Genomic DNA, 232,509 nt, shown 5'->3' on the forward strand with positions numbered 1-232,509 from the left:
TAAATTACACGAACTGAATGAAACGTGAAGTATTAATATGTGAATTATTGACAAATTACAATAAGTATAACACAAAATAGAAGAAAATGTAATGAAGCTAATTCAAAGTTTAAACTGTGTTTTAAATTATGTCTATAAAAAGTCATATAAGGAGAGGATTATGTGGTGTTGCTGGACATTGGAAGATTATATGTCGACAACTGTGATTGGATGTCCAGAGGGGAGAAGAGGGAGGGGAGGAAATTGGGCAGATGAGTATAAAAGATAGAAACAGCACCTAGAAACATTCTGGGACACTTCCTCTAATTCTCACAATGAGCAGACTCCAGAGAGTCCACAATTATATCAAACAACGCTAGAGGGGTTACCGAAACTGTAAACCTGAAAAAGTTTTGTATTCATTCTTTTTTCTGTCTGCTCATTTTTTTTGCTGTATTTAAGTATAAATTTTCATTGGATTTTCATTGTTCCCTGCTGGACTTGTCTTCTCTCCTATTGGACAAAGAGAAGGGCATTGGTGGCCAAGGCGTGTTCATTCTCTCAACCTGTCTCCTCACAACAATAAGAACAAGGTCAACACTGAGTCAGAGTAAGTTCATTAGATAAGTATAATTCAGTTCAATTTTATTTATACAGCACCAAATCCCAACAACAGTCACTTCGAGGCGCTTTATATTGTAAGGTAGGCCGTACAATAATAAAAAGAAAAGGAGGAATCTCAACAATCACATAAATATTAGAAAGAGATATCGGGAGCTGAAATTAGCAAAGATGCTCTATATGCATATATATAGCGGGAGGTGCCCACAGCAGCACCTGCTGCTTGTTGAGAGTAAGAGCAATACCTGCTTTCACACCAGAAAGTCATCATAAGTCTCCAATAACACCAGCAAAAGTCGCCAGATTTGTCGCTAGTTGCTTTTTAGAAAGAAAATTGCTAAGGGTGTCTGAAAACTCGCTAAAGATAGCGACAAAGTTGCTAAGTTGGCAACACAGCTTGATGAGTTCCAAGACTTGGACAATATTATACAGACCGGAAAGACAAAAGTCAAACTTTTTGGAGTGTTTGAATCCCATTAGGAGGAATGGGAATTTTGTGCAACAGAATGGTATATAACATGGTTGCATCACCCCCACCGAGGTCTCCTGTGCGGACTTTGCTGCTGTGCAGGACAGTTTATCTTCATCACTGATTATCTCTCTTTGGTATTTTGGATACAGAAAATAGGTGATTTCTTTTTCTCTTTTTTGCCATGCTCTTACACCATCAGTCACAAGAGACACACACACAGAAACACACGCACACTTGTGTGTGTACCCGGCCCCCAAAAGGACATTGTTGCCCTTAATCATCACTAGTGATGCAACTCAGCTTTCATATCTTTTTATATAACCATTTAAACCTATTTACAGGTCAGTCAGGTGTTCTGCATCAAATAAGCAGTCACAAATCTAATTTTATTTTGCCTAAAACGCCAGAATCGCAGGTTAAACCTCACAAAATTTAACCTAAACAGCTAAAACAGTAAATGAGAGCAGGAACACGGATTCTGCACAAAGACATAAACGCAAAGCACGGACCCACTGACGGATCAGAATCAGTGAGATGTCGCCTTTCTCACCCGATGGCACGGACATGGTCGGGGCTGAAAGCCGACAGCTTGCTGATTCTGATCCGTCAGCAGGACCGCACTTTGTGTTTACTCCCTTTTTGTGATAGATTCTGAAGCTGCAGGTTTTTATCTCTCTCCAAACAATATTGACTGAACCAGCAGCAAAAGAAGATCCAAACTACGCTTCACATAAACATCGTCATGAATTCACTCTAAGTTTTGCTGTTTTGCTTCCACCAGGATAAAATCACACTCCATGCAGAGCTCGCTGTCTCTCTGTACTTCAAGAACAGTTTTCCATCTAAAAATCTGTTTTCTGCATTATTCTCTTACTTATTACGCACCAGTCTACCGTTGTTTACAGGCTGTCGGCCGCGTTTTTTTTTTCCTTTTACTTAATTCCGAAAAGAAAGCCTCATTTCTGCTGTTCAATAGGCTACTAAACAAATTTTAACTTTTTAAAATGATGCAAAATTTCAAAACGCTCAGCTGTGTCTCTAATCAAACCTTTATAACTTTGCTCTGCTTCTCTTCAGCTGCATCAAGTCATGTTCATATGTTGATTAATGACTTTCTTTCGTTTTGATCTACTGCAGAATATTTTTAAGGTAATCTGCTATAAAATCCCAGGCAAGGAACGTCGCCTTCATGTTTTTCTGTGTTTTATCCTCAGTTACTTTGACACAAAAGCATCTGCTGTGATGTTTACACTTTTGATAAAGTCTTGCAAGTGTCAGCTTTCTTTTTATAGATATAAATATACGGAAATGTACTGATACGTGATCGGAATTATAATATTTCTGACCTTGTGAATCAGAATCGGATTGATTCTAGAAATCAGTGACAATACCCAGCCCTACTTGCGGCCGCAGCACAATGCAGCGGCTTCAGCAATGGAGATGCTGAACATGGTCTATTCTATGTCCCCAGTCTCCCTCGTAGTACTGTTGAAGCTCTGCTGGAGGTGTGAGTTGAAGATCTCGCGGACCAGGGCCTCTGCTAGGCATTCCCAGCACACCCTCACTGTACGTTTAGGCACGCCAGGTCTGTCCAGCATCCTCCCCCTCCCACCTGATCCAACTCTCCACCAGGTGGTGATCAGTTGAAAGCTCGGCCCCTCTCCAAGTGCCCAAAACATATGGCCTTAGGTCTGATGATACGATTATAAAATCGAGTGTCCTGGTGCCACATGCACTTATGGACACTCTTATGTTCGAACATGGTGTTCGTTATGGCCAAACTGTGGTTTGCACAGAAGTCCAATAACAAAACACCGCTTGGGTTCAGAGCCGGGAGGCCGTTCCTCCCAATCACGCCCCTCCAGGTCCTGCTGTCATTGCCCATGTGAGCATTGAAGTCTCCCAGTTGGTCAAGAGAGTCCCCAGGTGGAGCACCTTATTCATAATTAAGAATAATTAAGTCATTCATTACGGAAACAGTGAAAAACAGCCGAAAACACATGAGCTGCTGCTACCAGCGCAGCAGAGCACCATGGTAACTAATTTTATACATTTGTTGTATCAAAGTAATTGTAAATTGCACCTTTTCACCCACTTCCCTTAAAGTGTGAGGGGGCTCAAACAGCAGTGTTCAGCTTGCCTCTTCCTTGTCTTCTATAGCAGTCTTTTTCAAACTGTGGTACGCGTAACACTAGTGGTACTTGGGTTCTCTCTGGTGGTACGCGGGAAATCTCCAATTTTTTTAAAGATTCAATAATATACCATTGTGGAGGTATGCAAGGACGATACAAGAGTTCCCAAGACTCTTCTGGGTAAGAAGATGATGGTAAAAACACAACCCTTTTCCACTGTGCCGTCGTGCTGCGATCCCAGCCACCATCGATGAGTCGGAGGCCCCCAGGAGAATCGTGGGGCCGCGGGAGATGCCGTCAGTGAGTCGGGAACTATTGCCTGGATGCCGAAGCTCCTAGTATCCAGGAGAATGCAATCCGCTTCTTCTGCGAGTGAGCAGTAATCCTTCACGGCAAGCACAAAGCCATGCAAAAACCACAAAGGAGGGTCATGAAGCCAAAAATCCGGCAGCTTAACTGCCACAGCACAAATTAAAACGTACAGCTCTGCTATCACTTCCAACATAAATGAAGACAGGAAACTAAGCAGCAGTGACGTTTGTAGGGTTACTGAAGTTGGGCTAGCTGGTATATCATGATGTGCTACGTGGTGGTTAGCTACACAGCTATGTTAGCATAACATAAACACAGTGAAGCTGGAGGATGAACGCTAACGTTTTCCCACTCAGTGAGGGTTCTCGATGGTTAGGAACAAATGTAATCACATGGCAAGATGCTGTAAACGGACCAAACTTCAGTCAGGAGAACAACTGCAATATAAGGTTAGTCATTCATATACTGCTGCATTGGCTGGGCTGTAGTTACATCGTAAGGTTTTAAAAATTGAGCTTTAAAATGATTAGTAGAGATAGGCCGACAGTGATCACTGACTTTTTTAGGGGCTTGTTGAGATTAAATAGAACAAGATAAAAAGCATTAAAACATGTTAAAAACACAACAGCCTTAATAAATGCAGAGTAGTTTAGACCCGGAAGCAGGATTCATCACATCATCACTTAAAGATTGGCTATCCCACCTAATATGAATGTTTCAATGCAGTACAGTTGTTATTATTATCACTCGTCACATCCTGTTTATGACACTTCAAACAAATAACATTCATATAAGAAACAAAATTCTCTTGTGTAAACTGTATGTGGTGTTTATTAGGCCTATACTACTGTACTTTAATGTCGGTCATAAGCCATATATTTTATGAAGTGGAACCACTGCTCTACAGTATGTATGTCAGAAAGCCTTTCTCCTGGAAATCAGCCTTGCTTGCCCACGTTAGGGCCCTCCAACTCTCCCTTTACCCAGCAACTTAGAGATGCAGTGAGCAGGTGGTTGAGCATTTGGATAAGATCTTAAAATCTATCATTCATAAGTTCATTTATAACAACAAACACAGTCAGAATCAATTGCTAGACCCTGTGTTGTTTGTAGCAAAAGAGATGAGCTGGTATTCAGTAGAAAATTCAAATTCAAATTTTATTTGTCACGTACACAGTCATACACAGTACGATATGTAGTGAAATGCTTGGACAACTGCTCGTGACCTAAAGAAAACAAAAAAGGAAAGGCTATGAATAAGATAGGAAATAAATATGAAAAATTAAAAAGGGTAAATTTAACTAGGAAGGAATAAAATATAAATTAAGGTTAAAAATGAAATAACTGTACAACACAAATTAGAATGAAGGGTAAATTTAACTGGGAGAATAAGATAAAATATATAAATTAAAGTTGAAAATAAAATAACTGTACAACAAAATACACAATACACAATATAGAACTATATAAGAATGTATGAAGAAATCTAAATATAAATAAATATATACACAATAACAGCAGCTGTACAAGTATTAACTGGAAATGAAGAATATAGTGACCAGTGTTGTGCAAAACCAAAGTCCAGAAAGTCCAGTGTGTGTGTAAGAACCATATGTGTGGGTCAGTACTGTGTGGTGGTGTGATTGAGAGACCGTATCGCCTGCGGGAAGAAGCTCCTCCTCAGTCTCTCTGTGTTGGTCTTCAGGGAGCGGAATCGCTTTCCTGACCTCAGCAGAGAGAACAGTCTGTTGTTGGGATGGCTGAGGTCCTTCACCATCTTCCTGGCCTTGGTCCAGCTCCGCCTGCTGTAGATTGAGTGCAGGTCAGGGAGCTCGGAGCGGATGGTGCGCTCAGCTGACCGCACAACCCTCTGTAGAGCTCGTCTGTCCTGCATGGTGCTGTTCCCGAACCAGGTTAAGATGTTTCCCGCCAGGATGCTCTCTATGGTGCACGAGTAAAAGTTCCTGAGCACCTTGGAGGGCAGTTGGAAGTCTCTCAAGCGTCTGAGGTGGTAGAGACGCTGTCGGGCCTTTTTCACCACGGTGTTGATGTGACAGGACCATGACAGGTCCTGCGTGATGTGAACTCCGAGGTATTTGAAGCTGTCCACTCTCTCCACTGGGCACTCGTTGATGACGGGGGTCTGGTAGTTCCTCTCCTGCTTAGTGCTGAAGTCCACTATCAGCTCCTTTGTCTTACTGACGTTTAGAAGGAGGTTGTTCCTCTGGCACCAGTTCTCCAGATTCCTAATCTCCTTCAGGTAGGCCGTCTCGTTGTTATCAGAGATCAGGCCCACCACGACGGTGTCGTCAGCAAACTTGATGATGGTGGTGGAGCTGGTAGTGGCCACACAGTCATATGTGTACAAAGAGTACAGCAGGGGGCTCAGAACACACCCCTGGGGGGCTCCAGTGCTGAGAGTGGTGGAGGCTGAGACATGTCCGCCCATCCTTACTGCCTGTGGTCTGCCAGTTAGGAAGTTGGAGATCCACTGACACATAGATGAGCTGAGTCCCAGATGCTCCAGCTTGGTGGTGAGTGTGGAGGGAATTATGGTGTTAAATGCAGAGCTGTAGTCTATGAAGAGCATTTTAACATAATTCCCCCTTCTAGTGTCCAAGTGAGTGAGTGATGTGTGGAGGAGATGAGAGATGGCATCGTCTGTGGAACGATTTGGACGGTAAGCGAACTGTAGTGGGTCCAGTGTGTCTGGTAGTGAAGAAATGATGAAGTCTCTGGCCAGGCGTTCAAAGCACTTCATCACTACTGAGGTGAGGGCTACAGGGCGATAGTCATTGAGAGAAGCAGGGTGGGGTTTCTTCGGGACAGGAACAATGATGGACTCTTTGAAGCATGTGGGGATCACCGACTGAGATAGAGAGATGTTGAATATCTCAGTGAACACAGGAGCTAGCTGGTATGCGCAGTCTCTGAGGATACGACCTGGGATGCCGTCTGGTCCTGCTGCTTTCCTGGTGTTCACTCTCTTGAAGGCTCTCCTTACTTCATGCTCGGAGATGACGAGCACGTTTCCGGTGCTGGCAGTATCTTCCTGTCTGCAGCCCTTAGCGCCGCTAACACTAGCATTGTTGGAGACCTTAGCTGCAGCCTCAAAGCGAGCATAGAAAGTGTTCAGCTCGTCTGCCAGAGTCACGGCCGCGTTCGTCATACCGGTTGTTGGTGCTTTATAGTCCGTTATTGTCCTTAGTCCCCGCCACAGGCTCCTAGAGTCACTCTGTTGGAGTTGTGACTCTAGTTTCCTCCCGTAGCGCTGCTTCGCCTCTTTCACCGCCCTCCGCACGTTATATGACGCGGCTTTGTACGGGTCCATGTCCCCCGTCATGAGTCCCGTGTTGTAGGCAGCGGTGCGGGATCTCAGAGCGTCGCGGATGGTTTTATCCACCCACGGCTTCTGGTTGGGAAACGTTGTGATAGTCTTTGTCTCCACGGTATCATCCGCTAGTTTCCCGATGAATCCCACAACCGCTTCCGTAAACACGTTGACGTCATCGTCGGAGCTGTTTCTGAACATGCCCCAGTCTGCGTCATCGAGTGCGTCCTCTAACGCGGCCACCGATTGATCCGTCCAGCGCGCGACCTTCCTCTGAACCGGAACTTCCTGTTTCAGCCTTTGTTTGTATTTTGGCATGAGGAAGATGGCGGCGTGATCAGATTTGCCAAACGGGGGGCGGGATTGTGCCTTGTAGCCGTCCTTGACCGTAGTGTAGCAGTGGTCCAGTGTCCTTTCACCCCTGGTGGGGCAGGTGATGTGTTGATAAAAGTTCGGCGCTGCGCGTTTGAGGTTGGCGCTATTAAAGTCCCCCGTCACAATAAGCGCAGCGTCCCGGTGTTGTGTCTGGTGCTGTGTGAGTGCCTCATGCAGCTCGCATAAGGCGGTGACCGTGTCCGCTTGTGGTGGAATATAAACGGCACTTACAATGACCGATGTAAATTCCCGAGGTAGATAAAAAGGACGACACATGATGGACAGTAGTTCCAGATTTGGTGTGCAGGAGCGTGTGAGAGGAACAACGTTCGCACTGTTGCACCAGTTGTTGTTCACCATTAAACACACGCCGCCTCCCCTTGACTTCCCCGAGTCCCGTGTCCTGTCCATGCGGTGAACCGAGAAGAACTCGGCCGGCTGGATGGCGTGGTCCGGCACCGCTGGGTTCAGCCATGTCTCGGTGAAGCAGAGGAGATTGCAGTCCCGAATGTCTCTCTGGAACTTTACCCTGGCCCTGAGGTCGTCAAGCTTGTTCTCCAGTGACTGGACGTTGGCGAGCAGGATGCTAGGCAGAGGTGTGCGGTGTGCACGAGCTCTCAGCCTGTTCCTGACGCTGGCTCGCTTCCCTCTAGGCCGCCGCCGCGGCGGCCTAGAGAAAACCTCGTGGGGCCTTTTTATGGCCTCTGACAGTGGACTGTGCTTGTCCTGCTAGATCTCATTTCGATACTGTTGACCATAACATTTTATTAAAACGATTAGAGCACGCTGTAGGTGTTGAAGGTACTTCACTACAGTGGTTTGAATCAAATGTATCTATAACAGACTTCAGTTTGTTTTTGTAAACACAGAGTCCTCTTCACACACTAAGGTTAATTATGGCGTTCCACAGGGTTCAATCAGAATCAGAAAGACTTTATTTATCCCCAAGGGGCAATTAACATACAGCAGAGCAGCATGGCGTTGAAGGCAAAGATGCTAGAACCAATGCTGTTTACATTATACATGTAAACAGAATTATACATGCAGTATCATTAGAAGGCATAGCGTACATTTTACTGCTATGGAGATGACACCCAACTTTTTCTCTGCATGAAGCCAGATAACACACACCGGTTAGTTAAACAGCAGGGATGTCTTGGCTTGACTTGAATGATCTCCAATTTTCTGCTTCAAAATTCAGATAAAACTGAGGTTATTGCACTTGGCCCTAAAAGTCTTGTCAGATGCTTACTCTGGTTCCTGTTTTGATAAAGCATATGGTTAGGGATGGATATTGTTGATCTACTCTAATAGGCTGCTGGGGGATCCCAGTGATGCAATGAGTGTTTCTTCTTCTGTCACCTTTTTCAATCACTATGTATTTATACACCTCTCTACATTTTATCATTAGTTATTATCAATCTCTGGCTCTGTTCCACAGCGTGGCTTTGTCTTCCTTCTCTCACCCCAGCTGGTCGGGGCAGATGACCACGCCGCCCTGAGCCTGGCTCTGCTGGAGTTTTGTGCCTAGAGCAGGGGTCTCGAACTCCAGTCCTCGAGGGCCGGTGTCCTGAAACTTTTCCATGTGTCCTTGTTGCAACACACCTGAATAAAATTAGAAGGTCATTAGCAAGAGTCTATAGAACTTGACTGCATGCTGAAGTGGCAACCTCTAACCCTGCTCAAGTAAATTTAAGTAAATGTACGCGTTTGGAAAAATGTACTTCTAAAAGTACTTTTATTGGACCATGTTCATTCACTCATGAGCTGCTATAACAGGAATCAAATGGCTGAATTGCCACCTCAGCAGTCACGTTCTATAGTCTTGCTAATATCCTACAAATCGTATTCAGGTTTGCTGCAGCAAGGAAATATGGAAAAGTTTCAGGACAGCGGCCCTCGAGGACTGGAGTTTGAGACCCCTGGCCTAGAGGCAACTGTTGTTGTGATTAAGCACTATATTAATAAAATAAAATGGATGGATAAACACAGTGTATAGAAATAATAATAATAATAACAAATGCATGCTCAATCATCCAGGTAAGTAAATCCCAAAAAATTGACTTTCTTTATCCATCCTTTAACTTGTCTTTATCCTTCAAGCTTGGGTCCTCTAACAGAGGAGTTCCTCTTCTTGCCAGAGATCTTCGATGACGACAGGATATTATCTTGGTTGTTATCAACCACCCTAGGGGGCATATCCCAATTTGACCTCAGGTCTTCAGGCAGAAAAAAACAAGAAACACGAGGAGCAAGAAGCATGAAGATACCAAAAGCATCTTGCTGAGGTGTTACTTGCTATGGGAAACTTATTAGTGTGGGAAAGGTATATAGTTGAGCCAGTATATATTTGATCCCATGTAGATTAGAGAAAACCCAAAATAAATTCAAGCTTGTGCACCCAGTTATTGTTTTTTTTATAATCCCCCTGGAAAGAGAAGAGTAGGATGAAATCATTAATAGTGGATGCTCATAAATGGTAAATAGTCTGATTCCTATATACGGCCTTTCTACTCTATACAACATACCACATTCACCCAGTCACACCCATTCACTTCCTTCTATTCCTTTAAGTGCTTACTAAGAGGCTAAAACAGCTTGTTTCATACAGTGGATGGTCTAATAAGCGGCACCAAAGCACAGAATAGAAATCATACAATGCTCTTCTACTCAAAATAAATACGGTGCCCTAACTTAATCATCTTAAGTAAACTCTACTCAATTTTTTGGAGGCAACGAGTTTGCATGGTTTTTTCCAGTCCTGTGAACTAATTAGATTTTACAGTGCAGAGTACAACAACACAAATATGAATCTGGGAAATTAAAAACTCGTTTGGCTCTCGGCGAAGGCAGTCACACTTTTTCTCCTCTCCTCTCCCTTATCTTCCCTGCTTAGCTTCTTATGTCCTTGTCTTGTCTCGTGTTTTTACTTTTCCCTGGAACACTCTCTCACAGTCTGTGTCTAAAACCTAAAAGAGAATTATGGATTTGATCAACTGGTCTCTGAATGCTATTGACACCCTTTTCTCAATGAGAAGTCTGGGCTCGGGAGAGCCTGAGTGCCCTGGAGGTATTTTCCCTGTCGGATACACGATGGACGGGTGACAGACATGGAGGATCGTGTGCCTGGCGGGACTGTCGATCGAGGACGCTGAAGATATCTATCTATTCGGAACCATGATAACAGGGTTCTTGCTGATCGGAGCTGGCTTGGCCCTGGCTTATCGGAGAATTAAGAGAGCGGAACCGGCTGTTCAAACCCCCACAAGGCTGCTCGCTGGGATTGAAACGATGGGACGAGGCACGACTTCTCAGAACGGGCTCACTGAGTGCAGCATGGTTAAGATCTTGGAGAAGCTTACGGCTGCCGTGAATACTCAGAATAAGACCTACATTGGATTACATCATGGAGAAGTTCACTCAGAATAACACCTCTGAGTGAAAGTTGGATCACATCTTGGAGCAGCTCACTGCAGTCGTGAGTTCTCAGAATCTGCTCTTTGAGCACAAGAATGACAAGACCACGGAGCGCAAGTCTGATAACATCATGGAGAAGCTTGCGGCTCTCCAACGGGAGATGGAGAGACCAGTGTCGGGGTCAACGTGTTAAAGAGCAACTTTGAAATTCTCATGAGTTGTTTGCACAAAATAAAAACCACCATTTTATTGCGGCTACCCCTTCGGCGCCAGCTGTGTGCTCAAGGCTGGAGCTGAACAAAAACTCCCTGATAACAACTGTGTTGAGTCTGTTCTTCCCAGTCCACGCAAGGCCACCTGGGTTGGCTGGAAGACTGTTTCCTTAGCCTGGCAGGGCGAAGGACGCTGTCTCAGCTGAACTCTGGACACACACACGTACACTGATAAGCACTCACTCATCCCCCTCCCCTTCCAACGCCTTCGATGCTTGATGCCTCCTGGGAACATGAGGCGGGTCTGGGCCCGCGCTGGAGAGTCGGTGCAGTGGCAGGATGGCTGCTGTGTTGCCTGGGATTACTCCTTTTCCCTACCCGACCCTGTTGCTGGCAGTGTTGGGAAGGTTACTTTTAAAATGTATTCCATTACAGAATACAGATTACATGCCCCAAAACGTATTCTGTAACGTATTCCGTTACGTTACTCAATGACAGTAACGTATTCTGAATGCTTTGGATTACTTAATATATTATCATGCGTACATGCGTACACAGCAATAGTACGTGAATGTACTATTGCTGTGTGATTTATTACTGTTACTGAAGGTCCGCGACTCCGAACCGTAGTAAAGGGACCTCTGACTAATACGGCGGGGTCCCTGTCGGCTCGTAGCCGAAAAATAGCTTTACTTTGTTGTGTGGGTCAACTTTGCTAGCGAGAGACAGAGAGAGGCGTTGAAAGGCTGCTCCAACGGAACTTATTGTTTCAGAGGAAAACACGAACACAGCGTACAGTCGAGTCTTAATAGCTTACTTACAACTGGGCTCGTCAGGCACTCTGTTTGGCTGCAGTGGTTATTATTATATTTACATGCTTTCAGCTCCCGTTTCTGCTCGATGACAACTCGTACCTTTCCACTCCCCTTTTTCTCCCTCCTCGCGCTCACAGACCCATAACGTGTATGGCAGTCCATTCTCCCTGCAACACGGACTACACTGCCCATGATGCTACATTCTTTAGAGCTATGCTTGTAGCATTCTGCCTGTTAGCTTAGCACAACAACAACAACAACGAAAAGGCGCTCTCTCACCCAGGAAGCACGCAGTCGCAGAGAGAGAGAGAGAGCGTCGCCCTGTAACCATGGCAACCGTAACGCTGCCGCCTGGAACGAAAGAACGTAGCTGTCAAACAAAACCCAAACAGTCCTGACCCGCGACAATATGAAACAGGAAAGTACCGCAGTGTAATCCCTTTATTTCAACAAAGTAACTGTATTCTGAATACCACCTTTTTAAACGGTAACTGTAACGGAATACAGTTACTCATATTTTGTATTTTAAATACGTAACGCCGGTACATGTATTCCGTTACTCCCCAACACTGGTTGCTGGTCACGTGCTCTATAATGTTGTACTGTGGACATTTATGTGCTTTCTGTGCAGAGGAGTTTTTTTGTTTCCTGTTCTGATGCTGTCCTCTTGTAGCCCAGCATGAGCAGAGGTCTCTTTCTTTCCTCTTGTACTTTCCCATTGTAGTGTACATTTCAGTGTTATACTGTAATGCAACCGTTCTCTGTTTCTGAACATGCCCCATCCCCATGTGATGTCTGTGTTGTGTGTGTAAGGTCGGGGGGCGGGTTCATTCCACTGCAGGGCAACCTGTCACTGCCTGTGGCGAATAATAATAAAATAAAATTTTAACTTGAACTTGAATTATAGATTATGTCTGTGAGATCAGATGATTTTCAGAGCTCACATAAAGCTCCTTTTTTGCTTTTCTTCTTTAACGTTTATGCATTTGTTACTGCATGTGGTCAGAGTTTATACTCTATCAGGCATTGTACAGTTTTGTGCTTTATGAGATATTGTCATCTCCCTTTGGAACAGAGATGGGGCCCAGCCCTGCACACCTGCTGGGAATCAAAACAAATTTCTGTCCGTTTGGGCAGAAACATTTAGGCCTATTGTACTACAGTGGGCCTGAATAATACACTATTTGCGGCTGCATTATCATTATGTGGGCTTGTAAGCAGAGAATGAAAAAACAATGGGATAGTTAGGGAGGGGACAGCAATAGGAGTATGAAACAATTTGGTTTAGGAGAAAAAATGCCCTTCAACAGAAAAGGCCCTGTGGTCTGCATGTGGTCCTAATTAGAAGGCAACATTTTTTGACGGTAAATTGATTTTTAATTGTTCAGTCCCTGATTCATCCAGGTGGCCAAGTTCTCCTATTTTATCCCTCTCTGTATGTCTGTCTCCCTCCCTCTCTTTGAGTGGAACATGTTTGGAGCTGCCTGCCACGCTTAGCAGCAATTTCCTGAACAAGAGCAATTCATTCAGGATTAGACAGAGAGGAGGGTGCTAGGAGGGGGACACTGGAAACACACAAAAACAAGAGTTCATCCATAATTGTCAGTGATGCTTTTCTACTTTAGTCATTTTGGATGTGGTACAGGGGAAATAGTCACAGTGGATGTTTCCATTTACCTTCATTTTGTTGCCTTCTTACCAAGAAGCCACTCAGACTTGTGCAGGCTAATGGCTGTGATGGTGTGTAAAAGCAGTTTGACTGCACTGATCTACATCAGCCATTGTTGAAGCAGGCCTGGGGATTTTCTGATCTGATTACACTGCCACTGGCTGCGCATGAAATCTGGTGCTGTGCCAGTTCATCTGGTGAATGGAGGGGAACACTGGGAGTCTGTGACAGTGGGGTGACACCAGTATCTCCCTTTGTCAACTCCGCTTTTTATTAAGAATCAGCTCTTGTCACAAGGTGATCTGTGGTCAATACTTCTATTTTTGTGGTTATATACACACTATAGCGTGTAACTGCAGCCTGCTCAGTATTAACTATGAATTACATGTATTTTGTCAGCTGCAGCATAACAAGTGATATTAGGATTCACAGCAGTTTCATAAATATATGAAACATAAAAATGTTAAGTTCATTTTAAAGACTGGCAGCTTTTCCAGTCTGAATGTGATGTTGTGCCAAAGACGTTTTGCTTTTCCAACATGAGCTCTATAAATTCTCTTAGGCTCCTCTTGTTTGTGTGTTACTTTTATTTGGTTATTTATTCAATTCGTGTTTCAATTTCAATTCGCATTATTTCTGTTATTACGGTGCATGTGCAATACGGCAATATCCAAGCTCTCATGTTTCTCCTTCGGACTAAACCTAGCTGTACGGTTCAAAGGACTTAGTATGACATGGCTGCATACTCTACATTACAGCCTGGATTCCCATCTACCCGGATGTATAACTCCATGTCACAGTGACATAGTAACACTGCAGTATATTGATTAATACAGCCGTGAAACAGACTGTAAAATGAGGTGCATGCAAAAAGCTCCAGGAGCAGCTCTCTGAATATCAAAAGTCTTACTTTGTGGTAATCTTCTCAGCCACCTGTGGAACAGTATGACTTCTATTTTTAGATACAATCTGCGCATTTTCTCACTTTCAGTCTGCAGCTCTGAATACCCATGTGTTCAGTAACTGTTGTTAAATATTTATCGACCCCAAATCCAACATCACCTGCTCAGTATCCATTGCAATGGCTTTAAGTACTCGAAGGATCGAAGGAGGTGTGACCTTTCCCTCTGCTCGGACACACCGTGGCACCAAAATGAGGTTCATGACATCTGTGATCACTCATCTGCATGCATTCCCTGGTGTTTAGGCTGCAAGTCTATTCTTTATATCGCTTTTATGTTCCCACCAAGTCAACCTCCAGTACAGTTCCTCATCTCTTATTATCGCTTCAAAAGTCACAGTTTCATAGAAATTCACAGAAACTGTAACCCAGGTGCATTTTTCCTAACATCTGTCTTGTTGAACATTAGTTTATATGCAGTGTTGCTCCATTATGATAGCAAAGATGTTGAAATGGAGACATGATTAAAAAGTGAGAAAATCCTTAGCAACGGCCAAGCGAATGACCCAAATCACCAGCTGCTGTCATCACAAAGCAATATACGCACAATGCACAAACAAAAGAAATGAGTTCACACAACAGTTGGGAAAAAATGTCTGTAAAGCTGCGTTTCCATCTTGTCCTTCCACCACAACACATCTCTCACTTTTTACACACCAGTGTTGAAGCCAGAGCGCCAACTGATGTGATGTTTGATTTTTACACCTGCGCTGACGACGTTTCGTCAGCGCAGGTATTTACAGCGAAACAGGTATTTACAGCGAAACAGTGAACCCTGACAAAGCTCATCCACCCATGCAGCAGGGAACGGTCATCACTGTCACCATCACAGGATTTCCAGTCTAACAGCCACAGAGCTACCCCCACGCAGACTGCCTGTTTTCACTGTGAGAGAAAAGCAGCCACGCTGAGCCTGGGAGGACGTGCAGCTTTATTTTAAAAATCAATCAGACAGACAAACTGGTATGAAATGGCAGGGAGATAATGTGATGGTGTGGCGTGGTGACCTTTAAACACGGCCTGCCGCTACAGCCCAACCACCACAAAACCCTGACCTTTGTAGAAGCATTACAGAAGCCTCTAATCTGAGAGCTGGTTGGGGGATGGGGACACATGCACACATATGTACCTAATTTGCACAGGCATGGACACCACCTTGTATTTGTTTCATGCATATTTATGGATAAAGGCTGACACACGCGCAGCCATGTATTTACAGGTAGACACACGGAAACATATCGTGCAGACACACACAAACAAACATACACTCAGCAGCCTTCCAGTTGGCTGCAAAGGCCAGATGTGATAATGGCTTCCTGTATGTTAATGCTGCCGGCTGGAACGCCTCTGTCTGCTCCTCAGTATTCCGCTCAGGTGACGCTCACATCATTTTGAATTGCAAAATGCCAGAAGTGGAATGACACATTGTTTTTAATGCCATTGCCAGTGTGCATTTAGAGAAAATACAGAAAAAATATCCTGTGGAGTGTTTGAATAGATAATTATGTGCGGCACTGTGTGTGCATATGTAAGTACGTACGTGTGCAGAGTGCAGACTGAGCAATCTGACCCAGGCAAGTGGAAGACTCGTGGTAATTGTTGGAAATGAGAAAATGGATCCATATATATTGATTATCTTCGTCCATTAGGAAAAATTGGTGATGTTTAAGCAAGTGATGTGATGACACATCAATACAAGAGAGCCAGGAATAAAAAAAATAACATCTATGATTCCAAAGGAAGTGCACATTCTGGCAGTCTGGTTGAATAGAGTCTTATCGAGAACTGCTTTGCTGAAGAGGAAATATATGACTTTTTCAGCTGAGTTATTTCTGCACAAACCGTCTGCAATTAAGAAACGGTAATTTATGGTTGGATGTCATTTGGCAGAGGAGGGAGAAGAAAGAAGAAGGTGGAGAAATGTTGTTTTACTATTTAAAAATGGGGATACTGATGCACATTGTTAGACAGTCTCCAAGGAGACATTGATAGTGCTGCAGTGTTATTCACATGAATAGTGTCATGGTGAAAATGAAGCAGGATATACGACCCTGAGTGAACTGCATGTGATCAGTGTGTAGAAGTGTCTTCCTGCACATTCCTGGCGTCATGGCAACATGACGCCAGTGCACTGCAAAAATGCCCAAGTGCTTAAATACAAATAATCTGAAGTATATTTATTCGTAATGGAAGAACGAACAAAGAATTTCTTTGTAGTGAAGCGAAACTGTGAGTTTAAAACAATGAAAACTTTCTAGTGAACTCCACTGCAATCAAGCTATTCTGCACATACTCTGGATACCTTCTCCACTTTTAATATTAGGCTGCAAGCTTTACATATCAATGAAGCTCATAGTTGGTGCAGGATCAGGTAAAACTGTCATCACTCATTGCTGGCTCTTTGGTTCGTTGATCCAGTTCAACACAGGGCTGTGCATAGCTTTCCATTTACTTCTGGTAGCTGGTAGATCACAACCAGGAAGTGTGAGCAACTACGATGAGGATGAAGAGTGGAGATGACACACCTGTGGATGGAGATGCCTATGAGAGAGAGCATGGACTGTTTATGTCTGTGAAGGTTCTCAGTCATCCAGGTCATCGTAGTCAAAGGAGCTTGCAAAGAAAAGCGTCTGGACTTCTTTAAGTTGCTTGAAGACGTTTCACCTCTCATCCGAGAAGCTTCTTCAGTTCTAAGGTCAAGTCAGTTTCACACCTTGGCTCAGGCGATTAGAGGATCATCAGGGGGTCCTTTTGTCCCTCTGTGGGGGGAAACTCCCACTAGGTTTATATCTGGGACTCTCCACCATTTGACCTTAGAACTGAAGAAGCTTCTCTGATGAGAGGTGAAACGTCTTCAAGCAACTTAAAGAAGTCCAGACGCTTTTCTTTGCAAGCTCCTTTGACATGGACTGTTTAATTCACGCATGGAGAGAGTTTGCACAGGTGTTCCCCTGCCAGTAGGAGGTTCTCTAACATGAATGGGTGGGAGTAGATTGCCTGTGGCCCACTTCCCCCAGTAGATCATGCTCTCACCCCATTGATTGCACTCGCTAGCTCCCTTCTTGTGAAGGCCACATGCCCGAGCAGAGACTCTAGGGTTATGGATTCCCTGCTGGCTAGGCTACACAGGGCCATGTCAACTACCTCCCCATTGACTTTTCTTCGGGCCAAGCCGGCCAGCCCTCTTCCCTGTCTGCCTTACAATGCAAGGCAGCTTGGTCTGCTCTGGGGGCAGAGCCTTGGTTTTAATTTTCCATGAACTGGGAGACCACCTGCAGTTCCTCCGCAGACCCCGCCGTCATGTCCATCCCAAACTTTACGATCCAGCGTCGACCAGAGCTCAGCCACTCTCCCCAGTAGTTCCCCAGACAAGGCTGAACAGCAGCAGGTGTGTGCCATCATCCCCCTTAGGTGTGACCGGCCTCCCGGGGGAACACACTCACCTGTGAGGACTGCTAGCCCAAGGCAAACCCATCAAATATATTCAAGTTCATAAACACTCATGAACCCTGGGTCACCAGACCCAGGCCCATGACACTCAGCTCTCCTGGGGAAATGTGCAATATGGGAGGTGGATGCTGGGGACCACCAAGCTGGGCTTTTCTCACACTATCTTTTGGTTCCCAAGCAGGATGCAGGACTGGGGACTCTGCCTGATTTTGGATCTCAGGGGCCTCAACCACTATCTTCAGTACCTGAGATGCAAGATGCTGAAGGTCCCCAAGGTAAGGCAGGCCATCAGTGCCCTGCATTCCTACTGAAGGCCCTGTCTGAATTCCACCTGTTCCATTCAGGTGAGCTTCGAACAGCTCCCACTGAGAGGTTGGCCCAAGAGGCAGCTCAGCACCAGGCTGCCTTGTGCTCTGGCCATGCTTTGGCAGTGTAGTCAGTACCCGGCCGTCCATTCAGGGATCCTGAGTCGACAGCTTTCTAGGACCTGGTTGTCCCACTAGATCGTGGACACCATTTAGGAGGCATATGCCTCTTCAGGGTTTCCCTTCTGGAGTGCGCGCCCACTCTACCCAGAGGGGTGGCCACATAGTGGGCCTCAGCCATTTGTGCGGCGGCAACATGGTCATCTGCATCAACCTTCCCCAGGTTTAACCACCTGAATGTGGCAGCCAGCCCCTCTGTCGGGGAGAACGTCCTGCCTCTTAGTGGTAGGTGGATAAGGGATCATTTGTGTCCAAAGCAGTCAGTATACTAAACAATGAGATGCTGTGACATATATTGTTTAATTGTTGTATTAAAGTTTTGTATATTAAAACTTATATTTCATTGTGTTTTTTATTATATATTTATGTTATTTTTGTTGGTTCGTATGAAGTAACTTGATTGCTTTATGACCTGGTGAAGCGAAGACAATTCTCCATTGATGTGAATAACAACGTTATTCTATTCTAGTCCTTTAGTCAGGGGTGCTATGAAGGATGGTTTGGAGATGGTGGCTCTGACAGAAAGACAGGAGGCCAGCTGACGATGTTCATGGCTTCATGGGGTGTAAAAAGCATGGACATGACTAGTGTAAAGAACACACGGCAGATCTGTCCACACATTCATGCTATTCAGCATCTTGCTTTTATTCACTGGTTGCTGTTCACACGTGGCTGCAGCTTTCCAGCCGCCAGCCGAACATACACACCAACAACAACAATTCTCACGACCCAGTACAGATTTTAAAGCCGGCAAGGTGTGATTGCAGATGCCGCGCTGGTGCGTTCGCCTCACTCGCAGCGGCACCTCAGACCACGCCCCGCCACAACTAGAAATTAATACAAGAGCTGAGGCTGAGTGCTTTGGAGACAAAGTTAGAGAGGCAAGGCTGAGGTGGTTTGGACATGTGCAGGGGATGAATAGTGGGTATGGTGGACAAAGGATGGTGAAAATGGTGCTGCAGGAGGAAAAGAGGAAGACCTCAGAGAGGTTCATGGATCTAGTGAAGGAAGACATGCAGAGGGTAGGTGTAAAACAGAAGAAGATGGTATAGAATGAGATGTGGGGACTATTAAAGGGAGCAGCTGAAAGAAGTGGTTGCAGATAACATATGACTCTGGCTCTTCCTGTAGAGTGCTATTGTGTCTCTACACAGACTCCAGGGATGGGCACGGTTCTGGTCCTCTTCCTGTCCACAGCCCACTTAGTCTTTGCCAGGGTAACCTGCAGATGCTTCTGTTTGTATCATGTAACAGAGCAGACTGCAGCAGTCCTGCAGAAAGGTGAAATTTGGATATTGTGGTCAGTTTTTCTGTACCCTTAAATTGTGTAGTGAAAGTAGACAGTAAAGGAGAAAATCGAATCACAAAGAAAAAAAAAATTGCAGAGAAACTTATTTTTCATTGTGAATAAATGAAGATTCTCTCACATTCAAAAGGAAAAAATAACTCTTTGTGCAGGAGCTCCTTTGCTTCTTTCAGGCACAGCGTTTGCTGTAAAGTGTAGGGAAGGTGACTGTGTGAGCGTGCAGTGGTGGTCCAGCCTGAGGTGTGACACATTGTTGCACAGCCTTATGCAACACTGACATCTTTTGGTGCTGGTGGGGCTGACTGTCAGTGCAGCCTGTGCGCCAGCCACACTCCCCTAAATAAACACACAGTTTGCCTGTTTGTTGACAAGATTGCAGGTAAGTGGAAGTGTCGCTCAGCCAAATATGCAGGAAATACGACCGTGTTCTGGGCGTAGTGCGGGTGTTAATTTTCACTGGTTCCTAAACACTGGATCCATAGTTCATAGAGGACAGAGGTACAGGAATATCAGGAGTGGAAGGTCTAACAGTATATCAGAGCTCACAACCTTTCTTCAACAGAATGATGACTTGAAATATATTTTGAAGCTAAGGCTTCTATATTGTTACTTAAGTAGAGTCATGGATGCAGAACTTACAGTAATAATTGTTCTTTCATAAACCGTATAAAATTCAAATATGTATGCACTTCAAATAAATCTTTAAAAATGTTTAAAAATCCATGTGAATGAAAATATAAATGGTATAAAAGTGTAAAAAAGGCTAAATACACAGAGACACATAAGCAAAGAAGACGTCATACAAATCAGGAGTCAAAGAGAAAACCTCTCTCTCTCTCTCTGGTAGACATGCGACAGCCCTGACCTTTATTATTATTATTATTATTATTATTATTATTATCATTATTATTATTATTATTAGCACTTTATACAAATTGTCTTGTTTACCCGTTCATACAAGCCATCAAAGAACAACTCGGAGTCAGTATCTTGCACAGGGATATTTGACATGCAGACTGGAGCAGCCAGGGATCAAACAAACAGGTTGCTGTCAGTATTTTTCTTTCCTAGTTTTAAGTTTGAGTTCACTGGAATGAATGAGAATAAAAGGCTAAAACGATACTGCAGTGTTGCAAAACTATAATCACATTATGGGGCAGCGCTTTTACACTTTGACTTTGTTGGATCTGTTAAGCTTAACATTTAATAATACATAATAAATAGCACATATGTCATCATAACAGAAAAACAAACTTTAAAACAAACAAACAGAAAATATAAAATGAAAAGAAAAATTAGAATGACTTAAAAATAAAAGAACTCCAGTGGTCCTGTTCAGACACGTTTCTGGCTAAATCATGCTCATGGCCTTTCTTTATGAAGCAACACATGTACACTCAGCATTTTGGCCAAAAAACATGAACAATCTACAGCCAACACTCAACTTTACTGCGAACAACAAAGACGCACAACGAGAACTCAGCTTCCGGGCCAAAGTCAAACGTGACCGGTCGCAGCTTTTACTTTGAAAGCCGTTAGAGGAAGTGGCATCCTCGGCGGGCCTCTGAGTGCGGCTGCTGAGCGGAGTTGAGGTGGAAGTTTGTGTTTAGTTAGTCTCCGGAGCTGAGAGCGATGAGCGGGCACACGGTCCCTGCAGACTTCTCAGAACACATGCTGGACCTGGACGAGGACGAGGACCTGGAGGTTTTCACCAAGGTAACTCCCGCAGCCGCGGGACTGCGCTTCCAGCCGCTGCTCAAGTTTACTCTTTCCGAAGATTCACCGCCCACACTCACACATACACTCGTCGGGTCGAGGGGCAGCTCTTCGGCGCGTGTTTGCGCAGGCGCAAGAGGTGAAGAGCTCGAGCTTGAAACATAAAGGATGAAAGGTGGGGCTGCTGAAAGTTTTCGCTGTCATGTTGTCATCAGGTTAAAGAGTAGGAGAGCTGTGGAGCCGGCTTTACGCGACTGAAGAAAACTTTTGTGATACTTCTCTCAAAATGTCGAGTTAAGATCTCAGACTTGATAGATAATAACTCAAAACCGAGAAACTATCTTGAAGTTTCGATTTAGAAGTCGAAGCTTTCAGCTTGGCTCTGTGTGTGTGGAAGCCTGTGAGTTCACTTCATTCATGCGTGCACACTTCCGGGCTCAGTCATGTGACATCACTGTAAAAGTGTGTGATCGTCCACGCCGACACATAAAGTGCGCTCACTGTTAAAAATTCACTCGCATGATTGGAGGAAATCTCAGGTCCACGGAAGCAGCAGGTTCCATCTTCACTTACAGTCTATGTACACTCAGCAGTCACGTGATCGGAACCTCCCAGGTGTGTGTTTTCTGACGATCAGCTGAGTTTTGAAGATTTAGTGCTGCTGTGTGATGACTGCAATGTTATTCTCACAGCCACGAGAGCCTGAGTGGCAAGTCTGAAAGAAGTTCTATAACAACTCTTAGTTATTGTGTTTGCAGCTCTCTGTAGATTTCATTTCAAATAAGAGTGAAGCAAGATGTGTGTGGTGGTCTGTGCTCAGGTGGTCTGTGCTCAGGTAAACAGGGCTGTGTTCTAGTTGTGATGAAATCCATAGTAATAGTAGAACAGTGATAGTGCTGTGCACTCCAACCTCGATTCGTTGTACTAACCAGGTTCCAAAACAGTGAGACACTGTGCAATCTGTAAATAAAAACCACATTTGAACATCTCATACGTCCACATTTTATTCACAAGAAAACATAACAGATGTTTAAACTGGGAAATTTTTTCTCAGGGCCAGGGGCAGATCTAGAGGGTGTTTTGCATATGACAGTGTTGTTTATTGAAATAAGATTGCAATAACACTTTGAGCCTAGCTACAGTTAACACTGAATATATTGCATAGTGTTACCCCCCTCCATTATTAACAAATGGTTCAGCCCACAGCGCAGACCGGCTTTATTACTTGTTGTCAGTAGCAACCCATGCCTATGATTGTGCCAGAGCACATTTTGAATGAACACCATGGACATTTCAGATTTCACACAGGTGGTTGGTTGTTACACTCTGAAAAAAAAAACCCTATAACTACTTATAGGAATTTATGTTTTTTGTGTGATTTTAGATCAGTTGTGTTACTACAGCATGTTAATGAAAGAAGTGTAAATTCGACACGTGAGGTTGAGCTGAAGCGAATGAGACCAAACAAGGCAAAAAAGATAAAATAATAATAATAGTAATGGATTGGATTTATATAGCGCTTTTCAAGGCACCCAAAGCGCTTTACAAAAATGAAACAATTTAAAGATGAAATACAAAATCAAAATTTAGAAAATCAAAACTGGCCGGTTATATTGTGGACCTCAGAGAGTGAACCCAACAAATCATGAAAATTTAGGCTTCATTTTTGTTGACGGTGCAGATCTCTGACACTTTGTGTAAATTAAGCAACAATTTGATTGTTGTTGTTGTTGTGGTTGTTGTCCCGTTTGGATCTTTAGCCATCAGAATTGTTGTCTTAAGGCCAAGAAAGACGCCAAGCGGATTTATTTTACCAAGTGGATCATCATGGCCTTGCCATATTGGTCCATTTGATTGACCTTTATTATAATTATGTATTTATTTTATTTTCGGTTGCTATAAATGGGACAAACAATTTGATTATTTCTAACAAACAAAGTGTGAACTTCCGCCCCATGTTGTGTAGCTTTCTGGATTTTATACTTATTGGGCTACATATTTATTTATTATACAGGCTGTACAGTACATAGCATCAAAATACACATTTAATGCAACTGAAATGTTTAATTATGTGGGCTACAGAGAATAATTAAGTTATTGACTGTATTTATATGTAACGTGTATGAGCGACATGTATATATGTACACGTTACATATAAATGCTGTAAGTATACTTACGGCATTTAAATCATTTTAACCATATGTAACACCTGCGTATGTGTTTGTTTGTTTTAAAAAGGCTTTGATTTGCCACCCCATCTGATCTCCATGCCACCCTAAGAAAATTTCTTTACATCCAGCCCTGTCAGGGCCATGTTTCCTACTGTGCACTAGGCAGTCCTGGCTGGTTTCATGATGCTCTGGATCAGGGCTGTCCAAACTTTTTGCAAAGAGGGCCAAATTTTATAAAGTGAAGATGCCCAGGGGCCAATGGTTCCGTAACAAAGTTGTATGAAAATATAATGAAGAACAATTTTAATGGTCACAATTACCTTTATTTTTAAAATGGAACTGTACCTAAATAAAAGCCACTCAGGCAAGCAGGAACAACTCTAAAGACACAATTGTGCCTTTCATTTATATCTGGAGAGTCAGATAACATTGAACAAACTGTGAAGAATACCCTACATTTCCATGAGTTTGCAATATCTTTGCCTCATGAACATTTTAAACAGGAGTTATAAGTAATGAAAAGTGGTCTGTTATCAATAAAGTTAAACAAAAAGTGAATTTTGCCCTTCACTTTTACAAGATCTTTCAGGAAGCCAAAGTTTTTCACATCTACAGGAAGATTACACAACTGGGAAGTTCACTTGCACAAGAAATACACATATTTACACATATGTAAATATACACAATATGTACACAACACACACAACTATGAGTTAAGAGCATAACATCAACAGTTAAAGCCAAATCTTAAATGTTTAATAAAATGAGCCATCATTTGATTCAGCTGTGCTAAACCCGAAAGAGAACTAAAACATGCAGGGTAGCAGCTCTCCAGTAATTTGGACATCCCTGCACTACTGAGAGGGGTGATACTGAGATCGAGATTTTAGTAAAGCGATCAGGTCTGGTTTGAGGGCAGTGGTTGAGATGCGTAAAATATCGTGGGAGACACTCATCCTTGATCTCACAGGGTTCTTCTTTAAGTTCATGAGAGAGAATTTTGCTCACACAAATATGTGAAACGCGATAGCTGTTGCGTAACTCTTCATTTGGGCATTAATGTCCTCTGGGAAACTGTCAGTAACCTCTTTCAAAGCTGGGAAGTGTGCGGTACAGGGCTCTGTTAGGGACAAGTGTCTTTGGAAAAGTTGCCGTTTGCTTCCAAAGGCCTTGATGTGAGCGTATAGTTGGCTCCCCACTGCGTCGTTTCCTTGAAGATTAACATTCAGCGCATTCCGATGCTTCGTGATGTCGACCAAAAAGCCAGATTTGCCAGCCATACAGTATCAGACAGTTCTTCCACTGGTTGTCCCTTCTCATCCAAAAACTGTCTGATTCTGTCTGAGAGAGAAAAATCGCTGTAGTGCAGACCACCTCACATCGTTGTGATAAATTATGTCACTGTATTCAGCCTGGATGTCATGCAGAATCTGCTGAAACTGTCGGTGGTACGGAGCTTTAGAGCGAATACAGTTGATTGTCTTTGCTACTGGTTTCATAACATCATCAAATTTGAGATGTTTGGCACAGAGAGCCTGCTGATGAATGATACAGTGAAGTTTAACACCGTTACCTGCTTCTTTGCTGACTTTATTGCAGATCCGCCACAGCAGGTGCACCATCAGTAATGATGCCTTTACTCCATGGTAGCGTCACATCATCAACAGCTTCACAAACAGAAGCCAATCCTCTGGTTTGACCCTTAAGGCTTTTGAGATCCAGCGGCTCCTCTGTCACGTTCATCTTGTCGTCGACTCCTCGTAAAAGAATCAGCAGTTGCGCGGTGTCAGATGCATCGGTGCTTTCATCGCAGTCTAATGAGTAATAATCAAAATCCACTCCTCTGTCCCCCAGCTGCCTGTCGAAGTCTGACGATATATCCTCAACTCTGCGTGCCACAGTGTTGCGTGCCAAGCAAACATTCAGAAATTCTTGCTTCCTCTCGGAGCAAATGTTCTCCACCATTTTCATGACACAGTCTTTGAGAGACGTACCTTCAGTGAAAGGTTTGCCATGTTTAGCTATTAACACTTCGTAGCTGGCTTTCCTGATATCTTCATGTGTCCCACAGGCCCGCGTGATTAATCGCTGTTGCGAAGCCAGAGCAGCTTGGAGCTGCTTCAGCTTTTCAGCGCGCTCACTCCCTGTTAGCTTGTTATATGTTGCAGCAAGTTTAGTCTCGTAGTGTCTCCTAATGTTGAAATCCTTAAACAAGGCAACAGTCTCTTTACAAATCAGACAAACACAACTGCCTCGAGTTTCAGTAAAAAAATGCTGCTATTCCCACCGCTCCTGAAAGCGGCGGCCCTCACTGTCAACCTCTTTTTTTTTGTACTGTCGCCATGGCAGAAATAAGCAGAGAAGGGCGGGCTCACAGCACAGGTGCAGGTAGCTGAAAAATGTGCTGCCACCATGTGGTGAAAAAAGGAATTGCATTTTTAAAGTCATGATTTATTTATTCGGACTAAGGAAGTGAGCCATAAATAATACATAATTAGACTGAAGCTGCGGGTCACGTGAAATCTGACTGTGGGCCAGACTTTGGGCATGCCTGCTCTAGATGTTCTCAGCTGGTGAAACTGGACTCTTACTATGAAGTAAGTGAATGGTCAAGTGTTCCAGGTCCTGGACGAAAGCTGCATTGTCTCATGTACATGTGAGGTTCAGCTAACAGACAAACTCTCCTTTGCAGTACCCCAGCATAGCCTTAAGGGTGAACCAGTGAATCGTCCCACTCATCCCCAGACAGTTTCATTTAAATAGCGCCAAATCACAACAACAGTTGTGTCAAGGTGCTTTATATTGAAAGGTAAAGACTAGTGATGGGAATGGCAATAATTCCATTATTGATATTATTTATCGATTTGATATTTTGTCAATTCTCACTGGGATCTCACTAGGTCTGCTTTAACAGTTACCACCATCAGTAAGCAACATATCAAAGACATGTGAACAAATTAACTGCATGTTTTTGGTCAAATGTTTGTCCATTTTGGATGTGTTTCCTCTCTTCATTGTGATCAGTGTCATTATTCAAAAAAGTAATGAACAATTTTATTAAAAGTAATGCAGTACCTTACTTAATTACTCCAAAGAGAAAATTATTCATTATACTCCTCATAACACAACCTGAAAAACAGTGTCTCATAATTGCCATTTAAATCTAAACGTACAGTCCCACACACCAAAACAAATCCCTGTCCTGATGAGGATCTTTCTCAGTGTTTAGGTCTGAGCACAAAGCCAGCAGCACAGTACAAAGATGAAAACCAGCAGAAAGACGCTTCGACGCCACAGTGATTCCACACATGAACAGGTAGAAATGAAGGCTGCTTCGTGACATCTGTTACCCGATGAGGTGGAGTGACGGCACACTTGACCGCGGTCCTATGCTGGCATTTACTCAGCTTTAGCGTCACTCTGGATTTTTGGCTAGCTTTAGCGTTAGCATGCTGTCTGTGCAGGTGTTTGCAAAGAGCCGAAGTTATGTTAGCAGTATAATAGTTTCTGTCCGTCATGCGGTTTACACTTTACCATTACATTCTTGACCTTCTGTGCAATAAAAGTAATGTCCACGCTGTAAACTGCCCTGCAAGAGCCGATATGCGCGGTCGATAGACAAGCAGACTGACGATGACTACTCAAATTCTCGATTACTACAATGATACAACTAAGGAGGTCCCAAAATATTCCTTCCACCCCCGAATATATCCCCAGTTGAGGTCAGCAGCACCTTCACCCCCACTTTACACCCTCTGAGTAAAGAACTGCCTTCCACTCCTGAGTCACGTGACAGTTTGCCAGCCCCTATGAAAGGAACTAAATTATGTCTAAACCAGTTTACCCGAGCTGGGATAGGGTTACTAGGGCCCCAACCTGGAGCAATGCCTGGGGAGGGAGCTCCAAGGAGAGTGTCTGGTGGCCGCAGCTTGAAGAGACAACATGGGCCCGCCTTCTATAGACCCACCACAGGAGGCACTGTAAGGTCGGCTGCAGTGTTGTGTCGGACTGCAGTCGGGGAGGAGGCCCTAGCAGTCAGATTCCTATCGGGACATGGAATGTCACTTCTTTGGTGGGAAAGGAGCATGAGCTAGTGCGTGAAGTTGAGAGATACTAGCTAGATATCGTTAGGCTCACCTCAGTGTAATCCTGGCGACTAATTTGTTAGCTGATTAACTGTGGAAAAGAAATTAGACTAATTATCAGTCTGAAATGAAGAAACACTCAGAGATTAAGTTAAATTCAAGAACTGTTTAATGGAAAACGTCGAAAACTAATACGAAAGGTGTTTAAAAGGCATTATTACGTTCTTATAATGACACATGATGCTTGGCTGAATATGACAGAATATGACAACCGCTTCAATAAAAGCTGAAGTAACAAAACAATAAATCATCTAGCAATTTTCTCTGGCTTATCTGAATGACCGGTAAGTCTGGTACTGAATAGTGACAGCAAAGATTAGTCGGCTAGTTGAGTAGTCATGTACATCCCTTTGGGTCGGGGGACAGGTCCTGACTATCAGTTGCAGTCTTCTTGGAGTCACTGAGTGGGGTGATGGAGGGTGCTCTGCCTGGTGACTCCATCGTCCTACTAGGGGACACCTTGGCAAGGGCGGTGTGACCTGGAGCCTAATGATGTCTCCACAACTCCAGTTTCATGTAGAGTCCACTCTGGTGTACAGAGGTAAAATGACACAAAATGTGTCATTGTCCAAAAACCTATGGACTTACCTGTGTGTTGCTTCAGTTATTTCACATGGGCGTTACCCATGCAGGTATTCGTGTTGGATGCTGCAGAAAGAAAGAACAGCAGTTTGCACAGGCTCACCTATAAGAACCTTTGAGATCTTTGATCCCCAAAGGCGGCTCCTGTCTTCTTGACTCTACACGAGCGAAACTGTGATTGTGAGCTTATAGGAGAGATGACAGCATGCCGTAGAGCAAAAAGGTGCAAAAGAGCCTAGTCTTGAACATAAACACGAGTCGACATACACACTGATATGAAAAGCGGTTTAATGGAGGGATTTCAGTCAGGACGAGCTGCGTGCATGAAAGAAATGAAGCTACCAACAGTCCTGTTACTATGACAACTGTTGCTGTCACAGTCCAGTGCTGCTGATGAGGATCTGAGCGTGTGCAGATGCGTCCTGCATGTGGCTCAGGTATTTTTACACATTTAACACACTGCACAGCTGTACGGTCCCTGCAGCCGAGCACACATCTATGCTTCCACATCATGTTACCATAACAACCAGTTCACTCACAAAGACATACAGGGAAGTAGTTGTGAATAGATGTTAGCCGAGGGCAGAAGCATCGCTGCTGCTGTTTCTGCTTTCTGCAGATGGAGATAATGTAGAACTATCAACCATCCAGAGACCAGAGCCATGCCACGTTTGTCACCACACACCATCACAGGAGCCCGACGCTGACCTCAGACTGCTGTTAGAGGAAACACACCTGTAGGCAAAGCGTGTACGCTTCACTACTATTTGCATAAAGTGGATCATTTGAATGCAGAAGCAATAATATCCATGGTGAAAGGGCGGAGCTTACAGATGACATGGTCTGTTGTGAGGTGACAGTTTGATGGAAGTGTGTAGATGCTGTTGATGTTGTTGCACTGTGTGGCTGAATTTGAAACCGGGAGCTGCAAAGCTCACTTCGTGATGTGAATATGAGTTTGTTGTTTGGACACCAGCTTCTCTGGTCTGGTGTCTGAACTGTGCGTGTGGAGCTGTAAAGGTAGCCAAACATGGAACGATGGCTTCTGCCTCCACACTGATGTCGGCATGTTTCAGGGGCCAGCTGTAGTACCAAGGACGTGTCTGTCTACTACACCCAGCTTTATTGTCATTCAACTACTGGACAAGATATGAATGAAACACACTTTTTAGTCTCATTATATGCACTATGCTACTAAACATAACATTGAGTCCCCTGTCTTACCCTCTAAATAAGGCTGCCACAAACGATTATTTTGATAGTCGACTAGTCAGATCATCATCCATTGGAAACAATGTGCCAGGAGTCCGACCCAGAAAGAATAATAAGAGTAACATTAACACTAAGTAGCTGCGGCCATTGCTGGAAACTGGAATTGGCTGGGCTGCGCTATGAATTCTGGGATAGGTTGGTCCATGACGGAAGATGCTGACCTTGAATTTGGACACAGCTAGGATACCGGACTCATCTTCTTCTTCTTCTTTGGTGTTTAACGGCAGCTGGCATCCTTGTGCTGCCACACTCTTAAATCCTACTAGTTATTCCTGCGTCTTACAAAGCTTCAAACGACGCCTCGACTATTAAATTAGTCGTTGACGATTCGTGACTAGTCGACTAATCGTGGCAGCCATAAATATAAAGAAGGAATCATTATGAAGCAGAATATTGCACAGCTGCTGTCAGGTGTGGGTGACATCAACACTTCACAGACTCATGTTCAGTAAGTCGTGTTGTTGAGGTGGAAGGTGTTGACTATTGAGGGTGGAGCAGTTTAACAGTCGGGCTGAAGGTTTTTTACTGGACGCAGCGCGGCCTCCTCCTACTAGGCATTAGAGCAAGCACCTGTGCTTACAGGTGGTGCTTGTTCTACATCTAATGGTGTTGGTGCCACTGATGCGTGGTAAGTCTGCAGACTTTTACCGTCTGCAGCTCCTTCCCCAGTGCGTCTGCCATGCCACACAGTGAAGGCGTAGGTCAGGACGCGCTCCACCACACAGCTGTCGAAGGACAACATTCAGTCCAGCACATGCTAGGTCGTCTTCTTAATAGGTGTAGTGTTGATGGTGTTAGTCAGAGGTACGTAATGGACGGGCCGTCTACTCTATCTAATTAGAGAGCAGGGGAAGTGCCAGGTTTGCAGAAGTCCACAACTATCTGCCTGGTTGTCTGGATGTTGAGGATGAGGTATTTGTCCCCACACCATGTGTCAGGTCCTCCACCTGCAGCATGAACAACATCTCATCCTGTAGCTCTTTCAGTCACAGGTCATCGGTGTGGGCAGCTGTGGGCTGAGCACAGTGGCTGTGCAGGCTCTGTGGCCTGCAGCTCAGGAAATGCACAACTGAGCTCCATAAACTTATGAGTCATTGTTGTCTATGTGAGAGGGGGCCTGATGTCGTACTGAGCACTGATAGGAGTCCTCTGCCCCAGGTGCTGTATGCGCTTCCTTATGTAGTCAGAAAAGACGACGTGTTTTCCTTCAGGTCCTCACTGCTGCCTGTCTGAACACCTGCCAGTCTGTAGTCTCTAACATGGACACAGCCCCTCACTGCATGTAGTCCTGCAGCTTGGACACAGAACCCGTTATGACACCATAGTTTGATGAGGAGCCTGTCTACACCTATACATGGTCCTTTATCAGAGCACTTGATCAACAAACTCCAACATGAAGAAAAGTGAACTTTGTAGCTGCTCCATCCACCGTCGTTTGTTTTACACAGGAAAAATATATGTCAATGCTTTTGCATTCTTTCAGAAATGTAGCTGGGTAATTATGTCATTGGGTGAGCCACTGTCAATATGTGACATATTGAAATCGCGTTTGAATTTGCGCTTGTTTTTTTGCTTTCACTTTGCAATCGCGCGAACTGTTTATAGAGAGCGACAGTACTGATCTGTGAGTGATGATAATTTGTGCACCAATTCCTCTGACATCGTCTTATTAATCGTTAGCTTACTATGCAAACATGACAAGTGAAATCTCCCGCAGCTTAAACATGTGAGAGGTTGATCGCGCAGAGAATTGCTGAGCTTATGTGAGTGTGTGTGTAAAACCAGCAGGACATATATTTCAGTTCTGCTGAGCCAAATAAGACAGGTCAGGGTGAAGAAGTGACAGCCAAAGAAAAGCTTACCACAAAACAGAGAAGTTATGACAAATCAGACTATAAGGCAAAAAGAAAGTGCAGCTTTATGGTTTCATGGACAAAATAATTTCTGTGGCTGCCATATGACGAGCTAAATAACATAATGTTCCACCGGGTGTGTTGTGAGTTTCCCTCGATTTCTGAGTTGACAAGCGCCTTTGTTACTGGGACCAGTAATTTTAAGAAAGACCCCATCAGACCCCATGACAAATGCAAGAAATGCATTATTGCTCAGTCTGCACTATCTTTCCCAGAACAAACACCAATTGCAAATAACATACTGAAAATAAACCAAGCACAACAAGAAGTCCTGAAAAAGCTGTTTAGAGCAGCGTGCTATGTTGCAGAGTGAACTACCTTTGGGACAATTTAGCAGTCTTTGCAAACTTCAAAAAGCAAATGGCCTCGATCTTGGTTCCACTTGCCTCTTACCCGTGACTTCAGTGGAAATGTCAGATTCAGGATCTGACACAGACTGATTCATGTTCTGCACAGTTCTTACAAGTTCATAGAAGTTTCTGTTCAATTAGAACCAAGTATTTGAGTTGATGATTGTAATTTTTATACAATGTTGTAATTTGTGTTTTAACTATTTCTTGATTAATTTTAAAGGAAACAAAACATTTTTAATTTGGGCTACTTTAATTTATTTTGGGCTAACAAAAACTGAAGAGTGCCTGCCAGAAGGGCTACCAGGGATCTTGAAATTTTGCGAGCCCTGAGTCGTATGTTTTTTATTAGGTTTAGCTGTGGATCACTGGGAACTTAGAAGCAGCATCAGCTCATTTGACCAACTGTCCAAATGAGCTGATGCTGGAGGCAGAGCACAGCCCCACACATGTGCACACACACGCACACTGTGATAGCTTGTGTGTCAGCTTCTTTGTAGTTTTGTAATTGTAGTATATAATGGTTTTATGTAACTGAGTGTTGTGAATGTAAAAGCCCAACAAGGGACAAAGGTTGAAAATCAGCAGCAGCTATAAACTCTGTGTGGCAGCTTCATGCTCCGTGTTAAACTGTGTTGTTGACTAAAAATATAAAGTGTAAAAGTTTGTGTTTTTACTGGTTAGAGGTGCTCCACAGTTTGTCTGTCCTTCTCTTCCTCTCGAGTTTGACATTTTGTCATGTCGGGGAGCTCAATGGGAGCCCCGTCCTGTTTGTCAGGACCGTGTTTCTAACTTTGCTGCACAACGAGGTTACTTCTGATTGGATCACTTCCAGATTCATCCTGTCTTTTTACACAACTTAATTAGTTCTGATTAGAGCAGGGCGATATGGCCAAAAATATTTATCACGATATATATTTGAAAATTTGCGATAACGATATAACTGACGATATAATTGATGCGAGACAAAATACAACTCCACAACATTACTAGTGCAAAAAGACAACCTTCCATTTATTTTCACGTAAACAAGAAGCTGGTTTTTATGTACATTAAAGCTTTATAAAAATTTAACAGTGCAAATGCAAATTCCTTGCTGAAAGTTTAACCAAAAGGCATTTCCAGTAGAAATGGGCTGACATATCCTGAGCATAACCATGTATAATATCCACTGAAGTTAAAAAGAGGTGCTTTGCAACTAGGGCTGGGCCATATTATACCGTTCACGGTAATACCGTTATAATGTTAGGCAACGATAGGAAAATGAAATATCGCGATAGAATATGAGTAAAACGCGCATGCGCAGTGCCTTTGTTTTCATACGCACATGGCCGATTGTTGAGTGAAACAGATGAACCAGAATTGGTTTGTAAAAATGGAGCAACTTCCGTGATGTGGAACTGGTTTGGTGTTTGTCCGTCAGATACACAACAAAGCACATTTTTTTGCAGAACATGCAAGCGGCCGTCGTTATTGTCGTATTTGTCGGACTAAGATGCTCTTAAATCTGGGAGTAATCTGGGTCCTAAACTCCGTATACTTCAGGTCAAACGAACACTGCAGCATCACTGAGAGTTAAAAACTGTCTAAATTCATCTTTAATAAAACGATCAGCATTGCTGCTTTACCAGGTGTAACTATGAAGTTTAACTTCCAGGCATCCATGAAAACAAAATGTATTACATATATCGGAGTTAGAAGTTAGCAGGAAGTTAGCAGGAAGTTAGCTCGCTAGTTTCGCTAGTTACCCAAGCATGATATAGCATGTTCTGACTGAGATTTCTGAAAACATTCAAACGTACAGCTCTGCTATCACTTCCAACATAGATGAAGACAGGAAACTAAACAGCAGTGACGTTTGTAGGGTTACTGAAGTTGGGCTAGCTGGTATATAATGATGTGCTACGTGATCGCTAGCGACACAGCTATGTTAGCATAACATAAACAGTGAAGCTGGAGGACGAACACTAACACTTTTCCACTTATAAAAGTTAACGTGAAGGTTCCTGATAGTTAGAGACAAATGCAATCGCATGGCAGGATGCTGTAAACGGACCAAACTTCAGTCAGGAGAACAACTGAGATAATCCATCCACAATACGAGGTTAGTCATTAATATACTGCAACAACATGGGAATAGAGCAGCTGCCAGAGAATTCAACATTAATGAATCAAAGGTACAGAAGTGGAGGAAGCAAGAAGAATGAGTTTAATAAAGTTTGATTTATCTGACTGCTTTGTTTCGCTTAATGTGCCTTATAATCCCGTGCACCTTATGGTCCGAAAAATACGTACGTAATAGTCGAGTGTTTTGACCGATGCATGAAACGATACATTTTTAGGCAAAAGTTGTAACGGTCGCTATTGTCTTTGTATTTATTACATGGCGTGCTGTAGGGCTGGGCCATATCATACCGTTCACGGTAACACCGGTACAATGTTGGGCAACGATAGGAAAATGAAATACAGTGGGGCAAAAAAGTATTTAGTCAGCCACCGACTTTTCTGAAAGTCGACAGAGCCCCTTATAATCCCGTGTGCCTTATGTGTGAACTCTGGTTGTGTTTACTGACCTCGAAATTTTATGTGCACGGCGCTCGGAAATCTGTCAAATGTTTCAGTAAGACTTTGCTAAGCTACGACGCCGCACCGCTTGATGGATTGTCGAAACATTACGGCTATTGTAGGCGGAGCCTCGCGGAGTGATACGTACTGTGCTTCAACATAATGTTACCGTATTGTGTGTGTTTAACCTCTTTTTCAGTTTTGTGGATATTATACATGGTTATGCTGAGTAGAGCAGGGCGATATGACCAAAAATATTTATCACGATATACATTTGAAAATTTGCGATAACGATATAACTGATGATATAATTGACACGAGACAAAATACTTTACAACTCCACAACTTTATTAGTGCAAAAAAACCCAACATCAATGTATTTTCACTTAAACAAGCAGCTGTTTTTATGTGCATTAAAGTTATATAAAAATGTAACAGTGCAAATTCTTTGCTGACAGTTTAACCAAAAGGCATTTCCAGTAGAAACTGGCCGACACATCCTCAGCACAACCATGTATAATATCCACACAACTTATCATACATATCCTCATTAAGAAATGAATATAGCCACCACAGTGGCCATCAGAACCATGAAAAAAATATTGCTGTAAACAGTTTATTTTGCGACACCACGAAAGAAATGATAGCGTAAAATGAAACAATAGACGTTTTCATATCGTCATCAGATATATATCATTATATTGAACAGCCCTACCAGCATGTGCAGCGACGATGAGGCAGAACCAGGTCGCTCTGCAGCATGGACATGGTTTGGTTCTGAAAAGTCTGACACGGACCAGAAAACTGTGCTGTTGTACAAATGATGGCACAAACCGACCCCACCTCAGACTCGAACACAAACCTCTTCTACCACCTACGCAAGAATCACGTGAAAGAGAAAGTAAACCTTAGACTCAAAGGTTGGAGCAGGCTTTTCCCCGCAGCACGCCGTGTAATAAATACTCACAAAGAAACAACTAAAAATACAAAGTTTCCAGACTCGACTCCAGGTACACGACGCCCAGCTGAAAACACGGCACACAGGTCGAGTTTCCTGAGATTCACTGATTTCACACAAAAAGCACAGGTTTGTGATCTACCTTGTTATTGGGATGAGAAATGTTTATATCAGGATCTGAGATTTTGGTCACATCGCACAGCCCTGTTTCTTCAGAAACTGCATAAATTGTTTACTTTCTACAAACATTCATTAAGGCTTTCATCGAGCAAAGCCTTGCGTCTATAACAACATTCAACATAAACATGTTCACCAGTTAAAAACTTCAGATGCTTTGGTGAAGAGAAAATCTCTCCTGAATTCATTTACTGACAGGAGTGCACACACAGCTGACACTGATGTGTTGTTGACATATAAAGTGAGTGAGGCTGTGTTTGCACTTTCTCTGTGCTCCAGAATACTTCCCTGCCAGATGGAAGCCCCTTGCCCAACTCTCCCAGCTCCATGGTCAACCAGTACAGACTGGAGGACGATGATGAGGGCAAAGAGGATGCCAACACTAAGGACATCTTCGTCACCGTCGACCACCCAGAGAGCCAAGTGACGGCGATCGAGACGTTCATCTTGTACAGAGTGGTGACCAGGGTGAGGTGGTGGTCCTACATCAGCGTGGTCACATTGTGTCTCACACACAGTAGTGCTGTTTGGATGCTTCCTGCCGTTAAAAGCATTTAGTCTCTGTAGCGTGAACAGTTTGTAAAGGCAGACTGCACAGGTGCTGCATTTTATCTATGTGAGGGAGCGGGACTGAAAACAGTTGAAGAGTTGGCATAGTGTGGCCCACACCGTTAAAGGGGTGGCCCACACAGTTATAGGGTTGGCCCACACAGTTAAAGGTGTGGCCCACACAGTTAAAGGGGTGGCCCACACAGTTATAGGGGTGGCCCACACCGTTAAAGGGGTGGCCCACACAGTTATAGGGTTGGCCCACACAGTTATAGGGGTGGGGTGTTTTCAAAGTGTTGACCACAGAAAGATCCTTACTGTGACAGTACTGTCCACCTCTGTGGTTTTTATGATGCAGTTTGATGTCTGATTGCACTGTGAAATGAAAGCATGGCATGAATAAGCAATTGGAGTTCAAAAAGAAATCATGGAATCAGTTTATATTCTAAGCTTTTGACTCATCAAAGTCACACCTTTGCAGATATAACAGCTGAACACAGCCGTGGCTTCTTTCTACGACAGAAATCAAATCTTCTCCCATTTCTGTGCAGAAGTTCCCATAAATGTGGACCTTGTAGGCTGCTGTGCTTTCACTCTTATGTCCAGTTCATCCCAAAGCAGCTCGATTCAATTCAATTCAATTTAATTTTATTTATATAGCGCCAAATCACAACATAAGTCGCCTCAAGGCGCTTCATAGATACAGAGAAAAACCCAACAAGCATATGACCTATGAGCAAGCACTTTGGCAACAGTGGGAAGGAAAAACTCCCTTTTAACAGGAAGAAACCTCCGGCAGAACCAGGCTCAGGGAGGGGCGGGGCCATCTGCTGCAACCGGTTGGGGTGAGAGAAGGAAGACAGGATAAAGACATGCTGTGGAAGAGAGACAGAGGTTAATAACAGATATGATTCAATGCAGAGAGGTCTGTTAATACATAGTGAGTGAGAAAGGTGACTGGAAAGGAAAAACTCAATGCATCATGGGAATCCCCTCGATGGGGTTTAAGTCTGCAGACTGTGCTGGACCTCCATGTTTTCAAGCTCACCATCTTGTTCTTCTTTCCTGAGGTGGTTCTGGCACAGCTTGGATTTATGTTTTGGGTCTTTATCCTGCTGTAGGATGAACGTCTGACCAACTAGGTCCATACCAGAGGGTCCTGCATGGTGCTGCAGAACGCTGTGGTTTTGGTTCAGGGAGCCTCTCACTCTGTACAAGTCACCGACCCAGCAAACAGCCCCAGACCATCACACTTCCTCCTCCAGGAATTAGTAGCAGAAGCTTTCAAGGCTCGATCAGCCTCCATTGCTGCAGAACACATTTAAACCCAAGTTGTGTTCCCTGAAAAAGGCCAATTTGTATAATTCTGAAATGTACATTATTTTTCAGTTTTGGGTGACCTTTGTTTAACTTCTGTCAGTTCACCACTTATGTTTGAACCATTTCAAGTAATTCGTTGGACTTGAACAACTTGAATTGCAGTAAAGAATTGGCATGTTCAAAAAGCTTTGAGCAGTAAATGTCTGTATATGTGTGTGTTAACAGATACTGTCTGTACTCATGTCTCTCTCTACAGACCACTCGGAGTGACTTTGACTCCAGTGAGTACGAGGTACGGCGACGCTACCAGGATTTTGTGTGGCTCCGTAGCAAACTAGAAGAAAAGCACCCCACACTAATCGTCCACGTACGTATCAGCTCACCAGGTCACTGCTCTGCACAGCTGCAGGCTGCTGCACACTACTGCAAGGCATGTGCATGCGTCAGTTCATTCATTCACAGTCACAGGCTGCAGGACCATTTCTTTGCTTTCTGTGCTGTTGGAACATGAAAGATTGTTGAGGTCTGAAGTTCAAGCAAAGCCACCGTCCTCATTTCCAGCTCTGTATGTGTATGTTGGCTAGCTTACTGCTCTGCCAGGACAGAGCTACTCTTAGGTGTGTTTGTCATAGAGAGGATATCTCTCATGTGGTCGCCTCAGGCGTGTAGCCCCACCCACCTGCTGCTCATGCAAAGCTGCTCTGCTAGAATTGACCAATGAAAATAGACTGCTACGAGGAGTCTAATGCATCTCGCCCTCTTCTGCACTTTTCTGGACAAAATGGGGCGACGTGGAACAGCTCCCGGTCTGATATCGCCGTCTCTCATGCTTCTCTCGTTTCTGTCTCCAGCCCCTCCCAGAGAAGTTTGTTATGAAAGGCATGGTGGAGCGCTTCAACGACGACTTCATTGAGACGAGGAGGAGAGCCCTGCACCGCTTCCTCAACAAGATATCCGAGCATCCCATCCTGTCCTACAGCCAGCACTTCCAAGTCTTCCTCACTGCACAGGTGTGTGTCTGATGCACGGATGCACACACCACACACACACACTTCTGGTTTTAGAATGAATTGAATTGTGACTCGTGGTATTTTGACCCTCCAGGATCTGGCACCTCACAGGAAACAGGGACCGGGCTTCTTGAGCAGGATGGGGGAGACGGTGAGAGCAGTGGCCAACTCAGTCCGAGGCCTCAGAAGCCGGCCTGAGGAGTTCGCTGTGATGCAGGAGTACGTGGACGACTTCAGTAACAAGATGTGCTGCATGGACAAAGTCAGCCAGAGGATCATCAAGGAACAAAGAGGTATCCGCTGCAGGCTCTCCTCCCAGAAGGACATGGCTCTTATTCCTCCATATCAGAGGAGTCAGACTCAGATGCTTCCTGGCACCCTCTGTACATCTCATATAGTGTACACAGTTTAAGCTGCTTTAGCCTGCATACAGCTGCAAGCTGCTTTACAACCCAGCACAGCTCCTCCCCTCATGTTGACCCAATGAGTGATGTCTCTGTGGTCACTGATGGAGAGATGGCTGAGCCATGACTGCACATGACAACACGAGTCTTCTTTGGAGGAGAGTTCCTCTTACTGAGGGTACATTATCTCTGTAAACAACATATTCATGTGCACATATTGTTCCACACCTTGTTCCTCTGTTACAGTGTCACCAGTATCCACGGTATCACTGATCAGCTGTGTAGGTGAATTGTGGGTAATACGTGTTTTCGGTCCAAGTGAAAAACTCAATTTCTCATGCTCTGTTCAGACACTTTGTACTTGTTCAAACCGGTTTACTCACTTTAATACAGATTTTACTTGCTGTCAAATCGTGTTTTGTTTTTTGTATTTTAATTTATTAGAAACTATTTTAATCTACTGTTTTGTTGATGTCATTTTCTCTTTGTAAGGTGACCTTGGGTTTTAAAAAGGCGCCCTCAAATAAAATGTATTGTTAGTAGTAGTAGTATGGCATCAAGCCAATTAAACTGGCGTAGTGATCTGGTCCCATCTGCAGGGCTCCTCTGTGGCAGGACGAGCAGTGCCAGAGCTACAAATGACCTCCTGCAGGCCACCGTTGTCAGTGCCTCTAACCACACAATGAGAAACTAACTTCATGAGGGTTTTCCTCATGATTCTGCTCCAGTGTGTCTGCCAGATATCCTTGGGCAGCACGCTAACCCAAGTTACTGTCTGAGTGTAAGCGTGTGCGTTAGAGGGAAAAAGTGCTTATATGAACAGATGTCAGTGGGTTAGTGAGGTAAGTTATACTACAGGCGTCTGTGGGCATCCAAACCACCGAGCAGCATTTTGCCGCATCGTTTTCTCGCTTTGATCTTCAGGCTGTCAGAGTTGGACTCAGCCCTCTTTTCCATTTGGCACCCTCCTCTCCTAACACGTTACCCGCTCCGTGTCAGTACAGACAGCAGCCGCTCACGTGATGTGTTCACAGTGTCTCACCCTTTACTTCTTTGCAACGCTTCCTGTGACCTGCTTCTGTGTAGCTAACAGCACCTCCTGGTCTGAAAACGAGTCTTTGTGTTTTCCCCTGTGCTTCCAGAGTATGTGGACGACTTGAAGCAGTACAGCCCCACCTACGCCCGGTGGGGGGAGTTGGAGGAGGAGCTGACGGAGCCGTTGAAGGGCGTGGCCAGCTGTGTGGTGCAGTGCAGCAAGGAAGCAGAAGAGCACATCCAGCATCTGTCTGAGGTCCTGGTCCCTGCCCTGCACGAGTATGTCCTCTGCGCTGAAACGCTCAAGGTGAGGCATGAGCACGCTTCACCTGTGATGGTGCTCTGCAGGTGGGGCTTGATGCAGAGCAGCAGTAAGACAAGGTGTGATGTCAAAGTTGAACACCGAACACTCGAAGCGCTGTGCGCTCATTCAGGGGCTCGGGGGAACCACGGGGTTCCCTGTCTGGGACCAGTGATCCAGACTTAGGGGGACAGGCATTGAACCGACAACCTGTCCGACCTCCTGAGCAGCAGCTTCTCCTCATTGTGTTTCTCTTTAAAAGTGCAGTGTTAGTGGGCCTTAGCATGTAGCATGGAGGCGACACTCCTGCCACTAACAGCAGAGCAGACACAGCACCGTGTGTGGAGCAGATGCTGGCTGTGACTCAGCCACTCCACAGGTAACATCTGAGAATCACTGTGGAAGTGGAGCATGCAGCAGTGTGACCTTTAACCTAACAACTTAACCTTGTTCATCCAGCTCTGGGAAAGCAGGTGTGTGACAGAGAATATGGAGACAAGAACAAAGTGCTGCTCTGTGATGCCATGTGTGTATTTGCAAATGTCACATTCTTTGTGTCACCTGAGTGTGTGAGTGAAAACGTCACAGCGTGTGCGCTGACAGCAGGTCTCTGGTGGTTTGTGGCAGGCTGTGATGAGACGGAGAGACAACATCCAGGCAGAGTTTGAAGCCAAGAACGAGGCTCTGCTGACCAGGAAAGCGGAGCAGGAAGCAGTAAGTTTAATTTGATCCACACATGCTGATAAAAAAGCACGCACACACTTTCCTCCTCCCCTGCACCTGTCAGAGCCAGCCGTGCGTTTGCGGTCATCTCTGAGATTAGCTGTAATAAAGTGAGGTGTGCAGTGGGCCTCTCTCGCAGGGCCGCCCTCACCTCATATTGGGAAGGAGGAGAGGGCTCTCTGGGAGGATTATCTAAATATCCCTGCTTGGCTGGAAGTCTGTGCCGAGCTCAGAGTGAGTAAAAGCTGCTGATATTACTTCCTGCCGCGCACTGACAGCTGATCGTGGCAGGAGCAAACTTCCTTCTCAGATGACGCTTCGCTTCGTAATGTCAGGACGCAAAGACCCGAGAAGAAAGGCATCTTTGTCTGTGTGTGAGACCTGCAGGTGTCTGTCCCCCTCATCAGGCCGACATGCAGCCCCATCTGTTAGATGTTAATTAAGAAGCTGTGCTTCCCCCATCGTTGTACTCGTGCTTTGTGTGAGCTCTGATTTAATCCAGCCCTCCAGGTTCTGCTGTGTATCAGCCCGCTAATGCCCATGACAGACCTGCACTAATGAGAAGTGAATGTCAGAGGAAGACATCAATCAATCAGTCAATCTTTATTTATAAAGCACTTTTCATACAGAAAAAATGTAGCACAAAGTGCTTTACATAGTTAAAAGCAGCCCACCCCACCCTCCAACTCAGTCCCCACACTCTCAATACACATATATCCCCCCACCCACACACACATACACACACGCGCACACTTAAAGAGTAAAAATTGGGTAAAAATTCAGCTTCAAGGTGCTGTGGCGGCGTTACTGGGAGGGAAACGGGTCTCGCTGCTCTGTGGGCGTGGACCCGGCAGGTCTCTGCGGCTGCTGTCAGTCGTGCTTGTGTTGCTCTCTGCTCTGTCTCGCTCACAGCATAGTGTAACAAACGCTGCCTCTGTCTCTGCTGGGGTCTACTGGTGTAATGGGCGATGAAGGTGAGGAAGACGGAGAGCAGGACAGATTGCTCGTAAAGTTGGCACCGCCCACAAATTCAGACAATCAAGTCATATGTGCAGAATGTGTCCATGTAATTCCAAACAGCCAGTGTTGTGTAGCAGTGTTACCTCCAAGTACACACTTTAAAGTGCACATCGTCTCTCAGTGCGGCCCACAGTTCTCAGCACCTGCTCAGCATGTCTACGACCATGCCACCTGGTTGTAGACATGCACAACCACATAAGCATCCACACAAACATGCTGTGTGAGTGTGTGTGTGTACACACACACACTCACACAGTGCATCGTAGTGGACATACTGGCGTTGTGCGTTGGAGAGAAAGGTTTGATCAGATCATTGAGATCAGGTCTAATCACGCTGTTCAACTTCCCAACATTTGCTGTTCTCAACAGGAAGCACAAAACAGTCTGTGCATGCTGGGAAAGTGTTGTTCTAAATGTTTCTTCGTGGCAATCAAAGAGGACGTCAGAAGGAGTCCAGCTTGTGCGGGCTAGCACTGATCTTCACATCTGTCAGCACATCTGGTCCTGACAGCTGCTGACCCACTGGCTGTGCTTCCTCCATGTGGCTGCTTTACATTTGACCTAAAGCCTGCGTCATTATGACCAAATTTCATCAGTTAGTTAGCTGACAGCCAAATGCTGTGAGCGACTGGGCAGCAGCTGCGATACAGCCGAGCTCACTGCATCACTGTGCAGCTGGCTGAGTGAATCCAGACTCCCTCTGAGCTTCTGTGCAGTTTTATTGGCCTCATAGGAAACGAGGCCTTAATGCAGTTATGAATGTGCTTATTGAAGGAGACTCTTTAAACACTGTGGTTGTTTTAAACTGCGGCTCATCCTGCTGTGGGGTTGTTGGGCTTTCACTATACGTTGTTATTGCTCCTACATTCATTAACCCACTTCCACTGATGGCCTCAGTGGAAGTGGAACTCCAGAGCTGCAGGTTGTGATGAGCTCAGACTGGTCCACATGTGATCTAACAGCCTGCTCCTTCACCTCCCTTCAGTCACACAGGATGCTGCAGGAGCTGGCTCTTCGTCACCAAGGAAACCAGAACCTCCTGTGCACCCACTAATAATTTGCTCAACCAGCACCAGCAAAAGCAGTGAGGTCAAAACAGAGGCTTGAGCATCCAGCTATCATAAGCAGGCCCTTACCTCTCACATCCTTTAGGTCTTTTATTTTGAAAGTGAATGCTGTTATGCTCTTGATTTGTCTACTGTGAACCCAAAACCACTAACAGCTTTGGAGCGTTGCTGTTTGAACCCATCATACAGCTGCAGCGCTGAGAAGGGATCTGATTGGTTAGTGGAATCTGTAGTCACATGTGACTGAGCTGCTGGACACAGCACGCAGTCTGTGTGTGAGTCTGTGTCAGCTGACTACGCTGACCAATAAGACGAGAGGCTCCTCAGACATTAAACTTCCTTCTAGAACGTCACCTTTGATGGGAAGAAATGCTCGACTTTATGAGTCACGTATTCCACAGGCTGTGTGTGTGTGTGCGTGCGTGTGTGTGTGTGTGTGCGTGCGTGTGCGTGCGTGCGTGTGTGTGTGTGTACGTGTGTGTACGTATTGTGGCCAGGAGGGGGCACTGTTATCTAAGTGAAGCGCACACACTGACCTCTGGCTTTCATGTGCTTCACTGGGAGGTGAGTGTCTGTGGCAGGAAAACTCCCAGCATGCACTCTGCTCCCACAGTAACGCACCTAAATATAATTTCACAGTGACATGAAGTTGTGCTGTAACTGCTTCATCTTCTACACTGGTGTGTGTGTGTGTGTGTGTGTGTGCGTGTGTGTGTGTGTGTGTGTGTGCGTGTGTGTGTGTGTGTGTGTGTGCGTGTGTGCGTGTGTGTGTGTGTGTGCGTGTGTGCGTGTGTGCGTGTGTGTGCGTGTGCGTGTGTGTGTGTGTGTGTGCGTGTGTGTGTGTGTGTGTGTGTGTGCGTGTGTGTGTGTGTGCGTGTGTGCGTGTGTGTGCGTGTGCGTGTGTGTGTGTGTGTGTGTAAACGCTTTGCCAGGTGAAAATAGGTGTGGAATAAACAGCTTCACACAATTGCATACAAGCACACACGCACACAGGTACAAGTACATGTACCTGCATAGGTAAGTGTAGTAGGTGCTGTTGTGTTAGCACAGAGGCGTGCTGTGGGAGGAGCACAGGGATACATCAGGGCGTCGTGCTTCCATAATGAACAGTAATATGTCAATAAGCATAACGTGTGTTTGGCGGCAGCTTCAGGAGGAGGTGGATGTCCTGGCAGATCGGATGGAGCAGGCCAACAACAGCCTGAAGGGAGACTGGGTCCGCTGGCAGCACAGCATGAAGACTGACCTCAGATCAGCCTTCATCTCTGCTGCAGAGAAGAACGTGGAGTACTACGAGAAGGTGAGCTCACGCGAGAAGCTTAGACGCAGCACCTGACTTTGGTTTGTATCGAAGAGCGTTGTGTGTTCAGGTGAGTGTGAGAGCAGCCTGAGCTGCTGCTGTTGCAGTGTGTGCTCAGCAGCTGAGGCTCAGAGTCCATTTGTACCTACATGACTCTGACTGTACTGATGACAGACTTCCATTCATTTTCACATCTGGAGTCATTAAAATGTGTGTGGTGTTTGCCCAAGAGTGCATGCTGACTGAGTGCATGCTTGTGTAAACTGAGTGAAGAGCACGGAGATATTATTGCAGATGGCTGAAGCAGAGACGCTGGTGGAGCAGAAAGCTCTTACAGCACTCACTCAGTTGGTTGTAGCCCTGCAGCCTCCACCCAGACACGCCCCCAGCTCCTCTGTGCTCCAGCAGAGGGCAGCAGCTCTGCCTGCAGTCCCCTCTGTGCTTACGTCAGCTCTTTGACTTCATGGTGCCACATCCTGCAGGTAGAACGCTGACTCCACCTCTTTCATAGCTTTGGAGATGAAACTTCTCCCACTCGTCAATGTAACACGTCTTCTGTGGATTCTTCTCGGCTCCACTGAGCAGTGGAACAAAGGCTGGACTGGTCTTACTGCTGTAGAGCGCCGTGTGTGCTGCTGGTCCTGGATCAGATACCGGGCTGGATTCTCCCACATTGTTTAGTGTTAGATTAGACACATAAGACCTGGACCTGACCTGGCTTTATGATTATTACACCTTACAAGAAAGTAGACCCGAGTACTGGGAGGCCCAGTATAGAGAGCTGACGTGTGTGAGAGCCTGGACAAAAGTCCTTTTTCAGAATCCAGTGGAACCAGCAAGTCTGGATCAGGTCTCTGTTTAAAAAGTCCTGATGTCTGATCCTATCATAGGCAATGCAGCTGATAGGTGAAAGGAGCTGTAACTGCCTCCTGTCATCTACTCTAAGCTAGGAGTGAAACAGGCGCGTCTCTGTGTGGGTGTAATCCAAGAGGGAAGGAGCCAAGTTATGGGAAGTTGTTTTGCACTCAGAAACAGTGAGCAGAGAAAAAGTGCGTCCACAGTCTTGGACAGTGTTTGCCTCTTTGGCTCACACGTCTCATTGGCCTTGTTTTCTATATTTATTCCACATCAGAGGCCTCTTCAGCAGAAGTGCTACATCACTGCAAGCACAAGCTCCGCTGTGTAATAGCTGAGGCACGGTTTGGTTCGGTGTGAGAGCCGTTTGTGTTGTCTTGAACCGCAGCACGGGGAGGTGTTGAGAAAGTAATGACAGCTACTCTTTACAGGGCGGGAGAATAGCCCGAGTGAGGGCATCAGTGGACACGCAGTAATCAGAGTGGCAGTGGGATAAGTGGGCAGGCCTGAGCTTCCTGAGCTGGGATCGTTTCACTGGCTCATTCGTGACTTTGTGAAACTCTGCACAGCGACGTTTAAAGAGCTTGGTGTTTGCACACCGTGTGCTCTGGGGTGCACATCTGAGCAGAGGCTGCGTGCACATATTGTTATTCAGGTGCATATGTGGGCCAGTGTGGCCATGGGGGCTGTGAATGATTTATTGGTCTGGAGCCCAGAGAGGCTATAAGAGTCTAATAAGAAACCTCCACCTGGGAGGATTTGATGGCAGCTAAGAGCGATGCAGGCAGGACTCAGAAATAGATGGAAGTAAAGGAGTGAGGATGGAGAGATCAAGGAAAGAAGAAGAAGAAGAAAAGAAGAAAGAAAGTGTGTACATTATTGTACTTTATTGAGCCCCGTGGGGAAATTGCTCTCTGCATTTAACCCATTCACTCAGTGAAGCAGTGGGCAGCCATTGGGCGCCCGGGGAGCAGTGTGTAGGGACGGTACCTTGCTCAGGGGTACCTCAGGGTAGCTGTTAAGGGGAATCGAACCCCCGACCTTCCGATCATGGGGCAACCACTCTACCTACTGAGCTATCCCTGCCCGGGGTGGTGTTGTGTTGTGTGTTGCTACATCAGGTCAAAAACAGTCGATGTGATCCTTTAAAGCTGGGCTCACACTGTGCGATTTTGAGCCGCTTTTTGAGTCGTGCGACCGTTTTGGCGATCGGCCCGATTTTGGCCTTCATCGTGCGTCGTGTAGTATACGCGGCGTAACGAGAAGCGATTAACACCTCACGACCAGCTCCCGATCATCAATCGCTTGGTCGTGGTTTGAAATCCTCACGACCGTCGTGAGGGTGTCACCGCAGCTTCTCACACTGCGCACGCCCAAACACAAATATCAGCGAAAAGGACGGCGCAGCACGGCTGTGCAGCGTGTGATCTGGACACAAGCGATGGAGGCACAACTTGTAGAACTTTGGAAAGCTCATCCGAGCCTTTTCCATGTGGCCTCGAAAAATTATCACGACCACAACAACCGTGAAAATAGTTGGATTTACATGCTGCTCAATCACAGCTGCCTGATCATGTTTTTCATTAGCAATTTAGCAAAGTTGATGGTGGTGTGTGTCTGTGTGAGTGAAAGACAGAGCGATTTTCTGTTATAACCTTCATGTTATGGACGCACAGTGTGAGCACTCGGGTCGCATCAGAGCATCGGGCCGTATAGTGTGCGACCTGCATCGTGACCTAACAACGTGCAGTTCGAGCAGAAGCTGAATACGTGACTGAAAAAACCGCCCAGTGTCTGCCCAGCTTAATGCATCGAGTCCACTCAGTCATATGCAGGACAGGCAAGAGAATATCAAACAGAACAAGTTCACTCACGATCTGTTCATCAGAGTCAGAAGAAGTTACGTAGTCACACTAAGAATGTGACTAACTAGTTAAAGTTATTGTCTTATTACTGATACGCTGACTGTCATGGTGATACACAGTTATGAGCTCTGCCTTCATTGTGGATGGCAGAGCCCATTTCTATGGTTACCTCATAGCAACAGTGTGCTGGAGAAGTGCTGCTGTAAATAGAAATATCATGTCTGAGCCTGTGGTACTGCTGCAGCGTCTCGTCTTCCTGATGCTGCTGTCACTCTGTATCGCTATGTTTGGCACGACGGTCGTCTTCCTCTACTTGTCCGCTACCCTTTGACCCGTTTTGACTTCGGGATGTCCAGACGTACTCTGCACAGATCGCCATAAAAAATGTATATACATAAATATAATATTTAAAAAAAAATAACACCCTGAATCCATGGTTTCTGTGGGAGTACAAATTGAGCAAGTGCAAGCGATTAGTTGGGTGAAGTGTGCGCAGTGAAGGAGGGGATGACCATGTGACCTGATGAACAAACGCATGGAGATATTGAGATGACAGTTTGGTTTCTAAGTAGATTATCTTATTGGGCATCCTCTCTCTCTGCACTCACCAGGCATCTGGACAGGATGCATGATGGGAGAAATGAGAAGAATCTGGCAGAACTGTACTAAGTAGAGAGGTCAAAGGTTGCACACAGGTGAGAGAGGAGCTTTGGTGAGGAAGCTGCAGGTGGCCGAGTGTCTGCGGGGCACGTACGAGGGCTGCGGTAAGCGTAACAAGTGGTTCACAGCGGAGGTGGGATTACACTGAGGGACATGTCTAATTCCTGCTTCCAGTGGTGATGAACAGGCTGGCGAGCAGGTGGAGAGTGAGTAGGGGGGCAGCAGGGTGATGACGGCTCACCAGCTGGCCCCACGTTTGTTCCTGACACCAGCTGAATACCAGCCCGCTCTGAGTTCTGGTACTTCTCTGTCTATGTTTTAAAGAATTATATGTTTTTGTGCTACGACAGGACCAACACACCCTGCCCATCTCTGTGTGTTCGTCCTGATTCTGGTCACCTGCTGAGCACCAATGAGTGTGGAGGAGAGCTGTCAGCTGATCAGGCTTTCCTAATGAGGTCAGAGTTGAGTCAGGGCCGTGTTTCTGACTGTGCACCGTCCTCTCGTCCCATTCGTCAGACTCAACATGTGGTTTTAGTGTCAGGGTCACAGTTGGGTTATGGTTAGGTTAAAGGTTAAAGGGTAAGTGGCGAGGGAAAGCGTCATGCCAATTACATGTCCCCACAAGCTATGAATACCCGACGTGTGCGTGCACGCGTGGACAAGGTGATGTGTGTGGAAGTAGAAAGCAGCAGCAGCCTGTTAGGATTGGTTGTCATGACGCCGTTTGTCTGAGGCGACGGCGTGCTGCGCTGTCGCGAGGCTCTGACTCTGCCTCGCACAAACTTTATGTCCGCCTCACACGGGCGTTTGAGTGTGTCTGCTCGTGATGGTGTGTGCTTGGCATTTTCACTGTGTGGTTTCATGGCTTCTTGCTATCAAGGTAACTGCTTTTTTTTAGGGGGGGGGGGGGGCTGGGCAATATGGCCTAAAATTCATATCTCGATGTTTTTTAGCTGGATGGCGATATACGATATATATATCTCGATGTTTTTTTAAAGCCATAAAGTAAGAACAAAGAGTTCTTAGTCAAAGCTGTGATCCAGATGTCACACAGGCATGAAAAAATTACTCCGAAATAAATGATCAGCATTTATTAAATAAGAATTCTCCAGAAATAAAAGAAAACAATGTTATTTTTGTGCATAACAAAGAGCTCACAACTGTGCAGTCAAATGTAAACTAACAGACGCTGAGCAGAATAACAAAGATTTCACAGCTGCTCTGTTCCCAAAGGTTCTGCTGCCGACAGCCTGGAGTTTGAAACCGTGTCTCTTACAGGAGCCATTTGTGCTCCTTATACACACACAGTACGGTAATATTACGTTGAAGCACAGTACGTATCACTCTGCGAGGCTCCCCCTGACTACTGCAGCTGTAATGCTCCAATCCATCAAGCGGTGCGACTTCGTATTTTACCAAAGTCGTACTAAACATTTCTGACAGATTGCTGAGCGCCGTGTTCCACGTAAAATCGGTTCGCGGTCAGCAAGCACAACCAGAACTCATACATAAGGCGCGCTGTCGATTTTTGAGAAAATGAAAGGATTTTAGTGTGAGGTTATAGTCCGAAAAATACGGTGTAGGAGTTTGTAAGTAGTTTGTTTCGAGGCAGGAGGCCGGAGACTTCGCGGTCTGGGACACAGCACGCAGTTTCACACACTCTTCATTTTGCACTTTATGGCGCTGTTGGTGAAAATACTAGCAGTGCTAGCTGCACGGTGTCAACGAGGTAACCGCTAAGCATTGACGCCGTGCAGCCCCACGCACGGGGCGATCCGCGGTAACTTGTTAACGGAGATTTGCCGCGTTAATACAGCTTTGGCGTTAACGTCATTTTAACGAGTGTAACGCTGCAGCACTGAAATAGTCATCTCCTAATGTTTTCTTTTTACCGACCAGCTCCTCTTTGATAGCTGCCGTGATGCGCACACACACACACACACACACACACACACACACACACACACACACACACACACACACACGAAATGATGAGGGCGTTCATCACACTGTTGGGTGTGACGGGGCTGCCAAGAACCAACAACACAGGTTTACTTTGGTTTCACAAACATGATGCAGGAGCAGGTCATGGATGACGAGCTTGAGTATTTCTTCTCTCTCTTGACTGTGTTTAAAGATGGGACACACTCTGGGGTCAAATTGAAACAAAGGCAGGTGTGACTTGAGGTCAGAGGTCAAATGCGATATCTTAAATCCGTGTTCAGTATGTTGAAGGACATAACTAAAGATTATCTCGGTGATTACTCGATGATCAGTCCCTCTGTCCATCTCTGCCTCCTGTGGTGTGCTGGGCTTACAAAAACACATTTATGTGGTTTTACAATATGACATGTAAACAATAAAAATCCACGTCGACCAATTTTTATAGTTAATGTCAAAGTGACAGTGAATATGTCAGTCATAGTTTCTACGTTCACGCTTTTTGTCAGTTTTCCACCAACAATGATGAAGCTGACTTTGAAGGCCTCGTGGATGGAAGGACCGTGAGTACGAGCTGCCGCTCCCTGTGCGCTGAAGACAAAGTTTCGTTCTCCACCCAGCGTTCACGTGGCTGCTGCTCGTAGTAATATTAACATTGTCCGTCTTTATTTCAGTGTCTGGCGGTGTGGGAGTCGTTCCTGGTGTCACAGAGAGCAGAGGCCGGCGGAGGCCAGGAAGACGTTGCTTAAAATGTGGAGTTCAAAGGTCGACGCCGCCCCCGCCCCCAACCCCCACATGACACACACCGCTCTCTCCAGCAAAACCTTCAGATGTACGAATGTACCACTGCCCACTGCTTTCTGTCTCTGCTCCTCTGACAGCAAACTGCTGAATCCCAGTCTGACCATTCCAACATTACTAAAACCAGCACTGTAATCCACACACACACACACACGCACCAACCGTGTGATTGGCACAGGTTCTCTGTGTCGTTGTTGTGCTGCATGTTCCCTACAGTGGCGGCCACAGCTAGCAGCTGGCTCCTGTGTCAGGTGACAAGGATGCCCTCAGGTGTCCTTGGGTAACTCGTGGATTTGGCAGCAGGAGGCGTTTTCACACAAAGCAGGGACGATCAGGTAGAGCCTCAGAACATCCTGCTCAGTGATTTTGCCACAACAACAAAGTTGAAGTTTAATTTGTAATAAATGGTACATTGATACTGATTTCTACTTTAATATTTAAAGTTTATAATGAAATTCTGATGTTTATTAGTCTTTAGTGATGCAGTAGTTTTAGTAAGTTCTGAATTGTATAGAAGTGATGGTAGACAACAACAGACACACGGCTCATGATGGTGATGATGAGCCTGTGGCAGTCGTATTTGCTACATCAGCCCGACGTTGTTGTGCAGATTCACCAAAGAGTCGTGTTTCCTCACAGCTGCTGCTGTCTGCACGTGTGCAGCAGCGTGTTTAAGCCAGACGGGCATCTCGTACTGAAGCGACCAAAGGATCTGTGAGCTGAAACGTAATCAGTCAGTAATTGAAAAGCAAAGCCGTTTTCAGGCTCCGTCTTTACTCACCTGCTTCTGTCCTGTTACTATCAATCATTAAGATGAGGAAATGATGGGTTTGCAGGAAACATCCATACATAGCACTACAGTTTTACAGCCCTGTGTTAAAATAATAATAATGATAAAGCGTCAGTCTTTTGGAGATTATAAACGTGATGGTCTGAGTCATGTGTCCATGCTAATGGTAACAATAGTGAACCAGAGACATAAAAGCACAGCTGCGATGAACTCGTCTACTTTTATCAAGACGAGCTACTGAAAGTTGAAAATCTGAGTCCTCATTGCCAACTTCGACTGCAGGTCGGGAGACAGCTCTCTGCCAAAGTTATGCACCAAACAAATGTCTCACATTTCATTAACAAACCTCACGTGTGATGCAAGTTGAATCAGATGCATGTGAGCTGCAGACAACACTGCTGGAGATGTCTGGAAGCTTTAGTCAAGTTTACTCATCTGCACTACAGCGGCCCCGTTCCAGCTGTTCCACCCACCGTTTCATACTGTGGACCTTCTGCTCACTGCTTTTATCATTGTGAAAAATAATATGTAATAACACGATTTGAGATACTGACAATAAAGACTGATGTGACGCTACAGAGTTTGTCTTCTTTTTGGAGTGTAGAGCAGCAGCAGGAGTTCTGTTGGGTCATCAGTCGGTGGACCGTCCATTGACAGCATGGTCCCTGCATCATCTGGGCGTGCTCCTAAGTAGTTTTGTTCTCAGCAAATTAAAATGCATATCAATAAAGATTTTCAGCGTGAATATTCAGTTCATCGCGATCCGGTGTGTGATTTCAGTTTAGACATGCTGCCCGTATCACTGAGGGAAGACGTGCAGGTTCAGTTCCCTGCATGCTCTCATCTCACATTGCTGGAGTTGCAGCATATTGAAGATTAAACCAGTCAGCAAAGTTTGTTTCATTGTGAGCAGGCCACAAGCTGAGGTGATGCCTACTTCTGTGTCATCAGGCTGGAGCAGCATCGCACATGAATGACTTTCCTGTGTTTAAATGGAAACATGTAACACTGAGAGTGCTGATGATGTACAGATAAAGTCAAAGATTGATGTCTTCCTGCTCCTGACTTGTGAAGTTTTTTAAATATAGTATAGATCTCTGTCACCCTTCCTCTGACGATGTCATGATGAATTAGCAGGGCCCTCTTCCTCTCCGTAGCAAAGTCATTGCCCCCGATCGCAAGCAAGTAGTTATCGAACAACTTTTTCCATGCAGCAAATGGAATTTTCGGTTCGCCCGGACAATCCAGGAACACAGCCGGGGGTTGCAAAGAGAGCAGAGCCATAACTTAATCACCACTACTCTCGTCGCCACTTGTTGTGTGGTGTTAGTTCAGCAGGCATTACACACACACGCAGGTAGGAACAGAGGATCACCGGAGATAACTCCTTTCTTTCTTTTTTCTTCTTCCAAAATACCACCACGACAAAAACATACTCACTAGCGCCCTCTAGCGCATCTGGTAAATGCATCTACAGAACAAATGCAATAGTATGTGGACACAACAAGTGCTGAGTATGTTTCAGTTTCAGTTCCAAAATATCCTCGTTAAAATCAGATTTTTTTTTTTTTTTTGCCTGTCCCGTTTGGCTCTTTTGCCATCAGAATTATTGTCTAAAGCAGGGGTGTCAAACTCAAATACACAGTGGGCCAAACTTCAAAACTGGAACAAAGTCGCGGGCTAACGTTAATATTTATTGAAAAAAAACTTCCTCCAGATTTAAGAATGAATCTTTTCTTATGGACTCAAATAAGTTTTGCTGGAAAACTGAATATGGAACAAGCAAAGCTTAATACTGTATAATACCAGTAGGCCTGCTCTGATAGTAATTTGGTATGGCTTCACAGGCCAAATGTAATTAGGCTGCGGGCCAAATTTGGCCCGCGGGCCAGAGTTTGACACCTATGGTCTAAAGGCAAAGAAAGATGCCCAACGGATTTATTTGCTAAATACGGGACAGATTTGACTGGGGAAAAGAAAGGGGAGAAAGAAAGGGGGAAAGAAAAACAGCGGGGAAGAGGGACGGGGATAAAGGGCAAAAAAACCCAAAAACAATAAAATAAGCAGACAAAAAATATGTATATCAATCACCTGGATCACCTGTTGAGAAAGAAAAAAAGAGAAAACAAGCAGAAGAAAAAAAAAGCAATACAATAAACAACATCACGATGATCTATGGGAATATAACAGTAAAAACTAAATATTAAACATTATTGTGCAGCACATAAGATCAACAGAACACAGTGTGCTTTGAGGTAGGAGCCAAAAAGGGTGTAGTTTGTGGGTGTGATCACCCGTGTGTACACCTGTGAGCATGGACGCGCTTGTTTTTAAAAGTTTCTTCATGTAGTGATCTGCTAGAGGGTGTGGGGGGGCCACAGCCCCGTCCTCCAGGGCATGAAGCAGGTATGGAGGAGATCAAAACTCCAGACATCCAGAGGCCCCCAGAACACAAGAGACCAAGGAAGACCAACAGAGGGGCAGCCGCGCCACTGTCCCAGAAAGAGCTGAGGAGAGTCCCAGATGAGGGCTCACTCAGCAGCCGCAGAGCAGAAGCCAAGGGGGGTTGCAGTGACGCGCCCGTGAGCTCCGCCGGCAGCCAGCTGTGCCTGAGTGACCGAGCCCCAGGCCGAGAGGCCGGGGGCACCCCACCTCCGAAGGGGCCCGAGCGAGCCCCAGGCTCCAGGCCCCGATAAGCGGCCGCCAAGGAGTGAGCCGGTGTGTACCTGGACGCCCATCCCCGGACACAAAGAACCACCAACACACCGATGTCTGAGGGAGTCCGCCGCTGGCAGGGGGAGTGGTGACGTCTGATACCCAACCTGACATATAGACACAGACATACAGGCACACACAGATACAAACATCCATCCCCACCCTCATGCTCTCATATGCACTTACTCCACACTCAACCAACGTGGAGACAGACACAAAGAGTGTCACACAACAATCTCCCCAAACATACTCTATACCCCGGGTCTAGGTACCTTTGCCCCTGGAGGGGGAAACTGCACCCAGACCCAGGTGGTGTTACTCTTTTCCCTGTGGTGGAGAGAAGCAGACCGCCCCGACTCGGCAGCAGGAGGGAGGCCCCACATTCCAGACCTAAATCGGACAGCCAACTCCTCCTCCTGGCCCCCCGCTCCAACAGGCCGCAGGGAACAGGGGTGTGTGAAGACTCCAAACCTCGCTCCGCCCACTCATATGTAGTGTTGATGCATGTGTGTTCTAAGGTGCATTTAAAACCCAGGAGGGCATGGAGCTACCTGCCAGAGAGCAGCAGGTAAGCGCATAGTCCCTCCTGCTCCCCCCGCTGACCCCAGTAGGCACCCCCATACTCTGCAACCCGCCAGGAAAAGGGGGCCCAGGCCCATCCGGACCGGGGCCCAGTACACCAGCGCCGCCTGGCCCCACAGTGCCCGGGACAGCCCACCCGACCCCACCACAGAGAAAACTGCACCCACCCCGTCATCCACTCATCTTCCAGACTACACGAGACAATAGACGCCCAGGCTGAGATCTTCCTCCACCTCTCCTATATCGCCCCCTCCTGCAGAGAGAGTTCCTGAAGAGAGGAGACCTCCTGCAAGATGTAACAGCCTCCCCCACCAGTTGAAGAGCCCCCCAGGTGGCTCGATGCACTGGCGGCACCCTGCGCCAGGGCTGGGCCCCCATACACCCACCCGCCCACAACCCCGGCAACACACCAACCAGGACCCAAGCCCCCGAGGCCCGGCCAGGGCCCCAGCCCAGAGACGGAGCCACATCCGTCAGCACAGACCCTCCCCTAGCCCCGCTGCACGCAGCCACGAGGAAACCGTCACCTAAGAGCCAACAGAGCCCTTAATAGGCCATGACCGCTACCCCGGGTTGAGCCCTCCAAGGAAGATGCTCCTGGGGAATCCCCCAACTCCCTAAGCCTGTCCCTACCCCCACACCAATCACAACAGTGAAGGTGGGACCAAACTATGACCCCCCTACCCCCACTAGGTGATGGAGCTGATCAAAGGAGCCCAGAGCAATTGATCTGATGTGGTGGCAGAGGCTGTATCAAGACTAATGTAATCTAATAGATAATTTCTATATTGGTTAGAATTAAGATTATTTTTATTTTTCCAGTTCATGAGGACAGTTTTCTTGGCTATGCATAGGGCAGTGAAAACCATATGGGCTATATTCTTTTCTGAAGTGACATTATCTAAGCTGCCCAACAAACACACTAAGGGGGAAGTTGGAATGTTACATTTCAGACACTTCGATAAGTCTTCACATATCTCGCGCCAAAACTTCTGAACTGGTGGACAGAACCAAAGAGCGTGGATATAATTGTCCGGTGAGTTGGTTTGACAGTGTGAGCAGTTGTTGGTAGACGTAAAGCCCATCTTGAACATCCGATGACCTGTATAGTGCACTCTATGTAATATTTTGTATTGAATTAATTGAAGACTGGGATTTCTAATTAGATCAAAGGTTTTTAAGCAAATCTGAGACCAGAAGTTTAGGTCTAAGTTAACTGATAAATCCGCTTCCCATTTTGCAATAGGAAGTGATATTGATTCATCTGTTTTAGAAAGCATTCTGTATATTTTGGATAGTAATTTGGGGGTTTTAAGAGTAAGAAATTGAACCACACTTGGTGGCTGTGGTGTGGTTTTCATACAAGTCCAGACAAACCCTCATTTTTTTCCAGCCAATTTGCTTTCAAGAAGGTTTTTGTAGCTCTGTTTTGCTTTCAGGATTTTGGTTTTCAGGTCTTTGGTGGCTGCAAGAAAGTTAGTAACAGCCCCCTCTTTAAAAAAAGCCAGTCTCTTTTTCCTTAAATAGGATTTAATGCTTTTGGTGACCCGTGGCTTATTGTTAAGGCACACCTTAACACGATTAGGGGTATAATCATGTCTTTACAAAAAACTGCAGATGAGCTAGTAGCATCCACCAAAGATCATCTCCACAAGACTGGATAAAAACTTCCCAATTTGTACATTTAAAACATTCCTGCAAAGTAAGCACAGATTCTTCTGACCACATAACAACAGTTCAGCGGAGGAAGTGGGAGGGATTTAAGTATTAAGTATTCTTCACCGATCCATAACAAAGGTCCAAGATTTTAGCCTTAAAGCGCCTGTACCCCCTACGATAACTGAGAAAGTTCAGGGTCTTGCCAGTCATCAGGATTTTCTATACAGGCGCTGTGGAGAGCATCCTCACACAGGACATCTCATCCTGGTTTGGGAACAGCTGTGTTAAGGACCAAAAAGCTCTTCAGAGAGTGATCCGTACAGCAGAGCGCTGCTGCAGGACTGCTTCACCCCCTTCAGGACATCTACACCAGGAGTTTCTGGACCAGAACAGCTCAGACACTGAAGGACCCGTCCCATCCTGGCAACAAACTGCTCCAACTTCTGCAGTCAGGCAGAAGGTTCTGCACCAACCGGGGAAGGACAGAGAGCCTCAAGAGGAGCTTCTATCCCCAGGCCCTAAACCATAACACACACACACACATGTGACTGAGACAGGACTCTCTTCTAGACACTTTAACACACTTTAACAACAATGTACATTTCAGATTTTTAATTTAAAATTTTCACAATTCACCCACTTGCTGCACATAGTGATCCCGATGTATATATTCACTTAATGTATAAAATGTTCTTCTCGCCCCTTTTGCACAGTCGAGGAGTGTGTCAGGATACATTTCACTGCGCGTTGTACTTGTACATGTACATGTGACTGTTGAATCTTGAAAACAGAAAGAATCCAAGCGTATATACCAAACAAGTGAGAAAAACAACTAAGAGAGAGCTGTGTGAACAGACAAAATCACACAATTCAATACATGATACACTTTAGGTAAAGTAATAGTAAAAGTTTCTCTAATGATTAAAATTTTATTTGTGAAGAAGTTCACGAAGTCATTACTAGTTAACGTTAAAGGGATGGTTGGCTCAACTGAGCTCTGACTGTTTGTCAGCCTGGCTACAGTGCTGAAGAGAAACCTGGGGTTGTTCTTATTTTCTTCAATCAGTGATGAATAGTAAGATGTTCTGGCTTTGTGGAGGGCTTTCTTATAAAGCAACAACTATATTTCTAGGCTACAGTTTTCTCTAAATTAGTGAGACACTATTTAGTTTCCATCTAATGAGCTTATAGAAGGACGTAGTGTGTCTGAGTTCTGTTCCCCACTGCTTTACAGTCCAGAAAAGACAAAACAGGGTTTTCATGAAAACTGTTAAATGTTCAGTTTCTATGCCAGATGTCAAAAAAAGTCTCATTACTGTGGTGGGTGAGCTCTTTTACATTTTGAAAGAAGCCAATTGAGTCTAATAACAGATTAAATGTCTTTCTGCTTCCTGTTCCCAACACTGGATAGTCATGTTTTGGGTTGTGTAATAAAATTGACCAAATTCAGAGGTGTGATGGATGCCATCTTTCCTAACAAAAACTGCGTTTTCCCCAGAAATTTCCTAATTATCTAGAAATTATTTTTTGGACACCACTCAGACAGCCAGCAGTTTAAGGAGAACATGTGGCTAAACATGTCACTCCTGGTCTGATTGGGGAGGAGACCAGAGAAAACATTGTTTTGGCAAGGTTGCACACCGATTCAGTATTGATTTTAGTGACTTCCGACTGACGTAACCGGGTGTCATTACTGCCAATGTGAATTATGATTTTACTGAATTTACGTTTACCCTTAGCCAGCAGTTTTACATTTCCCTCAGTGTCGCCTGCTCTGGTCCCTGGAAGACAGTTGACTATGGTTGCTGGTGTCTCTAGTGTCTTGATGCATGCTCAGTCATCAACATTTTGGGACTTGTGTCGGAACAGATGTGCCGATTACCAGAGTTTGTTCCTCAGCCGGTGTGTTGCTGAGTGGGGATTACACGACTGTTCACTGACTGTACCACTGCAGCACAGTAATCTAAAACATTTGATCTTAGTGCCAAATGATTGAACGATGAACTGTTTAAAGTTGGATAACATATTTCATAAAACCTATAAAGATTTGATCATTATTTCTAGAAAGCAGCCTGTTGATTCATTTCAGGATATTTTCCTTTTGCTTAAACAGGATCTGCATGACACTGTGACACCTGCAACACCGAACAAAACAAGCTCCAGCGGACCGAGGGAATTGTCCAAAACAAAAACACACATGCTGGAGTACTAGGACAAAACACAGTTCAGGAGGCCGGCCCAGAGGCTCACAGCTCAGAAGTCCAGGACAGTTTATCTTCTGAGGCCGGCCACGTCGGCGACGCAGATCCATAAGCCGACCGAGCGGAAGGCAGCGGTGGCGGAGTGGAGGCAGTTCAGGGGGCCGCCCGTGCACACGGCAGCGGCGGCAACAGGGAAACCGTTCAGGCGGCCGACCGTGCGGACGGCAACGGCGGCGATGACAGAAGTCTGGAGGCCGACCGTGCGGACGGCAACGGCGGCGATAACAGAAGTCTGGAGGCCGACCGTGCGGACGGCAACGGCGGCGATAACAGAAGTCTGGAGGCCGACCGCGCGGAAGGCAGCGGCGGCGTCTAGGAGGTCGTCCATGTTGACGATGACGCTCCACCAGCGGCCTGGCAGATGACCGCCGATGTCGAGGCGGCAGTTTGGGACCCGAAGGTGGCGTGGCCGTCGCAGCACCAGACGAGACCGAAGCAGAGGCTGGACCAGACGAGGCAGCTGATGAGGATGCTGAAGCAGAAGCCGGACCAGGCGATGCTGACGAGGATGCTGGAGCCGGGCCAGGCGATGCTGAAGACACGAAGGCTGGAGCCGGACCAGGCGAGGATGAAGCAGAAGCAGAGGCCGGACCAGGCGTGGGTGAAGCAGAAGCCGGGCCAGGCGAGGATGAAGCAGAAGCAGAGGCCGGGCCAGGCGTGGGTGAAGCTGAAGCTGAAGCCGGGCCAGGCGTGGGTGAAGCAGAGGCTGAAGCCGGGCCAGGCGTGGGTGAAGCAGAAGCTGAAGCCGGGCCAGGCGTGGGTGAAGTAGTGGCTGGACCAGGCGACGGCGTGGGTGAAGACACAGAGGCCGCAGCTGGCGAGGATGGAGACACAGAGGCTGCAGCTGGTGGCGATGATGGGTCTTGGGGCTGGACGGGCTCCTCGGGCCCCCCAGCAGGCGAGACAGGAGGCTGGACGGGCTCCTCGGGCCCCCCAGCAGGCGAGACAGGAGGCTGGACGGGCTCCTCGGGCCCCCCAGCAGGCGAAGCAGGAGGCTGGACGGGCTCCTCGGGCCCCCCAGCGAAAACAGTCTCTGGACCAGTGGGCACCGGGGCCCCTGGAACACACAGGTCAGAACCAGCAGGCGCACGGGCCTCTGGCAGGCACAGTTCAGAACCAGCAGGCGCACGGGCCTCTGGCAGGCACAGAACAGAGCCAGTAGGCGCACGGGCCTCTGGCAGGTACGGGTCAGAACCAGCAGGCGCACGGGCCTCTGGCAGGAACAGATCAGAACCAGCAGGCGCACGGGCCTCTGGCAAACACAAAGCAGACTGCAGCTGCACAGAGCATCGACTCAGCTCAGGCAGCGACAGCCGGATGCAGTCCTCAGCTGGCTTCTTAACCTCCAGGGGTCCAGAGTCGGCCGGGGGCTGGGACCCAGCCTCTGGGGAGGCCCTGGAGTGCGTCACAGTCTCTGGGCTGGCCAGCTGTTGCGGACTGACTACTGCGTTATGTGGTGTGTCTCTCTGCTTGACATGAACAGGTGAAAAACAGTGCTTTTCCGGTTGGATGGACTGGACTTGTAGTACAGGCGGAGCTGGTGAAGATGGTGGCTGAGCTGGTAATAACGCTGATGAGTCTCTTGCCAACTGAGCTATTGACTGAGCCACAGATTGTAACAAGGTGTCTAATAGGTCTGGCTGTGACTGTAATGGAGGTGGAGATTGAGTGGCTAACTGAGGTAGCGGCTGCAGGGCAGCTAACCGAGCTACCGGCTGGGCAGCTGGCTCAACAAACACAGCCCCGGAATAAACAGTCATGCGAGCTGGCGAAACAGACGGAGTGTCTTTTCCACTCACCACAGCCGGCAGTTCCGAAGTCCCAACCTCCGGCTGTGGGGCGACGCGCCGACGGCGCGATCGTCGCTTCCTCCCGGGCAAAACCTCCGGCGGGCCGGGCAAAACCTCCGGCGGGCCGGGCAAAACCTCCGGCGGGCCGGGCAAAATCTTCACCGCCGGGCTGGGTTGGGAAGCGGTAGCGGCTGGAGGGTGGAGGTGAAGTTCGTTAAGGATGAAGTCCTGTGCGAGCGAGTGAAGAGAGTCGAGTAGCCAGCAGTGAGCAGACATCAGCTGCTGTAGCCTAGCTTCTACAGCGTGGTGAAGCTCTTCCTCCTCATGCTCCAGCCACAGGTTGACCAACCTGGAGACGCTGTCGATCACTTCCTCCCGAAACTCCTGGGACGGTGCGGATGCTGCTGGGTCCATGTTTGGTCGGGTCGTACTGTCACGGCTGGCGGAGGGAGCCGTGTGGTGTGGAGGAAAAGGAGGACCCAAGATGCAGCAAACTGATGATACGAGTGATGTTTTATTTACAAAGGTGGTGGTGACAAAAACAGGCAACGAGGTATGAGTACTTTACAAACGGAAACCTAAACTGGGAGAAACTAAATAGCAAACCTGAGACCGTACAAAGGGGGTGCGGGGCAGAGGGACGCAGAGACAGGACACCATGGAACGCAGATGAATGCAGAGATACGCAGAAATACACGGATGAGTGCAGACGACCCGACGAGGAGCACAGGCAGACACCAACTATAAATACACACACCAGGTAATGAGGAAATGGCACACAGGAGGGGACACAGCTGGAACTTAATGGGCATAACGAGACACAGACCTACAAAGTAAAACAGGAAATCTAGAACCCGAACCGGACACAAGGGGGGAGGACACAGAATAACTAGAACAGAGGGAAATAGTCACAAAACACAAAACGCTGGGTCAACGACCCAGGACCATGACACATCTTTTCTTATTACCCACAGCTACATCCCTTTCTGTCAGGCTTAGGCTACTCAGTAGTGCTGGGTATCATCACTGATTTCTATAATCGATTTGATTCAATTTTGACAGTCAGAAACAATGTTCCCTCTAATCTGCGCGCGTGCGCAATTGCGCACTGCTGGCATGGTCTCTGCCCACAGAAAATCTGCGTTGCGTACAAAAAAAAAAAAAAAATCTAACCTGAATTGAAATTAAAATTAAAACTTTAACAATTCTGTTTTGCACGCTGCAATGCATTGTGGGAGCACGGCACCATTTTCGGGGTCTACAAATCAAAACAAACACACTGTGTTGGAACGACGACGACAAGAAACATGCTTAAAAGCAGCTCAAAAGACGTCACAAATTTAGAGGATCATCATTTAGCCTGGAGAAATAGTTTGTTGCTTTATAAGAAAGCCCTCCGCAAAGCCAGAACATCTTACTATTCATCACTGATTGAAGAAAATAAGAACAACCCCAGGTTTCTCTTCAGCTCTGTAGCCAGGCTGACAAACAGTCAGAGCTCTGTTGAGCCAACCATCCCTTTAACGTTAACTAGTAATGACTTCATGAACTTCTTCACAAATAAAATTCTTATCATTAGAGAAAAAATTACCAATAATCATCCCACAGATGTAATATTATCTACAGCTACTCTTAGTACCATTGATGTTAAGTTAGACTCTTTTTCTCCAATTGATCTTTCTGAGTTAACTTCAATAATTAATTCCTCCAAACCATCAACGTGTCTTTTAGACCCCATTCCTACAAAACTGCTCAAAGAAGTCCTGCCATTAATTAATTCTTCGATCTTAAATATGATCAACCTATCTCTAATGATCGGCTATGTACCACAGGCCTTCAAGCTAGCTGTAGTTAAACCTTTACTCAAAAAGCATCTCTAGACCCAGCAGTCTTAGCTAATTATAGGCCAATCTCCAACCTTCCTTTCATATCAAACATCCATGAAAGAGTAGTTGTCAAACAGCTAACAGATCATCTGCAGAGGAATGGTTTATTTGAAGAGTTTCAGTCAGGTTTCAGAGCTCATCACAGCACAGAAACAGCTTTAGTGAAGGTTACAAATGATCTTCTTATGGCCTCTGACAGTGGACTCATCTCTGTGCTTGTCCTGCTAGACCTCAGTGCAGCGTTCGATACTGTCGACCATAATATCCTATTAGAGCGATTAGAACATGCTGTAGGTATTACAGGTACTGCGCTGCAGTGGTTTGTATCATATCTATCTAATAGACTCCAGTTTGTGCATGTAAATGGAGAGTCCTCTTCACACACTGAGGTTAATTATGGAGTTCCACAGGGTTCAGTGCTAGGACCAATTCTGTTTACATTATACATGCTTCCCTTAGGCAGCATCATTAGAAGACATAGCATACATTTTCACTGCTATGCAGATGACACCCAGCTCTATCTGTCCATGAAGCCAGATAACACACACCAATTAGTTAAACTGCAGGAATGTCTTAAAGACATAAAGACCTGGATGGCCGCTAACTTTCTGCTTCTTAATTCAGATCAAACTGAGGTTATTGTACTCGGCCCTGAAAAGCCTAGAAATATGGTATCTAAGCAGATTCTTACTCTGGATGGCATTACCTTGGCCTCCAGTAACACTGTGAGGAACCTTGGAGTCATTTTTGACCAGGACATGTCCTTCAACGCACATATTAAACAAATATGTAAGACTGCTTTCTTCCATTTGCGCAACATCTCTAAAATTAGGAAAATATCCTGTCTCAGAGTGACGCTGAAAAACTAGTTCATGCATTTATTACTTCCAGGCTGGACGACTCTAATTCATTATTATCAGGATGTCCAAAAAACTCACTGAAAAGCCTTCAGCTAATCCAAAATGCTGCAGCAAGAGTCCTGACAGGGACTAGAAAGAGAGAGCATATTTCTCCTGTTTTGGCTTCCCTTCATTGGCTTTCTGTTAAATCCAGAATTGAATTCAAAATCCTGCTCCTCACATACAAGGTCCTAAATAATCAGGCCCCATCTTATCTTAATGACCTTGTAGTACCATATCACCCTATTAGAGCACTTCACTCTCGCTCTGCAGGCCTACTTGTTGTTCCTAGAGTATTTAAAAGTAGAATGGGAGGGAGAGCCTTCAGTTTTCAGGCCCCTCTTCTGTGGAACCAGCTTCCAGTTTGGATTCGGGAGACAGACACTATCTCTACTTTCAAGATTAGGCTTCAAATTTTCCTGTTTGCTAAAGCATATAGTTAGGGCTGGACCAGGTGACCCTGAATCCTCCCTTAGCTATGCTGCAATAGACGTAGGCTGCCGGGGGATTCCCATGATGCACTGAGTTTTTCCTTTCCAGTCACCTTTCTCACTCACTATGTATTAACAGACCTCTCTGCATTGAATCATATCTGTTATTAACCTCTGTCTCTCTTCCACAGCATGTCTTTATCCTGTCTTCCTTCTCTCACCCCAACCGGTTGCAGCAGATGGCCCCGCCCCTCCCTGAGCCTGGTTCTGCCGGAGGTTTCTTCCTGTTAAAAGGGAGTTTTTCCTTCCCACTGTCGCCAAAGTGCTGCTCATAGGGGGTCATATGATTGTTGGGTTTTTCTCTGTATCTATGAAGCGCCTTGAGGCGACTTTTGTTGTGATTTGGCGCTATATAAATAAAATTGAATTGAATTGAATTGAACAGAACATGCCTAACATTAACTTATCTTGGTAAGTCATGTATAATTTTCCATGAATGTTAAATTTATTTAAATAAAAGTTCAGGTTTATGCACACAAAACACTGGAGATGATGCTTTTCTTCTCTGTCTCTGAATCATGGACCATATAAATGTAATTCTGTCTTGATAGAGCAACTCTAACAGGGCCACACGTTATCAAATTCCATTATAAGGGGAAGTAACAAATTCTCTTGTTTTCTGTCTGCTCATCTAGATTTTCAGTGAGGTCATTTGTCCCCAAGAGCTCTGAGGCTGGTGAGTCACAGGCTGTATGTATTGATCTCACTCAGTAACATATCCAGTCTACACAATCTCACTTGTTTTGTCAACTGTCAAGGCTCTGAGGCTGATGATTTTTGCAGACGAGAGATGCAAATCTTATCACAGCTAAGAACAAAAGGCACGTTTTAGGTAGTGGAGATAGAGACTCACACACAAATAACACTGACACATGAACAGAAGAGGCAAATGAAATGAAAAGAAGATAACAGGGAGAAGCGGTGCTGCCTGAGTAGTATCAGAGTGGGCCACGGTCATTAAGCCCTATTATGTCACATTTGTTCTCAGTCTGGAACTCCACTGGTCTCAGGGCGCAGTGCGTGGGATGCAGTGTTCACATGATGTCAGGAATAGAAAGAACAGGCTAGCCCATCAGTGTTTGCGCTATGAGATAAAAAAAAAAAGTGATCATTCATTTCTGTGAACATTTTATCTCGTTCAGATTTAGACAACAAAGAAATCATATAATATACCTTCTGTTAATTTCCCCTGCTGTAGTATTTCAGAATATGTTTATGTACAATACTGACTGCCATTATTCTAATAATTTATTTATAAGGAGAGTGTTTTCTTACAAATATTTCTTTACAAGATTAGATAATAAAATAAAAATATAAAAAATAGCACCGATGACAGACGATATTTCAGCAAAGTAGTCTACCACAGTTATCACTGTTTCATAATGTTAATCATTTTAATCAATCAATCAATACTAAAACCCTAACTGTGAAGATTAAAGCTATTTTTTTCACCTCCTCAATTAAAGCTGAAGTGACATTTAAAAGTTTGGGTTTTTATGTTTTTCTTGTTAGATATGTAATGATGATGTCAGAGACAATGTTCAAACTTCATGGCCATGAGCCTACATGTTTTTTCTATGGAGTTCACTGTAAAAAAAATAAATAAATGTAAAATAACAGAAATTTAACATCATACAAAAATACTACTACTGTAATACAACATTACTGTATTTCATTTTGTTATATTTGTCATTAAAAACATTTTTAAATAATTTTTTTTTTAAAATATACCGCTGCTGTAAGATGACTTTATCACTCTACATATTTTTTTCATTCCTTAAAACTCCACTGTGGTCGAAGGACACAAATTAGAGAATGATTAGATTTTAGACAAATCACTACTACAAAAACAAAAAGTGAAAACAAAAAACAGGAAGTGAGAATGATTTGAAACAGGAAGACGCAGAGACAATAATTTTACAGGATAATTACACTAAAGAACACTGAAGGACCACACAGAGGGAAGAACTTCAAATCTATTATCAGGCAGGACTAGAAGGTGAAAGCTGATGGCGACAGCAAAGGAGACTTGCAACCTGCTATACGACATCCATGTTTCATGATGTGATCCGAGTTGGAGAGTTGTTCCTTATCTCATTGTACATCTGTATAGTGACAATAATGGCATTCTTTTCGGTTCTGTTGATAGCCTTTTAGGAGTTTCCAGTGAAAGGGAAATTCCTGAACTTCCTTAAAATGCTTGTGACTATATTTTTTATATGCAGTCTTATTTTTCAGTGTTGCCCAACCCTTTGAAGCTACAACACATATTTCACATCAGAAAAATCACAAGACACACCACCAAACACAAATGTCACAAAAAGTATATTTATTGAAATAGAATGAAAATTTACTCTGTTTACTTTGTGTTCAACTAAACAATCCCAGGTTTCACACTAAGCTGATATTCTTGGAGAAAGTGCAAGGCCCATAAACCGGCAAATCAGGATCTCCCCCATAGAAAAAACGTGAGTAGCAAAAATACAGTCACTCATCTCACGCTGCTGTAAGGAGCAGTGACAACTGGTCTGATGAATCATGTTTGCATTTATATCATGTGAATAGTATGTGCATCACTTACCTGGGGAACACCTGGAACCAAGAAGGCAATCTGATGGAGACAGTGTGATGATTTGTGCAATGTTCTGCTAGGAAATCTTGGGTTGTGCCAATTATGTGGATGCTAATTTGATAGGTACCAACTACCTCAGCACCGGTTCAGGCGATGTACACCCTTTCATGGAAATAGTATTTCCTAATGGCTATAGCCTCTTTCAGTGGGATTGTGCATCCTGTCACAAAGCAGAGTTGGTTCAGGAATGATGAGTACAACAATGAGTTTAAGCTGTTGACTTGGGCTCCAAATTACCCATATCTCAATCCAATCAAGCATTTGATAAGTCCACGCCATGGAGGCCCCACCTCACGATTTACAGGATTTAAAGAATCTGTTGCTGACATACCAAAGCACACCTTCAAAGCTTTACAGAGACAGCTACTTAATGTGGCCGCCTCGTCCTTGACAGGACCATGTTGGATCCTTGGTCCTGTCATCTATCCATCCATGAATCCATCTCGAGATGTTAAGCATTATCTCGGGTGATGTTTGACAGTAAAATAAATAAACAAATAAATAACTGCAAAGTGGGGTGTGCATAATTATTCAGCCCCCTGAGTCAATACTTTGTAGAACCACCTTTTGCTGCAGTTACAGCTGCCAGTCTTTTAGGTTCTGTCTCTACCAGCTTTGCACATCTACAGACTGAGATCTTTGCCCATTCTTCTTTGCAAAACAGCTCCAGCTCAGTCAGATTAGATGGACAGCGTTTGTAAACAGCAGTTTTCAGATCTTGCCACAGATTCTGGATTGGATTTAGATCTGGACTTTGACTGGGCCGTTCTAACACATGGATACGTTTTGTTTTAAACCATCCCATCGTTGCCCTGGCTTTATGTTTAATAATAATAATAATAATGGATTGGATTTATATAGCGCGTTTAGGGTCGTTGTCCTGCTGGAAGGTGAACCTCAAATTCAAATTCAAATTTTATTTGTCACACACACACAACCATACACAGTATGACATGGGGGTGAAATGCTTGTAGCTGTACAATGCCCGACCTCCGCCCCAGTCTCAAGTCTTTTGCAGAATCCAAGAGGTTTTCTTCCAAGATTGCCCTGTATTTGGCTCCATCCATCTTCCCATCAACTCTGACCAGCTTCCCTGTCCCTGCTGAAGAGAAGCACCCCCAGAGCATGATGCTGCCACCACCATATCTGACAGTGGGGATGGTGTGTTCAGAGTGATGTGCAGTGTTAGTTTTCTGCCACACATAGTGTTTGCATTTTGGTCTCATCTGACCAGAGCAGCTTCTTCCACATGTTTGCTGTGTCCCCCACATGGCTTGTGGCAAACTGCAAACGGGCCTTCTTATGGTTTTCTGTTAACAATGGCTTTCTTCTTGCCACTCTTCCATAAAGGCCAACTTTGTGCAGTGCACGACTAATAGTTGTCCTACGGACAGATTCCCCCACCTGAGCTGTAGATCTCTGCAGCTCGTCCAGAGTCACCATGGGCCTCGTGGCTGCATTTCTGATCAGCGCTCTCCTTGTTCGGCCTGTGAGTTTAGGTGGACGGCCTTGTCTTGGTAGATTTACAGTTGTGCCATCCTCCTTCCATTTCTGAATGATGGCTTGAACAGTGCTCCGTGGGATGTTCAAGGCTTGGGAAATCTTTTTGTAGCCTAAGCCTGCTTTAAATTTCTCAATAACGTTATCCCTGACCTGTCTGGTGTGTTCTTTGTCAGTGCGCCCCAGGGTGGCTGTGGCTACAATGTAGCTTGCCATCACCAGTGTGTGAATGTGTGTGTGAATGGGTGGATGACTGGATATGTAAAGCGCTTTGGGGTCCTTAGGGACTAGTAAAGTGCTATATAAATACAGGTCAAAAATACAGGCCATTCTTTGGACTTCATGGTGTTGTTGCTCCCAATATTCTCTTAGACAACCTCTGAGGCCGTCACAGAGCAGCTGTATTTGTAGTGACATTAGATTACACACAGGTGCACTCTAATTAGTCAAAGGAGCTTGCAAAGAAAAGCGTCTGGACTTCTTTAAGTTGCTTGAAGACGTTTCACCTCTCATCCGAGAAGCTTCTTCAGTTCTAAGGTCAAATGGTGGAGAGTCCCAGATATAAACCTAGTGGGAGTAACCCCCCACAGAGGGACAAAAGGACCCCCTGATGATCCTCTAATCGCCTGAGCCAAGGTGTGAAACTGGGTGTGGGTCCCAATCAGCCAGAGTTTCGGGTGTGTTCATTGTGAAACCTGGCCCCACCTTATCATGCGAATTCCTGAGGTCAGATGGCCCAGGATGTGAGTGGGCGTTAAGGCGTCTGGGAAAGGATCTCAAAACTGGATTATAGATGGCAGAGAGTTGGTGTCGTAAACCCCCGCCTCTGTTCAAAGATGGTCGCTCACAGTGGACATAGATGGCTTCTTTCACTCCTCTTTCAAACCATCTGTCCTCTCTGTCCAAAATGTGAACATTGGCATCCTCGAAAGAGTGTCCTTTATCCTTAAGATGCAGATGGACTGCTGAGTCTTGTCCTGTGGAGGTGGCTCTTCTGTGTTGTGCCATGAAGTGGCTGTTTGGTCTCTCCAATGTAGAGGTCTGAGCATTCCTCGCTGCACTGTACAGCATACACCACATTGTTAAGTCTGTGTCTATGGCCATCTATGGCCATCTATGTCCACTGTGAGCGACCATCTTTGAACAGACACCAACTCTCTGCCATCTATAATCCAGTTTTGAGATCCTTTCCCAGACGCCTTAACGCCCACTCACATCCTGGGCCATCTGACCTCAGGAATTCGCATGATAAGGTGGGGCCAGGTTTCACAATGAACACACCCGAAACTCTGGCTGATTGGGACCCACACCCAGTTTCACACCTTGGCTCAGGCGATTAGAGGATCATCAGGGGGTCCTTTTGTCCCTCTGTGGGGGGTTACTCCCACTAGGTTTATATCTGGGACTCTCCACCATTTGACCTTAGAACTGAAGAAGCTTCTCGGATGAGAGGTGAAACGTCTTCAAGCAACTTAAAGAAGTCCAGACGCTTTTCTTTGCAAGCTCCTTTGACTACGATGACCTGGATGACTGAGAACCTTCACAGACACTCTATTTAGTCATTAGCACTCATATGTGCAACTGACTGCACTCAGACCAAAGGGGGCTGAATAATTACGCACACCCCACTTTGCAGTTATTTATTTGTAAAAAATGTTTGGAGTCATGTCTGATTTTTGTTCCGCTTCTCACGTGTGCACCACTTTGTGTTGGTCTTTCACGTGGAATTCCAATAACATTGATTCATGTTTGTGGCTGTAATGTGACAAAATGTGGGAAAATTCAAGGGGGCCGAATACTTTTGCAAGCCACTGTATGTGGAGGGTTTCTGACTTAATGTTTTTTAGTCTTCAAACAACTGAGCTGCACATATTCCTCTGATGGTGAAAAGATCGCCTTCCTGGTGGAGCTGCTGTGTGGACATGCACTGAGGTGGGCTCAAGTGTTAAACTTGCATCCTAACCTTTTATTCGCAGATTTCATCTCCAAGTTTAAGAGTACGTTTGATAAATTTCAGAGTACAATGGGGCAAAAAAGTATTTAGTCAGCCACCGATTGTGCAAGTTCCCCCACCTAAAATGATGACAGAGGTCAGTAATTTGCACCAGAGGTACACTTCAACTGTGAGAGACAGAATGTGAAAAAAAAATCCATGAATCCACATGGTAGGATTTGTAAAGAATTTATTCGTAAATCAGGGTGGAAAATAAATATTTGGTCAATAACAAAAATACAACTCAATACTTTGTAACATAACCTTTGTTGGCAATAACAGAGGTCAAACGTTTACTATAGGTCTTTACCAGGTTTGCACACACAGTAGCTGGTATTTTGGCCCATTCCTCCATGCAGATCTTCTCGAGAGCAGTGATGTTTTGGGGCTGTCGCCGAGCAACACGGACTTTCAACTCCCGCCACAGATTTTCTATGGGGTTGAGGTCTGGAGACTGGCTAGGCCACTCCAGGACTTTCAAATGCTTCTTACGGAGCCACTCCTTTGTTGCCCGGGCGGTGTGTTTTGGATCATTGTCATGTTGGGAGACCCAGCCTCGTTTCATCTTCAAAGTTCTCACTGATGGAAGGAGGTTTTGGCTCAAAATCTCACGATACATGGCCCCATTCATTCTGTCCTTAACACGGATCAGTCGTCCTGTCCCCTTGGCAGAAAAACAGCCCCATAGCATGATGTTTCCACCCCCATGCTTTACAGTAGGTATGGTGTTCTTGGGATGCAACTCAGTATTCTTCTTCCTCCAAACACGACGAGTTGAGTTTATACCAAAAAGTTCTACTTTGGTTTCATCTGACCACATGACATTCTCCCAATCCTCTGCTGTATCATCCATGTGCTCTCTGGCAAACTTCAGACGGGCCTGGACATGCACTGGCTTCAGCAGCGGAACACGTCTGGCACTGCGGGATTTGATTCCCTGCCGTTGTAGTGTGTTACTGATGGTGACCTTTGTTACTTTGGTCCCAGCTCTCTGCAGGTCATTCACCAGGTCCCCCCGTGTGGTTCTGGGATCTTTGCTCACCGTTCTCATGATCATTTTGACCCCACGGGATGAGATCTTGCGTGGAGCCCCAGATCGAGGGAGATTATCAGTGGTCTTGTATGTCTTCCATTTTCTGATGATTGCTCCCACAGTTGATTTTTTCACACCAAGCTGCTTGCCTATTGTAGATTCACTCTTCCCAGTCTGGTGCAGGTCTACAATACTTTTCCTGGTGTCCTTCGAAAGCTCTTTGGTCTTGGCCATGGCGGAGTTTGGAGTCTGACAGTTTGAGGCTGTGGACAGGTGTCTTTTATACAGATGATGAGTTCAAACAGGTGCCATTCATACAGGTAACGAGTGGGGGACAGAAAAGCTTCTTACAGAAGACGTTACAGGTCTGTGAGAGCCAGAGATTTTCCTTGTTTGAGGTGACCAAATACTTATTTTCCACCCTAATTTACAAATAAATTCTTTACAAATCCTACCATGTGGATTCATGGATTTTTTTTTCACATTCTGTCTCTCACAGTTGAAGTGTACCTCTGGTGCAAATTACTGACCTTACCGTATTTTCACGACCATAAGGCGCACTGTGCTAAAAGGCGCAGTCTCAGTTGTGTGTGCCCTTACTGTATTTAACACACACATAAGGCGCACTGGACCATAGGGCGCATACAAGTACCGTATGCGTATTTAAAAATAAAGCGGGAGCAAACCTGAATTCGGTACCTTACTCACATTTCTATTGCCGGTAATCGTCATCATCAACAACACACAAGCATACAAGTGTGCATATTTAAAAATAAAGCAGGAGCAAAACTGAGTTTGGTACTCACATTTTTATCATCAATCAAACCCATCGAAGTCCTCATCCTCTGTGCCTGAATTGAACAGCTGCGCTAAATCTCCATCAAACATGCCAGGTTCACCGTCTTCACCGTCAGAGTCACTTTCCGTGCCGTGCGGCTCCTCGGAAACGATGCCGGCTTTTGCGAAAGCTCGAACAACAGTGCCAGCAGACATGTTAGCCCAAGCATCTATAATCCATTGGCAAATTGTGGCGTAACTCGCCCGGCGCTGCCTTCCATTCTTAGTGAAACTGTGGTCTCCACCGGTCATCCATCGCTCCCAGACCGCTCGCAGCCTTACTTTGAACGGGCGGTTCACACCGATGTCCAGCGGTTGGAGTTCCTTTGTCAGGCCTCCCTCCCGGAATGACAGCAAGCTCACAGTTCATTTGCTGCACTTGTTTTTTCACATCGGCTGTGAGATGGGCACGCATAGAGTCACAGATCAACAGCGATGGTGATGCGTGGAAAAAAACCACCTGGTCTCCTTACATACACCTCCCTCAGCCAGTCTTTCATCATTTCCTCATCCATCCAGCCCTTTTCATTTGCCTTAATGATGATTCCTGCTGGAAACTTCTCTTTAGGCAAAGTCTTTCGCTTAAAAATCACCATAGGCGGCAGTTTCTGTCCATTAGCATGGCAGCCAAGCACAACAGTAAAAGAAGACTTTCCATACCCCGTTGTGCGTATCGCTACCGTGCTGGTCCCCTTCTTCTCCACAGTGTGACTCAGCGGGATGTCAAAAGTGAGCGGGACCTCGTCCATGTTTGTGATGTGGCTGGGCTGGATGTTTTTGTCGCCGATGTGTTTGCTGCAGTAGGAGCGGAAGATGGCCAGCTTTTCCTTATAATCCGCTGGAAGTTGCTGCGCTACCGTAGTCCTGGTCCGGATGGAAAAATGGCACCGTTTCATAAAAAGGGAAAGTGAAACTGCTTTTAGCCGAATGGTGACCGTCGAAACGCTTCTCCCGCTCGCTCTTTGCTCGATGATCCACCGCTCGAGTCTTTCCTCCAACTCGGGCCACCTCGCCTTATGTCCGCGGAAACTCAGCTGCGTTTTCTTGACCTGCCGGAGCTTGTTTTCCAGCTTCCTCCATTTGCGAACCATCGATTCGTTAATCTTAAATTCTCTCGCCGCTGCTCGATTTCCATGTTCCTCCGCGTAGCTGATGGCCTTCAGTTTAAACTGTGCTTCGTAAGCGTGTCTCTTTGCCATTTTCAGGGTTGTTAAAACAACGATGTCCTGCATAATGCACATACCTTTCCTTTTATACAGGTATGTGCGATTGTCCCGGTATATACGATCAACGCCCACACTTCACCCTTTAACGTTCTCATGGTGTTCTCTACTACGTCCTCCTTACAACACATAGGGCGCACCGCGCTATAGGGCGCGCCGCACTTTTTGAAGAAAATCTAAGACTTTTAAGTGCGCCTTATGGTCGTGAAAATACGGTATTTTAAGTGGGGGAACTCATCATTTTAAGTGGGGGAACTTGCACAATCGGTGGCTGACTAAATACTTTTTTGCCCCACTGTATGTTTAATAACGTTCTTCTTGCCACTCTTCCATAAAGGTCAACTTTGTGCAGTGCACAAAGTTGACCATCCTTCTGGATGGTGGAGCTCAAAAACAGCTTTCCCTGCGTCAAAGTAAGAGGAGTGTGGCAGACTACTGTGCACAATGCATTTGATTGTTCCCGTCTTTTTGGCATAAGTCACCGAACCCTGCCCATGACCTTCTTACTTTTTCTCGAAGCTCCCAACACTCCTCTGGTTCTAGGACACCCCTGGTTAAGCAAAAACAACACCCGAATTCATTGGAAAAGGAGGCCATAGGTGGATAGGTGAAGTTTTTCATAGGGACGTGGCCCCTTCAATTCCTCCACACTGGCCATACGACTGCATGATGGACATCCTCCCTGGGGCTCTTCTTCCCACTAGCAGGTTGTATAGCCTAACTAAACTAGAATACAGAGCTATGGAAAAATACACAAAGGACTCTCTGGCCCATCTCCCTCCCCCTCTAAGAGCCGTTTTTTTCTTTGTGGAGAAGAAGGACAAAACCTTATGACTCTACATCAACCTTTGTGTCTTGAATGTCTGTTAAGATTAAGTACCCTTTACCTCTTCTCTCCTCTGTTTAAACATTCTTCATTAAATTGGACCTTTGCTATGCTTAACACCTGGTTGAAATCAAATTATTGGATGAATGGGAAAACTGCATTCAATACTCACCTTGGTCATTTTGAGTATCTGGTCATACACCCTCTGTTTTATCAGGCCTTCGAGATTGTCTCAACAGGTTTGTCTTTGTCCTTTACTGTCTTGACAACATCCTAATCTTTTCAAAATCACTTTATGAACACGAGTCTCAGATCTGTCTGGTTTTGCAGTGTCTGTTGGAAAATGAACTGTTTATTAAAGGTGAGAATTGTGAGTATCACACTGACTCCATTTCCTTATTTGGATACATTGTAGAGTGAGGACAGGTTTGGGCAGACCTGGAAAAGATCCAGGTGGTACTAGATTGGGCAACACTAACTACCTGGGAGCACCTTCAACACTTCCTTGGGTTTGCAAACTTTTATTGCCAGTTCATTTGCAACTTTAGCAAAATTACTCTCCCGGTCTCCAACCTCACCTCTCCTAAAGTTGCTTTCCAGGGGAAGGACGCAGGAGGAAAGGTCTTTTCCACACTCAAAGACCTCAGCTTCTGTCCTCACCCAGCCAGACACATCACACCAGTTCATCGTGGAGGTGGACGCCTCTGATTATAGGGTCAAAGCCGTCCTATCCTAATCCAAAGAAGGTGAAATGCAACCCTGTGCCTTTTTCCCTCACTGTCTCTGTCCAGATGAAGGCATTTATGATGTTGGGGACCAACAGCTGCAGGCAGTAAAGATGTCCTTTGAGGAGTGAAGGCACTAGTTAGAGGAAGCTGACCATCAGTTCTTTGTGTGGAGAGACCATAAAAACCTTGCTTCCCTCAAAGCCACCAAACGACTGAACTCCAGACAAACCAGGTGGGGTCTCTTCTTCACTTGCTTTAATTTTTGTGATCACTTATAGACCTGGTTCTCTGAATGTGAACCCAGACACTTTATCCGGTCAGTTCTCCATGTCTGATGCCACTGTTGAACAAGCAACAACCTTGCCCCCACCGGTCTTGTATTAGCGGGTCGCTGTGACAGGAAATTGAGTCGTTACTCTGGAAGGCTCGGCAGGATGAACCCAAGCCAGGTAATGGACATGTCAGCTGTCTATATGTCCCTTCCCCAGTCAATTTGCAAGTCATCCATTCAGTCATACAGCTACCCAGTGTTAAGGTTCAATATTGAGGAAGGGTACAAGAGGTGATCGAAGAATAACCACACCGATCCGGCCGGGTGAAGTCAAACGATGATTTTAATGAACACACGTGTGGGAAGACACTCTGTACGCAGACAGCCAGTAGTCCTCGACTTAATCAAAGCATGAACAGATATTTTATAGCATCAGGGTTTGATTTACTGACGCCCCTTCATGCGTCACAGATACATTTTATACATAGATCAGACTTTTAACCCAGAAGATCATCTTCTATTTTCATGGCTAGCCCTTCCTGTCTACCTTTCAGTTCTTGTCTTGTTCCTCTTTCTTGCCGAGACAACAAGGAACGGTTCCTCTTTTACCGAGACACTTTTGCAGTTACAACCAGACATGAGTAATCTCTCCTCTAAATAATTTTAACTCTATGTGTGTGTGTGTCACGACCTCACATGCTCTTTGTGTCACCTCTTCACCTACTGTCTGTGTCTCGTCCTCAAATGCTCTTTCTCAATTCACCTGTTGCACTTCTGACCTTTTACCAGACCAGAAGCTCACTGAGACTATGTGTATGTCTTCTACTAAATAAATGTTTTAACCAAGAACCTCTACTAAAACCTTAATATAAAATGATCTGATATATAAGTGTTTTGTAAGCATGTATTGCAATTCCTTCTATGTTCTAGTTTTCCCTCAGCATGGATCATCTAGACACTCTCACTAGATGAAGCTTAAGACCTTTAAAGAACCTGAACATCAACTCAAATAAGCACAGATATGCAATATGTATAAAATAGTTATAACTGCACCTGGAATACAAAGTTAATTTAATACCTGTATGCATAAAACCTTAAAGCCTTCTTAAAGCTATCTGTTACATTGTTAAAGCCTCGTCTTAGCCTGCTGCTCAAAATAACTTCCTGCTTTCACTTCTGCATACAACTTCCTGTCAGCCTGCAACTCAGTCTTTCTGAAAGAGACACTGTTTAACCCCTGAATGCAATATAAACTCCAGATTATATTATTAATGCAATGGTAATGATGACAATTATTTAACAATAGCAGTAAAATAATTTCCCTTCTCCACACTCCCTCTCTCGACCTCTGGAACACCAGAGGTCGCAATACATTGTGTCCTCGCTCAGACCCTCTCTGGTGGTTTAGCAGGCCTCGAGATCTCCAGGATCCTCGCCCCTCCTGTGGTCGCTGAGATTTTCTGCAAAGGAAACAAAACACCTTTTCTTGCATCTCCCTAACTTATCCTTTTTGGGACTCTTTAATCAAAAGCATGATCCTAATTATGCTCTTAACTTATGGACTTGTATTTATGTATATTCTTCAACGTTCCTCATCACTTTAAAACTCTTTAAGCCCTGCTTTCACGTCCGGTTGCTCGCTCTATTTTCCCTTATCTGATCATCAACATCCTGTGCACAAATTGTCGCTGCTGCAAGTTCCTCTACTCTAAAAGAAAACAACCACTTTAATCAATTAAGTTTAAGCCTATAAGCAATTACTCCTGTATACATTTCATCATAGCTAAATGCTGCCTTGAAACAATTCCTATGTGTTAACTTCATTTTAACCTCACATTTCCTATGTTATAACCCATTTTGGTATAGCCTTTTTATTTCATTTTGCTCCTTTAATGTAACAATACCTTCTAATTCTAGTTTATCAGACCTAACCAAAATATATGCTTTCCTTCCTCTTTGGTCCTTCTTTAAGTTCAGTCAAAAAGCTAAATGAATTTGAGGCCTTTTGCCTGGAATCAATACTGTCATGTGTGTTTCTTAACTCTGTGTCTGTAAGCGTGTGCAATCCTTCAATAACTTCAATAACTCATCTCAAAAATGCAATATGTATAAAAATCATTTCTATTTATAAGCTCTCCCCTTTATCCTAAAAATACCTCCTATGTAATATCTGTATGTGTAAGCCTACATTATAACCACTACTTCTAGAAATCAAAAAAGAAATCAAACCTGTTCTCCTCCTTCAACCCTCACTAATTTTCCCCAAAGGATTTATTCACAGCTTTGAAAAACCGGCATTGTATCTTCTAAACAGGATTCAGTTCTGTCATGGTCCTGGGCCATGTTGGCCCAGTATTCTTGGTTCTTTCTATTTTCGCTCCTTATTTAGGCCAGGTTTTCTGAGGTGTCCTCTTGTGGGGTTCCCTAAGTGTTTTTTCCCTTTGTGACTCTTACCCCCTTGTGCCCCTCTGTCTATTCATGAGCTCTCGTCTCTCTTTGTGTTTATTCCATGTTTCCCCCAGCCTGTTATGTCTGTGTTCTCCCCGTGCTCTCTCCTCCTGTCTGAACCTCTGTGTACTTCCTGTTTTACTTTGACAGTCTCTCGTCAGTATGCGTAATGTTGTGTTCACTCCTGCCCTGTCTCGTTATGTTTATCAGTGTCACCTGTGTGTAATCTCCCTATGTTCTCTGGGTGTATTTCCCCGGACCTCCCTGCATCCTCGTTTCTGGTTCGTGTTATTAGCTTACCCAGTTTAGGTTTCCGGTTTCTTATTTTTTTCAGTTTCAGTTTTACCATATCCAAATGATCAAAAACCCAAAAGGTCCTGAAATGATCCTAAATTATTAAACAATTAAATTATTAAACCCTAAACCCCCCTTTATCTTGATACATTTCATGTGTCAAGATACTATACAAAACTTAAAAATGCTCAGTTTCCCCACTCATGATCCAATCTATGTCATAAAAATAAACTTAAAACAGAACAGTTATCAGTCATGTGTTTCTTCAATTAATGGTAACTGAGTTACATCAAAAAATATTTCCCCTTTAGCATTTGGCATTCTCCCAACAATATACTATAATCTAACCCCAGTCAACAAAACAAAACAGAAATTTTCTCTGGTAAAAACAAATTGTTTGTCCACATTAATTCATCCTCACTCACATTCAGTCACACATTCACTCACATGCAGTCACACCATGTATTTGCTGATAGTGGAGCTTCCCGCACGATCAGATTCTCCACCCTCAGCAAAATGAGCTCAGTCATTTTTTATTTTCCATAGGAAAATATTTCTTTATGCTTTTGGACTGGATTGACTCGCATAAAATCCTTTTTACAGGGACTTACGACCTTGATCAGTCCCCACAGGTAGCTCTCCTCAGCCAATTGTAATCTGGAAAGCCCCCTTATATTTTCAGCGCCGTTATTCACTGTTGCAGGCCTGCTTAAAACAGAAATAAAAAAATAGAGCTGATTGTTAGCTCATAAAAACAAAACAAAATCACCTGACAGGTTTTCTTTAAGTGCACTGTTACAAAATAATGGGCCCCTCCCAGACATGTCCATGTTTCCTAAAACTCCCTCTATTAAAAACAAAAACACCAACCCAAACCTAACTGACAAAATCAACCCCTCACCACAACAACCTTAAACACACAAGTCTTGCCACCACATAATTTCACCTCCTCAATACACCGAAAGTCTCATTAAAACCACACAATTTGCACACAAGAATCACCCCCTTTAACATACTTAAATTCAGCATAAAACCCCCTTACGACAACGTATAATCACTAAACTATAAACTATTTCCTACCCAAATCTATACTTCTCTTGTCTGCCATGCTTCCTCCTCTGAAAGTCACTTCCTCAGTCACACACACACACAGGAAGTTCCTTCGTCACCACTCACTCCAACTAATTTGCATACTGAGTCATCTCTCAATGAGTTGCTGTAACAACAGAAACATTTAAACATTACCACCTTATTAAATTATTTTATTTCTTTCTGCAGTGATCACTGGTTTTGATCACTTAGTACGAGAGAGCACTCCTAAGTCACTCTTTTTAAAACTACTTTAATCACTTTTATTTTCATAACTCCCTTTGTCATATAGCTTCTTTGAGTTATTCCTCAGCTTCAAACTCAAGTGTATTTCATTAACCATTCACACCATTGTATCATTCATACAAAATAGCAAGCTGTTCTTCATTGCATATGTTTGTGTTCTTAGCCAGGTTTAATCAGTGTCTATGCATTAAACTCCATGAGCCTGTCTTGTCTTTATAAGGTTAATGCATTTTCTGTTTGTGTATGTGAATTTGCATATGTTGCTTTTGCAGTGTTTCAGACTCCTGCACAATTCTCCACTTAAGCCGTCAGTTCTCTTTCCCAAATTTGCTAATCCAAATTTTAAATTCCCACCGTATTAACAGCTTTCATGCTCCTCAGCCAGAAATTAGGGCCCATTTGTCAGGTTTGTGGAGACATGGCGCTGTGAACAATTCAACCAGAAACTTGCCTTGGCATGTCCAGTCAAGTTAACCTACAGGTTTCTTCCAACCGCTGCACGTGGAAAATTGATCCAGGTCTCTTTCGCCCCTATAGAAACACAACTGAGACATTTTCATTATTATCATAAGTACTTAAACTACCCGTTTCCCTTTCTCTGGTCAGAAATCCCAACTTATGTCATGTATATACGTGTAAGCAGGTCTTCATTGCTTTTCCTATGTATTTTGTTAATGTTCAGTAAGTGTAAGCTGCTTTCTTCATTGCCTCTATATGTTATAGTCAGGTTTAATTCATGCATCTTTTCCCTAATTTCTTAATTCAAAACTATCTCACTTCTGATCCTTTCCAGAAATAATTTCACATGTAACACTTTGTCTATGTGTGTTTTCTATTCTTGTTTACCTCTTTGTTTGTGACGGTGGACATCTCTAAACCATCATGAGTTCAGGCTTTCATTTCAATCCAATTACACCCTGTATTCTCACAGTCGAACTCGTCCGGCTTCACCTCTCACTGGTCACTGTCCTCTTCTCTCAGTGTCCTTTTGTTGTCTTGAATTCCAGCAAACACAGTCTGTTTCTTCTCTGTTTCTCTTCAGTATTTTCCTTTTGGATCAAGTCCCAGCCTGGCAAAATACCACATTCAGTGCCTTTAAACAGTCATGTCACACTGTTCTTACCAGCCTGCTGTCCACCGTGCATGTTTCATCACGTGGTTTCTTCTTTCCTGTTGATCCTCTCAGTCATCTCTTTCAAGATTACTCCAAGCATGGCAAATCTGACAATCAATGTCCAGTGCTTTACCACCGTTCATTATCCCACTGTTCAACTGCCCAGCCTGTAATTTACAGTACATGTTTCCACCTCGTGGTTCCTTACATGCTGCTGCTGGTGTCGTCAGTGTGGTTTCCGTTGCACTGTCTTTTGCCTGCTATTAATTCTTCTCAAGTCCACAATGTTCTGTTGGTCTTCATCAGGAGATTAACTGTCCTTTGAGCTTCTTCTCAGGATGGGGACAAGTGCGAGGTCAAGCTGTAAAATTTTAAGCCAAAATCTGGCCTGTTTTCTCCCAATTATGCTACTCTAGTGGTTTTGGCGCCGTACTCAAAATTCCAGGTTGAGAGAAGTCCACCTTTATTTATCTGTAATCTGTGTTGACACACTAAACATACAATTAATATCCTTTTTCATTTCTTTTCTCAAAACCTCCATTCGCTTTATCTGCCTAAAGTCTAACTCATCTGTTTCTCTCTCTGGGTGCTCACTCGTCACCTTATATGGGCATGCAAACTTCCTGTCACCCACACCATTTCCTGTTACACACACACCGCACGCAGCTGCTCAGAGCAGCTCAAGCTGCTTTGCTGTTTCTCCAGGCTAATCAAACTTATTTTACAATCTACAGACCCTCTGTAATTCTACTAACTTTTGATCTAAAATGTAACATCATTCACACAATGATTGAACATAAACTAAATTACCATATCAACATACAATTACTGAAATTCAAACTCAAATACACCGTCTGTTTTAATAAAGTCAAAGAGTAAACGGGTGTACCAAGTGTATGTACTTATGTGTTTTTGAACTGAAAGAAAAGAAACTCAAACTCTTATAACATCACTCATGCATCTCTTAAATTAAAAACAATTTCAAACTTTAAAACATCCTACTTTACATCACCAAAGAAATACCTCTCACACCTTTATTCATCATTCAAAACCTTCTAGTCACCGCATTCACACAAGAAATTGAAAAAATAAAACACACCAGCAACTATTGCTGGAGAGAAGTTACTACTGAAAGTAATATGTTAATCTTAAGTATACACAGTGCACTCAATATATTTATATAGCTACATCCAACTTCAGTCAATTACTATACATCCCCTACGGCAACTCAAAACTTTATTTATAGTCCTCTAATAAACATAAATGGCATTTTAAACACACACTCAACAATGTTTGCAGCAGTATTTGTAAAACCAACTGTGGCTTAAACAGTTCACTGCTTACTCATTTGCATTTTCACTCACACACACACATCTAAAAATAGCAGCAGGCAGTCAGTGCATTACTGACTCGACACACAGAGATCTCTCACACCAAACTCTCTTATTTTATATTACAAAGACGTCTTATATTTACAATCACTGTCAGATCTGTCAGCTTTAGCGCCTAACCAATTTCGACAAATTTCAGTTAACGGTCTAACCGATAAAGTCCAACTTTTTTGTAATCAATTAACCAGTATCTGTCCAACAGTTTCTGGCCTCATCTCTAAAATCCCTAACTCAATTTAAGAGTGTCCAACACCCAAGGTCCAACCTTTGCTGCCCAAAAAAGCGCAGATTACCGTTCCAAACGGTAAAGTGGTCCAACCACTAGCTATTTTGGAGGTTCCCAAGTTCTCCCCGGTTGCCGACCGTACTAACCCTATTTGCCGATAGGTCAGGGCCAAGCGTCCTCGGCCAGGAGGGAGCATTACCTCCGAGAACTGCGCTTCCTACCAGTCCAACTGGCGTTCTTGAGTAATTTATAATACTTTGGAACAACAGTAAAACACCCAACAAAGTGTAAGACTGAAGCAGGTCCAACCTTATAACCAAAAAATAACCAAATTCCCTAACCTACTAAAATCATTTCCAGCAGTCCAACTGCTTCCCGCGGTCCAACCGCATTAAATCCTTTCCAGCAGTCCAACTGCTTTAAATCCTCAGTACTGTCATGAGATTCTCATCAAAATCAAAACAGACATCCACCAGTAACTTCAGTGAGTAGACTTAAATTTTATCATTTCCAATTTGGCACACTTTGGAAATAATTCAACAGGTAGTGCCTTACCTTTTGGATAAGCCGGCTTATGCCCACTCACTTCGACCACTGGAATTCATGTCTGCCCGTCAGACCACCTAAGACCCCGGATTTCTCCGTCTAAACCTCCAACTCTCCCTCCTCAATAACCGGACGAAGCCCCCAAATGTTAAGGTTCAATATTGAGGAAGGGTACAAGAGGTGATCGAAGAATAACCACACCGATCCGGCCGGGTGAAGTCAAACGATGATTTTAATGAACACACGTGTGGGAAGACACTCTGTACGCAGACAGCCAGTAGTCCTCGACTTAATCAAAGCATGAACAGATATTTTATAGCATCAGGGTTTGATTTACTGACGCCCCTTCATGCGTCACAGATACATTTTATACATAGATCAGACTTTTAACCCAGAAGATCATCTTCTATTTTCATGGCTAGCCCTTCCTGTCTACCTTTCAGTTCTTGTCTTGTTCCTCTTTCTTGCCGAGACAACAAGGAACGGTTCCTCTTTTACCGAGACACTTTTGCAGTTACAACCAGACATGAGTAATCTCTCCTCTAAATAATTTTAACTCTATGTGTGTGTGTGTCACGACCTCACATGCTCTTTGTGTCACCTCTTCACCTACTGTCTGTGTCTCGTCCTCAAATGCTCTTTCTCAATTCACCTGTTGCACTTCTGACCTTTTACCAGACCAGAAGCTCACTGAGACTATGTGTATGTCTTCTACTAAATAAATGTTTTAACCAAGAACCTCTACTAAAACCTTAATATAAAATGATCTGATATATAAGTGTTTTGTAAGCATGTATTGCAATTCCTTCTATGTTCTAGTTTTCCCTCAGCATGGATCATCTAGACACTCTCACTAGATGAAGCTTAAGACCTTTAAAGAACCTGAACATCAACTCAAATAAGCACAGATATGCAATATGTATAAAATAGTTATAACTGCACCTGGAATACAAAGTTAATTTAATACCTGTATGCATAAAACCTTAAAGCCTTCTTAAAGCTATCTGTTACATTGTTAAAGCCTCGTCTTAGCCTGCTGCTCAAAATAACTTCCTGCTTTCACTTCTGCATACAACTTCCTGTCAGCCTGCAACTCAGTCTTTCTGAAAGAGACACTGTTTAACCCCTGAATGCAATATAAACTCCAGATTATATTATTAATGCAATGGTAATGATGACAATTATTTAACAATAGCAGTAAAATAATTTCCCTTCTCCACACCAGGTAAAAACCACACTCTCTCTGTCCTTCAGCATTTATTCTATTGACCAACTCTTGTAAAATATGTTCTGCCTGTCAAATATGTGCCCAAAACAAGGCAGTTTGTTCTCCTCCCTCAGGACTCCACTGACCTCAACCTGCACTTGGATGTTCCTGGTCTCATATTGTCCTGAATTTTATCACAGTTACATTAATTATTGTGGATTTTTTCTCCAAAGCTGCTCATTTTGTCACCCAACTGAAACTGCTGAAACTACTGGAGACTGTCTAGCTTATTATGAACCATGTGTTCCGCCTTCACAGAATTTCCATGGACATCATTTCAGACTGTGAGCCTCACTTTATATAACAAGTGTGGAAGGAGTTCTGTACCTCTCATTCTCTCTGAGACAGGTAAGTGAGAAGAGCAATGCTGTAGTAACATGAGATGCAGCACTGAACATGGCACGAAACTGATTGAAAACCTTTCAGCCACTAATTTTCTCTGCCAGTTTATTCCAACACGTGCTGCTGAAAACTCTCAGAGAGTCGGTGAAATCTGTCAATGAGAGAATGACCCACCTCTCAGAAGAAAACAAAATAAAAAATCAAAGAAACTGTTGAGCTAAAAGAAGCATGAGGTACAACTAGATGTTTTCAGGAATACCAGACAAGGCAGAAGAGGATCTGGAAATAACGGCGAGACATTTAATCCAAACCCACCTAAAATTCCCAGACACTGACATTTTAAACAGAAAGAGCTGGTGAAGAGCCGCAGTCATGAGCTGAGAGGAACGGACTTCAGGGTCAATGACCAGTTTCCCAAGGAGATCCGAGAGCGACGCAAGTTCCTGTTCCCGATGCGAAAAAAGTTTATCCAAGGAGGCATAACCTGTCTCTTTGCTTTTCTTGTTATTTTTAGGTTAGTCTGGAATATATGTGTTTAAAATATAGATCTGTGTATCATTAGTATATATGGACCAAATGTTGATGACCTCTTCTTTTTTCATACATTCTTCACTTACAATACAATACAACTTTATTTGTATAGCACATTTAAAACCAGAGGTAGCCGAAGTGCTCCACATAATCCAATAAAACAGTAGTAAAATACAAAAGCAGATAAGCTAGCAGGTGGGAGGCATTGATTAACCAAGCATACAAGTACGCAGATAAGCATTAAGACTTAACGATAAAATCGATAAAACAATATAAGCAAAAGAGAGGAAAGGGGAGGGCAAGAAAGTACAAAAAAGTAAGGCATGCTCTAGGAGTCCGGGAAGGCTAAGCTAAAAAGTTGGGTTTTCAATCGAGACTTGAAGGTCTGGATCGAGTCAGATGCGCGAATAGTATGAGGAAGGTTATTCCAGATGTTAGGTGCGACTGAAGGTCACCTCTGGTTTTCAGCCGTGACCCAGGTTGCACCAAAAGCAATTGGTCAGATGATCTCAGTGTTCTACTGGGAGTATACATGCTAAGGAGATCAATAAGGTAGCTTGGTGCAATATTATTTATGATTTTATAGGTAAGCAGTAGGATTTTGAAATCAATGCGGTATTTAATTGGAAGCCAGTGGAGGCCAGTGAGAATAGGGGTGATAGACTCAAACCTATGAGCACTTCACTTTCAGATCACTCTGACACCATAATAATAGGAGGAGACTTCCACCTGGTATTTAATCCAGAAATTGACAGAGAAATTCATTCTATTACTATCAGACATCATGCACCAGTGTCTATCTCTATGAAACACAAAAGAGTCCCAACACCAATTAGGAACTGGAGATTTAATACATCATTACATCCTTATGGCTTAAAGGGAGTGTTTTCTGCCCAGCGTTGCAGGGTAAGAATTTAGTGATTCCGATTCCATTATTGATATTACTTATTGATTCAATACCTAATCAGTTCTCTTATTGATTCTCATTGTGTTCTCACTAGCTTCACTTTGAGAGTTACCACCATCAGTAAGCAGCATATCAAAGACATGACATTTGTACAAATTGATGCATGTTTTGTGGTCAAATGTTTGTGCATGTTGGATGTATTTCCTCTCTTCATTGTGGTTCAGTTCAGTGTTGGGTCATTCCTCAAAAAAGTAATGTATTACACATATTACACAGAACACTTTTATTAAAAGTAATGCAGTACATTACTTAATTACTCCAAAGGAGAAAATGATTCATTGTACTCCTCATAACATTACTTTCATCTTACTCTGTAAAATGACCTGAAACAAAGTGTCTCATCATTACCATTTAACTACACTGCATAAACAGCTATACTTGAAACAAGCAAAATATTCATAAATGTGACAGAATTTTCTTGTTTTGATGGAAATATTCTGCCAATGGGGAAAGCACAAGTTGCTGAACTAGAATTCTTAAAACTAGTAAATTAATCTAACTGCTGTATGCCTTTTAACTAGACAAAACTGTCTAAAATTTATGCTTAATTGAAGAAAATGTGACTTATTATAAGAACAGACACTTTGATATTTAGAAAATCTGTACCTAAAATGAGTATTATGCTTTCTTGAACAAGCTGTTTTCAAGAATTATTTGCCTACTTTAAGATTCTACACCTTAATTTAGATTTCCCACATAAAAAAAAAACTTTCTATAGGACAAATATTCTTAAAACTGAATTATTTCTTTCTTGACTGAGCTAACTAACTATATATATATATATATATATATATATATATACACACCCATATGCCTGGGGTCATATGTATTGACCCCAGGCACATGGGTCAATACATGAGCGGGACACAGAAAGGAATTGGCAAGAATACCAGAGGTGCAAAACACCAGCTACTGGTAGACAGAACAGTCAGCTGAGACTGCAAGACCAGACTGACCAACCTGTGCACTGCCTGGATTGATTACAAGAAGGCCTATGACTCAATGCCCCACAGCTGGATACTGGAATGCCTAGAATTGTACAAGATCAATGGGACCCTAAGAGCCTTCATCAGGAACTCAATGGGGATGTGGCGTACAACACTAGAGGCCAACTCCAAGCCCATAGCACAAGTCACCATCAAGTGCGGGATCTACCAAGGAGATGCTCTGTCCCCACTGCTGTTCTGCATAGGCCTGAACCCCCTCAGTGAGATCATTAACAAGACTGGCTACGGATACCGACTACGGAACGGAGCAGTTGTCAGCCACCTCCTGTACATGGATGACATCAAGCTGTATGCCAAGAGTGAACGAGACATCGATTCACTGATCCACACTACCAGGCTATACAGCAATGACACTGGAATGTCGTTCGGACTGGAGAAGTGTAGCCGGATGGTAACAAAGAGAGGGAAGGTAGTCAGAACTGAGGGGATTGAACTACCAGAAGGCAACATTGCAGACATAGAGGACAGTTACAAGTATTTGGGGATCCCGCAGGCAAATGGGAACCATGAAGAGGCCGCTAGAAAAGCTGCAACCACCAAGTACCTGCAGAGGGTCAGGCAAGTCCTGAGGAGTCAGCTGAATGGTAAGAACAAGATCCGGGCCATCAACACGTACACCCATGATCAGGTACCCTGCTGGGGTAATAGGCTGGCCAAAGGAGGAGATAGAAGCCACTGACATAAAGACAAGAAAGCTCGACTCAACTTTTTTCAATGACTTTCTTAATTCCCTTCCACAGATCAATACACACCAATTGATCCTTGGAGGGGACATGAATACTGTTATGGATCCAGTACTAGATCGCTCCTCAGATAAAAGACTTCCACTCCCTAAATCCTCATTAGTGTTACAGTCTTATTTACAAACCTATGGGGCTGTTGATGCGTGGCGATTTCTCTACCCCTCCACTAAACAATATTCCTTTTTTTCTGCAGTGCATCAAACGTATTCTCGTATAGACTACTTTTTTGTTGACAAAAAATTGCTTCCCAATATCAAGACTTGTAAATACAATAGCATAGTAATATCTGATCACAGTCCACTTGTTTTGGAACTCAGCTTCCCGGATGAACCCTTTGTGTACTCCTGGAGACTCAATCCTCTTTCTTTGTCGGATAAGGAGTTTGTGGAATATCTTTCCAAACAAATTGATATCTTTATAAGAACAAACATTACGCCTGGCATGGCCTATAGTACGGTTTGGGAAAGCTTAAAAGCATTCTTACGGGGCCATATTATATCATACTGTTCATATACTAGAAAACAGAAACAGAAACGTCTTTCTGAATTGATACACCTTATTTTGCAATTGGATGAGCAACACTCTACAACCCCCTCTCCAGATTTGTATAAACAAAGACTAACGTTACAGACTGAATTTAATTTAATCTCAACCCAGCAGTCAGAGTCTATGATTCTTAAATCTAGAGGAAGATGGTATGAGCACGGAGAAAAAGCATCTAAAATTTTAGCACATCAGCTTCATAAATCAGAAGCAACTTGTATAATCCCTGAAATTAGGAGTGAATCTGGACATGTCACCACTACACCACAAAAATTAAATGAGAGTTTCAAAATATTCTATTCCAGTCTCTATGATTCTGAATCTTTAAAAATGCCTGGACTGTTTGAGGCTTTTTTTGATGGAATGACAGTTCCGACTTTAACCTCGGCATTCAGAGACCAATTGGAGGAGCAAATTACAGTGGAAGAAATTAAATTGGCGATTAGCTCAATGCAGAATGGCAAATCCCCGGGTCCGGATGGGTATCTGGTTGAATTTTACAAGACCTTTAAAGACAGTTTATCACCTTTATTACGAGACATGTTCATTGAGTCATTGGTTTCAAAATGTCTTCCCCTAACGCTTCGACAAGCGACCATCTCACTCCTATTGAAGCCAAATAAGGATCCATTAGAGTGTTCATCATATCGTCCTATATCACTCTTAAATGTAGATTTAAAAATACTGTCAAAAACACTTGCTTTCAGGCTAGAGCAATATCTACCATTGTTAATTTCTCCAGATCAGACAGGTTTTGTGAAGGGTAGGCATGGTTTTTTCAACCTGCGCAGGTTTTTAAACATATTACACACCAAGTCAACTACAACCCCTGAAATTGCCTTATTACTCGATGCTGAGAAGGCATGACCGGGTGGAGTGGGATTATCTGTTTTATACTCTGCATAAATTTGGATTTGGCCCTAATTTCATTTCATGGATTCAGTTACTTTACTCCTCACCTATGGCACGTGTTAGAACAAATTCGTTATTCTCTTCTTATTTCCCACTTCTCCGTGGTACGAGACAAGGTTGTCCCTTATCCCCTCTTCTTTTTGCATTATCAATTGAACCACTGGCGATTAAACTGCGAGCTGACAGTTGCATTAAGGGCATCTTCAGACGTGACCAGGAGCACAAAATATCCTTATATGCTGACGACCTCCTGCTGTATATGTCAGAGCCTTTATGCTCTCTTCCCTGTGCTCTTGCCATTTTTGAATGTTTTGGTAATATTTCAGGTTACAAGTTGAACCTGCATAAAAGTGAACTTCTCTGTGTCAACTCTATAGCCAGAAAGATTTCATTTTCAGATTTTCAATTTAACGTTAAATCAGGGTATGTGACCTATCTGGGGGTTAAGGTTACCCACTCATACAAAGATCTTTATGAAAGAAACTTTGTCCCGCTGCTTAAAAATACTGAGACAGATCTTCAGAGATGGAACAATTTACCACTGTCATTAATTGGCCGCATCAATTCTATCAAAATGAACATACTACCCAAGTTCCTTTATTTATTTCAATGTATCCCATGCTACTTACCCAATAAGTATTTTATAACACTGAATAAGTGTAACGCGGTTAAAGGACCAGGGCGCCTGACTGCAGCCTCATAGACAATGAGCTATCAGAATAAGATTCGACTATGGAGCCTGAGGGTGTGAATAAAACACAGGAAACAAAAGTAGAGCTCAAATATATATATATTATGTTTGTTATGAGAAGTGTATAGACGGATGTACAAAAGAAATAAAAACATATGCATATATATCACAAACAAAAATAATGTTGACAATACAAAACAGCTTAGTAGGTTCCAAAAGGAGGTGGGATGAGGTGTAGTCCAGTATGTGGTTTAGTTTAGTTCCATGGACCTGTGATAGGTCATGTGTCAACAATTTGTGATTCAGTCCATAGGTTCACAATTCCTACCGCAACGTAGCGGTGGTCGGGTGGCTCGCCATCTCGCGCTGATCAGGGCTGATCGCGGGAGAACAAAAAAAAACCTGACCGTTGAGTCGAGTGTGAGGTAGTGTAAAGATGAATGAATCGGCCGGGTTATTGCACGCTGTCAACTGGCCTGTAGTGCAAAATTTGTCGTGATCTGACAAGTACGCCAACCACAGGGACAACAGCAGCCAGAGGAGCAGGGACATGCAGCTGATTGACCCGGAACTTATACAGGATTCATTCCCGCCACAATAAAGGGACTGGCGGAAGTGAGGTCAGAAGTTACCGTGGTTACATAAGCATATCTCTGCATTTATTTGGAATGGCAAAAGTCCACGAATTCATAAAGATTTCATTCAGAGGACTAGGCCAATGGGTGGATTAGCCTTGCCAAACTTTCAGTCTTATTATTGGGCAGCAAATATTCGTAATATACTGTACTGGATGAGTAATGTTACTACAGAGACTCCAGCTTGGCTCCAAATTGAGTCATCCAATTGTGGCAAAATTTGCCTATCAGCTTTGTTGAGTTCAGCTCTCCCATTAGAACTATACACCTATAAACGTAACCCTTTGTTGTATGACTCGCTCAGAATCTGGGTGCAATGTAGGAAAAGGTTGGGGTTACACTTAATGTCAATTAAAGCACCTATCTGCTCAAATCATATGTTCCCACCCTCCATGATGGACTCTGCCTTTAAAATATGGGAAAGTAATGGCCTTAGAAATATCAAAGACCTTTTTGTAGATGGGATTTTTGCCTCATTCACGCTCCTTCATACCTTTTGGACATGCCCCAATCTTCATAACTATTGGGTGTCTATATTTAACACTCTGTCAGAGATGTATAACGTTAAATATGATCCTTCTGCTCTAACGGCTATCTTTGGGGTGATACCTCCAGACATCACTTTGCCAAAATGCCATTAGAATTCTATTGCCTTTGCTTCACTTATCGCAAGGCGCCTTATACTTTTAAGATGGAAGCAGGAAGGTCCTCCCACACATGAACAGTGGCTTGCGGAGCTCATGAGGTTTTTACATTTAGAAAAGATGAGATATACACTGGCAGGTTCAACCACAAAATTTCTTAAGGCATGGCAGCCATTCCTGATGTACATGGAAACATTTAAAATGACCACCTTATCATGACCAGATACCATATCTCTATATCACTATCATAGTTAACTGTACGCTGAATGTCCCTTATACATTTTATTTTTATATTTGTTTGTTGTTGTTTGTTTGTTTTTTGTTGTTTTGTAGGGGTTTCTTTGGTTTGTTTGTTTGTTTTTTCCTTCTCTATTTCTGTTATCTTTTGGGGTATTATAAATACTGAACAGCAAACTACTGTATGTTCAATGTTTTGTTGTTAACATGCTGCTGTGACTGAAAATAAAATTTATAAAAAATAAAAAAAAAAGACAAGAAAGCTCCTTACCATGCATGGAGGGTTTCACCCCAAGTCCAGCACCCTGAGGCTGTACGCTAAGCGGAAGAAAGGGGGCCGGGGACTGGTGAGTGTCAGCACCACAGTCCAGGATGAGACAACGAACATCCAAGAATACATTGGGAAGATGGCCCCAACTGACCGAGTGCTCAGTGAATACCTCAGGCAGCAGAAACCCAAGAAAGAGGAGGGAGACGAGGAACCATCATGGAAGGACAGGCCCCTGCACGGTATGTACCACCGGCAGATAGAGGAGGTGGCTGATATCCAGAAATCCTACCAGTGGCTGGACAAAGCTGGACTGAAAGACAGCATGGAGGCACTAATCATGGCAGCACAAGAACAAGCTCTGAGCACAAGATCCATAGAGGCTGGGGTCTATCACACCAGGCAAGACCCCAGGTGCAGGCTGTGTAAAGATGCCCCAGAGACAATCCAGCACATAACAGCAGGGTGCAAGATGCTAGCAGGCAAGGCATACATGGAACGCCATAACCAAGTGGCCGGCATAGTGTACAGGAACATCTGTGCCGAGTATAACCTGGAAGTCCCGAGGTCAAAATGGGAGATGCCCCCAAGGGTGGTGGAGAATGACCGAGCTAAGATCCTGTGGGACTTCCAGATACAGACGGACAAAATGGTGGTGGCTAACCAACCGGACATAGTGGTGGTAGACAAACAGAAGAAGACGGCCGTAGTGATCGATGTAGCGGTTCCGAATGACAGCAACATCAGGAAGAAGGAACACGAGAAGCTGGAGAAATACCAAGGGCTCAGAGAAGAGCTCGAGAGGATGTGGAGGGTGAAGGTAACGGTGGTCCCCGTGGTAATCGGAGCACTAGGTGCGGTGACTCCCAAGCTAGGCGAGTGGCTCCAGCAGATCCCGGGAATAACATCGGAGATCTCTGTCCAGAAGAGCGCAGTCCTGGGAACAGCTAAGATACTGCGCAGGACCCTCAAGCTCCCAGGCCTCTGGTAGAGGACCCGAGCTTGAAGGATAAACCGCCCACAGGGGCGTGCTGGGTGTTTTTTTAAACCTGATGCTAGAGTCCCACACACCAGGACAAATCCCTATCCATACAGTGGGGCAAAAAAGTATTTAGTCAGCCACCGATTGTGCAAGTTCCCCCACTTAAAATGATGACAGAGGTCAGTAATTTGCACCAGAGGTACACTTCAACTGTGAGAGACAGAATGTGAAAAAAAAATCCATGAATTCACATGGTAGGATTTGTAAAGAATTTATTTGTAAATTAGGGTGGAAAATAAGTATTTGGTCACCTCAAACAAGGAAAATCTCTGGCTCTCACAGACCTGTAACGTCTTCTGTAAGAAGCTTTTCTGTCCCCCACTCGTTACCTGTATGAATGGCACCTGTTTGAACTCATCATCTGTATAAAAGACACCTGTCCACAGCCTCAAACTGTCAGACTCCAAACTCCGCCATGGCCAAGACCAAAGAGCTTTCGAAGGACACCAGGAAAAGTATTGTAGACCTGCACCAGACTGGGAAGAGTGAATCTACAATAGGCAAGCAGCTTGGTGTGAAAAAATCAACTGTGGGAGCAATCATCAGAAAATGGAAGACATACAAGACCACTGATAATCTCCCTCGATCTGGGGCTCCACGCAAGATCTCATCCCGTGGGGTCAAAATGATCATGAGAACGGTGAGCAAAGATCCCAGAACCACACGGGGGGACCTGGTGAATGACCTGCAGAGAGCTGGGACCAAAGTAACAAAGGTCACCATCAGTAACACACTACAACGGCAGGGAATCAAATCCCGCAGTGCCAGACGTGTTCCGCTGCTGAAGCCAGTGCATGTCCAGGCCCGTCTGAAGTTTGCCAGAGAGCACATGGATGATACAGCAGAGGATTGGGAGAATGTCATGTGGTCAGATGAAACCAAAGCAGAACTTTTTGGTATAAACTCAACTCGTCGTGTTTGGAGGAAGAAGAATACTGAGTTGCATCCCAAGAACACCATACCTACTGTGAAGCATGGGGGTGGAAACATCATGCTATGGGGCTGTTTTTCTGCCAAGGGGACAGGACGACTGATCCGTGTTAAGGACAGAATGAATGGGGCCATGTATCGTGAGATTTTGAGCCAAAACCTCCTTCCATCAGTGAGAACTTTGAAGATGAAACGAGGCTGGGTCTTCCAACATGACAATGATCCAAAACACACCGCCCGGGCAACAAAGGAGTGGCTCCGTAAGAAGCATTTGAAAGTCCTGGAGTGGCCTAGCCAGTCTCCAGACCTCAACCCCATAGAAAATCTGTGGCGGGAGTTGAAAGTCCATGTTGCTCGGCGACAGCCCCAAAACATCACTGCTCTCGAGAAGATCTGCATGGAGGAATGGGCCAAAATACCAGCTACTGTGTGTGCAAACCTGGTAAAGACCTATAGTAAACGTTTGACCTCTGTTATTGCCAACAAAGGTTATGTTACAAAGTATTGAGTTGTATTTTTGTTATTGACCAAATACTTATTTTCCACCCTGATTTACGAATAAATTCTTTACAAATCCTACCATGTGGATTCATGGATTTTTTTTTCACATTCTGTCTCTCACAGTTGAAGTGTACCTCTGGTGCAAATTACTGACCTCTGTCATCATTTTAGGTGGGGGAACTTGCACAATCGGTGGCTGACTAAATACTTTTTTGCCCCACTGTATGTATGGGCTCAAATTGTGTTCATAAATATTTTGTACTTGTAAATCAGGATTTGTATGTGTAAAAAGAATTTGTGTGCGCGTAAAAAAGATTTGTGTGTGGACTTAGCCAAAAAATACGTGTGAAACTGCACTCAAGTTTCAAGTTACAAGTATGAATTTTGATCCTATTTTTCTTCCTTTCATCTGGTCAGATCATGTCAATCACAAATGTAACAATCCAATCGGAGAACAGATGGGTTTGGCTGTTGGAGGGGCGCTTTTTTGAACTGCAGGTCCTTGAAGGGTAAGACGGTTTGAAGCTGGAGGATCTCTATATTAATATCTGATAAAAGTTAGCTCCCCTAACTGTCAGTAGATGTTGAAAGGATAAAGTTGTGGTATATCAGTGGTTAGAAATACCATTATTACTTTAGGATTAGTTTAACACAAAGTCAGACCTGACCCGGGACCATTGCTGTGAGTCACAGTGCGCAGCATAAAGGTCCTTTGACATCGGACGCAGGATGTGCTGTTAATGCTAACTGCTAACTAAAAGCCAAGGATCCAGAATTTGTTGCGCTGGCTGCTGGGCTCTGTGGGTTTTTGCAGCAGCTCTACCTGTACTAGATGCACCTGCTCCTTGTCGTTTCTATCTCTGACTTTATGTCCTCTACAAGAGTTTGTTTTTTATCTTCAAATGTTCAATAAAAACATGAATCTTCTAATTCATAACGAAGAAAGCTTTGTAACTATCCCTACCAGTGTTGCCAACTTAGCGACTTTGTCGCTATATTTAGCGAGTTTTCAGACCCCCTTAGCGAAAAAGAAAAGAAAAGAAAAGAAAAGCGACAAATCTGGTGACTTTTTCTGGTGTTATTGGAGACTTATTTATGCCGACTTTTTGACGTGAAAGCGCATATCGCTCCTACTCTCAAAAAGCAGCGGGTGCTGCCGTGGGCACCTCGCCTGTGCCAAAGCGCTCACGGGCAGAGGACAGTCCTCCCCCAGCTGCTATCAGGGCAGGAGATGTTCACACCTATGCGTCCAAACTGCAAATGAATCGCGCATGAGCGAAGCCGCTGCTCCTGCACTGACTGTAACGCAGTCAGTTCTTCTTTTACTCTTATGCCGTTTTGTGGATCACAAGTTTTAAAACTACATATAAACACACACACACACACACACACACACACACACACACACACACAAAGTAACTCCACCAGAGTGCCTATTTCGGGTCATCTTTGGTCGTCCAAGCCCGGATAAAGGAGCAGGGTTGGAATTGTGACATTAAAGAAAACAATAATTGCTAAAAGAAATTTAATTTGTAGTTCTAAATAAACTCTAAATGCATTTAGGACGTTTTTTACTCACTTTATGTCTCTTCCACGATGTTATTTCTCTCTCCAACAACGTAGGTTACAATTAGATTAGCATGATCAATTATGCAAATTAGGCGATGATGTCATTTAGCGGCTTCTAGCAACTTTTAGGACAACCAATAGAGATTTTCCTTACTGAGGAGTTGGCAACACTGATCCCCACTAGTGAAGACTGTCATTTCCACAACAGTGAGTGCAGAGTTTCACACATAAGTCCACATACAAATCTTTTTTACACACACACAAATTCTTTTTACACATACAAATCCTGGTTTACAAGTACAAAATATTTATGACCACAATTTTAGTCCATACATATGACAAGGACGCACATATGATACTCCTACTCTTAGGCTGGGATCAACATTCACTCAGCTTTAGTGTCACTCTGGGTTTTGGCTAGCTTAGCTTTAGCGTGCTGACTGTACTTTCACAGAGCTGAAGTTGTCTTAGCAGCTTAATACAGTTGTTTCTGTCCTGGATGCAGTTTGCACTTTACCATTATGCTTTTGTGCAATAAAAATAAACGTAATATCCACTCTTCCCTACTATGTTTGATAACGATATCCTCTGATAACGGAAATCAGTAAATTGTAGCGCAAGCACAAGAACCGGTAAGTGAGATCGAAGCAGACTATCGATTCCAAGGATTTCAACTACCAGGAACCGGTTCGCTACAAAAACCAGTTCTCGATTCCCAGCATGACTGCTATGACAGCATGATCTCACTGTCCAGTTTCATACTGCAACAGCAATCTCCTGTCTCAGTCCCGGCTGCCCATCAATCACTCAGCAGTCTCACTGCTGGTACCTTTTGCAACGGAAATCCAACTGCCCAGCATGACAGAGGTCACACCTTCAGCTTGGATGCCGTGATGCCAGGTCCCAGTCTGCCTCACTCCTCCCAGGCCGAAGCTATGCTGTAGCCTATGCCTTTAGTCATTAGCAAGTCCTTGATGCACACACATAGTCAAAATGTACACAGGAAGGACAAATGAAGAAAGTGGACAGAGAACATCCATATTTCCTGCACCCCCCTGCCTTCCTAGAGGTTAAACTCTGAATATAATTAATATTCGCTTGAAAACACTTTTTCTTGCAGATTCAAGGACTGGATGAAAAAAGAATTATCAGTTAAGTGTCTTTAAAAATTAAAGCTTTGAAGGAAAGTCTTAATCAAGTATGATTAATCAAGTATGATTATTAATACTTTATTAAGAACGATTAAGACCTAACAGAAAAAAAGAGATGGGATTTGAGTCCTTTTAGTGTTTTTTATTCAAAGGCTGTAAACAACTTCTTCTATAGTGTAAAAGGTCACAGTTTTAACTTAAAATTTGAAAAGAATTGAATAGAATTTTGAAAAGCAGAACATGAATAATATAAAAAAATAACTTGGTCAGAAGAGGTGCAATGACATCCATACAAAGTAGTCCACCAGAAGTAAAGAATCACTACAGCATGGAGGAAAAAGGTAAAAATCACAAGTTTAGAAAAGGTTGCAACCCTTGTCAGAAAAAGGTCATTTAAGGAATGGGATACACAGTAGAACTGAAATATAAATAGAACAGAGAGTATAAAAATGTAAGTAATTGTGAACATTAACATGAAACATACTCTGTTTTACTTAAATAAGATAAAGAAGCAATAACAGTTATCTGAGAGATAAAATAAACATCTATTGTGAACGCACCCACACACAATGCACAGTCATAAGAAAATAGATAAGCAGTAATGTACAATATGACTGAAAGGATATACATATAAGCATTTTTTGTAGTTTTAACATATACGTTTTTACAGTTCTCTTTTGTTTTGAATATGCTGGGATAGTCTTGATGCATGCTCAATCATCCAGGTAAGTAAATCCCAAAAGGTTGATTTTGTTCATCTGGATGTTTTCAGTGGGAGAAACGTTTCGTCATCATCCAGGTGACGTCTTCAGTCTCAGCTGACTGCAGGTTTCCCCAATCTTATAAACAGTACATTTGCACAATGATTGAAACCAGCCCACCAATGAACAATAGGCTGGGAGGTCAGTACCTTGATCATTAATATGCAAATTTTCATGAGCATTGATCAACAACCACTGATCAGAGACCACTGACCAATAGCCATGAGAGTTGGGGAATATCAGTAATGGGGGACATCTAAACGCTGATGTGTACCGTAAACCTACACATACGGATCAGTATCTAAGGTTTGACTCTCATCATCCACTGGAGCACAAACTGGGAGTCATCAGGACGCTACAACACAGAGCGAACACCATCCCCACTGACACAGCAGCCAGGGAGGCAGAAGAACATCAAGAAGAGTAAATGTGGTTATCCCAGCTGGACTTTTGTCAAAGCTGGAAAGGCGCCTAAAGAAAGCTCCAGATGATCCAGTAGAGAAGATGAGAGATAAGATAAGATAAGACTTTATTGATCCCACGACGGGGAAATGTTTGCGTTAACTCAGCTCAGGTACAGATATCAGAAGGAAAATACAAAAAATACAAATAAAATACAAACAAATAAAAAAAGAGAAGGACAACCGCTGCCTATGCAAAAACCCTTTATGTGTCAGGAGTATCACAACATTTGAGTTTTTTTGTCTTTGAAACCCCAAAACACGCTGCGCCAAAAAATTGGCCCACCCCTGCAGTCAGCTGAGACTGAAGAAGTCATTTGGATGAGTGATGAAACGTTTCTCCCACTGAAAACGTCCAGATGAACAGAATCAACCTTTTGGCATACTGGGACAGTGTTGCAGCTCTTCTGATACACATTTGAGCAGGTTTTGTTCCTCAAAATCTCAAATATTCTGTGTGATTTGTTTTCAAGCAGTTATGAAATTTGTGGCCATTTCATTAGCAATGAGGGAAGTCATAGCTTGATTTAAAGTGCTGTTTTGCGAACATTCTTATTCACAGTCTTCATCAATAAGTGCTTTAGTTGTCACTACAAAAATAGAGATTTGAAGGGCCAAAAGATTTTCTGTGTGTTTTAATGCCAAAGAAAGCCCAAAATGGTTTTGCTACAAAGAAGAACGAGTCCCAATACAAATGACACCGCAATGACAACACAGATGAAAGTAGTGTTAAGGAAAACAGATATCTTTAGATATTTTATCATTTCAAGTATGTCTTTATCAAAAATTTCATGTGACAGTCTTTTTCTGATGTAAGCAGTTAATGCAGATGCACGCCATTCATTAAACCTAAATGCCAAATATTTACTGCTTAATCATCAATCATTACCATCCATTTTCTTCTACTTATCCAATCTTGTAATTACATGTTGCTTTTGCTTTGGTGGCTGATTTTGCTATGAAATAAATGGAGTCACCATACTAAATTTGGTTACTATTACAAGAAACAAAGAAAAACTTGGGAACTTTTAAAGTATGGGCAACATTCAACAATAATAACTTAAAATTTAGTTTGCTCATCATCTTAGTCAGTTATGGACTAAGTCTTTTTGGAACTCTTCTGCTTTGTATATCAGCTCCTGGGCACTTTTCAAGTGTTGAGGGCAGGTTTGAAAACTATATCACAAACTTTTATAGGAGAAAGTCAAAGCAGCAGTCTCGAAGTCGAAGGCAAACAGACACAAAACAAAAACAGAGGGAGGGGTGATTGTCTGGTGCAGCTAAGAAAGCCTAAATACTTTTGTCAAAGTATAGTCAGAGTGTATATTGTTGTCATTGGTTGCAGCTGACTGTATACTGTATAAACACATAGACTGTTGTACCCTAAACCCTTAGTGAGATGGCTGGAGAAGTCAGACATGATGAAAAACACTTCAGTTTTCCTTATTTGCTCCTTTGACTTCAGCCTGTATTCTGAGAATTTTCATGTGTGGTCCAACAAAACACTGGACTTCCCAAATGTTGGAAACTAGCATGAGAGAACATCCCCCAAACACCATTACCCTGCTTTTTAGACACTGTGGGGGCTACGTTAGCAGTTTTATGCTGCATCTGTCAATCGTTCTAGTCTACCACTGCTGCTTTCTGTCTTACGGGTGATCGTGGCTCAAGAGTTGGGAGTTCGCCTTGTAATCCGAAGGTTGCTGGTTCGCGCCCCGGCTTGGACAGTCTCGGTCGTTGTGTCCTTGGGCAAGACACTTCACCCGTTGCCTACTGGTGGTGGTCAGAGGGCCCGGTGGCGCCAGTGTCCGGCAGCCTCGCCTCTGTCAGTGCGCCCCAGGGTGGCTGTGGCTACAATGTAGCTGCCATCACCAGTGTGTGAATGGGTGGATGACTGGATGTGTAAAGTGCTTTGGGGTCCTTAGGGACTAGTAAAGCGCTATATAAATACAGGCCATTTACCATTTAAATACTCAGAAACTCTGTTTATGCAATCAGAATTGGTAAAGTATACCTTTCCTCTTTAGTCTGTTTATTTTCTATCACTGATTTAAGTTGAAATTTTCACTGTGATTAATTTGATAAATACAGGCTCAGTAGTTACATTCTAATACTCACAGCATTGCTTTAGAAATGTGATGCAACACAAGGAAGTAATAAAATATAGAAAGAGAGAGTTTTTCCTTATAACCATCTTATTGGAAAAATACTTTTTCACATATAAAATAATAATGTACTTGACTTGAGCAGCACTGATGTTGTATCCAGTCCAGTCCTTCACATGATCATCTAGTCTCCCAGTCTGCTTGGCTTCATTTGGGAGGCGAGAGTCCAACAACGATTCAGAATAAGTGCATAGATGGAAGCAGAAGAAACCTTTTTTCTTTGAGTACAAGAAATTGCGAGTTAAAACAGGGGCCTGATAAAGACAACAAAGAACAACATACCACAGACCAGACACACACTAAGAATGGGTTTAGCGCTGCACTCTTAATAATTGGATTGGACGGTGAAGAGAGTGGACGTCCAGTGGGTCTGCCGCACAGCCGATTCCACATCATGTGACCTCAGCGAAGGCGATGTGATTCTATAAAGAGGCAGGAAGAGCAAAAAAACAAAATCAGGACAAAAGACATAAAAAATTGGCGAATGCCTCAAAAATAAACCTGGTTTGGCATTCCTAAATACACATGTAGAAATCTGAGAAGACATCACCAATGGCATTTGACCTGAATGTAAGTAAATGCCTGTGAAGTTAGCCATTATATGTGATCATTTAAGCATGTTTATTTTGGGTCATATTCATTAGGTGGTTGACATTGTGGGACGTCTACTACTCAGAACTCTTGATCCCTGGCTCACCGCGTCCATGTGTCGAAACAATTGGAGAGCTCCAATTGAGTAAAAGAGTTATTTCAGTAGCAATTAATTTACCATGATTAGTAAATGACTGATTCATGAGCCTGCAAAGCTTTTCCTAGTGTAGGATGTTTAGGTTGTTCTCTTAAAATGACCTCATTAACTCCAATCAAAGCAGCACTCCAATACTTCTCATTAGGTTCTAAATGTGTATCATAGAGTCCTGCACTGTTTAGGAACCACTGAAGCACTAAAACGATTAAGTAGTGGATGGTTGAGATTAGATTTAGATAATTAGTTTCTCCACAAGCAAAGTGGATTTTCTAATGTTTAGTTATGGAGCACCGGAAAAAGTGGACGGCTACATAATGATTTTTTTCCACACAGGTAATCAGGGGAAAGGATGCACAACTCAGACTTTCATAGTCAGGAAAATGATTTCACTAACTATTAATCCAGATGTTAAACTAAACCTTCTCCTACAGTAATGATTTTCCTCCACGCCTTTAAGCTAACCACACCTCAGCTATCCAGGCTGATGAGCCACAGTGGTTGTAAAGGTCAGGTGAGTTCAGGCAGGTCACAAAGTCAGTTTAGTGCACAGTGCAGAACAGCTCAGTGCAAGTCTGCAGAAGCTGATGGTTCAGCTGATACCCGTCTATACATTCAATTGCCAAATTCCATACACAGCATGCTATTTAAGCTGTGTTAGCTTGCATACAAATGTTGCACATCTGCAAACTGCTTTGCAACCCACCCACCCCCCACATTCATTGCCTGGTGTGTACTGTGCTAGGCTTTTGCTACTGCTCTCTCCAGAACAGAGCTACGTCCCCAAAGACACATTTCTATAGTTGGGGAAAAAACTATTTTCTTTTGTCTATAGTGGTTCTGACTAAATGATTTTCTCTTCTGTGTTTAAGGCTGGGTTTGTTAGAGCAAATTTCTTTTGCATTAAAGACTCACCAAACACAGTGGATATACAGAATTACATGTTTCTCATCTAAACAAAAAGAGATGCTGCTCTATAAATGATTCTCCATCAGTCTTGCAGATCTGATAGAACAGATGGTATATTTGCATGACGTGACACGAGATTAGTGCAACAGGGCTGTAATTCCAAACTCCTAATTTTTAGCAGTAGCAGTCGGGATTTTATCCTTTCCTGACTTTTCCTGACTTCAAACACGTGTCACTCCAACAAGTGAATACAAAATCCAAAAACCAAAACCAACCAATTTTTAAAAAAGCTGCTGCTCCTATTAGAATAAACAGTATGTATTTACTGATATCTTCAGCTCAGAGTTTTAATATTATCCTCCTTGTTCTTTAATTACCATTTCCATATGTTCGTAATATAGCCTGTATATGAACATCTGGTATCATTCCACTGTGTTTTAGAGGTGGGATCACACCAGTGTAATAATATTTTGATTTGTGCAGTGATGGTAGACCACAGCTTCCTTCCTTTGGACTGTTTCAGAGCCCATCACAGCACAGAAACAGCTTTAGTGAAGGTTACAAATGATCTTTTTATGGCCTCTAACAGAGACTCATCTCTGTGCTTATCCTAATACTGTTGGCCATAATATTTTAATACGGTGATTAGCATATGCTTTAGATATTAAAGGTACTACGCTGCAGTGGTTTGAAACATATCCAAAAAGACGCCAAAGTGCTCGCTTATAGAGGGTCATCTGATTGTTACAGGTTTCTCTGTTTTCTGTGTATTATTGTAGAGTGTTTACCTTACAAAATTAATATAACTGTTGTTATTTGGTGTTATATAAATAAAACAGAATTGAATTGAATCAAATTTAAAAAACACTCATTGTGTAACTGAATACACCAGTAGGTTGGTTGGGGGATAGTGCTCCCAGGAAAACAGCATTATTGGCTAGCTTATTATTGAGAAGAACAATAGAAAAGAAAAAAGGCAGAAGATTAGGACAACAGGTGTTTTGATAGACACCTTGACATTATCGCAGCGAATGGATTGCTTTATGCTAAAAGCAGGAAAAATAAAGCCTAAATGTAAAGAGACTAATGTGTCTTTTCTTCTTCCCTTTGAAGATGCGGATGGATATTATGATACCCAGTGTGTCGGGATAAGAAACTTATGACAACTATGGTAACCTTTGACCTATTATCTTGTAAACCCGTTTGGTGTGCTTGGGGAAAAAAAGACTTCACCTAAAGATAAAGTGGGGTTGAATTGCACTTAAATGCACCAACTCTTGAAATGTTTAAATCACTTTAAAAACACACCTTTTTTCAAAGGCTTTTAGGAGTAGTACCAGAGTCAACCTGTAGTCAGTTTTAGTCAGCTGTTGGTCACTCTTAATCCTTTTATTTTGTTAATCATATTCATTGTATATCTTATTGTCTACTTTACTCATGTTTTATTATTTAATATACTGATTTATTTTAATCTTCTTTTTCATTCATGTATTTATTTTATTGTTATTTATATTTGCTTCTTTGTCTGCTTAGTGTTTTTAACTGCTATCTCTGTTTTATTATTGGAAAGCACTTTGGTCAACTTTGTTGTTTTTAAAGTGCTATATAAATAAAGTTGGATTGGACTAATATTATATCAAAAGGCAGTCTGATACCAGAGGACTGGTTGTTATGAAGTGTGAAAACAAAACTGTTCCATATGCTTAGAACATTACTGCTGAGACTTCTTGTTACTGTCCAGGAGAGCTTTAAGAAAGTAGACTATGACACAGAGCCTAAGCCAGTCATTCCTACAGATGCATTTCTACTGTACAGCTAATATGGTTCTCTTTTATCCTCCTTGACTGCAGAGACCTATGAGCATTTATATTGGAGGAGATATTTGGTAGTTTTCTCCGGTCAGGTTTCTAATAAAATTAGGATTCCCCTTGTATACTGTACTAAAGGTAATCTGCTTTCGTAGATTTAGAGGTCAGGACAAAATATTAGCCTGTTCCACTCATTTATCTTTGAGGTAAATTATTCTCTGTGTTGGAGACTTAAAGTGATGTCACTGCTTTAAAGATTCAAGCAAAAGAGAAGAGAGAAGCGTGGGTCTCATTTTTGCGACTCAAAGGTTGCTTCCTGCAGTGGCATTTAGTTTATTGTGGCTCGTTTAGCTTCCAGGCATCTTTAGACTGTGCTATTTTTAGAGCAGGCAATTTTCCGCAGAGGCTGTCATAGCTGAGGTGAGAGAGTGAGATTTGGTGCTCTTTCTCAGGCAGCCAAGTGCAAGCTCTCAGCTGGAAATTGTGAACTGAATCATCAGATAGGGGTGGTGTATATTCCATATTTCACTCTTAAATGAGTGTCTTAGAGGAAATGAAAAGACACAGCAAGCTCAGTGAGTGCACTTCAACACGTGCCCATGTTTGTAAATTTTCTCCCCAACAAACACAACAGTGTCGATGAAACGTTTGCACCATCAAAGGCAGCCGTGGGTGCCTTTTTGGTTTCATTCTCTAACAGTGGACTTCGTGGATTCGACCCATCGAGGGTTATTTTTAGAACGTAACTACAGCGATAAACGAGGAACCACTGTGTGTATATATATATATATATATATATGTATATACATATATGTATATATGTATATATATATATATATATATATATATATATATATATATATATATATATATATATATATGCAGCAGCATATATCACTGAATCACTGAGATGCTTGGCTACAAGTTAAACAGCCACAAGAAGCAGTACCCTCCATGGAGAAGGAGACTAGAGGCTAGGATCAAAGTAGCACGGTGGAGGTTATCCAAATATCGGCGCTGCAGAAAGGTGCGACAAAGAAGGTGCCTAAGAAGTACAGGAAGCTGTCCATACCTGAGGCCTTGGAAACTGCCAAGCACCGACTCACAGCCTTGGCCAGCCGCTTGAAGAGGTACACCAGAGAGGTCGAAGGCAGTAGAATAAACCATCTGTTTTCCAAAGAGCCATCCAAAGTATACTCTCAGTGGCAGGGTAACAATATGAGAACAGCACCACCAAGGCTGGAGACGGAACAATACTGGAAGAGCATATGGGAGAAGGATGCAACCCATAACAGCAATGCTCAGTGGCTAGTGGATCTGAGGGCAGATCACAGCGACCTCCCTGAACAGGGTCCAGTAACCATCACAGTGGCAGATATCTAAGAACGGTTCTCCAGTATGAAGAGTTGGACAGCACCAGGGCCCGACATGGTTCACGCCTACTGGCTGAAGAAGCTGACTGTATTCCATGAGCGCTGAGCGGCACAAATAAACCAGTTACTAGTTGACGATCATCATTCATCAGGAACTCAATGGGGATGTGGCGGACAAACTGGAGGCCAACTTCAAGCCCATAGCACAAGTCACCATCAAGTGCGCGATCTACCAAGGAGATGCTCTGTCCCCACTGCTGTTCTGCATAGGCCTGAACCCCCTCAGTGAGGTCATTGACAAGACTGGCTACAAGTCCAGCACCCTGAGGCTGTACGCTAAGCGGAAGGAAGGAGGCCAGGGACTGGTGAGTGTCAGCACCATGGTCCAGGATGAGACAACGAACATCCACGAATACATCATGAAGATGGCCCCAACTGACTACGTGCTCAGTGAATACCTCAGGCAGCAGAAACCCAAGAATGAGGAAGAAGAGGAGGAACCATCATGGAAGGACAGGCCCCTGCACGGTATGTACCACCGGCAGATAGAGGAGGTGGCTGACAGAAATCTTACCAGTGGCTGGACAAAGCTGGATTGAAAGACAGCACAGAGGCACTAATCATGGCAGCACAGACCCCAGCCTCTATGGAGCTTGTGCTCAGAGCTTGTTCCTATCACACCTGGCCAGACCCCAGGTGCAGGCTGTGTAAAGATGCTCCTGAGACAATCCAGCACATAACAGCAGGGTGCAAGATGCTAGCAGGCAGGGCATACATGGAACGCCACAACCAAGTGGCCGGCATAGTGTACAGAAACATAAGATGACATATCTTATAGCTATTCCTTGTTGTCCTTGTTGCCATCGTGGCGTGAAGCACTCCACAGTGAAGCACCTGTGCAGGTTGCTTCAATTTTGAAGGGATCTGTTGCTCCCTCCTGGCTGTTTTTTTTTTTTTTAAATCAACTTCCACAGTGCTCTGGGCACCTGGGGGCAGTTTTTATAAAACTTGTGAAACTTTCCTCCACTTCTTTTTCTGGCACAACTTCACCCGTTTCCAAGGTGCATGGAGAGGATGAAAGAATTCACAAAGCAGGAACTCCAGCAACACTTGAGGGAAGATGAACAACTTTAATAATTGACCAACGCGTTTAGGCTTGTGGCCTTCATCAGGGTCATAGTAAAACATTGTAAAAAATGCTTAAATACAAGACAGGAAACAGAAAAAATTTCAAATTAACCAGTCAAAACTTCATAGATAGGTCAGCTGACATATAATAGGTAGGTATTGGTTAATTGGCTCACGCCCAAGTAAATACTGGACTAGATCATTACTGATGAGGAGGAGGGGGGTGACATAACCCCCATATGCCTGAAAATAACACATGCATGAAATGCATTAGAAGGAGTGCTATGAATATACACAGAAGAAAGAAAAAAAAAAGGACAGTCTTTAATGGTAAAAGCACGTTTGAACTTAGAAAACAAGATTACATCATAACATGGGAACACATTTGTTAAAAGATCCTTATTTATGTCTCTAAAATGTAAAATCTAGACTTAAAATGTGGACTTAAAGTGAGATGTCTAGAACGCTACTCCTTCTTTGGTTGAAATGATAATAATTTAAAAAAAAAAAAGCGTGCATTTCCTTGAGACTAGGTCTACTAAACTACCATCTAGTTCCATCCTAACAAGGCTGGCTGCCTTTGTCCTTAAAAGGAACTATTTCTTTTTTAACAACACACCATACCTTCAGATCTCTGGCACTGCAATGGGAACCAAAATGGCCCCCAGTTTTGCCTGCCTTTTTGTTGGTCATCTGGAAGAACAAATTCTATATAATCACCAAAATAACCCTTATTTATCATTCATTGTGTCTTGGAAACGTTATATAGATGACGTGTTTCTACTCTGGAAAGGACCAGTCTCTATATTACTAAAGTTTGTAGAATTCCTTAATGGACACTTTGCAGGCTTACGTTTCACCCTCAATTACAGTACTGAAGAAATTAACTTTCTGGACATGGCATTAATTGTCAATACACCAAAAATGTTAAATCATTCAAAGACCCTATAGGTGACAAAACCATTGCCATAAAGGGCTTTATCACATGCAGAACTAAAAATGTAATCTACATGATACAGTGCCCATGCAATAAAATATATATAGCATCCCACCCTCTGAAGGATCGAATTAACAAACACAGAAGCTCGATCAAGAGGAATGATTTAACCAGCCCTGTTGCAAGACACTTCAATGATAAACATCCAAATTCACCATTATTTTTCCTAGGCATAGAAGCCATTAAACTAAACCAAAGAGGTGCCAATAGAAATTTTATCTGAAAAAAGAGAAGCATTTTGGATATTCTGTTTTAAGAGTCTGCACCCCTGAGGTATGAATGAGGACTTTTCTATCAATGAGTTTTTATGAACAACACCCCTTTTTTTTAATTTTTTTTTTATTATTTTAACCAAAGAAGGAGTAGCGTTCTAGACATCTCACTTTAAGTCCACATTTTAAGTCTAGATTTTACATTTTAGAGACATAAATAAGGATCTTTTAACAAATGTGTTCCCATGTTATGATGTAATCTTGTTTTCTAAGTTCAAACTCAAAAAAATAACTCTTTGAATGAACATAAAAAAAAAATCAAAGAATTTCCACGTAATTAAATTGCTTTATTTTATCATTATGCAATTCTGTTATTCCAACTTAATGTACTTGAGTTGGACTAACTTGATTAATTAATGATGAATCAACTGTTTTACTACAGTTGTGTCCAACTTAATTTAATTGATTTGATCCAACCCATGCAAATGACGTTAGTGCAACAAAACATGCTTATTCGTAATAGAAATCCATTTATTAATCCATTTATATTAAGTTCATTTAAAGAGTTATTTTTTTGGAGTGTTCAACAAAGTCTAGAGTCTGGTTAACATAAAATGTTAATGGATTTATAATAACTTGCACTCCATCCGTCCTCTTATCTTTACCAGGGTTGCAGTGAGGCTGGGACCTATCCCAGATGTGACAGGGTGGGAGTCAGAATACTGGACAGGTCACCAGTCTATCACAGAGAGACAGACAACCATTTGCCCTCATGTTCACAGATATTTTAGAAACACCAATTAACTTAACCCTAATTACTGCATGACTTTAACTGTGGCAGGAAACCAGAGTACCCAGAGAGAACCCACTGCAAACTTGGCCAGATTGCAGATTTGAACCCAAGACCTTCTTGGGTGCTTTGACAGTGCAGTGCAGTGAATTTTGTAAATTTAACAACCACCCAATTTCATTTTTTTGAGTGTATTTCAGCTGACCTATCTATGAAGTTTTGACTGGTTAATTAGAATTTTTTTCTGTTTCCTGTCTTATATTTAAGCAATTTTTTACAATGTTTTACTATGACCCTGATGAAGGCCACAAGCCGAAACGCGTTGGTCAATTATTAAAGTTGTTCATCTTCCCTCAAGTGTTGCTGGAGTTCCTGCTTCTTGATGTATCACTCCAGCGCCTCCTTATTGATGATTAGGTTGCCAATCCTCTTTTCATCCAGCAACTCTCAAGCAAGCCCAAAGGGATCCCTGATGAAGCTCTAGTTCTCTCTTTCTCTTATTTTGTCCTTCTCTTTCCAATTCTCTCCACTCTCTGCAACCTGGCGTGATTTTGTTTGAGCTTGTCCCACAGCTCCTTCAAGCTGGCTTTGTCATGGTGTGCCGCTTTCCTACAGTTGCGACGGAGTTGGCGTCAGTCTTTGGTCAGTTGTTCCATCTCTCTCTCTTCTGCCTTTCCTTGGGGCTGTGGGCTCACTCCTCCTAAGCTCATCAAACATCTCTCTGCAGACCTCGAAGATGAACTTCCAAAGGCTGTTGAGCTTGCTCTTGGCAGTTCCCTTATATATCACCTCCAACAGTTGCTGCAAAGCATTAAGGTTTTGCCGTTTGCCTCGGTCATCTGTTTGGGTACCTTCTCCATCCCAGGGTTTTCCTCACCTGTTTCAGATGATTCCGCTCGGTCCTGCAGCACTGTGGTTGCTCCCCCAGCTTTTGGAGCCCCTCGTCTGACCTGCTTCTCGTCTATCTGGTTTCTGCATTTTCTACCATATTGCATATTTCTATCTTGATGGATGCATATCCCCTGCTCGACATTACCTTCTCCCACCGACAAGCACACTTGTCCTTATTCATTCAGTCAATTTGAGGCAGTAACATGTCTCTAAAAGTCGAATTGGGATTATGTTTCCCACTGTGCAGCATCACGGCCCAGACGGTGTGTCTCCTGCCACCCTCAGACACTGTGCAAACGAGCTGGCCCCAGTGTTTTCTGGCATTTTCAACTCCTCACTGCAGGCATGTCATGTGCCTGCCTGCTTCAAGTCCTCCACCATAATCCCTGTCCCCAAGAAACCTAGGATCACTGGACTAAATGACTACAGACCCGTGGCTCTGACATCTGTGGTCATGAAGTCTTTTGAGCGCCTAGTTCTCTCCCATCTCAGGACCCTCACGACCCCCCTCCTGGACCCCCTGCAGTTTGCATATAGAGCCAACAGGTCTGTAGACGACGCCATCAACATGGCCCTACACTTCATCCTGCAGCATCTGGACTCCCCAGGAACCTACGCCAGGATCCTGTTTGTGGACTTCAGCTCTGCCTTCAACACCATCCTTCCAGACCATCTCCGACACAAGCTTTCCCAGATGAATGTGCCTGATCCCATCTGCCGGTGGATCACTGACTTCCTGACGGACAGGAAGCAGCATGTGAGGCTGGGAAAGAATGTCTCGGACTCCCGGACCATCAGCACCGGCTCCCCTCAGGGCTGTGTTCTTTCTCCTCTGCTCTTCTCCCTGTACACCAACTGCTGCACCTCCACCCACCAGTCTGTCAAGCTAATCAAGTTTGCAGATGACACCACCGTTATTGGGCTCATCTCTGACGGGGATGAGTCTGCCTACAGGAGGGAGGTTGAACGTCTGGTGTCCTGGTGCAGCCACAACAACCTGGTGCTGAATGCCCAGAAGACAGTGGAGATTATTGTGGACTTCAGGAAGCACACAGCTCCACTCCCCCCCATCATCCTGACTGACACCCCCATCACCTCTGTGGACTCATTCCGCTTCCTGGGTACCACCATCACCCAGGACCTGAAGTGGGAGCCCACCATCACCTCCGTCATCAAGAAAGCCCAGCAGAGGATGTACTTCCTGAGGCAGCTGAAGAAATTCAACCTGCCAACACGGACGATGATGCAGTTCTACACTGCAATCATCGAGTCCATCCTCACCTCCTCCATCACCGTGTGGTACGCTGGAGCCACTATCAGGGACAAACAGAGACTGCAGCGTGTTGTGCGCTCTGCTGAGAAGGTGATTGGCTGCAGACTCCCATCTCTGCAGGACCTGTACACCTCCAGGACACTGCGGCGTGCAGCTCGGATCTCAGCTGACCCTTCTCACCCTGGACACAGTCTGTTTGACCTGCTAACCTCAGGCAGGAGGCTCCGGTCCATTCGCACCAGAACCTCTCGCCATAAGAACAGTTTCTTCCCCTCTGCTGTTGGACACATGAACAATAACCATATGACTGTCCCCGCCACTAACACATGACCCTACGCTGTGTTCACTGCATCATTCCATGTTTGGCACTGATCACCACCTGCACTCATGTATATATCTTTCAACGTAGCACTCTTAATTCTTATTCTCATGTATATATCTCATGTATATCTCATGCACATATCTTTCCACGTAGCACTTTTAATTCTTATTCTTTTATTTTTTCATGTCTATTTAAGTGCTATTTATGACACTATGTTTGCACTGAAGCACCGCAGCAATTTCCTAATGTTGTAAACCTGCTCAACATTTGGCAATAAACCCCTTTCTGATTCTGATTCTGATTCATGGCAGAATCGTGCCTTTTAAATGAATTGCTGCCTGAGGGAGCCCTGAAGATCATGGGGGCTCCAAAAGTTTTTGGTTTTTGGCACATGTGCAACAGGGCCAAAAATATTGAATACCATAAAATACCTCTGAGAAGTATTTTATGGTATTAAAAAAAATCACCGCACTCTACTATTTTTATTTTCTTTTAATTTTAAGTTTCTGGAACTGGGGTTGTAGCAACTCCTAAATTTCTTCCTCAGTAAATTATTCCGACTGCTGTCATGCTTCAGTTTTAAACAGCTTCTGTGGGCTGAAAATGGTTCAGCTTTGTAAATCCTTGAAAACTTCTGTTGGGACACCACTAATTTTTTGTAATACAATGATTTTCAGTGTACTTGGGATAGCCACTTATGTATAATATCTACTATGGTACTTAATCCTGCATATTTGTGACCACATTATTCACAAGAACCACTATGTTATAAATAAATCCAATAACAGCATTTAGAGGGATTTATGAGGGTTATGGAGGTCAGCAATAATAATGCTGAACATTGTGTGTTACATGATTCAATATGCAACTTTTCTAAATATAAGTACCAGAGAACTTTGTAACATTTAAGACTGAAAAAAAAACACCAGACACTTTTCATATGAGTGAGCGACCAAAGAAGGCCAAGTGGCCCATAGAAAGATGTGGGTATGGGCCACATTTGGAGAAGCATCTAAACAGATCCAAGTTCAAACAGTAGCATAAGGAAAAGCCCAAACATACAGTCAGACACATAAAACATGCAGAGTGACCCCTTGTGACAGGGGGCAGCCAAAAGTAAGTTCTCTTATTGTAGGTGTAAAACAGAAAGCACTCAGACTGAACGATAGCTACAGCAAAATATCAGCCAGTTGTATGACATATTGCAAAGAAAGAACAGAAGGAAGTGTGACATTGAATCTGGCAGAGCTCACATCACTTCACAGAGTAATTTATTTGCCTTTTGTTCCTGAGCCACTTGAACCAGCTGAGACCTCGCAGCCAGCGCAGGAAGGCCTCGAGGCACTCCTTAATGTTGCAAGAGCCTTCATCTTCATCATCCGTCTCCTGCAGCAGCAGCAATGTGTTCATGAGTGTGTGTCTGTGTGGCAACAAGTGGCAACAAATGGCAAAAAAACAAACAAACAAACAAAAAAACAAAACAAATGGCAACATCCAACATTGCGATTTTGATACTAGTTTGTGTATCAAAATGTACAACTAATGGGTCACAGTGTAAACATCTACTAATTCTGTCAATGCTGCTGATTATTTTATGATTTCTGGATTTTGAATTCCTTATTTAATATGTTCTCTGTTTGGTTCTTAGTTTGGTTCTTGTTAATTGTTAGATTTTCATATATGCTGAGCCTTATTAGTTTATTAGTTCCAGTTTACACTACAGTTTATATTGTTCCCTCAGTGTTTTCTGTCTTATCCTAATGAGTCAGGTTTGCCCACTCCCCCACCCCAAATCTCATTTGATTATCTTCAGCTGCACCTTGTTACCCTCCCTTGTCCAATTCTCTGATTATCCTTTTGTGTATAAATAACGTTGTCTTCAACTCAGTCTTTGTCTCAGTTTCTGTTATCAAACCCGCATGTCCCTGCCTGTTAAAGAAATGCTGTGTATTTTGGTTTCCTTACAATGGATTCTGTAATTCTGGAATCTGAAAATAGCCTACCTAAAGCTTTGCATTTTTGTTCACACCTGTCTGCAAATCTGCCCTTTGCTTTCAATTTCCAACATTAGTTTAAAAATTAATTAGTTAGTAGTTAACTACTGTAACAGGTTTTGGTGACAGTAGTGCTGGAAGTGGTAGCTTTTCCTTTAATTATTCATTAAGTGTCTTTAAGAAACGAAAAATATACTACTCTCATTTGATTTGAGGACATTAAAGATCAGTTACTATTAACCCTCTGGTTGTGTTCACCCCCACCCCTTACTTTAATGTTCCTGGTCACAATTCACCGGTCAGTTTTAACAGCTCTAAAAAAACATAAGAGACATTTTTCACCACCAAGCTCAGTTCAATGGGTCGTTCAATGAGTCGTTCAGCGGTCATTCAGTGGGACATTCAGTGGGTTGTTTAGTAGGTCGTAAAAGTGGGTCTTTCATTTTATCATTCAGTGACCCATTCAGGGGGTCAGAGGCCAAAGGGGGGGGGGATTCCCATTCATTTTCTATGGCGGTGACCTTAGACGAGGAACACCACGGGTGTGACACAATTGATTAAAACACTCAAAATTCAACGAAAGAGGTGCTCATCACTTTTATATGTTCAAGTGCATAGTTTGGAGGACGTCATAAGGCCTCGAGGCAATCGGATGTAAAACACAATGTTTATGAGTTTTTTCAGATTTGACCCGAACACGACAGGATGTGCAGGGGGTTTATGTTTCCCTGGGATGCCAGTTCGGGGGGCTTTTGCCCCCTGGTAGGGTCCAGGGTGAGGGGCCAGACAAACAGTGATTATATGTGTCACATCAAGACAACAGTTGGCCCTGCCTGGGATAGTGTTACCAGTGCCAGGCCTTGGAGATGGGCCTGGGGAGGTGAGCGCCTGTTGGCTGGGCCTCATCCCATGGGGCCCAGTCAGGTGCAGAAGGGTCATAGGCCCACCCTCCTATAGGCCCACCCCCTGCAGAAGGCGCTGTAGGGATCAGGTGCAACGTGTGCCAGGCAGCAAAGCGCAGAGCCCCTGGCGAACCAATCCCAACTACAGCTCACAAATCCTTGCGGGCAAAACCCCTGTGGTGGCCAAGCCCCTGGGGTGCATGAGGGCTTGCGATTGAGATATGGAATGTCACCTTTCTGTTGGGGAAAGAGCCTGAGCTAGTGTGTTAGGATGTGAGTCTGGGGCTTGACTCTGTCCTAGTCTGAAGATGCCCTTGGTGAGAACCCAAGCGGTGTTCTGTTATTGGACTTCTGTGCAAACCACAGTTTTCCCACGAATGCACATATCACCAGGATACCCCATGCCGCAGGTCGTTGATTGATTTTGCATTCTTATTATCAGATCTGTGGCCGAATGTTCGGGATACTTTGGTGAAGAGAGGGACTGAACTGTCAGCAGATCACCACCTGGTGGTGAGTTGGATCAGGTGGCGGGGCAGGATGCTGGACAGACCTGGCACATCTAAACATACAGTGAAGGTACACTTCGAATGCCTAGCAGAGCCCCTGGTCCGAGACATCTTTAACTCCCACCTCCAGCAGAGCTTCAACAGTATTGTGATGTAGACTGAACTGAGTCTGAATGGACCATGGACCATGTTTAGCACCTTACTGATGTACTGCTGCACTGAGCTGCGACCGCAAGGTGGTTGGTGCCTGTTGAGGTGGTAACCCCTGAACCAGATTAAGGGCAGCATCAGGTGGAGAAAGGCTAATCTGTGGGACTTCGGAGGCAGCCTATGTGTACCAGCAGGCCAAGCGCACCTTGCTCGGGCAGGACTTAATGCAGAAACTCGGGGTGGGGGGAAGTTTTGTGAGGCCACAGAAACTTTTGGAGTGACTCAAAGTGATTCAGGCAAACTGTCAGGTGACTCCAGAGAGTAAAGCGGTGCTGTATCCATATTGTGCATAGTGTGGTTGGAGCGCTTCTGACTTCAATTGAGGATTGGATGTTGTAGGGCTGTTGTGGTTGACACACCTCCACAATGTTGTGTGGAGATATGGGGCAGTATCTCTGGATTGACACACTGGGATTGTGGTTCCTATCTTTAAAATGGGGGACTGCAGGGTTTGCTTCAACTATAAGGGGATCAGTGTGCAAATACAGTGGGGCAAAAAAGTATTTAGTCAGCCACCGATTGTGCAAGTTCCCCCACTTAAAATGATGACAGAGGTCAGTAATTTGCACCAGAGGTACACTTCAACTGTGAGAGACAGAATGTGAAAAAAAAAATCCATGAATTCACATGGTAGGATTTGTAAAGAATTTATTCGTAAATTAGGGTGGAAAATAAGTATTTGGTCAATAACAAAAATACAACTCAATACTTTGTAACATAACCTTTGTTGGCAATAACAGAGGTCAAACGTTTACTATAGGTCTTTACCAGGTTTGCACACACAGTAGCTGGTATTTTGGCCCATTCCTCCATGCAGATCTTCTCGAGAGCAGTGATGTTTTGGGGCTGTCGCCGAGCAACACGGACTTTCAACTCCCGCCACAGATTTTCTATGGGGTTGAGGTCTGGAGACTGGCTAGGCCACTCCAGGACTTTCAAATGCTTCTTACGGAGCCACTCCTTTGTTGCCCGGGCGGTGTGTTTTGGATCATTGTCATGTTGGAAGACCCAGCCTCGTTTCATCTTCAAAGTTCTCACTGATGGAAGGAGGTTTTGGCTCAAAATCTCACGATACATGGCCCCATTCATTCTGTCCTTAACACGGATCAGTCGTCCTGTCCCCTTGGCAGAAAAACAGCCCCATAGCATGATGTTTCCACCCCCATGCTTCACAGTAGGTATGGTGTTCTTGGGATGCAACTCAGTATTCTTCTTCCTCCAAACACGACGAGTTGAGTTTATACCAAAACGTTCTACTTTGGTTTCATCTGACCACATGACATTCTCCCAATCCTCTGCTGTATCATCCATGTGCTCTCTGGCAAACTTCAGACGGGCCTGGACATGCACTGGCTTCAGCAGCGGAACACGTCTGGCACTGCGGGATTTGATTCCCTGCCGTTGTAGTGTGTTACTGATGGTGACCTTTGTTACTTTGGTCCCAGCTCTCTGCAGGTCATTCACCAGGTCCCCCCGTGTGGTTCTGGGATCTTTGCTCACCGTTCTCATGATCATTTTGACCCCACGGGATGAGATCTTGCGTGGAGCCCCAGATCGAGGGAGATTATCAGTGGTCTTGTATGTCTTCCATTTTCTGATGATTGCTCCCACAGTTGATTTTTTCACACCAAGCTGCTTGCCTATTGTAGATTCACTCTTCCCAGTCTGGTGCAGGTCTACAATACTTTTCCTGGTGTCCTTCGAAAGCTCTTTGGTCTTGGCCATGGCGGAGTTTGGAGTCTGACTGTTTGAGGCTGTGGACAGGTGTCTTTTATACAGATGATGAGTTCAAACAGGTGCCATTCATACAGGTAACGAGTGGGGGACAGAAAAGCTTCTTACAGAAGACGTTACAGGTCTGTGAGAGCCAGAGATTTTCCATGTTTGAGGTGACCAAATACTTATTTTCCACCCTGATTTACGAATAAATTCTTTACAAATCCTACCATGTGGATTCATGGATTTTTTTTCACATTCTGTCTCTCACAGTTGAAGTGTACCTCTGGTGCAAATTACTGACCTCTGTCATCATTTTAAGTGGGGGAACTTGCACAATCGGTGGCTGACTAAATACTTTTTTGCCCCACTGTACATAACTCTTTTTTTAAAAGTGCAAAATATAAATACAAATAATAGAATAATTTTAAAATCACATAAACCTATCTTCTTTTCACAATTAAACATAGAACATTTACCATAAAAAAATATTAGCATCATTTTTGAACAAGGCTTCTTCTTTGTGTGACAGAGCTTTAACCTTTGAATGGCACAGCGAACCATAGACAATGATTTCTGGAAATGCAGTGATATGCAGTGATATCCACAACAGGATCATGCCTGTTTTTAATGCAATGCTGCCTGAAGATTACAAGAACCTCTGGCCATCTTTCCTCCTAAGAAACGTTTGCTCTCTAAGGGTGCATTTTTCTTTAAATACCTAGGTATCCTCCTAAAGGTAGATGTTCAAACAGTACATGACCAGGGTAAGTTGGGTCTCTTTAATAAAGGATTTTATTAATGTTCTTGAGACCTCTGCAGTTCTTCAAGTGAGAGCAGAAGATGGCTGACTATATCTGGTAGGGCTGCACGATTAATCGTTAGAAAATCACGATCTCGATTCATACTTATGTGCGATCTCATTTCCAAATGACAACGATTAAAAAAAAAAAAAAAACGACGACGATTGTACCGCATTTTGATCCGGGACGTAATCTGCATGAAAACAAGCGCTCACTCTTCCTGCTCAACAAATGACAAGGGCGGAGCCTTATACCACGTGATACAGAAGCTGTGCCGTGTGATGCTAAAATTAGCAGGGAAAAAACAACGGAGAGCACGTCAGGGATGACGAGAAAGTGACAGGAGAAAATCCGTCCCGGTCAACCACCCAAACATCAATAACGGGAACCTTATACAGCGCTTCCCTATACCCATCGAACTCCCGCAGGCACAAAGACATCACGGAGGCTATCACTTATCACCTGACCACAGATATGGCTCCATCAACACTGTGCAAAACGAGGGATTTAGGAAAACGATCAACACCCCAGACAAACGCTACACAGTGCCGTCCCGCAACTATTTTTCTATTGTTGCACTACCTGCTCTATACACGCAGCGTCGAGCAACGGTGGAGATGGAATTTCAAGCAGTACAACATTTTGCAGCAACAACAAAACGTGAGACATTTGTTGTTTTATGTTTATTTATTGTTTTTATGTTCAGTCTCAACTGTTACGAAGTTGATGTGCAGTTAATAAGTGCAATAAATATTTATACTGGAAAAGAAAATCGTGAGAGAATCGTGATCTCAATTCTAAGCCAAGAAATCGTGATTCTCATTTTATGCAAAATCGTGCAGCCCTAATATCTGGATAACCCTGTGGAGCTCTTTCTTCTGTGCTACTGTGCAGCTGGAAAAAATGCCAGGATTCTTTCTACTGTGCAGCAATAGAAGGACACCCACCATTTTTCAGGGATGTTATTCTTTGTGAGAATGCTCAGAAAGCAGTCTCTTCTTCATTACCTCAGCAGTGTGCATTTCCCAGATCAGATCCTCGCTGATGTTGACTCCCAAAAAGCGGAAGTCCACAACAGGCCCCTTGGTTTTTGCAGTGTACAGGAACAAGTTGTGTTTTCTACACCACACTGTCAGATGCTCCACCTCATCCCTGTAGGTGGTCTCATTGGCCAAAGGCAAGTGGAGTGTGGCCAGTGGGACAGAACAGCATGGAGAGCTGTGGCCACAGTAACATCAGTAGACCTATTATCTCTGTAGGCAAATTGGTATGGATTGAATGTGGTAGAAATGAAGAACATAATGTGGTTCCTGATGAGTACTTCATCACCACAGGAGTCAAAGCTACTGGCCTGTAGTCATTGAAACTGGTGATGGTTTGATTTTTGGCCAGAGGGACGATGACAGACAACTTCAAGCAGGGTTGGACAACCGACTAACAGAGGGACTGATTGAATATCCTCGCGAAGACCCCAGCCAGTTTGCCTGTACAGTCCTTCAGTACGTGAGATGCCGTCAGATCCAGCTGCCTTCCGAGGTTTGACGGCATGCAGCGTGCACCTCACATTGTGCTCCTCCACTGTGAGAATGGGACTTTTGATGGTATCAGGATAGGATCCAGCTGCCTCTTATGATCCCACCTCAAACCGGACAAAGTAGAGGGTCAGTTCCTCTGCCAGACCTGCTTGCTTTAATTGCTGTCCATGTGTTCTTCAATCTTTTTCTTGTAGTCTGACTTTGCCTCATGGATGCTTCTCTTCTGGTTGGCACAGGCTTTGATGTACAGAGCCGCGTCACCAGACTTGAAGGCGGTGTTCCTCTCCTTCAACAGGCTCTGGACCTCCCAGATCATCCAGGGCTTCTGGTTGGGATGGATTTAAATGTGTTTATCCTCTGTGACAATGTCTATGCAGTTGCTGATGTAGCATAGTACACTGTCACAAAACACTTCCAGGTCCAGGTGTTCTAAAATATCCCAGTATGTCTTGCTGAAACATTCCTACAACTGCTAAGAGGCTCCGTCTGGCCAAGTTTTGACTGTCTTTGTGCTATTTTTGTAGCAGTTTTGATGAGTGGGATACATTCCAGGATCAAAAACAGTAATGTGTGGTTAGACTTCCCCAGGTGTGGTAGTGGTTTAACCCTATAGCCCTGTTTGATGTCCACTGTGTTGTCTGTCAGTAACTGCTGGGATACTGGTGGGCAAAATAAACAGTGACACTTCCCTACCAAGACTTTTGGTGCCTGCTAAACTAGTTGTCAACAATTGCACCCATTTAGTCCAAGAATTTGGTGACTGAGACGCCGAACAGAATTTTATTGATCAGTCTCTGTCTCGCTTTGTCTGGCAATCATGTTCAAAAAAGGAGTGGCTGTAGCTCAGGAAGTAGAGGTTATCTAGTAATCACAAGGTTGGTAGTTCATTTCCTGGCTGCATCCATTGGAGCATAAATATTAGATAGAAAGCACATATTTATAACAACAACAAAAAAGCATATGAAGAAGTGCATGAGTGAATGGGGCAAGTTGCTTCGAGTGCTCAGGTAGAGTAAAAAAAGTGCCAAGTTAGAGCTAGAGCATTCTACCAAATTAGTCTCTTCCTTTTCAATGATCCTAGCACTCCCCTGGTTCTTGAAGGCTCTTGGCTTAGCACTCATAGCCCAAATATAGATTGGAACAATAATTGTATCTCTGGCTGGAGTCTCAGTAGTCACCAAAACTGTTTAAAGTTAGTTTGTGTTCCTAGCCTGTCTACCTGCCTGATCTGTCTTTTGTCCCTGGTGTATATCATGGGCTAGCTGACATTTTCAGTAAACACAGCTCTTTCTCTCTCTCCCTCCATACCGGCCATATGACTGCTCTATTGATCTGCTTCCTGATGCTCTGTTGTTTTCAAGATGTGTGTACAGTCTCATAAAACATGAACGAGAGGCTTTGGAGAAAGTACCACAGACTCACTAGCTGCTCGTATAATCCGTCCCTATTCTCCGCCCGCTGGATTTCTTCTTTGTAGAAAAAAAAGAGGATAAATCAGATTTTCTTGATTTCCATGGTCTGAACATGGAGTCAGAATTTCAGAAGTACCCCCAAAACAGGATACAGCTTCAGCAATTCCTGGGGTTTGCAAACCTTTAGGGAACAGAGGAGCAGAACATTCACTGATTGCTGTGATTGAGTAAATGAACCTTGCCTAACTCCACTCTGCCAAACACCTCAGCTGATTCTCTTTTGCCAGTAGATTCAACCTAAGCATAACCACCAGCCAAAGGTGCTGATCATGCTGTGGATTAGGATATGATGTAGTAAAGAATGCCGGTCGAGGATAAGCTGCAAGTGGACAGAAGCCAGCATGGAGCCCCTGACCACAGAGGAGGGTGCAGCAATTTAACTGCTGAGAACTTTTTTTATATGATGTTTCATGTTTTCCCTTTAATGTTATTTTTTTTATTATAGGATTGGTGGGTCGCCTGGAGGCTCTCACTGGGAGGGGGAAATGCCATGGTTCCTCAGTCCTCAGTGCGTGTGTGTGAATGTATGGATGTCTGTTAGTTTGCATTGGGTGGGATGGGCCTCATCCCACGTTCCTGCCCTTTATCTCCACACAGCTGCTAGTGATCACTCACCTTTTCCTGGTATCTTGGTTTGGCTGCCAATACTTAAGAGAATGAACCCTTGGAAAAATGTGCCCCGTGGAAACATCACTAAGTTCTTATGCTTTGGGTTGAGCTTCAATCCTCACTTCAATAAACTTTCTGAACTGTCATGTGATGGAGTCCTGGTGGTTCCCTTGATACAGCTAGCATTTGCTGATGTACGCATGTTAACAATAAACGGAGATGATGCAAATAGTTTTCAAAAATCATTACATGAAATAACTTATGTATTATGTAATGTCGCAACTTTACTCATTTATGTATGGTTAATCAGGATTTTCAACATGGGCATCATGGCAGTGAGGTATGATTAGTGGTGTGGCTGTAGAAGGGAAATAAGTGCCCGCTCATGCAGGATGGCCAGGTGGTGCAGGTCTCCAGGTCTCAGATATCTTCCCTTGATCCAGGAGAGATATCCAGCGTTCAAGAAAGAATACAAGGTGGTAAAGGCAATCCCTGAGTCAACAGAACCTGGTTCCCAGAGGGTCTTTGGTAGGGGCATTTGTAGGTGGATATTAAGTGTGTACATTGGGGATGTTCACTGATATCCTGTAGTACCAGTGGAAATGAAGTACAAGGGCAGAAAGCACAGAATTGAGGCTGCTGCTAGCTCCCAAACGCTTTCCCTGTTTCTGGGAATAGATTGGCCAGGGTTTAATAAGTTGATGGGACAATGTATGGAGGTGTGTGGACGACAGACAGGGAAATATGGTATATGTGCTGCATGTGGGGGTGACACAAGGTTGTCCATACTGTGGAGAGGGAAGAGGAACCTGTAGAGCCTCTGATGGCTCCCGTAACACACTTCATGGAATAGTTTCCACTTGAGCTGTGTCATCCTGATTAAAATTTACTGTCAGTTGGTGCAGCCTGATGCACCACGAACCCACACACAGAATTCACCCAATCGGTGACTGTGACCTGTTGCACTACAGTGTACTGACTGTTAGCAGCATAACATGTTTTTCATTTGATACTTTGATGCATTTACTCTGCAGAGTGATTGTAGATGACTCCTCTCATGTCACATTTAACTCTTATTAAGCAGACCAGATGTACCAAATCAACAGTCTGAGTTTCAGTGGAGATTTTTAGATTCTGTCTCCTTCATTAATTTATTTCTTATGGAAATGGCAGATCAATATAGGATGAAACATTGCTGCCAGAATGTTGTTTGCATTATTTTAATGCAAATACATTTTGTAAATACAAAATGTTTTTAAATGATGATTGATTTATTCATGGAAAGAAGCTCAGGTATGCAAGCCTATGAGACTCTACGTGAAAAAGTGAAAATTGCTTGATATGCATCAGTGACACAACCAGTTATTAATTTTAGGGGGGGGGGGGGGGGGGTGCTTTTTCATATAGGCCAGTTGTACAAACTGCTTTTTGCATTTACCTGTGTTATCTTTGTATAATATTATACATTTCTTTGGTGATCTGAAACATGTGTGATCAGCTATGGGACTTTTCACGGCACTGTACGATCCAGAACACTGTAGTAGAAGTTAGATCAAAGTGTCCTAACATTGGAATCATGCTCCACATGACTTGTATTTTTGCTTGGTATGCAGACTGAGTCAAATATGTTTTCTACACTAATACATACATCAGATACAGTGGATTTAAATGCATCAGCTTTTGCACACATTCCAACGTTCTACCAATGATGGTTGAAGACACTAGTCCCATTATCACTGTATTTAAAATCTAACACACATGCTTGATTTGATGTTCAGCATTTACCCAGGGTGTCATATATGATTGTATTTAAGTTCCTGACTTTATCTAAGTGGTATCTTTAAAAGTCACACAGCCTAACTCTTTAGATTTTTATAGCGTTTGTATAATCCAACATTGTGTCTTGACAGTTTTTACAACTCTTAAGGTTACCTTAGCATATTAAACTTCTCCTTTCCCCATTTGAGGCTGATGTTTGACTTCGGAGGTAATATTTCTTGATCACACAAGTCTTTAACTAAGACACCAACATTTATTCCTGTCCATTGATTTATAAACTTATTTCTTTTTTTAAACAACTAGCTTCAATTTCTTAAAGTGTGAAATTGTGATGAAGTATTTTAGCAGTGTGCTCTGTTGGGCAGTACCAACCTGTGAGGTGATGTACTTCTCCAGCGGACTCTCCCCTTGGCCTATGTTTAACATGGCTATATTGGGCCGCTGCTCCACTAGTGACTCCTCGCTCAGTAGTAACTTCCCTTTGAAGTTATGGACCACACACACCACCTACAAGCGCAAATATAACACATCTTTAAATTAGTATGGTTCTATGGCCAATGTGGCACATACACACAGTACCAACAAAATATATACGCCAGACCACCAACCTATGACTCTCTCCCCCACCGATGTAGGAGCGGTGCTGAGCAGGATCAATGTCCACAAGGCTGCAGGCCCTGATGGCATCCCCGGGCGTGTTCTCAGAGCGTGTTCTGGGGAGCTTGCAGGAGTGCTCACAGACATATTCAATCTGTCCTTGGCCCACGCTGTGGTACCGGCCTGCTTCAAATCCACCTCCATCGTCCCGATACCCAAAAACTCCAACCCATCTTGCCTCAATGATTACCGCCCAGTAGCACTCACCCCCATCATCACTAAGTGCTTAGAGCGACTGGTCCTAGCACACTTCAAATCCTGTCTCCCCCCCACCCTGGACCCCCACCAATTCGCATACCGCCGGAACAGGAGCACAGAGGATGCAGTCTCCATCGCAATGCACTCTGTCCTCTCACACCTGGACAACAACAACAACACCTACGCCAGAATGCTGTTTATAGACTTCAGTTCAGCATTCAATACAATCCACCCCTCACAACTCATCAGGAAACTGACAGACCTGGGTATCAGTTCCCTCATCTGCAAATGGTTACTGGACTTCCTGACCAACCGCCCCCAACATGTCCGGCTGGATAACCGCTGCTCATCTACCATCACAATGAACACCGGTGTACCACAAGGCTGTGTGATGAGCCCTTTCCTCTACTCCCTCTTCACCCACGACTGCAGACCTGCTGATGGTTCCAACACCATCATTAAGTTTGCAGATGACACCACGGTGATTGGCCTCATCAGTGACAACGATGAGGCCGCCTACAGGGAGGAGGTGGATCGTCTGGCTGAGTGGTGCGACAGAAACAACCTGCTGCTTAACACCGAGAAGACCAAGGAGCTCATCGTGGACTACAGGAGGAATGCTGACCCACATCCACCCATCCACATTAAGGGGACGGCTGTGGAGCGTGTGAGCAGCTTCAAGTTCCTGGGAGTCCACATCTCCGAGGATCTCACCTGGACAACCAACTGCTCCAAGCTGGTCAAGAAGGCTCACCAGCGCCTCTTCTTCTTGAGGACTCTGAGGAAGAACCACCTGTCCTCAGACATCCTGGTGAACTTCTATCGCTGCACCATCGAGAGCATCCTGACCAACTGTATAACAGTCTGGTACGGGAACTGCTCTTCCTCGGACCGGAAGGCGTTGCAGAGGGTCGTGAAAACTGCCCAGCGCATCGCCGGAGCACCACTTCCTGCCATAAAAGACATCTACAGGAAGCGGTGTCTGAAAAGGGCTGGGAAAATCATCAAAGACCCCAGTCACCCATCACATGGACTCTTCACCCTCCTGCCCTCTGGGAGGCGCCACAGGAGCCTCCGGACTAAGACCACCAGGTACCGGAACAGCTTCTTCCCCACAGCTGTCAGACTCCTGAACTCTGCCTCCTGACATCTGACCCACGTTAAACTCATGGACTGAACATACACACACCCACAATGGACAACTGTACCCTCAAACACAATAATAACATGGACTGAACCACCACTCACAACCACTAGCACTTTATATAGCCTCTGTAGAAACTATCTACACCCTCACTTATCTTAACTGCACTACTGTATAGCTCTGTGTAAATAATCATTCTGTACATTCGATAATCTTTAATCCTACAACTGTTTACAACTTGCATAGTTCCCATTTCTGTATAGCTGTATATCCCAGATTCTGTAAAGTTATTTATTTCATTTCATATTCTGTATAGTTTTTCATATTTATATCCTGTTCATATCCTGTACATAGCTTGTACTCACTACAGCCTGTACATACTTATAGTTATAGAATATTCACAACATACTTCATACCGTGTACATTATAACATACCATAATAGACCCATTTCTGTAATATACTCACATATCTATATTATTGCTAATATATATTGTAATATATCTATATCACTAAAGCACTTCTGGATGGATGCAAACTGCATTTCGTTGCCCTGTACCTGTGCATGTGCAATGACAATAAAGTTGAATTCTATTCTATTCTATTCTATAGTTGTTGCGTTCGTCTTTCTGATCCTCCCCAGTTGGTGTCTGGTCTTCTTTTCTGTGCATCTTTTAAGAAAAGTAATGGTCCACCATGCCTATGCTAGTTCCATTCCCTGCTTCAGAGAGTCCTGCATCCCAGGTTGCTGTCTCCACTGAGCCTCAGGTATTACCCCTGTTCTGTGGCGGTGTGTCCCCAGGACCTGAACCATTTTCCAGGGGGCAGGATTGCTGGAGGGGAGTTTTCCTCCAGGGTGATCTTGTGTTCGGCTGTTCTCCACACTTATTCCCCAACGATGCCAATGATGGCAGACAGTTGGTGTCGTAAACCACCGTCTCTGTTCAAAGATGGTCGCTCACAGTGGACATAGATGCTTCTTTCACTCCTCTTTCAAACCATCTGTCCTCTCTGTCCAAAATGTGAACATTGGCATCCTCGAAAGAGTGTCCTTTGACCTTTAGATGCAGATGGACTGCCGAGTCTACCCGTGGAGGTGGCTCTTCTATGTTGTGCCATGCGCTTGTGAAGTGGCTGTTTGGTCTCTCCAATGTAGAGGTCTGAGCATTCCTCAGTGCACTGCACAGCATATACTATGTTGTTAAGTTTGTGTTTAGGAGTTTTGTCTTTGGGATGAACCAGTTTGTGTCTGAGTGTGTTGCTGGGTCTGATGTACCTCGGAGTACCTCGTGCTTGGAGAAAACTCTCCTTTTTTCTGATACACCGGCTACATAGGGGATGACAATGTTGTTGCGTTTGTCTTTCTTATCCTCCCTCACTGGTGTCTGATCTTCTTTTCTATGCTTCTTTGCTGACTTGATAAAAGCCCAGTTAGGATAACCGCATGTTTTAAGAGTTTCCTTTACATTCCTTCTTCTTCTTCCCTTCAGGCTTAGAGGGAACATGTTCTGCCTGGTGGTGTAGGGTCCTGATTACTGAAAGGTAGTGTTCCAGAGGGTGGTGGGAGTCAAAGAGGAGGTACTGGTCCATGTGTGTGGGCTTTCTGACCTACCATTCATTAGCTCAAGCATCAAACAACATGTATGCTTTAAAAGCATCAATGTAAGAGAAACCTAAGGTAAGATAAACCTTTATAAGTCCCACATGTGGGAAATTTGTTATATATCAGCTCCTTTCTGACAGCATGGTGGAAGTTTCTAAAAATGACGGAGTCTCCATTAATCCCACACAAATGTACACCCATTTGAAACAACCCTGATATACTACAAACACTAATATGTTTAACTTTCCAGATTGGAGTTGTAAAGGAATTAAATATATTTGAAGGAACAGACTTTATTCCATTTGACAGACTAGTTATTTATTTTTATTGCATTCACAAACTCCAATCAGCCTTTTATGGCTGAGGAGTAATAAAAAACTTTCTTAAATCAGTTATTTCAATCAGTTTACAGTACACATGAGCTTTGGGTATGAGTCTCACCAGGAAAGTGGCAATGGCAGTGCCAATGATAAAGCCAGCGATGACATCTGACCAGTGGTTGCGGTATTCAGCCACACGGTTCAAACCAGTGAGGAAGGCCAGACACATTAGCCCGAGAGACAACACTGGCTTAGCCAGACGAGTGCCTTTTGCCTGCACGGTATACGTCACATACATCTGCAGGGAAAGAGACATACAAGGACAGAGAGAAGCAAGCATTAAATCATCAGAAATGTCTTGTAACATCACTGGCTTCACTCCATTCTATATTATCCCAAAATGCAGCTAAACATGGAACAAAAAGTACGGAAGTTTGTATTTGGTTGATCATTTCTTTCTTGTAAGAACTTTTTTTTCACAGTAAAGCATACTTGTGGGAAAGCCTGTATATTTCCTCTTAGTGGGTGGTTGAGTATGTGTGCTGCACCCATGAAAAACTTGCCAAATCTGCCAATGCCAAACAGCTTATTCTGTTACTGACTCTTGTTTGATGTTGTTTATTGGATTAGCTGATTGAAGTCTGAAGAAACAAGTCATACTGGCAATTTAACAATCTATCCATTTAACAAACAAAAGCCTGAGTAGTATGTGGAAGAAACACTCACGTGGCATCCTATTCTTCAATCAGGATTTATGGCAAGTTGGCTAGGAGAAACTCAAAACGAGTCAATAGCAGTATCAGGTGTTTGGCATTGCCACAGAAGATTTGGCAAGTTTTTCATGGGCACAAACAACATAATTTATTTAAAACCTACAAATGCATTTTTTCTGACAGATGTAGCACCATTAAGGGGAAATAAACAGGCTTTCCATGAGATTTATTTACAACAAAGAAACTACAGAACAAAAAAGTTTATATTTCTGTCAGTATTTGAAAACAAACTTAATAAAAAGCATACTAAATCAGATTCTTTACTTTTAAAGTTGTCTGTAGGTAAATATTTGCTCAAAATGAAGAATGGATGGATGGAAGTTGAAAGTGAATCACGAGCTGTTTGCATCCATCCTGTTATTTACTGCCATCCTGGATCTTCTTTGAAAGCTAGGTCGACAACCAGCCAAGGCAGCTTTTGTGTGATTGTTCAGTACACTTTTATGCTTATGTTAGTGCTGTCAGCGTTAATCTCGTTAAAATTAGGTTCACGCCATAATCGCATTAACGCGGCAAATCTCCATTAGCCAATTACCGCAGATCACCCTGTGCGAGGGGCTGCACGGCGCTAACGAGCTAACCACGCTAATGCGTTGATGCCATGCAGCCCCACATAGCCCCCCAAACATAAAATGCTATGTACAGATATGTAAATGGTAAATGGCCTGTATTTGTATAGCGCTTTACTAGTCCCTAAGGACCCCAAAGCGCTTTACACAACCAGTCATCCACCCATTCACACACACATTCACACACTGGTGATGGCAGCCACCCTGGGGCGCATTGACAGAGGCGAGGCTGCCGGACACTGGCGCCACCAGGCCCTCTGTACTCTCTACCACTTCATTAGTACAGGGTTGGACCCCCTCAGACTTGCCTTGCTTCATAGTGTAACTCAGGGGTCAGCAACCCTGGGCACACGTGCCACAGCTGGCACACGAAGGGTTAACTGATGGCAGTGATGGCAAGACCATAGCTGGGCATTTGCCTGGTGGGCCGATGGTGATTTTTCGTTTTTATGGGCCGATGATTTTTTTTTTTTTTTTTTTTACTAACAGTATAAACAATGAAAGGTGATGGATTGGCCAGACGTTGGCAGATGTGTAAAAATAAGTCAGTTGTTTGGTGGTGGCTATGGCGGAGCTTCCACAGAGGCCAGCAGGTGGATGAGGGAAGGGGAGGCAGGAGGGGGAGGCAGGAGGAGGAGACACCCGAGGTCCGAGTGTCAGGTGAACTGAACTTCAGGTAAGAAGTTATGACCTGCAGTCTATCTGGGTCAGATATAAACCAAGTTTAGGTGGAGTTTATTTTCGTTGTGCTGACTTTTTACAGTCAGTTACAATAACTCGTACTCCGTACTAGCTAGCATGACGGAGTTTCTATACAGCTGGGTGGTGCTATGATGTTACTGATAGTGAACTTTATTTTATTCATAAGGTTACCCAGATAGCAAGGAGACATTGAACTGATGTTTATTTTTAGTTATTCGTTATTTGAAGGTTGACGTATGTATGATATTACTAAAGCTGACTTAAACAGAAGGAGAAAAGCATAAATTTCACATAAATTTCAAAGCATAAATACCAACGCTGAACAAAGAAAACATTTTCATGTCATACCCTACCTGGAACTTATCTAGAATATCATGTTTTTCCTCTTTTTATTGACATTGTGCTTTTTTTTTTCCATTTTCTCAATTCAGATCAGTGTCTTCAAATTATTGTCAGTTTTTAACCATTTTTGTGTGATGTTGTAAATTTTACTATAACTTAAGGCAAAATAAGCAAAAAACACAATGCAGTTCAATACTAATGTTTTGTTTTGTTTTCTTTCAGACCTTTCAAACCTTTTATTTTGGAGGTTGCTCATCATCAGAGTCAGTTACAGACTCTGATGATGAGCAACCTCCAAAATAAAGGTTTCCCCAGGCACCATGTGTGAAAGTACCACGTAATAATGTAATGTTTAGTGTGTGTGTGTGTGTGTATATATGTGTGTGTGAGAACAGGAACCTTTGTAGACGAGTTGTATGTAATCTTTAATTTTATGTTTTTTTTCTAAACAGCCTCCACCACTCTGCAGTCTGCCCCCCAACCCACTACTAGTAAACATCCTGATGCCTTGGCCAGCTACCGGCTCCTTTCGCCAACCTACACAGCTATGCAACCTCCCCAGCAAATACAGGGAGTGCAGAATTATCAGGCAAGTTGTATTTTTGAGGAATAATTTTATTATTGAACAACAACCATGTTCTCAATGAACCCAAAAAACTCATTAATATCAAAGCTGAATGTTCTTGGAAGTAGTCTTTAGTTTGTTTTTAGTTTTAGCTATTTTAGGGGGATATCTGTGTGCAGGTGACTATTACTGTGCATAATTATTAGGCAACTTAACAAAAAACAAATATATACCCATTTCAATTATTTATTTTTACCAGTGAAACCAATATAACATCTCCACATTCACAAATATACATTTCTGACATTCAAAAACAAAACTAAAACAAATCAGCGACCAATATAGCCACCTTTCTTTGCAAGGACACTCAAAAGCCTGCCATCCATGGATTCTGTCAGTGTTTTGATCTGTTCACCATCAACATTGCGTGCAGCAGCAACCACAGCCTCCCAGACACTGTTCAGAGAGGTGTACTGTTTTCCCTCCTTGTAAATCTCACATTTGATGATGGACCACAGGTTCTCAATGGGGTTCAGATCAGGTGAACAAGGAGGCCATGTCATTAGTTTTTCTTCTTTTATACCCTTTCTTGCCAGCCACGCTGTGGAGTACTTGGACGCGTGTGATGGAGCATTGTCCTGCATGAAAATCATGTTTTTCTTGAAGGATGCAGACTTCTTCCTGTACCACTGCTTGAAGAAGGTGTCTTCCAGAAACTGGCAGTAGGACTGGGAGTTGAGCTTGACTCCATCCTCAACCCGAAAAGGCCCCACAAGCTCATCTTTGATGATACCAGCCCAAACCAGTACTCCACCTCCACCTTGCTGGCGTCTGAGTTGGACTGGAGCTCTCTGCCCTTTACCAATCCAGCCACGGGCCCATCCATCTGGCCCATCAAGACTCACTCTCATGTCATCAGTCCATAAAACCAGTCTTGAGATATTTCTTGGCCCAGTCTTGACGTTTCAGCTTGTGTGTCTTGTTCAGTGGTGGTCGTCTTTCAGCCTTTCTTACCTTGGCCATGTCTCTGAGTATTGCACACCTTGTGCTTTTGGGCACTCCAGTGATGTTGCAGCTCTGAAATATGGCCAAACTGGTGGCAAGTGGCATCTTGGCAGCTGCACGCTTGACTTTTCTCAGTTCATGGGCAGTTATTTTGCGCCTTGGTTTTTCCACACGCTTCTTGCGACCCTGTTGACTATTTTGAATGAAACGCTTGATTGTTCGATGATCACGCTTCAGAAGCTTTGCAATTTTGAGACTGCTGCATCCCTCTGCAAGATATCTCACTATTTTTGACTTTTCTGAGCCTGTCAAGTCCTTCTTTTGACCCATTTTGCCAAAGGAAAGGACGTTGCCTAATAATTATGCACACCTGATATATGGTGTTGATGTCATTAGACCACACCCCTTCTCATTACAGAGATGCACATCACCTAATATGCTTAATTGGTAGTAGGCTTTCGAGCCTATACAGCTTGGAGTAAGACAACATGCATGAAGAGGATGATGTGGACAAAACACTCATTTGCCTAATAATTCTGCACTCCCTGTAGTCTGCGTTCAGTGCCTTCTCTAACGACGGTATGCTTTGAAACAATGAGCTGCATCACAATTTCATTGTAATCTTAACTTCAAAACACTAATTTATGCTATTAAATATCATATTTAGCTTTTTTAGATTCCAGAGAGTCTGAGGCAAATTCTAAAATATTCTACTTTGAGATTTTATATAGGATTTCATTTGTATGTTAAAAGGCTAAATTGTAAACAGTTTTAACAGATTGAACTACTTAAACCTGAATGCAAAATGTGAAGCCATCACTTATGGATATAGTTGTTTTTCTCATCACAATGCTTATCCAGTTTATCACAAGCCAGTATTCTTTGTGTTATTGTTCTTTTGAACAGATTCAGCCTTCCAAAAACGTATAATCATGATAACAGAGCTGATCAGAGAAGTCGGGACCCTCCGTGAAGAGTTCAGAGCCTTTGGTTAATCCTGCAGCACTGAACCTGTTGATGCTGGGGTATTGCCTCTGGATTAGCCTTTTAACATAGATGAGATGAACTGCAATGACCGGAGGTGAATAAAGCAATGGTAAGTTCTTAAAGGTTCTGGGAAATTTGTAACCCAGAACTTTAGAGATTATCAAATTCGGTTAAACTGCATAAAAATGGCCTTCTCCTGTATGTTCTGCTTGAATATACAACAGCAGGCTATCGTTGGAAGATCCAATAAATAGGAATAGAAATGCATTTCACTGCAAATAGTTTGGTTTATTCATTTGATCTCTAGAAAATTAGGCTTTGAGCCTTTCAGCTAATGGCTCTTTGAGAATCAAAGTGAGGCAGCAGTCTGCTGATTTCTGCCTTGTGACTTTCATATTAATCAGCCTAGTAGTTTAGATGCTTTCTCCCTGCTGAAGACAATTGACAAGAGGTTATTCATATTTAAGATCTAACTTGGCCTATTGTTCTTCTTCTTTTTGTTTGTTTGTGTCCTAGATGACCTGACTCAGCAGGTTGGGGGGGGTGGGGGGGGTGGTGCAGAATGCCTGATATCCAGCTCGATCCCAGAGTAAGCTTAAAAAAAAAGTGTCCTGTAACCAATACATGTAACAAAGAAGCTTTTTTAAATATAATAAATTACTTTGTTATTGATACAGAGATGTCTGTCATTTTTTTTATTATTACATAATGCCAGATGCTTCATATTATATGGATATTATTATGGACATCAGCATATAATGGTTTCCTATTTGTGGATCATACACATGTCTTTTTTGCAGGTTTAAGTATTGATTGTAATTTGCAGCCGTTTAGTATTGATACAAATACCTGTTAAGTACTGATTTTTAATCATGACGTTATTGTTGTTGCAATAGTAACCAAGGGTGCAGTGATTCAATATCAGAATCTGACACTGTTTCAACATTAACAGTGTTTGAAAATTTGGCGTCGAATCAATGTCAGCGTTCAACATTGATTCAATATTGGGTAGTTGATTGATTGGGTAGTTCGTAGAGTTGCCAACCGTCCCGTAAAAAGCGGAATCGTCCCGCGTTCAGAGAAAATATTACGCATTTCGTATTGAGCTGAAAAGGAACATAGTTTGTCTCGGACTTCAGCTACAATGGAAAAAGACACAAAGCTGGAGTTATTCTGTCGTTACGCTGTCAGCTGCTTCTCCTCTCATTCTCTCTCCCTCCCTCTCCAGTTTCTTCTTCAATCATGAAACTGATCAGTGATCAGCTGATCGTCTCTCTTGTTTGTTTATCGCCCACTTTGCGCCAGAAAGAGGAAAACAGTGCAGGTCGCGCTAAACAACAGCAGCACGTTTAAGCTTGATCAGCTGTTGTTAGAATTTATTTAATATTAATTTCTAGTATCAGCTGATGTTTGCTGGAGCCACAGCTGTAAAGCTGCTGGTCATGATGTTGGTTTGGTTATCTGGTGAGAGGGAAACATGAAGATGAAACCAGGAGATGTCCTTACTGGATCATCAGAGCTGAACAGGTGATGGAGAAACAGGTTTACCTTTTAGGTGACATGAATGAGTTGAAGGGAAGTTATGAACTGTTTCTGAGAGACAAATAACACCAGGATCCTTTTCTAAGTAGCTGACAGCTGGTAACTGTGCAGGGGCGGGTCTAGCAAAGTTTAGCCAGGGGGCCAGGTAGGGCATTAACAGGGAGAGGGGGGGCACAAAGACATACTTTCTTATTCTCATTTAAAATGTCTAGGTTTTAATAAATAATTATCTGAATCTTACAACCAAAGTTTTTATCTGATGTAATATATATAGAAATCATACATATACCAACAAGACTGTACATCACTGTCACCACAGCGTTTGTTTTCATTCAAAGGCTTTATGGCTTTAATACCTGGGGGGCCGGTCTCTAGTCAAAATGCCCGGGCCGATGTTTTGTCCCAGTCCAGCCCTGGGCACGACACGCAGTGAATTAATCTGAGTGTCATGTTTCGGCTGTGTACAGGCAGGAGAAGGACCCAAACACAAAACTTACCACGCAGGAATAAAACTCAAAAAGCTGCTTTATTGCAGAATGGCACAAAAATATAACAAAACTAAACTGGGGCATGGATAAACTGACACACAGGGAAACGCAGCCATGAGGGAGACTACGACACTGACAAAGAGAAACACAGGGCTTAAATACACAGAGGGATAACGAGGGAATGAGACACAGAAGGAGAGCACAGCTGGGAGAAATCAGGCTGGACGAGACAAGGGAAGCAAAACTAGAGACACTGACATGTGACATGGACCTTCAAAGTAAAGCAGGAAACACACAGACTGAACTCTAAACATGCAAACTTAACAGCAACTGAGAAGACAGAACATAGGGACCAGAAACATGGTACAAAAGGTCACAGTAGACACAACATTGAACACAGGGAAGCCATATTACAAAGCCAAAGAACTAAACCTATGATAACCATAACTGAAATCTAGGGAAACAAGAAACAGTACAACAAAGGACTCAAAACATAATCCATAATATAAAAACACGAGATCTCTTCAAAATAAAACAGGAAACATGAGAGGCAGACATGACAACATAAGACAACAGACATGAAACACACGAAGGGCAAGGGAGACTTCACAGGGGTTGAAAACACAAGGGGGAGCTAATAAGCAAATGAACATAGGAAACCTAATAAGCTTAAACATACTATAAACATCAAAAGAACTAAAACTCAAAACACTGGGTCATAAGACCCAGGATCGTGACACTGAGAAGGTGCATTAAAAAATAAATGGCCAGGCCAGCGGTGCACATCGCAAATTAGCTCGCATACACATTAATTATACTGCTTCTTAATGATGGTATGTTAGCTAACAACCCCGACTACCAGATTCAGCTTGCAATTGGCTAAAAATAACTTAGCCTACCAGTGAGAGGGACGTTGCTAGCTGGCAGTTTTTTCAAGCAATGTTGAAATTTCCACATTCCAACACTTCAAATGCTTCAGGAGCTGTTCGCTCAGCGCAGCACCGTGGAAATACACGGATACATCCGTAGACTCGAGACAGAATTCACAATGTGTTTTCAGGACTTTCAGGTGTATGGACCAATGTCTTCTTTTTGCCTCAGACAGTCAGAAATATTATAATTCAGATCATGCATCAGTACATTTCCATATTTTTATATCTATAAAAACGAAAGCTGACACTTGTGAGACTTTATCAAAAGTGTGAGCATCACAGCAGATGCCTTTGTGTCAAAGTAACTGAGGATAAAACACAGAAAAACATGAAGCCGATTTTCCTGGCCTGGGATTTATAAAAATTTTCTGCAGTAGATCAAAAACAAAAGAAAACCATTAATCAACATATGAACATAACCTGATGCTGCTGAAGTGAAGCAGCGCTAAGTTACAGAAGTTTGATTAGAGACACAGCTGAGCGTTTTGCAATTTTGCATAATTTTAAAAAGTTTAAATTTGTTTAGAAGCCTATTGAACAGCAGAAATTACGTTTTCTTTTCGGAAGTAAGTAAAAGGAAAAAAAACAGCGGCCGACAGCCTGTAAACAACAGTAGACTTGTGCGTAACAAGCAAGCGAATAATGCAGAAAACAGATTTTTAGACAGGAAACTGTTCTTGAAGTACACAGAAGGAGAGAGAGAGAGCTGTGCATGAAGTGTGATTTTATTGTGGTGGAAGCAAAACAGTAAAAGTCAGAGTGAGTCCATGACGATGTTTATGTGAAGCTTAGTTTGGATCTTCTTTTGCTGCTGATTCAGTCAATATTGTTTGGAGAGAGATAAAACTAACAGCTTTAGAAGCAGCAAAAAAAGGGCGTAAACACAAAGCGCGGACCCGCCGACGCATCAGAATCAGTGAGCTATTGGCTTTCAGCCCCGACCGTGTCCGTGCCGTCGTTGAGAAAGTCACATCTCACTGATTCTGATCCGTCGGCGGGTCCGCGCTTTGTGTTTACATCTTTGTGCAGAATCCGTGTTCCTGCTCTCATTTACTGTTTTAGCTGTTTGCTGGTTGTTGAAATTTTGTGAGGTTTAACCTGAGATTCTGGTGTTTCAGGCAAAATAAATGTATATTAAAAAATCTATTCAAGATTGTAATGAACGGATATCACGTTATCCAAGCTAGAATAGATTTTAATCGATAAATCGATAATCAAAACCCAGCCCTATGTATATCAAGTTAAGAAATAAATAATCCAAACTCTTCTTGAAATGGTGGAATGCAGAAAGGTGAAGGTGGAAGAAAAAGGAAACATGTTTGCATGGTACGAAATGAAATGGGTTCATTTGATCTAGTTCAACAGCAGAATCATTAAGACTTTAGTTGGAGAATTGCGTAAGCAGTGCACGTGTCACTGTCCTGGGTCTTGGACCCGGGATTTAGACTTGTTTTTTTCTTTGTTTGTTTTGGGGCTTTTGGGGACTTTGATCTCATGTTTATTTGATGTTCTCTTTTGTTATTAGTTGTTGTTGTTTTTTTTTTTAAATGTTCACTTTTTTGTTCTTAATGATCTTTGTGTTAAATGGTAAATGGCCTGTATTTGTATAGCGCTTTGTGTTCATACCTAAATACTAAGAGCTCATCAGAGAGTCCTCATTAGGATAGGGATTCGTGTTATTGAGATTATTATTATGAGACAGAGTATTATGAAAGTAATGTTACAACTAGTGTAACATTACTTTCTCCCGGGAGTACTTAAGTAACGTAACGCATTACTTTTAAGAAAAGTGTTTTGTGTAATATGTGTAATAATTACTTTTTTTGAGTAATGACTTCAAAACTTATGAGAACCCAGTGAGAATAAAAAAGTGAAATAGATAATGGAATTGGAATCGCTGAATTCTTATCATGTGGATGTGGATTATTATTAAATATTAGGTCTCTCTCCTCCAAGTCTCTGTTAGTACATGACTTAATAATTGATCAACAAATTGATTTACTCTGCCTTACAGAAACCTGGTTGCAGCAGGATGATTATGTTAGTTTAAATGAATCAACACCCCCGAGTCATTCTAACTACCAGAAATCTCGAAGCACAGGCCGAGGGGGCGGTATGGCAGCAATTTCTCACACCAGCCTATAAATCAACCAAAGACCCAGACAGACTTTTAATTCATTTGAAAGCCTGATGCTTAGCCTTGTCCACTCCTCTCAAAATGTAAAAAAAACCCACCCACCACTTTAATCACACTCTAGATCTTGTTTTATCATATGCCATAGAAACTGAACATTTAACAGTGTTTCCTGAAAACCCTCTCCTGTCTGATCATTTCCTGATAACATTTACATTTACAATAATTGATTACACAGCAGTGGAGAGTAGACTTTATCACAGTAGATGTCTTTCTGAAAGCGCTGTAACTAAGTTTAAGAATATAATCCACCCACTGTTATCATCTTCAATGCCCTGTACCAACATAGAGCAGAGCAGCTATCTGAACGCTACCCCAACAGAGGTCGATTATCCTGTTAATAATTTCACCTCCTCACTACGTACGACTCTGGATACTGTAGCTCCTGTGAAAACTAAGGTCTCTAATCAGAAGTATTTGACTCCGTGGTATAATTCTCAAACACGTACCCTAAAGCAGATGACTCGTAATCTGGAGAGGAAATGGCGTGTCACAAATTTAGAGGATCATCATTTAGCCTGGAGAAATAGTTTGCTGCTTTATAAGAAAGCCCTCCGCAAAGCCAGAACATCTTACTATTCATCACTGATTGAAGAAAATAAGAACAACCCCAGGTTTCTCTTCAGCACTGTAGCCAGGCTGACAAAAAGTCAGAGCTCTTTTGAGCCAACCATCCCTTTAACGTTAACTAGTAATGAATTCATGAACTTCTTCACAAATAAAATTTTTATCATTAGAGAAAAAATTACAAGTAATCATCCCACAGATGTAATATTATCTACAGCTACTCTTAGTACCATTGATGTTAAGTTAGACTCTTTTTCTCCAATTGATCTTTCTGAGTTAACTTCAATAATTACTTCCTCCAAGCCATCAACGTGTCTTTTAGACCCCATTCCTACAAAACTGCTCAAAGAAGTCCTGCCATTAATTAATTCTTCGATCTTAAATATGATCAACCTATCTCTAATGATCAGCTATGTACCACAGGCCTTCAAGCTGGCTGTAGTTAAACCTTTACTCAAAAAGCATCTCTAGACCCAGCAGTCTTAGCTAATTATAGGCCAATCTCCAACCTTCCTTTCATATCAAAAATCCTTGAAAGAGTAGTTGTCAAACAGCTAACAGATCATCTGCAGAGGTTTATTTGAAGAGTTTCAGTCAGGTTTCAGAGCTCATCACAGCACAGAAACAGCTTTAGTGAAGGTTACAAATGATCTTCTTATGGCCTCTGACAGTGGACTCATCTCTGTGCTTGTCCTGCTAGACCTCAGTGCAGCGTTCGATACTGTCGACCATAATATCCTATTAGAGCGATTAGAACATGCTGTAGGTATTACAGGTACTGTGCTGCAGTGGTTTGTATCATATCTATCTAATAGACTCCAGTTTGTTCATGTAAATGGAGAGTCCTCTTCACACACTGAGGTTAATTATGGAGTTCCACAGGGTTCAGTGCTAGGACCAATTCTGTTTACATTATACATGCTTCCCTTAGGCAGTATCATTAGAAGACATAGCATACATTTTCACTGCTATGCAGATGACACCCAGCTCTATCTGTCCATGAAGCCAGATAACACACACCAATGAGTTAAACTGCAGGAATGTCTTAAAGACATAAAGACCTGGATGGCTGCTAACTTCATGCTTATTAATTCAGATAAAACTGAGGTTATTGTACTCGGCCCTGAAAAGCTTAGAAATATGGTATCTAACCAGATCCTTACTCTGGATGGCATTACCTTGGCCTCCAGTAACGCTGTGAGGAACCTTGGAGTCATTTTTGACCAGGACATGTCCTTCAATGCACATATCAAACAAATATGTAAGACTGCTTTCTTCCATTTGCGCAACATCTCTAAAATTAGAAATATCCTGTCTCAGAGTGACGCTGAAAAAGTAGTTCATGCATTTATTACTTCCAGGCTGCACTACTGTAATTCATTATTATCAGGATGTCCAAAAAACTCACTGAAAAGCCTTCAGCTAATCCAAAATGCTGCAGCAAGAGTCCTGACAGGGACTAGAAAGAGAGAGCATATTTCTCCTGTTTTGGCTTCCCTTCATTGGCTTCCTGTTAAATCCAGAATTGAATTCAAAATCCTGCTCCTCACATACAAGGTCTTAAATAATCAGGCCCCATCTTATCTCAATGACCTTGTAGTACCATATCACCCTATTAGAGCACTTCGCTCTCGCTCTGCACGCCTACTTGTTGTTCCTAGAGTATTTAAAAGTAGAATGGGAGGCAGAGCCTTCAGTTTTCAGGCCCCTCTTCTGTCGAACCAGCTTCCAGTTTGGATTCAGGAGACAGACACTATCTCTACTTTCAAGATTAGGCTTCAAATTTTCCTGTTTGCTAAAGCATATAGTTAGGGCTGGACCAGGTGACCCTGGATCCTCCCTTAGCTATGCTGCAATAGACATAGGCTGCCGGGGGATTCCCATGATGCATTGAGTTTTTCCTTTCCAGTCACCTTTCTCACTCACTATGTATTAACAGACCTCTCTGCATTGAATCATATCTGTTATTAACCTCTGTCTCTCTTCCACAGCATGTCTTTTATCCTGTCTTCCTTCTCTCACCCCAACCGGTTGCAGCAGATGGCCGCCCCTTCCTGAGCCTGGTTCTGCCGGAGGTTTCTTCCTGTTAAAAGGGAGTTTTTCCTTCCCACTGTTGCCAAAGTGCTTGCTCATAGGGGGTCATATGATTGTTGGGTTTTTTTCTCTGTATCTATGAAGCGCCTTGAGGCGACTTATGTTGTGATTTGGCGCTATATAAATAAAATTGAATTGAATTGGGGGATTCCCATGATGCATTGAGTGTTTCTTATTCACTCACTATGTATTAACAGACCTCTCTGCATTGAATCATACCTGTTATTAATCTCTGTCTCTCTTCCACAACATATCTTTTATCCTGTCTTCCTTCTCTCACCCCAACCAATCACAGCAGATGGCCCCGCCCCTCCCTGAGCCTGGTTCTGCCGGAGGTTTCTTCCTGTTAAAAGCGAGTTTTTCCTTCCCACTGTCGCCAAAGTGCTGCTCATGGGGGGTCATATGATTGTTGGGTTTTCTCTGTATGTATTATTATAGGGTCTACCTTACAATATAATGTGCCTTTGGGTGACTGTTTTTGTGATTTGGTGCTGTTTAAATAAATTGAATTAATTCCCATTGGTAATTTTGAGTCTTAATCTACATACGTACTGGAAGTGATAGACAGTGATGTAGTGATGAAAGACCATAGAAAGAGAATGATGTTCCACGACTTCCGAAGACTGTGTGGAAAAAAACATGGGTGACGGGAAGTGGGTGGGGTACTGTCAATGAAAGTGAGGACTATAGGTGATTTACATATGACCTGGTGATAAATACATAGACCGTTACCTAAGCAACCTGAGCCTGAAAGTGACAAACTATAACCTTCACCACAATGGTGAAATGCATACAGAGTTTTAGTGTTTAGTTTCAATCCCTGTTTATTTTAAATTAATTTTCTGGTTAGGGGTTATTTTCACATTTATTTCTATATTTATTTTGCTTGTGTAGTGGTGTTATCATGGAGATAACTGAGGGCAAGGCTGGACAGAGGGTTGCTGGGAATGAGGCTGAAGCTTGTGGCTATGATTGACATGGTAGAGATTGTGGGCGACACTGAGTTTTGCTTTCTCTCATAATGCTGTTGAGCTAGTTCAGCTTTTGAACCTTAACACAGTTTGTGTGTGGTTGTGGTGTTTTTTTAGTTAGTTCGTTTTTTTTATCGAGTTTGAGGGTATTGAGGTCTTGTCTCTGTGTTACTAAGTTACTGTAGTGGCTTCCCAATTCCTGCTGCATCCTTCAAAGGATCTGAAGACTGCAAAGGCCCAAACTAAGGGGCTGTTAAATGGGATTGTCCAGCCTTCAATTCAATGCTCCAGTTGCCTAGCAACTGCTAAACTATCAGCTAGAGACATTTTTAACAGCATCATTTTACAGAGATGAGGTGAAAAATCTTCTATCTTCTAATTCGCTTTACTTTTACTGGGGTAAACTGCTATGTTTCATGGGTATGTGATGTATCTACTGCTACGAGACCATGACCCTATAAAAACAAGATTGTTAGGCTGTGTACCTTTAGCTGAAAGACAGTTTGTGTTCTGCTCTCCGCGTGAGAGGATGAAAATGTTTGAGAGGTGTTGTAAACCACAGTGCCACCTTCTGGTGTTAAGAATGTGCAATCAGTTGTAGTCAGTGGTATGGAAGACAACATTGTGTGACTAGCTTGTTCCTCTGTGAATTAGTATTTTACATTGTTGCCTTGTAAACAATCTGTCTGAGAGTATTCTTTGGTATACCTAGTATTTTAAATGTTATTAAACTAACATTTTTAGTTTGTTAAAATTTAATTGAAGCCTAAATAACTGATATTTGGGGTACAATGACTGTATTTTTTTGTCATTCAAGTCAAAGTATTTTGGCTTTAGATCAATTGGAGACTGTTAATGTTAATACGGATCTTTGCAACAATTAGTTATGAGAAGCGTCAAGAAAGTCAAGAAAAGTTACGCCTTGTTTTTATTGGACAAGTGTGAAGTGTCCGACTTTGAAGATGGAAACTGGCTGCAAGAACAGAGCAGTTAGCCAGTGTGGTTCATGCTTATTTCACATTAAGAATATAAACATGATGGCAAGGCCTACACTGAAGATAATATATGAAATATATTTCATAAAAAATTACAAGTGGTGAAATGTCATTCACTGATGCATCACAGCCTACTCCCACAGAAGTCAGTCATCTTAATAATTTTACCTCCTCACTATGTACGACTCTGGATACTTTAGTTCCTGTGAAAAATGAGGCCTCAAATCAGAAGTACTTGACTCCCTGGTATAACTGTCAAAATGCCCACTGAGATAACTCATCGGCTCGAGAGGAAATGGCGTGTCACAAATTTAGAGGATCATCATTTAGCCTGGAGAAATAGTTTGCTGCTTTATAAGAAAGCCCTCCGCAAAGCCAGAACATCTTACTATTCATCACTGATTGAAGAAAATAAGAACAACCCCAGGTTTCTCTTCAGCACTGTAGCCAGGCTGACAAACAGTCAGAGCTCTGTTGAGCCAACCATCCCTTTAACGTTAACTAGTAATGACTTCATGAACTTCTTCACAAATAAAATTTTAATCATTAGAGAAAAAATTACCAGTAATCATCCCACAGATGTAATATTATCTACAGCTACTCTTAGTACCATTGATGTTAAGTTAGACTCTTTTTCTCCAATTGATCTTTCTGAGTTAACTTCAATAATTACTTCCTCCAAACCATCAACGTGTCTTTTAGACCCCATTCCTACAAAACTGCTCAAAGAAGTCCTGCCATTAATTAATGCTTCAGTCATGATCATGATTGAAGCTGTAGTTGGACTACAAAATCCACTTCTTACTTCACCACATGTTGTGTCTCCATTGTCTGTGAAAAATATCGCTGGAATTTGAAAGAAGAAGGAACACTTAGGGCCTTATTTGCTAAAGTCGACAGCAGCACAAAACCTGCTTTAGATGTAAAAAAAAATGCTGGATTTATTAAAGAGGCACAGTATTAGTTTGGCGACTGACAGTTGTGAACATATGTGACATATGTATTTGTAAGTTTCACTATCATTTAAATGAGTCACACACATGTAAATGACAAAGTCTGTAAGACACAATTTACTGCAAATCGCATGAAATCCAAGTTTTATGCCTCTTGTGTTTTTGATAGTTGAAAATAAACTGTCCTATTAGCAAGAAGGGAAGATGTTATTGGAACAAGTGCATAATCACACTTTGCGTGGATGGCTCAAAAACCAAAACTTTGGCACTCTGAGTGTTTCGAGGTGAGTCCACTTACTGTTCCTCAGTAATGCTGCTTTCATGAAACAAAGCAGAAAAGTCATTTTCTCAGCACACAGCCAGTGTATTCCCTCTGCTGCATGTGTAACAAATACAACTGTTACTGTGTCAGGTCCAAGCCTGAATGTTGCGCACAGCACAGTAACATAGTAACTGAGATGGCTTGTAATCTGACAATAATGTAAAAACATTATTCAGCTGTTCCACACACATTTCTTGTTTACAGGGTGCAAGAGCTTGTAAAGAAACGCTACCTGATGAATCTTGCTCTGTGCCCGATGTCCTAATAACCCTTTACTCAGTCGTTTCTATCAGAAGTTGTTACTTATATTAAAAGCATATTGATTTTCCTTCAGCCTCATCTCATTTATCTGAGTTGCCTCGCTGTTTGCAGAGAGAAAGACGTGCGTAACCTGAGCTCACTCTGGATTACTTTGGTTAGCAGCGTTCTCCATCATGCTCAGGATTTTGAGCCACGTAAATCACATCCTGCAATTGTGACATCACAGTAATTTGCCTATCATATTAAATCTTTCCCATGGAATATAAAATTAACCTTATTTTCTTAAATTTAGCTGCTGTGTGACTCTGTGACTGCACAAAATTCCCTCCATTCATCATTTATCCGAGTTGAACTGCACTGAAGTAAAAACTCATCCTAAGGACATTACAAATGAACACTGATTAACCTTAGCATACCTTTAACAGTTAATATAGATCATGATCTTAGGCTGATAAAGCCTTCTGTGTTCTTCGTGCAGTAACAACTCAACAGGAAGTAGTTTTGATTCCAGCTGTGTGATGTTCAGCTGTGAGTTTAACAGGCTGCTGTTAAAAATAATATCAGCATCTCCCCCCACCACTCCCCCTGCCAGTGGCGGACTCCCTCAGGTATCGGTGCGTTGGTGGTTCTTTGTGTCTGGATGGGCGTCCAGGTACACAGCGGCTCACTCCTTGGTGGCTGCTTGTCGGGGCCTGGAGCCTGGGGCTCGCTCTGGCCCCTGTGGGGGGGTGGGGTGCCCCCGGCCTCTCGGCCTGGGGCTCGGTCACTCAGGCACAGCTGGCTGCCGGCGGAGCTCACGGGCGCGTCACTGCAACTCCCCCTGGCTTCTGCTCCGCGGCTGCTGAGTGAGCCCTCATCTGGGACTCTCCTCAGCTCTTTCTGGGACAGTGGCGCGGCTGCCCCTCTGTTGGTCTTCCTTGGTCTCTTGTGTTCTGGGGGCCTCTGGATGTCTGGAGTTTTGATCTCCTCCATACCTGCTTCATGCCCTGGAGGACGGGGCTGTGGCCCCCCCACACCCTCTAGCAGATTATTACATGAAGGAACCTTTTAAAAAAACAAAAAACAAGCGCGTCCATGCTCACAGGTGTACACACGGGTGATCACACCCACAAACTACACCCTTTTTGGCTCCTACCTCAAAGCACACTGTGTTTTGTTGATCTTATGTGCTGCACAATAATGTTTAATATTTAGTATTTACTGTCATATTCCCATATATCATTGTGATGTTGTTTATTCTATTACTCTTGTTCTCTTCTGCTTGCTTTCTTTTTTCTTTCTCAGCAGGTGATCCAGGTGATCGATAGATGCATTTTTTTTTCTCTGCCCGTTCTGTTGGTTTTTGTCTTTTGCCCTTCTCCCCCGTCCCTCTTCTCAGCTGTTTCTCTTTCCCTCTTTCTTTCTCCCCTTCTTTCCCCCAGTCAAGTCTGTCCCGTATTCAGTAAGTGAAAATAAAATAAACAATAAAAGGTGAATCAAATGGACCATTACGGCAAGGCTGGGATGGTCAGTTTGGTAAAGTAAATCCGTTGGGCATCTTTCTTTGCCTTTAGACAACAATTCTGATGGCAAAAGAGCCAAACGGGACAGGCAAAAAAAAAAAAAAAAAAAAAGGAATTATATCAGCAGGTTATGTCATGAACAGAAAATGCAGTTACAATGAACATTTACACGTTCTGCACCACTTTGCTTATTCCGTTGCAATGAATTATGGGATGGCGTTTTCTCCTCTCCTTTCAGGATGGTCCAGAGTATCCTCTATAGGATGAAAACTTTGAAACTTTCTTTAGAATTTCGAGAATTCGAACAGATCTTATTCTGGCCACCACGCAGATACTTCTGCGGCACGCCTCTCACTTAGGAACCCTTCAAATCAGAATGCACTGAATGCATCCTCAGGTTGGTGGTGTGCTTTGTTGTGTCATACTGTGCAGATGTCTGCTTTCCTACTTCTTGATGTCTTTATTTTGGATTTTCTGTTAGTGTTCAGAGGTTTTCTTCCTATGCTGTCAACATTTTATTAACCTGTGTGGTGAAACCCGAGCAGACAGCTATGACTGCATGTAAATATGAGCTGATAGGTTAAATCTGTCTTTCTATTTGTTTCCCTGTATTTAGAGATGTGCTGGCAGAACAACAGTACTACTGAAAAAAAGAAAAAAAAAAAGAAAAAGAAAAAAGAGGAAACAGCCAAACACAACAGATATACAGGAGAGGAAGTAGAGACAGACAGTAATGGCCAAATAAAACAAATAAGTGAGGTAACAAGCAAAGGGTGTCGGGAAACGAGTGAGAGGAGAGCTGAAGACAGAAGAAGAAAACAGACAAGAGTGAGGAGAGATAAAAATGTGTTCTGTTATTTTACATTTTCCTGCTTTTCTTTAATTGGTTTATTTATTTTAATTAATCAACGTATTTGTTTGTAACCAGGTTAAAACTGAAATTTATTAAAATGTGTTGAAATATTCAAAACGTGTAAATCCATGTTAAAATATAAAATATAACATTCTGGGTCACAATGTGTTACGTTTAAAAGCGCATTTGCACTTGTTTTAGTGAGGCTGGCATCCTGTTTTATTGTGAAAAGCTTTGTAAGAGAAAGGAAATGTTGTCACTGCTAGACTGCTATGAAAGACGTTGCAACAGAAAGTATGAGAAGTTGTGCAAGTGTGTACGTATGACCTAGACTATGTGCTCGACACGCTTTGTCAGTGCATGCATTTTACAAACTGTCGGTGAGAAGCTGGGGACATCCACCGTGCAGCTGCAACCGCCATCATGGAGATGTTCGCTAATCATCTGCAGAAAACATGGCCTCTACCCATACAGAGCCTATACATAAAATTTGGACTATAAATAGCCCTTACACAGAGGTCCTATGGACGTCATTATTTGACGACCAGCTGGCAGTTCAACCTCTCCCTGAGTCATGTCACGTTTCCCCCCCGTCTGAAGGCCTCCGCTATCATTCCCATCCCCCATGGACCCACAACCCCAGAAGGCCCAGCAGCAGCTGCAGTTCCTCTGTGTGCTGAAGTAGTATAAAGACATAATAATTGCCTTGTAAAAGCATCTTGTTACATCGTGTTGTATTCAGTGTTGTAAATCCACAGAGAGCAGCAGGTCAGCTCTAACGTGGAGCTCACATTAGAGTGATTGTAAGTTGTGGTTCTTCTCTCCATGTTTAGCCACTACAACTGATCTCAGGGTTCACCCAACCGCTGAATCTCAGTTTAACCCCTTACTGCTCTCATTTCACTGCTTAGTGGATGCAAAGTCACCCTCTACAATGTAGGGAACAGAAAATTTTGTTTTTTTCTTCAAAATTCTCTTTCATTTCTTCCTACATAACAGATTCTGTCATGAACTGGCTGTGTGGAGGCAGATGAGGACCCAAACGCAAGACAAAAAGCTGAACTCAAAATTACTGCTTTATTGCAGGCTTCACAAAGAAACAGAACTAAACTGGGAATGCTAACTGAGGACCGAGGGAACACATAAAAACACACAGGTTCAGGGAGGAGACATTGACAACGCGACACCGAACTGAGGGAGACATGCACATAAATACACAGAGGGTTAACGAGGGAAGTGGGAGCACACGGGGAACACAGCTGACACAGATAATCATAATGAGACAGGGCAGGAGTAACACAACACTGACGGGACACTGTCAAAGTAAAACAGGAAGTACACAGAGGTGCAGACAGGAGGAGAGAGACAGGAGAGCACAGGCATAGTGGGCTGGGGAAACATGGAATAAAACACAAGGAGGGGAGGGGAGGGCTCACAGATACAGAGGGGCACACAGGGGGTAAAAGTCACAAGGAGGAAATCAAATAAGGAACAACTTAACAGAGCAACCCAGGAACCATGGCCTAAATAAAGAACAAAATACAAAAATACATGAAAACTAAGAATGCTGGGCCAACATGGCCCAGGATCATGACAGATTCAGTACATTTCAGTGTCATCAGCTGCTACTTAGCCAGTACTTTTTATGTAAGACAGTGGACTGGTTACAATGGTTAAAACAGATCAAACTTGTCAAGAATGTAATGTTTCAAAAATGAATTGTTGAGCACAGGGTTCTTATCTGAACCTGTGAAGCCCACTGCAGCTACTAATTTGCAGGGCAAAGAGAAACAAGCTCAGAAACATTGCTCTGGTGGGCCAACAATTGTTCTTATTTAACCATAAACCAGACAAAAGAAGTGAACATCGAGCTTTACCGTCTCTAATCACAACTGAAGAGAAAGAATCAAGTGGAGTGACACAGCCTGGAGCTTCTGTCCTTCCCTTCCTCCTAACCATCTGGGCTTCAGAGGAATTGCTGTAAATAATATATCATATGGCCTGCTGACTGAGTTACAACAGACTGTAAAGCCACATTATTTTTAATCATTACACCAGTGCTAGGTCAGCAATCTGAACATTTAACACAGCTGATGATATTGAAACCATCTGAGGAATTCACTGTATTTCTGTTACAAATATTCAGAAACCTTTACAATCTGTGATTCATACAGCAGCAGTTCACAACAGCAATTATCTAAAGGGACTTTCTACTGTAAGGTAAAGAACCTGGAGATTTTAAACCTAACAATCACATGACCCCCAATGGCAACGCCTCCAGAACCAGGCTTAAGGAGGGTTGTGGGTGAGGGGTGGAAGACAGGCTAAGAGTTAAATTATGACTAATAATTAAACACAGTGGTGGTGTATAAAACACACAGAGTGTGTAATAAGTTGAGTGAAGAAGTAAACATTAAGGCCTGCCTCCCAAATCCAAACTGGGAGCTGCTCAAATGAATAAAGGCAGTGCTTACAGTTGCACACTGTAGGAAGCAGCCTGGTTAAAACATATTCCAAGATTCTTTATAGTGTTACTGGAGGACGAAGTATGCAGTCTAAAGTAAGTATTTGGTTAGACATCATCTTTCTAAGACACCATATTTCCAGTCAATTTGACTAGTATACAAACTGGAACGGGTTAATTGCAGAAGGGTGTGAAAACAATGTGGTCTTAAAATGCTTCAACATACTAGGGGTGAGAACCAGAGGTAGGTCAGAACATTCCTTTAATCCAATGTATTTAGGAATGGCTGACCTGGTCAAAATGTCTCCTGAAGTTCAAAACTGAGAAAAGGTTATTTAAATAAACGTGATTTAAATAATCGAACATAGTTTTTGCTGTTCGACATGCTGGTCTGAGTATTCCAGAAACGGCTTAGCTACTCAGATTTCCCTACATACCAACTTCAGAGTTTACAAAGAACGGTCTGAAAAAGAGAAAAGATCCAGCGAGCAGCAGTTCTGTGTGCAAAGATGCCGGACTGATCCCAGAAGTCAGAGGGGAATAGCCAGACCTGAACTCAAATAACCACGTGTTAAAACTAATGCATGCGGAACAGCATCTTAAACAGATGAGCGACAGCAACAGAAGACCAAACAGTGTACAACTCGTGTCAGTCAACAACAAGAAACTGAGGCTACCATTTCTGGTACAACAGTGGAATGGTAGGGTCAGAAATGGGCATAATCACTATGAAAGTATGGACCTATCCTGCCTTGTGTCAACGGTTCAGGCTGCTGGTGGTGTAGTGATGTAAGAAGAGATATTTCCTTGGCAGACTTTGTGCTCTTTGGTTACAGTTCAGTTCAGTCAGTACTAAATAAATGTATAGTGTATAGGATTATAATTGGACTGTTGAAGAAGCTAGGGTACCTCAGAGGTACAAGTAGAATATACAAACTCCTCACAACCAGCCCCAGCTAGAGCTTGAATCATGACCCCTCTTTCTCTGAGGTGACAGTATGTAACAAATCCACGACCCGACCACATCTCACCGCTCTTCGGCATACTTTCTTCATTACGGTTGCTTGTTCACACGCGGCTGCAGCTTTTCAGGCACCAGCCAAACACACACCAACAACAACAACAAAGCTCAAGACCCAGTACAGACGTTTAAGCTGGCGAGTGGATGCCGCTCAAGTGCGTCCTCCTCCACCGCAGCTGCGCCGCTGACCGCGCCCCGACACACAATACTAAGCAGTGCACCACCATACTATAGGGAACTGATTTGAAATGTGCAGTCCCGAAGTGTGTGAGAAATCACTTGACATTTTAGGAGGACAAAGGTGAGGAGCCTCTGGCACCGTTAGCCAGAGCTGATGCTCTGTCTGCAGAAATGCCACCAACAGCCTGCAGCTCTGTAGGTGGAACAACTCCACCACAGAAAACGGACACACATTACTTTACTGTTTAGTCACTTAAGCATTTGCAAAATGTATTTTGTCAAATAGCTGTACTCCTGACTGGGATGACTTCCTATATACTAAGCAGAGCTAGACTGGGTAGCATGTCTTACAGATCCAAATCTGAATGGCTTCAGCCAGAAATGTTGCCAACCCTGCCCTCACACACCTCTTTTAAACTGTTAAACTGTATTTTGTTTTAATAAATGTAGAAGTCTGTTTTTTTCGAATCCAGTTACTTAAATGAGGACAGCCTAAAGATATTTGAGCACCCATACACACTGGAGCTGTTTCCTGGACAACAACCGTGTAACATATGTATGTTAATATCTAATTATGGCCTTGTTTTGGTGCCACCATCACCCTTGGATCAGACAGGAAAATGATGGGTAGAGAGAAAGAGAGAAACAAACTCGTATAGATGAGAGGAGGCGTGTCTGTGTTTAGCTTCACTCTCGCATGTCAGGGTTTCTGGGTCGTTGACCCAGCATTTTCAGTTCATGTCCACTGTTTATCCTCTGTACGTTCCACTTCCTGTTTTGTGTTACGTTACTCTGTGTGCATTATGTTCTAGTTCTTATTCCATGCATCGTTAGTTCAATTGTGTTCAGCTGCTCACTCACCTGTCACCTATCAGTCATTGTTCAGCCAGTATATTTAAGTCCTCAGTTCTCTCCTGGTCGGCGTCGCGTCATTGATGTTGTCACTGCTGTCTATGCCCCATGTTTGCCTTCCAAGTCCAGATCAGTCAGCCAGCCATCTCCTGTTTTCGTCATTCCTCCCTCACAATAACGTAACACAAAACAGGAAGTGGAACGTACAGAGGATAAACAGTGGACATGAACTGAAAATGCTGGGTCAACGACCCAGAAACCCTGACAGTACCCCCCCCTTCAAAGGCCGGCACCCGACGGCCAAAAGAAAGAAAAACCAGAACAGGGCGGGCGGAGGGGGCCCAGGACGGAGGGACGGAGTCCGAAACAAAAACAGTTCAGGTGGGCGGCCACGTGGCCCGTGGCCGAGACGAGACATTTCAGGTGGGCGGCCGCGAGGAAGGTGGCGGCAGTCGAGACGAGACGGGTCCGGTGGGCAGGAGGAGACTGGACTACAGGGGACTGGGCAGGAACAGGCTGGACGGGAGCGGGCTGGACTACAGGCTGGACGGGAGCAGGAGGGTGAACTGATTGGACTGAGGAGGCTAATGGATAAACAGGGGTCGGTGAGGCTAATGGCTGAGCTGAGGTTGGTACGGCTAAATGCTGAGCTAAAGACTGAGCTAGTGAGGGGGATAAAGCTGCAGCTTGGGCTAGTAAGGCTGGTGTCTGAGCAGGGGACACCCTGCATCGTCACCGTGAGTCCTGCGTTTGAGTCCTTCTCTCCACATCCACTCAGCAACCCCTGACACACATCTGTTAGCCTCCAAGGGTCTAACTGTACTTTCTATTAACCACGCACACACACGATGGACCAAACAGTTCTATTTCTCTCTCTTTCATTATTCTTCATCTTTTTTTTTTTTTTATTAATCAGGACTTTAAAAATCTCATGCTTTCCAACTTTGAGTATAAAATATTTGCATAGTAGAGTGGTGTTTTGCTAGGCTATGTTGTGCAGTTCTTTTCTATGACTGGATAAATGAAGACATTTTTGATCAACAACCACTGATCAATGTCCATGAGTACCTTTCACAGAGAGTTGGGGAATGGCTGCAATCACAGCATTGTAAGATGGTGACAGATGTACCCTTAGGCCCCCTCCTCGATTCAGAGATGGTCTTTCCCGTTTCATGTAAATGGCCTCCTTGACTCCGCCCACAAACCAGCGTTCCTCCCTGTCCAGGATGTTACATCCTCATCATTGAAAGAGTGTCCACTGGCCTGTAGGTGTAAATAGACTGCAGAGTCCTGGCCTGACGAGGTAGCTCTTTTGTGTTGTGCCATCCGCTTCACCAGAGGTTGTTTGGTTTCCTCGATGTATAAATCCTGGTAATCCTCCTGCACTTAACAGCGTACACTATGTTACTCTGTTTGTGTCGGGGACCCGATCCTTAGGGTGGACCAGTTTTTGGTGCGGCGTGTTTTGGGCTTTTTTTTTTTTTAGAGAAAACGTGTCTTAACTATTCCAATATTCCTGACACATAAGGGATCACTGTGGGTTTTCGCTTAGTCGGCAGTTGTTCTTCTGTCCTGGATCGGCTGGAGCTTTCTTGAAACGTTTCTCGACTGAAAAACCTACTTCCAGATGAACAGAATCAACGTTTTGGGATATTAACAACAAATTTTACTTCTAACTCATCCACTGCAGAATGATAAATTGAATTTGGATTATTTCAAATTAAATAAATGTCACCATAACCTGGCCACAACCAGGTGCTCTCCAGGAGATTTCAGACAGAGTGACAAGAATTATCAGAAGAGTTGTGTGAGATCCAAGGACCACTTGTAGGGAGCTACAGAAAGGTAGCTCTTCACAGTTCTCCTGAAATCAGCAGGTACCATTGTTTCAAAGAGAACAATAGTAATGGACTCAACCACAATGGCCTGTTTAACATAGTCTGGTCAGACGGGCCAAACTTGAACTCTTTGGATGGCATAATACACACCATGTTTGGAGAACAAAAGGTGCTGCATATCACTCCAAAAACATCATATGAACAGTGAAGTCTGGAGGTGGGAACAACATGGTAAGGGGCTGTTTTTTTAAGAAACGGCACTGACATGTACAGAGACGGTCTTGATCAAAATCTGATGCCATCTTCCAGGATTATGAAGTTGAAATCGGGATGGTTCGGCAAGACAATGATCCCGAACACACAGGCAAGAAAACTCTGAATTGGTTTCCAAGAAAGAAAATTTCTTGACCTGAATCCAACTGAAAATCTATGGAAAGAACTAACAGTCAGATCTCATAGAAGAGGCCTACTGACTGTTTGTGTGGAAGAATGGGCCGAATTCACACCTGAGCAGTGCATGCGACTAGTTTCTTCATACAGGAGGGGTCTTGAAGCTGTTTTTGTACGCAGTATTAAATAAATTTCAGCTTTTTCAATACTTATTTTACCTGCTGAATGTGTATGCCTGTCCTTCACTGAGTTAGGGTGATTTTCCATCACACAAAATACTATCAACTTTATAATTATATCAACAGAACAACCTGCTATCCATCCATCCATCTTCATCCGCTTTATCCGAGGCCGGGTCGCGGCGGCAGCAGCCTAAGCGTTCCTCCGTTCCAACCTGCTATCTCTACTGTAAAATACATACACCCTGTATAATATAACTTAGGTGTCTGGGTGCAGGTTTCCTTCTTTATTTGATTACTCTGAAGTGTCTTGGTGAGTGTTTCATTGTCAAGCCCTATATTTCCTTTTTAATCACAGACATTGGCAGCTGTCTGCAGAGGCCTGTCAGCAAAATGGAGAGTGTGACATGACATCAATCTCTCTGCCTTGCCAAGTTTAAATGGCTTCCTGTGTTATTACTTAGGGGGATCTGTTCATTTGTGTTTGGCATTTCATATCTAATGTTATTACTGAAGCATTCATCAAACAGACTGCCAGAAATCTGAGTGAGAGTATTAACTGTGATATATTGCTAATTGCTAACTGCTAATTGCTGCTAACTGCTAATTAGCTAACTGCTAATTGCTAACTGCTAGTTGCTAATGCTAACTGTGATATATGTATTAAAAATAGACCTTTTTTTGTGCATGAAAAATTAGACACAACACTGCAATGGGATGATACCACTTAATCTGACTTTGCTTCCATTCTGGTGTCAGCTACACACCAGTATGGCTTCAGTAGCTTCCATGGTTGGAATGTTATCATGTTAACAGTACAGGGGTGACTGCAGCTCAGTAGGCAGCGCACCCCACCTACTAATCAGAAGGTTAGTGTTTTGATACCTGGCTGCTCCAGTCTGCATGCCCAGGAATAACTTGGGCATAACCCCAGGTTGCTCTACGATGTGTTCTTCGGGTGTGAGTGTGAATGTTAGACAGAAAGCATTCTTCTGAGGGTAGACAAGTACACTATTAAAAAGTGTCCAATACAGAAGGACAGACATATATAAACTTACCACCAAAAGTAAGAAAATTTGTGTTCACTCAGTTATTTATTTGTTGTAACAATTCTTCTTGGCAACAAATCTTAAACCATTGGAAAGCCTGTTTCTTTCCCCTGAAATGGTGCTGCATTTGTAAAGATAATTCATCTGTGGGTTAAACAGCCTGCGACAGACTGGCGACCTGTCCAGGGTATGCCCCGCCTCGCGCCCTGTGACAGCTGGGATAGGCTCCAGCGCCCCCCGCAACACTGAAAAGGAGATGCAGAAGCGAATGGATGGATGGATGGATGGGTTAAACAGCAGAGTTGAATGCACCCTGTTCTGACACCCTGACAATCAGGTGCCTGATTGGTGCCTATTTAGTAGCACCTGTGAGCATGGACCCTGCTACAGCGATCAGACAGCGTCTGCTCTAAGCATGCCACATTTGACAGGGCCTGTGCCATAAGGCAACTTCAAGCTAGAGTTCTTCAAAATGAAGTTGCAGCATTATTTAGAGGGAAGGCTAGTACCATCTTCAAATTGAAGGCCAAGGGCATGACAGGGTGAAAAAGGTTTGCTTAAAATTATTGCAAATTTATTAAAAATAAAAAAAATAAAAATATAACATGCACAAAAGTATTCACAGCCTTTGCTCAATGTTTCAATTCAATTCAATTTTACTTACACAGCGCCAAATCACAGCAACAGTCGCCCCAAGGTGCTTTATATTGTAAGGTGACCCTAGGATAATACATACAGAGAAAAACCCAACAATCATATGACCCCTTATGAGCAGCACTTTGGTGACAGTGGGAAGGAAAAACTCCCTTTTAACAGGAAGAAACCTCCGGCAGACCCACACAGCAGGTGTGGACGTGAGCTGGGGCTCACAGGTGCCATGAAAGGCAGGCGGTGTGCAGGACCCCACTGCATGCTGGCCTCTGGTGGAGATGGGGCAGGTCCCGAAAGCATGCTGGACTCTGGCACGGTGACCCCAGGCTTTATCTGCGGAGGGCTCTCCCTTGCTCTGACCGCCAGCTCCAGCCAAGTAGGTTTCTGGCGTGCTTCGACCTCCACCGGGTCAGGCTGATCATGTCCCTCTGGTGCTTCAACCTCCGGCTCAGGCCAAGCCGGTCCCCCGGACGCCTCCACCTCAGCTTTCCAGCCGCCAGCCTCTTTATGCTTGCGAGGCGTGATTGCATATGGCGCTTAGGTGCATCTGCCTCCCCTGCAGCGGCACTGCAGACCACACAATATACAGATTGTACTGTACTATAGTGTTCAATGGGAATCATCCTAAATAAACACAGTGACTATGCAAGCAAAAGTGTTCTGCTGTTATTGTGTCTGTGGAAATGCTAGAGAAGTTTTGTGAAATATTATGTGTAAAATAAATATTTTATAGAAAATCGCGATTTTGTGTAAATGTTAATTCGTTTAAGCTAAGCTATGACACAGAAACTAAAGTAAGTGTGTGAAGTTACTCTATGGAAATTATAAATACTTCACAAATAAAGAACATGGAACAAACTGAGTAGCTACTTCTTGAGTATCAAGTACTAATGAAGCAGACAGCACTCATCTTTAAATTTGGCCGTCGCTTGTATATTAAAACAAACCCTAGAAAGATGCCAGAGCACAGTACAGTATCACTCCTGGGTAAAAAAGTGAGATTTTAAAAGACAAACAGTCTGTCACAGCTGGAGAGAAATCCTTCCCGCTCCACCACAATCACCCACACATGCAGGGCCTTGGGGTAAAGGTATGTCACCAGGGTGCAGGGGAGGCACCCCCGTCCCCTACTGGCTGCCTGTGCCTTAATTTTATCTCACAACTTAGACATTCATGGCTCCCCCCACTGCAGGGAAAAGGGTAACACCACCTGGGTCTGGGTGCAGTTCCCCCTCCAGGGGCAAGGGTACCTAGACCTGGGGTATAGAGTACGCTTGGGGAGTGTGATCGTGTGTACAGCGTCTCTTTATGTCTGTCTCCACGTTGGTTGAGTGTGGAGTGAGTGCATATGAGAGCATGAGGGTGGGAATGGATGTTTGTATCTGTGTGTGCCTGTATGTCTGTGTCTATATGTCAGGTTGGGTGTCAGACGCCACCTCTCTGGGGACATCTCAGGCCCTCCAAGATATGCAGGCCTATCTCCCCCCACCACTCCCCCTGCCAGTGGCGGACTCCCTCAGGTATCGGTGCGTTGGTGGTTCTTTGTGTCTGGATGGGCGTCCAGGTACACAGCGGCTCACTCCTTGGTGGCTGCTTGTCGGGGCCTGGAGCCTGGGGCTCGCTCTGGCCCCTGTGGGGGGGTGGGGTGCCCCCGGCCTCTCGGCCTGGGGCTCGGTCACTCAGGCACAGCTGGCTGCCGGCGGAGCTCACGGGCGCGTCACTGCAACTCCCCCTGGCTTCTGCTCCGCGGCTGCTGGGTGAGCCCTCATCTGGGACTCTCCTCAGCTCTTTCGGGGACAGTGGCGCGGCTGCCCCTCTGTTGGTCTTCCTTGGTCTCTTGTGTTCTGGGGGCCTCTGGATGTCTGGAGTTTTGATCTCCTCCATACCTGCTTCATGCCCTGGAGGACGGGGCTGTGGCCCCCCCACACCCTCTAGCAGATCATTACATGAAGGAACCTTTTAAAAAAACAAAAAACAAGCGCGTCCATGCTCACAGGTGTACACACAGGTGATCACACCCACAAACTACACCCTTTTTGGCTTCTACCTCAAAGCACACTGTGTTCTGTTGATCTTATGTGCTGCACAATAATGTTTAATATTTAGTATTTACTGTCATATTCACATATATCATCGTGATGTTGTTTATTCTATTACTCTCGTTTTCTTCTGCTTGTTTTCTTTTTTCTTTCTCTTTCTTTCTTTGGTTTTTGTTTTTTTGCCCTTTATCCCCGTCCCTCTTCTCCACTGTTTTTCCCCTTCTTCCTTTCTCCCTTTTCATTTCCTCATTCAAGTCTGTCCCATATCTAGCAAGTGAAAATAAAAAATAAATAAAATAAACAATAAAAGGTGGATCAAACAGACCATTACGGCAAGGCTGGGATGGTCCATTTGGTAAAGTAAATCCGTTGGGCATCTTTCTTTGCCTTTAGATAATAATTCTGATGGCGAAAGAACCAAACGGGACAGGCAAAAAAAAAATAAAAACAAAAAACAAAAGCAATGCCAGGAGGCCGAGCAGGGGGGAACATGTACAATAAATTGCCTTGGAGCAGACTTGAACCCAGGCCTCTGCTTAAGCCCTCCAGCATGTGGGTTACCCACTCAACTTTGTGAGCTATGCCAGCACCTGATCTTGCTGCACTATATTACTATACATGATCAGTGTTGGTCAAGTTACTTGAAAAAAGTAATCAGTAACTAATTACTGATTAATTCCCCAAAAAAGTAATCCCGTTACTTTACTGATTACTTATTTTCAAAAGTAATTAGTTACTTAGTTACTTTTTAAAAACACGATTTACAACCTGAAGAGGTGATAAAGCGATAGATCTTTCAGCCCAATTCTACTTTTTCTACATAATCCATCATACAAAATGTAATCAAATGGAAAAGTCTCTTTTTAAAACTTGTTTTATTAGTTTTAATCTTTTAACTTTATGCATCAAGCAAAGATTTAATTATATGCAACATTCTCTGACTGGAAGAAATTAGTTTACCATTTAAACCTATTTTCTGCACATTCCAGCACATAAAATAAAATATTTTTTGTGTTTACACTCAGTCTTTCAAATAGATGCAAGTAAAACACAGCAGAAAATAAATAAAGTCAAAGACTCAGTGGTCCTGTTGCTCTATTTTCACCTGTAAAGCAGGAGTGGGGTAGGCGGAGGTTTACCCTGGTGCAGGTGTGCCGCGGTCAGTGGAAGAATCCGCGAGTTTCTCTGTGAGGTTCCCATTACGTCGTAGCTACTCGGTGCTTGCTTGGAAGTTTAGGGTTTTTTTTCGCTGTAAAAAGAAGTTTTCTTCCCACGCACAGCGGACACTAATGTTTTTGTCACTTTTTATGGAATCAAACTCAAAGTAAGGTCAGTACTTCCACGCTTTAAACGCTGCACGCTCATACTCTCTCCCACAATCGATATATGATCCATTGTTGATCTGCACACAGCTGTTGTCACGAACGTCGCACTCGCTTACGTCACTGTCGTGAGACATTCTCGCAAAAAATCACGGTTTTAGTAACGCAGTAACGCAGCGTTCCTACGGGAAAGTAACGGTAATCTAATTACCGTTTTTGCAATAGTAATCCCTTACTTTACTCGTTACTTGAAAAAAAGTAATCAGATTACAGTAACGCGTTACTGCCCATCTCTGTACATGATAATCAAAAGAGACACCAATTAATTCTCATCAGTGCTAATGCTAATGCTAGCTATCTTACAGTGGCAGGAACCTGTTTCAAATGCACAAGACTTTAGTGTTATTTGTGTTAGAGCTTTGCCAAGTTCAAGCAAAATAAATTTTTTTGCTAGAACGATGATTAAGGACAAATGTCCCAATCCAAATTTTGGCACTTCCACAACTTGACGACTACCCACTGTTTATCTGAAACAGCACAGCCTGGAACTGGTTACTATGAATGTAAGCAAGTAATGAGAATTTCATGGAAAAATAAATTTGCCCCTTCCTGATGTCTTCTGTTTTTGCATATGTGTCACGCTTACATTTTTCAGATCAACAAATTTTAACATTAGGCAAAGAAAACAAAGTCAAATAAAAAACACCTGGAACTAAAAATGTTACCAGGAAAATGTAATTGCCCACTACACCTTATAACTGGTTGTGGGGTTATCAAGCAGTTGCAATAACAGGAAATGTGTCTTTTATATCACTGTGAAAGGAATTTGGCCCACTCTGCTGAATTCCTTTAACCACATTTTCCTTCAGGATTTTCTGTTAGAGAGCAGGATTCATGTTTCCATTAATTACAACAAATGATTCAGGTTCTGGAGCAGGAAAACAGCCCCAGACTATTACACTACCACCACCATGTTTGACCGCTAGTATGATGATTGTTTTTATAAAATGTTGTGTTAGTGTTATGCTGAATGCAACAGGAACAAACCTCCCAAAAAGTTCAACTTTCGTCTTGTCATTCTAGAGAATATTTTTATCATCAAGATATTTTTCGCCGCCATCTTCCTTGCGGCCGCCCACCGGACCTGCTCAGTAGTCGCCATTGCCACCAGCGTGGCCGCCCACCAGAACTGCTTTGGCTCAGCCGCAGGCCGCGTGGCCACCCCCCCGAACTGTTTTGTTTCGGACTCTGTCCCTCCGTCCTGGACCCCGTCCGCCAACTTTGTTCTGTTTTTTTTTTTTTCTTTCGGCCATCGGGTGCCGGCCTTTGAAGGGGGGTACTGTCAAGGTTCCTGGGTCGTTGAGTGATTTCAGTTTGTTGATGTTCAGTTTAGTTTGCCACATTAATGTTCTCATTTCCTGTTTTTTCCCATGTCAGCTTGTCTCTTGTGTCATTAGTCAGATTATGTTCAGCCCTGTACTCATCTGTTTCCAATCATTGTCATCATTCGACCTGTGTATTTAAGTTCCTTGGTTTCACCAGTTCTTTGTCGTGTCATTGATGTTGATGTTGCCAGTATTGTCGTTCCCGTTTGTATTCAGTTATTCAGTCAGTTAGTCAGTCTTGCCATTCCTGCTTTGTTCATTCACCCGCTCCAATAAATCCTCGTCATTCCGCACCGTGAGGCGGTTTAATGTTGCAAAGCACCTCTTTTTAACTTCAGTGGATATTATACATGGTTATGCTCAGGATATGTCAGCCCATTTCTACTGGAAATGCCTTTTGGTTAAACTTTCAGCAAGGAATTTGCATTTGCACTGTTAAATATTTATATAACTTTAATGCACATAAACAGCTTCTTGTTTAAGTGAAAATAAATGGATGTTTGTTTGTTTTTTGCGCTAATAAAGTTGTGGAGTTGTATTTTTTTCCGCATCAATTATATCATCAGTTATATCGTTATCACAAATTTTCAAATATGTATCGTGATAAATATTTTTGGCCATATCACCCTGCTCTACAACAAAGCACTATTTTTGGTAGAGCATGCTAGCGGGCCGTCATTATTACCGTGTTTTTTGGAAAATACGGCACACTTGAAATCAATCCTTTGACTTTTCTGAAAATCGTCAGTGCCCCTTATAATCCCGTGTGCCTTATGTATGAATTCTGGTTGTGTTTACTGACCTCGAAACGATTTTATGTGCACGGCGCTCGAAAATCTGTCAAATGCTTTAGTACGACTTTGCTAAGCTACGAAGCCGCACCGCTTGATGGATTGTCGGAGCATTACGGCTATCGTAGGCGGAGCCTCGTGGAGTGATACGTACTGTGCTTCAACATAATATTACCATATTGTGTGTGTATAACCTCTTTTTAAGTTTTGTGGATATTATACATGGTTATGCTGAGGATATGTCGGCCAGTTTCCACTGGAAATGACTTTTGGTTAAACTGTCAGCGAGGAATTTGCATTTGCAGTGTTACATTTTTATATAACTTTAATGCACTTAAAAAACAGCTGCTTGTTTAAGTGAAAATACATTGATGGGTTGGTTTTTTTTGCACTAATAAAGTTGTGGAGTTGTAAAGTATTTTGTCTAGTGTCAATTATATCGTCAGTTATAATGTATGGTGATAAATATTTTTGGTCATATCGCCCTGCTCTAGGAGCAATTACAGCTGATTCAACAGACTCTGGATTGCTGTGTTTGACCCTGGCATTGCTGTAATGACTAAGACAACAAGAGGGATAATTTTCATCATCTTCTTGGAGTTGCAGTATTGTGTGTGTCAGTGTGTGCAAACTGCATGTATGTCCTGGACACACACATTGGCCTGTGCTAAATGACCTATATAACAGAGACAATCTGTTCTCCTCACCATGCAGGCAGGCAGTGATTGTCCAAAGCCATGCATCGATCACTTATGGGCACTTGGGTACACATTGGTTCTGACACAGAAAATCAAACAAATCAGATCATCAGAAAGCATTGGAAGCTTTTTTGAAAAGGTTTCATTGTTGTGCTTTGCTTAAAGGATAAATCAACAGTCACACAGGATGGCTGTAGGAGGTAGAGCAGGTCATCTAGTAATTGGAAGGTTGTTGTTGCTGCTTCAGTCTCCAGGACCAACTATTCTTTGGTCACATACTAACCCCAAGTTGCTCTCCGATGCATCTATCAGTGTATGTATGTGTGTGAATGTCAGACTGAAAGCACTTGAGCAAAAAAGCATGGAAAAAAGTGTTTGTATGAGGTAAGTTTGATAAACAATAAACTGGACTGGTAAAAAAGCATCACTGCACAGTGCAGGACAGGCCAGAGCCAAGGTAGCTGAGGTGTTTTAACATCGGACCATGCTCAGGATATTCTTTGAGTCTGTGTGATCAATGCCATCCTCTATGCTGTTTCATGGTTTCCAAGATAAGGACAATGCTGCAAAATGCCTCCCACCCACTCCATGAGGTGCTAGCCAGTCACAGGGGCATGTTCACTTAAAGATAGGGCTGGGCGATATATCGAGTTTTTTAAAAATATCGATATATTTTTATACGAGATGTAAGATGTGACAATATCTTTTATATCGATATAGTCTATGTTACGTTATAATTATAGTTGTGGAGCCACAAGTTTGCCTCTCTTTCGTCCACTTTTGTCTTTACGCAATGTTACTCGACCTCACCTCTCCTTCACTGAACACAACTCCCCCTCCTCCCCCATCGCTTCACCTGCAGGCAGCGACAAGATGGGCACGGCAAATCTCCGTTAACGAGTTACTGCGCATCGCCCCGTGCGTGGGGCTGGATGGCGTCAATGTGTTAATGAGCTAACCACGCTAACGAGCTAACCACGCTAACGCCATGCACGGCCTGAAATCCTTTCATTTTCTCAAAAATCGACAGTGCGCCTTATGTATGAATTCTAGTTGTTCAGGGTCAAAAATGTTTTAGTACGACTTTGCTAAGCTACGGAGCTGCACCGGCTTGATGGATAGTCGGAGCATTACGGCTACCGAGGAGCCTCGCGAAGTGATACGTACTATGCTTCAGCGTAATATTACCGTATTGTGTGTGTGTATAAGGACCATAAATGGCACCTGTAAGAGACACGGTTATGAAGCAGATTTCAAACTCCAGGCTGTCAGTCACGAACTGTGAAATCTGTCTCTGTTATTATGCTCAGCGTCTTTTAGTTTACATTTTGACTGCACAATTGTGAGCTCTTTGTTATGCACAAAAACAACAGTTTTGTTTTATTTATGGAGCACTTTTATTATATAATAAATGCTCATAATTTATTTTTGAGTAGTTTTTTCATGTACATCTATGTATGTTAATAAAAGTGCCTGTGTGACATCTGGGACACAGCTTTGACTAAGAACTCTCTTTTTGTTCGTACCTTATGGCTTTAAAAAAATATCGAGATATATATATCTTATATCGCCATCCTGCTAAAAAATATCGAGATATGAATTTTGGTTCATATCGCCCAGCCCTACTTAAAGACTAAGATTGCCCAAATGCACCACTCAACAACACAGGAAATCATTCCTGCCTGTGGCTATCTCACTACACAAGCACCTTGAGGCAACCGTTGTGATTTAGCGCTATATAAATAAAATGTGACTGATCTACCAAAATTACTCCAAGAGCACGTCAACCAATCATCCAGGAGGTCACAAAAGAACCCAGAACATAATTAAGGAACCGCAGGCTTCACATGTCTAAGTTAAGGTCAGAGGTCATGATTCAACAATAAGAAAGAGACTGGGCAAAATGGGATCCATGGGAGAGCTCAAAGAGAAAACCACTGCTAACCAAAAATAACACAACAGTGTTACATGTGCCAAAAAACATCTTGATTATCTCCAAGACTTTTGGGGAAAATATTCTGTGGACTGACGAGACAAAGCTGAACTTTTTGGAAGTCACCTCTTCACAAAAGGACCATCATACCAACAGTAACATATGGTGGTGGTATTGTGATGATCTGGGGCTGTTTTGCTGGCTCAGGACCTAGAAGACTTGCTGTGGTAAATGGAACCATGAATTCTGCTGCATAGCAGTAACCCACCTGAGATTGTGAGACTACCAGGCGCCCTGTGGGTTACTGTTGGGAACAGCAAGCGACACAGACTGTGCAGAGATAGGTGACACGGAAACAAAAGCAGGGATGCAGAGCGGGGCTATCACGTCCAGCAGCAAAAACAACAAAACAAACCCTATTTCCATCCATCTTTCTCACCAACGCCAGCTCCCTCGCAAACAAAACGGAGGTGATACAATCAGAGACAACAAAAGGATTATACTAAACACATATGGCTGGATGTAAGAAAAACTCACAGCTAGGTAGAGTGCAGCATAGACGCTAAGCGCAGCCTCTTTGGATGGGAAAGTCTTGCGGGCACGTAGGATGTCGTCCTGGTTTCCTGTGCAGGCCTCCTGGTGGCTGATGTAGCGCAGGGCCTGCTGGCAACCCAGTGCTGTGTAGTTTGGCTTACAGACAGTCAGGAAGTACGGTGCCAGGTTTCCTGTCACTACCTGCCCTGCGTTGACAAAGATGTCAACAGTGAAGAGGCCAAAGGTGTAGACTCCTGGAAACAAACAAAAAAATGTTAAGACTGACGAGAGAAATGCTGCTGTTAGCAGCAACATAGTACTGAGACTGAAAAGTGAGGTGCTAATTAATATTAATGAGATACAGTCAGATTTTGTGAAACTTGATATTCCTCAGTTCAACACAACTCAATATAATTTTATTTATATAGCATCAAATCACAACAAGAGCTTTTCAAGGCGCTTTATATTGTAAGGTGACCCTACAACATTACAAAAAAAAACAGAGAAAACCCCAACAATCAAATGAACCCTTTGAGCATATGGGAATGAGAAAACCCTTTTCACAGAAAGACACCTTCAGCAGAACCAGGCTGAGGGAGGGACGGACATTTGCCGCGACCGGGTAGGGTTCAGGGAGGAAGACAGGACAAAGACATGCTGTGGAAGAGAGCCAGAGATTAATAATAACTAATAATTAAATGCAGAGAGGTGTATAAACACATAGTGAATGAAACACTCAGTGCATCATGGGAGTCCCCCAGCATCCTACAGTGGGGCAAAAAAGTATTTAGTCAGCCACCGATTGTGCAAGTTCCCCCACTTAAAATGATGACAGAGGTCAGTAATTTGCACCAGAGGTACACTTCAACTGTGAGAGACAGAATGTGAAAAAAAAAATCCATGAATTCACATGGTAGGATTTGTAAAGAATTTATTCGTAAATTAGGGTGGAAAATAAGTATTTGGTCACCTCAAACATGGAAAATCTCTGGCTCTCACAGACCTGTAACGTCTTCTGTAAGAAGTTTTTCTGTCCCCCACTCGTTACCTGTATGAATGGCACCTGTTTGAACTCATCATCTGTATAAAAGACACCTGTCCACAGCCTCAAACAGTCAGACTCCAAACGCCGCCATGGCCAAGACCAAAGAGCTTTCGAAGGACACCAGGAAAAGTATTGTAGACCTGCACCAGACTGGGAAGAGTGAATCTACAATAGGCAAGCAGCTTGGTGTGAAAAAATCAACTGTGGGAGCAATCATCAGAAAATGGAAGACATACAAGACCACTGATAATCTCCCTGGATCTGGGGCTCCACGCAAGATCTCATCCCGTGGGGTCAAAATGATCATGAGAACGGTGAGCAAAGATCCCAGAACCACACGGGGGGACCTGGTGAATGACCTGCAGAGAGCTGGGACCAAAGTAACAAAGGTCACCATCAGTAACACACTACAACGGCAGGGAATCAAATCCCGCAGTGCCAGACGTGTTCCGCTGCTGAAGCCAGTGCATGTCCAGGCCCGTCTGAAGTTTGCCAGAGAGCACATGGATGATACAGCAGAGGATTGGGAGAATGTCATGTGGTCAGATGAAACCAAAGTAGAACGTTTTGGTATAAACTCAACTCGTCGTGTTTGGAGGAAGAAGAATACTGAGTTGCATCCCAAGAACACCATACCTACTGTGAAGCATGGGGGTGGAAACATCATGCTATGGGGCTGTTTTTCTGCCAAGGGGACAGGACGACTGATCCGTGTTAAGGACAGAATGAATGGGGCCATGTATCGTGAGATTTTGAGCCAAAACCTCCTTCCATCAGTGAGAACTTTGAAGATGAAACGAGGCTGGGTCTTCCAACATGACAATGATCCAAAACACACCGCCCGGGCAACAAAGGAGTGGCTCCGTAAGAAGCATTTGAAAGTCCTGGAGTGGCCTAGCCAGTCTCCAGACCTCAACCCCATAGAAAATCTGTGGCGGGAGTTGAAAGTCCGTGTTGCTCGGCGACAGCCCCAAAACATCACTGCTCTCGAGAAGATCTGCATGGAGGAATGGGCCAAAATACCAGCTACTGTGTGTGCAAACCTGGTAAAGACCTATAGTAAACGTTTGACCTCTGTTATTGCCAACAAAGGTTATGTTACAAAGTATTGAGTTGTATTTTTATTATTGACCAAATACTTATTTTCCACCCTGATTTACGAATAAATTCTTTACAAATCCTACCATGTGGATTCATGGATTTATTTTTTCACATTCTGTCTCTCACAGTTGAAGTGTACCTCTGGTGCAAATTACTGACCTCTGTCATCATTTTAGGTGGGGGAACTTGCACAATCGGTGGCTGACTAAATACTTTTTTGCCCCACTGTACACTGTAACATGCCTCTGTGGGATAGGCATTTATCCTGGCTAATGCTATAGCTCCCAATGACAATGATTTTTTTTCTCAGCACTACTTTAACAATGAGAGATAGAAACTATTTTTATACAGCAAAACATAATAAATGGCATTTGCAATAAGAAAAATGTGTGATTCGCACAAGTAACCTCGTTGTGCTGCCTCTTCTGTCTGTGCTTTATCTTCCAACAGAATGATGGTGTTGCGACACTGGCAAAGTGCTCCATAAAATAACAAGGACAGGACATAAATCAATCAGCTTACTTGTACTTTCAGTGTGAATAATTCCCTCTGTAAGCAGCCTGTTCATCTCCTCTGTTCCTCACTCCTATGTGAGTCTGCACACAGCCGGCCTTGAACAAAATCCCCTGCTGCTCACCATCACACACCCACTGTGACCATCACCCAGGTGCCACTGTCCATTCACGCTGCTCCTAACCAAACCAACCAAGCATGGAGGGCTTTAACGGAAATAACAGCTTCCCTCGTACAGGAGCCCAGCCCGCTGACGCGCTAAATTACCTACTGACACCGAGTCGGACAATCGCTTCTCACACACACACTGAAAGAGGTGTTTACCACACAAAAACACACATATGTATATGAGGTTCCATGATGTGTTGCTGGGTCAACCACAGAAGCTTTTCCAATCACTGTCAAGCGTCTGTGCTGCTGCAAAACTAATTCAGCCAAGGCTATGAAGTGTGCTGCGAGACATTAACAGACAGGCGGCACTGCAACAGTTTAGTGTGGCATATCTTTCTTCTTCTTTCACGGATTCTAGTTTTAAATGTCACTGCATGACTCATTGCTGTTCCTTTGTCATCCCCCAAGAGCCACTGAGGCTTACTGCCGACAGGTCATTTTCTTAATAAGCATCAAATAGGTTTTGTCAAGCATCATGTGACTCAGTCACCAAGTGCTCGCCGCACAACGCATCGTTTTGACTCTGTCCCACTTTCTGAAGCGAGTGTGGAAAATGTGGAGGCGCTTACAGCGAACCCATCCCCCTCTTCCTCTTTGTTGTAGGGAACACAGAGAGAGATGATCAAAATTGCTTATTAGGGCATAAATCTAATGCCTGCTTCAAACAATGCCATGATCTGCCGCAGAGCCGCTGTATAGTTTGTTTGTTCTGTGTAGTCGCTCCTCTCTTGGTGCATATCTGTGTGTCGGAGGGTGAGGACGGGTGAGGCAGTGCACCTCTTATTTGATCTCCAAAGTGCTGCAGTGTGATGTGCAGCAGAGTCACTGTTATCACAGTTTCCCAGATCCCCCCAAGTTCATAAGCAACACTTTGGAGTGCTCAGCTGTAGTAAGCTGTAAGTAAGTCCTAATACTGGACACAGTGTTAAATACAAAGATGCAACAGCAATACGCAGTGTGACACAGTGTGAAAGTGTTGATTTAACTGTGAAATGTATTTATTGGACAGAGACTGAACTTCAGTTTCATTTTCCCCCGTGGAGCTCGTTGAGTAATTGCGAAGAATTCGTCAGTACTGAAGAACACATAAGCACGGAAGCTCGTTAACATTTACGTTAGCAACTTCTACTTATATGTCCTGTTTTTCTCCCCAATGTTGAACAGCTTTTTTTTTTGTCTAGGCAATTCAACTAACCAGCAGATACGACACCTTCAAGGCATTGACTTTAACTGAGTTAGAGGGCTTGTGGAAAACATTGTTCAAGCTAAACAAAGGGTTAGAGTTAGCAAAGAATCTAAGAATGCAGGAGTAAGGGCAAAGTAAACAGTATCTGCCAGGTCTGGTCCAGTCAGACCAACATCTACTTTCATGTTCCTACACTAAATTAAACACAAATGAGGAAGCAGTTTAAGAATCTGAATGCTCGGAAAGCTCCCGGCCCAGACGGCGTGTCTCCTGCCACCCTCAGACACTGTGCAAACGAGCTGGCCCCAGTGTTTTCTGGCATTTTCAACTCCTCACTGCAGGCATGTCATGTGCCTGCCTGCTTCAAGTCCTCCACCATAATCCCTGTCCCCAAGAAACCTAGGATCACTGGACTAAATGACTACAGACCCGTGGCTCTGACATCTGTGGTCATGAAGTCATTTGAGCGCCTAGTTCTCTCCCATCTCAGGACCCTCACGACCCCCCTCCTGGACCCCCTGCAGTTTGCATATAGAGCCAACAGGTCTGTAGACGACGCCATCAACATGGCCCTACACTTCATCCTGCAGCATCTGGACTCCCCAGGAACCTACGCCAGGATCCTGTTTGTGGACTTCAGCTCTGCCTTCAACACCATCCTTCCAGACCATCTCCGAGACAAGCTTTCCCAGATGAATGTGCCTGATCCCATCTGCCGGTGGATCACTGACTTCCTGACGGACAGGAAGCAGCATGTGAGGCTGGGAAAGAATGTCTCGGACTCCCGGACCATCAGCACCGGCTCCCCTCAGGGCTGTGTTCTTTCTCCTCTGCTCTTCTCCCTGTACACCAACTGCTGCACCTCCACCCACCAGTCTGTCAAGCTAATCAAGTTTGCAGATGACACCACCGTTATTGGGCTCATCTCTGACGGGGATGAGTCTGCCTACAGGAGGGAGGTTGAACGTCTGGTGTCCTGGTGCAGCCACAACAACCTGGTGCTGAATGCCCAGAAGACAGTGGAGATTATTGTGGACTTCAGGAAGCACACAGCCCCACTCCCCCCCATCATCCTGACTGACACCCCCATCACCTCTGTGGACTCATTCCACTTCCTGGGTACCACCATCACCCAGGACCTGAAGTGGGAGCCCACCATCACCTCCGTCATCAAGAAAGCCCAGCAGAGGATGTACTTCCTGAGGCAGCTGAAGAAATTCAACCTGCCAACACGGACGATGATGCAGTTCTACACTGCAATCATCGAGTCCATCCTCACCTCCTCCATCACCGTGTGGTACGCTGGAGCCACTATCATGGACAAACAGAGACTGCAGCGTGTTGTGCACTCTGCTGAGAAGGTGATTGGCTGCAGACTCCCATCTTTGCAGGACCTGTACACCTCCAGGACATTGCGGCGTGCAGCTCGGATCTCAGCTGACCCTTCTCACCCTGGACACAGTCTGTTTGACCTGCTCCCCTCAGGCAGGAGGCTCCGGTCCATTCGCACCAGAACCTCTCGCCATAAGAACAGTTTCTTCCCCTCTGCTGTTGGACACATGAACAATAACCGTATGACTGTTCCCACCACTAACACATGACCCTACGCTGTGTTCACTGCATCATTCCATGTTTGGCACTGATCACCACCTGCACTCATGTATATATCTTTCAACGTAGCACTCTTAATTCTTACTCTCATGTATATATCTTTCAACGTAGCACTCTTAATTCTTACTCTCATGTATATATCTTTCAACGTAGCACTCTTAATTCTTATTCTCATGTATATATCTCATGTATAGCTCATGCACATATCTTTCTACGTAGCACTTTTAATTCTTATCCCTACTTTTATTTTTTCATGTCTATTTAAGTGCTATTTATGACACTATGTTTGCACTGAAGCACCGCAGCAATTTCCTAATGTTGTAAACCTGCTCAACATTTGGCAATAAACCCCTTTCTGATTCTGATTCTGATTCTGACAAATCAAACTAGGGGCTGCTCACTACACAATTACTCTTTACAACGCACAGTAAGGAGACAGTCCTCTAATTTGAATAAAGTTCTAATAAATAGCATAAGCATAATGTTTTTCTTATTGTGTTTCCGACCCGCTGCAGGTGATATCACATTCTAAACAGCGTTTAATCTTTGAAAATGAGTTTTTCCACAGCAGCAACAATATCACAAATCTCTCTGAGGGCTCTTTTACTCTCCTATTTGTGTTTCTATAGCTGCTTTTGAGAACAGCCCCTTACAATTCAAACTGCTGATAAGCTTCACCAGCAGGCATTATTAAGACAATCAGCCCTTCTGGTCTGATATGAAAGAATTAGTGCACAAATCCTTTGCACTGGCAAGGGAAAGAAAAGCAACAATGTTCACTGAAGACATGCAGGAAAGCTGCTAAAGGATCAGAAAACATCAAAAGCTGAATAGAAAACAATGATTATTTGTATGAATGAATAACACTACATACATAATAGGGAAGAGGCCCAAGGTTTGAAAATAATCTCAGTGTGTGTCAAATAACACACACTACAGAAACAAGGAGCTCAGACAGCAGCAGCATCTTCTTCAACCAGTTAGAAGAAAAAAAACGAAGAAAGGAAAGACCATAAACAGCAAACAACACACAATGCAGGAGAGTTTAGACAAAAGTTAATTACATGCAATAGTGGGAATCAAAAGTCTAGAGTAGAGGTGTCCAACTCCAGGCCTCCTTGTCCTGCTAGACCTCAGTGCAGCGTTCGATACTGTCGACCATAATATTCTATTAGAGCGATTAGAACATGCTGTAGGTATTACAGGTACTGCACTGCAGTGGTTTGTATCATATCTATCTAATAGACTCCAATTTGTTCATGTAAATGGAGAGTCCTCTTCACACACTGAGGTTAATTATGGAGTTCCACAGGGTTCAGTGCTAGGACCAATTCTGTTTACATTATACATGCTTCCCTTAGGCAGCATCATTAGAAGACATAGCATACATTTACACTGCTATGCTGATGACACCCAGCTCTATCTGTCCATGAAGCCAGATAACACACACCAATGAGTTAAACTGCAGGAATGTCTTAAAGACATAAAGACCTGGATGGCCGCTGGTTTTCAGGCCCCTCTTCTGTGGAACCAGCTTTTTTTCTATCTCTACTTTCAAGTGCCTTGAGACAACTGTTGTTGTGATTTGGCACTGTATAAATAAAATTGAATTGAATTCAGGTGTGTTGACCCAGGGTGAGATCGAAAACCTGCAGGACACCAGCCCTCGAGGCCTTGAGTTGGACACCCCATGTCTAGAGTGAAGAAGAAACACTCAGTGCATCATGGGAAGCCCCTAACAGCCTAGGCCTATTGCAGTGTAACTAGCAGGGGTCACCTGATCCAGCCCTAACTATACGTTTTAGCAAAAAGGAAAGCCTAATCTTGAAAGTAGAGATAGTGTCTGTCTCCTAAATCCAAACTGGAAGCTGGTTCCACAGAAAACTGAAAGCTCTTCCTCCCATTCTACGTTTAATTATCTCAATGAGCGCTCAAAGTGCTGAAGTAAAGAAGAAAAAAATATTATATAGCAACCATTAACCACTTACCATCTAGGAACCATGAGTAAGCCTGAGAGCAAATTGCTCTATTAGGAAAATTAGGTACTGTGAGGTCTTTAGAGTATGATCGCGTGACACTCGGATGAGCCACTGACAACGTCTAGATGAACAGAATCAACAGTACCATGTCTGAGCAATGTTTTAGCCGATACTAATTCATCGTGTGAGTGTGAGCAGCACACAAACATGAACAATACTGCAGTCCGCCCAACAGCTACAGATGATGCTGACATCAGTGCTTTTTTCAGGTTACACATTGCTCCATCAAATTCCAGAAGCTTAGGGAAGACTTCAAGAGACTTTAGCTGAAAAGAAAATACCTTTGTAAGCAGCAGTGGTGCACTTAAAAAAAAAGGTTAAAGCTGCAGTGCAGTGTGCTCCCAACGGGCTCAAAACTTTTAAATATTGATGTTATCTGGACTGTTTTACATAATGTCACTTACAGAGTAGGCTGAGCACGAACTTTATAAATGTAAAGTTCAACAAGCAAAGCAACAGAGGTAAAACAGACTCCTGAAGATGAGTGCACAAGTGCCCCACGACCCTCGGCTGTGTTCTAAATATAATCTTCCCTGAGCAGCACAGCCTGTGAGTCATTATGCAAAGCTACGCCTGGCCTGAGTGTTAAGGGAAGGCTATGGAGCTGCAAGACGGCTTGGTTCACATCATGCAAATGTTGGCTACAAACATGTGTGAGCATGCATACTTATGCACATGAACAGATACACTCAGGCACACATGCAGAAATGCAAACACATGGAATGTGTCAGGTGTGAATACTAGCACGCTCTAATATTTGTAAAGACGCAAGAATACCAAAGAAAACGTGCAGGAGCCACTGTGGTGACCAAAGTGAGCTGGTCTGTGACAAACACAGAGGAAACTGATGCTACTTCATCGTTTTTCTTCATCACACTACAAACGCAGGTGTACAGTGCATCAAAGCGCTTCATTTGTTCCACATTTGGTCTTGTTACAGCCAAAATGGATTTGACTTAGTGTTGTGTGTGTGTGTGCTCTCTCATCCACAAGCTCTCCTTGAGTCTGTGTTTTCAGTTTGTTTGTTCCTGCCCTGACCCGTGATTGGATTGTTTACCTGTGAATCACCATCAGTAAGAGCTAAGTTTTAAACTTGTGTCTGGCTTGCTGAATTCTGCATTATGGGTCCTAATCTTGCCTGTCAGTGGTGCACAATAAAGGTGCCATCATGGTCCCCTTTGACAAGAGGACAGAGCCTCAAAATAATATCCCAATATTTCAAGGAAAATGTTATTGTGTCCTTTTCAAATAAGCTATTGTCACTGATGGCACTCTGCCTAATTTGCAGCAATATAGTGCCACAGCACAAGCCAAATGTGAGCAGAAAGTAATGATTTCCCTGGACACTGTTTGGAAGGAGGCCCCGGGGCAGACCAAGGAAACACTGGAGAGGTTGTATGTCTCGGTTGGTCTGGGAATCTTTCCATCCATTTCTTTAGCTTATCCGGGGGTTAAGTGGAAGAAAATGGATGGATGGATGGAGAAGTACAAACGTAACTGTGTAACACTTCAGTTTAACAACTTCTAAAGTAACCTTGCAACTCATCAGGAGCTGCACAATAAAACTGAAAAATGTGTGTTAGTTTTGTCCCTGCTTAGTTTAGCTCCTGTCCCAGTTTTTTCCTTCCATCGCTGTATTTAGTCTAATCTTGTGTGTGTTACCGTTCCACTTCAGTCATATTTATTGTCCCAGACTCTCTTTGTCTCTTGCTCAAACTTCAGCTTATCCTCCCTTCATTTTTCTAAGTTCCTATGCTTCCTGGCTGTTATTCCAGTTGCTTTCGGTTTCCTTTTAAGGCATTCATCAGCTAGTAAAGGCTCACTCAGAGTCCAGCCCAGTCTGCTGAGGGTGTCTACTTTTGGGTCCTCTCTCTCCCTGCACTCCATTGATGAAAGTTTGCTGTTTCCAGATTTACCAGAAAGACTTTTCTCACATATTGTACAGATCACTGCTTTGTTGAAGTAGCTCCCTTTTTACTGAACCTTTATCAGAGGTGGACACACAGTTGTCAATGTCAGACATCTCTGGGTTTGTCTCGTGTGTTCACATTAACACATGGTGTTGCTACAGAAATATCATCATGATATGAGGCTTTCCTTAAATCATGTAAAATTTATACAGAGATCGTCGCAGGAGATTAGTTGTGCTATGCTATATTGGAATAGATCTCTTAAACTTTAAATCCAGGTGTTTTGAGTCAAGCATCCAGCCAAGCATGTAAATAATGAGTCCTAACCCCCCTGGAAGTATTTAGGAACCACAGCATGGAGACCATGGAAAATCACCGAGCGGTTTCACCAACTGCTGAGGTGGAAAATGCCAAAAAGTCACCAAAGCCTCAAAGACCAAAAACCATTGAGACCAAATGGGTCTCCATAGTCCAACAGTCCTTTTGTAGGTGTAAGGTGTAGTAAGCATAGGACAACCAGTCAGAGTGTACTTATTATTCTTCATTCAACTTAGATAATATAGTGTTACTGTTTCCTTATGTATTTAAGATTCATATTTACCTAATTTCTTTCTTTATTTGACTCGTCCCTGATATCGCACTTTAAAATCTCAAAAAAACGTTGCAAATACGGACTTTTTACAGCTAAGGAAGATACACGTGTGGTTTAAAGTGAAGTTAGAGATCCAGTGATTTATAGTCAGTAACATGTGCCTAGATCAGTTTTACAGCAGGTGCTGTGAATGAATGTTTCAAGGAGGCAAACTGCTAGAGATGGGAGGTGATGTCCCATACAACACACAGCTGTTCATTTGCCCATCTGCCATCCCATCTGTGTGAATGTGAGGTTCACTCAGACTTTTATCACCAAACTTGCTATATTATGCATCGTCTTGTTTTGGAAACAAGTGTTGGTTGTTATAGAATAATTCAAGCTGAAAGATGCTTCAGCATTCGCTGCAGTCCCAGATGGAAGCCTTTCATGCTGACACTGACTAATCAGAAATGTGGCTCTTTCAGTAATGTGAAGACACATGTCATATATCTTGACACTATTTATGTATCATAACCAAAATAAAAAAGTGGAAAACTACAACAGCGGAGCTAACAGGTCTCTATCTTGCTTCACTTTTTAACACTTTGTGCTGATACCCTTTAACACCCCAAAGCAACTCCTCAGCTTAAAAGTCAAATCAACTCAGGAATCTTTTGGCGTTGAGGCTCAGAGATTCAGGCAGGCCCAAGCAAACAGGCGACGTGGAGCCTTCATTACTCCACACAGCACAGCACAGTCTTTCTGGGATTCATTCATCTGTGCTCACTCACTGTGCCAACAAGCCTGCCCAAAGTACTTATCCATAGTCATGCATAAATGCACCATAATCGACACAGGCAGGCATGCTGCATAAAATGGGATTTCCAGATTGTGTATTTTAAAGAGTACTTTATAATTTGGAATAACAGCTGCTACTAATGTTACTGTAAAGAGAAACTGACAGCCCTGAGACCCATTAGATGATAGTAGCAAAAACCTTATTTCTACCCTTTAAAAAAATAAATAGATTTTTAGGGTGCCAGCCACAGGATTTTTCTGGCAAAGGAGGAAATGTAGCTCCTGAGTCAATCCACAACCTAGATTGTAGAAAGTACTACCAGCTCAAGTCAGCTAAGGACAGATGGTAACCAAACTGTCATGTTTCGGCTGTGTGCAGGCAGGAATTGGACCCAAACGCAAACTCACTAGAAACGGGATTGAACTCCAAATGGCAGCTTTAATTGCTAAACAAAGAACGTCTACAAATCCTAAACTGAGAAGAATCTAATAAAACACACACAGGGAGAAACACACAGCATGACGGCGATCACAACACTGACACAGAGAAACACAGGGCTCAAATACACTGGGAAGTAACGAGGGGAATGAGACACAGAAGGGGAGCACAGCTGGAGAAATCAGAACTGACGAGACAAGTGAGCAAAGTAGGATACACTCACATGAGACACAGACCTTCAAAGTATAACAGGAAGTAGCACAGATGCAAACTAGACTAGGGGAGACAGGAACTAAGAAACACAGAGAACAACAACAAAGAGACACAGAGGGCAGCTACTAACTACTCAGAGAACTAAACAGGATACAAGAAGGCCAAACTAAGACAATAGACTATAGAATAACAACAAAGAACTAAGAGCATAATACAAAAACTCAGAGACACAAGAAACTCAAAGCACTGGCTCACCGACCCAGGACCGTGACACAAACGACCTGCAGAGGACATATTGGAACACTAGATATACAAGTCAGAAACATGTTGGGTTGATTGTCTTTAATAAAGTCCCACGGAAGAATTGTTTACATCAAAGTGTAATCACAATCACAATAACGTCATTTATCTGACACCAGCGATGTCTCCCAGTGTCCATAAGGGGTCACTGTAGACCATAAATTTGCTTCATAGCACGTCATACAAGTTGCTAATAGTAAGGCACGAATATGGCAAAGCTAGCAACAGTTAAACTAAACAGCAAAAAAGTCCTTTAACTTAATTCCTGATACAACTGGATGTAATTATTGAATAGATTATGGCCACTGCTGTTATCTCAGTGCTAAATAATCTTACCAACATAGTATCAATGTACTGAGACACATAATTTTAACATGCACGAACAGTTACAACCAGCATCATGCCAATTAACTTGCCAAGGGAATAACACTTACTGATTCATTACGGCACAACTCAATCACACTAACTCAGTTACAGCTGCAGCAGCTCCTTTAGGTATATCCACTCTGCATGCTCAGCACATGGTGCGCTTGATTCTTGCCTCTAGACACCCCGAGGCAGAGCAGGTAAATTTGAACACGACCTATAATAAACCTAATTCCTTCAACTAAAACAACAGTCTGCAAGTTTCATACCCAAGTGAATCATATTCCCAGAACAATCCAGAGGATCTCTGTCACCTATATTAAAGGGTGCCCAGCATTATTAATTATTAGATAACCACTCTCTATACCCCATCACAGGCCAAGGTCACCACTAATGGGATCATCTCTCAATGTTTAAGCGTGGAGAGAGGGACAAGACAAGGATCCCCACTCTCACCCTAATAATTCGCAGTTTTCTTAGAACCACTTGCCATTCCACAAAAATATCAAAGGTAATCAAACCTCTATATTAGAACACAAAATTCATTTATATGCTGATGATATATTACTGTATTTACAAGAACCAACAAATTCAGTAAAGGACATATTTCATCTCATTACAAATTTTTCACGAACATCAGATTGGTCAAAATGAATTACTAATAATACTTCCAATAATGAAGAACTCAATGATTCCTGCAGACCAAGATTTGAACTTTTGAGCTATCAAAAGCTAGGTATAATTACCTCCCCCAAATTATCACTCACTTACTCCAAATTAATAATTTTTCCTTAATGATTGCATCAAAATGTTTTCAGTCCTTAGACTGTGTTACTATTTAGCTAACCGAATAAAATACATCATAAGATGGATTCACCAGAATGAAGCACACAATCGATGGAATGAAACTTTCAGACTTCCCCTTTATTACCGCTTCAGTTATACGCCATAACTGCCTCAAAAACCCTTTGATCTTCTGCACCTTAACGGCCTGGTGAAAACCCTTGAAATCACAAACTCAAAATAAAACCTCTGTAAGGTTCTATCAGCCAGTCATCTGTTTAACAACAACAACTAAAGAACAGTTAAGACAAAAATGTCCAACCCACAGCCCTTTACAACCACTAACACATGTAAAAGATGTTTCAATTTCAATTCAATCTGGCGTTTGGAGGTGATGAGGCAGGAGATTGGCGGATCCCGCCTACTCCCCCCCTCCTGTCCTTTCTCTTCCCTTTATCTCTGCCTTGTGCTGGGGTCCTCCTGGCAGGCCCAATGCCTGGTCCCTGCATCCGGCTGTCTGGGGTGGGCACCTTCTGCTCTATCGGGGGATGGCAGGAGTGGTGGGGGTGGGTGGCTGGGTGGCTGGGTGGGCCCATGCAACTGGGGTTGTGCTTCAGCGCCCTGGTTGTGCTGGCAGGTGTCCTCTGTGGGTCTTTTTGCAGTACATCGGCTCCTGCAGGCTCCTTCCAGTCTTTATGTTGCTATGGTGGGTCTGGGATGAGCCATCTATTTTCTGTTAGACCTTGGTTGATGAGCTGTGGGCTCTGGTAGAGACCTTCCTGTACATTTTGTGATTCTACATGCTGGTGCACTGTGGCTTGATCTTGACCTTCATTGTTGCGGCTGCTTAGGGTCTCTGAGTTCATGGGTCATTCTCTCACCACCATAGGTGTTGGTGTTTGGGCTCTGGTGAGTCAGGTGCCTGTGACGAGAGTGGGGGTGTCCTCACTGCATGAACCACCATACTGCCTGTTGTCATTTCCTCGTTCCTGTTTTTCTTTTTTGGGATGTTGCTATGGTACATTTTCCCTTCATAGATAGCAGATGGTTGTTTGCGGCCGAAACACCCAATGAATCGGGGTTACACAAGTGATGATGTCTCGTATTGGTGGCAAGTGGTAGTTCATGTCAGTCTAAATGAAGAATCATATTGTCACATAAGGGCTGAAACACCAAAGTAGTTTGAGTGCTTCTCCCACCTGACTGAGAACCTTCACAGACATATTCTCCCACCTCCAACCCACTCAAAAATTGTGCTAGTTATTCTAGGGATTCTAGTTCTATCAAGCCCTCTGATTAAGATGTGGGTTTATGAGATTGGGAAATCTTTTATTTACATTTTCCAACTGTTTTGGAAATAGGATTGTGCTATAATTTTCACTGTTCACAAGTGTAGCTGTTCTAAATTTTACTATGAGATTGAGCTGAGAAAGGAACCAAATAGGCTTAATTCAAAATAACAGCATGTCATATTTTCACCCTCTCAGCCCTCCATGGATTTATATTTCATTTGATCTTATTTTACTTTTGGTTGAGTTCCTTGCTGCTTCCTCTGACAAGCCTGTCTTTTTCTTTTGCCAGGCGCAGTGATTAGTAGTTTTTCAGAGGGCAAAGCACTATCCTCGTCTTGTTTTATTTGTATAATTGAGCTGCCATTTGCTTAAGACACTTTTGTACCTTGTAGCAGAGAGAATTACAGAGTTAAAGTGAGGCTTTTAGTTAAGCTATCTATCTCCGTTCTATAGCCTCTACATTGTGCTAATGACGTGTGCTTCATAATGATGAAGTTCTTCCTTCTTGCTTTTAGAATAGCTTTTCCTTTGTTGGATAAAATATTGTTTTTGTGGCAGTTCTCCTCTTCGAGCCAGAGCCTCGGTTTTAGGGTAAAGCAATTCTGAATCTGCATTAAAGTCATTCTTCTAGCGGGGATGGTGTTGATTCTTAATGTGGCACACTTTCATTACTTTACAAAACCCCTCTGCAGCTAAAGCTCTTCATCCTTCTTCTCCATGTTGCTGGGAAAAGACAACTTTATCATAAAGTCACTGTGGAGCACTTTCATAACTGACATCAATTAACACTAAGACATGAGCTTTATTCTGATACACTCTGGCACTGTTTAACGCAAGACAACCAATTCCAATATAAGATAAAGGGATAAAAGGAGCTTTAGTCTGCAATGAGAGGACTGTTAATGTTAAGGAGCAGCATGAATAGTGTGCTGAATGTGTAAATGCAAGGATAAAGCCAGGCCCCCAAGTGGATTCATCCCTAAGGAACTATGTAATACTCCTCAGTCTTATCTCCATCTCTCAATTACCCATCAGAGAGAAGAGGCCAACCTGCGGTGAATGATTCTTACACACTGACTCTGTTACTCTGATCTTCTCCTTAGCCCTTTTGTGTGACGTGTGAGAAAAATATTGCATTGAAGTTGGATATTATCGCATGGGCTCTTCTTCTTCTTCTTCTCTTTCGCTGCATCCTTTAGTGGCCATCCCTCTGTATGTCCTCCTTCACTACATCCATGAACCTCCTCTGAGGTCTTCCCCTCCTGCCCTTCAGGTCCATCTTCATCATCCTTTGTCCACCATTCAGTATCCTTCCTCTGCACATCTCCAAACCATCTCAACCTCTTTAACTTTGAGCTGTCCCTCTGATGTCCTCTTTGCTTATCCTGCCCGTGCTGCTCAGTCCAAATGAACATCTTCAGCTCATGTTGGGATCTTGGTGTCTGTCTAAGAAAGCAGCTGATCGAGGCAGCTAACAGGAGTGCAATGGGAATCAAGCTGCCAGAGAGACACTGAAAATTGCAAAAAGGTTTTGGAAGAAGCCATGTATGGGTCGTGCCAGGTTCTTTTTACAGTGGTGTTGAAACCCAGGCTGGCATGACAGAGCCCCAACCTGTGTAGCTGATGGGGGCACTGGCCCAGATGGTGTCTGAGCTGGCAGCTGTGCATCTGAAGCAGTTGGAGGAGGTACATGCCTGGAGCAAGCAGCAGACAGAAGTATTGGAAAACCTCATCACTTGTTCTGGCTCCTTGCTGACTGGAGGAGGCCCAGGTGGCAGTTATGAGCCTCCACGCAACAGCAAGGGCACCCTTCCTACATTAGATGGACCATCCTAGACTGGATAGACCATTGGTGCTGGTTCCGGAACAGTTTGATAGGGTTGCAGACAGCCCTTCGCTTAAGTGAGGCGACTGCATGAAGCCACGGCCAGGAAGCTGCAGCCCTAAGTAAACCTCAGCTGCTCGACACTGTCGTCCAGGAGCAGTTTGTCTCGGTCAGAACAGTGGAGTGAGTTCACTGTCACTGGCTGGCGAGCCTCAAGCAGCTTGGGTGGAACCACCATGGGAGCAGCTGGGGCAAGCAGCGACCAACTGACCAGTCCTGGCCCAAAGGAAGAGGCACCCGGTGGCATCACCAGCCCGGCCAGTGGTTATGGAGCTCTAGCCATTTCCTCCCACTGGAAATGGATACTAACCCCTTCTCTAACCCCTTCTCCTCTGTTGTTTCTCTGCAGGTCATGAGGGCTATGGAAGTTGTGCTCAGCTCATTGGAGCAGCACAAGCATCAGAGCAAGAGTGCTGGAGATGTGGGCGACTAGTGCACATCCGCCAGGACTGCCCGTTATTGGAGGTGAAGTGGGTGTTCCGCGTCGCCCATCCTGAGACATCCTGCCCCAGTCCAGGAGACGAGGGTGCCAATGGTCACAACAAACGCGATAAACTGATCTGGAAAGCCAGCAATGTTGTGGGGATGGAGCTGGACTCCCTTATGATGTCCAAGGCGAGCACAATGGTGGACAATACCTCCCGCCCACACTATGACATCCTGGCCTGTCACAGGAGGGTGTTCAGTGAGAGACTGAACTTACCCAAATGCACCACTGAACGGCACAGGAAATCATTCCTGCCGGTCCATACGGGTCAAACCGCCAAATTAATGATGTAATTTTAACTGCCTTCAATCAGCCCTCACACATCTGACTCATATGTTAGAGTGCTGTTCATTGACTTCAGCATTCAACACAATCATTCCCCAGCAACTCATTAACAAACTGGATCTGGTGGGGCTCAGCACCTCGCTGTGTAACTGGCTGCTGGATTTCCTGACAGGAAGACAGCAGATAGTACGGGTCGGCAACAACACCTTTAGCTCAAGAACACTGAATACGTGGGCTCCCAACGATGTATGTTGAGCCCCCTTCTCAACTGCACACCATCACACAGCTACATCAAGTTGGCCTCAGACACAGCTGTGTCACATCAGCAACAACGATGAGACATAGAGGAGTGAAGTTAACCATCTGGCTGAGTGGTGCAGCAACAACAACCTTTCCCTGAATGTGGAGAAGACTACGGAGATCACCACAGACCTCAGGAGAACTCACACCCTGCACACCCCACTAACCATCAACAGTGCTGCTGTGGAGAGGGTAAGCAGCACCAAGTTCCTGTGTGTGCACATCTCAGAAGATCTCTCCTGGTCAAAGAACACAGCATCACAGCCTCAACCGCCATTATTGGAAAATCTCGGAAAAAATAGTCCTTCATAAATTGCTGACCTTGTTAGAGACTAATGGAATCAGTGAGAAATTCCAATCTGGGTTTAAACCACGCCACAGTACCGAGACAGCGCTATTAAGAGTTTTTAATGACCTCCTTTTAACTGCTGATTCAGGGCGCTCAGTGGTCCTAGTTTTATTTGACTTAACGATACGGTTGATTAGGGCTGTTCGATATAACGATATATATCAGCTGACGATATAAAAACGTCCATCGTTTCATTTTACGCTATCGTTTGTTTCGTGGTGTCGCAAAAGAAACTGTTTACGTCAATATTTGTGTGGATGCCCTCAAGGCATCTCTTTATTCTTTATTCCACTATATTCCAGTTGCTTCCGTACACTTTTTGGCACTTAACTACTCCCACAGTTTTCATCCGATTTTCACCGTTCAAACTTTAAAAAATTCTGCTCTTTCTGCTAATGCCGGCTATGACTTTTGGTGTTCATAACTTCTATACTTTTTGAGATATTGAATTTTTTTTTGCAATATTTTTTGCCCATTTCTGCCATATCATCAGTGGCCTCACTGATTTTCCTTGCCGGGCTGACCTGTGTTTTAGCTCAGTGAGATGAGCGTCAGTTCTCAGACTTGGAGGCCCAGGTTCAAATCCCGCTTATGGCAACATTTCTTTCAATCAACAGTTAAACTTTTTTAACTCTTTTCAACACAAATTTAAGCTTTTTCAGCCCTTTTCAGCAAACTTTTCAGTTTTTTCACCACTTTTCAGCACAAATACCAGCTTTTCAGCTGTTTTTAGTAAAAACCTCTTTTCAGCAGAATTTTGCTCATTGAACTCTTTTCAGCACAAATTCTTCTGATTGAACTCTTTTCAGAAAAGTTTTTCAGTTTTTTCTGCTATTTTCAGCAAAAACCTCTTTTCAGGAGAATTCTGCTTATTCAACTCTTTTCAGTAGAAATTCTGCTGATTAAACTCTTTTCAGTAGAAATTGTGCTGATTGAACTCTTTTCAGCAGAATTTTCATCTCTTTTCAGCAGAAATTCTACTTATTCACCTCTTCTGTAAAATTTTCAGCCTTTCCACCTCTTATCAGCCCAATGGACTACTTGCACTAACACTTCCGCGTTCTATGTAGTCCTGCTCCAGTGCTTCCGGTGCGGTTAAACCATGGCGACGTTCTACACTCGATGCCTACAAGAGCTCCCAAAATTGAACATCACCGATGTTCATCGGATTTGCAGAGTGACGACTACTCCCGCCAGCAAATTAGATAAAGGATTTAAGTTATATGCTGCATCATATATACACAACTACGAAGGTAAGAAAACGTAAATTAACCGACAAAGAAACGCTAGCTAACGTAAAATGCAAACACTACGTTACTCCGCTATGTCCTTCATTTGATGTCAGTTCTCTACATTACATGTTTTCTTAAACGGTGTTTTATGTCGTCCTAAACTATAGTTGAGGTTTTCTTAACTAATGTCACTTTTGTTGTTAGACACTGTTATATTAGCGTTAGGTAGTTGGCTAACTATGGAGGTAGTTAACTACCTAATGCTACTCTTGCTAAGTGTAAAATATATATGTTTAAGACATGCTGAAATGAGTAATACAGAAATAATGCTAATGGTACTTGTATCTTTATTCAGTGTCCAATAAAGACAGGTTGTCAGGGGAGGTCGGTGTGAGAGCCCTGTGCTACAGGTCGATGAGGAAGAGTGAGGCACCACACAGACTAAGTGTAGGCAGGAAGCTGTGTAAAGTTGTTAATCCCCGTTCTGTGGGGTTCAGTTCATTTAAGCATTAGTTAAGTTCATTCCTAAAGGCCCATCAACTTGAATGTTTTCCTTGTCTCCCTGCTTTATCACTCCTAATTTGACTAGTCAGATAGTTAAATCAACGTGTGTTTGGGTGATCAGAAACATTTGACAACAAGTTAATACTGCAAATATACACAATCTAAGTTATTACAGTTATCAAGCATGGTTAAGTTGTTTTAATAGGGAGAGAAGGAAACACTAAGCATTCAGGAGGGTACGTAACCATAACACTGAACTATGTTCCTGTTCGGCTCTTCCATGAAGATGTTACATTTTTAATTTTCGTTCTTTCTTCTTAGATTAAGCTTCTGGATTCATCGCCGGTGATACTGACACATAGCCAGTGCTCCTGTGTGGCAGGCGCTGTTATGTGCAATCACACAGTGGCATTGCTCTTCCAAACAGCACACTACACAACTCAGAGTGCCGGTTGTCCCCCCTGTGCATAGCTGCACGGAATCTGAACAGCAATGGCACAAGCCACGGACAGTGGTAATTTAAATGAGGTTAAAGTTTTTGAATTAGTCCATGTTTACATATGAACAGCAACACCATCCATAGTAAATGTGTCTTCTGTTAGGGTGTGAGGCCAGGACCCATCAACTCCATGATCTTCACTAAGTCAGTACCAAATAGGATGGCCCAGACTGGAGTACGGTAATTACATTTGTAAAATTTGGTTTCATGTGTTACAAATGTATGTTGCTATTTTTTTCATACATACATGTGTCAGAATAGGTATTAATTTACATACAACATTACACTTTCTGAAGACGGCTAACTCAGTCATGTACATATACATCCCAGTCTCTAACTTATGCACCACTGTTTTACACCTTTTAGTTTTTAGTTTAGTTGTTGTTCAGTATAATAACCTTCTCCCTTACATTATTGTCATTGATGTTTTCTTTAGGAGTGGCTTCTACAGAGGCATGGTGGGTCCGTTACCAGATCCCTGCTTGTTCAGAATAACGGAGGCATATGCAAAATTTAATATTGAGGACAGGCCACTTGTGACCACAATGAACATGAGACCTGACAAGCCCCTTGTGGAAAGTGCCTTTGGGCTGGTGCAGGAGGGCAGTGTTCTGTCATATCAGCAGCCGGTTTTGACAACCCGGTACATCACACTACACCGCGATGCACCACCAACACCGCACTTGCCTCTGGAGGGGTATGACATCTTGCCATCAGATTGCGTGTTTGTGTGCTCAGAAGAAGAGCTTCTGCATCTGAAAAGCTTGTCTGTAACTCTGGAAATGGATCACAAAATAGAGGAAGCTACACGTGAGCAAAGCTCTTCGTCTGAGTGGCATCAGCTCCGCAGGCCCAGAGTGACTGCCTCTAGGTTTCGGGAGGTGTGTCACGTCAGAGGCCAGAGCTCGGCCGAGTCACTAGCAGAGCGTATATTGAAGGGAACAAGGCAGACAGCAGACATGAGGAGAGGAACTGAGATGGAGCCTGCAATAGCAGCAGAGTATAGTAGGCTAATGAATGTTAACTACTCACCCTGTGGTCTGGTCATTCACCCCATTGCCCCCTGGCTTGCTGCATCTCCTGATGGTGTTGTTTTTGACCCCAATGAATACCCCCAGTTTGGCTTCGTCGAATTCAAATGTCCCAATGTACAAAACTTTATTGACTGCAAATATGTGCAGATGGAATGTGGTACCCCTAAACTAAAAAAGAGCCACGCATATTACTGGCAAGTGCAAGGACAACTGCTCATCAGTGGGATGCAGTGGTGTGACTTTGTTGTGTGGGCACAAGAGGACTACCTAGTGCAAAGAATATACATGGATATAGATGTGCACAATGCAATCAGAGAAAAGGCAGACTATTTCTTTTTTTACATATATATGCCAAGATACCTTTGTTTGAAAAAATGAACAGTGAAAACAGCAAAAAGAAAAACAGATCCTTCAGGCTGGCTGGAACAAAATAACTGATGTTTTATTTTCAATATATTTCATGAATTCTTTTGTTGTTACATGTTACTTTTATGTGACATCAATAAACTGTTATTTAAGCAATGGCATCAATTTAATTTTTAAAAACACACATTAAAACATTGAATTTGTGCAGAACTTATTTACATGGTAAGTATTTAAAACTCCATGCCTAGCATACTGATATACATTTAGACAATAACTGAACTGTAGAAAATGACAAATGGTATTTTTGATGTTACAAAAGTTCAATGTCACTTATGGTTTTAAAACGATTTAGTGATTTACTTTATAATTTTGATAAATAGTTTTGTTGAATCTGAATAGTAATAATAGTAGTATAATTAAACAGTATTATTAACATTAAACATTTGCAATGAATTTGAATTATCAATAACTGAAACTCAACTATCGGCACTCAAGTACCAGTTCTGTAATCAAGTATTGTCAGCTGAGAAGGAAGAAATGCAACTGTAGTGGCCTCAGCTGCAGGTCATTTTCCATAAGTTACTGGCACTGGTGTCTTGGGAAAAATCCATCTTGTCTCACTTAACCCATTTTTTAACTAATGCTGTGTTCTGGTAATTTGACAGCATACATGCCACTGCAAACAGTTGGTTGATATTATAAACATGTGACATGGTAATGATGCTATCAAAAAGTTTGTTCTGTTTGATCCTCCTAATGACTCGCTCCACATGCACCCTGAGTCTGGCTATGGCCTGCGTCTCCTTAACCTGGTATGCTGGCATCTGCTTCTGCTTAGATAGAAAAGGTGGGCAGTACACTTTGCATTTACAACAATCAGTGATTAGGAAGCCCTTATCTACCATCACTGCCATGTCTTCAGTCAACTTCTCAGCAATGCCTGATTGTTTGAATAGTTCCTTGTCACTAACCGAACCAGCATACAGATTAGAGATGAATGTCACTGGACCATGTGGAGCTATGCCAACCAGGGCTTTCATCATACAGTGGGATTTGTACGAAGAGTACATTTCACTTTGGAGAAGTGGTGAGGATGGTGTCTGACACCTCAGCTCTGTACAGTCAAGGATCATCTGGGTGTCTGAGAAATCTTTGAATTCCTCAGGGAGGTAAGCTTGCACTTCTTCACGTGTAAGCCAGATGCACTGAGACCCCAGTGCAGTGGCAAGAAAATTTGTCCATGTTGCAATAATGCGGCTCACTGTGGACTGGTGTATGTTAAAGCGGTGTGCCAGGTCCCTCTCCTTCAAACCAACTGACAGGAAAACCAGGAAAAGAAAAAACTCATCAATTGGCTGTAGCAGCTGCCTCTGGAAGGTGAAAACAAAAGGGAAAATGTTACTCCTTAAGCTATGAACTAGTAAAATTATTCTTTTCTTGGCTAAATGTTTTGTAATGGTTAGGCATACCATACTGTACCATGGGGTAAACAATGAGGTGCTGTAGTGCACAGGTGTATGTATGTAAAGGATACTGAGTCATAATGTACATAATGTAATGTTATTGTACATAAATACAATAACATTACACCTCTAGTTCTAACTACCAACAAACCCATAACCTACTGTTGATGTGCGTGCAGGTGTCAACACTTCTTCGTTCCGATTGGCAGCTGACTTGGCTCTTGAAACCCGGATCATTTTATAGATGCAAGGCTCAATCAAAACCCAGAATGCCATCAAATGATCATAGCTTGGAAATCTATTCACGAGAGAGACATACATCGTGTCAATCATTAATTAACATTACACACTGACATAAAAATAATGTGAACTGTGACAAATATGCTAATGGAATGCTGTATAAAATAGTCTGATTAAGAGTATTTGGTGTTGTATTTTACCTGTAGCATTAGGATATCGTTTAAATACTAAAGCATCTACATAAAACATACAATCAGCAGAGAAAAAGTAAATTTCTATTTTGTTTTCATTAAGACTGGAAAAACTTTCGAAATTTAACTGATGGTGACCTTGGTATATTTTAAACAGTTAGCTTGAATAGAACTTAGATGTACCTGGTATAGAATCGGATGTCAGTGTCGGAGCCAGCAAAACGCTGTAACCCAAATTCTCGCTGGACACGTAACTCCTGTATTTTCTTCCTCAGAGTCTCCACGTCTTTGGACAGGTCTTCTGCAGCTGATGCAGATATGTCCAATGCAGATGGCTCAGGGATTGAGCAGTAGTCATGATCTCTTGTAAGACTGTGCTCTTCTTGATCGTCAGGAGGAACTAGTTCAGGGCGTCGCTCCGTTCTCTCCCAAACACTACGCCGCGGTGGTTCAACTTTATAGCCATTCCACTCAAAAAGTGTTGGTACAGCACCTTTAATAAGCCGCCTTCGACCATCGAGGGTTGTTGGCTCTATGAGTTGATCACTGGCAAAGTGTCTGCAGCAGACCCTGGTGTGAGAGGTAATCGTGAAATGATCCCGGCGTATATTTACCAGCCATTGTCTTCTCAAGTCGGAATGGGTCGGAAAGGCATGAAAACTTAGTATGCCGTTAAATTTGGCTGAAGCTGAACAAAGTGGGACACAGCAATGCTCGGAGTATTTCTTCTCCTGTTTTTGAAAATGTTCTGTTTTAAATACTTTCCTTTTTATACTCATTCTGAAGCGACATTAGCATAGCTACCGATAGATAAGCAAACGTACCGGAAACGCACAAGCGGTACTATTTGGAAACGGAAATACGTCACATGCCCTAGTGCAAGTAGTCTATTCTCCGCAGCTTCTGCTCATTTCAGCACAATTGTCAGTCTCTCCACCTCTTCTTTGTGAGAAAGACTGTGGCGCAGAGAGATATGTGCCTGCCTTGAGTACCAGAAGGGCCAGGTTCGAATCCTGCTCAGGGTAACATTTTTTTTTTCAACCTTTTCTGCTTTTTTCAGCAGACATCTTCAGCGTTAAGGCATCCACACAGCATTTTCGCAGGAAATGCAAATTTTTCTAGTTTTTCATCATTTTGATGGTCACTGTAGTGGCTATATTAGTTTCTTAAAGTTCTCTCTTTGTCTTATATTTAATATAACCACACTACGGACGGACAAGTGCCTGTTTTTACACGTTGTCGTTAGCAACCAAGACGGTAAAAAAATGGCGTGGCTCCGCCGTCTGCTTGTTTGTTTTGCATACCTTTTACAATAAAGCTCAAAATCCTGTTGAGACTTTTCAAAATAAACTAAATCCCATGAAAGAGTATGGAGAGCATTTATGGATGAGAAGCAAAAAAGAGCCATCGGGTGCTAAAAAATAAACCTTAGACTCAAACGTTAGAGCAGGCTTTTCCCGGCAGCACGCCGTGTAATAAATACTCACAAAGAAAACAACGGCCGTTACAACTTATGTCTAAAAATGTATCGTTTCATGCATCGGTTAAAAGTCTCAACTCCAGGTACATGACGCCCAGCTGGAAACACTTCAATGCAAGTCAATCTGCCTGAGATTCACAGAATTTACAGAAAATGTTAAATTCTTGTGATTTATATCGTTATCGGGATGATAGATGTCTTATATCGGGATATGAGATTTTGGTCATATCGCACAGCCCTACGGTTGATCACAATATTCTCCTGGCAAGGCTAGAACAAGTAGTTGGACTTAAAGGTAATGAATGTCCTTTCATGGTTTAAATAATACTTATCCAAGAGGTCTTTCTCTTCGTTTAAGGCATGGCTCTGTAGAGCACCACTGTCACTGTGGAAATGCAAACGCACCCACATTTGCCACTAAAAACAGACCTGCAACACAAACGTATTCAGGAGCCCCCAGTTTTAATCAGAAACACTGATAACCCAACAGCAGCAGCAATGATGACGCTGGCACAGTTACACAATGCAAAGAGCAAACAGGTGGAGCTTTACTGAGACGATTAGTTCAGGTTGAGTGAAAGAAAAGTTGTTTCTAGCGTCCAAAACATCAGTGCTGTTCCTGTAGTCGATCTTAGTTTTTCAGTTTAGTGGGAAAAAGTGTGTTTGTTGATCAAAGGACCTGATCAACAAACTCAACTAACTAGTTTATTATGTGAATGTCACATGTGGCCAGTTTTCTCACAGACTTATAGAAAAACATTCAGCTTTGACAGGTGAAGTAACAGAAACAAGCATACACACGCCTAAAACTTACCGAGGAAGCGGAATGTCCTGCGTACCAGTGGGTTGAGGTAACAGCAGTCTCCGGTGGCCACCGTCTTCTCTAAACGGTCAAACTCCTTGGACGTGTACTGGACCAGAAACAGCACAGTCTCTGTCACTGTGATCTAGGAGAAATAGGGGCCACATACACAAAGACAAAGAAAACAGATTACTGAAAGGAGCAGCACTTTACCTGTGAGTGGGTGCTGCTAGTGTGGGTGGTGTTATTTTGTCAGTCATTCGTACCAGTGCTCTCTCAGTGGGCTCCATCACTAGTGACACAGCTGCTGAATACACAAAAGGACTCAAGCCTGTCTATGTGCAAATATGTATGCTTTTGAAAACAGGACCGAGCCCACTTTCTATGCAACTCTCTAAAGTTGACTATTAGCCAAAGAAAGCTGCTACAGACAAACATGGCAGGCCACTGATCCTTACACTATAGAAGTCTTCCAGTCCCCAGGGTGAGGTCTGAAGAGCTGGAGCAAACGTCTAAATCAGGGACGGATGGAAACCTTTCAAACAAGTAATTTTCTAAACAGCTGTTTACGTCAGGCAGCTTCAATGCAACATTAAAATTAATTATAAATAAACTGTATTTATTATTGTTTTCAGACACTGATGCCAGTGAGCAGCAGAATGGTGAATGTGTAACTGATGCAAAAGAAGCCAGTGTGTGTTTGTGGAATGAAAGAACAGTGTAACAGTGTAACAGTGTAACAGTCAGTGAATCACTGACATGTGTGTGGCACCGAGTAATATCACACTTTATTAAACACACAGTTCCTGTTAGCAGACACACTCATGTTTGGGTCTGGATGTGGGATTTCTCTTCATGAGGAGAAAAATATGAAAGATCATGCCACTAGAGAACATAATAGCTTTTAGACACAAAAACTACGGTGGCTTAGGGAACCAGTGAAAAGTGATAGAAACCCGAGGTGACCAGTAAAAACAGGTACGGTGGTTGACGCAGTCACTCCTCTTCAGCTAAGGCAGTGTTTCCCAACCACTGCACCGCGGCACATAGGTGTGCCGTGAGAAATGATCAGGTGTGCCGTGGAAGATTATCTGGTTCCACCTGATTAGTAATCTAAGCGATCGGTGTGGGTATCGGGCAGAACAATTACATTCTCTTCCACTAGAGGGCAGTACAACTACCTGCTCTAATTAAATGGGTTGCCAGCTGTCAGTAAAACAGAAGAAGACGAAGAAGAAATTACATAACAGCCATGCTGTGAGTGAGCCGATGCAGCGTAATAGTAATAGATACATATGTGAAAGGACAAAGTAGTCAGTGGGACCTGGTGCTGGAGAAAACTCTGACCCCGATGAGGACCTAGCACAAGCACTAGTCAGAAGAAAGCAAAAAAGGTATACTGGGGACAAACCAAGCCAATTTTTTTCTTACTTCCCCTGTCATAAATCATAGCGCCATAACTCACTTTCTCTCATATGTCCAAGTTTTTCCCTGCAAATACTTTATTTCCCAGTCTGTTGGGACAGTTAACTAAGCAGTGTATTTGGTTCCTCCAGGGATCAAACCAGGCTGCTTTCACTCATTAGGTGAATGTAAAGCATCGCACTCTGGAGCCACTGGAAGAGTCCACACGATAGATCTCTTACATTAGACAACTGATAAAATATAACCAAATAAAACTCAACACCAACGCGACTGGCACCAGGTGGAGTGGAAGTGATGACCCTACCACGTCAGCTACTCATCATTGATATGAGGAGCTGTATTTCCATGGTGACACTGGTAGGGATGTACTGGGATGAAATACACTGCACACCGTGATAGTCGTAACATCAGTAAAAGAATGCAGGGCCTGCACTGTGCTCAGTAACACTGCACTGACCACTTTAAAGCCTGTTTTTCAAACAGAGCCACATGAGCCTATCTGACGATGATGAGGATCAAACTATGCTGGCTAAAAGTCACTGTTTTATCCTTTATTGTACACATATATGTATTGTATATGTGTGAATGTGTGCGTGAATGGGTGGATGGATGACTGGATATGTAAAGCGCTTTGGGGTCCTTAGGGACTAGTAAAAGCGCTATATAAATACAGGCCATTTACCATTTACCATTGTAGAATAGACCGTTGCACTCAGACACTAACAGCAGGGAGAATTCCCCCTCTCTGAGGAATTTGAGGGGGATGATCTGCCTGGACTGTTGTTGGCACCGGAAGGTACAAAACTTTGATGTTGATTCTGCTAGACCGAAAGTTCTCCCCCAAGTTTTTGACCAATCAATCCTGTTTTTATAACTTACAATAAAAAGTGATTACCTGGAAAGAGAAGAGCTCAAAGAAATCATTAAAAGACTCAAATTACCATGACATTCATGCCCATTGTGACTGTATGGAAACCTTTAACCACACCAGTATAGTTAGTAATTAAAACCTCAAGATGTCTTCTACAAGCCAGTACATTGTAGTAATGATACTATTTTTAGAGCCTCATCTCCTGACTTCGGTGCAGAAGATGAAGCTTGAAGAGGAAGACAATGAGGTGGAAATGAGAGAGGAGAAAGAGTAGTGGAGGAGAAGGCATGAAGAAAGACACAATAAGGAAAGAGATCATGTACAAATGCTAAATAGTCAAATATAATCTGAAAGAACTATTTGTGATCCTAAAATCAAAAGTTACTTATACGGTCTCTTGCATACATAAACACATAAAAAGTGAATAGAAGGGAAAGCAATGTTCATTTCAGCCGCTGTACTAAAGATGGTGGGGAAACAAGGCAAGCTGGGGAAACTAAACTAAAACCTAAACTGTAATAAACTCAAATTAACAAATATAAATATATATATATAGCAGCGTGTGGCTGCTATATAAACTCGTTAGCACGGTTAGCTCGTTAACGTGTGTAGCCCCAGCACAGGGCGATCTGCGCTAACTCGCTAACCGAGATTTGCCGCGTTAATGCGGTTATGGCATTAACGTCATTTTAACGAGATTAACGCTAACAGCACGAATATATGTATGTATATATATATATATATATATATACATATATATATATATATATATATATCCATCCATTCGCTTCTGCTTATCCTTTTCAGGGTCGGGAGGGTGCTGGAGCCTACGCCAGCTGTCATAGGGTGAGAGGCGGGGTAGACCCTGGACAGGTCGCCAGTCTGTCGCAGGGCCAACACACAGACACAAACAACCATTGGGCAATTTAGATTGATCAGTTAACCTATCCCCACAAACTGCATGTCATTGGACTGTTGGAGGAAGCGGGAGTACCCGGGGAGAAATGTGGTGACGTTCCATCCGTCCATTTATTTTTGCATTTTTACTGCCATCTCAGATATCATCAGGTGCCGTTGCTAGGCTGCAAATGTCACAGTAAAGCAGTGTGACAAGTAAAAAAGGGACAAAGGATAAATCTTCTGCTGTTTTTATTATGGGAGAAACTTGTGCTGTTGCCATGGTTTCACTCATTTTATTATGAGGAACAACAAAAGACATGGAGGAGTAGGCTCCACATGCTCAGCACAGCTCTGTTCTTACATGTCCCCCACATACATGTGTGCTGTCAGGACTACAACACGGTTCTTACACGACTGCGACAGACCTTAGAGTTTCCATCTGATTTCATGTTTAATGTTAAATGTATTCTGCATACATGGCCACACTACTGCATCGCGGGTGGATCACTTTGCTTTACGGCTACAAGCACACTTTAAGTAGTGACAGAATCACTTTCCAAGGAATCAAACATCATTAGAATATCAGCAAAGAACACAAACAAGCTTCTCGCTGTGCTACACACGGAGTAAGGCTGCTACAATATCATATCTCCACTACATCATTTTTGTAGCCCATGCATAATTATCTAGGTTATGAAATAGTTTAAAGTATTATCTTAGAATAATCTACAGTAAGAAATACCATTCACAAGTTGGAAAATTAAAGATGGTTCAAGTCCCAGAAATTCACCTGAGCTCAGCTCACCATGCAATGCTAAGAGAAACTGCGAAATCCCAAGAACTCCATCTCAGACCCTGTGGGCTGTAATTAGCACATTAAATATTAAAGTTCATGACAGTACAGTTAGAAAGACTCTGAAGAAATATGATTGGAGGTGTTCCCATGGGAAGCTGAACAAACAAGACTTTTGGAGCAAAGTTCTCTGAACAGATGAGACATGAGTGGAGATGCTGGTCACCTGGTACTCCACATTCACTGAGTCAACCACAAACTCTTATATATGCCAAACTATTCTAGAGTCAGAGGTGAGGCCCAGTCAATGTCCAGACCTTGAAATGCTGTGGTAGGACCTCAAGAGAGCTGTGCATAAAGGAATGACCACAAACGCCACACAACTGAAGCATTTGTGGGCCAGAATTCCTTACATTTAGTTAAATAAATAATGGCACTGTGTATTATTTCATGTGTTCTTCTGGTTTTATTTGACTACATTTACCTGGTAAGGATCAGATGATTTATTTTTTTTAATGTTAGAACTATTTACTCTCTACCTTCAGATTGTTGATCATGGACATGTTATTACCGTAAGTTACCACTTCAGGGGTTATTATTAAAAGTCTTGCATGCTAGGATTAGCCAGACCCTTTAGCAACCCCAGTGTATTGCCTGTGATCATCATTGAGAATGGCAAGAAATGGCTAAGGGGCTGCCTGATTTCCAAAAAGCCTGAGCAGCACTTTGTCCCACTTTCTCACTGGCTGTAACACAAGCTGACAGGTCCACAGTGACAATGTGCTACTTGTTTAGTCCCTTAACCACCTCTCTGCCCTCTCTCTGTCCTTATCGTCCTCACTGTAGAGCTATACGCCATTGGTTAAGTCATGCTGACAAGGCCAGGGTGACCTCAGCAGCTCCTCAGTCAGGGATGAACTTGCTCACTTCTTTCAGTCTCTTCTCTTTGAATCTTGCTTATTTAATTTCACACCAGTCTATATCAAAGCACTGAGCTCTGTTCATCAGTAAGACAGAATCCACTTACACTGAACCAGCGTCTCAATACGTCTCAATTCTCAAGCCAATAATTGGGTTTGCAGTGGCAATCCATTTTACCAGAACAGTGAGACCTAGCTAGTAAATTGAAGAAGATTTGAGCATGCTGACACCAAGAGATTCCCAGGACATTTTTAGACACTGAAGCCTCTCGTCTGTGTGGTATGCATCTGTACACAGCAGTCATTTAAAAGGAGGCTCTGAACAGTGGCCCAAAACAAGCAGCCCCATCAATGACTGGCCACCACGGTGCATGATAAAGTACTCATGGCATGAAGAGCTGTTGATGCTCATCTTGCTAGAAAATCCAATCCAATCCAACTTTATTTACTGTATATAGCACTTTTAAAAACAACAAAGTTGACCAAAGTGCTTTCCAATAATAAAACAGAGATAGAAAAGGTTGCAGAACCCTCTCTTAAGACATATTTTAGGCATAGAAGCATGCAGGAATTTAGAAACGCCTGTGTGGTTCAGAATGATGATGGCTGTGCTGATCAGGGGCAGGGAGTGTTTTCATGTGTAAGGTTGTGCATTCAAAACGTTTCCTTTTAACAGAAAACAGACACACAGAGTAAGATGGCTAGAGATAAATAATAACTAATGATTAAATGCAGAGTGGTGTATAAATACATAATGAGTGAAAAAAGGTGAGTGAGGTCTAAATATTGGCATCAAACTAAGTTATGTGCTCAGATTCATATATTGAAGAAAAAAGTTCCAAATCTATCCAAAGCAGATGTCGCTTCAACCAAACCAAGTCTCCTAACAATGACACAACTGTTCTCTCAGTTTTAAGCACATTTGTTTTCTCTCCAACATAAGCAACAGTGTTTTCCTTTTTGTTCCTTTGTAAGATGAATTATGAAAGAGATTGTTATGGCTGCTCAGGGGTCTGTGAACCTTTTTAATAGACTAAAACACACCCCAACCACAGCATGGTTACACACTCACTTATTCAGTCATTTATATTTCTGTGGGGACAAGCACAGCATGAAGAGTAGCATAAAACTTATATGAATGAAATTAAAATTAAAATCAACCTTTAAGATTTAATATTGAATCTTTAAACTATGATGAGTTTGCATTTTCAACCCAAACAGCAGGACATGGGACCAGTGCAGAAACAGAAGGAGAGCCTTTCCCCATTATGAAACTGGAAGTGCCTGCAACATATCAAACAACCGTGTTTGATATGTCAAAATCTTAAAATTCAGGTGTTTTCAGTCCGACAGGTACACCACCTGTCAAACGTTTTATAACACCCTCATTTTTCTGTTTTTTTTGCTATTCAAGTGGTTCAAGTCCAATGAATAGCTTGATGGTACAAAGGTAAGTGGTGACTTAACTGGTTTAACTGCCAGAGGTTACAAAAGGGTAGGGTTACCCAAAACTGAAAAATAATGTACATTTCAGAATTATACAACAGGTCTTTTTCAGAGAACAGAGCGTCAGAGCGTCAGTGCCCATAGGTGTGAATGTGAGTCCGAACGGTTGTCTGTCTCTATGTGTTAGTGTAACCGGTGTGATTCTGCGTTGTGTCTGATAAAAAAGGTAAAAGAAAGAAAGACCTCCAAGTAAATAATTTGCCCACTCCAGCTCCTCTCCCACAGGGGAATTGTAGAAAAAGGGCATTTATTTTTACATTAAACATAAAATATGCATTTACACGTAACATATTTGACATAAGATAAAACAAAAACATCAACATGAAATCCGACATACCTGATAAAAAAGGTAAAAGAAAGAAAGACCTCCAAGTAAATAATTTGCCCACTCCAGCTCAACCCACCACAGCTCCCAAGCTAGCAAGGAGTATATATTCATGCTAGCATTTATGGAGCCTAAAACACATTTATGATACACACATACTACACACTTATCACATCTTACAAAAACAGGCTTAATAATGACAATAACTGAACTAACATCGCAATCAGAAACATCAGGGTGGCTAAATATGAATTATGTGTGTTTTTAAGGTGTTGGAAAGAAATGACACCCACCTCTCCCACAGGGGAATTGTAGAAAAAGGGGAGAGGCAAAAGGGGTACACTGTATTTATAGGATTGCACCAAAGAAGAAGAAGAAAACAATAAGGAGGGGCTCTAACTGATAATGAACATAACTACAGGCTTGGAGGTCCTAAAAGTCAGGTATGATAGGAGCAGTTTGGGGGTTTAGAACACATTTTGTGTAATTATAACAATGTGATTTATGACTCTGTTACATTAGTCCTGCGACAGACTGGCGACCTGTCCAGGGGGTCTGCTTCATCCCCCTCCCGCCAACAGGGATAAGAAGGGAATGGATGCAAAAGAAATGGCTGTTGCAAACTACCGTAGGCTGTAAATGGCATGTTGTGTGGCATGGTACACCCCCGCCCACCACCACTACCAGAAAAAATAACATAAACAAAAAAACTATTAATAACTATTCCGACCTGTCTAATATGTAATATTAACAGGAGGCTGAGGGTCTGTGTGCAGCATGAAACCAGCTGCACCACCTCTGGGCTGATATGCAGAGCATGGGGCTTTCTGGCTAAGCCCAGTGAGCATCAGAGCAAATCTGTCTAAAAGCCAGACTGTACAACACCAAACATAGCAGTGTTACCCAGATCTGTGACAAGCATCAGTGTTGGAAAAACATCTTGTTTGTTCCTTACACCTCTATGCAAACTCACTGGGATGGCTTCATGGAGATGAATGCCAGCACTCTGTGCTGGGACAACTGAAAATAACAACTAACAAATCACTTTACTTTCCAAGTCACAGTCTCTACAGATCTGCCTTTAACACTGAGAACACTGGATATGTCACAGATATTGGAAATATCCTTGCTTCAATAGATAGTCCACTTACGTTTCTGGATTAAAAGGTGTAAGAAGCACACAGAGGCCTGCCTCCCAGCACAATTCAAACCCCTACAGGATCGACCCTTCCACTGCAGATGCTATTGCCATCACTCTTCATACCACGCTGACCCTCCTGGAACACTCAGGTAAATAGGTTACAGGTAAGCATTCAGTATGCCGGCCATCGTAGTGCAGTGAGTGCTGGACCTGAAGCTCCCACATTCAGCCTGTACCTGGATTAAAGACTTGGAGATTATGTATCGGAATTTCAGGAGCAGGACCACACCTCCAAACACGCTCCTTCCGGTTGTCATCTACAGAGGTTCCCCCAGTTCTGCAAGCTGTACATTCTCATTTACATTCCCCACCCTCCCTCCCTCCTTGTTCTCAATTCTTTAACTTCCTCATTTCTGTTTAGTACATGGGGATCAGAATCAGAATCAGAATCAGAATCAGAAAGGGTTTTATTGCCAAATGTTGAGCAGGTTTACAACATTAGGAAATTGCTGCGGTGCTTCAGTGCAAACATACTGTCATAAATTGCGCTTAAATAGACATGAAAAAATAAAAGTAAGAATAAGAATTAAAAGTGCTACGTAGAAAGATATATGCATGAGATATACATGAGATATATACATGAGAATAAGAATTAAAAGTGCTACGTAGAAAGATATATGCATGAGATATACATGAGATATATACATGAGAATAAGAATTAAAAGTGCTACGTAGAAAGATATATACATGAGTGCAGGTGGTGATCAGTGCCAAACATGGAATGATGCAGTGAACACAGCGTAGGGTCATGTGTTAGTGGTGGGAACAGTCGTACGTTTATTGTTCATGTGTCCAACAGCAGAGGGGAAGAAACTGTTCTTATGGCGAGAGGTTCTGGTGCGAATGGACCGGAGCCTCCTGCCTGAGGGGAGCAGGTCAAACAGACTGTGTCCAGGGTGAGAGGGGTCAGCTGAGATCCGAGCTGCACGCCCCAGTGTCCTGGAGGTGTACAGGTCCTGCAGAGATGGGAGTCTGCAGCCAATCACCTTCTCAGCAGAGCGCACAACACGCTGCAGTCTCTGTTTGTCCCTGATAGTGGCTCCAGCGTACCACACGGTGATGGAGGAGGTGAGGATGGACTCGATGATTGCGGTGTAGAATTGCATCATCGTCCGTGTTGGCAGGTTGAATTTCTTCAGCTGCCTCAGGAAGTACATCCTCTGCTGGGCTTTCTTGATGACGGAGGTGATGGTGGGCTCCCACTTCAGGTCCTGGGTGATGGTGGTACCCAGGAAGCGGAATGAGTCCACAGAGGTGATGGGGGTGTCAGTCAGGATGATGGGGGGGAGTGGGGCTGTGTGCTTCCTGAAGTCCACAATAATCTCCACTGTCTTCTGGGCATTCAGCACCAGGTTGTTGTGGCTGCACCAGGACACCAGACGTTCAACCTCCCTCCTGTAGGCAGACTCATCCCCATCCGAGATGAGCCCAATAACGGTGGTGTCATCTGCAAACTTGATTAGCTTGACAGACTGGTGGGTGGAGGTGCAGAAGTTGGTGTACAGGGAGAAGAGCAGAGGAGAAAGAACACAGCCCTGAGGGGAACCGGTGCTGATGGTCCGGGAGTCCGAGACATTCTTTCCCAGCCTCACATGCTGCTTCCTGTCCGTCAGGAAGTCAGTGATCCACCGGCAGATGGGATCAGGCACATTCATCTGGGAAAGCTTGCCTCGGAGATGATCTGCCAGGCCCGGGAGCCGCCGCCAGTCCCCTTCGAGGCCTTCCCCAAACCACAGCTCAGTTCATGTCCAAGCATCACCTTTACCTACTAAAACGCTGTCAAACCTCAAATGAGGACGTGGGCCCAGCGAGTGAAATTCTTTTAAACAGACCACAGCGTGTAAAACTTGCCCCCAGTTATCGATCTACAAGCTCGTAGCATGCGTGATAATCTGGTATTTTCTGGTATTCCAGAAGCCGCTGGAGAGGACGCGGAGACCACGGTAAAAAGCTTCATCAAAACCCACCTGAAGCTGCCGGAGGACACTGTGAAGAACATCGTCTTCGATCGGGTACATCGCCTCGGCCCCATTCGGGCTACGGCCGGGAGACCACGTCCTATCGTGGCCAAATTCGGCCACTTCAAACAAAAGCAACATGTGAAAAGCCGCGGCAGGGAATTAAAAGGAACGGACTTCAGCGTGAACGACCAGTTCCCCAAAGAGATCTTGGAACGACGCAGGGTCCTCTTCCCAATCCGACGCGGCTTCATCCAGAAGGGCTCCCGCGCTGTCATCGCTGTGGACCGGCTGTACGTGGACGGACAGCTCCACCGCGACCCCAACATCACTCCGTGGCTGTATTAACCTCACACCAGATAAGAATCAGCTACACCATTTCCCTATCCACTCACACTAACTTGCATTAACATCTGTTTAACTTACCAGCATCAAATCGCATCTTAAAGTGTGATTTCATAGCAGAATTAACACCGTCACTCTCCGTCAGTGATTTAATTGGAATGTTTACGTTTTGTTTCTGTTTTTTTTTTCTTCTCGTTTTTTTTTTTTTTTTTCCTCCTCTCTTTTCCCCCTCTTGGTTTTATGCTGCTCACCCCTGTCCTTGGTTTCTTTCTTTATTCCTTTCACTGCCTCGATCACCTGCTTCGACACTCATCCACAAACATCCTTTATTTCGACACATACGCACCATGCGCTCAACGGCAGCACATTTACATCAGTCAGACAGCGCACACAGTCATATAAGATACACACACACTTAAGCCAAGCCTACTCATATTAGTAACTATGCATACACAAAGTCAGACTCAGGGAGCATCTCGCCACACATTTTTTCTCTCTCTCCTTCTCTTTATTTATGAACAAGTGACGTATTCTCTCCACCTGTCTAAGCGACGCACACAGCATACATCCCTAGTTATACACAAACATCTATGGGTACACTGAGGTTCATTACATGGAATATAAATGGAGCTGGCTCCAGAGAAAAGAGGTTAAAAATATTTAACCAACTCAAAAAACTACAGGCGGATGTTGTCCTATTACAAGAGACCCACAGACCTCTTAGAGGTTCGAATGAACTTAAAACACCTGAGTTTCCCAATGTGTTCTCAGCTTGTTATAATTCTAGACAAAGGGGAGCAGCAATTTTAATACATAAAAATATTAATTTCACAGTACTCGATACAGTTATAGATCCAGAGGGCAGATTCTTAATCATTAAACTATCTATACGTGATAAAAAGCTATGTATTGCAAGTGTATATGGTCCAAATGTTGATGATCCCTCATTCTTTCACGGTTTTTTCAGTGCACTCTCTGAACACTTAGATGGCACACTTGTTCTTGGAGGCTACCTCAACCTTGGACTAAATGAAGACATGGATAGGCTCAATACAGCGGGAACTCAGCGTAATTGGCAGTCCACAAATATAATCAAACAGTATATGAGTGACTTTGGTCTTTGCGATGCATGGCGCTCCCTTCACCCCACCAGTAAGGAATATACTTTTTTCTCACATGTTCATCACTCCTACTCTCGTCTGGATTATTTTTTGGTCAGCAGCTCACTGCTGAACGACATTTCAGACACTGAGATTCACCCTATAGCTGTCAGCGATCATGGTCCTGTATCTTTAACACTAATGCACAAGAATAATACTACGCCAAGAAAAAACTGGAGATTTAATATATCACTACTTAAAGATGAAGACTTTATTAAATATTTTAAAAAAGAGTGGACTTCATATTTGGACTATAATGACACTCCCGAAACATCAGCTTCTGTTCTATGGGAAGCAGGGAAAGCTGTGATGAGAGGTAAAATAATTTCTTTCTCATCACATAAAAAGAAAAAAGAAAACAAAAATATTCAGGAATTAGAAAAAAACATCAAATCACTAGAAGAAGCCTACGCGTCCCACCAAGATCAGGAAACATTGAACAAAATACGCAAAACAAAACTAGAATTAAATGAGATAATTGATAAAAAAACAAAATTCTTAGTACAAAGACTACGCCTACAAAATTATGAACATGGTAATAAATCCGGTCAATTTCTAGCAAACCAGCTAAAAATAAATAAAGAAAAAACAACTATATGTGCTGCTAAAGATTTATCGGGGAACACAACATATGATCCGATACAAATAAACAACATTTTCAGGGATTTCTATAAAACGTTGTATTCACCACAAATAAACCCATCTAAAAAAGAAATTGATCAGTTTTTGGACAACATAACTCTTCCAAAATTATTGGACACTCAAGCAATGGCACTGGATTCACCACTGACACCAGGTGAACTCCAGGAAGCCCTGATAAGTATGCACAATAATAAGGCTCCAGGTCCAGATGGCTTTCCTGCAGAATTCTACAAAGAATTCTGGTCGATTCTAGCACCAGTTTTCTACAGAACGTTGTTGGAAATTAAAGAAAAGGGCAGACTTCCATCAAATATGAATTCTGCAAACATTAATCTCCTGCTAAAACCAGGCAAAGACCCTGTATATCCCTCAAGCTATCGTCCAATATCCCTTATAAATGTAGACCTTAAAATAATCTGCAAAGCTCTCTCAAAGAGACTGGAGAAAAGATCTCAGCCTGGGTGTTTATTGTCTTATGTAGTCTGGAAGATGAGTGGATGGTGGGGTGGGTGCAGTTTTCTCTGTGGTGGGGTTGGGTGGACTGTCCCGGGCTCTGTGGGGCCGGGCGGCGCTGCTGCACTGGGCCCGGTCTGGATGGGCCTGGGCCCCCTTTCCCTGGCGGGTCGCGGAGTATGGGGGTGCCTACTGGGGTCAGCGGGGGAGCTGGCCCCAGGGAGGGGTCACTTGCCCCTCCCTTCCTTCCCTCCCCATCTCCAGCTGCCTCCCTCTTCCCGCTCCACCACAACCACCCACACATGCAGGGCCTTGGAGTAGGGGTATGTCACCAGGGTGCAGAGGAGGCTACCCCCCCCTCTGTCCCCTTCTGGCTGCCTCTGCCTCAATTTTATCCCACAACTTAGACATTCACATTACTCACACTCTCATTACACATACATATAGGATCTTGGGGGTGGGCACGATACACGGAGTCCAAAGTACCATCAGGGTGTACACCCCACCCCTGGCATCGTTGCCCACCTCTCAATTTTAAATACACGTAGACATTGAGGGCTAGCAGGAGGGACCATGCGCTTACCTGCTGCTCTCTGGCAGGTAGCTCCAAGCCCTCCTGGGTTTTAAATGCACCTTAGAACACACATGCATCAACACTACAATGAGCGGGTGGAGGGAGGTTTGGAGTCTTCTCTCACCCCCATTCTCTGCGACCTGCTGGACCGGGGGGGCTAGGACTAGGAGGAGGAGTTGGCCGTCCGACTGCGGTCTGGAGTGTGGAGCCTTCCTGCTGCTGCAGAGTCAGGGCGGTCTGCCTCCCCCCACCGCAGGGAAAAGGGAAACACCACCTGGGTCTGGGTGCAGTTCCCCCCTCCAGGGGCGGGGGCACCTAGACCCGGTTTGTAGAGTACGCTTGGGGAGTGTGATCGTGTGTACAACGTCTCTTTATGTCTGTCTCCACGTTGGTTGAGTGTGGAGTAAGTGCATATGAGAGCATGAGGGTGGGAATGGATGTTTGTATCTGTGTGTGCCTGTATGTCTGTGTCTATATGTCAGGTTGGGTGTCAGACGCCACCTCTCTGGGGACATCTCAGGCCCTCCAAGGTTTGGAGGCCTATCTCCCCCTACCACCACTTCCCCTGCCAGTGGCGGACCCCCTCAGACATCGGTGCGTTGGTGGTTCTTTGTGTCCGGGGATGGGCGTCCAGGTACACACCGGCTCACTCCTTGGTGGCCGCTTATCGGGGCCTGGAGCCTGGGGCTCGCTCGGGCCACTTCGGAGGTGGGGTGCCCCCGGCCTCTCGGCCTGGGGCTCGGTCACTCAGGCGCAGCTGGCTGCCGGCGGAGCTCACGGGCGCGTCACTGCAACTCCCCCTGGCTTCTGCTCCGCGGCTGCTGAGTGAGCCCTCATCTGGGACTCTCCTCAGCTCTTTCCGGGACAGTGGCGCAGCTGCCCCTCTGTTGGTCTTCCTTGGTCTCTTGTGTTCTGGGGGCCTCTGGATGTCTGGAGTTTTGATCTCCTCCACACCTGCTTCACGCCCTGGAGGACGGGGCTGTGGCCCCCCCACACCCTCTAGCAGATTATTACATGAAGGAACCTTTTAAAAAAACAAGCGCGTCCATGCTCACAGGTGTACACACGGGTGATCACACCCACAAACTACACCCTTTTTGGCTCCTACCTCAAAGCACACTGTGTTCTGTTGATCTTATGTGCTGCACAATAATGTTTAACATTTAGTATTTACTGTCATATTCCCATATATCATTGTGATGTTGTTTATTCTATTACTCTTGTTCTCTTCTGCTTGCTTTCTTTTTTCTTTCTCAGCAGGTGACCCAGGTGATTGATATATGCATTTTTTTTCTCTGCCCGTTCTGTTGGTTTTTGTCTTTTGCCCTTCTCCCCCGTCCCTCTTCTCAGCTGTTTCTCTTTCCCTCTTTCTTTCTCCCCTTCTTTCCCCCTGTCAAGTCTGTCCCGTATTCAGTAAGTGAAAATAAAATAAACAATAAAAGGTGAATCAAATGGACCATTACGGCAAGGCTGGGATGGTCAGTTTGGTAAAGTAAATCCGTTGGGCATCTTTCTTTGCCTTTAGACAACAATTCTGATGGCAAAAGAGCCAAACGGGACAGGCCAAAAAGAAAAAAAAACAAAAAAAAAAAAAAAAAAAAACTTGCCCCCCCAACTCACTCCCCCCTCACACTTTCTGAGGGTCCTGAAGCAGAGGCTACTGGTGGCGTTCTACAGAATAACCATTGAGAGTGTACTCACATACTGCATCATAGCCTTGCAGGAAGTTCAGCTAGCCAAAAAAAACAAAACAATTAGCTGCCCCCTGCCCCACCTGGAGGAGATCGCCACCTCTTGCTGCCTTAGATGGGTCAAAGTCACCCTTTCAGTTTATTGAATCACAAAGATTAAAGACAACACTGGATATCGTGTTAGGTGGGGTGTATGGTCCAGCACTGCTGGTGCGTTCATTGTGTGCTCCAGTCCAGGGATGGCCATTCTGCTTTAGTACAAGTGAAGAGAACTGAAGTGAAACCAAGTGTTAAAAACAACGACTGCAGCCGCTGTCTGTGCTTTTCATGCTGTCATTTCTGATCTCTCACGTTTCTTGCTTCTCTGTCTCTCCTCTTTTTGACAAGCTCAAACATCTTGTTTTGTTTATTATTTCCTACTCTTCTTAGCAAAGACAGATCAATAGATCAGCTGTCAGGTTATCGTTTCACTTTACATAGTAGCTGAGAATTTAGTGATTCCGATTCCATTATTCGATTCCTTATCAATTCTCTTATTGATTCTCATTGTGTTCTAACTAGCTCCAGTCTGAGAGCTACCAGCATCACTAAGACATTACATTTGTGCAAATTAACTGCATGTTTATACACGTTGGAGGGATTTCCTCTCTTCGTTGTGATCAGTGTTGGGTTATTATTCAAAAAAAGTAATCTATTACACATATTACACAGAACACTTTTATTAAAAGTAATACAGTACATTACTTAATTACTGTGTTTGGCCTGTTTGCATCCATTCTTTGCATTGCTGCAATCTAGGGGCTGCGGGAAGGATAATGTTTCTGGAATCTGGATGGTGCCAGCTGAAGCTGCAGAGGCTTCAAAATCCTGAAATCACTTCATGAAGTAATGGTAGTGACGCCCATCTTTTTTATGCTGTGTTTTTAAAGAGGGGTGCATATCCAAGTGTGTGCATGATGGATCAGGGAGTACAGAAAAGCATCACGTGTATATACTCACCAGTCTACTGCAAACCACTAAATCTCATCTGATTTGAACCAGAATTATACAAATAAGCATGTTATTTCCAAACTGGTAGCTTTGCAAAATGTAACATTTATTGTAACATCATCTGCTGTCCTTGTCCAATCCAAAAAATTAGACAAGCAATTGGTACATCAACAGCAGATTCAGAATATGTACTGTGTCCACCAAAAAACTGTTCAAACACCATGAAACAGTTTCATCCTATTAACAGCAAAGACCTGGAGGACATCTTAGGTCAACTGAACTCCTCCTCCTGCTGTTTAGATGTCCTGCCAACAAGTTCTTTCAAAAAGGTCTCAAAGACTTTAGAGTCAGACCTGTTACAGATCGTCAACTTTTCTTTAATGTCAGGTGTGTTTCCAGAACCACTAAAAACTGCTGTAATAAAACCTATACTGAAAAAGGACAATCTTGACAAGACACAAATGAACAACTACAGGCCGATCTCAAATCTCCCATTTTTAAGTAAGATCATTGAAAAAGCAGTTTCTCAACAGCTCAGTTACTTCTTAACACAGAATAACTGCTATGATGTCTTCCAGTCAGAACCACAGCACTGAAACTGCTCTGACCAAAGTGTTTAATGGCATATGTCTGAATACAGACAGTGGAAAAATGTCAGTCTTAGTTTTACTGGATCTCAGTGCAGCATTTGATACAGTTGACCACAACATATTACTCAAACGACTGGAGAACTGGGCAGGTCTTTCAGGAACTGTACTAAACTGGTTCAAAACATACTTAGAAAACAATAGGTAACTTCACATCTGAGCAGACAAGTATCACATGTGGAGTTCCCCAAGGTTCCATCTTGGGACCCCCTCTGTTTAACATCTACATGCTCCCACTGGCACAGATTATAAAGAACAACAAAATAAACTATCATAGCTATGCAGATGACACACAAATATATATCACAGTGTCACCAGGAGACCGAGGCCCTGTACAGGCTCTTGGTAAATGCATTGAAGAAAATTAATGACTGGCTGTGCCACAATTTTCTCCAGCTAAACAAAAACAAACTGAGGTAATAGTCTTTGGCGCCAAAGAAAAAACGATTACAGGTCACCAGAGAACTTCAATCTATACACCTAAAAACCACAAACCAGGCGAGAAATTTGGGTGTAGTGATGGATGCAGACCTAAACTTAGAAAAACACATTAAGACAATAACAAAATCAGCTTACTATCACCTCAAGAATATTTCAAGGATAAAAGATCTGATGTCTCAACAGGACCTGGAAAAACTAGTCCATGCATTCATCTTTAGTAGGCTTGACTACTGTAACAGCATCTTTACAGGTCTACCTAAAAAATCAGTCAGACAACTACAGCTCATTCAGAACTCTGCTGCTCGAGTCCTCACTAAGACCAAAAAAGTGGACCACATCAGTCCAGCTCTGAGGTCTTTACACTGGCTGCCTGTCCGTCAGAGGATAGACTTTAAAGTTCTGATGCTGGTCTATAAAGCTCTGAATGGTTTAGGACCAAAATACATCAGTGACCTCCTGACCCAGTATGAACCTTCCAGATCCCTCAGGTCATCTGGATCCGGTCTTTTATCAGTTCCCAGAGTCAGAACCAGACACGGAGAAGCTGCATTCAGCTTTTATGCTCCTTATATCTGGAACAAACTCCCAGAAAGCCTCAGATCAGCTGAAACACTAAGTTTATTTAAACCCAGGTTGAAGACTCACCTATTCTCAGCTGCATTTGAATAAAGCACCAAATCCACACTTTTAAGCTTAAATTTCAAAACTTACATTTAACTACTGATTTTATCTATTGTTCTGATTTTATCTGTTTTGATTTTATATACTGTTTTGTTTGTTTGTTAATTAGTTTGTTTGTTTGCTTGTTTTAATCAATTTTAAATCATGCTTTTTATTTGTTTTTATTTCTAATGTCTCTGTAAAGCACTTTGAATCACCTTGTTGTTGAATTGTGCTATACAAATAAACTTGCCTTGCCTTGTCTTCTTTCTGTTCCCCTGGCCAGAAATTCCTTTTGTGTTACTCTCTTCTGGAGAAGTAACACAAAAGGAAATGTCATAATAAACAACCTGAGCTGTTGCAAATACCATGTGATCTGTCAAAGAGGCTTTTCTTTTTTTCTTCTGATGCCTGACACAATCAACAGGTTCCAGTCTGTTTGACTGTTTTTCCTCTGGTGCATTTTGAGAGGAAGCATCTTCATCCACACAAGTTTAACATTACACAAATCTGCTTGTCCTTATGTACTGTGAACCCATTAATAGTATTTATCTGCATCAAGTAGAGGAAAATCAATTAGTTGAATGCCTTCATATAGAAAAACATTACCGGTTTCCTTCCTCTGAGTGAAAACTACACTTATGCAATACGTTTCTGAAAAGATTTTTTCTTGTTAGAGACACCAAACAGAATGAAATTCATAAATAAATAAAGATGGTTTACAGATGGCTCCTTCTAGTGGCAGCCTGCTGTAGCAGTTCTCTGTCTTTGTAACGTTCTTTAGTGTCTTTGATGTTTCTGTTGCTTTTTTTTCCTTTTCTTTTTCATCTCCATCACCCAGACTGGCCTGCACATTACATCCACGTAAATGAGAAGAGAGCTAGACAGGCTCAGAGAGGGGAAAGCAGCAGGACCCGACGACGGCCTGTGCTAGCCAGCTGTGTGGAGCACTCCTACGCCTATACAACCTGAGCCTGCACCTCCAGAGAGAGAACACATGCCTGGTCCCAGTGCTAAGAAGAATGAGAAGTGGGCTACTGGAACAAGATGGAGATGCATAAGTGGGCAAGAGATGAAAACAGGGCGTTGTTGGAATGCTACTCACAAGTAACCCCAGGGGAAGGGGTTACATGAATAGGATGTGGGACCTATGGAGTCTTTGATACCTCCATCCAGACATTCAGAAGAAGGAACTGCTCTCACAGCTAGAGACTGACGAGTTGCAACACAAATGCTACAGCAAGGGGGAGCCAGGACGACAGGTTAGGGGGAGATATCATCACCCCCACCTGAGATTGGGTACCAAGCCCCAAGTGCGATGGAAGAAGGGTCGTTGAGTATGAGAAAAATTGACCTGAAAAACAGAATCATGATGAAGCTTGAAACCTGCACCCTCCATTACCAAGATTACATGAAGTACCCTCTGAAGATCTAGTAGAGGATGTGAATGAAACACTACAGACAATACCTACTGCGACCGTTACTGAGACTAATCAGCTGATCTACCCTACGGCAGCCGTGGTCAGTGAGATGCTTGGCTACAAGATGAACAAACAGCCACGAAGAGGAGTATCCTCCATGGAGAAGGAGACTAGAGGCTAAGATCAAGGCAGCAGGAAGGAGTCTAGACAACCATCGGAGCTGCAGAAAGGTGCAACAAAGACGGTGCCTAAGAAGTACAGGAACCTGTCCATACCTGAAGCCTTGGAAACTGTCAAACAAAAACTCACAGCTTTGGCCACCTCCAAGGGCAACTGGCAGCACAAATGAACCAGCTGCTACTTGACGAGAGACACCCAGAATGGCTAACTGAAGGCCGGACAGTCCTGATCCTCAAGGACCCGTAGAAGGGACCCGTCCCCTCCAATTACCTACTACCGACCAATAACCTGCCTCAGCACCACTTGGAAGCTCCTGTCAGGCATCATAGCAGCTAAGATGAACAGGCACATGAGTCAATACAAGGGGCAGTACCCTCCATGGAGAAGGAGGCTAGAGGGCAAGATCAAAGTAGCACGGAGGGAGGTTAGCCAACTAACGGAGTTGCAGAAAGGTGCGACAAATAAGGTGCCTAAGAAATACAGCAAGCTGTCCATACCTGAGGCCTTGGAAACTGCCAAGCAAAGACTCACAGCCTTGGCCAGCCGCTTGAGGAGGTACACCAGAGAGATAGAAGGCAGGAGAATAAACCAGCTGTTCTCCACAGAACCAGCAAAGGTGTACTCTCAGTGGCAAGGGAACAATAAGAGAACAGCACCACCAAGGCTGGAGACGGAGCAATACTGGAAGAGCATATGGGAGAAGGATGCAACCCATAACGGCAATGCTCAGTGGCTAGAGGATCTGAGGGCAGACCACAGCGACCTCCCTGAACAGGGTCCAGTAACCATCACAGTGGCAGATATCCAAGAAAGGGTCTCCAGTATGAAGAGTTGGACAGCACCAGGGCCCGACATGGTTCACGCCTACTGGCTGAAGAAGCTGACTGCACTCCACGAGCGTCTGGCAGCACAAATGAACCAGCTGCTAGTTAACGAGAGACACCCGGAATGGCTAACTGAAGGCCGGACGGTCCTGATCCCCAAGGACCCCAAGAAGGGACCGGTCCCCTCCAACTACCGACCAATAACCTGCCTCAGTACTACATGGAAGCTCCTGTCAGGCATCATATCGGCTAAGATGAACAGGCACATGGGTCAATACATGAGCGGGACACAGAAAGGAATTGGCAAGAATACCAGAGGCGCAAAACACCAGCTACTGGTAGACAGAACAATCAGCCGAGACTGCAAGACCAGACTGACCAACCTGTGCACTGCCTGGATTGATTACAAGAAGGCCTATGACTCAATGCCCCACAGCTGGATACTGGAATGCCTAGAATTGTACAAGATCAATGGGACCCTAAGAGCCTTCATCAGGAACTCAATGGGGATGTGGCGTACAACACTAGAGGCCAACTCCAAGCCCATAGCACAAGTCACCATCAAGTGCGGGATCTACCAAGGAGATGCTCTGTCCCCACTGCTGTTCTGCATAGGCCTGAACCCCCTCAGTGAGATCATTAACAAGACTGGCTACGGATACCGACTACGGAACGGAGCAGTTGTCAGCCACCTCCTGTACATGGATGACATCGAGCTGTATGCCAAGAGTGAACGAGACATCGATTCACTGATCCACACTACCAGGCTATACAGCAATGACATTGGAATGTCGTTCGGACTGGAGAAGTGTAGCCGGATGGTAACAAAGAGAGGGAAGGTAGTCAGAACTGAGGGGATTGAACTACCAGAAGGCAACATTGCAGACATAGAGGACAGTTACAAGTACTTGGGGATCCCACAGGCGAATGGGAACCATGAAGAGGCCGCTAGAAAAGCTGCAACCACCAAGTACCTGCAGAGGGTCAGGCAAGTCCTGAGGAGTCAGCTGAATGGTAAGAACAAGATCCGGGCCATCAACACGTACGCCCTGCCCGTGATCAGGTACCCTGCTGGGGTAATAGGCTGGCCAAAGGAGAAGATAGAAGCCACTGACATAAAGACAAGAAAGCTCCTTACCATGCATGGAGGGTTTCACCCCAAGTCCAGCACCCTGAGGCTGTACGCTAAGCGGAAGGAAGGGGGCCGGGGACTGGTGAGTGTCAGCACCACAGTCCAGGATGAGACAACGAACATCCAAGAATACATTGGGAAGATGGCCCCAACTGACCGAGTGCTCAGTGAATACCTCAGGCAGCAGAAACCCAAGAAAGAGGAGGGAGACGAGGAACCATCATGGAAGGACAGGCCCCTGCACGGTATGTACCACCGGCAGATAGAGGAGGTGGCTGATATCCAGAAATCCTACCAGTGGCTGGACAAAGCTGGACTGAAAGACAGCACAGAGGCACTAATCATGGCAGCACAAGAACAAGCTCTGAGTACAAGATCCATAGAGGCTGGGGTCTATCACACCAGGCAAGACCCCAGGTGCAGGCTGTGTAAAGATGCCCCAGAGACAATCCAGCACATAACAGCAGGGTGCAAGATGCTAGCAGGCAAGGCATACATGGAACGCCACAACCAAGTGGCCGGCATAGTGTACAGGAACATCTGTGCCGAGTATAACCTGGAAGTCCCGAGGTCAAAATGGGAGATGCCCCCAAGGGTGGTGGAGAATGACCGAGCTAAGATCCTGTGGGACTTCCAGATACAGACGGACAAAATGGTGGTGGCTAACCAACCGGACATAGTGGTGGTAGACAAACAGAAGAAGACGGCCGTAGTGATCGATGTAGCGGTTCCGAATGACAGCAATATCAGGAAGAAGGAACACGAGAAGCTGGAGAAATACCAAGGGCTCAGAGAAGAGCTCGAGAGGATGTGGAGGGTGAAGGTAACGGTGGTCCCCGTGGTAATCGGAGCACTAGGTGCGGTGACTCCCAAGCTAGGCGAGTGGCTCCAGCAGATCCCGGGAATAACATCGGAGATCTCTGTCCAGAAGAGCGCAGTCCTGGGAACAGCTAAGATACTGCGCAGGACCCTCAAGCTCCCAGGCCTCTGGTAGAGGACCCGAGCTTGAAGGATAAACCGCCCACAGGGGCGTGCTGGGTGTTTTTTTAAACCTGATGCTAGAGTCCCACACACCAGGACAAATCCCTATCCATACAGTGGGGCAAAAAAGTATTTAGTCAGCCACCGATTGTGCAAGTTCCCCCACTTAAAATGATGACAGAGGTCAGTAATTTGCACCAGAGGTACACTTCAACTGTGAGAGACAGAATGTGAAAAAAAAATCCATGAATCCACATGGTAGGATTTGTAAAGAATTTATTTGTAAATCAGGGTGGCAAATAAGTATTTGGTCACCTCAAACAAGGAAAATCTCTGGCTCTCACAGACCTGTAACGTCTTCTGTAAGAAGCTTTTCTGTCCCCCACTCGTTACCTGTATGAATGGCACCTGTTTGAACTCATCATCTGTATAAAAGACACCTGTCCACAGCCTCAAACAGTCAGACTCCAAACTCCGCCATGGCCAAGACCAAAGAGCTTTCGAAGGACACCAGGAAAAGTATTGTAGACCTGCACCAGACTGGGAAGAGTGAATCTACAATAGGCAAGCAGCTTGGTGTGAAAAAATCAACTGTGGGAGCAATCATCAGAAAATGGAAGACATACAAGACCACTGATAATCTCCCTGGATCTGGGGCTCCACGCAAGATCTCATCCCGTGGGGTCAAAATGATCATGAGAACGGTGAGCAAAGATCCCAGAACCACACGGGGGGACCTGGTGAATGACCTGCAGAGAGCTGGGACCAAAGTAACAAAGGTCACCATCAGTAACACACTACAACGGCAGGGAATCAAATCCCGCAGTGCCAGACGTGTTCCGCTGCTGAAGCCAGTGCATGTCCAGGCCCGTCTGAAGTTTGCCAGAGAGCACATGGATGATACAGCAGAGGATTGGGAGAATGTCATGTGGTCAGATGAAACCAAAGTAGAACTTTTTGGTATAAACTCAACTCGTCGTGTTTGGAGGAAGAAGAATACTGAGTTGCATCCCAAGAACACCATACCTACTGTGAAGCATGGGGGTGGAAACATCATGCTATGGGGCTGTTTTTCTGCCAAGGGGACAGGACGACTGATCCGTGTTAAGGACAGAATGAATGGGGCCATGTATCGTGAGATTTTGAGCCAAAACCTCCTTCCATCAGTGAGAACTTTGAAGATGAAACGAGGCTGGGTCTTCCAACATGACAATGATCCAAAACACACCGCCCGGGCAACAAAGGAGTGGCTCCGTAAGAAGCATTTGAAAGTCCTGGAGTGGCCTAGCCAGTCTCCAGACCTCAACCCCATAGAAAATCTGTGGCGGGAGTTGAAAGTCCGTGTTGCTCGGCGACAGCCCCAAAACATCACTGCTCTCGAGAAGATCTGCATGGAGGAATGGGCCAAAATACCAGCTACTGTGTGTGCAAACCTGGTAAAGACCTATAGTAAACGTTTGACCTCTGTTATTGCCAACAAAGGTTATGTTACAAAGTATTGAGTTGTATTTTTGTTATTGACCAAATACTTATTTTCCACCCTGATTTACGAATAAATCCTACCATGTGGATTCATGGATTTTTTTTTCACATTCTGTCTCTCACAGTTGAAGTGTACCTCTGGTGCAAATTACTGACCTCTGTCATCATTTTAGGTGGGGGAACTTGCACAATCGGTGGCTGACTAAATACTTTTTTGCCCCACTGTATACACACACATTTTATAGCAGAAAATCACAGACTCCTTTTAAACATTTTGTGTGCGTGTGTGCGTGTGTGCGTCTGTGTGTGCGTGTGTGTGTCTGTGTGTGCGTGTGTGTGTGTGTGCGTGTGTCTGTGTGTGTGTGTGTGTGTGTCTGTGTGTGCGTGTGTGCGTGTGTGTGTCTGTGTGTGTGTGTGTGTGTGCGTGTGTGCGTGTGTGTGTGTCTGTGTGTGCGTGTGTGTGTGTGTGTGTGTGTGTCTGTGTGTGCGTGTGTGTGTGTGTGTGTGTGTGTGTGTGTGTGTGTGTGTGTGTGCGTGCGTGTGTGTGTGTGTGTGTGTGTAGGCTAGCAGCTGAAGCAGAGTTCGGGGCTTGCAGACAGTCCTGCGTGTATCGAGCTATGTAAGCTCAGCCTGCACTGTCAGCGACTGCAGCAGTAATAACTGCACTTAACATTCAAGCTGCACTGCACTGCTCAGGCTTGCATTTGAACTTCAGTGCACAGTCGGCTTGTAATTGGAAAAGCTGATGAGAGAGCCGTTGGACATTAGCCAGGAAGCACGGTAGAGTGTACTGTGAGTCAGATACTAAGGAAAGGTTAAGATCAAGCAGGAAGCTGCAGGAGCTGCATCTGAGACGTGAGAGCATCAAAGAGTGAAGTATGTATCATCTCCTTCTCTCCCAGATGATTCCCAGGTTTAATAAACCCGCAAAATTGTCACCTTTTAACTTTCTGACTGAGTTCTGACAGGGATAATCATCTATGATGTTGTTATATACTGTATCTCAGTGAACATCAAGCAGATTAGTCTTAAAGCTACACCAGTCTGTAATTCAAAGACAGATAAAATGACTGTGTAAACTATAAATAAATAATAATAATAAATGCAATTTCATTTATATAGCACCTTTCTACACAGAATCACAAAGTTCTGCACATAAGATAACAAATAACTATTTATATTTACTATGTTATTCACAGGGTGAGCTTGTTTGTCTTTTTTTTTACCAACCTCAGTTCCAGCATCAGCGGTCAGTACACTACAGAGTTACAGTGTCAATCTAGCTGAGCATGCAGCAGCCAAAGAGGTACACTAACATAACGCTATAAGCTGATAAGAGTTCATCACACTGATGGTTGTGATGCGGGTAGAGAGGAACTGCAGCAACTGCTATATTTGAGTCTGTTGACTCCACAGGGATTTCTCACTTCAGCTTCTTTATTACGCTTTAGCTTTTGCTTATTTCAGACATCCCAGCAGACGTGGCTGAAACAGTCAAAAGTAGCAACGATAAGATAAAAAAATCGGCACCATAAACATCAAAGTCGGGTCCACACACAACACTGAGCGTTTGTCCTTGGTGTGAGTGTTATAACATTTCTAACCTTCATGATGTTCAATGTTTTGTTTGCTTTCTTTCTTCTAATTAATAACACCATTTAAATTTGTAAATAAATAAAATACCCACGCTGAGAAAAGGTGGCCCGATGGTCATTCATTCTATGATGAGATGTAATAAACATGAAAGAATCTTCAGTCTGGAGTGATGGAAAACAATGACTCAAATGCTGCATTTTATGATTTGGGGAACCGCTTCTTTCACATTTTGTGTTATAATTTGCACTAAAGATGAAGCTGTAGACGGTGCATGCTACATGGAAGCTGAAAACACCAAAAACTTGTTACATCTCGTTCTGTGAATACTACGAATACTGAATCAGACTGATCAGTGTGCGTTAGTGGGCAGATCTCATTAGTGTATATTCTAATAATCCTTGATTATCTTGAAAGTCCCATAAGCTAGAGTGACTTTCTAAAGGCTCTTATTCTGCTCCAGCCACAGAGAAACAAACGGCACTGATGCATTTCATCCTGCACTGCATGACTCCAGCGTACAGCTACAGCAGCACAGCAGCAGCCAGCCGTCGACAGTGTGACAGCACAATCAGTGTCAGTGAGGCTTGATGCGGCCAGGTCAGGTGTGCACTCACCAGCAGCGTGGGCAGCCCGGCCACCGCGGCGTACAGCAGCACGGGTGGGACGGCGCTGCTGTCCTCCGGCCCCAGGTACGGTTTGGTGTACGTGGTGTCGTAGCAGAAGAAGCCCTGCACGTGCACGGTGAAGGTGTCGGTGTATTCGAAGTAGTAGGCCAACATGACGGTCCCGGCCATGATCACCAGCTGGAAATACAGCATGATGCACACGGAGAGCGTGAGACATTTAATTAGAACACAGTCTCTCTCTCTCTTCTATTCAGCCCCCTCCTCCTCCGCAGCGGCGTCCACTTCCGCTGAGCGGCTCATGACGGCTCGGCTGTGCGCCAGAAGCCTCCGTGGCTGTGTTCAGCACGTCCTCCACCCTCCGCTGCTGCCGCTGCACACTGACTGAGACGGAAGGGGAGGTGTGGGGGCGAGCGACGTGTGTGAGGGTGTGTCTGCGCGTAAGAGCTGAGAAGGCTTGGCTAAAAGCTTGACGTGATCCACGTGTGTGTGTGTGTGTGTGGGTGTGCGTATGTGTGTGCGTGTGTGTCTGGGTGTGTGTGTGTGTAAACCATATGTGTGCGTAAACCCGGACGTGTGTTTAGCAGCAGAGAAAGGATCAGCTGGAGAGAACGGAGAGACGGGATTATGCGCAGGGAGGGGCCATGGACGTCATATGAGTGCTCAGGGAAATGAGGAGATGAATAGAAGTGAATGAGAAGAAGGTGCATGATGCAGAGTCTCCATCTGGAGGGATGCAGATGCTCTCTGTGGCACATATGGCAGGTCACTTCCTGTCGGCGCTGCTGAAAGAAAGATTCAGAACTTTAGTGAAAGAGTGCAAATCACTGGCTTTATGAGTCACAGGAGGCGCCTTCTTCACAGGAGTCTGCTGTAGCAACATGTAACAGCACAGGTGTGTCAGTGTTTTATCTGTTTATAATTATATGATGAATAAAAAATGACATATAACACATGAATGCATTTTTGTTTTACAGAACTGTTCAGCTAAACTTTAAAATTCAACAGCTAACAAAAGGAGAAAACGGAGACTTATCAGCAACACCGTTCAGTAAGGGGGGAGTCGTGTAATTGTTATGATTATGTAGTGGCTTTAAAAAATAACTGTAATCAGCCAAGATTGTTATTTTTCTCAGACGCTCCTGGACAAAAGAGCTCATCTCCACTTTGAACGAGCCAAACTAAATATCTGTCATCTTTAAAAACCTGATGCAGAGCAGGAGAAAAACACCATCATGATGGAGGCAACAAACACTCGTGGATCATATAAGACTCACCATCGAGTGTTATATGTGATTTATAAAGTGTTAAAGCACTCTTGTCTGTGTGTGCTTTTGCTAATAGTAACTTTATTCTTTATTGTTAATCAAGGATATAATCAAATGTAATTTGAGTAGTAAAAATGTTTGGATTTTGAGGTGTGGACATGATCGATGACTGACCTTTATATTCATCTCTGGGAGTAAGAAGATCAGAACTGTGCAACCAACCTGTCAGTAGTTTTAAATGTTGTAATGGTTAAACACGATTATGATTCACATGTGGTTTTGCTGACAGTTTACTATACTTAGTGCCAATCAGAATATACTCAGGTAGATATAATTGTGTTTAAGTTGAGCAATGCAAAAATGTAATAACGATTCTAAAGACAGGCCTAACTGAAACTTGAGAGTTGTGATGCTGCGAGGCGATGCACAGGACACTCTGACCTCTGACTTTAGTAAAACGACGACTGCATTGAGTAAACTGTGATTAACTAACACAGAGTTTTAAAGAAAACGTATTGCTTTAACTGCTTTAAAAGGGATTGTGCTAAGATGAGTGCTCTTGTGAGAATTTGCTAAAGACAAATCCAACTGAAGTAAAATAGCATAAAATTAAAAGCTGAACTTAAATACCGTAAATTAGCTGAACGTTCGGTGATGGAGAGGATAATGTGGTCTGGGTAGATATCAGCGTCTTTTAAGATCAGAGCATAAACTGGGAATTTCTGGAGACGTTCTGTGTCGTTCGCTTCGTCTTCTGGGAACGAGCAGTTCACAAGACGTCCACCATTGGAAATTCCAGCAGAGACATGAAGAAGGATCAAACTCCGCCCAAGTTTTGGAGTTCTTGGCTTTTTCTGCTCATTTTGCTGAGTTGAATGATTCATTGGGAAGGACCAAAGTACTACATTGTGCTCTACAAGGGCCTGATATCCACTTACGAGGACGTTATGCTGCCACTGCTCTATCAAAATTTACAGCAAATGTCCTCATATGTGGATCTCATTTTTCTCAGAAACAAAAATCAGGTAATGTTTTGTTTTTACATTCATCAGGCCCCAGTCAGCCCAAGTAGTGAAGAGAAATTAGAAAAGCATGCCATGAAAGAGTTCAGGTCTCAGGAGGTTCAGGAGGTTCAGGTCTCAGGAACACTACAACACTAAAGAGAACTAATATGATCCTCTATAACTAGACACAAATCCTAAAACAGGAAATTATACAGTGTTTAGAAAAAACTAATAAGCACAAGGAAACAAAACTTAATGAGACACTAAACTGCATAATTTTCAATAAAAAACTGGAAAAAATGGGGCGTCCTAAAACGTTTGGCAGTGTACATAAAATCAAACTGTAGCCATGCAGTCTGTATCTGCTGTGCTGTCTGTCTGTGTTTTGAGTGTTGTGTCTCTTAATGTGCATATTGATTGTATTGATTGTCAATGTTTTTCTTCTGCATGTGTTGTTTTTTATGTGTGGCCTCATAATAATGTAATAATAATAATACGCAGGTTTTTACCTTTATTGTTTCACAAAAGCTTAAAAAGGGAATGTCCACAGTTTGGATACACAATATTTGAAAACAATTTATCAGGAGCAAAGCAAAAGCCAAATGAAAAAATAGAAAACTTATTTCTGTGTAATACACTGGGAATCACTATGGAAAGTACCTGATTCAATGGTTTATAAGGAAGTGAATCACTGGCAGGATTTGTGGAGTGTTTTGATGATGAGCCACGACTACAGATGTGTCCAGCTGTTATATCCTGTGGCTACTTTGATGAGTGAAAAGTCTGAATACATTTTGGTCTATAAATTGATTCCTTGACTTCTTTTTAAACTCCAATTGCTAATCTGCACTATGCTAATCTAGTGTAAAGATTATGTTCAGTCAGGAATCCATCAGCATCCTTGAGCTGTAATGCAGGCTTTCTCATGTCCTGTCCTTCGCCTACACCTTGCCTTATCACAGGCTCTGTATCTGCCTTATCTTAGACTCTGCTCTCTCCTGCCCTGAAGTGGCCCCTGAGCTGTACTGCAGGCTCAGGCTCTGCTTTGCTTTATGCCTTTGCTATCCAGAGCCCTCCCTAAGTTTTCTAACTCATCATGATGCATGTTTATTCATGTTATGTCTGACCGTGTGCCTCTGCGATGCTGCTGCTAACATACATCTGTTCTTTAACAGGAAGGAACTTCCTACAACAGCAAGACTGCTGTTTCTTTTCTTCTGCTGTAATTTCTATCACTGCTTGGATTTCATTCTGCTGTGAGGGGCCATCAGAGTCCAGTTGGCAAAAAGCATAATTGAATTTTGTATATCAGCAAATCATGTTCACTTTCTTCACTCATCTGTCTGCTTTCCCACGTGTTTGGCTGTCAGACTATTCTTTTACATCACTTCCACTTTCCAATGCTGTAAAATTCAATGATGACATCATTGTCCACCTTCCTTTCAACACTTCACATCAGAGAGAGCAGCTAAACAAGACCACACAGTGAAAGGCCAATACGTTCGATTGTTGCTGTTTTACACCCAGTTATGGACAATGAGTAGTGATGACATCCTTTGTGGAGTTCAGGAAGCAGAAGAGATATGGGCATAGTTCTTTCTGGGTCTATACTTTTTATTTGATGCTTTAATGGTCAGTAAGCTTTCCTAGTAAGTATAAGTATATAAATGTTAAGTATACTTCTAACATTTATAAGTACAGCAGTCCCTCGTTTATCGCGGGGGTTACATTCTAAAAATAGGTGAAATCCACGAAGTAGCCAACTTTATTTTTTACAATTATTATAGATGTTTTACGGCTGTGAAACCCCTCACTACACACTCTATGCACTTTTCTCAGACAGGCATGAACATTTTCACACTTTTCTCTCTTGTTTAAACTCTCAAAGTTCAAACCTTTGTAGAAAAATAAGTCCAGTATTATAGAAACCAAAGATCAAACCCTGTTTTCAGGTCCAGAACATGGGAATAGAGCAGCTGCCAGAGAATTCAGCATTAATGAATCAATGGTACGGGAGTAGAGGAAGCAAGAAGAATGAGTTGAGTAAAGTTTGACTTATCTGACTGTTACAGGAGACACAAGATTAACTGACAACGGTCTACAGCCAATCAGGATGCAGAACACAATGCACTGTAAGAAAAAAATCATGCAAAATTGCAGAGAAAACAAATCCGCGAAACAGTGAGGCTGCGAAAAGTGAACCGCGTTATAGCGAGGGACTGCTGTGTATACAAATGTTAGCAGTATTCACTTTCTTTATTCTGTACTTACTATTTACTCTGTTCAGACAGCAGATGTTTCACGGCTTACGCACCTGTGTTAATTACTATCTGCCTTCAAAAGCAGAAACTTAAAAATAATATTATATATATATTATCCATTCGCTTCACTTCTGCTTATCCTTATAATTATAACTATAATAATTAAATAAGTCCATGACCAGTACAAGTAACTCACTATACTACTTCTTCCACAGCAAAAAAATAAAATAAAATAAAAAGAAATAGAAATGTCTGATCAAAGCTGCTAAATCTGTTCAAAGTTAATCACAGGGTTCTGTTTTACTGAAAGGAGTCCCAACACACCGATAAAAGCAAACGAGTAAGCTCTATACAAATTCACAAAGACTATCAGTTGCCGAATTGCTGAGATGTGTGATCTGATTCTGTTGCCACCAGAGGGTGACAGAACACTATTCTGTAACACCAAAGACCCACACCTGGCACAAAAGGAGCACTGTAGCTACAACAGTATCAACAAAAGCTGCAGATCATGAAAGTTGTTACTTCCAATCTGAGTGAAATGCAAAGATCATCTTTGGATTGTGTTAGAAAGGTACAAAGTCTCAGTACTGAATAGCCATAATAAAGCAACCAAGCCAGACATACTGATTCACAACTCTCCAGTAATTTGACTCAGGTATCGTTGAAAGAAAGAAAGAAAGAAAGAAAGAAAGAAAGAAAGAAAGAAAGAAAGAAAGAAAGAAAGAAAGAAAGAAAGAAAGAAAGAAAGAAAGAAAGAAAGAAAGAAAGAAAGAAAGAAAGAAAGAAAGAAAGAAAGATAGATAGATAGATAGATAGATAGATAGATAGATAGATAGATAGATAGATAGAAACATACATACATACATACATACATACATACATACATACATACATACACTGGTGAGATTGTGAACAACACGCACTCAAACTAGTTAGAGTAGTCTCATTGTTTTAATAGGACAACACTTAAAACAAAGTTTTCTGATGCAACTGAAAGTATCCATCAATCCCATCTACTCGTACCTCATGAAACACGTCTTACCTCCCCCGTCAGAGAGGTGAACCACTTCTTTCGCTCTTTTCTACTTGGTGGTTTTGAAGGCATGTTGACTTCTCTTCTTACCAGGGCAGCTAAAGAGAGACAAACGAGATCAGAGAAGAAATGATTCAAATTTTTTTCATTACAAAGCTTCAGAAACATTTCAACATATTGCATCTACAGTTCTAAAGCCTGGAGCAGCTGTACTCCATGGAGAAACCTGACCACTGTGAGAAAGTATCTGGGAACTAGATAAAAGCATTTCAGAGTGAAATTTGCAATATGATTGTTGAAAGCCCAAAACTTTGCCATCAAGACAACAAGAATGTTTCCAAAACTACAGCAATTAGTTTCAGTTCCATTAAATGCAGTAAAGTGAGATAAACCTGTGCTAACTTTTTTGAAATATTACTGTTTCAAAGGTTACAAGACCCACAGGCACACATGCAGACAGCTTCAGTGAAGCTCCACGTATGTGGAGCTGGTTCCAAAGGAAAAAAGGCTTAAAATGACAGGCAGACATTGTCTTTCTATGAGGGTCCTCGCAAAGACTAAGAACGCTCTCTCATCTGCTGACGTCGAGAAAGTAATTCATGCCTTCATTTCACCCAAGCTTGATTATTGCAATAGCCTTTCTTTTGGAATTGGACAGGCTCCGCATTCTTGACCTGTCTGAAATGTGACAGGCGCACATAAAAAGACCATTTATACCCCGTTCTAGCTTCTCTAAACTCTTTTGAGTCATTAAAATTAAACACCTGATTACCTTTCTGAAGTTTGCTGACTTTGCCTTTTTTATTTACGCTCCCCTGCTATATGTTATTCTTTTTAGTTGCACAGGACTTTGGTCAACTCTTGTTGTTTTTAAATATACTTTAAAAAAAATTAGACTTGACTTCACCAGATTTGCAATAAATGAGAACACCCCTGCAATAAGAGGCGATCTTCACCCGGGCTGATGTCTGTAAAAGCCAGAGGAGACTGACTGTTCCGCAGGCACCAACAGCACACGTCCTTTTGGACACCATGCTGGAGTAGGATGTTGTTTCATCGTGTTTCAAGTCTGCCACTGATTCAAGCTGCCCCAAAAATCCACCATTACATTTGGTAATGACTACCACCCTGAAGAAGTGCTTCGAGAGGCTGGCAAAGGACCACAGCATCCCTTTTGCTGCATCATGTATTCATCGCATTCAAGTTTGCTTACTGGCCAAACCTCTCCACAGAGGACACCATTTCCTGTGCTCTTCACCTGAGCTTGGCACATCTGGAAGAGTTACGTCCAAATGCTGATTGTTCACTTAAGCTCAGCAGCTGGTGAGCAAACTGACCTCCCGGGTATCAGCACCCCTCATGCAGGGACCTCCTCAGTGACAGAGCTCAGCATCTCTAAATGAAACATTTCATGTAACACATTCACTGTCCAGTTCATTAGGTATACTTGTGAACATCTCATTAGCACAAATTAATCAGCCAATCACAAGGCAGCAACTTATTTGTATTTTTGCATTTGGGCAGAGAGAATATTAACTGACTGATGTTAGAATTTATTTTTATTGTAAAGGCTATATACCTCATAATTGTTAGGTGATGGCTGTGTGCGGACAGGGATAGGACCCAAGGTGCAGACTCCGGAGACAGAACTTAAACCAAAACAGCTTTAATGCTGAACGCAAACATAACATAACTGGAACAAAACTCAAAATAAACTAACACCGGTGGATGGGCAAAACACACAGCAAAATAAACGGTAGATCGCGACACCGACATAGAGAAACACAGGGCTTAAGTACACAGAGGGAGCAATCAGGGAATGGGTAACAGGAGGGAAACACAGCTGGGGCAAATCAGAACTGACGAGACAAAAGGAAGCGTAAACTGAACACACTGAGATAAGACAGAGACCTTCAAAGTAAAACAGGAAACACATAACACAGACTCACATGCAGGCACTACAGAGGGAACAGAGACGTGGGACCAGGGCAGACACAAACACTGACTGAACACGGGGATATAGGAACTAAGGATACACAGAGACGCGAACTAGACAAGGGGATACAGGTGATAGGGGAGACAGAACAACTAAAGAAGACAGAGACATAAACCATAAGACAGAACTCAAAGAAACCAAAGACTAAAAAGTGTAAATAATATAATAAACTCAAATACCCTGGGTCAACGACCCAGGCATCCTAACAATAATTTGTGTGTCTGTGTTTTGTCCTGTGTTGTACACAGATGTGCACTGTAGTCTGGTTTTGGATTTAATTCAATTCAATGTTATTTATACAGCCCCAAATCACAACAACAGTCGCCTCAAGGTGCTTTATATTGTACAGTAGATCCTACAATGATATATACAGAGAAAAACCCAACAATCATATGACCCCCTATGAGCAGCACTTTGGCAACAGTGGGAAGGAAAAACTCCCTTTTAACAGGAAGAAACTTCCAGCAGAACCAGGCTCAGGGAGGGGCGGGGCCATCTGCTGCGATTGGTTGGGGTGAGAGAAGGAAGACAGGATAAAGACATGCTGTGGAAGAGAGACAGAGGTTAATAACAGATATGATTCAATGCAGAGAGGTCTGTTAATACATAGTGAGTGAGAAAGGTGACTGGAAAGGAAAAACTCAATGCATCATGGGAATCCCCGGCAGCCTACGTCTATTGCAGCATAACTAAGGGAGGATTCAGGGTCACCTGGTCCAGCCCTAACTATATGCTTTAGCAAAAAGGAAAGTTTGAAGCCTAATCTTAAAAGTAGAGATAGTGTCTGCCTCCCATTCTACTTTTAAATACTCTAGGAACAACAAGTAGGCCTGTAGAGCGAGAGCGAAGTGCTCTAATAGGGTGATATGGTACTACAAGGTCATTAAGATAAGATGGGGCCTGATTATTTAGGACCTTGTATGTGAGGAGCAGGATTTTGAATTCTGGATTTAACAGGAAGCCAAAACAGGAGAAATCTGCTCTCTCTTTCTAGTCCCTGTCAGGACTCTTGCTGCAGCATTTTGGATCAGCTGAAGGCTTTTCAGTGAGTTTTTTGGACATCCTGATAATAATGAATTACAGTCGTCCAGCCTGGAAGTAATAAATGCATGAACTAGTTTTTCAGAGGGGCAAATTTTGGAAGAGAGCCGGAGATTGATAACATGATTTAGACTGCTACACACAGATACTTCCAGACACAAACAGAGAGAAGTCTCTGAGGTCTGCCTGCTCTAGAGATGGCACCAAGTTACAAAACTTCAAGGCTGACTTAAAACTTTAATAGAAATGGGAGTGTTGCCTTCAAAAGGCTGATCTCTATATAAGGAGATGTCAACTGAGGTGCAGAGGAAGACACGTGAGCTCAGACCTAAGGCCACCCTTTCAATCAATCATGTTAACGTTCGGTTGCCTGGGTGCAGCAGTCTTTGTCTCTGAGCCACAGAGGTCCGAGGTGCCATGTAAAACTAATTTCTAACAGTTTGATAATAAATCTATGAATAAATTGATGATAAAATTGAGCATATCGTTAGCTTCATAGCATAATTGCCTAAGTCATTTGACTAAGTCAATGACTTAGGCACTTATGCTATGAAGCTAACGATATGTGTCTTCTCTCATAAAAAACCAACAGTGGTAGTTCTCTGGGCAAAAATTCAAAATGTCAAAGCAGAAAGACTAGACTGCTTCAAGCTAACAGGAAGGACCATGAAGTCAAAGAACCACTTCATACGACCCAAGTGTACAAAAGAGCATCTATCAGGGCTCTAGAGTGCGACCAAAATTGCGTTGAAAATACGACCTAATTTCTCAGTGGTGCGACTAAAAAAAATCCTAGGTGGCACTGGTGTGACCAGCCATTAGAGATAACAAAAAGTGTCCGCAACTCGGAAAGCCTCCATGTGGTCAACAACTGACACACATTATGCCCCTATCGTGATCTAAACCAATCAGAGACAGTCAGGGGTGGGACCTCTCTGATTGGCTGTGGTCCAGACATTCCTGTCGATGTCGATGTATGTTTGAAAGTGCAGGCGGATAGAAAGAGGTGAGCACGGGGGGGGGGTTTCAACAATCGATTTTCCGATTAAAATGGATTTTAGCTTGAATGATGTGATATTGATTCATTAAATCCTGAATCGATTTTTAAATATAAATGTATTTTGCCAGAAACGCCAGAAGCTCACAAAACGATTTCAACAGCCACCAAACAGCTAAAACAGTAAATGAGAGCAGGTACACGGATTCCAGACAAAGACGTGAACACACAGCGTGGACCTGACGCGTCAGTGAGATGTCAGCTTTCTCGTACACAGACACGCCGTCGGGGCTGAAGGTCAACGGCTCACACCAAAATGTACTTCAAGAACAGTTTCTCGAATCTGTTTTCTGCATTATTTGTTTGCTTATTGCGCACCAGTCTGCTGTTCAATACTGAAGAAACGTAAACTTTTTAAAATGATGACAATTTGCAAAACACTCAGCTGTGTCTGTAATCAAACCTCTGTAACTTTGCTTCACTTCAGCAGCATCAGGTAATGTTCATACGTTGATTCATGGTTTTCTTTGTTTTTGTTCTACTGCAGAATATTTTTAAGGTCATCTGCTATAAAAAGCCAGAACAGGAAAATCTGCTTCTTGTTTTTCTGTTTTATTCACAGTTACTTTGACACAAAGACCTCTGCTGTGATGCTCACACCTCTGATGAAGTCTCACAGCGTCAGTACTGATAAATGATCAGAATGATGATATTTCTGACTGTCTGAGTCAAAATTGAATTGAAGTGAATGGATTATAGAAATCAGCGATGATACCCAGCCCTAGTGGCTGACAGAAGAAGATGTAGCTGTGGGTAACGAGAAAAGGTGAAAAGAACGATTGATAACTTTTTTGTTAAGGCCTGATTCATGGCTCTGACACACAGCCATCAACCTCTCAGGTTATGTCTAACACTGGTTCGGAGACAGCATCACATAATGAGCCACATACGATCGACTCCGAGCCAGAGCCCACTGAAAGTAAAAGAAGGAAAGTGTATACATTTGGAAGAGAGCGGCTTGACCAGTTTCCCTGGCTAAGATACAGTAAAGCTGACAACATGATGCACTGCATTTACTGCTGTGGGTGTGGACAGACCGCGGCCGGCAATACTGCATTTGTGACTGGTGCTAATACGTTTTAAACTGAAACGCTGAAAAAGCACAGCGTATCCAGAAAACACATTACATGCTGTGATAAATGCACTGCCCAAGTGTCCCCTCTGCCCACGGCCTTTCAGCAGCAGGCAGCAGCAAACAGGTCGTCAGAGGAGCCGATGTGATGATTAAGTTTAACATTGCTTACAATATTACCAAAGAGTGCCAACGCACTTTAAGCACTTTTTCAGTAACTTATCTTTCTTGTAGAACTGTGCTCCAAATAAATAATAATAGACTGTATTTTTATGGCGCTTTTTGAGACCCTCAAAGCGCTTTACAATGCCACTATTCATTCACTCTCACATTCACACACTGGTGGAGGCAGCTACGGTTGTAGCCACAGCTGCTCTGGGGCAGACTGACAGAAGCGAGGCTGCCATATTGCGCCATCGGCCCATCTGGCCATCACCAGTAGGCAGTAAGTGAAGTGTCTTGCCCAAGGACACAAAGACCAAGACAGACAGAGCTGGGGATCAAACCAGCAACCTTCCAGTTACAAGATGAGCTTCCCAACCCCCTGAGCCACGGTCGCGCCCCAATGAAGAACTTTGTGTTGACAAGATTGTTAGTTAATCATTTACAAATCAATATTGGCTGTATGGACAGCAAATTTCCACCCCAAAAAGTGCACATGTAAAACTGCGGTGTTAAGCGATGTGGTTGAAAAATTTGGGTGCACCTAACTTTTGTGCTGGTGCACCTAAGAAAAAAAGTTAGGCGCACCAATGGCACAAAGGTAGTCTAGAGCCCTGATCTATGAAAGCAAAACCTATCAAATGTTGAAGTAGACTGGCACACTGACCAACTGAGCATAAACATCACAGCCAACCTGAGTGTTGTTGCTGATCATGTCCATCCCTTCAGGTCCCTAACCCTAACGCATCTGAATTTAAATAAAAACCACACAATCCAATGCACCTGCATACTGTATTTCAATTTCAATCACACATAAACATGAAATATATCTAAGTTACATATTTAAAAATCCATATTTAAAGGAAACAGGAAAAAAGGAAATATTGAATGGTTAATTGCTCAAATTATATTTTTTGTATCATGTGTGATGGAGATCAAGAATGGCCTGCATTTGTATAGCGCTTTACTAGTCCCTAAGGACCCCAAAGCGCTTTATACTACATTCAGTCATCCACCCATTCACACACACATTCACACACTGGTGATGGCAGCTACATTGTAGCCACAGCTGCCCTGGGGCGCACTGACAGAGGCGAGGCTGCGGACACTGGCGCCACCGGGCCCTCTGACCACCACCAGTAGAATGTAGTGATGGGATTTCCGGCTCTTTTTAGAGAACCGGCTCTTTCAGCTCGGCTCACTAAAAACAGCCGGCTCTTTCGGCTCCCAACCGGCTCTTCAGGTTGTTTTGTTGCTTTAATTAATTAATTATCAACAACAACATAAAATTATGCACAAAAGGAATTAGTAATGTAAAAAAACGTGGTTTTCTTTATGCATGTTTATACATAAATTTTTATGGGGGCCCCTAGAGACGAAACATGTACAAACTCCAAAACACATTTCTAGCATTAACTAAACTTCCAAAACAGAGCTACTAGATCACTTAAATTACACAATCGAATTCATATGTCTATTGTTTTTGTATTAATACACAAACACTCATATATATATATTAAAATAATTTTTAAAAAAAACCCTCATTTACCTGTTACTACCACACACCCAATCCAATTGTTGGTACTTCCTGGCTTGTGTAGCCACTAGGTAAAAGCTCAACACGGCCCCTAGCATCCTGGAGCACTTCCGTTGTGTTTTGGAGTTTGTACGTTTTGGAGTTTGTACTTGCTTTGTCTCTAGGGGCCACTGTAAATATACTCCACATAAAATGTAATAAATAAATTATAAAATACACAAACCAACTATTTACATTTCATACATTTTAACTTTTAACTACTTAAATTTTCAGCTTTTTCCTGTTAAACAAATTTAAAGTGAAACAACACAAAACACTGCAAACCACAACACAATCAAATATAAATTAAAATATGGAAAAAAAGCGACAAAAAGAAAAGAACGCCCAGATCTTTAATTAAGGCAAAGGTTGGCATTTAGAAATATTAATATCACACTCAACTGACTGCGTTTTATCTTCCCATTGCACTGATGGGTGGACAGTTCTCAGGTGCCTGTGCATGTTGTTTGTGGAGCCGGCTCTATATGATATCCTTTTCTTGTACACTCTGCCTTTGTTTTGTCAATAAGATTGAAATGGCTCCAGACTTTGCTTCTTTTCTTGGTGTCACTCATTTTCTTTACTGTACCTTTCCAATGTGACGGTGTTGTCTCTTGTTGATCCCGGCTCTCTTTCTTTCCCTCTCCCTCCTGCTCTTGTTGTGTGCTACTGCTGTTGTGAGTGTAACTACCGCCCCGCCCCCTCAGCTCAGCGCTGAGCAGAGGGGGGAGGGGCGCAAACGCAAGGCTCTGTTTGCCGTCTCTGCTCAGCGCAAACACAAGGGTGATTTGCAACGTGAAGCGAAAAAAAGTGAAAGAGAGGGCAGGAGAAAGAAAAAAAAACCTTGTTCACTTCAAAGATCCGGCTCTGAGAGCCATTTCGACCGACCCATCACTGGCAGAATGCATGCTTAGTTCTGTCTGGGAAGCTCACTGGTTTATGGCTTAAAAAGAAACTGCAGCGGTTCTTTTTGCAGTCTCTGCAATGATGTCAAAGCTCTGAACAGAGCTGTAGAAAACTTTTTAGAGGTGAGTGTACAGTACAATTTTCAAAATGAGTCATACAGAATTTAATTATCAAAAGTTACATTTTTATATTTACTAATATATACAATGATGAATCAGCCACAGTTTCCTAATTATATCTGAGTATGATATCCATCCTTTCAACATGCTTTTACAACCTAAATAAATAATCTAATGGATGCCTAATTATTTCCGACCATCATCAAAAACTTGTGAAACGGCGTTGAATAACATTTTCTTGTAAAGTTCACTGTTAAAGTTTTATGTGCCAAGTTGAGACTTTGTTTGTTTGTTCAGCATTGTGTAAAAGTGCTGAACGCGCTGAGCCACCATCCTCAAACATCAGTGGAAGACACTGACATCCAAAGTGGATAAAAGAGGTCCCATCGATCCCTGCCACAGGTCTCGGTGATGACATAATATTACTGGTTTGAACACACAGGTGTGATCTGTTAAGTATGATGTTATCAAGGCTGTCGCAGATACCGACAGAACCGTCAGCTTTCTGTCACCTCGGAGGAGACCAGCGGCAGCAGACGCGGAGACTCGTACCTTGGCCAGCTCCAAGAGTTCGCGCAGTCTCTCTGGAGTCTCTGTGGGTAACCGTCTGAGCGCAGCGCTGTCCGGTGTCTGCAGCTGACACAACGCCCAGGCCCACCGGGTCCGTCAGCCACCTTATCCCGTCACACTTCCTGGGATTTTCCTTTTAGTAACGGGACCCACAGTGCTGCACGATCGCAGATTCTGGTGATGAGACGCATGCGCGGTTTACTTAAGCGCTCGTGGGGGAGATCAATGTTGCATTAACGTGTCAGAAAAGCTAAAAGAGAGAGATGCGTAGAAAAAGAAAATAAATGAGCTCATTATATTATAGCAAAAACAAACAAAAAAGGAAAAATAAACAAAAAAACATGTTGTTTTAATGCAAAAGTCGTCCTTTTGCGTTTCTATCATTTAAATCAAAAATAATACGGAGGTGGTTCTGGTGGTTACCACTTAACTATATTACTTTTTTAATCAATAGAAGTTTTTTTTTCGCATCTAATGTCATAAAACAATTATAATGCTGAATGCTGAGGAGCCATAATCATAAAAGGTGCACTGATAACGTCAATTATATTTATTTTTTCATGAAAACATACTCATTCATAGCTTTTATGATAAGTAATGTTTTATTGTAACCATTGCTTTCAAAGACTCTGCATAAAAAAACTATATTTACATGCAATCTATGTTTATTGGCTTTCAAACTCTGTCCTGTATTAAATTCATTTTCCTCTCCAAAACATGTTGTTTATTACAAACTCAAAAAGTTTTCACTGAAAAAAGTCGAAAGTTTGGTGTTTTCTTTGGACATGAAGGCAGCATTACCTTTGCTGTAACTTGTATCTGTTCCAACAACTGTAACAGGAGTTCTGGTGACACAGTCTCACACAGTGTGCATGTGGTGTCAGCTTACCAAGCCAGCAGTTATGTTACGCTGGGAAGAAGCTGAAGTATCACTGCTGAGAGTCTCATTATGTAACTCTGTAATGCAACCTGCTCTCATTACAACAACAGCATACACACACTGTTAAAGAGTCTAACTAGCATATGGTGTCCTATTGTTCTGTTCAGATTAGAAGAATCCTAGAAATTAGAATCTGAGAAAATGTGATTTTCTCTGACAATACTAAATGTTAATTTACTCAAACTCATTTATAATACCACATCAGCAGTAAAAAGAAACCCAGTAAATTTGCAGCTGTTTAGTGTCCCCAGAGGTTTCACATGGTTTGTGTTCTGTTAGTCTAACAACAGAGACTTACTTAGACTTAGGTCCTGCTGTTTGCATTGGGCGGCAGATCTCCGCCAGCACAATCGATCAGCTTCGGCTGTCTAAGGTGTGTAACTCACCGATGAAAGTCCTCCGCCATGTTGTACGGGGGCGGCCTGGATTGTGTCTTCCAAGGGGTGGGTTCCATGGGATGGTGATCTTGGGCAGTTGGTGCGGGAGTTGGCACAGTGTTTGTCCCCCAAAAGGCCGGTCAGTCACAATGTCATTGAGGGGACATGTGGCAGTCCGGCGGTGGACTTCTTCATTGGTGACATGGTCCGAGTAAGAAACAGGGAGGATCCGTCTTAGACATGAGTGTTGAGCCACATTGAGTCTTTGGCGATTTTGGCTGATGTTTTCCATGTATCACAAGTGCAGATCGCGGTAGGTATAATGATGGAGTTGAGCAGATGGATCTTTGTAGCCCGGTCGATCTTCGGGATCAACCAGATCAGCCAGAGTCACTGGAAAACCGCACCCGCTTTCACAATCTGACACACGACTAATGATCAGCATCTCTGTCGCCTGCAAGGATGCTGCCCAGGGTGGTGAATTGGTTCACCTCCACCAGACATTGCTGTCCTACCTGTGGGATACTGTGCCGTCACGTAACCAATTCTCATGACCTTGGCCTGGTTCCCGCTAATCCGGAAGCCCACTTTGGCTGCCTCTTGCTCCAAGTTTTCATGTCATGGTCTTCATGTTTTTCCAGACGTCAGCCAACAAAACAATGCCATCTGCGAAGTTGAGGTCCGTCTGGCGTGTTGATGGACGCCAAGGTATCCCAAAGCCATCTTGGTCCATAGAAGTCTGCATAATAATAATAATAATAATAATAATAATAATAATAATAATGATAGTAATAGTAATAATAATGAGTAATAATAAATAGTAATAATAATTTTGAGCTGTGACTTAAATAAGGGAACGGAATCTATATTTCTTATAACTGGAGGAAGTGAGTTCCTGAGCCGAGGAGCAGAGCAACTGAAAGACAAGATGAGCAGAAGGAACAACAAGATGAGTGGCAGATGAAGATCTGAGAGAGCAGGAAACAGAGGTTATTTGAAGCAGATCACACAGATAAGGAGGGGCAAGGTTATGGATGCACTTAAACGTGAGAATTTAATATTTAAAGTTTATCTGAGCTTCTATGGGCAACCAGTGAAGCTGTTGAAGAATTGGGGTAATATGGTCTCTTAATGGAGTATGAGTTATGACCTGAGCTGCAGAAAGAAGAAGTCTGCTACTGGTAAACGGGCTTTCCCTAAGCTTATCCCTTTAGTAGCAATGAAGCTTTTGCTGTGGTAAGTTCTTCCTCAGTCCGCCCTGACTGAACATGAGTTTAAAACATATTTGAAGATCCCCATTGAGGTTAACATGACAGCATTAACAGCATGAACTGCCCATACAGTAGCATCTGAGTAGATTTCAGTTTTATGATCTTGTTTCGCAATTAATGGGTTAGACGGTAGGAAAAATGGACACGCTGAGCTAGCAGCTAACAGCTAGAGGAGACTGTCGTGTCTAATAATTTGAAATTTCTCTTGATAGTTGGGCGGGATCCTGTTGCTGGAAACCCATGGTTACTCATGTCCCATGTTATTGCAGGTATGTGTATTTTGTGCTGCAGGCTAATTCTGTTTAAGAAGTACTGCTTATTAAGTTTTGCCCAGTAGATGGCAGCATTGTTCCATTTACTATTGTACATGAAAGGAAATTTTGGCTTTGGTCTGGAAGTGTATTTATTTTCACATGAATGCGCATTTAAGTGAATTAATTTCTCTTTTTTTTTTACCTAAACCACAATGCAGTAATATTTTTATTTTATTTTATAGAATGCACCCTTTCCTCATATCGGTCTCAGTGGTGATGTAGCGATCCTCTGTGAGGACGCAACAACTGGATCGAAGGTAGAGGGTTCAGAATATTTTGATGAACTGTTCAGGGATGCCATATGACGCTATCAAATGCCTATGTGAAATCGACAAAATTAATCGAGAGATGCTGCTGGTATTCCAAAGTCTGTTCGGTGATTGTGAACAGGATTAAATTCTGCTCTGTGCACGACCAGCCACTGCAGAATCCAGCTTGTTCTTCCCGGAATTTCTGGTCCAGGGCCTTATGAAGTCTTCGGCTATAGTGTGATTCCTCAGTTGTTGCAGTCCGCCAGGTTGCCTTTCTTGGGGAGCTTTACTGTAACTCCTCTTAGCCAATCTTCTTGCACTTGTGCCGATGACCAACATAAGCTGACGGGGCACTGATGTGCTTCAGCATTTCTGCAGACACCATGTACATGCCCAATGCATTGCCATTCTCAAGGAGTTTGATCACGGCTGCAGTTTCTTCAGTGGTTATGGCGTCTGTCCTAATGTCCAAGTCATTCAGAGTCTTTTTGAAGTGTTCCACCCCTGACAACAGAGGCCTCTAGTATAAGAGGAGATTTTGTCATATCCAGGTAACTTCAGGGTTAACCCCGGGTTTTCTGCTTCAAATGTGATTCACTTTTTACTGAGTTAAATCAGGACTTAACTTATGCCCTAATCTGGAAACTAGCCTGCTTGTTATGCCATTCCATGCTAAAACCACCAACTGTAGTTCACATTTTGTATCACATTGTTGCAGGAATGTGCATGTAATAATTGGTAATGTAGAAAATGTATAAATGTAGTTATACGTGATTCTATTCTGCTGCTGAGTGTATGTTCTTTAAGGCTCAGAACTGAAGGCTGCATTCAGGACTTTATCACACTGGTACATAACGAGAGGGACCTTGAACAAGTGTGCACACACAAACAGCATCTCACTTCATGCTTGCTCTTTCCCTAGCCTCTTATGTCACTTATATGTTTGGTCTTATTATTGTCTTATTTGTTGTGATTTCTGAGCACATGCAGAGGTTTTTGCTTGGGAAGCAACTGTCACCTTGTTTTCAGGGTCTTATGTAACACTCAGTGGTATTGAAATATGTAAAGCTTTTCTACTCTACCTAAAGTTAAACAGCTGAGAGCATCTTGAGGACTGCAGAGAAAAAGGTTTGCACTTGGGATTTTGAACTGTGGTGTTTCCACTGCTGAGGACTTTTGGACACAGTTTAAAAAAGTCTTCATCAGAAAAGCACTTGTAATTGTTAGAATTGATATTTTTTAGGTTGTCATTTGTGCTTAGAAACATATAATTATTTATGCTTGGAGATATATAATCATTTATATGTTGATAAAATATCTTAACCTTATTAGGTCTGATAAGGACTGTGTACACTCTGTACCATGAGATGAGAGGAAGCGGTCTCGAGTTGGCCATGTCATCAGAGAATTTCTGGAGGAGACAGTCACAGATGGTGAAGAGGAAAGGGGACAGAACAGGGTGCTCAGTTGCTGCAGTCTCACAAACAGTGGTCTGCCTGTCAGGAAGTCACTGATCCACTGGACCTGTGTATCCTCCACCTGCATGTCTTCCAGCTTCTCCCTCAGCATCCTGGACTGGATCATGTTATCGGGGCCAGAGAAGTCGAAGAAAATTATCCGAATTGTGGTGCTCGTTGTTATTAAAGCTTTAGCTTGAGTGTAGAAAGGAGCTCTTCTCTTCTGTGGTGGTTAAGAGAAAGTGATGTATGGTTCTAATGAAAACATTAGACAGTAGAACTCTTTTGCTTTGATTTTTTTTTTCAGTCACATTCTGTTTACATAATTTTTATTTAGACGATGTGTTCTCAAACTTCTACTTGCAAATGCATTTCTGTCTGATTCATCTTTTTAACACTCCTCATAGCATGAAAAATAGAAAACAGCGTTCACCTGGCGTGTTCTTTATTTGATTAGACATTTACAGGAACAGGTCTCTGTTTACAGCTTATCATCCTCAAACTTTCAGTCCAGTCAATATTTGCGTGGACTTTGTCCCTTAAAAATACATGACATAAACAGAACTGACCTAAACAGCTGTTTTCTCTCTTCTCAGTAATTTGGTCACTCTGTTATTGCCTCAGAGGTAATTTGTTGTTATGCATATCTCAGGACATCTGACTTTTCAGATGTTAAATGGATTTCCTGCAGGTGCTCCAGTAGCATACCGGCCCACAGTTTGTAGGATTCTCATGTATTTTTAAAACATGTCTGAGAATCACATTATATTTTGCATAATTACTATGTCTGGAACTTCTTCTTTTCTTTTCTTTTTTGCCGTAACATCTCAAAAATGTTGCGATGGGGGCAACAGAACCCTGGAACAGAAAGTAATACTAAGAAAGAAAGAACTGTTGGAACATTTTACACATGATTAGTTGATAACAGGTTAGTAAGATGATTCAGTCTAAAAACAGCATCTCTGATGGTATGGTGCTGCATTAGTGCCTAATGCCATAGCAGCTTTCACATCTGAAAAGGCGTACATGTTAAACAGTATGTACAGGTTATAGAGCAGGAAATGCTCTGATCCAGACATCCTTTTTAGGGAAGGCCTTCATGTGTCAGCATGATGATGCTAAACCACATACTGCATTTATCCCAGCAGCATGGCTTCATAGCAGGCGAATGTAAAATGGCATGATTACTCAGTTCAAACATTTGATGTTTTTCTGTGTTCTATTGAAGATAAAATACAATTGTATGGAATTGTAATTGAAATTGATTCTATTTCTTACAGTTCAAGTACACTAAACCTTGAGCTTATTAAGCAATAAAATGGGGAGCAAATAGTAAGGGATACAATATCTGAGAGATCTTCAGTTTTTCCTTTTTATCCTGTTTTTTCTGGGAAAATCAAATTTGTGTTGACACAGTATTTCGTTAATATTTCAAACAAATGTACACACAAAGTTCACACAGTCCTGTGTGGTCTCCTGTTTTTCTGTTTCTCCTGAGAATCTTCACTTATCAGCAAAATGTTAACGAACTTCTTCTAGGAAAACCTTAATTTTTAAATGAAAAAAACAATAAAAGGGAAATATAAATTACACTATTTTGTGTGCATGTAGTGTTTAATTTATTTTGACTTTGCATGTTTCAAAGTGAGTACTGTGTTATTGTTCAAAAACACAAGTTATTCTTATAAACTTAATTGAAGCTGTATTTGTATCCT

General features: G+C 43.3%; 3 protein-coding genes and 1 long non-coding RNA gene across 6 annotated transcripts; 2 read left to right on the forward strand and 2 right to left on the reverse strand.

Annotated features, from left to right (window-relative positions):
• Positions 1–21,099: 21,099 nt before the first annotated feature.
• On the forward strand, positions 21,100–51,598 carry snx7 (sorting nexin 7). Its single transcript, XM_085362577.1, has 9 exons — positions 21,100–21,253; positions 35,666–35,854; positions 37,512–37,622; positions 38,107–38,265; positions 38,360–38,558; positions 39,812–40,011; positions 40,633–40,719; positions 43,963–44,115; positions 50,114–51,598. Exons 1-9 carry the CDS (start codon positions 21,170–21,172, stop codon positions 50,186–50,188), a joined length of 1,257 nt encoding a protein of 418 aa, XP_085218703.1. The 5' UTR covers positions 21,100–21,169; the 3' UTR covers positions 50,189–51,598.
• A 47,513-nt stretch (positions 51,599–99,111) lies between these two features.
• Positions 99,112–225,311, reverse strand: plppr5b (phospholipid phosphatase related 5b). Of its 3 annotated transcripts, XM_085362579.1 has the most exons (8): positions 225,179–225,311; positions 217,695–217,783; positions 212,108–212,296; positions 186,388–186,520; positions 160,921–161,171; positions 125,096–125,272; positions 121,427–121,561; positions 99,397–99,499 (listed from the first exon to the last, which is right to left on the reverse strand). In XM_085362579.1, the coding sequence occupies exons 2-8, from the start codon at positions 217,755–217,757 to the stop codon at positions 99,470–99,472; spliced, it is 978 nt and encodes a 325-aa protein (XP_085218705.1). In that variant the 5' UTR covers positions 217,758–217,783; positions 225,179–225,311; the 3' UTR covers positions 99,397–99,469. The 3 variants fall into 3 exon arrangements, with proteins under 3 accessions (XP_085218706.1, XP_085218705.1, XP_085218704.1); XM_085362580.1 differs by lacking the exons at positions 217,695–217,783; positions 225,179–225,311 and adding an exon at positions 110,805–110,911 and having other exon boundaries at positions 99,112–99,499; positions 212,108–213,099; XM_085362578.1 differs by lacking the exon at positions 99,397–99,499 and having other exon boundaries at positions 121,300–121,561.
• LOC146624977 (uncharacterized) lies at positions 182,652–186,377 on the reverse strand. The gene is made up of 3 exons (XM_085362576.1): positions 184,277–186,377; positions 183,825–183,960; positions 182,652–183,569 (listed from the first exon to the last, which is right to left on the reverse strand). The coding sequence occupies exons 1-3, from the start codon at positions 184,870–184,872 to the stop codon at positions 182,817–182,819; spliced, it is 1,485 nt and encodes a 494-aa protein (XP_085218702.1). The 5' UTR covers positions 184,873–186,377; the 3' UTR covers positions 182,652–182,816.
• A 71-nt stretch (positions 225,312–225,382) lies between the features above and the next one.
• Positions 225,383–231,069, forward strand: LOC146624978 (uncharacterized). Its single transcript, XR_014906501.1, has 3 exons — positions 225,383–225,617; positions 228,985–229,041; positions 230,670–231,069. It is a non-coding gene; the product is annotated as an uncharacterized LOC146624978 (long non-coding RNA).
• Positions 231,070–232,509: the final 1,440 nt, after the last annotated feature.

Source organism: Diplotaxodon limnothrissa, linkage group LG9 (genome assembly GCF_057381915.1).
Source record: "Diplotaxodon limnothrissa isolate DT_005_m linkage group LG9, D_limnothrissa_male_GT1.1, whole genome shotgun sequence".
Classification (NCBI taxonomy): Eukaryota; Metazoa; Chordata; class Actinopteri; order Cichliformes; family Cichlidae; genus Diplotaxodon; species Diplotaxodon limnothrissa.

Bases quoted from the DNA above. Each gene is read 5' to 3' on its own strand.
- snx7 (XM_085362577.1), top strand. From the start codon at position 21,170: ATGAGCGGGCACACGGTCCCTGCAGACTTCTCAGAACACATGCTGGAC. The intron at 21,254-35,665 runs GTAACTCCCGCA...TCTGTGCTCCAG, and splicing joins ACCTGGAGGTTTTCACCAAG to AATACTTCCCTGCCAGATGG. The intron at 38,266-38,359 runs GTGTGTGTCTGA...TTGACCCTCCAG, and splicing joins AAGTCTTCCTCACTGCACAG to GATCTGGCACCTCACAGGAA.
- LOC146624977 (XM_085362576.1), bottom strand. From the start codon at position 184,872: ATGAGTATAAAAAGGAAAGTATTTAAAACAGAACATTTTCAAAAACAG. The intron at 183,961-184,276 runs GTACATCTAAGT...TCTCGTGAATAG, and splicing joins GACATCCGATTCTATACCAG to ATTTCCAAGCTATGATCATT. The intron at 183,570-183,824 runs GTAGGTTATGGG...TTCACCTTCCAG, and splicing joins CACCTGCACGCACATCAACA to AGGCAGCTGCTACAGCCAAT.
- plppr5b (XM_085362580.1), bottom strand. From the start codon at position 212,311: ATGCTGTATTTCCAGCTGGTGATCATGGCCGGGACCGTCATGTTGGCC. The intron at 186,521-212,107 runs GTGAGTGCACAC...TATTTCTCCTAG, and splicing joins CCGGGCTGCCCACGCTGCTG to ATCACAGTGACAGAGACTGT. The intron at 110,912-121,426 runs GTTGGTACTGCC...CTGCTGCTGCAG, and splicing joins AGAAGTACATCACCTCACAG to GAGACGGATGATGAAGATGA.